General features: G+C 36.4%; 7 protein-coding genes and 2 long non-coding RNA genes across 11 annotated transcripts in view; 4 read left to right on the forward strand and 5 right to left on the reverse strand.

Moving 5' to 3' along the window:
- Positions 1–11,938, reverse strand: part of LOC101746219 (uncharacterized) — a 25,421-nt gene extending 13,483 nt beyond the window's left edge. For both annotated transcript variants that reach the window (XM_004933095.4, XM_004933096.4), the window contains exons 1-2: positions 11,779–11,938; positions 1,737–1,854 (exon numbers count right to left, since the gene is read on the reverse strand). In XM_004933095.4, the coding sequence (XP_004933152.1) occupies positions 1,737–1,854; positions 11,779–11,861 (201 nt within the window). In that variant the 5' untranslated portion in view covers positions 11,862–11,938. The remainder of the gene's footprint in view (positions 1–1,736; positions 1,855–11,778) is intronic.
- Positions 11,939–18,672: 6,734 nt separating this feature from the next.
- LOC101746877 (ADP-ribosylation factor-like protein 5B) lies at positions 18,673–28,973 on the forward strand. The gene is made up of 5 exons (XM_004933101.5): positions 18,673–19,119; positions 21,162–21,370; positions 24,490–24,615; positions 26,815–26,924; positions 28,700–28,973. Exons 1-5 carry the CDS (start codon positions 19,074–19,076, stop codon positions 28,746–28,748), a joined length of 540 nt encoding a protein of 179 aa, XP_004933158.1. The 5' UTR covers positions 18,673–19,073; the 3' UTR covers positions 28,749–28,973.
- Positions 28,969–148,411, reverse strand: LOC101746737 (alpha-mannosidase 2). Its single transcript, XM_004933100.5, has 8 exons — positions 147,142–148,411; positions 146,192–146,326; positions 59,476–59,552; positions 59,186–59,266; positions 39,857–39,949; positions 38,313–38,507; positions 33,300–33,411; positions 28,969–33,212 (listed from the first exon to the last, which is right to left on the reverse strand). The coding sequence occupies exons 2-8, from the start codon at positions 146,316–146,318 to the stop codon at positions 30,520–30,522; spliced, it is 3,378 nt and encodes a 1,125-aa protein (XP_004933157.2). The 5' UTR covers positions 146,319–146,326; positions 147,142–148,411; the 3' UTR covers positions 28,969–30,519.
- On the forward strand, positions 104,409–106,704 carry LOC134199387 (uncharacterized). The gene is made up of 2 exons (XR_009973868.1): positions 104,409–104,818; positions 106,400–106,704. It is a non-coding gene; the product is annotated as an uncharacterized LOC134199387 (long non-coding RNA).
- Positions 148,412–149,157: 746 nt separating the features above from the next.
- Positions 149,158–166,038, reverse strand: LOC100174850 (glucuronyltransferase). Of its 2 annotated transcripts, XM_012696268.4 has the most exons (4): positions 165,754–166,038; positions 162,547–162,828; positions 157,580–157,850; positions 149,158–157,132 (listed from the first exon to the last, which is right to left on the reverse strand). In XM_012696268.4, the coding sequence occupies exons 1-4, from the start codon at positions 165,849–165,851 to the stop codon at positions 156,713–156,715; spliced, it is 1,071 nt and encodes a 356-aa protein (XP_012551722.1). In that variant the 5' UTR covers positions 165,852–166,038; the 3' UTR covers positions 149,158–156,712.
- A 25,328-nt stretch (positions 166,039–191,366) lies between these two features.
- Positions 191,367–218,144, forward strand: LOC101742281 (uncharacterized). The gene is made up of 5 exons (XM_062670184.1): positions 191,367–191,643; positions 193,184–193,570; positions 203,724–205,750; positions 205,820–214,085; positions 214,933–218,144. Exons 1-5 carry the CDS (start codon positions 191,600–191,602, stop codon positions 216,857–216,859), a joined length of 12,651 nt encoding a protein of 4,216 aa, XP_062526168.1. The 5' UTR covers positions 191,367–191,599; the 3' UTR covers positions 216,860–218,144.
- A 2,966-nt stretch (positions 218,145–221,110) lies between these two features.
- LOC101742423 (sensory neuron membrane protein 2) lies at positions 221,111–274,433 on the reverse strand. The gene is made up of 9 exons (XM_004933154.5): positions 274,237–274,433; positions 272,947–273,104; positions 272,475–272,616; positions 261,624–261,887; positions 261,300–261,544; positions 253,634–253,815; positions 226,133–226,251; positions 224,494–224,619; positions 221,111–221,355 (listed from the first exon to the last, which is right to left on the reverse strand). The coding sequence occupies exons 1-9, from the start codon at positions 274,351–274,353 to the stop codon at positions 221,182–221,184; spliced, it is 1,527 nt and encodes a 508-aa protein (XP_004933211.2). The 5' UTR covers positions 274,354–274,433; the 3' UTR covers positions 221,111–221,181.
- LOC105842565 (uncharacterized) lies at positions 243,150–245,225 on the reverse strand. The gene has a single exon (XM_012696352.4). It carries the CDS (start codon positions 244,999–245,001, stop codon positions 243,433–243,435), a length of 1,569 nt encoding a protein of 522 aa, XP_012551806.1. The 5' UTR covers positions 245,002–245,225; the 3' UTR covers positions 243,150–243,432.
- LOC134199419 (uncharacterized) lies at positions 255,131–256,878 on the forward strand. The gene is made up of 2 exons (XR_009973909.1): positions 255,131–255,406; positions 256,670–256,878. It is a non-coding gene; the product is annotated as an uncharacterized LOC134199419 (long non-coding RNA).
- Positions 274,434–281,639: the final 7,206 nt, after the last annotated feature.

The raw sequence follows: 281,639 nt of genomic DNA on the forward strand, positions 1-281,639 counted from the left end.
ACAGCTCTTCCTTTCATGTTGTGTTCATCATAGGTTTTAAAGGTCAGTAAGCTTTAGCGGCGCCCAAGGTCAACGATGTTCATCACATAACCTCAAACACCCTGTTAGCTTATTGAATAACTTAGCGTTATTCGTGTGATCTATATCCACTATTTTTGGAATCGTTCCTTCTATTTAAAACACGACTATGGAATAACTTAATTGTGATGGCTATTTAAATAATGAAGATAATTATTTATACTGTTATCGTTCAGTAAGAAGCGAATAGACATTTTGAACTTCACCGCTTTTTAGAAATACTCGTTTATAAAAAAATCACGCACCACTAAAAATCGGCACTACTAAAACTTATGCAGTTTATCTTTAGTTAAACTGACATATGCTTAAATAGTAGACCAAACTAATAAACTCATCTTGTTTTTAACACTATATAGGTTTTTAAACCTGTTGACACTGGTCAGAATATCAAAGCGAAGTTTTAAATAAGTGTCTTAATTAAAATAATTATCAATTAAAATATAATAATAATTAAATATTATGGGTATGTAGGATCGATGAGATCTTAATGTGTGTGCAAATTTTCGAGTGAAACGGACGTCTTGAAGTTGGTGAAAATGACTTTTCAAAAAACGCCTTAAATAATATTAATAAAATTAAATTATTCTATTAATATATAAATTAAATTATTCTTATTTCTTCAGTAGATTTTAACTCTCGTTAAACTAATAATGCTTTAATAAGCTAAACATTCTTATAAACATTCTTACAGTTATGACAGTCGTCACTTCATGTTAGCCTTCCGCTAACTTAAGAGTAATAAACAAATCTAAAGAGACCGAAACGAGTGAAAATATTAGCATACAGGATCAGGGCTAGAAGATGGATAGAACACTTCCTCAAAAACACTCTGAATGTTTACTAAGTCTGTGTGTGGTCTGGTGTTGTCATAATGAAAAACCACACCCTGTTTGTTGATCAATTCCGACAGTTTATTTTCTATATTTCTTTGCTTTAGTGTCCTCAGCTGTCGGTAGTAGAGATCCGAATCGTTGATTTTGTCAGGCAATAAAATCTAGTAATGAACGAAACGCTTCCAATTACACAGCATCTCCTTATTAGCTTAAAGCTAATCAAGCTTTTGCAAGTCTGTGGAGCTTGACTGTCCTGTCGACTAAGATCTTTTTCACATGTGGTAGATCTTCTTGTGGTAGATAATCTAATTTTCATATGGTCATCGCAGCTCTTTAAAAAATTTCAAAAGTGTTTTGTGGACAGCTCGTAGCTGTGCCGTAACTATTAATTGCTGCTGATCTCGATCGAATATTTCAAAAATTGCATCTAATTTATCTGTAATTTGTCGAATCGAGCCAACTTCATCTTTGACATCGAATTTCTTGCCTGTAAGCGCTTGAACCGATTTTGTTCTATTTCTACTAACACTGACACTGTTTATAAGCGTCACATTGTTTCAAGATTTGTATCTCGTAATACCCTTTTGTTTTGTAATAAATCTCTAAAACGTTTATCATAAGCCCTCTTCGTCAGGTTCAGTAATTTCGGTAGACAGAAAAACAATACTAAAATAGTACAATCTAGAAATAAACAAAACCTAAGAGATTTGTTTCAACTTTTATAAGGAAAAAAAAAACTTTGGGCAACCAATAACATCCATTGGAGATGAGAGATTCAAGATTAGTTGAACTATAGTGAAGCACTAAAAATTCAATTCAACTTACCTTCCCAATGACCTTTTCGGAGCTGCCCTGACCGTACCAGGGTCCGGTTTCCAGATAGTTGATACCGAGATTCAAGCTTTCTTTAATGAGCTCCAGGCTTCTTTTCTCGTCATATTTCCTGATAAAAATATAATAATTTTTAAATTAATACAACATATAAATGGTTTTACAAAAATTGGAATATTCTAAAAAAAGTTCAATATCGTGTCGAACATGAGCGTGAAACGTGTTAACAATAATAACAAACCATAATAGATTATAATAATGTCGATAAACCTACCCGGTTCGCTTAATATGCAAGTCTAGATTTCCATAATATAACTTATATCTTTCGAACAGTTTTATAGCCACAGCCTACCGTAGACAAAAGCCGATCGCGGCATTCGGCTCAACTTATCTCAATATTTCCTTCCTTCGCCGCCATCTATCAGCAGAGTTATAAGAGCCATCTACAGATGAATCTTCTTCTTTTTTTTACCTTATCCCACTAGGTGGGGTTGGCACAGGTAGTTTTTCTTTTCCATTCTCTTCTATCAGCCGTCAGTTCAACACTCACTGCTCTCTCTCTCTCATATCGTCATTCACACATTCCATCCATATTTTCTTCGTTCGACATCTTCTTCCCCCTCTACCTTGCACTACCATTTCCGTACATCTCCTAGTCACATGCATAAAACACACATGAATAAAAAGTAAAAATCAATATAAAAAAATGCGACCCGTACAAATCTTTGTACACACATTTTATGTGTGACTGCTCGCGTGGTAAAATGCACAGAAATATTTGCAGGACGTTCGTCTGTTTGAGCTCAATTTTGTACTGTTATAGATGTTTTTTCACTGCGACACCGAGCAACAGGTATAGCTCAAATAGTTTCCACAAATGACTCACTTTTATCAACTGTATTGACAGATGGTACGTTTTCTGGTATTAATGCGCACGATTCACAAAATTGACTCATATTAAATCAGTAAAAATACGTTTCTCGTTTTTAAAGACGGTTCGGGACTAGATTACTGTATTTTAAGCTATTGCATAGCTTTTATCGCGGGCCTTGAGCGCGGCGACCGAATTATGAAATTCCGTAACGAAAAAAACCTAACACTCCTCACTCCGCCTACCATGTAGCTCGCGTTCAACACATTCACACGTTGCGCTTGTGTGGTGTTTGTGAATAATCGCGTGGCGTGACGTCACACTGCATGCGCGTCATGAAAAGTCTGCCCATCTCCCTCTCGCGCAGTCTAGCTTATGAGTGTGAAGGGGACAGTTGATGTTTTGCTTTTATTTAATGTTTAATATAGCGTGGTCTTGTTTTATTATTGTTTTAATATTAAATTATCATTGTCTAATTATATTTGCATAAGTTGATAAAAAATGCTATGCAATAGCTTTACCACGGCAGTTCCCGAGTGCCACACGTTTTTTTTATCTTCTTCTTTTATTATTTTTATTATTACTATTTATATTTTTTTATTATTAGTGGCTCGGAAGCCTTTCTAGTTTCACCAGAACAGGTAGACGAGCAAAGGCTCAGCTAGGAGGGGTGGAATTTGCTAACAGCTGCCCGAGCGCCTCCGAAGGATATCTAACAATTAAAAAGCAGCTGCTCCTAGTGTTAGAGGTGAAGGCGTCTAATGCAAAGGTTATTGGATCTGATCAATCCATTAGGACGTGTCTAGGGCGACGATGGTGATTTTTTTTATCTATGTCATAATCCAGGTATCGTTCTTTTGATGTTCATAATTTATATAGAGCCCGAATAATAGTGCGTTTCCAGAGATCTTTTTTGCCACGCACCATCCGGCTTTGGAATGAGCTCCCCTCCACGGTGCTTCCCGAGCGCTATGACATAAAATATCCTTCTTCAAACGACGATTGTGGAGAGCACTTAACGGTAGGCAGCGACTTGGCTCTGCCCCTGGCATTGCTAAAGTCCATGGACGACGGTAACCACTCACCATCAGGTGGGCCGTATGGTCGTCTCCCTACAAGGACAATAAAAAAAAATTTGGAATTTCCAAAACGCCCAACGAAATAAATATTGAAATTTGGACTAATTTGTCGCCGAACCTAGTATTATTATTATAAGATTTTTGCCTCCTAGATCATATCCTTTTACCATTAATACGTTTAATTATAAACCGCTCAAATAAATTCAAAATTTCCAACGTAATCTACTAATAAATATGTACAAATACAGCAGAAGTCGGAAGTTAACTTTGCGTCATAATGATGCGCATTCAGGATATTGTATAACAAAGTCAAATAAATGTACACCGGAATACAAAAAAAATATTATCAGGCCGCCCAACACAAATTCATTATAATATAAAGAGACGAACGAACATATCGACGAACGACACTAAAATTCATCGAATTCACTTTTGTAACGTTGTAAAACTATACCTAGTAAAACCGAAGCTTATTAACATTAAACAATGTAGCACATAATCAATTCACTGTTCTGTTTTGACGTGGAAATATACGAAATACATCATGCATGTAGTAAATTATTATTAGTGAGGTCACGTCTGGGCTCTTATGCGCTATTTGCGATATCAGTGCAGCAACGAAACTAAATTGACATAAAGTGGTAGCATCAAAGAGCAAAAAACTTATACACTTCAGCGAGGAAACTTGGAGCAGACAGGACTTGCGGCGTGCCTATCTAAGTACAAAATGTACACATTATGTTTTGAAATATCTCAATATAGTTTTAGAAGAAACCTTTTAGCGATAAAATTTCTCATATTAATCTATACTCTATACTAATATTATAAAGAGGAAAGATTTGTTTGTTTGTTTGTATTGAATAGGCTCCGAAACTACTGAACCGATTTAAAAAATTCTTTCAGTGTTGGAAAGCTGCGGTATCCCCGGATGACATGGGCTTATATTTAATATATTTTCAAAAAAATGAGAGGTCCTTACTGAAACTCCAATAATGAAACCCAATGTGTAAATAAATTACCTAAAATTCTTTACATTGCGTGCGCTACTTTTCAAGCGAAGCCGGGGCGGGCCGCTATTGTTTTATAATACTAATTATTATAATAATTCTTTATTTCAGTAAAAACCATACATTTCGTTAGTATTACATATAATCTATGTTAGTATATTAATATCTGTCTGTATATACATACATATAGTATTTAGTCTTTCATAAGTGACTGCTACAAAGGCTATTAAATAGTAGTACCTTGATCTTGATTTATGTTGTATGAGTATTAAAAAAATTTACGAGACAAAAACAATACAGATTTCGAATACATGGTGACTTTTAAACTAACACCGACCAGAAATCGAATCCCGACTTCGTGGTATATAGTAAGTAGCACTGTGTGATGATGTTAATTTAAAACAGTATTTTTTTTTACTGTATCAAAAACGTTTAAATTGAAAAACGCTTCATTCATTTAGCAGCCTTTCTCAAAGTGGGCGATAACGCCCCCTTGTGGGTGCTGTAGGTCTAAGAGGGGGATGGTAAAAGACACAGGGAAAAAATGGGGGCGTTGTGTTGAGGCTTAGGAGGCGATTTGTAATTTCATCTAGGAGGACTCTTAGACACCGACTAAGCTCTCACTATAGTGGTTTTAAGTAGGTGAAAACATGGGGGCGCTAAAAAATAATTTATTCTCAAAGTGGACAATAGACAGAATAAGTTTGGGAGCCGCTGATCTAGATTCTCACCAGAGATGATGTGCTCGAGAAAGTTATTTAGCATCCGGTATGTAACTTTATCATGCACGATGCACTGCACATTTCTACTGGTTTCGTATGTGTATATTTCTAAAACATTATAATAAGACGCGAGAAAATTCCGGGGCTGTAGTTGAACCTTGTAAGTTTTAGCATTCTTTGTACAAATGTATTTTATTTGTGGTATCGAGTGATTGCCGTCGCGAATATGTATGATAATGTATAAATACAGTCACCTTCCTTGAAGTAGAAGTCTGAATTATATTGTTTTATCATAGTAATTAGCCTCGATGCAGACTAGACTTTAAGTGCCACTCGTGATATATTGCGTTATAACGTTATTATAAGGTCGGCTTCGTACAATATTACCGCCCACCTTGAACCAGAACGTAGGAAACGGATGCTCAGGAACGGAAGATGAGATTGCCTTGCGATAATAACAAAAACAGATTCGTTTTGTTTACAGTGTGTTGGTTTTATAAATTCTGAAATCTAAATAAAAACAATATTCAATTAATACTTTTTCGTATACAACCTATTTTTTTATTTTTGTATAAATGTAACTGTAATTTAAAAAAAAAATGTGTTTAAGAATTCGTTCCATTAATTATATTAGTCTCAACAAACATACAATTATGTACAATGCTATGACTACATCCAATTTGATGCGTATGAAATATTTTCCGTTATACACAGTATCAATATCATAAAAAATTTAATAAGCTAAAGAGAAATCTTACGAAAATAAGGTTATTTTACAGTTCCGTCTTATTTAAGATTATAATACACTTTAGATTAGTTCGTTAACTATTAGTAAAATACGGTGGGTTATTTAAGTTCTAATTAGGTCACGAGAATATATTTTCTTATTGTAACCCTTTGGAGAACTGATGGAATTGAGACATCGACAGATATCTTCAGTATGCAACGAACGTAACACTTTCAACTGCTTTCTATGGTTCTTTATATTGTTATAAGCATCACACACCAGCTATCAGTAGATCAGAGGTTTGGCCCCAAATGACGTCACGCTTAATGAGGTAGCGTCAGCAACAATTTAAAAAGTTTTCGCAACAATTAAAGAGCGAACAATAATTCGTTACTGTTTGAAGAAACTCTATGAAGTTAGATGATGTTATTAAATTTAAAAACTCCACGGAAGTATTTTCATATTAATAGACATTTGCATTGGCTTGCAGAGACATATGCCAAAAGACGTGGCGATGTTATAGTCAACATAGTTGCAAAGTCATACGATAAACTAATTTGGCCCTTGATTACAAGAGTATTAAAAATTATCAATATATTAAAAGTTTACAGAAATAATACCCAAACAAAAACGTATGAGGAAATAAAGCGTTACGTTTCACTTATTGAAACAATGTGTTGCGTTTTTATTTATTTTATAAACAGCAGTAGTTTATATTTTTATGCTTAAGGACCTCACAGCCGAACGATAGGCGATTTCGCACTATGTATTTACAATAATGATCGCCCACAAAGCACATTATACATATACATAGGAGTATATTGAGAGCGGTTACATTTTAAAACTAATTGTTTGTTTTACTCGACGTCGCGTCGTACAGACCGAGGGGTGGTGCCGACCAATCTGCTCGAATCCAAAGCACTTAGACACTTTTAATTCTACCTATATATCGTATACAACTGTAACAGAAAATTGTCTTGTTTATTTAGTTTAGTTAGGTTGTTTGTTAGGTGATTTTTATTTTTATTATATGGCCGTATTTTTTCCTTCGAGCATCACGTAATATTTATGTTATTATGGGTAGACCAGTCAACCGAATATTAAGTGATTACCGGAAACCATGCATTCTCTCATGGATGGAGTGGAGACCGCGAAATGGCAAACGTAGGACGCTGGCAAACAGCTGTATGAGAGAAGCCGAAGATCGTGCCCAATGGCGTGCAATTGGAGAGGCTTATCCAGGCAGTGGACTGCCAGATGATGAAAATGATGGATTCTCACAGACATTAATGCGAAGTTTCAATTATACTATATGAAAACGTACCCGCCATGCAACTGCGGAATGCAAATCGTCGTGTGTACATCTAGGGCATTAATACACCGAAATCTATGTAAGCTTTACTGCTTAAAATTTAAGGGTTAGATTGCAGCAATCGTAATTATTGAATCTCGCTGGAACTGAACTGATACTGAAATTATTTCATTTCAGGTACGGTTTGATAATTTATAACAAATTAAACTCCAGTCGACCTTCTGAATGACCAACATAATGTTTGTTTTAACAAAATGCACAACAACTCTTTTATTATAATTCTTACTTAATTTTTGTAGCCTATGTATGCATTATTAAGGGCGTAACACCACTGCTGTTTGTGTATTTTTCTTGGCCATAAACTAAGAAATTGTACTCAGTAGAGTTATTATATAAACCTACATTTGTTATTTCTAAGATATTTGTACGAACATTTTGGTAAACATCAAGAAAATATTCCATATGTCTTTCTTTATCAGCCCGAGTTAGTGCTATATACTAGAAATTATATAGAAACGAATTCCGACTACTTTTAGATTCTGTTTAAAGTACATATATTTAAAATTCTAATGTAAAATTCATCGAAATTCATTATTTTCGTAGGCTTGAATATTTTATGTTCAGTCGCAAATAGTTTTATACCTTTCATGTAAACCATTTGGAAAACATTCATTTTTAAGAAGCGTATATGATACAGCTCTATAGAAGAGTCACATAGTGGATATCACTAGCGATTATCAGATATAGTAGAACACCACGAAGCGAATACTTCGGGCAAACATTCGTTTGACGAACAGGTTTGTTTGCTCCGTGTCTGGGTGTTTGATGTCTATATATTGAAAGGTAGGTACACCACTATGCATACGAGTTTCTAGTTCCCATAGTTCAGGAAACAGTAATTTTATCGTTGATGAACGCATTTAATTTGTTCACGATTATTTATTATTATTATCACTGCAGCAAACGAATAGTAGATAAGATTTAGTTGCAGTAACTGAGGGATGTCAAAAGTCACAAATTAGTCAATCTCCTTTAGAAATTTTGAAGTATTCTCATTCTTCGATATTATTAATCGAACCAGAACCATATCTAATTACAATCCGTTTTTGTATAACTTTAGTTATTATACAAATCTGGGTCTGTTCAATTTTTTGAAAATTAGTAAAAAGAAGAATTTATCTACCTGAAGTGCAAAGGCCGAACAATCGACCGCCTAAAACGGCAATAAAAAAATAAGAACGGATACTGTATAATGGATGATGGATATCGTATTGATGAAAATGAAACTACAAAGATGTTTTGCGCTTTGCCACAACGAATCTAGAATACACTACTGAATGTTGACTTTACATGAAATATGTAGTGGATACGATTAAATCCTACACCGGAGCAAATTTTAGGTTAATGAAATTCCACATATATATTCCTCTTTGACACAGCGGACATAGGATGCACTATAGAAATTATTTCAAATTAATGTAATTAGCTTCGGCCTTTGTGTTGTGTTCACAGGAAGTATATTTTAATAACATTACGTTGTCCCGATAGTTCTAGGCATATATTTTAAAATGAACAATAAAGTACAGGTTAAGTTAGGTTACAGTTTTTTTTAACAATAAAATTATTTTTTAAATAAATAAGTAAATAAGTTAATTTTGTAGATAATGCTTGAAACGTATTTGCTTAAATTTACTTCACCTATACCTAAATAAATAGTCAAAGACAAAAAAGTTAGTGACAATTTTCTCCGGAGTTTCTTCACAGATTTTTGTTTGTTTATTAACTATTAACCAGCTTTTTGGTTTTTATCAAAAAATAATGATTTGCACCGCTATTTTTCCAACACCAGTTGTTTTACGTTTTTAAAATAACTTTAGTCGCCTGCGGTAGATATAGGTATTCCTGTGTACTCGCATTGAATAAAGCGACAGTGCCGTAATTCAAATACGAACCTAATACGGAAGTCTTCTATGAAGAGGGGATCCTCATCATCCCAAATGCTGCAGGACATAGACCTCTCCCAATTAACGTTACCGAGCTCGGTCTTCGGTTCTACTCGTCCATTTCTTGACCGCCGAATGAAGGGGTAACATCATACGTACCAAATAGTGGTAGACTACGTTGTGAGCTCGCACTAATAAGTATAACCGCTCTACCTATTTCTGCCGCAAAATATACATGCGTTCCAGAATGGTAGCCATTAAAATACAATATCAGACTTAGACCTCAAAGCTGAAGTTGGGTGGCGGCAGTAGCTTTGCAATATTAATGGCCTCCAGCAGCCTCTTGTCATGCAAAAGAACATGATGCAGATCATCACATCTTCTAGTGAAAAGTTGTTCTAAGTTAAACCGTGTTAAAACGATATTTTGAAACGACCCTTAACTGCTTCAGTGAACCGGAAACTAAACCAAGGTTACTTGTTACAGAGGCAGTCTAATCTTCGACGTCTAAACAGTCCGTTGTGATATAATTTTTGTTACCTAATATGATTGGTGAGCTCTCCAAACTAAGGTATAAGATTGAAGGCAAATTTACATTAGTATAACAGGTCTTCAGACGAAACGCATGATTGGTTAGCGGCAGAAATAGGCAGAGTTGGATTCACTAAATTGTTTTGAGATATTCCAAGGTGAGTCAGGGGATGGGAAAACACAACGTGACAGATTTCACGAGGTGGAGAGAAGACACGCTAAAATTCACGAGAGCCCGTCGGATGCGAATTGCGCAGGGCGGGTCATTATGGCGAGCCCCGAAGGCTTATATCCAGCAGTGGATATCTGTGGGCTGATGATGATGATGATGAAAGAGATTTTTGGCGATTCTTTCTGCAGTGGAAGTCACCGGTGATAATGATGATGAAGAATGTTTTTCTGGGTGGAGGTGAGACGAGCTCGGGATCCACCTGATTTGATAGCCCAACCTTTGATTAATTAGGGCCAAGTCCTAACTGATACGCTTGTGTTTAATAATATAAATATGTTACTGACGGGGCTGTCAAAAGCCAGTTCCGAATTAACTTATCTACAACAAATGAATTAAGGGAAACCGATAATATCCCCCCTCAAATTTCTTTCCCAAATTATTTCTGCTGTCTTGGATGCTCCTCTTATTTAACAGGTGTTAGGGCGGATAGGCACCAATATTCCTGCTTAGTACGATCGGTGAAAGGTACGGTCGGCAAGTCAAATAATATAAAAAAACATGTAGCTTACAAATACATATTGTTTTCTTCAGTTCATAAAACTGTCGCCATTTTATTATTATTATTTTAAATCGCCGTGATATTAGACGACTATTCACGTTAAAAACGGCACTGCTCAAATCAAACCTACGTGACATGAACTAACAGGCAATGGACACAATTAATTACAGAAGTGGGGCCATTATTAGCTTTCCTTTTTAATGAATTGCGGTAAACTCCACTATCATAATAAGACCACTTATCTAATTACACAATTATTGCCTTTGCACTGTATTGAACTCTACTTTACGCTACTTTTATTGTTAGGTATCTACGTTTGTCGTTAAAGGTACGATCGTCACTTGAGAAAAAATGTCAAAAATGAAGAAAAAAACACATTTGCATAATTTATGTGAAATTAATTATAGTAGTGAATGGGATAAAAAAACGATTTTTGGATTCGGCGAAAACGCGATCCAACAACGAAAAACACGTAAAAATCGTTGGGCGATGTTTTCATTGGCACGCATTAAAAATTCGAATCAAGTTTTAAAATACTGACCGAACTCTGCCCCCAGAGAACATGTAACTCTAGTATCTTTACAATAACAAATGCAATCAATTTAGTTTACAAGAAATTTATTTATCAGAGTTAATCGTGAACATGCTGTTTTAGATATTAACAGATATCAAACAGCTTATTCTTTTGATAAAACTCACATTACTAAGTACTCGTATACTTGCAACAACAATATATCAAAATTAATTTCGTAATAGTTATTGGAAAGAACTGGTCACTGACGTTTTTAATGTAACCAAGCACCTGGCTTAATTATTCAATGAAAACTAAAACCAAAAACAGACCTTTTATTAAAGGCAAAATTCATTTGGATACGTGCGCTTAAAAATAGATATTGATGTGTGAATAGTTCACTAGAAATTGTCCAGTGTCGTGCAATGTTGAAAGACGTAAATAACTAGTTACCAAACAAATAAATAAGGAATAGCTATGACCTTCTCTCTCTCTCTCTTAAATTCCCGATGCATTTTAATACAGATTATTAATATGGATGAATAATACTAGTATATGATACTACAAATAATAGTGTGTTATTATATTTTATGAGTACGTACCCATAGATATTGCTGAAAGCGGCACTTCCAACACTAATGTGAGAAACTTTGATACCGGTTGTACCGAGCTCGTTATACCTCATGTTGAATGATTGCGGAGACGCGATCTCTCGTACGCTGCCTGCTCACGACTGATCCGGCTACGTCACTCGTGATAACACAATCAAACGTTCGACGAAGCGGGAGCTATCGGTCGGAACTAGCTTGCATTTTAATGCATTTATGGCATTTCTATTCAGTCATATAGCGCCTTTTAAATATATAAAATAATTGCAATATGCTATAAAAATTAAAAATAATAATCAAGGTAACCTTTATTGGGTGTGATCTCTGATGCTTCAGGTGTTTATCGCTTACCTACGGGGTTCGAGAGGGAGTCCCCATAAAACATAATCCAGAAGTTTCAAAGATAATGAAAAATTTATGGAAACTGTCCCTTTATTTGTTATCGTTTGTTATTATTACTATTATTTATTGTCATGAAATATTTTCATTTTATTATTGTTAGTGAAAAGATTCTGAAAAATGAAATTATAAAAAGTTTTCAAATTTGCCGCCAACATACGGGCTAGCGAAATTGTCCTTTAATATTTCTTAATTAGAGACGGACAGACATGGTCATAACTCACCTAATGTTATGTGACGAAGAGAGCCCATACACAAGACTTCACTTTAGACTATAAACCCCCGTCTTGAGACTTTAAGTAGCTGAGAAATCGAAATTTCAAATTGTATTTACTTATTAGAACTGTTATGTCTCCTTTCCAACCGATTTTCCTCCTACTTAATCGTTAGTAGTCTAAAGGGCTATTCCAGGTATGCTCAAACGGGTAGGTGAGCTTACGGGCTCAACCTGAAAGAACTGCTAACACTAGCCCTAGCAAGAGCGTTTCTTCGATGAATCTACCACGAGATCGGAATCGCGGCCCACTGAGAAGATCCGGCGGGAAACTCAGTGAATTGTTTCTATGGACTAGGTTTCAAGTCGAACTCTTCGTCGTGGTATTTAATGAGAATAAGAGCCGAATAACACCGACAGTAGATTCAACAAGACATGTTTTGGGCGACGGCGGCTTTGCATTGCCCCTGCCGCCTGAGTCGGATATGTAAATAGGTGGCCACGATAAGAAGGTTATGGTGACAAGCGGCTTTTTGGAAGAACCCATGGAACCTATCACTGATTAGCTGCAGAAATAAGCAGGATGATTATTTCTATGCCATTGTACCTCATGGAAATACTACTACTGTACTTCGATACCTACCCGCGTGAATTCACAGAACCTTCTTTTTTTTTTAATATTGAGAGAGTATTTTTTTGTCTCGTTTACTATTTTTCTATATTACCCTTCTAATTACTACTTCTTGTCAGAAACTGAAATCACAGTGCTACAGTGCATACTGAAAACTTTCCGGGATTTATTTCATCACACAATGCTGTTCTTTCATCGCAAAAGGGCTCACATTTTAAGTACGATTATGAGGAAGTCTATTATCCATATGTTCAATGCTTATAACACATAACAATTATCATGGGCCATAAAAATAGAGACTTATTTTACTTTATCGTCAAAAATCCAATTACGGGCCTGGACATTGCTAATGTGTTTCAATTTAAACGGCCTAAGGTCGGCCTTTTGTACGCCAAACATTGCAATATACATCACTTCTCAAGATGACCAGCAGTTTGCTACACAAGCTTATTCAGCCTGTGCAACTCACCAAAGTATTGCGATTTATTGGTATGTATTTTTTTTTATATTGCCCACAAAATATACTCTACTACCGCATGAAACTGAAGAAAACTTATCTAAATCTGAGTTTGTAAGGTTTGATAAGGTTATTTCTAAGTAAAGTAATACAAGACATGGAATAATGATCATCAACAGCCTGCAGATAACTACGGCAGTATTTAGTCCTCCGTGGTGAATAAAAAAATGAGGGAGCATAGTATTATGAATATCTGGTAAGTAAAATTTAAAAATTTTAATTTTTTATCACACGAGTTGAATATAATGACTAATACTACAGTTAAATAGGGTTATAAAAACTACCTATAAAATGATTACATATCTCGTATCTTGTGATAATTGTATAATAATTTATCTAAAATATTAAACGTGTTTCTAATTTCAAATTTGCAATTGGCCGCGTCAATTACAATTTGCAGTCAAATTGTTGGTATTTAAATGGTATACATAGCCGACTTAACCTAATAGGTGTATGGCTCTAATAAAGAATAAAATAAAATAAAAATGTTATACATTGAATTACATCTTTATAAAATACAATGTGAAATTCACAAACGTGATAAAAAATAATACCGATAACTTTCCTCGAAAATATTCAATAGAACTAATTCAAATTTATTTTTTATGTACAAGGTTGTATGTTGATTTTTTTTATTTCAAATCAAGCCCGTAAGCAAAGTGCTTTAAGCACTTTGTATATAATTATATTTAATGAAATAATTGCAACTACTAGTAGGTCCCCCAGTAGTCGAAATTCGACTATAATTATTGGAATTGTAAATTTGTACACTATTATGATTGTATTTTGTACCTCTGTAATCACAAATTTCGCCAAGACTACACTATAAAAATATTAACAAAGACAAACAATATTTAATCTATTCTCAATTTGACAACAGACGTCAAGAACAAAAGTTTGACAATAAATAGTATGCATGTGTGCGTGCATCAAATACATGGTATGTAGTGTGTGTAATCTTTTCTTTATTGATTTAATGTATCTTTTATGAATTATTTAAAAAAAATATTAGTATTATGCACTTCTTCTCCATATTCTCTATAGGTGTAGAAAATTTCATACTCCTCCGACCGCGCAATTTTCGTAAAAAGGGATACAAAGTTTTTGTTTCACGTATTAATATATAGATATTTTTCGGTTTTCCCGAGTCGTCGGAAATAACAAGATAAAACTAATAAACACGAGACTAAACAGTAAAATTAGTCCTTATTAATTACTTAATCTAATGTGTGATAGACAGATACGATTAATATATACTAAATAATATATAATTTGATTAGTAGAATTTTAATAAAAAATTGTAACCGTTGGTAATATTTTGAATTGCTTTTTTGTTACTATTAGTTAACGGTCATCGTTCTCGTCGAACCCGTCGCTTGCGACGAAGGGCTCGACGAGTAAATTAACCCTCAGACACAGTTTTTCGCTAGATCATCTCAGTGGGTCGCGTTTCCGATACGGTGGTGGATTCTGCGAAGCACGGCTCATGCTAGGGTTCGTGTTAGCAACGTCGTCAGGTTTGAGCCCCGTGAGCTCACCTACTAGTTAAGGTTACGCTGATATAGCCTCTCAAGGTTCTCAGCTTAAGTAGGAAAAAAACTATTAGTTATGTAGTGACATCTATTGCCGAATACGAGAAAGCAAATCCAATTAAAGTTATGGAAAAAAAGTCTGTGCGCTTAGTGCGAGTTTTTTATCGTTCTCGATAGCGTAAAAGTTAACCCAATTTTGTATGCAGTTGGAACAGCGCCCCTAACGGCAAACGTAGGCAAACGATCCCATTCCATACAAACATAGTTCTACCGTACATAGCTCGAACAAACCGCTGGTATTTCTCTGGCACTCCTTTCACTTTCATGCTCCACCACAGGACCTCGCGGGGAACCCTATCATACGCTTTTTCCAAATCAACAAACATGTGCACTTTTTTACTTGCACGGCGGTATTATTCGCACAATTAGCGAAGGGAAAAACAGCGCCCCTAGCGGCAAACGTAGGCAAACGTTCAATTCCATATGGAATGGGATCATTTGCCGCTGGGGGCGCTGTTCCGACTGCATACAAAATTGGGTTAACTCGTACGCTATCGAGAACGTTAAAAAACTCGCACTAAGCATACTGTGCCTTTGGTCTACTCTAGTAAATGTGTTCGAAAGTCAATCAAAATCTGAGCTTCCTTGATGTTGTTATCAAAATGGTTTCTGTCATAAGTCAAGAGCAAGAGAGCCACAGTAGTAGCTAAGAATATCTCCTGTTTTACATAGGCTTTTAATATCATCGAAGCCTTGCGTATTGAAATAAGCTACGTACATATATAACGTTTGGAATTCCGGCAAATAGCCAGGACTTGGGCTTGGTAAATGTCTGGTATCCGCTTGCTTCATAATATTCTGGTAGACTCTGTTTTACTTCAAAATAGTTCAGTTTAGAACCAAAGATGTATTTAAATTTAAAAATTGTTGGCTTTAATCGAGCCATTCAGCTCCATGATTTGAATCTACAATATTTTTGACTCTTTGCAATAATTATAAAATTTTCTATGTTAGGTACTAACTGCGGATACATACCTAGGTAAGAGGATGGAAAAAATGTATTTGGTCTAACTTAACGCCAATGCACATTATTCCATTTATTTATTTTTTAATTTTTTTAATTAAACTGTATACCAATTAATTGCTCCTTCAGGATTTATATTTGTTTTTTTTTCACGATTAAAACCGCGTAGAAAGTTTAGGCATTATAGTTGACGCATGCGCAGTACACATATTTTGCATACATTTATTCAACTAATAAAAATAGTAAATTAAACAAAAAACGAGTAATTTCGAAAGAGAACAAACGTGTTTTATATAAGAACAATCGAAAATGAATATTTACGAGTCATTAAGGATGAAAAAATATTAAAAATTGCATTAGAGGGGCTAACTTGTAGGTATATTTTTAAATTTTTTTTTTAAATAAATAACTGCAAAACAAATAATTATTAACAGTGAACAATCATGAACAAATGATGAACAAAGGAATTAATAGAAAATAACCATAAAATAGGAAAAAATTTTTTTTTGAGGGGCTAACTTCATTCACCTCTAGGTACGTACCGTAGTCCGTACGTAGATTAATAAATAACTTTATAATTATTTTTTTTTTTAAAGATTTTATGGCCTAGTAACTAAGACTTTTAGGTCAAGTCTTATTTTAATGTATAATATTATTATTTTTATGAAAAATTATATTAGTGAAAGTAAATGAAATGAGATGAGATGATATGGGATCAAATATAATCTCAGTAAAACGTAGGCCATTTACTAAGACTTTTTCAGTGGACTTTTTGTAGGATCCTGAGAAGTTATGTCCAGCGGCTTTGTTTTATTTTCCCACATTTGTTCACTTTCACAGATACTAAATAGTTAATAAACCACCGTTATTACACATTTAAATCTGAGCGAACACTAAATAGACAAAATAAACACACACCACTTCACTCCTCGCGTTCCCGTCAAAAAGTTTGTCTTTATAATAATAACTCTATTATTATTCTCTCTCTCTATTAACTCTAATAACTCTATTCAGTAAAGATACTTGTTTTAATCTGCCAGCATTATGTTAATTAACTTTTTTCTTTCTAAATTTATACTCCAATCCATTATCATTATATAAAATTAGCGCTTTTAAATATTCACTGGAACTCAAATGACATGTTACAGTTACTCATGTTATAGTTTTAAGCTTTTTAAAACCTTCTTTAAAAACGACACGAGTTTCCGTGTAGTTTCAAGTGCAATTTCCGTTACATATTTAGATAAGTATTATAGAGAGCTTTTAGGATCAGAAATAGCATAAATGTACAAACAATCGATTAGACATATTAATGAAACAAATAAATTCCGAACAGTAACATTTTAAATCAAAACAACATGACTTTAAAAAATTTAAACGAAACTTCACTCTGTACCTCATACAATAAAAGATAATTAACCTAAATAAATGAGTATAACGTAAATGCCGTAACGATTTACTGGCTAGTATAGAAATACGTAGAAACGTATGCTCAAAATTACATTACTAGTGTTATTTTGAAACTTAGACTCTGGAACTAGCTTAGCAAGGAAGCCTGAGGTTAGCAATTGAAATAGATGACGTTACAATCATAAAACAAGTAGGTATCTAACTCGTCTTAAGCTTGAGAAAATTAGTATTGTCTATTTACATACCTATTCGCGGTGATACTTTTTTCTTCTTAAATGTGTATTAGTGTATCAGGCTAAGGTATTTAGTACTCTGTGACTAAATACTAGTGACTAGTGAATGAATGTTAGACCTATTATAAACAAAGAGAATCAACTAGGTAGGTACCGGCTCACTGAATTTGACCCCACTTTTTTTGATTTTCGGATTTTTTTTTATGTGAAACATCTATATCCGCACGTAAAACCGATTTCCAGCGTGGCGACGCATGCCGTGGCGACGCGTCGCCACGCTATATGATGGTATATATATACCGAGGGAGATCGCTACACTGAGCTCGGATACCTATAGTGTATACTCCGTAGTGTATACAGTGTTGTTTACTACAGGACACCTAACCTGTGTTTTACTTGAAAACAAATTATTTTTACAAAATAATGTCGATGTTTCACATCTGCCAGATGCGTCCCGTGACGGCTCACACATTTTTTTAAAATTAATATTTTTTATTTTTTATTATTTGTTCGTCATTTGTTCATTAATGTTCAAATGTAAAAATTGTTTGTTCGTCTTTTATTTATTTATAATTAATTAAACAAATGATCACCCTTAAGTTGGCCTCCTTTACTAGATATCTTTATTTTTATCACTCAGATTAATTAATTTTGATCAATTGTCGTTTGTTCGACGACTATTGGTGATTGTTCGATCATAAAAACAATTAAATTCGCAATCATTAATTATTTTATATCTAATAAGCAAACCATCAACAATAAAATCTTGTTTATTATAGAGTATATAATTATAAAAGTATAAAAGAGGGATCAAATTCAGTGAGATGTAGGTTCTTATGTACCCAAACCATGAAGTTAATAAGTACCTACATTAATACAATAGTACCTACAATAGTAGTAGTACCTAGAATAATAACTCTATGACCCAAACCCATGGAGTTCATAAGTACCTACAACAGTAACTCTATGCCCCCATAGTAGATATGAACCATAGACTTAATATTTGAGAACATAGGCTGTGATGTAAAAATCACTACATACATAGAGCATGACGATCAAACTTCAAAGTAGCTGAAAGTGATTCAAAGGCCAACCCCGCAAAGTGACGCGTTTGTAGCATATTTTGTTAATTTATTTGCTCATAACAATGCAACCGACGTAGTAATTCAGTAAATTTAGTTGTATAAAACGTAACCTTTTAAGTGCTGTTCAATATATTATTCGATTATTTCATTATAACTGTACAAATACGAGCAATGTGGAACAAGTAGTCCAAATTTTCGTCATAATCCAATAATTCTCGGATGTTAATGAAGGTCTTCATACAAGATGGGCTTACTTATTTCGAAAATATGGAGCTTATTCGGAAATGAGGGTATGTCACATGCAGTTAAAATAAACATAGCGTTCATGGTCTTTTTATTATAAACCTTCAAAAGATAAGATAAACTTGAGATGTATTATTAAGACACCACTTTTATGAAGAAACTGATAAAAATGCACAAGTCATGATAATTATGCCTAACAATAATACTTCCGTAAAATAATTTAATACTCAATAGTTAATAAAATATAAAAAGCTAATCAATCACATGCTTTTGAAACAATAACATGATACTGTATTAATGTAAATATAATTCAATTGAAGAATGTTAACTCATTAATAATTTATTAGCATTTTATATTTATTATTTCTCATTTTAGTTGTTCATGTTATAACATACAATCATTCCAACTCACTAGGTATATATTTGACTGAAAGTTAAAACATATGTATTAATACAATTTTTATTATTTATACTGGGTCAAATAATAAAACTTGTTTCTAAGATGAATATGGTCCAGCTTAATATAATAAATAAATAGAACTACAATTGTGAGTTGAACACAGAGAAAAAATAGAGAATTGATTTTCCAATAAATTCATATTTTGATTATAGCCGAATAAAAAAACACATTGAATTTTTTTTATCTTTGACTCTGTTTTATTTGTCTGTGAACACAAAAACTAAAGATATATTAAAAACTCCATTAATAAAATGAGATTAAACATATCACATAGTAGTCTTACAAAAATACCAAATGACACCATACAAAACATTTTAATATACTGTTTAACTGTAATAGTTTACTTTTTTTAGCATGATGAGATTGAGATTACAATTGAACACTGCCAAAAAATACAAATCGATGCCTCCAATGAACACTACTCTAACTAAAAATTTTGAAATTTTCGTTTTTCTTGCAAATCGCTTTACTATGATAAAAATATTACAATTAATCATTATTTATGGGGTTCGAAGTAAGAGTAAATCAGCTAGTTACACAAAAAAACCATAAATATATCTGCAATAATAAAGATTTTTTCAACATTTTTCATTTAAATGCTCCTCCTGTAAATCTACGAATTTGGAGTTAGCGTAGTGTTCATTGGAGGCATCGAAATAATTTTAGACAAAAAAAAGCAATACTTCTTAAGAATTGCTTTGTGTTTCCTGTTCTAAATTTAAAGACTCTATTGTCAATAATCAACAAATTTAATTAGGACATTCAAATGTAAATTATACTGATAATAATACTAATATAATAATAATTATACTAAGATAATAATAATACTTCAATTATTAACTGCCTTATGTAGTGGGTGTAGATATCAATTCTAAAGTGACAATTTCCACAGCAATTTACACTTAAGTGGGTTGAGTCTAATGATGGAAGGGGACTGATTTGTATTGGTTGTTTTCCTGTGAGAAACATAGACCATATGTGACATGACATCACAGTAAGGAATGTACACACAGAAACATTCATAGTTGAAAATCCACTTCAAACAAGGTTTCTACAAACAAGGCTTAGAAATTCAATAAGTGATACAAATAGTGAAATATATTTTTATAAACTGTTCTTAGTTTTACTTAATGTGTTCTTTTAGAATCCACATTGTGAGCATAGAAATTAAGTTAATGCATAGTTAATGACTTAGTATCTTTGTAATAATCAGTTTGATTGTTAGTATTTCCATCAGTTTTTTTGCAAATCATAGACTTATTAAAACTACTTTTTTTCTGTTGATCTTTTTAAATTTATTTACATAATGTATTATTATAAAACAAAATCAATGAATTTTTTTCTATATTAATACTTTTAGTCAATTTTACATATATAACCAAGTATTTTCAGTCAGAGAATACAATTGCTAAAACCACTTTTATAGATTAATCTCACATTTATTATTTCCAATGCATTCTTTTTGAAGTTTCACTTAACAGTTTTCATGATCTTGGACAACTAAGTGTATATATTCAGTGCATTGTGACATTGTACAAACTACAACAAAAATATGGCTAGAGAGGATACAAATTTAATTTAATACTTTTAGATCGAAATATTACTTACCATTATATCATATAATTTCAGAACATAAACTCGTATTGGTGGGTCTCGACAATGCTGGCAAAACCACTATTTTATACCAACTACTTCTTGGTGAAGCTGTACATACTCGGCCCACCATAGGGTCGAATGTTGAAGAGGTTGTGTGGAAGAATCTCCGGTTTGTGATGTGGGACTTAGGAGGACAACAAAGCTTGAGATCAGCATGGAATACTTACTACACAAATAGTGAGGTAATGATAATATTATAGCTTAAAAACTAAAATGTTTGAATGTAATATGTATTAATGCTTCAGAGCCTCAGAGCACAGGTGGCCCTGCGATATATATCCCTTCATGCAAGAGGAAGCTAGTGCAGGATTTGAACAGAAAGACAATAAATGAATAGTATTCTAAATATAAAACAATTTCTAAAATTATTCTTATCACATCCTATTAAAATATAATTTAAATTGTTAAGCCTATATATGATCAATGTTTCAATTTAAACTATTTGCTCAACTGTAATAAGTCGTAAAAGAAACATACTACAGTTGTTTTAAGAACAGGTAAAAAAAAATATCAAACGTAAATAATTAACCATTTAAATCCTACCTAGTTAAACTATCAAAAAATTCATAATAAGTTTTCAATAAATATTCTAAACTCGAAAAGAATCTGAATCTATCAAACGATATTGAGTTTGCAGATACATCAAGCAATTAGCGAATAAGTACGCATCATTAATTTAATTTGTATTTGACTGTTTAAACGAAAACTTGTGCGAATTGATGCATAGCGAGTTTGTTTTTTTAGTTTATTTCTTTTTTGAAGCAATTATTAATGGATTGTTTTATTAAAAACAACAGAAAGAAGATTGAACCATTTGCTAACGATATGTATAGTTTTAGTGTATACCGTCATCCATGTGCAACAATTAATGCCAAGGCATTACCTGTCACAAAGTGCCAATATTATTACCTACTGCCCAAATCTGTATCCTAGTATATACATCCTGTATATGTAATGTATTCTAGCATCCTAGTAATACAGTAATACCAATGAAATTGAGACATCGATCTTATAACCAAGCTAATCATTAGCATTCACATAGTAAGTCCTTACTGGCTTCCTTCTTTCATCCTTTACTGGTAACAATTGCAAAGCTCGATTGACCATATATCTACATCAATATAGCTTGAAGCGGTTGTGGTTCTAATTAATATATTTGGAAATGGCTTAATTAGCAAACAGTTACTGAGTCCATGTGAAACAGGTACAATGAAAAGCCTCTAAATTGCTCTTGCTATGACCTAAAAGGTGTAAAGGAGCATCACTAGTAAATTCCAACTTAAGTTTATAATCATAAAATCGTAGAACCAGCAAAAAAGAAACAGAAAAGTTCCTCCCACGTAGCACATTGCAATGGTAGCTATAACCCGTGACGTACTGACGACAGATATGCGGCTGGTCGTAAAACTTATGTCGAATGCATGATAAGAAGACATGCTGCGACGACCTCTTTTAATGTGTGATAAGAGCACGAAGAGGAAAACTACTTTATTTCAACAAATTTTAACGTTACTCAAAACTACAAGACAACTCAACGTACAAATAAATTAAATCGTTTTCCTCACTAGCTTTTTCTTTTTGTATATGTAAAGTGATGTTAGTCAAATAGTCATTTGTATGACATGTCCAAACATGGCTTCACTGCTGTATACTCCGGGTTAAGTTTCAACGCAGATTAGTTGTTAGAAATCTTATTTTCTATTTCATCGATTAACCACTGGCCTGTCACTTACCCAAAAAGTTTGGAATTTATAACTAAGTTAACTTAAAAAATGTTATGGCACGTTCATTCTGCATTGAAATGCGTAGTTCGTGATTGGGTAAAAAAAAATGTTTTTTCTGCATTAACGTCCTCTAATGTGTACTTTATCTATAATGTATCCAGTGTAAATTCACTGTCGATTTTATCTTGTTTTTATTGTTGTGCCTTCAATATCTGATATTAGATAACTAGTTAAAAATATACTAAGCTCTTTAACTATCTAGTCATTTATAGCGTTCGGTACTATGTGAAAATCGGAGATTTTTGTATTAACTGCGATTTACGTGTGATGTTGATTACATTGAAAGCGTCGTTTAATCTTGCGTTTATATATGAGTCGTCTATTATCAAAGGTGGCAATCTGTGCATTTGAACAAAAAAATGTTATTGATATGTCAATACAGATTGATTTGAATATAATCGTCTCCTTCAAAGAATACGGTTCAAAACCTGCATTAAATAAAGGTTAATACTTAACCTGTTATTTATCTAAGATGTCGTTCAGAAGAGTTTTGTGGCTGCCAATGGAATACAAAGTCAATAATTCGTTTTTCTGATTTACCAATAATTGTCCAAAAGTCACATTGCCCGCTTTGATACTAGTCGACTCATATACGATTGATTTATATTGTCGAAAAGTAAAATCGGTTATTTCATATCATAAATGGATCTAAAGATGTTTTTGTACAAAGGGTAATATGGATAGTGAAAGTCGGCGGTAATGGTGGCCTCTCCTAGGCTCGCCTAGGTTCGATGTATTTACGTCTCCAAACATAAAAATTACATTTTTTTTCATTTAATATTAACATGTCCTAACCAGTTTTTTCTTCTTCTTAAATTGAAGTTTATTTTTTAAGCATCGACGTCGCGTTAAATCTGGTTAACCTAATGGTAAATGATCGCCATCATTCATGGATAACAGCAACGCTAAAAGACCGCGTGCTCTAATAAAGGCTTTAAAAAAGTTAAAGTACTAAACGCAACATTTTAAATAAAGAATCGAATGCCGAGATTGGGAAAGCATTTAAAACGGACCACAATGTTTATCTACATAGTTAAAAGTGAAGCCGCTAAAAAGGAATCGTAATGATGCAGAAAATTGATAAACGATTATGTAGTTTATGTGTTTTGTGTCGGTACCCAATAAATTAAATAGAATTAACAAAAAAATTAGTTTGAGACAAAACTAGTATAGAACCACGAACGCAATAGTAGATGAATATGTCATACGATCTCTTTGAATAATTAATTAATATAGAATATGTCGTTTTTAGCTTAAAATAACGAGCTACCGCTACTAAGCGATAAGAAAAAAAAACCTGATGAATCTGTTTATATATAATTCTTACAGACTACTAATGCAATTATAACTCGCCGAATTTACGCATTAAGGCGCAAAAGCGTACCGATAAAAAAAATTAATAATACGTGATTCGCTGAAGCCATTTCGAATTCTGCTGCGCGTCTAACAAATAATATAACGTCAAATTGTAAACTTAACGCGTTTTTATCTGTTTTTTGTTTTGCTTGTTATTACAGTTCGTTATAATGGTGATCGACTCGACAGATCGACAGCGTTTAGGCATAAGCCGGGAAGAGCTGCATCGCATACTTGTCCACGAAGAACTAAGCAAGGCATGCTTACTCGTATTCGCTAATAAACAGGTACTTGTAGTGTACATTGATACTATACATATATATGTATGTAACGAAGTAGATATAAGTTCCGGATAACGCCAGAGACGGGGGTGACTGAAAATCCTCGCTGCTCGATGCGATCATTTCGGATATTATCATCAGAGCTAACTCGACGCGCAACCTAGCCCTTACACTGAGAACACAACCCACTGAGTATCTCGCTGGATCTTCTCAGTGGGTCGCGATTTCAATCCGGTGGTAGATTCAACGAAATACTGCTCTTAGGCAGTTTTGCTCTAAAGTTAGTGTTAGCAATTGTCTCAGGTTGAGGCTATGAACTCACCTACCGGTTGGTCAGTAGGTTGAATAGCACTTTAGGCTACCAGTTATTGGGTAAGGAAAAAAAACGACATCCGGTGCACGGAATCCGGCCTTTTATTTTTTGGTTCATGAATAAATCGATGGAAAACAAACAAGAATGGAAAGGATGAAGGTTACTTTTAACAACACAGGATCGAATGAAAAATCAAATTGTAAACACTTAGAATTGTAACTGTGACATTAGATTTTAAAAGTATGTAATATGGAATCTTCAGAAAACCATTTGTCTGATACCCAAGTGCCATCAAAATAAAATTTATTCAAATATACATTACTGCCAATAATACAACAGTGATCGTAATCCTTATTGTGGTGTTCGACGTATTTTGTTTTAAGGCATTTATAAAACAGTCTGAAAGAGCCGGACGCACGATTGTATTCTGATCGGACTGAAGCTCGTGTGAACCAATTTTCTTGGTAGGTCAATTAAAAAATAGCAGAGAGCTAGTAAAGATAAACATGTCCGACTGTTAGCTATTGTCTTTTAAATATTGGTCCTCAAGTAGACCATCTATTACCAGTTGATCCAAATAGATGAAAAAATAACTAAATTTTGTAACAATCTGTCTGTACTGAGCATAGTATAATATCTTCATCGCCCGGTCATCGTTCTCGTCGAACCCTTCGCTTGCCACGAAGGGCTCGGCGAGTAAACTAACCCACAGACACAGCCCACTGAGCTTCTCGCCGGATCTTCTCGGTGGGTCGCGTTTCCGATCCGGTGGTAGATTCTGCGAAGCACGGCTTTTGCTAGGGTTCGTATTAGCAACGTCAGGTTTGAGCCCCGCGAACTCACCTACTAGTTCGTTGAATCTATAACCCCTCGAGGTTACTAGAATAGGTAGAAAAAAAATCTGCATCGACTGGCGTTTAAATGTGAATAATACAATAGTGAAAACAAGTGACAGAAGTTGCAGTTACAACGAATGAAAATTACTAGTGATCGCTTAGTGGACGAACTTCGACCATAATCACAGAAGCCACACGATTTATATTCATTTTTGGGGGTTAACGAACAAGGAAAGATCTTCCACTCGCTGCTCGGTAGACCGACGGTCCGATTTTTTTTCCTACCTAAGCTGATGGCCTTGAGAGGCCATTTCAGCGTAACCCTAATAAGTAGGTGAGCTCACGGGGCTCAAACCTGACAACGTTGTTAACACTAACCCTAGCAAGAGCAGTGCTTTGCAGAATCTACCACCAGATCGGAAACGCGACCCACTGAGATGAACTCAGTGAGCTGTGTCTTTGGGTTAATTTACTCGCCGAGCCCCTCGTCGACAGTCCGAATCTTGAGTGCTTGTGCAAACTTTCTTGAAAATGTCGTTATCGAGATTCAGGCATCTGTTAAATGCCTTGTGTTCATGATAGCCACCCACTACGTGTTTGAATTCATTACATTGTCTTTTTTGTATTGTTGATAAAGTTTATTCTTATGATTGTGGGAAAGTGTCAGTATCTAAATATGTTTTTTAATGATAACGCAAAGGGTCATAATAGAGGTCAAATAAAAAAAAATCTCGTAAAAACAAAAGGAAAAGATAATCAGCCATTTTGTCTTTGCCTATTTAAATGTACAGATGATCTGTAAGTTTTTGCTTGAACATATGGATGAATTCGGCATGAAGAGTATTTTGCAATATGATTCTCAAGGTGTGATTCTCCGCTGACCAAACAAAAGAGTTCTATTGATAGATATAAGTTAATATTTGAATAACATTAAATTAGTACCAGCCCGAATTACAATTAAAAAATAAATGTCATGAAAATAGTGATATGTCAGTTCGGTCCTTTATCTTGAACCCCACTTATCGCCTAGTTCAGTCTAGATTCATTATTTTTCAGGACGTTAAAGGATCAATGACAGCAGCTGAAATATCGGAGCAATTAGATTTGACGTCGATAAAGCAACATCCCTGGCATATACAGGCGTGTTGCGCGCTCACTGGTGAGGGGTAAGCATCGCCGGTCTCATCAGACTGTTACAATATTATATATTTACTAGCCGTACTCGCCCGCTTCGCTGGGCATTTAAAATTAACATTATTATTTATTGTCATTATTATTAGGGAGTCCAACACTCATATAAATATTAGCCTATCCATTAAGTACATGTATTTTCTACATGAATACGAAGTTTCAATTTAATTGGATGCATGGTTCAGTAATTATAACGGAACATCCGTAAAAACCACTCTAGATTTATATATCTATATATTAATACGTGAAGCAAAAACTTTGTATCCCGTTATACGAAAACTGCGCGGACGGAGGAGTATAAAATTTTCCACACTTATAGAGAATATAGAGAAGAAGTGCACAATGCTAATTATTTTTTTAAATAATGCATAAAAGATATATTAAATCAATAAAGAAAATATTACACACACTACATACCATGTATTTGACGCACACACGCATGCATAATGCATACTATTTATTGTCAAACTTTTGTCCTTGACGTCTGTTGTCAAATTGAGAATAGATTAAATATTGTTTGTCTTTGTTAATATTTTTTATAGTGTAGTCTTGGCGAAATTTGTGATTATAGAAGTATAAAATATAATCATAATAGTGTACAAACTTACAATTCCAATTAATTATAGTCGAATTTCGACTACTGCGGGACCTCTTGTTAGTATAGATATAGATGAGACATATCAAAGTCGACAAGTCAATCGACTTCATTTTCATTTCTTTAGCGCGCACGCATTAACCAAAGCAAACGAAAACGTTTCGCGCGCTTACACGGCGTTTCATTTTGACGGGCTTTTTATTTTTATTTTAACGCGCCTTTCATGAAATAATTCTGTACCGGTGTAATTTAAAAAAGTTCTCTTTAATGAGTATAGTTTTTCATTATCCTAGTTTTGTGACTCAAAACTAAAACAAAAGAAAATTGTCAAATACAATATTCAAAAATAAGATTAACTATAACAATTTCATTATCATTAAGAGCATATTATATTAATATAACTCGTCGTATATTATTAATAGAGTAGTGTTGTAATTAAGCGTAGATTTTTACCTTTTTTGTTGCACTAGATAATTAGATGGATGGGGGACCGTGTGATCGTATCGTGATAAGTGGTTGTGGAGCCCATAGACAAAACAGCGTGAATGCAGTTTCCCATCATGTTGACTCGAATACATGATGCTTCGCCGGCAGAAGTAAGCTGGCTGATCATAAAAACGTGCCCTACTACTTAGAATTCAAAACATACATGTCCAATTTTCTCTCGAAATCGAATAACTAATAAGTATGTGTTTAAGTTATTCCATTGTAATAAGTATGTGTTTAAGTTATTCCAAAATTGCTAAAGGATTTTTGAAAAAAGTACCTTATAAAAAACTATCAACTTTAAAAAAATTACAAAAACCAATGCTAAATTCACAACAATTTTAAATGGTTATTTATAAATGTTATTAACTAAGAACATTTTACATGCGCGCGCTTAGACACATCCATACAGGTCGATGCCTAACACCTATAATCTAACTGCGCAAGTAGTCAATATTCCGACGCTCCGCACTTTATACGTATTAACAGGAGTCGATCTATCGACGGTTCGTGCTCAAATGGGTTAAAACAGTAGGGTGGCTATATATGTACCACACGATAATTTATTTTTTAAATATCCTACGACTCACACACATATCCGTTCAGAAGTAAATATCGGTGGTCGTGTTTAATACGGCTTAAATGATTAATTGTATGTTTGTTTTTCAGGTTACATTTAGGTTTAGAATGGATCGCCAGTCGAATAAAGAAGAAATGACCATCCGATGACGCAGGCGAAATCGTTGAACATTAGATACTATTCTAATCATTGTTGAATTAGAATTATGTAGCATCACAATAATTCAATTAATTTCATTTTATGACTGGTATTAAAATATTTCCTTTTTATCGATTATTATGATAATCATTTATAATTATGATCATTTTATTATATTGAATAACATGAAAATATTTGTTAATAAAATAAAGACCATGAATTTTTCATTAATATTTTATTTTCAACTACCGACTTTTCTTAAATAAAAACATGTACATCATTTACTTAGAATTAATAAATAATTCATAACTATAATAAATTTTGAAATACAACCAAATCACAATAAAAAATCATCGAAAGTCACAAAGATTCAGAAATCTTTTTGGAACAAAATTTTTATAATCAAACTTTAATAATATAATATATGATGATTACAGATAGTAAATTAATTACAACAGAAAATATCGTGCAAACAGCTAAATTTATATTTTATCTATAATAATAGAATCTTTGAACTTTAATTGTAAAGCGAAACGTCACAAGCCCAGATCGTCACAATACAATGGAATATATTCGTGAAATTTACTTTGCAATCTAAAAAGTGCACTTTTATACTATTATATTTTTTACTCTAACCTACTGAAAATATATATTTCTATATTTAAAACAAATGTTAATTATCAAACAGACACACAGAAAAGTTTTTAAAATGGAAATATTAATTTGTTTGGTCCTCGCCAACACTGGCTTGTTTTAATTAGCCACATATTATTCACATTGATTTTAAACTTGCCACGTAATTCAGTCATAATATGTTTTATAGAACAAAATAAAATTAATATGAAATAATCTACAGCACAACCCAAAATGAATGAAAAAAAATAATAAAAACATTAACATTTTATTACAAAATTTCATAACTACACATATTGGCCTAACAACAATCTTCTTATACTAAAGTTAATAATATTAAAATTATTAATAAAAAATATGTAATATATAAAAACAGTTTCATAGAAACGTTTGGCAAAGCATTTGTCTATGTAGATTAAAATTCTTGTGTCCATTAACTTTTGAAGCAGTTGGTAATAGAATAAACACGCTTAATAAATATAAATTAAATAAAATAAATCATATTTTTGGTAACTAACTATATAGCGAGACGGTGTCATGATGGCTATCACAGCAAAATAACATCGTGCACTATTATAACTTAAATATAAACCCTTTAATTAAATAAATTGTCAGATTAATCAGTGCGTTCAATAATAATAATAATAATAAAATCAACAAACATAAAAATTACTGGACAACAATTTTATTTATATCAGAGATTCAACTAAAAAATTAACTGTGCTTTAAGTTGAATTATGTTAACTTATAAACTGTTAGTAAGTTTGTTATGTAACATTCATTTTTATAAATTTCATTTGGTTTTGAGGTAGATGAATATAGTTAAATTTTTATAAATTTTTCACATCAGTTAATGAATCTGGCGAAACAACGAGGCAAGATTAGCGGCTATTTGAACTAATAACTCGCATTTTAAAAATCAACTGCGAATTTATCAGTGCTATCTATATATAAATCAAATATGTAATATTTTCATCAATATTAAATATCAATCGTTACTAATTGGATATATAGACACGGAGATACTAAAACTAAATATCACCGTAAATGTAATTCACTAGTTACGCAATTTCCATTACCGCGAGGGAATTTATTTATATAAAATGTATATTTGTATTATTTTATGAAACAGCAGTCTTTAGAACTTGATTTTGTACGTCTTCACCTCCATCGGTTCAAGTTCGATGTCTTCTAAGTCGTACAGGTGCTGGTAGGTTTTTAGACCCGTCAAACTGACTGAAGTCAAGTTGTTGATGATGAGTCCGCTAAATTTCGATTTCGAATTAAAACTGGGAACTCGTTTTGAGAATTTACCGATAGTACAGGAATAACCCGGTCTCTGCAAGACCATGTAGCTCGATGTACTGGGGAACTGTTCTAAGACGTCGTCGGTTATGGTCCGGAGTGTCACCAAATGTATGCCGTTAGGGAAGTTCTCCACGAACGTTTGAGACGACTTGATAGCCACTTCTCCCATTTCGCTAGTATCCAAAAGGTATACGTTGACTGGATAATTGAAGGTTCTGCTCAAATAGTCGGCTGAGTGAGAAGGCAACTCATAATGGTTAGTCTTCTGTTCTGGACTAAAGTTTCTCGTGTTCATAGAATCAGTGTTGTCTTTTCCGATTCGTGCCCCAGGCATCGTCTCCAGTAGGAGCCAGTTTTGGAATGTGGTGGGCTTATTGTCGACCACTCCTTCGCCGATGCCTCTAAAATCGTCGTAGAGCGTGCGTCTATCGAGCATCACTTCCAAGCGCCCCGGTTCGTATGAGGCGGCTCCCTGCGCGTGATTAGTAATCAAAGTCAGTCTCGTTTCTTTGTCCTGCATCCAAGCCATAGTCGTGATAGGATAATAATTAGCTTCGATGCCAAGCTTATCGATTTTTGTACGTTTCTGATATTGAAAGCCGTTCTGGTCGGTGTAGAATTCGGGCGGTTCGCCGTTCTGTATGTCGGTTTGAATTCTCATAAAAAGTTCTGTGTCTCGGTTCTTTGGTGGATCCTCGAAATCTACTATGTTTTCGACGAGCACCGCTCGGGACAGTATCGGATCGTCGACGTCAAAAATCTTAATTGTGTGTATGAGGAACGGCAAATACATAATCGTGATCTCCCGCGATACGGGACCGGAAACGATAATAATGTTGTCTTCGGATTGTTTGTCCCAGTTCGAGTATGTGTTCAGAACGTTCTTCTCTGGAGAATCGTAATCGGGCATAAACAGATACGCTCCAGAGTGTCTCTGGGCGCTCTGATATGCACCGAATTGCATTTCGACAACGTTCTTTTTATAAACGTCTTTTCTGTATATCTGTCTAAGGAAGCCGGTGTGCCTGTTAATCAATAGCTTTAGCACAGAGTTCTCCAGTTGAATGTCTCCGGGCATCATTTTCTTCGTTACGAATAGACTTTCGCCGTCCGATTTATCGTTGCAGCTGTTACAGAACACAACGCAGTGGTTAGCCACACCGACGTGCTCTTCGAGATTGAAAGTGACCGAGGTGAGCGGCGGGAGTGTTGCCACAAACGTTATGTCAAAGTTGGTGTCGCTTATGACGCGTTTTCCGTCTTCGTGTACGTCTATATTAGGCGCGATCTGATATTGCACGTGCTTGCCTTGTCTCGTATCGTAAACTCGAACATTAGTTGTGTTTGAGGAGAGCGTTATGATTTCAGTTCTGCTCTCGACTAGGGGATTGAACAGGATAACTTTCTTCTTGTCCACATATGATACTTGTAGTTTCTTGATTGGTTTTCCGTATGTTTCCCATTCCATTTCGCTTTGTATGATATTCTGTCCGTGCAGGGTTTCGTCTGGAACCATTATAGTAGTAAGGGCGGTCTCCTGCAGCCGAATGCAGTGGTTGATGCTCGTGAACAATTTGGTGCCGTAGTCCTGCATAACAGCAGATTTCGATGTCCCAGTAATAGCGTCGTGATGCTGGAAGAGACCTAAGTTTCGCCTCGCGGTGATCAGGTTCTCATATGACTTTTCAAGTTTCTTCTCGGACGATATCAGTTTGCGATCGTCTAACTGCTTCAAGTAGTTTGAAACCAGGGTGAATAATATTTCTGCGGTACGAAGTTGATGTTCCAGCTGCCGCGTGAGGATCTTTAAATACGGTCGTGTGGTGTAATACCCGGACCAATAAGCTGGCTTACCTTCGCTAAATATATCGGAGTAAACGAAGAAATCTCCTTTCAGCGTCGGAATATCGGATTGACGTTCTTTCATCGCATTGAAATAGTCCAAAGGAGTGCCGAATTGAACATCAGCGTTGAATAGTTCCTTGTGGCCGTTAATGTAATTGAACATTTTCATGTAATTGATGTATTGGGCGTCGAATTCGATGTCGTAATCGTATCGGAAGTCGTCGCCCAGCGGCACCAGGACCACGTTGTGGGTAGTCAACGAACCGATGCGATCGTATTCCTCTATTAACGTTTTCGATTTGGAGTGGAGATTTTGTTCAGTAATGTCCTCGTGTTTGGCGGTGTATTCGGAATACTCGCCGGGAATCTTTCTGAAATCGAAACTGAGACAGATCGAGGGATGAGGGCCGCACGTGCTCTTTATAGAATATATGTCGAAAGGTTGGTTGTGAACGATCATCGTTGGCTTTTTTGACTTCCAGCCAGTGATCCAGTAGAATTCCTCGATCTGCCGTTGAGCGAACCATTGTTTCCACGCGTAATGAATCCTCTGAATTATGGTTCCTTCTAACCCGCTTTTGTCCAATATGTAAGGTACAGTTGGGCCGTGACCGAAGGGGTCGATGGACCAACCGGTTTTGGGAACTATACCGAGGTTGGTTTTCACCCAGTGATGACCTGAAGTACGAATTCACCATTAATGTTCACGTTTGTTGGATTCATACACATCCCAGCTGATGCTTTAACGATGTGTTGGAGACTTACCTTCAATGAACTGATCAACCAACGCGTAAATATGAGTGCAAGCTTCATCGGGCATCACCCAGCCGCCAGTTGTGATCTCCAGGCGTCCTTCTTTTATGAGTTTCTTTAATGCCTGTAAAATGGAAACGGTTTGTATACATAATCATTTGCGAACTAATATCAATTGGATTGGTTGAACCAAATAAACTAAAACTATGTATAATACAGTTTTAAGATAATTCTAAATTTATTGGCCATTTTTATAGGGACTATTCCCCGTGCTTTTCTCGCAAAGCATTTTTTATATCACAGTCCTGTTTGTTCGACATAAAATCTTGCTAAATACATACGTAATTACGATTCTTGTTCATAAATTCGTGCAGCACGTAAATTACTGACTAGGGACAAAGATCAGATATTTTTTTAAGATAATATTTGGCATTGACGTACGCGTAGCATCACCGAAACCCGCGTAAATTCGAAATTCATAAATCACGACGTCACCGCGTCGGCAGCATCAGAGACACGAGAGCCATCTATCACAAGACCCATAAAACACATTTGTCTGTATTACATGCGAGATGGCGTTACCGATAACCAGAGAGCGTTTGAATGCACATGATGCAGTTTCGCGAAGTTTGCGTAAATCAAACTTCGTTACCTGTCGGAATCGAGGCAACAAACTTTTTACGATGCGATCTAAAACTTTTCGAACTATTGAAATCTGACAATACGACTGTTTTATTTACTTTGAATGACGTTTCGAAGGTTAAAAATGATTATATTGATGCTAAATTAAACAAAATACGCTCAGACAACTAAATAAAAACACGTTTATAATGTAACGGTATTGCTGGCGTCTTTAAGCATCGGTGATCACTGTACATCAGGCGAGCCGAATGCCCCGCAGTCTACGAAGGAAAGTTATTGATTATACCGAAAAATGACTTTCCGTGAACCAACACCTACTTAAAAAATGTTCCTGTATTCTCTTTAGGGACAAATTATTTAAAGTATTACAAAAACATGAATTTAATTTTTTCTAATTTTGCGTTTGTTCAGTTTTATATTAAAAACTATTTTTCACAATAATTTGTCCACGTATAACCATTTAGCGTAAAATTAAATATATAAATAATTAAATAAAAACAAACCCAATGTACATATACATGACAATGCGCCTGAAGAGGTTAAACTATTTATATCTAAATAGAAAAAAGGTTTAATACTTTATTCATTCAATGATTTAGTTGCATTTATGGAGGGCATTTGAAACGTTAATAATTTAATAATTAATAAACAGAAAATCAGTTTAATTACATTTTTATGCAGACTGTAATACGGCCCATATGATAGTGAGTGGTTGCCATCGCTTATGAAAATGAACGATGTTAGAAAGCGCATCAATGTCAGATTCAGGCTACAGCATGTCTTTGAGGACAAAACCTCGATTGAAACTTCGTTCAAATACAGAAGTACTGTAGGAATTGTTTCTTGCAAATATTGATGTAGCAGTATCGTAGAACAGAAGATATTCTCGCTAATGATATTTTCAAGATAGGCTTGGATAAATAATTAAATAATAATAATGAAAAATATTTTTACTGGTGGTAAGACCTCTTGCACGGATAGGTACCACCACCACCCCGCCTATTTCTGCCGTGAAGCAGTAATGCGTTACGGTTTGAAGGGTGGGGCAGCCGTTGTAACTATACTTGAGACCTTAGAACTCATATCTCAAGGTGGGTGGCGGCATTTACGTTATACATGTCTATGGGCTCCAGTAACCACTTAACACCAGATGGGCTCGTCCACCCATCTAAGCAAATAAAAAAGTTTTGATAACATTTGGACCGTGGGTCTACCGAGCAATGACCACTATACCGTTGTTCCCCTTTTTAACTTCAACGCACAACCGCACACATGTATATATGAAGTATTAAGATTCCAACTATAGTAATATAATTATGATCTAGGAAATTACTGATATTTTTGTTAGTTATTTACACATATTTCAATTTACCACCAGTTTTTGTTTTACCACGCGTTTTACACTTGAAAGTTGCAAAAAAATGTGCAATTCGAATATTAAAGTTAACTCTTCAAACTATTAGAATTTTTATTGGGAGAAATATTTTTCACTAGATTAAAATTTTATTACGATCACAGTAGGTATTCGTGGTTATAAATTAGAACAAGAACAATGCGTAAAAGTTTTTTTTTTTTACAAAGATAATGTTAGTAATCATTTTTTATTTCATCTCAATACTACAACACGTCTGTATTTAATTATACTAGAGGTCCCGCAGTAGTCGAAATTCGACTATAATTAATTGGAATTATAAGTTTGCATACTATTATGATTGTATTTTATACTTCTATAATCAAAATTTTCGCCAAGACTACACTAAAAAATATTTACAAAGAAAAAACTATATTCTATTCTCAATTTGACAACAGACGTCAAGAACAAAAGTTTGACAATAAATAGTAGGCATGCGTGTGTGCGTCAAATACATGGTACGTAGTGTGTGTAATGTTTACTTTATTGATTTAATGTATCGTTTATGCATTATTTTAAAAAAATATTAGCATTGTGCACTTCTTCTCTATATTCTCTATAAGTGTGGAAAATTTAATACTCCTCCGTCCGCGCAATTTTCGTAAAAAGGGATACAAAGTTTTTGCTTCACGTATTGATATATAGATTATTATGTACATTTGTGATACCTATTTGAGTGATAAATATCAAAAACATTCAAAACAAATTTAGAATGTGTCCGCCCGTGACAAGTCCGTAAGCTTAGATCTCCACTCAACTATAATTGCAGGCATCAATAAAATTAATTGGCTTTTAACGTAACTCAAAGAGAATTTTTTCGTATTGAATGCTTTCAGTTTTCATTTATAGCTGTGAATGAGTCCCGACAGACTTGGACAACAAACAGAAAACACGTCGACTGTAAGCAAACGTATTATCTTGTTTTAATCAAAAGAAAACTCAAAGTTATTTGTAATGACAAATTCGAATGGAAATGTTTAAATGATATTCGGATAAGCAGATTTTTATGTAGTTATATTTTTCTTGTAATTTTACAGGTTTGTTTTACGAAAACGATACGAAACGGTAAATAAAATCTTTGGCAGAATTTATTACATACACTATCTTGTTAGTTGCAGATTGTTTTTAGTTCAATTTTATTTAAGTTTCAGTCGATCTGTCTATCATATCCTCCGTGTCGCACAAATATTTGCTAGTTCACGTTTGATATTTCAACATTTTGACTATTATGACTAGTTTAATTAATATAATAATAGTATGAATGTATAATAAAATGTATCTAGGCCCACTTTGTGTCAAGGGGTCACCGGAGCTTATAGACACCATAACGTAAATTGAGAGATGAATTCTAACTTTCAGGTTTACAGAGGCCGCCTCACCTTCCAAACTGGAACACATTATTGCTTCACAATAGAAATAAACAAGTGGTACCTATCCGTGCGGGCTGACAAGACGTCAACTAATTACGCAATTTATTAATTTTGGGATTTTGAAAACCAAAACGACAATACATTATCTCTTCATCGTCGGAATAATTCGTGTTACATCGGTAAAACTGGTGCCTACCGGATGGTATAGTTACATTGACACAAATACAAATGGCGAACAATTAAAACACTGTACATGAGTCTTGATCATTAAGTTTTTTTTTCCACTAGATAAATCTTTAATTTTCCTCATATACACGTTAAATGATATCGGAGTAGTATTATGATGGATGCCTAACATAATTTTCCTATTATACACACTAAACGATATCAGAGGAATATTTGCATTCCAGGTGCGTTTGCTTGTGTAGTTTTCATTTTGTAATTTTCTTAATTTCAATTCGATGGTCATTCAAATAGAGTTCATTTTTAGATTAGAGCTCTTCCCGCAGCGGCTTTTTCTGACATATCTCTAGACGACGCATCCGGACCCGGTTTGATTCGGAGGGATAACGACCATAAACCCGGGTTGACGCGTTCCCCTTTCTTTTATCAGATTCCTGAGCTCGGGGGACAGTCTGATGCGGCGGAAGAAGTCCTCCACACTGACTTGATGAAGTGCATTGCCTATCGCGATGGACAGATGGTTTGTCAGTATGTCTACTGATCCATAGTCCTGGGTGGGACGTAGTGAAATGCGGATTGTCTGGGAGGATTGGCGATGTGGCTTCTGCCAAACTAATGCTCAGTTTCTGCCAATCCACCATAGTCATAGAAATACCAGGGACGGCCGAGCTGAATGACGACAGACACATAGTTGGAGTTGAACTCTATCTTTGCTTCGATGGAACATAAGTGCAGAGTTACGTTCCTAAATTGTACCAGACTGATCGTGCTCGACGAATGAGCAATATTACACGTGTAACAAGTTGGGATTGGAGGTCTGACGACATCAAAGGCAAATTCGTCTATAAACGACGCTGGGTAGTTTCACCTAGTGTGGTGACACTTTAATTCTCCTGCCAGAATGGCCGTGGTTCCCATGCCGAGTGCATGTCTCGAAGTCGCTATGCAGGAGAGGTTTTCCGGGGGAAGGGAGAAGGGTTTATACGGGTGCGATGACGATCGGCCGCTGTCCCGTCAATGACATATAGCACACTGATGTCTCTCGTTGTGAGAGAGCGAGGGGGACCGAGAGGGATGAAGTGTAAGGCCCGTATATAGTAAATGGTGGTCCCAGTCCGGCAAAAACTTCTTAATGTTTAGTGAGTCTAAAGAATCCCGGCTTGTTCTCTAATTTAGATCTAACTCTCCATTTAGTGTTTACCGTAACGCATATGGGAAAGTCCGAGAATAAGTAAGGGCCAAAGACATTATTACCCTGCATGAATCACAAAGCATACTCAGGACAAGCGAGACTCGTGACAACGATACACGGAGAAAACTCCATTAACTCCATTAGGTTCTGGTAAATTAATTGCGTATCGAGAATACTGTCGAACAGTTTACGATCTAAGCCAACTAATATCACGCAGTTACACGTACCTTTTGCTTAATGGGATGAGACCTTTCCCACCAAGAGTTGAGGAACGATATCTCAGTCCAGATGAAAGTCATGTTCGGGTACTGATGTAATTTCTGCACTATGTTGTTGATGATGTTTTTGGTTTTCCATTCGAAGTAGTGCTCGAAGGTCTTCAGCCATCCCGGGTCATTGTGAGAATGAGGCACGACGATCACCTAAAACGGAACAAGAATTTTAACTCGGTAACCGCGAAACACAAGCCATTTGATACTGACAAATAACTTTGAACATGCTCTTAAAACGATACCACAATATTTTCGGCTAACGTATAAATAAAAAGATCAGTGAAAATATAATTTCGAAACCGAACCGAACCGTTGCAAACGCCTTAAATATCCTCAAAATAAATATCAATTTAAAAAGCCTTTGTAGTTGTTTTTACTGGTGGTAGGGCCTCTTGTGAGTTCGCGCGGGTGGGTACCACCACCTTGCCTATTTCTGCCGTGAAGCAGTAATGCGTTTCGGTTTGAAGGGTGGGGCAGCCGCTGTAACTATACTTGAGACCTTAGAACTTATATCTCAAGGTGGGTGGCGCATTTGCGTGATGTCTATGGGCTCCAGTAACCACTTAACACCAGGTGGGCTGTGAGCTCGTCCACCCATCAAAGCAATAAAAAAAAAAGTTATATTTTAGAAAGCGTGCAATAACATAGTCTGTTTCCCATACCTATTAGTTAATTCAAACAAACAAAAAACTATAATATGATATTCATAAATGCGTCAAAGCGCTTTAAACTTGCAATACCATTTAAGTCAATTATGAAATACACGGCAACTTTAATAGAAAGTTGGCGCAACAAACACCCCGGGGCATTGAGTGGCCAGGCTCGTGCCTAGATTAGCGTGCGCCGCCTAAGCTCAATTGCTCGGGGGCCAGATACCGCACCAAAGGTATTGCACTTTTTTTTTAAATAATGCGATAATACTGTTAATAGGGTTTTAACAAAAACAATGCATATTGGATCTATATTAATGTTATAAACTTTTTTAAGGGATTTTATGACCTGGTAACTAAGACCTTTAGGTCAAGTTTAATTTTAATTTTAACTTTTTATATGAAAAATGATATCATGAAAGGAAATGAGAGGATATGGTAAAAAATAGATTCTCAGTAAAATGGTGGTCATATACTGAGACTTTTCAGAGGAAGTTTTGGAGGATCCCGAGAATTTTCGTTCAGCGGTTTTGTTTCATTTTCCCCCATCTGTGCCTTATCACAGATACTAAACAGTTAAAATAAACCATCGTTATTACACATTTAAACCTGAAGAATCACTGAATAAATAAAATAAATCATAATCACAAATCACTTCACTCGTCGCGTTCCCACCAAAAAGTCCTAATATTATAAACGTGAAAGTTTTTTACTGATGGTAGGACCCCTTGACCAGATAATCTGATATTAAAGGAAAAATCTTTTAAGCAAAGCAAAAAAAAGCACAGAAAAAATTTTTAGCATAACGAAAAGGAAGCACCAATAAAATGTAAATAAGTTATGTTATACCTTAAGTCTTGGTCGACGGCTATCGTTCTTTATCTTCTCGTATCTTTCCTCAAAGGTCCTGTCCCAGAATTCCTTTGTGCGCAACCAGCTCGGCTAGAAAAAAAGGGCTAATCATAAATTGTAATTAAAACAAGATCGTTCGAGTCGTAAATCGTGCGTGCTTTAGGACAAGCTTCGCGCAAAACGTTCAATCATTGCCCATACATAGAATTAAGAAAATTATCGAGGAACTTTTGTGCAGTAAAGCTTTTTATGAAGTCAGTAATTACCTAACAATCAACACAATATAGGAGCGAGGTTTTTCACTCGAGACTATTTTTTTTATTTTATACATATAAAATTACAAACATTATATTTAAGGAAAAATAACACAACATTAGTAGTTAAAAATAGTAATTAATAAAACAAAGTTTGTTTCTCCATTTCTTCTCAGGACTGCGGTATTTTTTCTAGAACCTTTATGTTTTGACGACATTTTAGTAACAAATAAATGTTTTCTGATTTGAATTTAAGTTTGGGTACAAAATGTTTGCATGTTTAGTTTGAAGAAATCGACCGCTAGTGATGGCATACTAAATTAAATTCCACCAGTCCTGCGATACATTTGGATTTTGTGACGGCCCATAAGTGTGGCCCAGCCAGCATACACTCGGTTACTTTCCAATGATATTCTTCACTTTCACGAGACACACAAACTGGTGTGTAACCAACTTGGTGTGTCTTTCGTGAATCTTTCAGTGCCAAAACAACCCTGTTTTTATTTTTGTTCCCCGTTCCCATAGTACATGATTTTTTTGCTTCGATTGCAGAACTCGGTTTATATTTCTACGCAACTGAGTAGAACTAGTAGTAGATTTTGTTTATACATTTAAAATATTAAGAAGAAACATAAATAACTAGAAATATAAATTATTCTTATACATCACTAGTGAAACTCAGCCATTCTTCACTAATTGACTATCATTAATTAAATATAACATTTCCAGTGGATTTTCATATAAGCTTTGTCACCTTTTTTTTCTTATCTTTGCTGATAGCCTTCAAAGTCTATATCAGCGTTACCCTAGCGTGTAGGTGAGCTCTCTGGACTTAAGCCGGAGGTGTTGTTAACACTGGCTCTAGCAAGAGCAGTGCTTCGCAGAATCTACCATCCGATCGGAAACGCGACCTACTGAGAAGATCCGACGAGAAACTCAGTGGGCTGTGTCTATGGGTTAATTTACACGCCTAGCCCTTCGTCGCAAGACGGGTTCGGCGAGGACGGTGACCGGTGCTTGACGTACTTAAAAGCGCCATTAACCGATCGGGAGGATCCGTAATGACGTGTTGAGGGCGACGTCGACTGTTTACCATTCGATCCACAGGATCGTGTATGACACTAATGACTATCACTAATTGTATGTAACATTTCCAGAGGATTTGTCACAATTACGGACACAGGCACAGAATATTGTCGTGCTCCATCCTGCAAACCGCAATGCCTGATTGCTTTGTGGCACTGACAAGGAGACCGGCGGTACCAACTCACGATCTACCATAACACAAGCAAAGTTTCCAACATTAAAAATTTGTCTTCAATTTCCCTTTTGTTTGGTTGAAAAGAAAGAAATATCAAATATTTGTAATATTCCGGTATTCGTTCTCGAAAAATCTCTAAATACAAAACTATTTTATAGACAATATCTAAATAAATACTTTTACGGTTTTTTAAATGTAGTACCAATTTAATGGTTTTTTTGTGTGACTACTATTATTGCACACTATTGAACATGAAAACACAAGATACTTTTGTGTGATGCGTTAAATTACGATTCGAGATTTAAATATAAAACCCAATGTCAATATTAAATTAAGATAAATTTTTTTTATATTATTCATTTTGTGTTGAGATACTAAACGTGTCAAGGATTCGAGGCTTAGTGGTCTTGCTATCAGAAAGACATGAGTTAGCCTCATTATAACTTTTAGTTAACAAATTACTTTGACCGACGTATTAAAACTAATCAAGAAATATTTGAACACGGCCGAACTTCTTTAATCTAAGAATGTTGCACTAACCCTTTGTGCATGAAACAAAAATGATCAGAACTCGTTATCTAATATCACCTTAATCGGGCTTGTATTAAGTATCATATTTAAAAGCGTTGACTTAGATAATTCGGTTTACCTTTTTTAGATATGTATACAATTACAAGACTGCCGAAGGAACTAACGATTATGAAGTCGTCGTGGCCTAAAGGATAAGACGTCCGGTGCATTCGTGTTGAGCCATGCACCGGTGTTCGAATGCCGCAGGCGGATACCAATTTTTCTAATGAAATACGTACTCAACAGCTGTTCACGATTGACTTCCACGGTGAAGGAATAACATCGTGTAATATAAATCAAACCCACAAAATTATCATTTGCGTAATTACTGGTGGTAGGACCTCTTGGGAGTCCGCACGGGTAGGTACCACCACCCTGCCTATTTCTGCCGTAAAGCAGTAATGCGTTTCGGTTTGAAGGGTGGGGCAGCCGTTAACTATACTGAGACCTTAGAACTTATATCTCAATGTGGGTGGCGCATTTACGTTGTAGATGTCTATGGGCTCCAGTAACCACTTAACAACAGGAGGGCTGTGAGCTCGTCCACCCATCTAAACAGTAAAAAACAAAATATGTTATTATTTTTGTTCTTAAAACCTTTTAAACTTTCCAATGTATCGGACGTTCTTTTAAGATTAACGGTGTTGTGTTTCTTTTATTATCGAAACTAGTTTGTGAGGAAAATTGAGTTATTATAACTAACGAGTAATAAAATTTGTATCAAGGTCGAGAACGTGGCACGCGATAGCCCACAGGGCTCTATCAGCTGTTCGTTATGTACAATTAAGTAACTAAACGTGAGCTACCTTTTAAAAAATCGATCGTATTTCGTGACAATAAAAGGCACGCATTAGAAAAGCAAATATGTTGTTGTTTTTTACTGGTGGTAGGACATCTTGTGAGTCCGCGCGGGTGGGTACTGCCACCCTACCTATTTCTGCCGTGAAGCAGTAATGCGTTTCGGTTTGAAGGGTGGGGCAGCTATACTTGAGACATTTTAGAACTTATGTCTCAAGGTGGGTGGCGCATTTACGCCGTAGATGTCTATGGGCTCCAGTAACCACTTAATATCAGGTGGGCTGTGAGCTCGTTCATCCATCTAAGCAATATTTTTTTTTATGTCAAATAGAAAATAATGAAAGGAAAAAATTTATAAAACAAGAATGTTACCTTAATGCAGTCTAGTTAACGTAAATAAATCTAGTTACCGCTATAAAACAGCGCTGGTAGGTTGAAGATTATCCCTAGAAATTCAGTTCTTTCGCTTTTTAGACTTAGACAGACGGGTAAAAGCACCGAACAGAATAATTAAGACGCGAATACACTCTCTTCACTGGTAAACGAAGACGCTATTTAATCAATGCCATTAGTAATGCCCGGGACACATACTGAATGTAAATACTTCGTAAGTTTTCTTACTGCGCTGGATTCTTCAACGGCGAAGGTAATCCAATTACATCAGTGGTTGTTTTAATTTAGCCCCCATTTGCATAGTTCGATTCATATCTATGTGCACATTCATTCGTATATGGAACCAGCAGAACAGTTCGTGTATACGTGATGGATAGTGTGCCCGGGTAATGGTGTCGCAAAATCATATCTGATGCCGTTAAAACTCAATACCCAATACCCGTAATGTAGAAATTCCGCAGCCAGTAATTAACATTAATCAAACATACAAATGTGGCGTATTTTCCGAATGACATTTCCTGTTTATTACATTAATGGAATTATTGTGATACGCTGACATTATAAAAAAAAACTATTTTGTCTAACGTGTGAAAATGTTCTATTCAATATATGATGTTTTAGTTTTCTTTGAGAAACATTGGTCTTCAATGAGATGTGAAGTTTAAAAACATAGAAATAAAACAGATAACGCTTTGGTTAATTTACCTACTGTAAAATGATAAAATAGAAGCGATCGAGATGAGTGTTGGCAAGAAATGGTCCGCATACCGTGGATCTCCAGGAGAACAAACGAATATGTTCTCGAGCAGCTTCCTGTAGAAACAAGACTGTCTACGATTTGCTACCAAAAGGTCCTTGGTTACTTTGGTCACATTGCTCGGCAGCCACCAGACAGACAACCCTGAAAAATTGGCTGTGGTGGGCAAGGTAGAACGGAAAAGATCCCCCAGCCGGTCGCCAAACCGTTGGTCAGATCAGGTAACCGCGCTCACAGAACTCTGTTGCGACCGACCCGAGAGAAGCCGAAAACCAAACGAAATGGAAGCTGATGGTACAACCACGAAGGCCTTTCAGGGATAGAACCGGTTATCGTTCTCGTAGAGCCCGTCGCTTGCAACGAAGGACTCGGCGAGTAAATTAAACCCACAGACACAGCCCACTGAGTTTCTCGCCGGATCTTCTGTGGGTGAACGTTTCCGATCCGGTGGCAGATTCTGCGAAGCACGACTCTTGCTAGGGTCAGTTTTAGCAACAACGCCAGGTTTCAGCCCCGTGACCGCGTCACCGGGCGAATAGGTGAGCACCTATTCGCCCGCTGACGCGCATAGGGTCTCTCAAAACCATCGGCTTAGAAAAAATAATAATGAACACGACCTTCAGCAGTGAAATATGCGACTAAGAAGAAGAAAAACATGATAGCCGATAGTTCTGATTACATAAAAATCGCTATATTCATAGCACGTTTCTATTAGCTTGGTATGTATGAACATACGTTGCTTTGTATGCGACAGAATCTTGAACGTCATTTTCAAGTCGTCCGATTAAACTTGAAAAATTCAAAATATTCCAACCAGTCTCACCAGAGTCTCACCACTCAGTAAAAAAAAGATCCAAGTAATTCATAGCTAACCGGCTGTTTAAGCATGTTTTTTTTTAAGTTTTTAATCTATTTATTTCCGAAGACCCACCCACGGTTTTAACAATTTATTTTATTGTAGAATAAATACCTAATGTAATTTAGCTATTATATAACTTTTATTTAAGATAGCTCTACATAACGGTGCGATTCAAAAAAAAACTCATTTCGCGCCCTTAATAAAATTTGTCCACAGTTCCTCACTCATTTTAAGCAGTGAAGAAATTCGCTTGCTTGTTGTAAATATTGCTGCAATTAACGTTTCTAAAGCGACTCGCTATTTACCATTTGTAAAGGACTAATTTTAGCACTTGTAAGATATTATTGAATTACAGCTGAACAAGGCCTCATCGAACTGGAGCGCGAAGCTTCCAGACGATGTAGAATAAACAAGGCTTATTTTAATCTTTAGGTAAACAATAAACATTTGACAAATAATAGATACGAGACAGTTACGGGTTTTACAAAGGTTTTACATTTTTAATGAAATCGTAGCAGCCAGATTTTTTATGAATCTTTCATGAATACCTTCTCATCAGCCTCGTGCAAATGATATACCCAGTCATTTAGAAGATTTGAGATGAAAGCTTGATTTGACACCAAAATAAGATAAATTTTCACAATTCTATTATATTTCTTTACGAGTGATGCGAATTTTTCGTTTTCTATCTATATATAAAAATGAATTGCTGTTCGTTAGTCTCGCTAAAACTCGAGAACAGCTGGACCGATTTGGCTAATTTTGGTCTTTAATTATTTGTGGAAGTCCAGAGAAGGTTTAAAAGTTAGATAAATATGAAAATGCTCAGAATAAAATAAAAAAAACAATTTTGTTTTTCCTTTGATGTGTCCCCCGTCGGACGGATTCCTTTTGTTTGTTTTAAGTTTGAGTTTTTTTTATACAAAAGTTTAGGTCTTTTATTTATTTATTGAGGCACTACGAAGTCTGCCGGGTCAGCTAGTTAATGATAAAAGTCAGATTTCCTTTAACACCCCTTACGTTTTTGTTGGGATTTAAGTAGTTGATTTGAAGGTGGCATAAGAAATGTTGCAACAAAACAGAAGTACGAATACAAAAAAATCACTATAAATATATGTATGTACATATTTGAAATAAAAAAGACCGTCAACATTATATTCACTCCAAAAAAAACATCGAACGGAGGCCAGAAGAGAGAGTTAAATTAACTCGTCAGTTGCAGTTCTTGCTGCGTAGACATAACCCGTATCTGAATAATGAAACAATTTGAATTTATCCAACTGATGACGTTCAGTTAATTTGATATTTTCGCCGATGATTGAAACTCTCTAAATGAAACCACGCGATTGGCGTTTATAATAGTGGCGTTTTTACAAGAGGCATACGTGCAGATACGCTGCGCATAAAAGGATCTTCCAATTATAAGCATAGATCGTATTTCATATAGAAATGTGAAATTTATAAAAAGTAAATTTTCAACAACAAAATTTTCGAACATGCCTAATGCACGCCACGTAGAAGTCACTCAAGTGAAAATAAGATACAAGAAGTGGGTATACTTTATTGTAATGTAAAAATTACACCGCAAGTCTACAGACAGATCCCATAAACATTAATTTATATTTTTATTCTAAATTTTTAAAAATTCTGTTATTTTAATCATTGTGTTAGTTTTTATTTCGGTAATGTGTATTTAGCATGTTGCTAAAATTTTAATTAGCATTAAGTAAAACTGTAAAGATCTTCCAATGGACGAGCGAAAAAACTCTACATGAAACACCGCTGAACTACAAATTTAAAAAAGAAATTCTATAAAAATGCACTAAATAAAGCGACAACGGACGTTCTATCTTAATTAATGTATTATTGTACACAATTAAAATGGATGCAGTCAAACAAAAACGGTAGAGTGAAATTGACAGGTGACGCTGGATAATACACAGTGTATCCGACAAAATGAAAGGTGCTTTTCAGCCCGCTGATTGAATTCAGTCCAGTGCATGTTCAGTGTAATCAGTTGCGTAGCTTGGATGATGTTGTGAAACTGACACTCAGGTTAATGAGTTCTGATGGCACCGTACTAATCGACTATTCTACGTTCAATTTAAGGTATATACATATCGCAATGCTGTCTATGGGTATTTTTTAACGTCATATTAAAAAACAGCCCATAGTTTCACTGTCGATCTTGAGACACGATGATGAAGATCCAGTAATGGCTATCACACATTCGAGCGCGTATTTTTATAGATTACACACCCCTTTGTGTAATTATCAGGCTATTCTAAAAACTTTGCCGAACCGATATAGAAAGGTACTATCCTGCTCTTTCTATCATAATAAGCATAGAATAATCTTAACCGAATGTTCTCGAAACTTCGACCTAATGTCTTGATCCGATACTTACGTTATTGGTCGTCTCCCTGACTAAGCCAATAGAATGTTTATTAACTCCACTCAATGTTATGCAATTTCAGGTGAATTAGTTGCATCGCAAAACTTGTGGGCTTCAGCATTGGTAACTTATTAGCGGGATCAACGTGGAGAGCTGTGTTACGTTCGTTTTAGTATTGCAGCTATGCTCAGCAAAATTTGTGTAAATTTATTGATATGTACTTATTCAACACCGATCGAAATAGAAATTGATGAAAGGTATTATAGTGTTTTAGCCAGCGACGTCAGGTGGGGGAGGAAAGTCCTCGCATGGAGGCCACGGATGGGTACAAGGAGCGTGGGGTGTCCTCCAACCAGGTGGACTGACGACTTAGTGCGCACGGCGGGAAGTCGTTGGATGCGGAAGGCGGAGGACCGCATTATGTGGAAGGCATTGGGGAAGGCCTATGTCCAGCAGTGGGCAGATAAAGGCTGATGATGATGATGATGATTATAATGTTTTAATAACTTAGAGAATCTCTTGTATTTGTTGTTAGATAGGACAATCAAACACTCTGTAGTTCTTTGTATATAAAATTTTTATTTTACGTTTCCTTTATATAAAACTGTATTACTTCTATATCTCTATACCACCCAACAATTTTTCCTTCAAAATCATAAGCCCCAATTTACATCTTCATCACAAAATATACTTCAAAATTTGCACGACAAAACTCCTTAGCCGTAAATTTTTATTTATCTACACAGATGTGGATCATCTAGAGTAGGCACACGAAAACGTGCACGAAGCCACCCTTCAAGAGACATTGTGTCGAAGTTTCAATTGAATAGTTGAATATCTGCACTGCTCTTCTAACCGGTAAACGTGTAGACAGCAGAAATAGGCAAGATAATGGAACTCATCCGTACGGGCACACAATACTGACCACCAGTAGAGATAATAACGCAAATCGATACATTCTGCAGTTTGATTTTTATTGCACAATATTGTTACTTCATTGCGAAAGTCGTTCCATTCAGTAAGCCACGGCTTCGAAGAACCCCGATAACACCTGAGCCGCGTGATCATAGCTTTTTTATCGCAGTACCACGTCATTGACAATGTAAATATACTAACAGGCTGCCAGCTGTGACCGATTGTGTAAATCATTTCGCTTTAATAAGTTTTTTTTAATTCTCAAAATTCGAATTCAACTTTATCTTAAAATTGAATAAGCTTTAGATATTAAGAGGAAAAGCGTTCAACATGTTTAAGCACGAGCTTTGCGGTCCTATTTTGGTGGCTGATAGAAAATTTATTTAGACAATTAAAACCCTCCATGATAATTATACAAAACAATGACAAAGGTGGTTGAATTAAACAAATGTTTTCTCTTTATCTTTACAAAAAGAGAATGGAAATTAATTATTAATTTCCCACGTTTTTGCACATTTAATTTAACCAAAATATACGTTATATAACCAAAATATCGCTCTTGGCTTGTTCGTCAAAAGCATGTTACTATTCTTTAGCTTTTATACGAACACAACTCGAGAATTGAATTTAGTTTCATTTCTACGTTCTCAAAATTCTATGAAGCAATAATATTGAATACCAAATTTTTGTCAATTCTTACTTCGAAGTAAATGAAATGAAACAAGACGTCAGATCTGCTGCCTGGAGTGAGAGTCAATTTAGAATTTCAAGAAAATTCAATGGAATATGTATATTTACTAATGTATTTTTTTAATACCATTATATTTTCGATATAGAGATATTGTATATATCAGATTACGTGGTTATTAACACTTATTTCATTGTTTTGAATTTATAAATCATATTTGTGTGATTAATATTACGGGTTCTTCTTTTTAGTCGGGGAGTCTTGTCAGAGTGATCGTGTTCGCTTTGATGTTGTTCAAGCAGAAGCATTCATTAAGATGTTTTAAAGGATGCTTTGGAGGATTGGCCTCCTGGCGATACGTTTACAAATCTAGCGGTTCGAAGTGTTTTGAGTACACAGTTTGGACAGGGGCTGATTAAGTGGCGGGTCGGTGATCGACTGCATGACCTCTTGCCTTTCACCTGGCCTGGAACCATTAATCTCTCCATCAAGTCCTCTATTCTGGAGACTTGACCAAAGACTTTTAAAATTCGTAACTGTGCAGTTAACGGAAGTCGGTCTTGATACCGAGTTCTTTGGGGAAAGGTGGATTGTGGTGTGATACAGTCCACGGGATTATAAGGCGTCTCCGGCACCACATATTCGTTCTCATCATTGCAACTTTCACGGAATTAGTAAAGTATTAGGTTCTCTGACTTCACAGTTATCTCGTTCTAGACATTTATTACGAGTACGCGATATTATTTATTTACCGTGGGAATCGTTTGTCGATACGTTAGATGAGAGAAGGCTAGTGGAAGTTAAATAAATACATATAAATACTTGAAGTGAGACGACGCAAACAGGAATTAAATTCAAAACGTTAACCTGTCTATTATAATGAATATTAATTATTAATATAATTCTTTAGCGTTTGTATTATTTTGTTTTAATTTTAATTTTCTTCATAATACCCTTTGAAAGGATCAAAAGAATTAAAATGAAAACATTTCATTCCAATCATATCAATTAAAACGTAACGGGATAAGCTTTTAAAAATGCAAAATAATTTTCATTGTGATGCGCCATCAAAAGCGTCAAAGGTATTCAAATACATAACAGAATGCTTACCTACGTAGCCTACGGTGTGCGCCCTTTGTGTATCGTGTTAATATAAAACCGAATCGAAGTTAATCGAATTTTCACCTCGCTGACTATGACGTGAATAAACCAAAATTTACGTACGCTACTACTATATTAGGAACTACGAACAAGAAATTCAGATCAATGCAATTTTGCGTTGGGCATTTAATTAACGTATTCCGACATGACACGGTTGATTTTGTGAATTCGTCCTCTATTGTTCTACGTCAGGGGTTCCCAAACTTAGTTTGTCTACTGCCTACTTTGAGAATAAATTAGTTTTTAGCGCCCCCTTTTTTTAATCTACTTAAAAACCACTATAGCTCATTAGGTGTCTAAGAGTCCTCCTAGATGAAATCACAAATCGCCTCCCAAGCCTCTACACAGAACGCCCCTATTTTTTTTTGGGTGTCTTACTGCCCCCCTTTAGGCTTGCAGCGCCCACAAGAGGGCGTTATCGCCCACTTTTTTTATTTATTTTTTATGATTGAAGGATTACTGGTGTCCCGGAGGCCTTTCCAGTTTCACCAGGACAGGTGGGCGAGCAAAGGCTCAGCCAGGAGGGGTGGGATTTGCTAACAGCTACCCGAGCGCCTCCGAAGGAGACCTAACAGCTCAAGAGCAGCTGCTTCGCGAATGAATCTACTACCGGATCGGAATCGCGACCCGCTGAGAAGATAGGGCGAGAAACTCAGCGAGCTGATTCATGGGTTAGATTGCACGGCGAACTCTTTGTCGAGTTCGACGAGTACGGTTACCGGGGTCCCTAAGCCTGCTCCTAGTGTTAGAGCTGAAGGCGTCTAATGCAAAGGTTATTGGATCTGATGGATCCGTAAGGACGTGTCTAGGGCGTCGACGGTGACTAGCTCCTGCGTGATTAGGATTCGGGGAGTAGTCAGCGGCGGCAACGATAAGGCGATTATCATGGCGCATAGCCTTATCGAAGTACCGTTCCGACGCTGACTTCATGTATTTCTGGATAGATTCGAGGCCCAGGTCGTCGTGTAGGTCAACGTTCCTCACGAACCACGGAGCTCCGACGGCTAACCTGCAAAAACGGGATTGTAGAGATTGGAGGGTGTCTATGTGTGTGCGGGCCGCGTGAGCGAACACCACACTCGCGTAAGTCATGACGGGCCTTATGTAAGTTTTGTAAAGTGACACCTTGTTCCGAAGGGACATTTTACTCCGCTTACAGATCATGGGGTAGAGTCTACCGAGAATAAACGCGGCACGGTCACGGACTGATTTTATATGCGGGCGGAATGTCATCGATGCATCCAGGGTAACGCCCAGGTACTTGACCTTCCTGGCCCAAGGTATGGGTTGTCTAAAGAGAGTAATCGGGGGTGATTATCGCCCACTTTGGGAAAGACTGTTCTATGTTTAAAAGCATTATAGTACGAAAGTTAAAATATTAACACAATAATCTTTGTAGAAATTAAGCGCAAAACAAGTTTTACATGAAATACAAAAAAACAACAAATTAGGTGCATTTTATTTTTAAACCCAAGTGGACCACGCAAGACTCAATATGTTTTTCGATTAAGCTGCAGACTAATGGAGTAATTGCAAAGTCAACGCATTAGTTCATTAGGAAAACGTACTTATTAATGGAGGTGGGTGACAGTTGATGCAATCATAGGTGGGGCAACATAATTCATTTGCCATCGACAACTAATATACTAAAAGGTGTTCAATAACCTAGACAGAACGGTTCTTAATATAACACCGATGTCATGTCAGGAAAATCTCTATACTACTTTATACTATCTATACTAATGTAAATTTTATTTTACATGTTCGTGACTGAATAACGCAAAACCGCCAATGACTGAACGTATATGGATGAATGAATTTGCATAAAGATAGTTTTATAGCATGGATTAACAAAATAAGATACTTTTTATCATGCTAAATGGAATGACCCCCGTAATCTACTGTAATAAATACGACACTACGTTCGCTGGTCCGTGATTTAACGCGCCTTTCTACAAATACATGTATACTGGTAATTTATGAGCACGGAAGTGACACGGGTAATTATTTATCCCGGGAAAATGCAACATTTCTTCATTCTGAATTACAAACTTAAAGCAGACGAAACCGGGCACCTCAAAAATAAAATAAAAAAACACGTGTGGCGCTCGCCGCGGTAAAGCATAGCATTTTTTATCAACTTATGCAGTTATAATTAGACAATAATAATTTAATATTAAAACAATAATAAAATAAGACCACGCTATATTTATAAACATTAACTGTCCCCTTCACACTCATAAGCTAGACCCCGCGAGAGAGAGAGATGGACAGACTTTTCATGATGCGCATGCAGTGCGACGTCAACAAGCCGCGCGCTTATTCACAGACAACACAAGCGCAACGTGTGCATGTGTTGAACGCGAGCTACATGGTAGGTGGAGTGGGGGTGTTAGGTTTTATGGTCGTTACGGAATTTCTCGATTCGGTCGCCGCATTCAAAGCCCGCCATAAAAGCTATGCAATAGCTTAAAAATGAATGACAAATTATTTAAAGAATGGGTTAATTCAGTTCAAAACTTAACTTAAGTATGAAATACGTTATTTTTTATCATTATTATTTTATATCTGCCATCGCGTTATTCCTAGAGGCTAGAGTGCAAATAATTGCACGGATAACCCTGTTTGTCAGCAATAACATCCCGAAATCGAGTTCGAAGCTCTTTTCGCGAAATGTTCAAAAACGTACAGCGTAAATAAATACGGTAATCAACAAAGCCGCTGAGCGTTTTCATAAAATGACTTTGTAAGAGTAACACGTAAATCCATTACGCATGTTTCATTTAGATTTGTACATTTTCTCAGTTTGTCTTTTGTTTTACAGGTGTCTTGATTCGTTTTATTCGCGTCGACAAATGTTGTAGGTACTATTCTTTTGTTTTTCGTTCTGACTGCTTTTACTTTATTTAGTTTGCAATACGTCTTTCCTTTCTTCATTTTACCGTACTGTTTCTAAATTCACTTATGTGTTTACGAAAAGTCAGATGATTTGTTTGCAATTCACTTTTCTTTTTACTGCAACATTTTTTAAGGTGGATATATATGAATAGGCGTAGCACTTTCCCTTAAACGGTTTCCGTAGACCATAAACAATACAAACTGAATACCGCCCATCGAATAGTATTAGTAATCTGAACGCTTTGTGTTTTTCCGATTTTTATTATCTATATACGCGCGAAATTATCATACCTATAATTGGTAAAACCCAACGGAAACAAGTTGTTCTAAGATTTTTTTAGTTATTTTCGGTGGTAGAACCTATAAGACAGCATCGGTAGGTACCACCATCCTTCTTATTTGTGCCACAAAAGGGCCAGGGGTTTTATTTTGAATGGTGGGACAGCTGCTTCAAAAAACAACTGAGAATGAGACCTCATGTCTTAAGGTGGGTTGTGGTATTCATTATAAATAGTCAGACAGGTAGGAGGATCTTCTGACCTAAAAGGCGATTACTCGGGATAAGAACGTGATGTTGCCGCAAACTTTGTAATATAACGTCGAAATCTCAAGTGTATGGTCATAGCTATCCTTCTCTTCAAACCTGTGCGTAGAAACAGAACTAAGAGTACGGATAGAAAAATTTGGATTCCCACTTCTCGTCTAATCTTCTCAGTGGGTCACAATTCCGATCCGGTAGTTTAACGAAGCACTGCTCTTGCTAGGAACAGTGTTAGCAATTCTCTCAGTAGTCTTTCCGCGCGAAGTCGGAATAACCCATTAGACTACCAACAATTAGATAGGAAAAAAAGGATCGGATTTACGTATGTCTAATAGGAATTACTTGATATAGCGGCTTAGAAGCAGGCGCCGTCTGTTCCGTCCCCGGTATTAATATATTGCTAATAATCTCACACAGTCGTAAACCCTTGCGAACACGTCCCATCTCAAAGCCAATTAATCCCTAAGAGATGCGTATCATTCAAATTAAATATTAATTAGTTAAGATGTTATACTGGTTTTGCTGGTTCACCGTGTTGCCTATTTCTCGTCAAACAATACAATTGCGAAACCGACCACATGACTCAAGGTGGATAGATTATCCGCCTGTTTACAGCAAAAAATATTTTAAGTAAGCAAACATTTACAATGTTATTGTAAGTATCAATCAATTATTTACAGGCGGCCTTATTCATTGTGACTGTTTGATAAGCCGTTATAAGAAGGCTGTCCAAAAGTTCTGTCTCTACTAGTATAAATAATAGTACTATTAACAAAATATTAGTTAGTATTAAAATGGATTTGGGTGCAATTTCGCACATAAAAGTTTATAACCTAGATTAATATATGAGATACTTTTTATTTTGGTATATGGCATATGACCTGGGTATCGCCTAAAATAGCTGCTATAACGGTGCGTTTGCTGGTTCAAAATGAAAATAATAACACGAACGAACGAATAAATAATTTCGAAGTCGTCCGGTGCATTCGTGTTGAGAGATGCACCGGTTTTCGAATCCCAGGCGGGCACCAATTTTTCTAATGAAATACGTACTCAACGAGTGTTCGTGATTGACTTATACTGTGAAGGAATAGCATCGTGTAATAAAAATCAAACCGCAAAATCAAAATTTGCGTAATTACTGGTGGTAGGATCTGAGAGTCCGCGCGGGTAGATACCACCACTCTGCCTATTTCTGCCGTGAAGCAGTACCGGGCTTACAGAACTCCGGTGACAAATTATGAATAAGATCAAGAAGTGTTTTGAAACGGTCCTCAATAATGAAGATAGTTAATAAATGCTTATTAAGGTAAACCACAAAAAGAAACAAAGATAAAAAAATGCATTATTTCCATTGCACGTAATGTATCGTAATTAAGAATTAGCTGACGCGAGGGATCGAAGCATTAACGGAAACGTGGGGTTAGTCTTCCAGAATGAGACGGGTTCAAGAGATATGAATTTTAGGACAAGTATTTTTGCTTCGTTTGATAGATGAACATTGTTTTATGTTTAAAATTCCGTTATTTTACTAGTGGCAAAGCGTCTTGCGAGTCCGCATGAGTAGTTAGTTACCCGTACCACCAACATGCCTATTTCTGCCGTGAAGCAGTAATGCGTTTCGGTTTGAAGGGTGGGGCAGGCGTTGTACTGTAAAAACCGCGACTTAGAGCTCCTATTTCAAGCTGCGTGACGGCATTTACGTTTATTTATTTATTTATTCCATTCAATACAAAGTCAGGCTTACAGTTTGCACCAAAACGCCTGACTCGTTAACACAAAAAACATTATTGAAATTATTAAGTACTATTATAATATTATGCTAACTATCGGCAAATACGTCAGCATCCTAGATTTCGGACAGAAATTCGTTTAACAACGCAATTGCCCCGGCCGTTAGACAGTTCTTAGCTCTACGGGTCCTCAGCCCCGCCAACGCCGCAAACGCTGCTGATGTCTATAGGTTCCGACGATAACTTAACACCAGGTGGACTGTATGCCCGTCTACCTGCTAGGGCAATAACAAATGCGATGTAAAAACAGTTCTACTAAAAAGTTTTACAAGGGGATTTTTATAAAACTGTACCGGATAAAACATTTTTACAATTGTCACGACAAAAGTTATACGTTCCGTTCAGCGCTGCGGTCGCCGACATCCGATAAACTTTACGCACAATGGAATTTTCTCCACCAAGAAACGCTTTTCGTTTTAGAAATATAATTTAAAAATATATTATTAACCTTGAATTACAAATGGAATTCTTTTGTAATTACAAAATATTTTGTGTAGGTTATATCGACGCTTGAAAGGCAAACGCGACTAAGCGACAATGCGTGAACTTTACACTAGACTAATTTAAAGTTGAAATACCTGAAAAAAAAAATATTTTAACGAATCTAGCCGTAGTAGAATCTAGCTAGTAGCTGTAGGATTGAAATGATTTGAATAGACCTAGAATTTTTTTTTTGCGCATCGAATATGGTTATTGCCTATCATTTATGTACAAAGCAGTTATTGTCGCTTAGTCACGTTTGCCTTTCAAGCGTCGATATTGTTCTACGTGTGTATTTTCAGAACAAAAAGAACAGTTAACATCAATTGAAATACAAACAGATAAAGTTTGTCTTGCTTCAGAAAATGAAGTTTTAAGTAAGAAAATGTTCTTATCTACATTACAAACTATTCGACACGTCATCAGTATGTTAAATTAGGATCTTATTTAATATTATTTTGTCCACATATCAATCGTAATTATGCGTCAGCGATTTGTCCTGATTCTCAGGTCTTGCATGGCTGAGGCCGCGTAGCGCCTCGCGCGCCTTTCTCAAGGCTTAGTCTCCCGGCAGGAATTAGAAGAAAAGGAGGACCTCGGTCTTTCTCTTCTCCCTCTTCTTCTCTAGAGGCGCCGGAGTCCGACATAACCCAGTCTGTCCTCCCCCTGAACTGGCTATCCGATGCCGAAGGCAGAACATTGTAGCATACAACGATCTAATGCCAAGGAGACAAGTAATAAATTCTTACAAGTAGAGAAACACAATGTAGTGTATTTATTTTCCTCCTTAGGTTATGTGATTTCGTTGTTAAACAATATCCGCTATATTCACCTCCTGAATATTTCGACATTATGACCTTTGCGACTACTTAACTGACTAAATTTTCATATAGAGACTGCCATGTGACTCTAAGCATTTTTATAATCTAATCTAGAAAATCTGCTTCATTTAAAGATGTTTACAGGAGAACGTTTTAGAAACATCTAGAAGCCATTGTACTTTTTACTCATGCAAGAAACTTTACAACGACGGTTCGTTTAATAACCGTGCTAACTTAGCGAGAGTACAGAAATGTATTGGCATTTTATGATTACAGTCGAACCCGCATATCGACTTGGACTTCGGTTCGATTTTAAATAACTTTAGTAATATCCATTCGTTGAATGAAATCATTTCGATTGTAGTTGAACATTAATTATAATAGTTGACGACCTTTTAATAACATTTTTCGTTATGGTCACGTAAGCATGTATTATACTTTGGCCTGTAGTAGAGTCTAAGTCTTTGCCTATGAAACTCTTCAGTATTATTGAATATATTTTCCCCATAAGCCACTTAGTAGATATGTCAGTAATTATCATTTAAGAAAAGCATGTGTATATATATATATATATATATATATTTTAAATAAACTCATATCCACCGAACAACGTAATAAATTTGTTCACTAAACTTAACTCCCTACTTTTGGTACATAAATGAAAACTTTAAAACTTCAACACAAACCAAACAAGACTTGAATCAGACACAAGTGCAGCTCAAAAGGTACGCAGCCTTTTTCTAGTTTCATATTTTCCGCTCGAACTGTGAACGGGACGGGGTGAATGACAATCTTGAAAAGAAAAATCAAGCTACATTCAGGAAGGGTGTTAAATTCCTGTATTATAACAACGGCAACAACGTTTACGGCTTCTCGCTTCGGTTTCGTTGTCTTTAATCTTTTTAAAATATCTTGTTTACTTTGTAATTTAATATAATAATATATATATTATGATTTAATTTAATTTAATATATTATGAAACGAATAAAATTATTTACTGTATCAGTTCTATAGGTCTTTTGTCGCTTCGTAGCGGTTAAAATCGAGTTCCCCTCGTGGCTAACAATGTCGATACGTTCGACACAATTACTCAACCCCCTGATAAGTCCTCTGTTGAACACCCTCCACATGCCATGTTCATAATATGGCAAATTAAAACTGAAATCAAATTCGGGCGCGCCATAGGAAATTAGTGGATCCATTCAGCTTGCTGATAAATGCATTATTTGTGCAATTTAAAACAGTGCGTGTGTCACTTCATTAACCAACCAAAATTTTGTATTGAAGATAAAACCACGACTACAAATCGCTTTTTCGCATTAAAAGTGTACAATTTCCAAAAACATTCGAAATTGAGTTAATATGCGTAAATATTTGGTATCACCAGTTTTTTTTTTCTCATAAATACTGTCAAAAGAGCGAAGTTTACTTTTAGTTTTGTTTTTTGTTTACCTATGTTTTGACTACTATTAACAAAATTAATACATAATTTTATCTTACTTTAAAAGACAGATAATGTAACTGCTAAAAAATAAAAAATAAATGTTGCAAATATGATTAATATTAAAAATATAGCATGTTAAACCTTTAAAACACTCTCCTGTAAAATTAGTAAGTTTTGAGATTATACAGTTTTAATGCGAGAAGACGAAATGGTGGATATTTGATATGGCGCAGGCAACCGTTTAGGCTGTTTGCACATGGATAGATCAATCATAATAGAAGCATTAGATAACACGACTACTTTCTAAAAGCTCCCGGAACCTATAAACTTATCCGTGTCTTTTGAAGAAACTTCGACTGGCATTTACAAAATTTTAAAAGAAAAAGAAAGAGTATGAGCAACAATACCTAGAACAGATATTGTCAAAGTTTTAGCACTTTCAATGTAATAAAATTAAATACTCTTTATAAATATTAGAATACAACTAACTAAGCATACTACTGTATGCATACTTTAACTTTTTATTATACACGCTGATAATTCATAACCGATCATCTGTGTGGATTATCATCAGAGGGTACGCTTTGTTCAGTCCGAGCTCACGGCTCACCTGATGTTAAGTAGTTATCAGAGCCCATAGACATAAAACACGCTAATGCCTACCTTGACTTATGACTTTTAAATAGTACAACGGCTACCCCACCTTTCCAACCGAAACGCATTACAGGTTCGCGGCAAAATTAAGCAAAGTGGCGGTTTCCTAACCGTGCTCGACGCGGATTCACACGACAACCTAGCATCTGTATATACATAGATAATCTTGCACTGCTACCTCTTTTGGTACATTTTGATAAAAAGAAAAATAGTATACCTAACGTAATCTATACTAATATATAAATCTACAGTGATTTTTACCGATGTTCCGTAATAACTACTGAACCATGCATCCGATTGACTTGAAACTTGGTATCCATGTAGAAAATACATGTACTTAATGGATAGGCTATATATTTATATGAGTGTTGGACTCCCTACACCAGTTGCGGAGGCGTTAATGATGAGAATCTTTGTGGGGGTGAGATATAATAATGTTAATTTTAAATGTCCAGCAAATCGGACGGGTACAGCTAGGCTATTCATAAATGAACTTTTTGGGTTGTGGTGTGGTAGCGGGTTGGACGGCAGCATTCGCTTTGAGACGTCTATGAGGCTTCAGTCGCTGCCATAGCACAAAGCTAGCTCAGAACATGTCTGCTCACTAAAACCGAAAAAAAAAAGAACACTGAATTATATTTTACCTGGAACTCGAACGATGGATACAGCGACATGGTGTCAATGTCAGCATCGCTTTCTTTGAGAACTGGACACTGACTGGGTGCCTGAACAAAATAATATTGCATCTTAGAAGACATGATCTTTTGGTTTACAATAAAAATATTATTTATTAAAATTATAAAATATCTAGAAATGTTTTATTTACTGTATTATACGGGTTTTTTGTATGTTATAAATGTGTAAATTTATTTTTACTTGACAATTTGTATACTTGTACTCGTATATTTTAGTATAATATATAAAATAATTCTACCTTTTTATATTTCGGTGTCCGCTGCATTATCTGCAACGGTCTCAGTATGATCTCATCGCTGTTCGCCAAGCTGTTATCTGTAACGAATAAAATAATTATTATAAAAAAAATATGGTAATAATTTGTTGTACAAAGAAACGAAAACAATTCTTATATAGATGTTATAAGATGACTTTAACTGAATTTAAATTGTCCATGAACTTAACTTGACGAGTAATTTAAATGAGTTACAGTTCATAATAGAGGTTTATTTTTTGTAATGAGAAAATTTGAATGAAGCTTTTTAATATTGAGCTATGGTTTTGGTCGCGGAGTAGATCTCAATATTTCTACTTATATATGTATAATATATAAATATATTTGTTCACATGGGTGGGTGGACCCACGTCGGAAGAAAACCAGATAAAAACATAAAGCCGTGAAAGTGAGAACTTTCAAGTCGATTTAAGGGGTAAACAGCCAAAATTACCAACTTTTTTTTTTTTTTTTTTTCCTACCTATGCTGATAGCCTTGAGAGGCTATTTCAGCTTCACCCTAACGTTAGTAGGTGAGCTCGCGGGGCTCAACCGGAGAGTTGCTAACACTGACCCTAGCAAGAGCAGTGCTTCGCTGAATCTACCACCGGATCGGAAACGCGACCCACTGAGAAGATCCGGCGAGAAACTCAGTGGGCTGTGTCTATGGGTTAGTTCGCTCGTCGAGCCCTTCGTCGCAAGCGACGGGTTCGACGAGGACGGTGACCGGTGCTTGTGGTGCCTAAAAGCACCGTTAATGGATCAGGAGGATCCGTAATGACGTGCTTTGGGCGACGTCGACGGTTTACCATTCGGTCTACTGGGTCGGGTATGTAATTTCCAGCGGCTACGATGAGAGGGTTCTCATGTCGTGCCGCCTTCTCAAAATGGCGCAGCGATGCCGACTGTAGATACTTACTAAAAGAGTCGAGCTCCAGGTCGTCGTGGAGATCCACATTCCTAAGGAACCAAGGCGCTCCGACGGCTATCCTGCAGAATCGTGATTGAATAACCTGAAGGGATTTCAAGTTGGTGCGGGCTGCGTGAGCGAACACTACGCTTGCATACGTCATGACGGGGCGTATACAAGTTTTGTAGAGAGTTACCTTATTACGGAGGGACAGTTTGCTTCGACTACAAAGCATTGGATAGAGTCGTCCTAGAATAAACGCGGCGCGGTCGCGTACCGTTTTTATATGGGGACGGAATGTCATCCCTCTGTCGAGGGTGACGCCTAGATATTTGACCTTCGAGACCCACGGAATGGGCTGGCCAAAGAGAGTGATGGGACTAACGGCGGAGGTGTTTGCGCGCCTACTACGGAGTGGGATGCTCGAAGTGATGTTCGGAGGGCGACCCCTTTTGAAGAGCACCGCTGCGCTTTTCGTGGGGTTGATGTCTATTCGCCACTTCCGGAACCACTGTCCCAGGGTGGCTACTGCGATCTGGAGTCGCCGATGAAGCAGCGACATCTTCCTACACGAGTAGTAGATAGCCGTGTCATCGGCGAAGAGCGCTAGATGGGTCTCCGGAGACCGGGGTATATCATTGATATACAAACTAAATAATAACGGGGAGAGCGCGGAGCCTTGCGGGACTCCGGCGGTCAGTCGACGGGGACGAGAACGAGTTCCCTCTACTCGATATCGAAACGAACGGTTCGACAAGAAGTCTCGTATGATGAGCACGAGTCTGTCTGGCACTCCCATGTTGTACAGTTTATAAATTAAACCGTTGTGCCAGACTTTGTCGAACGCCTTCGCGATGTCGAAGAAGAGGGCGCCGGTCGGGATTTGTTTACGCCTATTTAGTCCTATCAGAATGTGCTCCGTGAGGCGGTGCACTTGTTGTACGCACGAGTGTTTTGAGCGGAATCCGAACTGTTCGTCTATGAGAATTTTGTTCGCGGTAACAAAATCCCAGAGGCGTTTCCTAAGGAGCCGTTCGTAAATTTTTCCTATCGTCGAGAGGAGACTAATCGGACGGTAACTAGAAGTTTCGTTTGTCGGTTTGCCCGGCTTATGTATACCGATAACGTCCGCTTCTTTCCACACCGCGGGAAAGATGCAGTGCGTCATAGCGGCATTTAAAATTGTAGCCAACATTGCTATCAGTTGGACTGGCAAGAGTTTAAGCGCGCGGTTGTGGATGCCGTCGGAGCCGGGTGCCTTCCTAGGTTGTAGGTTGTGGATCGCGTCTCTAACTTCGTCAGTGGTAATGGGGGGTAACGCGTCCGAGGGCGGCAGGGAAGCTCTGCGCTCGACCTCCCTGTCGACTAACTCGGTGTGTTCGGGGTCCGCGTGTTGAGTGCTGGTGGTGCACTGCTCTTGCAGTGCATCGGCCAGCAGCTCAGCCTTGTCATCGTCATCGAATGCCGGTGGTTGGCCTGAAGGGCGTACGAGGGGAGGCATAGTAGCGGTAGTTTCGGATTTGAGAGTCCTAGCTAGTCGCCAGTATGCTTGGTGGGAGGGCGCGAGTTGTTCTAAATAACTATGCCAATTGTCGTTACGCGCGTCGCTTAAGCGGGAGTGGACTTCGCGTTGTAGACGACGCATCCGAATCCGGTTTGAATGCGTGGGAAGACGATCGTAGGCCCGGATTGCCGCGTTCCTAACTCTTAAGAGATTCCTAAGATCGGGGGACAGTCTGATGCGGTGGAAGCTGTCCTCCACATCGACTTCTTTAGAAGATCTAATGATCGCGGAAGATATGTGATCGGTAATGATGTTTATGGATTCGACGGTGTCCTCGGGGGATAGATTCGAATCCGGGCCGTAAGGGAGGATTGGCGGAGCGGTGTCGGCTAGGCACGTGCCCAGCTTATTCCAATCCACCATGGTCCTCGTACCAGTGACTGGGTTGTGGGGGCGACCGAGCTGCATAACGACAGGTCGGTGGTCTGAGTCGAGCTCTGACATTGCTTCGATGGAACGCAAGCGCAGAGTTACGTTCCTAAGCAATGCCAGGTCTATAGTGCTCGGACGGAGCGCGATGTTATACGGATAACATGTTGGAGTTGGGGGACCGACTATTTCAAAGGTGAGGTCGTCTATAAACGCGTCGAGACGCCTACCGTTAACGTTAGTACGATGGCAGTTCCACCTAGTGTGGTGGCAATTTAAATCGCCTGCCAGGATGACGGAGTCTCCCATGCCGAACAGTGACTCGATGTCACTGCTCAGAAGGGGCTTGTCCGGGGGGAGATAGACGGATGCGATGACGACCGGCTGGTGTCCCGTCAGCGAGATGCGGCACACTGTCGCCTCGATATGTGAGAGCGAGGGAGTATCGAGAGGGACAACGTGCAGGGCCCGTCTATAGTAAATGGCAGTCCCGCCTTTGGAGGCGGTGAGTCTGTCATTCCTAACCATGACGTAGTTCGCGACTTTCGGGTCGCGACGCGAGGGCTTCAGACAGGTCTCCTGCACTAATAAGATATCTATAAGATTGTCGCGGAGGAATTCGAAAATTTGATCGCGTTGACGCGCGAGTCCGTTAGCATTGTAGAATGCTAACGTAAGGGAATACGGTTTTTCTCTACCTTTTTGCGCCATTGATTACCGGTAAAGATTTTATAACGTACGCGACACGGACTCGTAAACGTCCATGTGATCGAACGCGGCCGCGAGCCGCTGTTCGGGGGTTGTCGACCTACGGATAGCGTCAGCGAACGATCGCAGACGGTCGAAGTTGACCGCGGTGACGAAGTCACGCACGAGCGCGAAGTCGTTGGCGGCAGAGGGTTGCGGGGGACGGAACGCGGGCGCGGGGCGAGGTGCGAGCAGGGGCTGGGGCGCGGGGCGTGTCACGAGCGGGGGCGGGGGTGCGGTTTCCGTTCCCGCCTTCGTATACGGCAGCGGTTTTTTCCACGCCGACACCGTGGGAACTGCAGCCGGCACGAAGGCGGGTTTCGGCACTGAAGGCGCCGAAGTCTTTGGGCCGACGGTTCGGGGGGCTGGGTGGGTCGGACGTTTTCGCGGAGCCCTAGGACATCCACGGTAGTTCGCGGGGTGCCCTTGCTTAAGGCATAGGACACAGCTTGGAGGTTCTGTCGCGGTTTCCCTAACACGCGAGCAATCTAGTGTGGCGTGGTCGCCGAGGCACTTTACGCAGCGGGGGCGCGCGTGGCAATTACGAGCCGAGTGGCCGTAAAGCTGACATCTGTAGCACTGCCCGGGAGTGCCACGCTTATGGGGGGCTTCGATCGAGATCCCGGATAGGCCGCAAATTGTCGTGAGACATGCGATCTTCTTTTTGGCCTCCGGGGTGGGTTCTAACGCCACGAGTATCATATTATAGGGCTGTTTGCCCCGCCCGCTGTGCATCCGGTGCACACTAACTATCGGGAGGGCCTGAGCGGTCAGATCCTCCTTAACATAGTCTATGTCCAACTCCTTGGGGACTCCGCGTACTACTACGCGGAGCTCGCGGTCCTCCTGAAGAGCATAGGTGTGGAAACCTATGTTCTCCTTTCGGAGGTATGCTGAGAGGGCCCTATGGTCGCCCGGCGTTGCGACCTTGATCTGAATCCCATGCGCGACGTTACGCGCATGGGTGTAGTTGATTTTATTTGCCTGAAGGGCCTGGGAAACGCGGTTCCACGCAGTTTTTTCCTGGAGAATCAGCGGGGGGGGGGCAGCTGCTTTAGGAGCGGGCGCGGGCTTGGGACGCGGCGGCGGGGTTACGCGGCGAGCGGAGTCCGACTCCGGTGTCACGACTACCTGCGGGCGGGAGGCGGTCGCGGATTTTGTCTGCTTCGTCGTGGAGCTCCGGGACTCCACGGCGCGAGTACGCTTTTTACCGCGCGTTACGGTTTGGAACCCATCCGAAGTTCCAGGCTGAGGGCTTGACGCGGATTCGAAACCCATCTCCGATTCGGTATCGGAGCCTGAACTCGAAACAATCGAGGTCGCGACGGACGAAGCGCGAGATGACGTATTCGACGCGTGCGCGGGGGTGGGGGTAGCGTTAGGCGCTACGTGAGCCGCATCGTGGGAACGTGCGCTCGAATTTAACGCGGCGGCGGGGGGCGCGCGGCGTGCCTCCGAGGCACGGTTGAGAAACGCGGCGACGGACGCGGGGGGAGAGGGATTGCCACGAGAGGCCCTATACCTAACATACTCGGCCCTAATTGTCGGGTACCTTTCCCGGAGGAACCCGACAAAATCACTGTCACTAATAACACTCTCACTGAGTTCTTCCATGCTTCGGTCTTCTTGCCCGGGGGGGGCGGCCCCGGGACTTTTGTTGAACTCGCCGAAAGGCGAGGCCCCGGATAGGATAGGATTTGTAACCCCCCTGTGCTGCAGGACAGCAAGGAGCAGGGGGGGGGAATGCCTATGCCGTGAAAACGGCAATCGGCGGGGAAAAGGAAAGGAACCCGCTCGGGCTGTATAGTGCTACAGCAGGCAGAATCGCGAGCGGGGGTCTAGTCTTGAAAAAGACTGTTGTTTTTGGGAAGGGTTAGGAAATCGCTAGCCTGTGAGTGCCACAGGAAGCTGAACGTAGCGATTGGTTGCCTTGAAAAAGGCAGTTGGTAAGGGTGGGTTCGCGGTTACAAAACTTTAGCGCACAAAAATGGACCTCGATACGCAGATCGCAAGCGACCAACGGATCGGCACGTCCGCACTACCGAATTGTACGCACGATGTATTCACGGTCACTACACTGTCGAGCACAACTGTGAGTTCAGAGACGCGGCTCGCAAGCGGGCCACGGATCGGAAAGCACGTCCGCGCACGACCGAGTCGTGAGCGAGAATGAATTACCAACAAAAATATCTCAAACTTCGACCTAAAGTCTCAAAGAGGATTGCGATAACCCCACGTGTACCTAGAGCACATTGATCTTTTTTTTGTGATTGTAAGATTACTGGTGGCCCGGAGGCCTTTCCAGTACCAGACCTTTCCAGGACAGGTGGGCTAGCAAAGGCTCAGCCAGGAAGGGTGGGATTTGCTAACAACTGCCCGAGCGCCTCCGAAAGAGACCTAACAACTCAAGAGCAATTGCTTCGCGAATGAATCTACTACCGGATCGCGACCTGCTGAGAAGATCCGGCGAGAAACTCAGCGGGCTGATGCATGGGTTAGGTTACACGTCGACCTCTTTGTCGAGTTCGACGAGTACGGTTACCGGGGTCACATTGACCTGTCGACGCCAGCAAAAATATCGTTTTAAGGCATCAAAAACATTTCGTCGGCGAATTTCAATGACTAATATGGTCAAAGAAGCAGCAACTTAAACCAACGTTGTGATGCAAATGAATAAATTTGAATTGATCGTCGTTAACGCCACCTCGGATCCGCAGAGATTCTATTGTAGATTTTCATGGACATATTTTCATTAGCATAGGTTGCCGAAATCCGTGCACGTACGAATATACGGGTGGCGAATAGAAATTATGCGCCGCACTAGCGCATGTCTGACCGGCTCGTATGCACAGATTATAAATGCAGGAGACGGGACAGTATTTACAGATTTATTGCTCCGTCTAGTCTATATGTAGTTTGATTTCTTTTTATTGCTTAGATGTGTGGACGAGCTCACAGCTCACCTGGTCTTAAGTAGTTACTGGAGCCCATAGACATCTACAACGTAAATGCTGCCACCAGCCTTGAGATATGAGTTCTAAGGTTTCAGTGTAGTTACAATTAATTACAACGGCTGCCCCGCCCTTCATACCGAAAGGTATTACTGCTTCACGGCAGAAATAGGCAAACTGGTGGTACCTACCCGTGCGGACTCACAAGAGGTCCAACCGCCAGTAAATTTATAGTTATTTGTTACAATAAAAACGCTAGTTTTCGGTGGATACGCATTAACTTCATGACAATACATTACAACTAAGGTATGATAAGTAAATTTACATACAATTTGTTGATTATGTAATCACATTTGAAAAGCGCGATCGTGCTGTATCCTCGATTATTCATTATTTTCATTTAATTACGTCGATGCCTCGTATACTTTTCGCAGACAGGGTAGACCGTAAATAAACGCGATATAAAGCCATAAAATAGTTTAATAGTGTCGTCAGGTTAAGCCAGTTCTGTTACACAAGACAGAGCACTAAGCCTGTAATCTGTCAGCTATTTTACACAGCATATTTGTATATGATATCATCGATGTTGTCAACTTCTATCGAGTAACGTAAAACAAAATGACAATCAAGTATGGCAATAGCACGTTTTGTAAGCACGCATGGATAACGAATCCTTATTCTTGTCGCGTAGCAATCAATTAATATTCACAATATAGTGACTATCTATGATCTCCAGTACTAGCCTAATATCAGTTGCATAGTGAACTTATTTACCTCTCAATGCGGTTTTAGTACACCCAATAATACCTTATCAAAGTATTTGTTCAACAGAAGCCAATTCAATTGCATAAAAACGTAAAAGAGGTGTGAACGCAGCGCTGTTACATATAGGGCTCCAAATTCATTTGAAATTTCATTTACTGTGTGTATTCGGTGTATAGTAAAAATATTAGTAACGGCCGTCCGGTGTTGTGGTAAGTGACATGGTCACTACACAAGGGGGTCGCGGGTTCGAATCCCGCCAAGGGAAGGTATTTGTATGATAAATATAAAATGCCTTTTCCAGGGTTATGGACGTATATTAAATATATGTATGTGTATAATAAAAATCTTACATTTATTTCCGTTCTTTGGTACCTGTAACACAAGTTCTTTACGAACTTAGTACGGGACCAGTTAACGTGGCTTGATTTTTAGTAAATATTTATTATTTATTAGTACAATTCTCAGCAGGTTTGATCTTGAGTAATTTTATAGGCTGGCGTCGCAGTTAAACAACTAATTCGTTTGAAACTTTTGCGTCATTCAACTCTCTCGGGTCCCGTGAACTATCATTAAGTGTCAATATTGAAAGACTTAGGGGCGTTGATCAAATTTTGCATTCAGAACTTAAATGCACGTGAATTTTGATCATCCGTAGCGTCGCCGCCGGAGTGGAAATTCAATTAATGTTGGGGGCACGAGGTTTATAACGCGATACGTACACATCGAACGTTTTAAGCAGATTTCATATTATCTAGACGTGCAAAAGCTAATCGATAGGCGTCTGATTATTCGCTTCCCTAGCTTGTTAAACGAAATGGGTTTCCACCTACGTAATTTAAATGATATAAATTTAGTAGTGAATTTTAATTTGAGAGTGCATTTTGAATCCTTTCAATAAGTAAACATAAAATGAAGCAGTTTACTGGTGAAAAATATCTCGGATAATTAGATTTATTTGAGGGTTTTCACAATCTTAATGTTACTTTCAATTATTTTTTGAGTTCTCAATGAGAATTTCACGCTTTCATCTATTTTTTTTTACCGTATTCAGATAGGCACGTTTGCGTGAATTAGTATCCGTCATAAAATAGAGAAAACGTTCAATTTTTGTTTATTAAAGAATAGTTTATTTATTGTATTCTCGGAAATTCACAAAAAAAATAGTGTACTTCCTTTCGTTTACTATAGCAAACTGGCATTACAGTCACCGACAATCATCAGTTATAAAAACTAACAATCGCTACGTAATGTAACATAAAAAACGTTGAATTGATAAAAAAAAATCACATTATTATTCGTGTACGAGTAGATCAATTTGAATTTCAAAGTTGTTCTGGCATCGTGCATTTTCCTGTGCAAATTGAAAGTCGAAACGTTGTGGCTTTGTTTTAGCCACTGGCCTTTTCGTTACACTTGCGTGAAAAAGATTAGAAATTCTCAATTCGATTGTATTTTTTTTATGTCAATTTCAGAACGTTTTTCTAAGTTAGCAAATTTTGATGATTATTTTTTATTTTTGAAAGCCATATTCATTTAAATTTTCGTAACATCTGACTGGTTTCTGAATTAATAATGCATATTTGACACATATTTATGTTGATTAATTCTTATTTTAGTTTGTTAGCCAGTTTTCTTTTTTTGTTAAAATTGTTTTATTATAATTACAGGCTTTTAATTAAATCGAACGTTCATTAAAAATTTTACGTTAATTTAAACAGGACGTTTGTACGATTATATAAATATACGATAAACTATAGATATAGAATTGGCGATTTATAGGTATGTACGTAACATGTCGTAACACGTCATTACTGGTGGTAGAACCTCTTGTGAGTCCGCACGGGGAGGTACCGCCGCCCTGCCTATTTCTGCCGTGAAGCAGTAATGCGTTTCGGTTTGAAGAGTGGGGCAGCCGTCGTAACTATACTTGAGACCTTAGAACTTATATATGCAAGAGTGGTTGGGGTCCAGAACCACTGACCTCCCGGGTTGGGCTGCCTACGATTTCGCCTTGGCCTACGGCCTCTCCCAGCTGGTGACACAGCCCACCCGTGTCCCAGATATTGAAGGGCACGAGCCTTCTCTGTTGGACCTTCTGCTGACCACCGATCCAGCCGGATACAGTGTGGTGGTCGACGCTCCACTTGGATCGTCTGATCACTGCCTTATCCGTGCTGCCACACCACTCTCTCGTCCTAGTCGTCGAACGACGACCAGGTATCGAAGAGTTTGGCAGTATTTGTCAGCAGATTGGGATGGATTGCGTGAGTTTTACGCATCCTACCCATGGGGGCGGTTCTGCTTTTCCTCTGCTGATCCTGAAGTCTGTGCGGACCGTCTTAAAGACGTGGTGCTCCAGGGGATGGAATTGTTTATTCCCTCCTCTGAAGTGCCCGTTGGGGGTCGCAGCAGACCCTGGTATAACAATGCCAGCAGGGATGCTGCACACCTCAAGCGGTCCGCATACGTGGCATGGGATGATGCTAGGAGACGTCGGGATCCTAACATCTCAGAGGAAAGGCGGAAATATAACGCCGCTTCCAGGTCCTACAAGAAGGTTATTGCCAGGGCGAAATCGGAGCACGTTGCTAGAATTGGCGAGCGACTGAAGAGCTATCCCTCTGGGAGCCGTGCTTTTTGGTCGCTCGCCAAAGCTGCAGAAGGTAACTTTTGCAGGTCTAGTCTCCCACCACTACGCAAGTCCGATGACAGTCTGGCCCACAGTGCGAAAGAGAAGGCTGACCTTCTGGTCAAACTCTTCGCCTCGAACTCGACTGTGGACGACGGGGGTGCCACACCACCGAACATCCTCCGGTGTGATAGTTCCCTGCCGGAGATCTGCTTTACACAGTGTGCAGTCAGGCGGGAACTCCGACTCCTGGACGTCCATAAGTCGAGCGGGCCAGACGGCATCCCTGCAGTGGTTCTGAAAACGTGCGCCCCTGAGCTGACGCCTGCGCTAACGCGTTTGTATCGCATCTCTTATTGCGCTAACAGGGTTCCGTCTTCATGGAAGACTGCCCACGTCCACCCTATCCCCAAGAAGGGTGACCGGTCGGACCCATCGAGCTATAGGCCTATCGCGATAACTTCCTTGCTTTCCAAGGTGATGGAGCGAATAATTAATATACAACTCCTGAAGTATCTGGAGGATCGCCAGCTGATCAGTGACCGACAGTACGGTTTCCGTCACGGTCGCTCAGCTGGCGATCTTCTTGTATACCTTACTCACAGGTGGGCTGAAGCCTTGGAGAGCAAGGGCGAGGCTCTTGCTGTGAGCCTTGATATCGCGAAGGCCTTCGACAGGGTCTGGCATAGGGCACTTCTGTCGAAGCTACCATCTTACGGAATCCCCGAGGGTCTCTGCAAGTGGATCGCTAGCTTTTTGGATGGGCGGAGCATCACGGTCGTTGTAGACGGTGACTGTTCTGATACCATGACCATTAACGCTGGCGTTCCACAAGGTTCGGTGCTCTCCCCCACGCTTTTCATCCTGTATATCAATGACATGCTGTCTATTGATGGCATGCATTGCTATGCGGATGACAGCACGGGGGATGCGCGATATATCGGCCATCAGAGTCTCTCTCGGAGCGTGGTGCAAGAGAGACGATCAAAACTTGTGTCTGAAGTGGAGAACTCTCTGGGGCGAGTCTCCAAATGGGGTGAATTGAACTTGGTTCAATTCAACCCGTTAAAGACACAAGTTTGCGCGTTCACTGCGAAGAAGGACCCCTTTGTCATGGCGCCGCAATTCCAAGGAGTATCCCTGCAACCTTCCGAGAGTATTGGGATACTTGGGGTCGACATTTCAAGCGATGTCCAGTTTCGGAGTCATTTGGAAGGCAAAGCCAAGTTGGCGTCCAAAATGCTGGGAGTCCTCAACAGAGCGAAGCGGTACTTCACGCCTGGACAAAGGCTTTTGCTTTATAAAGCACAAGTCCGGCCTCGCGTGGAGTACTGCTCCCATCTCTGGGCCGGGGCTCCCAAATACCAGCTTCTTCCATTTGACTCCATACAGAGAAGGGCCGTTCGGATTGTCGATAATCCCGGTCTCACGGATCGTTTGGAACCTCTGGGTCTGCGGAGGGACTTCGGTTCCCTCTGTATTTTGTACCGTATGTTCCATGGGGAGTGCTCTGAGGAATTGTTCGAGATGATACCGGCATCTCGTTTTTACCATCGCACCGCCCGCCACCGGAGTAGAGTTCATCCATACTACCTGGAGCCACTGCGGTCATCCACAGTGCGTTTCCAGAGGTCTTTTTTGCCACATCCGGCTATGGAATGAGCTCCCCTCCACGGTGTTTCCCGAGCGCTATGACATGTCCTTCTTCAAACGAGGCTTGTGGAGAGTATTAAGCGGTAGGCAGCGGCTTGGCTCTGCCCCTGGCATTGCTGAAGTCCATGGGCGACGGTAACCACTCACCATCAGGTGGGCCGTATGCTCGTCTGCCTACAAGGGCAATAAAAAAAAATAAAAAAAAAAAAATATCTCAAGGTGGGTGGCGCATTTACGTTGTAGATGTCTATGGGATCCAGTGACCACTGAACAACAGGTGGGCTGTGAGCTCGTCCACCTGTCGAAGCAATAAAAAAAAAAAGTCGTTATAATTTTTTTGTCTTGTAGGTAAATTCGATAATAATATTTATGGTAACTTTTATTTGTAGAATTAATAGTTGCTGCAATTAAATAAAAAGTGTCGGAGTACAGTAGTGGCAGTAGATTAACGGAAAACAAAGACCGCGGGAATAAAAAAGTGATTGTTCGAAGCTAAATTGAAACGCACTTGTTCAAGATGATAAAATCCGGATGAAGTTCTTTCGCTTCTATTTGGATGTTGAAAATATTTTCAATCGGAAACTGAAATATACACAAAACACGCAATACACGTTTAAAGGAGAGCGCTCAGGATAGTTATTTGATTTATAAATCCAATAAAATGCGGAGTATATTTCTAGTCTGACAGACCGACAGTATTTTCAACGCGTACACTCGCATTTTTATCAACCGTGAAAAGTCTCCGATATCGGAATTTACAATGTAGGAGCATCGCAGATCGTATTTTTGCGATTTCGAATAATAAGGAAATATGGTATTTCCTTCGATTTTCGCGCGGCGTGGGCGTAATTAAAACCATCTTTACTGTATAAGCTCGAATTTTTTATTATTTCGGATTATGTGTATTATATTTTTTATTTATTTACGGATTATATAATATATTATCCCGGAAGTCTCGAATCCTTTACTCCCTTTTTCAAGTTTTTTTTTTTTACCGAATGTTTTATTATAACAAAGAATTAGCTGGAGTTTTTCACCTTTTTTGTCATAGGAGTAGGGTGCTTAGTGTCCACGTGTTTTTAAGTTGTTACTGATTGTTAAGCAATGCTCAATCACTTCTTTCGTTTTTTTTAAAGAACATAAAAAACATTATTAGCTAGAAAGTATTATTAAAATAATTACAGTTACATCGTGAACTCTGAAGTATTTTACGTCTACGTGAAAATATTATGAAAGTATTTAATTCAGGGTAGTCACATATTATTTTAGCGCGAGATTGAAAATTTTACCGCTAAGTAACAATATTGTACCTAATAAATACGTTGAAATATGTTACATAGGTAGATTTGATTACATCACTCCATTAATTTCATATTGACAAAACAATTAGATGTGGGTGAAACTTAGTTCTTTTCATGTCTAAATTTAAGATAGTCAGTTTTTCTCGTCTCTGAAAATGCTCCTCAAGCTTTTCGACTTTTTTCCCATGTCAATAATCTGTTAAAATATTATATAATTTAGTAGATACATTTTTGTATTTTCTACGTGTGCATATTTGTTTTTGAGTCACAAAATGCTACTGAACGGATATTGGCGTAGCTCTTGATGTTTTAATAGCGGAAACCAGTAAAGTAAGATTCTTTCACACCCGAATCCGAATAAAACCAATAATCAGGCGAGCTTCCGTTTCTTTTACATTCATATAGAAGTATTATTCTCACTTCTCACACATTCTCACCAATTCGAATAGTTTTATGTGTGTTATTTTAGAACTTTTGTTATATATGTATCGATTTTTACGATTCTTTGTTTACTTGAAAGCTTGTGCTCCTCATGTGATACCATTTAAAATTTATCAAGATCTGACCAGTAGTTTTATAAGTTATTATAAATTTTATTACGTTGAAGTCGGTTTTCTCATTTGTTAAATTTTCATTACTTGTTATTGTACTTATACTTGTGCACCTATATAAGCCTGTAGAATGAAGCAAATCATCAACAAATCATTACAAATAAATAAAACAACTCCCACTATAATATAAGATGACAACAATACGTATTAAAGCCGGGATTAAGTATATATATATATTTTAATACAAATAATCCAAAACACTCCTTTTAAAAATTAAAGCATCAAAACATAAAATAATGTACCCGAAAACTACAAGCTTGTGAAGAACTATTATTTTCAATCCTTTATTGCTTATCTTCAATTAATTAATCTAGTAATAAATTAGTTTCGTTAACATGATAAATATAACGAACATGCAATAATACAATGTAAGGAAGTACTTCGTTTTATTGCCTTACCTTATACGTTGAAATATAATTTAATTATCCTCGGACCTGGTAAAGTCTATGACGGTATATGTAGTTCTAATGAAACTATGATCTTCCGTGTGAGTGCAATTGAAACCCATATAAGCGTATCTTAACGAGAATAAAAGCTGTCTGTTCATATGAATTCATTGAATTAATGTGTTTGTGTTCAATATATAATTCGATTATCGTGGAAAATTACAACGCTCGATTCGAAATCAACAAGTGCTAATTGCCATTACAAAGTGCCTCACTGTAAATTGTGTAATAAGTGCGCACTTTTTCGAAACACTGATAAAAGTCGGTAAGCAAATGAAATTCAAATTTCGAAGAGTGTTTTTGTTGGTCGTTTCTGGTTATTTATTTTGTGGAGGCACGTAGTGGCTTTCGCTGGTGCAAATCCTCTTTTTTTTTTTTCATTTGTTATACGTTGCGTTCGTGATGGTCTCATCTTTCAGCAGAGCACTCCTAAAGTTTAATTTCCGCTAAAGAATTTTAAGTATGTTGCTTTGCAATTGACACTCGAGTAAATAACAATTTTAAATTTTACTTTCAAATTTTCTGTAGAAAATCGGTTTGTTTGTCATTTTATGGTAATTAAGATTTTATCTGTTGCACTGAGGCATAGGATATATACTATGTGGGGTACTGTGAAGGTTTCGCGAAACTACAAAACTGTTGAACAACTTTGAATTGGAGTCTGTACTCGAACAGGCGTAATTAACTAAGAAATTATACACTTAAAGATTTTCTTAACTAATTCCAATCAAGAATTTTCTTCAAATCGATATTTCGATAGACTGACTCGTAGGCATTTAAAGGTCATAAACCATAAGGCTCCATATTCAGATCTTTTAGACGGTAATATATTATTGTAATGTGAAGTGAATGAAATCCTATTTCTTCGATTGGAATCAAAACGCAAATTGACTTTTTGTAATATATTTAAAAGTACAGACGAATTAATAAGAAAATAAAAACTTAACTATATTCATTCTCAAATATCCGACGTTTCCAATACTTAAGATATGGTGCTAAATCTAAAAGTTTTGCTTATCGAATCACATTATTTATACTTTTTATATATGCCTTTTTTTGCTTCGAAAGAAAAAAAAAAAGAAAAAATCGTTCCACATTATATATTATATTATATATATATTATATTAACAGAAACATTACATTATTTTGCAGGCTTATTTTCCTTTTTAAATAACGTCGCATTATTGTTGAATAAAATGAAATTTCAAAGGATCTTTTTTATTGACCGGTATTTTAATATGTTGCTACGTTATGTTAACGTTTCTGATTCATGAATAAATATAATTTATTTATTTCATATTGATATTTAAATATTTAAGAGCGTTGGAATAATGTGGAACGATTTTTTCTTTTTTTTTTTCTTTCGAAGCAAAAAAAGGCATATATAAAAAGTATAAATAATGTGATTCGATAAGCAAAACTTTTAGATTTAGCACCATATCTTAAGTATTGGAAACGTCGGATATTTGAGAATGAATATAGTTAAGTTTTTATTTTCTTATTAATTCGTCTGTACTTTTAAATATATTACAAAAAGTCAATTTGCGTTTTGATTCCAATCGAAGAAATAGGATTTCATTCACTTCACATTACAATAATATATTACCGTCTAAAAGATCTGAATATGGAGCCTTATGGTTTATGACCTTTAAATGCCTACGAGTCAGTCTATCGAAATATCGATTTGAAGAAAATTCTTGATTGGAATTAGTTAAGAAAATCTTTAAGTGTATAATTTCTTAGTTAATTACGCCTGTTCGAGTACAGACTCCAATTCAAAGTTGTTCAACAGTTTTGTAGTTTCGCGAAACCTTCACAGTACCCCACATAGTATATATCCTATGCCTCAGTGCAACAGATAAAATCTTAATTACCATAAAATGACAAACAAACCGATTTTCTACAGAAAATTTGAAAGTAAAATTTAAAATTGTTATTTACTCGAGTGTCAATTGCAAAGCAACATACTTAAAATTCTTTAGCGGAAATTAAACTTTAGGAGTGCTCTGCTGAAAGATGAGACCATCACGAACGCAACGTATAACAAATGAAAAAAAAAAAAGAGGATTTGCACCAGCGAAAGCCACTACGTGCCTCCACAAAATAAATAACCAGAAACGACCAACAAAAACACTCTTCGAAATTTGAATTTCATTTGCTTACCGACTTTTATCAGTGTTTCGAAAAAGTGCGCACTTATTACACAATTTACAGTGAGGCACTTTGTAATGGCAATTAGCACTTGTTGATTTCGAATCGAGCGTTGTAATTTTCCACGATAATCGAATTATATATTGAACACAAACACATTAATTCAATGAATTCATATGAACAGACAGCTTTTATTCTCGTTAAGATACGCTTATATGGGTTTCAATTGCACTCACACGGAAGATCATAGTTTCATTAGAACTACATATACCGTCATAGACTTTACCAGGTCCGAGGATAATTAAATTATATTTCAACGTATAAGGTAAGGCAATAAAACGAAGTACTTCCTTACATTGTATTATTGCATGTTCGTTATATTTATCATGTTAACGAAACTAATTTATTACTAGATTAATTAATTGAAGATAAGCAATAAAGGATTGAAAATAATAGTTCTTCACAAGCTTGTAGTTTTCGGGTACATTATTTTATGTTTTGATGCTTTAATTTTTAAAAGGAGTGTTTTGGATTATTTGTATTAAAATATATATATACTTAATCCCGGCTTTAATACGTATTGTTGTCATCTTATATTATAGTGGGAGTTGTTTTATTTATTTGTAATGATTTGTTGATGATTTGCTTCATTCTACAGGCTTATATAGGTGCACAAGTATAAGTACAATAACAAGTAATGAAAATTTAACAAATGAGAAAACCGACTTCAACGTAATAAAATTTATAATAACTTATAAAACTACTGGTCAGATCTTGATAAATTTTAAATGGTATCACATGAGGAGCACAAGCTTTCAAGTAAACAAAGAATCGTAAAAATCGATACATATATAACAAAAGTTCTAAAATAACACACATAAAACTATTCGAATTGGTGAACTTCTTTTTTTTCTTTTAAGTCGGTTATACTTACCCAATCATCTATATATTAATACGTGAAGCAAAAACTTTGTATCCCTTTTCACGAAAGTTGCGCGGACGGAGGAGTATAAAATTTTCCACACTTATAGAGAATATAGAGAAGAAGTGCACAATGCTAATATTTTTTTTAAATAATGCATAAAAGATACATTAAATCAATAAACAAAACATTACACACACTACATACCATGTATTTGACGCACACACGCATGCATACTATTTATTGTCAAACTTTTGTTCTTGACGTCTGTTGTCAAGCTGAGAATGGATTAAATATTGTTTGTCATAAGTAGTTGATATTTTTTATAGTGTCGTCTTGGCGAAATTTGTGATTATAGAAGTATAAAATACAATCATAATAGTATACAAACTTACAATTCCAATTAATTATAATCGAATTTCGACTACTGGGGAACCTCTAGTTTATAATAATTGGTTGACAACAATGATGTAGCAAAGTGATTGATCAGCGAAATATAAAATTCGCCAGGACTACAATATTATGTAGTTTGTAAAATGTAGTAGTAAGTAAGTCCACAAGTTGCTATATCAGGAAACCTTTATAAACTTAAAAAATTGCGGTTATTCGTTTATGTGTAGTATTAATTAATTAATAATATTCACTCATTATCCTCTTTGTAACAATGCGAGGTAAAGACCGTAAGCCCATTGTTTTGTTTCTAAGGCTTCGTTATAACTACGTAGCGTTATGTTAATCCTTATTGTTAGAAGTATTACAACGTTTTCATGCAAACAAAACCTCCAATAGGATAAAGAGCTTTCGATAACTGGAAAATTTAACAAGCTCTCTTTAGTTCAGGGTCTTATTTATTATCTTCGATACAAACATGTACACTTTCCTTATAGGATTTAAGGTCATAGAAGATCATTTTTAATAGTATTATGGAAATCCATATACGTATTTTATGTTATAAATGTGAAATTATGTTGGTTTATGTTTTTATTTGTCTCTCTTTCACGTCGAAATGAAGCAACGGACCGAAATTATTTTTTTGTGAAGTGATAGTATCAGGTTAAGAAAGTGACATAGGCTACCTCTTATCCAAAAAAAACATCTCACTCTCACGAAAAACTACACTAAAGCTTCTCCTTGACCACGCTGGCGGAAACTTGGGCAAGTATTCGATAATTTTTTTAATATCTTGCTTAGATGGGTGGGCGAGCTCGCGGCCTACCTGGTGTTAAGTGGTTAACGGAGCCCATAGACATCTACTACGTAAATGCCGCCACGCACCTTGAGACATGAGCTCTAAGGTCTCCGTTTTTACAGTACAACAGCTGCTCCACCCTTCAAACACATTACTACTTCGCGGCAGAAATAGCCGGGGTGGTGGTACCGTGCGGACTCACAAGACGTCTTACTACCAGTAATTACCCAAATTATATAAAATATTCTAGTTTACTTGGTTCATAAATTTGAATATGTGGATTGTTCTTTGATGAAATTGGCTTAAGCCTCAGTTAGGGCAAGTATATTTTAATTGCATCGCAAATAAGAAATACACCCCCATTCATACGAGCTACATTTGTGCTTATTTCAAAATATGCATTACAGAATCACTAAATAAATTAACGTCGATTAGCAAAACCAAAAACTGTTGTTTCGCATCATCAGCGGACACAAACAGAAATCGAAGATCCGCTACGTGCTACGTATGTACATGGTTCAACATAATATAAGTCTAAGCTACACAGTGCGCACTTTGTGCTCCAATTCTTGTTTGACCGATTGATTGGATCTATTTTCACATCGTTATATAATTTATGCAAGGGTGAAATATCGATGGGCGTCTAGAAACTTCCGTGAACTAATGGAGAGGTGAGGCCACGCGTCTATTCATAAAACACTGCTTTGTGTTCATCTTTAATAATATTAACTTTAAAATAATAATAATAATATTGTAAAAATAAAATTCATACAAAGTTTAATTGAGGATCGATTTCGATTTGCTATTCCCTTACTATAATCGAAATAGTTGATGAAGTATATTCGAGTTATGAAGTTCCCTTAGAGATGTTACAAACTCTACTCTTGTAGAGTTTGCGGCGATGGTCTAACGGCTGAGATCAAATGCGGGATTAGATTTTACTTAGGTACGCTGCTTGTTTTCAAAGCGAAACTCTCAATATTAATCTCTATCGTGGTCGCGGTATTATGCGATTTCGTGGCGTGAACATTTTTTAAAGTTTATATAGCATTATTTTAGTTTACATAAGTTGCTTTTCTTTTAATTGACGATCTGAAAAAATTTATTCTTTTCGTGTTTTATACAATCAGTGCCGAATATTGAACGGTGTATTAAATTTATGCTATGACCTGTTTAAAACTTTCGCAGTCTTCTTAACACGATTAGCGCTGATTACTAACACTAGATGATGACGAGCTTTGCTAGGCTTTTTTTTTATAACGCCATCTTGTTGTGTCTTTAAAGCAGTAAAAATAGTATTATTATTCGCTAATAGATGTCGGGAAGAGTCATTAAGTTGATTATCGATAAAGTTGATTATTGAAAACACAAATAAAACAACATTTTTTGAAAATAAATCGTAGCTAGATCGATTTATCGCCGTCGAAATCCCCTGTTTACCAAATTTTATGAAAATCGTTGGAGCCGTTTCCGAGATTCAGATTATATATATATATATATATATATATATATATATATTTCCATCCGGGAGTTCATGTTACGTCCTATATGGCGGTTTTTACCGATGATATTGCATCCGACCGATTTATTGCGTCCTGTATATGGACGCAAGATTGTCCATTTCTCAAATTCTGCCAGTGGTAGCCGAAAGATCCGTACAATGCGTGGGTAAAATATTGGCATGGACGTTATTTTGTCACCGGATTGATTCTCAGCGTATTTCTTAGTTCCGCTGTTTGGCACGCGAATTTTGGAGGTCGCTTCTCCGCGGCGTATATCGGTAGCGTATATTGGATATCTTTTTTAAGTATATTTCACCGATAATGTGGCTTCTGTATATAAAAAAATTTCAATTCAAGTTTTTATCAATTCCAATTTGTGGTTTAATTACGTCACACAAAATGACCCTGTTCCAAGAGAAACGCGGGAACAACAGGGGTGAGGGGGCGGAGTTAGCATGCGTCATGCAAGCGCCGTGATTTTGTTTGCAATTCTGTTCCGGCCGGCGCGGGCGCAACGACGCCTATAGTGTGAATATCAGCATATTAGAGAATGTATAATAATACTTTTTATCAACGAAACACGTGAGCGGAGCCGCGGATGAAAACTAGTGTTACTTACATACGCATTACAGAAGTTTATTCAGTTATAGCCAATGATAAAATAAACTAGACTTTAATTAGTCGTTTTTAAATAATTCTTATTCTTAATCGTAATTGATATGCCAGTCTCCTTTCATGTTCAATTTTCGCAATTTTTTTGTTTTTGTTTTGTAGACACTTATTATTTAATTATGAGTATTGTTTTTTGAATTATATAATTATGGTTTTAATTGTACTTAATTTATAAAAATAAATAATAGTTTAAAAAAACTAAAAAACACGCTTTATATAAAATTCAACTAAAAAATAGAAAATAAATTTTAATAAATTTAAATTCAAAATAGTGTAAAAAAATACATATTTTATTGTAAAAAAAGCGTGGTGTGCATGGTGTTATTAGTTATAAACATATTTCTGATAGATATGAGTAGAAGAATTATTATTTCAATAATATCTTAAAAAGCACCTCACGCTTTTTTTACAATAAAAAAATTTTTTTTCATTCATTCATTCATTTTTTAGTTGAATTTTTTCAATTTTTTTTTTCCAATTTTGAATTGTCATCGGTCCTCGATAAATCTATAGAGTTTGAATGAAATCTGGCCGTTTAAAGTGGGTCAAAATCGCGTCTATAGTAGTCAGTTACAAACATACATGTAAAGCTAATATAAAGCGTGTAATAAAACTTGATAGTATTGTCGAAAAAATTGTTTTATTTCGTGTTCATAGCTAAATTTATAAAAATGACACTCATATAAATAATGTACTCACACATAAACCTAATTGGAAGAAAGCTGAGAAAGATGAGAGAAAGATGTTTAATCTCGTCTAGAGGAAACCCGAAGGTGGATAAGTTATTTAGAAGGATTCGCGCCCTTTCACCAAGCGTACTGGCAACTAGCTAGGACCCTCAAATCGGAAACGATCGCCAATATACATTCCTTCGTAAGCCTCTCAGGCCAACCCTCGGCTTTTGATAACGATGAAAAGGTAGTGTTATTAGCCGATGCTCTGCAGGAGCAGTGCACCGTCAGTGCTCAAGCCGTGGACCCGAACACACCGAGTTAATTGCTAGAGAGGTCGAGCCCAGAGCTTCCCAAAAACCCTCAGACGCGTTACCCCACATTACCATTAACGGAGTAAAAGAAAAAATCGCGAACTTAAAACAAAGGAAAGCCCCCGGTTCCGCCAGAAACAAATGCCGCATTTAAAAAATTTAACCCCCTAAACTAATAATCATGTTAGTTTCTATTTTAAATGCCGCTATAATGAACTGCATCTTTCCCGCGGTGTAGGAAGAACGTTATCGGCATACACAAACCTGGAAAACCTAAAAACGAACCCGCGAGGTACAGCCCGATCAGCATCCTCCCAGTGTTAGGCAAATTATGCGAGTGAATATTACGCAAATGCCTCTGGGACTTCATCTCCTCGAAAGGCATCCTGATCGACGAACAGTTCGGATTCCACGCGAAGTGCTCGTGTATTCAGCAAACGTACTGCCTCACAGACCAGATCTTAGTAGGGATAAATAGCGTAGACCCCTCTCCACGAGGGCCCTCTTCTTCGAAATCGCGAAGGATTCGAAAAAGTCTGGCGCAACGGCTTAATTTACAAACTGTATAAAATAGGCGTGCCCGACAGTCTCGTGCTCATCATACGAGATTTCTTGTGGAGCCCAAATACTAGCTTCTTCCATTTGACTCTATACAGAGGAAGGCCGTTCGGACTGTCGATAATCCCATTCTCACGGATCGTTTGGAACCTCTGGGTCTGCGGAGGGACTTCGGTTCCCTCTGTATTTTGTACCGTATGTTCCATGGGGAGTGCTCTGAGACATTGTACGAGATGATACTGGCATCTCGTTTTTACCATCGCACCGCCCGCCACCGGAGTAGAGTTCATCCATACTATCTGGAGCCACTGCAGTCATCCACAGTGCGTTTCCAGAGATCTTTTTTGCCACGTACCATCCGGCTATGGAATGAGCTCCCCTCCTTGGTGTTTCCGAGTGCTATGACATGTCCTTCTTCAAACGAGGCTTGTGGAGAGTATTAAGCGGTAGGCAGCAGCTTGGCTCTGCCCCTGGCATTGCTGAAGTCCATAGGCAACGGTAACCACTCACCATCAGGTGGGCCGTATGCTCGTCTGCATACAAGGGCAATAAAAAAAAAAAGCCTTTCGTTTCGGTATCGAGTCGAGGGAACTCGATATCTCGGCCGGAGTTCCGCAAGGCTCCGCTCTCTCCCCGCTACTTTTTAGCGTGTCAATTAACGATAAAACCCGGTCGCTAGCGAATGCATCGATCCTTCTTCTTTCTTTCACAGTCCAGGTCTCAACCTCATATAAAAAGATGGGGAACACCAGTGCCCTTACCAGTCGGACTTTGGTGGTCTTGGTGATATTCCGGTCCTTATAAGCCGAGTTTATCTATGGCCGATGGCGTTATGATTATGCGCCGCTTAATTTCTTCCTCCGAACCACCACTGTTAGTCACTAGTGAACCTAGGTAGGTATAAGATGAAACGACCTCACAACTTGCAATCTCTGTAATCTTCGAGGTATTTTTATTGCTTGTCCACTATAATCATTTTGGTTTTGTGCCTGTTGATTCGGAGACCAAGGCAACTGTTTCGACGCGATTTAGCAATTCTTTTGCTTGTAGCAAAGATCTGATTGCCAAGTGGTTACAAGCCAGCAGAGTATTATCGTCAGCATCACGAAGATTGCATATGTTTTTGCCACCAATGGACACACCATCAGTCCAGTCATCTAGGGCGATTCTCATAATTGCCTTAGTGTAAATGTTAAACAAGAGAGGTGACAAGATACACCCTTGCCGGAATCCAGCGCTAGGACGCAGAGGTTGTGAGGCAACGTTGTCTAGCTTTACTGAAGATGTTTTGACACTCCCATATTTTCGAGGGTTTTCCATAAATGCGGCCATTTAACAGAGTCAAATGCTTTTTGAAAGTCAACTAAGCAAATGAACGTTTGCATGTTGAACTCTCTCGGCTTCTCTATTATTTGTCGCACAATCAAGATCGGTTCTCTGGTTCCCTTCCCCTTTACAAAGCCAGCTTGTTCTGGTACTATTTGTGTTGCTAAACAGCTTTTTAAACGTTCATTAAGAATATGTAGAATTTTGCTGCAGTGTGATTGATATCAGGGCAATAAGACGATAATTGCTACACTTCCTTGTCGAACCTTTCTTATGCAAAGGAATAAAAAGGGAGTGCGTCCATTCTGTAAGCCAGGTGCCAGATTTCCATATCTTGTACAAATTGCGTGGAAGATTTCGACACCACTCTGGCTAAAATCTTTAACTGTCTAGATTGGGATGTTATCACTTCCTACTGCTTTTCCAGTTTTAAGATGTTTGATGGCATGACGAACTTCTTATTTCAGTATTTCTGATTCGCATTCTTGGATATCTGATGTCGTTGGGGGTAAAATTTTGCAGTCGGGGTCAAAGAAGAGAGCTTGGCAATATTCTTTCCATCGGTCTAAAAGTCTTCTAACTCTGTTACTACACATCCATCTGATTTCTCAACAGCCCAGGTCTGACACAAGTTTTGGGGATTACACTAATTTTCCGGTACATCTCTTGTTTCGTGTTTTTCAACATGCGCTTCAGCTTTCGAGCAGATCTCTCTCAGAAAGTTATTTTTATCCCTCCTACAGGCTGTTTGAATGTTAGCACCAGTTTGTTCAGTATTTGCACTTCAACTTCCTGTGCTTTTTTGTGTCGTCTCTCTTCCACCAATGGTAAAGCTTCATCACTCATCCAGTGCTGATGTTTTTGGTTTCAGATTTGGTAGGTTTAAATGTTTTCACTGCTTCTCAAATCATTGCTTTTGTTCTATTCCAAAATTCTTCAGCCGTCAGTTGATCATGCCGTTCAATTTTCATTTCTTTCCAACTCTTTTCGAAAGATACAAAAAAGATGTGGGTGTCATGAGGAGCAATTATTTCGCATTCATTAATTTTTCTTGCAACCTGAAGTTTAAGTTGGAATTTAGAGACAAGGATCAGATCCGTAGTCGGCTCCACCACTCCACCTTGATTTTATAAGTATATAGTCAATTTGATTTCGGTATTGAGCAGCTGGTGAAGTTCAAGTGCAGCAACAAGCCTGCGTGGACGTTGTTTGAAGAGTGTGTTCGCTATCGATAAACCATTGTCATCTCGGTGGGTCGCAATTCCGTTCCGGTGATAGATTCAGCGAAGCACAACTCTTGTTAGGGCTGGTGTTAGCAAATTTTCTCAGGTTTGAAGCCATGAGCTCACCTACCCGTAAGGTCATAACTGAAATAGTCTCCTAGGCTACCGGCGAATAGGAAAAAAAGCCGGCATCCAAACCCAAAGCTACATAATTTTTTTTTTTTTTTTTATTGCTTAGATGGATGGACGAGCTCACAGCCCACCTGATGTTAAGTGGTTACTAGTGGTTACTGGAGCCCATAGACATCTACAACGTAAATGCGCCACCCACCTCGAGATATGTTCTAAGGTCTCACTATAGTTACAACGGCTACCCCACCCTTCGAACCGAAACGCATTACTGCTTCACGGCGGAAATAGGCGGGGTGGTGGTACCTACCCGTGCGGACTCCCAAGAGGTCCTACCACCAGTGAATTTTTATTGACTTCATAAAAGGAGATGGTTCTTGGGATTGGTTCATTGGGATCTATTATTTATTACATTAATCGAAGACGGCAGCACTCCAAAAAGTATACGGTATCGATATTACTATAACTTTAGGAGGAAGCAGCAACCTCAAAACAATTTATGGAGTACATACAGAAAAAATATTCGGTACCTATATAATCTCAAATATAGCAAGTAGTCATGTAATTAGTGGAATGCATAGAATAAATACAGGACAGTATACGGAACCGATATATCCATACATTTGGATGGATGTCGAAAAACTGATTAAATGTATGGAACAAATACAGAAATATACAATGTGACACATTATTTCCATCATGAACGGATGCAAGGAACCAGCGAAAATTATTTCAAATTGAATATCTTATTTTTGAATTTAAATAAAATTTATTGTTGGTAATAGAATTCACATGACACCAATGTAACTATATTCGCACGAATAATAGTTTAAAACCCATTGGAAACGGTGGATGCAACAGGGTTCGACTATGAAAAGACGCAAGAAGTCTTCATCGATTTAAATATATATATATATATATATATATATATATATATATATATATATATATATATATAAAAGAATTGCTGGTTTAAAGGTATAACATTCTATCTACCCAGTCATTAGTCTACCTGTGATCATTGTTTGTAACAACACCGAAATATCGGGAGCATATTAAAAATGCAAATCGTGGTAAGAACAGAATTATGGTATCAACACGTGCGAGGCTAGGGGATGTGATAATTAGAGGGGACAGGAGCAGTAGGACATGCGTATATTTTTATCAACCACTGGTCAATCTTTAGTCATGTAAGATGTGACATTTGGGAACTCATGTTTTGTCATAAAACTTTCGAATCACAATCTTGATATGCCAAACCAAGATCTACGATTTTAGATGCATTGGTATATATTTAAAACGGGGCTTTATAATTAATATAGTCATTGTCAAATCAAAATCTGCTATGTCCAAAGACTCTATTTTGAATTAACGAGTAAAAACATTTTCGTATAAAATTTTATATGAAGGTGAATTTGATAAGAACTATATAAAATGAAAGCTATAGATAAATATTAAAGCTATAGATAGAAACATAACAGTTTTTACGGTAGTTAGGACTGTGAACTATACGAAAAGGTTAAAAAGTAAAAATCTCAAAAAGTGCACATTGCAGTTTTTTTTTATTTTTTTTTATTGCTTTGATGGGTGGACGAGCTCACAGCCCACCTGGTATTAAGTGGTTACTGGAGCCCATAGACATCTACATAGTAAATGCGCCACCCATCTTGAGATATAAGTTCTAAGATCTCAGTATTGTTACAACGGCTGCCCCACCCTTCAAACCGAAACGCATTACTACTTCACGGCAGAAATAGGCAGGGCGGTGGTACCTACCCGCGTGGACTCACAAGAGGTGCTACCACCAGTAAAAGATTTTGGTGGGATTGGGATTTTGACGACAATATGCTGCTATCAAGATATATTGCATACACGATATAATTTCATTGAGCTTAGTCTTGTCAATATGAAAATACATTTAAATATCTTTTCGGAGTTCCGAGCCAGGTTCGCGCAAAGATATCATAAAAAATGCAGACTCGTTTCCAGACGATTGCTCGTAGCGATCGGTTATAAATTATTAAGCGATGATAGGCTGGGGCTCAGTGTCAGTCAACATTCTGTTATTAACACGAATATTATCATTGTCTCGCGTTTATATTACATGACGTTTCTTGACATCCAGCAAATTACGTTTTACTTAATATCCAACTGTCTTCACTCACAAGGGAATACGAATTGTTTGACAACGGGAAGTTAGAGGAACAATGAAAATAGACTTGTTAATAATTAAGAGTTCAATAATCTTGAATTCAATTATTACAAGAGATACTTATTACAAGAGACAATAATTTATTACAATAATTATTACAAGAGATTTTCGGTAGGCAGCGGCTTGGCTCTGCCCCTGGCATTGCTGAAGTCCATGAGCGACGGTAACCACTCACCATCAGGTGGGCCGTATGCTCGTCTGCCTACAAGGGCAATAAAAAAAAAAAAGATACATGATTAAGAAATGCTAAGACAGCCAAGGCCGTTGGAAATATGGTTTTCTCGGTTTTCGCCGAAAAGTTTGGAAGGCACGATGTCGTGATTTGTCCTTGAATATTTGAATAACTCATGTGTTGAGCAGCACTCAATTCTTATCGGCAATGGACGACGACGGATATACATAGTCTGCCATAAATTCAACGAAAAACAATATTACATTTGAATTCGGAACTTGATTCGGATTTTTTGTATGTTTGTTTCCTCGCTGTGTTTTCTCAATCTTTCGATTATGTTAGTTATTTTTTCGTATTATCAGAACGGAATGGAGTGGTCCGAATTACTTTGATAGTAAATGTGTATTACACAAAGTAGTTATGTATAGGAACGGAAATGTAAAGGCACCTGTCCGAAAGCAAAATAATTTATGGCAAGGCAAATGAATAAAAATATAATTGAGTAGTTGAACCACGTCGCATTCTTCTAAAGATGACTTAGAACTTCTAGCTTATAAAAGACGCACTAAAGATGAAATAAAAGAACTTCTTTCGAAGTATGTAAGTGGGGGGTCTTCGATATATTTTTTTCATTAGCTGACAAGTCAGTTTTTTCAATAAGCAGTATTTTAACAAGCTGAATGATCGAAATTATGTTCAAAGCTTATCAATTAGTCATTAGAGTACAACGTGGACATTATTCGGCTTCTGCATTGGTTTAGAAAGGAACATTTTTGGCTTAACGGAGCGTCTCCTAGTTCCGATCTTAATTCGCTTGATTATGATTTTTTTACTTTTATAAAAAGCGTATACATACTAATAAAGCCTTAATAATGTGGAGTCCCTTAAATATTTTGCAGGTTGGCAGTAGCGATTTTTCCCAGAGAACGAGCGTGTGTCAATTAAAAACTTGTCTCTAGGTTTAAAGGATTTTTTCGAGGCCAACGGATATAATTATGAAAGGGCTTCATTCAATAAGATTTTTTTTAAATTCTTCTATATTCTAATATATGTACAAAGTAATATATTTATAAGCTATCATATATTACTCAATGTCTCAGGTAATATATACTAAATTACCGTTTTCTTGTTATGAAAAGCCTAAGTTTACGATCACCCTTCAACATCAGACCCTCAGGTATTCCTCGACCTTAATACTATGCTAATAAAATGGATATTCCAACGAACAAATCCAAAGACAGACGCTCGAAATATCTAAACCTATAAATCGAACAGCGATTTCAGACTGAAACTGAACAGTATGAACAGAGACCACAATATTTCGATCTCGGTTATTTGATTTGATTAAATTCTCGAAGCAACCAACCATTCTGCTATAAGATTGAATTTATCTTCAAATACTGCTTGATTGCTATTTTATGTCAATGTTTAGTTATCAATTATTATCATCTCATGAATTTCGTAGCCATTCAAGCACGTTGGAGTATCAACAGCGTACAACATCGTACATTTAATATATACATAATTATATTTTGCATTTAAAGCTTTGATTATAAAAGTTTAATGTAAAATATTATTTCAATTAATTATTTTGTCTGTGTTATTAAGTAATTCTTTCTTTTTATTATGACAAAAGAAAAAAAATTCTTTATGTTCGTTTACTTTACATATATTTCAGTTCGTAAACTAAAACTTTCGGAATTCATGAATACGATATTATACGAATGAAAACTGAAAGAGAACTGAGAAAATAAGAAATATAATAAAAGTATGTTCAATCCAATATTGGAAACGTAGGGAACGGTTGCCGTAGAAAATTTGTTTGACTCCGCACTATGTATTTATTTATGTGCTTCGACGTTTGTTTGGTATATCCATATGTACGTATGCACATACATTCCCGAAACGTCTCGAAATACCGATGTGTTTACTATAGGGGAATACCTTAACCGCAAGTCCATTAACATCGGTAAGGACACATTGAACGCCATAGTCACTTCACCGAAGTTGAGCACTCGCCTGCACAAATAGTGTCTTAGCTACTTCAATGGCTTTACAGCTATAGGACTTTGCATCGACAACTGAACTGGATCCAATTTAATTGATAAAACGATCATGTTATTTAATTATATTTTTATCGTATATCATATTACTTAAGTTCGATGACGGTCATAGGTTATTCGCGATAGGCATCACCGGATCGTTTCGTGATCTTTACGAATTGTTAAAAATGTTGCATTCGCTTACATTATTATTATGTTACTAGTATTATTAACAGAAGTACACAGTGAGATCGCGTCAGTTTCCATAATACGTAACACCCTGTAGAAGTCACCACAGACACAGGTCATCATCCCGTTGATGGCGGGGCGAAGTCCCTCTCCAAGCCCACTTCACAAATGTTCAAGTACACAGCCTGTGTAAATCAGATTGTGAGCGATACAAATGCATCTAGCTTGTTGACCAGATCTAAATAAGATGCCCGATCATTATTAGAGCACGTGCTCAGTGTTATTATTATTTATGATATTATTGTATTTGTATGATAATTTCAATAACATTTCCTTTGCAGTTCAAGCTCACGTTCCGATATACACTACGGGAATCCATAGACAACAACAAAGTGAATGCATTCACCGACGATCATTCTAAGACATGAGGTCGAAATCTTGTATTAAAGTCGCAACTTTAAAACCATAACGAATGATCACTTCGTGGTATGCAAGTAGACTTATAATGCACATATCCAAAATGATATCAAAAATGTTAATCAAAAACAACAAATATTATACTTCGGAATAAAAAGCCGCCTCCTGATGAATTTACCATTAATTTACTTTGGTATTTGAAAAGTACCCGAGTGCTTATGGTATACTAGTGTTTACTAGGGTCTCTAAAGTTTATAAGTCTCGCGATCCAAATTAGAATTTACGCGTCAACATAATGGACAAGGTTCCTTCGAATGGGACACAGACAAGTTTATGTTCTTCGGGCCGTATATGTCTTACGACTCGGGTTCATTACCAATATAATTTATAGTCTTCGACGGTAATATGGACGCTTAAGGCGATGTGTTTTTCATTAAATAATTCTAATTTGTACATTAATACTAAAACGAACTAGCAGAATAAAACAATATCGCAGACTATCTTTTACATAATTTCAGGTAGGAAGGATCGATCTTTCGGATTTCTGGAAGTAAAACATCTCACAAAGTAAGAAGTCTTAGGTAAATCAGCTCCATTGAAATGAAGGAGATTTTTTATACGGTGAAGTGTGATAAAATGAATATCGTAAAAGAAATAAAACGAGGAAATGATTAATAGTGAAAAATAGGATATTTAGGATATTGGGTTTGGTAATTTTTTATTATTAAACGTTTTCCTAATTTTGCATTAACCGGCTGTTGAATGTTCGATAAGACATTTTCATTTATGACACTGAAAACACATTTAAATGATATTAATGTATAAAACATTTTTATTACATTTATGTTTTAGTTCAAGTTATTTTTATTAAAGCTTGACGGAACATTAAAGATATTCGAAACCGTTCCTTCAGGTTTCATATGACCCGCTTGCTAACGAATATAATTTGATTTTTATACCATCTCAAAAATTGAAAACACCACAAGGCATTGATACCTAAGTAATCTTTAAATAACGAATAAATTGAAAGTTGTGGGACTTCTTAATTTCACTAGTATCTCTCTGTATATAAATATTTCACAACGCGGGCAGCGGCGTAAGCTGTCTTTAGTTGTCCGTTGTGTTCAATATTAGATTGCTTTTGTTTGGCGTCAGCAAGTTCACACCTGTATCTCACAGCGAGTTCATATCCGAAACAAAAATCGCTTTCTTTTAATTTTTCGCCTATCGTAAATAGTTTTCAACTATTTCATCTCTGCACGTCTTCTATCAAAAACTTTTATCATTCAAATGAATTCAAATTCAAATCAAATCAAAAAAAAAAATATTCAACATAAATGATAGTACATAGGTACTTGTTGAACGTCAAAAAGAACTACCGCCAATTCACAAAAATTAGCCTCCGTCCTGAGAAGAACTGGAAAAAAACTCAGCGGGCATGTCTTTTTTTTTTAATTTTAGATATATACTATTTTTAAATATTCATCAAAAAAAAATCCTACGTCGTGGGGTCGTTCATAAATATAGTAATCTAAGTACATATTTCTTTTAAATAAATTGGTACTTGCCTGCGGGATTTGAACACCGATTTCTTTTTTAAGAAGGAAGAAGTGGTCCGAAGACTTTTCAAGTTTCACCAGGACAGGTGACATCAGCATAATCGCATAGCTTGGTAGGAGTATGTTTTTATCGGGTGCTCTATCTTTTTAGGCCACGACGACTTCACAAAATTGGGAGGTTTAAAAACTTTCCGGTTTTTTGTAATGTTGAATTCGAAAAGCGATCTGAATATTGAAAGCTTTATCTATAAAAGCTTTATTAATTTGTAATTACGAATTTAAAGTAACCTGAATAATCAATGGCCTAGTTTAGTGACACGCATTTTTCAAATTAGGTTAAATTGCTATATTCAATTTTTCAGTCTGTTACTAATTCACAGAGGAACATCAAACTTCATGCCACGATCCTCATTAAGGAAATATAAAATAAGAGAAGGAGCAAAATCTTTGAAATTATTAAGGCTAGCAAGATCGTTCAGATTTTCCTTTAAATTAAAGACTAGTTTCAATCAATAGACTAATTTTGTAGATAAATCGACCATTATTATTTTGAATACAACGATCGGTTACAAAATAAAACTGTGGAGCAGAAAAAAAGTAATAACATCTCCAAATACGAGGTTTATCTTAACGCAGCTGAAACAACACTTCTAATCATGAGCTCATGTAAGGTATAACTTATTCACGTAGTAACATAAACATTATTGAAGTTTTGGGCACGTCGAATATGAAGTACATACCGAAAATTATATTCACGAGTGACCATGATCGGCAACTTGTTATGTAATATTTTATTGTTGCTACAATACGGAGAATTGTGTTTAAGCTCTGATGCAAACGATAGATGAGCAAGTTTCTTTAAATTTCTCTAAGGCGAGTGTGTTAAACTAGTATGAACCGATACCGAATCATTTCAGAAGTTTGCGGGATCTTTTACATTATTTATAGATTAGATAGAATATTTTCACAGTCCTTTCTTTCCGGTCGTCTTCTATACTCAAGAATCAAGGCTCAATTTACACATTCCCACACACCTTGTCCGCATTCATATTCCTAAAAGCACAACTTTGATCCAGAAACGATACCTACCCACATCAGGTACTGTCAGCTCAGCTAAGATAGATATAAATAAAATTCTTCAGAACGTTGACTTTTCAAGTTTATTATGATTACACGTGGAGACACGAGTAATAATAGGCCACCTACGGCCACTGACGTCAATGATGTACTTCCATACTTGGTGCGAGGGTGTCTTTGTGTCCAAGATTAAATACGGACACGATTGCGAATATCAGTTTACCCGTAAAATGTATATACTGTGGTCAAAGAAAGATATTTTTCTTAATATTTTAGTCGTAACGCCAAGTAGTTACGAGGATCATACCTTAGCATCAGCGATCCCATAAATCCAATATAATTCTACAGGTTTGATTTTTATTGCGTCTTTGTTTTTTAAGTCTATTGTAGATTGTACTCGCGAACGAGGTATCGTAAATGCCTTACTTAAAAAGAATATCTAGATTTGAATTACGACACATACATCGCTGGAGCCTAAGGGGCTATTCCAGCCACACATATTCGAGTTTTACCCATTACACTAAAACTGCCAATAATTGCGTAGCGTGCAAATACAATCTTTCGAATCTAATTGAGCTGTGTATTACAAGGAAAATAAGATTACCCGATCAAAACGCTAGTAAAATATTTTTATCCATAAAAATAGCAATCATTATTAGGTCACGGGAAAAACTCTAAGCATACATACTTATGTCTAACACAAACTTAAAAGTTCGTAGGTATAAGTTCTTTTTTACCATTAATTTTAGGACCCACGAACTGTTAACTCTAAAATGGATTCTTGATAAAACTTAAGATATTGAGTGAATACTTTTCAAAGAGGCAGACGAACTGCCAAAGGCATTTCAGTTTTATTATGTCATTAAATTGTGAATTGTGTATAAAAGCTGCCGAGTTTACGACTAACAGGAATATCGTACTTAAAGGACGAAAGCACGTATATGTTATTTTACTTGGATAACCTTACTAAGATTTCTTTAGGATTCCGGAGGTATATGTTAAAAACCGACACTTTTTTCATCATCATCAACAGCCCACAGTCGTCCACTGCTGGACATAGGCCTCTCCCAATCCACACCACTGAGCTCTTCAGCTCTCCTCATCCACTTCATGCCGGCCCCGAAGGTCATCGCACCACCTAGCCAGGGGGCGTCCCACGTTACGTTAAAATAAAATGAATGAGAATATCATCAATGTAGTCGAAGACAATGAAAAGGATAGCTTAAAACTACTGATTGGATCTTGATAAAATTTACATGGGCCCAATAAGAACTAGCTTTCAAATAAATAAAAGATACTGTGGAATTGTTACAAATGAGTGTGAAATGAATACATGTTTTTTTTTTGTAATCATTTAAAAATATCGATTGGGGCAACCAAAGCATAGTATGAACTGACCGTAGAGTGGCACGCAGTGAACGAACGTTCTAGACCGTAATGAATAAGAAGCACTAGAGGGGCCTATACTTAGGGTTGAGCATTTATAAGCTGAATATGACACAACGTAGTATTCATTTTTCTCAAACGACATTTTTACATTTATGTCCTTTTAATATGAATTCTTTAAATGCTTCAAAAATTTGTTTTAACTTTTTAGTTAATTATAGATAAACTGTATAGTTTCGTGTAGTCTTAGATTAAGTTTTATATTTTCTCTGCGTTCATTCGTTCAAATTAAGTAAATTAGTAAAGCCCTTGCACAGTTTTATTGGCGTAAAAGTTTTTGATAATAATACATTATATGTGAAAGCATTACTATGAATAAACCATGATTTTTTTATAAACCTGTTTAGTAGTCACAGTGAAAGATGGCAATGTTAAAATACATTTGCAAATTCGTTGTATCATCAAAGTATATTAGATTTATGAAGAGATCTAACTGTTTAGATCTTAAGGCTCATAAGTTACATACACTCGATGCCACCATTCAAGGCGTACTTACTCAATTATTCATTTACCACGAATATGTAGATATGCAAAAAAAAAACATAATCATATTGTTATTTAAATCTTTGTTTTTATAAGCACAAAACTTTAATACTTGTATAAATCACAAACAATATAATTTAATTAAAATATCCAAGTGAAAAATAAAACCATTTGGAACTCATGTCACCGCCAGCCGGAAAAACAAATAGGCTAATAAGAAAATTCAACAAAAGGAACATGACCGAATTTCTTGATGTTTGGTTCCTTACGTAACAAATGTCATGTTAGAGCCCTAGATCAATGGCTGACATATCACGGTAAGATCGATTATACTCTTGAAAGAGAGGTAACTAAAAACGTATTATTTTTAGATACGTAAACATTTGTCGCACACATTTTATTTTCATACAGAAAATTCAAATTACTTTCTTTAAATATGTACGTTTTCATACGAATTGTGTTTGTTCGAGTTGTGATTGCTGAGGTATGAAATAGAAATGTATTCATGTGAAAATAATATTAACTGACAAAGCTGCTACAATTCAAACCAATCATGCTTGTGTTTCTATTTTCTAAATTAAATTTACCTTTCTGTTTATTCTAAAATGTTTTTCTTATGTTAATTAAGCATTGAGTCATTTTCACGGAACCGAAAATAATATGGCCTAACCTAACTTTGACAGAAGCATGAATCAATATCAATTTGCTCCTCTAGATCTAAATAGGCACTCATTCCTAGATTAAAGTTTTTGGTTTCAAGAAATATGAACGGCCAATCCAAAGCGGATACAGCAACTGACGCCATTGCTTATTTTTAATTGTGTTCCCATCGCGCGTGATAAATACGAGCAATATAATTTTTTTGATCGCGATTTTTATGTTGTTACTACTACTGTCTGGCTACGTTTAGAACTGTTCTTCTACTGGAATAATAAATGTAACGTTTCCAGACTGATCATCTCACATTCGAAATGCAAATGACTGGTGGCTTCCAAACAGCATTACAGTGGGCAGCGACTTGGCTGTGCCCCTAGCATTGCTGACGTAGATGAGCGATGGTGCCTACCACCACCATGGTCGGTCATGCGATCCTCTGTTTAAACTGGCCATAAAATACTATGGCCTCATTCGAAAAAATACATTTCATGTGGCCCACTGAGTTTTTCGCCGGATCTTCTCAGCGGGTCACGATTCCAATCCGATGGTAAATTCTGCGAAGCACTGCTCATGCCCTACGGCTAGTGTTAGCAGATGATCTCAAGTTGAGCCCGTGAGCTCACCTAGCGTTAGGCTACCAGCGAATAGGTTGAGGAAAACTAACTCATGCAGGGAATTTATTCTAGAGTTTCAAAGTAAGTAGAAGCCATAGTATACGCCATACGTCCAGTGCATAGTATATGCATATTAGGAGAAAGAAAACGACAACGGGTAATAATACATTTAATAAACAATAATAAAATACAAAAATAAAATGGGTAATATACTTTTTTTTTCTCAGATTTATTTCGACCAATAATATCGAATGTTTTCTTAGTATGTAAAAATATATCAGTAATGAAATTTATGACGAGAACATTATAAAGTCGTTTGTTTTTATCAAGTACTACAGTACCTAGTTAATGTACCGTCACTGTTTTTCAGTTACGTGCCGAAGTGAAGCGAGTTAAGCTTCGAGACGTGTTATTTTGTGTATTCTAATTAATTAGCGAACAACATTGTTATATCTAGTATTGTCTACGCTCGTGTATCTGTTGATATGTTGGATTTTGTATTTTCATACATTACACTATCGTATTTTATAGGAGCTAATTAGTGCTCCAGTCCAAGAGCGGTCAGGGATTTAAGTTTTTTTTATTATTATTTGTTATTGCTTATATAGGTGGACGAGCTCACAGCCCACCTGGTGTTAAGTAGTTACTGAAGCCCATAGACATCCACAACGTAAATGCCACACACCCACCTTGAGATATAAGTTCTAAGGTCTCAGTACAGTTACAACGCCTGCCCCAACCTTCAAACCAAAACGCATTACTGCTTCACGGCGGAAAATAGGCAGGGTGTTGGTACCTACCCTGCGGACTCACAAGAGGTCCTACCACCAGTTATAAGAGTTAGAGTTTCGAATTTCCTTCGGGTTCATTCTGGAAATGGAAAAGTTCAAAAGACGGCCGGTATTGAAGTACTGTGATCTGATCGTGATGATGACACATGATTGACTGTACGTAAAACAAATAGTGTTCGAGAAAATTCACGTTGAGATTTAACGCTAATAATTTTTATTATTATTTATTTAAACTTATATAATAATGATCATCGTTATAAAATAACTTACAATTAAATTTGAATAAAACTACGGCATCTTTCAAAATGAAATTTCTTTCAGAAGACACTAAAGACGAGGTTGGAGAGAAACCACAAGAAAAAATATGGGATTAAAAAAATAATGTTTATTCTTTGTTTTATTAACCCGAGGGAAGATTACAATACTAATTATTACATTTCACTGTGCCATATAAAATCCCTCTACTTCTAAAAACTTTAACGTTTACTAAGCTTCGATAGTGACGGACAATAAAAAAAAAAAAGCTTGCTTTCTATTGAAACCTTTTATTCTCGTTACATAACTGCACCATACAGTGCTTACTAAAACAAATAATATATGAGTCGACTATTATCAAAGCTGGCAATGTGATTTTTGGACAATTATTGGTAAATCAGAAAAATGAATTATTGACTTTGTATTCCATTGGCAGTCACAAAACTCTTCTGAACGACATCTTAGATAAATAACAGGTTAAGTATTAACCTGCAGGTTTTGAACCGTATTCTTTGAAGGAGACGATTATATTCAAATCAATCTGTATTGACATATCAATAACATTTTTTTGTCCAAATGCACAGATTGCCACCTTTGATAATAGACGACTCATATCAGGGTCTTCATAACAACAATCTTATATTTCGATGACGCTTCGGTGTGAGTTGTGCTCTTTGCGCTGAGATATCGTTCATTGTAAACAACCGATTTTATCCTTGGCAAATTACTGATACGTACAGAAACGGGTTTACGTCTAAGCACTCGTATTATCATCAATCAATTCTACACACTAGTCACTTATATACTTATATCTCGAAGTGGGTGGCGCATTTACGTTGTAGATGTCTATGGGCTCCAGTAACCGCTTAACATCAGGTGAGCTGTGAGCTCGTCCATGCATCTAAGCAATAAAAAAAAAAAACTCTGCACGAATTTACATTAGTTTTCATTATGTTACACGTATTATTATTATAGTTATTCTATGCTCTTATTATTTTATAATCAAGATTAATATATAAGTTATTATTCGAATTAAACAGCACATACCTCCTAAAGGTCGAGTTTATCTAATCATAGCGTTCACGAGTATAATAATATTACTTTCGATATTGTTGGAATCGGCTACAAATTATGCTCAACATATGTATAAAATAATCTGGAACATGTTTACTGTTGACGGCATTATAACCGATAACAGTAATTACGAGGAATTCTTGAAATAAACAAATCAATTTGACGGTTAATACACTTATTCATTTAGATGATTTACTGTGTATTTGTGCTGACTCATCTAATTGTAAAGAGTCACAGAGATCAATAACACAATAATAAAACAGAAGAAAAAATACGGGGAGCTAGCCCGAGTTCATGTGAACGTCAAATTAGTTTAATATAATGATGTTTACTAAACAAAGTCTAGTCGCATTAGTGACGCGATTGAGCACGAACGTTTGTCCACGCATAGCTTAGCAGTCCGTCAAATTGGCTCTTAGAAGCCTAAATAATTTATTGGTAAAGAGGACAAGCCAATTAGGTTTGCACAAAGGCCACATCGCGTATTCAAAAACGAACTTTGTTATGAAAGGTGGGATCTGAATTTTATTCAATGTTACAAGACTTTTAAATTGTAAGTAGGATATCTCCTGATTTATACAAACACGGATGGTTTTTCAAATCAACAGGTGGTTTTAGTTCTGAAATGGTCGCGTTGCAAGTTGCTCTTTATGACTCCGGACTGTGAAACACGTGAAGAACGTTTAGCAGTTTAGTGCTTATTTTACACGTTTTTTTTATTGCTAGATGGTTGGACGAGCTCATAGCCCACCTGGTGTTAAGTGGTTACTGGAGCCCATAGATATCTACGACGTAAATGCGCCACCCACCTTGAGATATAAGCTCTAAGGTCTCAAGTGTAGTTACAACGGCTGCCCCACCGTTCAAACCGAAACGCATTACTGCTTCACGGTAGAAATAAGCAAATTTCGTGTCAAACAAACGTGCCAGATCAACTCGATACAAACGTTTCATTTTCATTTCATTTTTCTAGCATTTTTATGACAGTCGCTCATAAATATACATTACGCTGTAGCCTTCAGCGAGTTCATTTTAACTCTGCCGAGTGTAGCAATTTTATCGACAGCAGAAGACATCAAACAATATTACAGTCGAGCCGTTCGAGAAACAAAAACTGCGGGAGTTCAATGTCTATTTAAAGAGAGTTCGATTACGTTCGATATTAGCTTGGAATATATCAATATACTAGCTGACCCAGCAGGCTTCGTACTACCTCAATCTATAAATAAAAGACCTAAACTTTTGTATAAAATAAACTTAAAACAAACAAAAGGAATCCGTTCGACGGTGAGACACATCAAACGAAAAACAAAATTGTCAATTTTATTTAATTCCGAACCTTTTCATATTTATCTACCTTTTAAACCTTCTCTGGATTTCCACAAATAATTCAAGACCAAAATTAGCCGAATCGGTCCAGCCGTTCTCGAGTTTTAGCGAGACTAACGAACAGCAATTAATTTTTATATATATAGAAGATAGAAGAAGAAGAAGATAGAAAATAGATAACTTAGTAGTTAGAACGGGCCAGAGTTTGCAGCGACTTTTCCGAATGATTCAAATGTACCCTATTTGTTGAAACGAATCGTGGACACATCGATGTTACTATGATAAAATCCGCCCGTGAAGTGCCAAAACTAACAGCACAAAGATTCAATTCAATCGAATAAACGCCGCTTCAATATAATACCTACGGGGACAAATAAACAAATAAAGCCGTTATTATTTTTATAATATTCGAACATGATAATTAGGCAAAGGAAAATATCAATACTATACTTTTTAAACTTTTCGTACGATATTATTAACAAAAATGCGTTTCTGTTCTGTTACTTTGTAGAACAACAAATATCATTTGAGTGTTATATAATTAAAATAATAAATACAACGTTATATTCATCATTTGTTATTATTGTTTTTGATCACATTTATATATACATATATTTAGTTTTGTTCAAGGCCTTTATTACAGACTAGCGGCCCGCTCAGGCTCAGCTCGGGTCTTTAACAATAATTTCAACGAAGTTGTTTTATTTTTTTAAATAAAAGAATTCTTATTGCTGCATTACTATAATAGTTAGACATATATGTCGCGACACGTTTTGTAAATAATAATGTGTTCTACAAAGCCGCAAGGCAGGCGATGTAAAGAATAATTTAGGTATTTTTTTTACACCTTGGGTTACATTATTGGAATTTAATAAAGATCCCTAATTTTTTTCATAAATGATTATTATAGCCTATGTCACTCGGGAATAGTGTAGCTTCCAAACAGTGAAAGATTTTTCAAATCGGTTCAGTAGTTTCGGAGCCTATTCATTACAAACAAACAAACAAACATTTCCTCTTTATAATATTAGTATAGAAGTATAGATTTATAGTTGATTTGTACATAGTAAAAACATAAGAGTTATTTGTTTCTTTTAACGTAGTATTCGTAGTACCTGAGCGATCGCACTGCGTTCGGCTCTATGTTCTCATATTGTTTAATTTATGAATTTCATAATGTAGGTTCACCTAGGTTCACATACATTATGAGACTCGTAATTTCAATCTATCAAAAAGTGTAAATTTATAGAAAATAACATATCGATGTATGAAAGGCTACTTTTTTTAAGCGACACTTCGCTTAATACGCGATATTTATCTTTGTAATTAAAGGTGGGTTTTATTTGGTATTACCATCAGCAGTTACATATTTCTAATTGAATTTCAATTAAGTTTACTGCAATCTAATAGCTGAAGGTTTTTTTTGGTTATGATATTTTTTCCAAATTTTAAGCATTAAATAGCTTTCTGTAAAGTTGCAAAAATGTTGCTTAAATCGAATCAATTAGCCGTACACCCTTCGAATTATATTTTTTTAATTAGTAACGTTGTTTTTCAATCCCGTCTACTAAAGTTTTGAGATAGCAAGTGCGCAAACCTCCAAAACAGTAAACAATACAAATACATCAGACTTATCTTTTCTTATCTTTTTTTTTATTGCTTAGATGTGTGGACGAGCTCACAGCCCACCTGGTGTTAAGTGGTTACTGGAGCCCATAGACATCTACAGCGTAAATGCGCCGCACACCTTAAGATATAAGTTCTAAGGTCTCAGTATAGTTACAACGGCTGCCCCACCCTTCAAACCGAAACGCATTACTGCTTCACGGCAGAAATAGGCGGGGCGGTGGTACCTACCCGTGCGGACTCACAAGAGGTCCTACCACCAGTAAAATTATAAAAAAATATCTGTGTGAGATGAAGCTTTTCTGCAAAAATGCTCTATTGCATGAAATCGCTGTTTCGTTTTCAGAGAAGTCGCCTAAATTACATATTATATGAACTAACTAAACCTTATCTAAATACAAAACTTGGTCCAGACCGTGAGTGCTGTTTCCGCCATGTACGAAATATATTTATATACTCACTAATCCAAACCACGCTTCGGTGTGGCTTTGTCTGATATTAATAGTACTTCCCTATTTGAAACGCATTTTGTATTGTGCGGAAACTTGAATATTTAATTTAATAAAAACATGCCTTACTTACTTTTTACAAAATCTACCATTAATTAATGAAAAAGACAGAAAATATAATAATTAAACTTGTTTTTTGTTGTAAGATTCGTATTTATTGTCATAAATATTTACTAAAATAACTGTGGATTTGATTTTTTTATTGCTCTTGTAGGTAGACGAGCCTGATGGTGAGTGGTTACCGTCGCTCATGGATGGTAGTTATGCCAGGGGCAGAGCCAATCCGCTGCCTTTTTTTTCCTACCTATGCTGATAGGCTTGAGAGGCTATTTCAGCTTCGCCTTGACGTGTAGGTGAGCTCACGGGGCTCAACCCGGGAGTGTTGCTAACACTGACCCTAGCAAGAGCAGTGCTTCGCAGAATCTACCACTGGATCGGAAACGCGACCCACTGAGAAGATCCGGCGAGAAACTCAGTGGGCTGTGTCTATGGGTTAATTCAATCGTCGAGCCCTTCGTCGCAAGCGACAGGTTCGACGAGGACGCTGACCGGGCTTAAGTCTATAATTATATAAAATGAATACAAATGATTTTTCATCACGAACGTCAAACGCAACTTTATTATCTACCTATAATAAAACTAATACAATTTATATGTAAAATTTGATATAACATCTGAAATTTTTGATATAGTCGACTAATCCATAATGCTTCTTATGCACGGTATGCCTTGCAGAACACAAATCTGTACTTTGCACTCCGTATAGGTAAAGTCGTGATACGATGTGAATAGACAGAATAAAGATATCGCGTGTATGTTCACAAGCGCGTATACAATCGTTAGACCAACTTAAAGGTTAATATAACATATATCTTACTTGGGCTCATGGACAAATTTTTATGCGACGTTTTCCATTGCCTTGTTCAATTAAAACATTTATTTAAATCGCACAAGTAAGGCGAGCGCAAATACTTTTGGTTTAAATATATGATGAATAAATGAATGATTAAAGTAAGTCGTTCTCCTTCTAAGATTAAATTTAAAGATACAACAAATTAAGAGAGATTTTTATTCGTTCCATTAGGACAATAAGTCACATCCCGGACCGCAAACATGTGCCCAGTTACGTGATAACATTATCAATCGCGTGAAGGACATTTTTGCAAAAACTTTAACCGTCGTTTGGCAGTAATTACCATCGCCCATTGGTACAACACCAGGGGCACAGCAAAGGCCTCATAATTCCTACAGGATTACTTTAATCCTTTTCTAATATAATAATTAATTTTCAATTAAAAACATTTGACAATTATGAAGATCATAACTTACAAAATGTCTACCGTAATTCCTTACTTAAGCTCTTTTAATAACTTTAATGAGAGTAAAAAAGCCGTCTACCGAACTTGTTAACAAGAACCCGTTTAAGAGAAAAGAAATTATATTGAGAATAGGGCAAATTTGCTGTATTTTTTATAGAACGAAAAACCAGGACGTAACTTACGAACAACAAATGAGTCGACTATTATCAAAGCCGGAAATGTGACTTTTGGACAATTATTGGTAAATCAGAAAAACGAATTATTGACTTTGTATTCCATTGGCAGTCACAAAACTCTTCTGAACAACATCTTAGATAAATAACAGGTTAACTATTAACCTTTATTTAATGCAGGTTTTGAACCGTATTCTTTGAAGGAGACGATTATATTCAAATCAATCTGTATTGACATATCAATAAAAAATTTTTGTCCAAATGCACAGATTGCCACCTTTGATAATAGACGACTCAAATGGTTAATATATATATAATCCTTCTTTTAACCATTTGTTAATGTACCTAGGTAACATGTAACAAATGTAAACATTAGCTATTCGCGTGTTTTCCATATTCCTGAAAAGTATTTGTTGGTAATCTTAATCTGTGTACAATATGTGCCCGTCGACGATTCTTTATCCGTCAATTCTTCACGGAACAGTATCGAAGCGCCAGACGCTCTGCCGGTCTGGATTTTGCTTCTATTTTTAAACTTTATAGTCTTGACCGTTTGTATAAAATAAAATTAGTCATACACACATATGTATGTTCCAGGAAAATTTAATAACAGCGGTCGATATGATTTAAAACGCTTCACGGTTCTTGATGAACACAATTAATTCATTCTGCGGGTTTTTTTTCGATGTGAATTTTGGTGGGCAAAACGATTTACAAAAAAAGTATTTTTGTTTAGTCGTATTTTAAGTCCGCACGTGTGGGTAACACGAACCTGCCTATTGTGCCGCGAAGCATTAATGTTACTCTATAATTGAGATCTTGACCTCATGTCTCAAGGTTGGTGGCGGCATTCACATAGTCGTGTCTACACCCTCTTCTTCTTCATCTCCTTTAACACCAGACGTGCCGCGAGTTATTTTATCTATTTACGTCATTAATAAATAAAAACTGATCTGGTAATATCTATTGATAAATTCAGTAGCTACATTACCTAAGCTGGTTGCTAACCGCTTCGCCGTTCTATCGATCTACCATGCAAACATTCGCAATGTGCCATGAAACACTCGTCAATACGAAGATCTTTAGGTAACTAAAAATTCACAGATCCCAAGTTTAGAGAACTATATTCATATGTTTTTTTTTTAAATAAAATCGTATACAAATGTACGAAAATACGAACAATGAGTTTGAAAATGTATAAGTGGCCCTGTTTATTTCAATGCAAATTTATAATAATACTAGCGGACTTGACAAACGTTGTCTTGTGACACAAAAATTCATTCAAATCGGTCCAACCGTTTAGGAGTTCAGTGACAAACACACACACAGAAGAAATATATATATAAACATATTATTATACATATAACCATACGATGTAATTTATGCACAATACAGTTTGAATGAAATTCAAGTACCTAGATTAAAAAGGAGTCAATAGCTATACATAAAACTCAAGAGTATGTTAAAAATAAAATCATTATTGGAAAACATTTTTAATTTAACTTATGTTAATGATATAATGACGTTTGATTTTATAATCAAGGGATAATCTTTTGCACTTACGAACTACGGTTTATCTGGCGGTAACCATTGTATATCATACATACTACATTACTTCATTATATGCTTGGAATTTCTTTCGCATCATTTCAGATCTCAATTTCAATTCACGTTTTAATGGTAAGGCTCATTGTAAAGCAAAGCATAACGCAGAATACCATTTTACAATACCATACGTAGACACCACTTGACATCAGGAAAGCCGAGAGTTCGTCAGTCCTTTGAATGTAAAAAGTATAAAAGCCAGTGGTACGCAATACCGGATTTCCGTGAAAGGCCTCCAGTGAACTGTAATTGATAATACACTAGGTAGTCTAAACGACTCTCTAAAACGTTTACGACCTTCGTAGTAAACTTGGTGCAGACTGGGAATAATCTCACCGCGTTTTATCTTTTCCATTGGCGTCGGGAATGCCAGCATCAAATACGGCCAGAAATAGTAAAACCCGATTTAGGTAAGTCTTGGGCTAATATTTCGTTTTATTTATGCGAATGGGTTACGTTAATCCGATTGTCTCGAAACTTGGTACATTTGGTATTTCAGAAAAGGTTTTGTCATAGTATTGTTCTTTTTCTCCACCTGATCCCACTAGGTGAGGTCAGCACAGCTAATTTTTCTCTTCCATTCTCTTCTATCAGCCGTCATCTCAACACTTACTCCTCTCTCTCTCATATCGTCATTCGCACACTCCATTCATGTCCTCTTCGGTCGACCTCTTCCCTCTCTACCTTGCACTAGCATTTCCATACATCTTCTAGTCACATGCATCTTCTCTCTACGCATCACATTCCATACCACTCTAACCTAGTAGTCATAGTATTGTTAGCATACGAATTTTACCAAAAATCAATATTTCGTACACTGAGCGATACTACGTAGCATACACGGGACGGATCGGCCTTAGGAGGAAAGTATAAAATAAGTTAAAAAATCAACAAATTTACAATACCCCGATAGCGGCTATCAAAGACTGATAACCCGACCTTCAACCGCACTCGATGTTTCGTTTGGAATTATAATTATTCATTAATTAAATAAATTAAATTTTTGAGTCGATGGGCAGACCAGCGCACATCAGCACACGAACCTATAGACACCACAACGTGATTACCGGCAGCTTGAGGCACAAGTTTAAATTTTAATCTTATTGTAGACGGTGTAGCGACGGCAGAAAGTTGTTGTACCATACCGTACGGATTCCCATTACGCATTACCTACCTGTAAGTAAGTATACATATCGTAATGTGCGTTCGATTTTGATTGTAAGAAGCCATTATGTCGTAGAAGACGTAGCCGTACAACTAGGTCGATTCAAATACACCGGGCGTCTTTTAAAATATTTAAATTACGAGCACTCGTACTTTTTAGTCGCGCTACCTAAGTTTTAAGGCTATTTATTTTAATAGATATTTGAAACAAGAAAGGCATTTTTTTTATAAATTTGATACGTTAAGGCCTTATTTGTTATTAGTAATACGTTTATTCTGCATATAAAACTATGCAGGGTAGTATTATTAACGTAAACAATTGGCCAAACTAACGTCTCACTGCGCGAACGAATCCCGAAGTGCACACGGTATAAATATCGTTCAATGAAACCCACAACACAAGCTTTAATAAAATTTATGGTAGGCCGTTTTGTTACTTAAGTTAATATCAGATCCAATTTTTGCGGCGTAAACTGTTTAATTAAACGCATTTAAAATAAAATAAAAACTATTAAGCACCATCCACATTGTGCAGTTCGCTTTGTTTAATAAACATAAAAGCTTCGCTTTCATCATAGTAATATCATAATTCCTGTTTTTTCATGGAAGATAAAACAAAATAGTTTGTGTAGCCGTCAGCAGGGAATAAACACTGCTATTAAGCTTATAAAATGTATGTATGAAATGCAGATCGCCATCACTATTACCGCTGTCCTTTAAGTACGAATTTAGTGGTTTAGAGAACTCACGTAAAAGGTACTATTATAGGTACACGTAATAGGTATTATTCCGTGGTATGTTTTCTATAAATAGATTACTTCGCGATTGGATTCAATCAGAAACTTCTTTAAGTAGGTCCATTAGGCAGAGATACGTGAAAGATGTTTTTTGTAAGGACCTGTTGACCTTTAAGGTTTATCATGTCGAGGGGTTAAAGGCTTTTTGGTTTAAGCGACATTTGGCTTAATACGCGAAATGTAATTTAAGGTCCGTTTTATTTGATATTAGCATCAACAATTCGATATTTTAAATTGAAATTCAAATAAGTTTACTCCACTCAAATAGAGGAAGAAGCTTTTTCGTCATGACATTTTTCCTAAATTTTAAGCTTTTAATGGCTCTCGTGTAAAGTTGGAAAAATGTCGCTTAAAGCAAATAGTCTTTCACGCCTCGACACAATGCACTATAAATAAGCGTAATTAATTGAAAAGCGTTTATGAGGATAGTTCATTTCTTGTCAATCGTGTCACTCTTGACAGAGTTGTCATGATTGTCATGTAGTGTTGGAAGGGGCAGACTTGATATTGAGGATAGTTGAGGACGTACAAATATTGAAAATATCGCAATTGGCATCTAAGATACTGCCTGCGTCTAACTCGTAGCGACAATCGAATCGAACGGGATTGAGGGTGGCACGATAGATGACTCATTTTAATTGTTTATAAGGCCATCCAATTTATACGGTGTTTACCTTATAAACTAATTAATAAAGTAAACGCCAACGAATTAACATATTCAATTACATTTTGAACGCACTACGTTAAATGTATTTTACGTTATTAAGGTTTAATTTAGTATTCAATTCTTTCAAAGGAAAGAGACCCCGCGGCCGATTACCTAGCCGTTGGTGTGATCAAGTAACCGCTCTAACTGGGTTGCCAGTCGCAACCGCCATTCGAGCAGCTGAGGACCGGACGAGATGGAAACAGCTCACGAGACAGGCAACGGTCAAGTTTCAGGGACACAACCTTCAGCAATGAAGAAAACGACGAAGAAGAAGAAGAAGAAAGTTCAATTGTTTACGAAATGTCGAAACTATTAGATTGTACCATTTGTACATGATTTTCTATTCCTTGAGGAGTTTTGGTATTAAGAACCTTTAAAAATGCAATTCGAGATTAGAATGTTTTTTTTTATTTTTTTTATTTCACTTGTAGGCAGACAAGCATACGGCCCACTTGATGGTGAGTGGTTACCGTCACCCATAGACTTCAGCAATGCCAGGGGCAGAGCCAAGCCGCTGCGTACCGAGCCAAGCCGCTGCCTACCGAAACATTTGTTCCAAACATTTGATTCAACGTTTTTTTTTTTGTTCTATTCAAACGTTTTCACAAAATAAAATTTCACAGACGTGATAACTTGATAGAGCAGTCGAAGGTGCGGCTTTCACAAAGACCGGATATCCAGTTAATCAAACGCGGACTGCACTCAATCCTCATAAAGTTACCATCGATGTGACAACTTAACGGGTACAGTGATGGATGTTTAATTATCTTTGTACAAAATCAATCTTTTAAGTGTCACGCTGTTTCACGATACACCAACACCGCAAGTGAGGGTCTTGCCAAAGTGCAAACTATACTAATGAACGCTTTTCTACATTTTTTTTTAATTGATACAAGCTAGACAATCCGATATACATATTTATGGTTAATTGTTAGTCGAATATAATTGAATTTCAAACAATTGAAACCGGACGGTGATTGTGTAGTGTGTATGAGCTCTGGTATCATCTATGTATATACATAAATAAAATTAGTATTTGTTGCGAATTTGCGTTTCTAAGTCATCCATCCGTTTGTGAAGAAATTTGATACAGTTATTTTTGTGATTCAGGATCAACATACGATAAGTGGAAAGCAATTCAAAATATCTTCGGTATTTTAAGATGTTTTAAGATATCGATCTTTGTGATACTTTATGATCGATTTTCACACAATCGATCACAAAGTATTTACTGGTGGTAGGACCTCTTATGAGTCCGCGCGGGTAGGTACCACCGCCCTACCTATTTCTGCCGTGAAGCAGTAATGCGTTTCGGTTTGAATGGCGAGGTAGCCATCGTAACTATACTTGAGACCTTTTCAAAGAGAATTATCATTATTACGACGATTTCGATTACGAATAGTTATTATACGTACAGTACATACTTTATGTTTTTATCATAAACCTCATTATTTTTTTAAATTGTAATTACCAAACTCACGTTGCGTAATTTTATACTTTATTTTTAAAACATACATTGATAAATGTTACTTAATTACGGCTCGGTAGTTTAGAAAAATCTCCGTTTTATTTGGGTGCGTACTGTGACCACGCATACTGAAATTAAAGTTTAATCGAATGATATTCCATGTATGATTATATAAGTACTGGATATTTGACTTCAGAATGACATAAGATATCATTAAATATTATAAAACAGACACTAGCTTAATCAATACTCAGTACTCCGGAAAAGCGTTTATGGGAGTTTCTTAAAGTAGCACTGGCATGATTTAAGGATTAATGGAATCTAAATATTTATGTTTAACTTGAAGAATGAATCTTTTTTTTTTTTATTTTTTTTATTGCCTTTGTAGGCAGACGGGCATACGGCCCACCTGATGGTGAGTGGTTACCGTCGCCCATGGACTTCAGCAATGCCAGGGGCAGAGCCAAGCCGCTGCCTACCGCTTAATACTCTGCATAAGCCTCGTTTGAAGAAGGACATGTCATAGCGCTCGGGAAACACCGTGGAGGGGAGCTCATTCCATAGCCGGATGGTACGTGGCAAAAAAGATCTCTGGAAACGCACTGTGGATGACCGCAGTGGCTCCAGGTAGTATGGATGAACTCTACTCCGGTGGCGGGCGGTGCGATGGTAAAAATGAGATGCTGGTATCATCTCGAACAATTCCTCAGAGCACTCCCCATGGAACATACGGTACAAAATACAGAGGGAACCGAAGTCCCTCCGCAGACCCAGAGGCTCCAAACGATCGAAATCTGAAAGAAGAATAATTTAAAAACACGATCTCTAAAACTATTATATTTCAGTACGTTTTGAATTTAAAAACTAAAGAGCTGTTCCAATAAACGTAACAATGCCTCAAGGCAGTATCAAAGCTACGACAATATAGAATATCCCGTCCCGCGTAACAGATAAAACAAAAACTGAAGATAAAACTCTAACTAAGCGGATGCAACTTTACACAATGGATCTAGAACGGCGTACGTAAGTTCTAGATCAATTACAGCACTGCAAACTTACGCAACTGTGGTCTGTGTGCATCATACGTTCCACGGAAATGCGCATTCGTGCAAGACGTCGACCAACGTTTGTCACAAGAAAGACGTCGACCAACGTTTGTCACAACTTTTATTCACATATTTTTATCCAACATCCGAAATCAGTGGCCAACACAAACATCGTTTTAAATTAAACACAAAAAGTTTTGTTACGCATCAATATGAGATATTCGATTAATTTTTCATTCGCATTATTGTGGGTACAGATCAAATAACTTGTTTTTAAATTTAAATTATGTTCATATCTATATATTAATACGTGAAGCAAAAACTTTGTATCCCTTTTTACGAAAATTGCGCGGACGGAGGGGTATGAAATTTTCCACACTTATAGAGAATATAGAGAAGAAGTGCACAATGCTAATAATTTTTAAAAAGAATGCATATAAGATACATTAAATCAATAAAGAAAACATTACGCACACTACATACCATGTATTTGACGCACACACGCATGCATACTATTTATTGTCAAACTTTTGTTCTTGACGTCTGTTGTCAAATTGAGAATAGATTAAATATTGTTTGTCTTTATTAATATTTTTTTATAGTGTAGCCCGAAATTTGTGATTATAGAAGTATAAAATACAATCATAATAGTGTAGAAACTTATTATACAAATCCAATTAATTATAGTCCAATTTCGACTACTGCGGGACCACTAGTATTATGTAAATACCAGACAACAAATATTGCACATATTATAGTGACGCGAAAAATAATTATAACTGTTTTATTTAAAACGACGCGCTGTCAGTGCTGTTTTCGCATTCACGACAAGCCCGCTCTACATTTTAAACTCCGAAATCAGACCACGAATTTTGGATAAGTGACTTTCGTAATTGATGACATAATTAAACAAAACCAATTCCAAACTATACGTACATTACATACGTATTCTAATATAAGCTAATACTCGTGTAATACTAAAACAAACATAATAGTTGGATCCAATACCAGTTCGCAGGCTTATCTTTTACACCGTTATTTTGTTATTTCCCTTCCAGTAATTACAGGCGATTTGATTTTAATCTAGTAGAAATGCTTTAAGCGGAAACAATGTGCATGAAGCAAAGTGAACTGTTTATAACTATGAACATTTCGTAGACTGTTTTAGGTGGTTTGTTTTGAGAATTAACATAAAATCTGATTTAAGAGTGCTTACTAATTCTACGTCGATCGTTTAGTTTTCGCAGCGTCAAAAAATAGCGGTAATTCAAATATTGCTCTCACGACAAATTATTATATGTTACACATTAACAAACATTCGCAAACAGTTGTACCTTAACCTAGTGTTTAATTATACATTAAAATGAAATGACGAACTTAAATTTAAAACAAACAAGCATAGCAATAATATTTAGAACAGTGCAATATAAAATAGCAAAACGCATAGCAAAATTGAGGCAGGAAAAGGCGGAAATCTAATTGTATTACATGTACCGGTGCCGGCGTTGAACTACGTAATCTTTCCACGATTCAATTAGAAGAGCAACAAAAAAACAAATACAATACTACCTATAGAACACCAAGAATGACATTAAGGCAAACAAAAAACAAAAAAAATTCTCAAGTAATTTTTACTGTTGCAAGCGATAGAGTTCTATTGTAAATTTTAATAAACAACAGTTGAAATATAAACAACGAAAAAAAAAAGCTAAAAGCAAATGATAAACTAGAACGTGTCACATAAAGATTACAATAAAATTATACCAAAATCAAAGTTATGACAATCACTTTACAAATGATTGCCAATTTTTTCGAGAAAAATGATCCCATTTCATTCATTAATTTTTTGGGCAGTCTCTAAAAAATGCCTTCTTTTATTATCAAATTTGTACTCTTTTGGTAGGTAATAAAATAGCAGAATAGATAATAATATTGCTATTGCATGGGTGACGATTGTGTTTGAACGTAAAATGCCAACATACACTATTTATTACTGAGATAATGCAATCTTCATAAGTATTCATATCTGTGACTATAATAATTTACATTCTCGCAGTGATGCAGAGCTCTTAGAAGTATCGTTAACAAACCAGTAAACCATTCCATGAACTAGTCTTACATCAATGCTATAAAATGCTTTATCTATTATATATTAATACGTGAAGCAAAAACTTTGTACCCCTTTTTACGAAAATTGCGCGGACGGAGGAGTATGAAATTTCCCACACTTATAGAGAACATAGAGAAGGAGTGCACAAGGCAATTTTTTTTAAATGCCTAAAATATACATTAAATCAATAAAGAAAACATTACACACACTACCATGTATTTGACACACACACGCATGCATATTATTTGTTTATTGTTAAATTTTTCTTATTGCATAAAGTCTATGGTCAAATTGGGAATAGATTAAATATTGTTTGCCCTTGTTAATATTTGTCTTAAGTGTAAGTCTTGGCGAAATCTGTGATTATAGAAGTATAATAAATAGTCTATGACAATAGAACCATAATAATGTTCAATCTTATAATTTCAATTAATTATAGTCGAATTTCGACTACTGCGGGACCACTAGTATGAAATTAAAGCAGAAAAATTCATTGTTCCTTTGACCTAAAGGCGTCGTGTTTTGTATTAAAATAAACACATCGCACTTCAAGGCAAGAAAACATTGAACTTGTTAATTCATTATTGTATTATAATTTACAAAACAAAATGAGACCGCCATAAAAGTTGTGACCTTCAAGCATTTGTGCCCAGTATCGGGATACAGTTTAAAAGAAATGCAACCTAAAAATACATGCACAGTGTAAAAAGAAGCAAAATACTAAATATCAGAATACAGTTACGGTATAAATAAACATGTTTAATCACGTCCTGGCTTGAACTGCAATCTGTGTAGCGAATAAAATTGCCAATCTTTTTTGCGGCGAACGTCCATTTCAGCTCTTCATCCGCAAAGTACACAATGAAAAATGATATGAGGACATCTCAGTCAAAGTTATTGCACCGCCGCTGCTTGCTCAACGTTCGATAACCGAGCAAGGGCGGATCCAGCTTTGGCGCCAGGAGGGGGTCACATAGTCGTGGGCATGCTAAGAACTTATAATTTAATTTTGATAACAATAGATAATAAATAAATCATGATGTTCTTCAATTAGTCCAAGTTAGTTCAAGTCCTGGAACTAGCTCAGGGGGGGTCATGACCCCCATGACCCACCCCCTGGATCCGCCGTTGTAACCGAGAATATTAAAGTTTTACTTTGTTCAACAACGACCCCTAGCTATCAAACAAACAAGCCCTTCCGAAATAACTCCAATTTACATAGCTCAATTTTTCTCAGATCAATTTTGTCAAAAGCGGGTAAGCTAAAAGTGGGTGTTAAGTCTTTGAAATATTGGCCGTACACGTGAAAGATATTGAAGTCGCGTCGAGCCTTTTTGCAGGGGGCCATATTTCAATGCAAAATGAATTCGAGCATTCAAACGCCACGCATACTAGATGGTAATCACTCGCTCGATTTATTATTAGACTGCGCGAATGTAGATGAATCTTTCAACTGTAATCTCAACATTTTCCAACGATTAATATAAAGCCCAAAATAAAATGTACATTAACAGATTATTTTCGTTCAGCGAATAATCAAATTGTTTGAAATCCTGTAGATTACTGGTGGTCGGTAGGTAGGATTAGATTACTACTATTATTTACTGGTGGTAGGACCTCTTGTGAGTCCGCGCTGGTAGGTACCACCGCCCTGCCTATTTCTGCCGTGAAGCAGTAATGCGTTTCGATTTGAAGGGTGGGGCAGCCGTTGTAACTACACTTGAGACCTTAGAACTTATATCTCAAGGTGGGTGGCGCATTTATATTGTAGACGTCTATGGGCTCCAGTAAACACTTAATACCAGGTGGGCTGTGAGGTCGTCCACCCAACTAAGCAATAAAAAAAAATATATATGTGAAAATTAGCATTGGATACGGTAGAAAGTTTATAATTCTGATAATGAACACTAACAGCTGATTTCAAGTACATCAAGTTTCTTCTAATCAAATATTTATCCTATTTATCCTAACTTTTAAAATATAATCTACATACGGTGTTCCGCAGATTCGCTTGTCTTAAATTTGAGACTGCAAATGAGGAAACGCGAATAATTAAATTATTTTTTAAAGTATATACTTATAGTGAATACTAATAAAGTTGCATTAAACTTTAGCAACGTAATTTCATAACAAAGAATTAATAGGTTACTTAAGTAATATTTAAAATTAAAACTAACTATAAGAAGTATGAAGAAAAATATAAACCCCTTAGCGTCCATTATAAATATTATTATGAACGTAAACATGTAATACGTACATGTAATTGACATACATAATACAAAACATACAATAATTGTGTTTCTACTTCTATGTAAATAATAAATAGATAAATAAAAAATAAATAACATTGACTTTCTTCTTCGGTTCAAAAAGTATCCACATAATAGCAAAGTCAATATTTACTTGTAAGGAATCAATCAGCTTTGAACTAAGAGAAAAGAAGATTAAATGAAAATATAAAGTCAGCTATAATTTTTATTGAACTGTCTTGAAAATAGAACGAAAGTTACAATAAATAAAGTATTCAGCGATTGGTATTACTGTGACTTAGACTTCAAGAAAACCTACCAATTCAAAAATTCGTTGTTTGTACACCTAAAGCTTTCAAAATTCTTTCTTCTTTTGTTATTTTCAATTTGGTGGTATTAGATATCTCGTTTTTTTTCATTTTACCTCGTTCTCTCGTTTGCAAAATTCTAGTCTAACATTAATCTTCTTACGTTTGTTTGGTTTGCCATGTGTCCGCAGTATTAGTTCAATTACACCTACAATAGACGCGCATAATGCCATGACAACCTTTGTCTGACAATTAAGGGACACCACGCGCGTGCTTAAATTAATGATGTCTAACCAGGCTTGTTGAACTGACTCAATGCTTTGTCGCAAAGCTAGCACGTTGTGCCTTTTTTTCATTCTTTGCCGCTCTAAGTACTAAACTTACATTAAAGCTGTGTAGACCAACCAGACTTCTCCAAGCTTTAAGTTCAAAAGACTTAGGATGTTTTTTAAGTCCGACAGCACTCTAGTTATCCTACAGTTTGAAGCTGCTCAAATCGTATGTGGATTACTAATTCACATTAAATTCTTAGCTTTTATAATTTGTCTGGTTAGTTCTTTTTGTATTGGGTTAATTGCAGGCCGACGTTGGGTGAGTGTCGGCCACTGACAGCTCAGAGCACGCCCTTTTATCACTAGTAATAAACTTCATAAGTTTCATTTTACTATACGATGTTATTACAGATAACTCTTTCAATAGACGCGACCAAGTCGACTGTTAACCCCGCTGATATGAAATTTTAAAAACCACGCGATCGCTTGCTTGTTAACCGAAAATAGACCTGTTATTATACGATAAATTGAGTTCAATCGTTCCACTGTCGGAATGATTAGTGTAAATAATAAAATATACCAGTCATTACTCGCTTCAAACTACTACAATTACTGTTATTATTTAGGGATCAGTCTAAAATTGGTAGTGTATGATGGTATCAAAAATAAGTTGAAGTGAAATTATTTTCATTTTGTTTAAATTATTTGTTTCAATAAGTTTTCAACAGATTTTGCGCCAGTGAGCGTCTCGTATACTTATAGCTTCAACATTTTGATATTAACATTTGCAACATCCGATAATTGGAATAATATGCGGTAAATTTTTACGTTCGCACATCGTTTTAACAAGGTAATAAACAGAGATGGCTTATATGGGCAATTTATTTATAAATTTACTGCTTATTCATAATAAGTCATCGGAGCTTAACAAGCTCGTTAAGAAACGTACGTCAAAAAGTGTTATTGATATGGTCTTATTCATTTTTATTATGAATCAGTGAAACTTCGTCGCGTCCCGCTGTGGCTTATAGCCACTTAGCTTAGATTATTCTAATCGTATGTAAAACATTGATTTCTTGAAGATCCTTAGCGCGCCAACTACAATTGACTCTAATTCCATGACAAACACAAAGGTTTTGGAAATTCATACAAAAAATCACTCCTATTTATAAAGCAAAAAATACACAGAAGATGATATTTATGATGGTCGCCTAGAATGGAGTTATAAACATTCTATAAATGCTTGTTAACAAGATCATAACAGTTTTGTTAAAAAAGTTAAGTCGCAAGAGAAGCTGATGGTTTATTTTATCGATCCCAATTATTGTAGATATGTCTGTAACGTTGCTTCTACGCAGTGTGATAGAAATCTCCAGCCAAATATTTTTTTTTTCCATCCAGTATCTCTGGGTCCGTTAGATTAAAATCACAAGTATATTTTGGAAAAGCCATAAAAGCGTACCCAGATAGAATACGTTTATATCTATATATATATATATATATATATATAAATGAATTGCTGTTCGTTAGTCTCGCTAAAACTCGAGAAGTGCTGGACCAATTTGGCTAATTTCGGTCTTGAATTATTTGTGGAAAACCAGAGAAGGTTTAAAAGGTAGATAAATATGAAAATGCTTGGAATTAAATAAAAATAACAATTTTGTTTTTCCTTTGATGTGTCCCCCGTCGGACGGATTCCTTTTGTTTGCTTTAAATTTATTTTATAGAAAAGTTTAGGTCTTTTATTTATCGATTGAGGCACTACGAAGTCTGCCGGGTGAACTAGTCAATAATAAAAACCGTTAAAACCGTTTAAAATAGACATGACTTTTTGAACATGTTCAATTAATTCGACGAATGAGACCAAATAAATCAGACGAAGGGTTCAAGAACAATTGATAGCACAACACTCGGTTATCTCCGTGTCATACTTCCATTATTAAGCACGACCGGCGATGCTTTTTGATCATCGAAAATAAAATAAAATCTTCTCGTGATGTTTTTATGCAATCACAATCTGCACACGATGAACTCGAACGAGATGGAAACGGTGGAAAGCTGCAAGTCTAAATCCGTTAATTTAAAAACGGATTAGAACTGGCGTGTGTCCGCACATTTTAACGTGTTCGCAGGCCAATAGTGGAAAGCGCTAAACGAAACCGGGGATTCAGGATTGGTTTGACTTTTTTCTCTGTTGTTATACATCAAAATAACAAATAACTTACACACATAGTTCTTAGATTTGTGGATATACTGCTAGTGTGTCGCTAATGAGATGTTTTAGAAGATATTTTTGGTAGTGAACAGAGCGATGGAACCATCATTTAGATTTTTCGACATTTAAAGAAGAAATACGATACTTTGCCATTCATTGCAAGTCTTTTGCAATGTATTCAACTAAATTCTACGCAACACGAACGTTTACCTTTTGGTTGTGGAACGTTCGTTTCAAACGGAATTACGTGAGGCAAATTCCATATTCATGAAGACTAGTTCTTTTTACGATTCTTTTTGTCTGAATCGTGGGTCTCCCTCGCAACCAAGCCTTCACATACCGTTCGGCGTACAAGCATTTATGAAACGCGAACGAATACGTTACTATTTCATATTTGGTTCGTATATATAATATTTTCTTATTGTATTGATGTTTGAAAGTTACGTTTTTTTTTATTGCTTAGATGTATGTACGAGCAGACGATGTATCACAGACCACCTGATGTTAAGTTGTTACTGGAGCCCATAGACATCTAGGAAGGGTGGTGGTGCCTACCCGTGCGGACTCACAAGAGGTCCTACCAGTGAAGTAAGTGAGGTTCATTTAGAATTTAAAGAGCATGATGAAGTTTAATTGGAAAATAAGAAAAAACCGAGTAATCTCAGAAACGTATCTCTAATAAAGCATACGTTGCGACGACATTTTACAATGTTTTAAATTGAATAAACAAAGCGCTCTCGTAAGAAGCCGTTCATGGTCTCCGGGAATTTTATTCCTATTGTCGTATACCACGCGAGAGCTATTGTTCCCTAGGAACGGTTTTATTATATTGCGTTATTGGAGCTCATAATAAAATGGCTTATGTGAAGGAATGCACTTAAATCGCTTTGTGGCTAAACGGAAATTGCAGACAGACAGACACAGGCGCGTTATAATTAACGGAGTATTAAAGGTACGTGATAAAAGAGAAAACGAAACCGATTACACCGACACATAGTAAAGGTGTTATTTATAGACGGATTAAAAATTATAATACGCAATTTAGAAATAGGTGTTTACGAAACAAAATTTTGCTTGTCACTTTTTCTAATTTTCTTTAACAATGAAAAAATGTTGTTAATGTAATTATTTCGAGTTTGATAGCATTGCTGTGGCATTTGGAACACACCGTAAATAGGTATACGAAGGTGATATAATTGTTGTAATCTATGGTAATTTTATAATACTGATTAATATAAATCTATGGTCACTTGTTTAAAAATGTCTGTCATGGTTCCTTTTTTCTCTTTCCGTTAATATAATTGTCTAAGAACACTACTGGTTTTATTGAAATCTCAACAATAATAAATTCAATATTCAGAGCCACGATATAATTTGTATTTTGTATATTCGTGAACTACAATGAAACCTACTTTAATCTAGTTAGTGGATGTGACGTCACAATATACACGTCATAATAGGTACTTGATAAATTTTGGCTTCGGAACCAGCAGAAGACAAGCTATCAAGCGCAAATATTTGCTGCCTTCGATTAAGGTAAATCACATTTACGTAGTATCAAACTAGAAAAGGTGATTTATGTCGGATTGCTCTATAAAGAAACCAGCCAATAATTACATTAAAAGACGAATACGGAGAAATGGAGAAACTTTTTTAAATATTTCATTTTACAAAAAGAGCACTAGACTAAAGAATGATGTCAAATACTACGTTTTTTTTTTATTGCTTAGATGGGTGGGCGAGCTCACAGCCCACCTGGTGTTGAGTGGTTACTGGAGCCCATAGACATCCACAACGTAAATGCGCCACCCACCTTGAGATATAAGTTCTAGGTCTCAAGTAAGTTACAACGGCTGCCCCACCCTTCAAATCGAAACGCATTGCTGCTTCACGGCAGAAATAGGCGGGGTGGTGGTACCCACCCGTGCGCCGTTTATATAAAAAGTTCGGGGAAAAATGGTAGAATATCTCACAAAAAAAACTATTTCAAAACTATTAGTAGATTCGATTTATATTTTACTCAAATATATTTAAGAAATCAATCTGCTGCCCTACCCTGTTGGGCTCGCCAGTCGTAAATGTAATCGAATATTTCAGTAACTTTCAAGAAGATTCGTTTTATGAATATTAAAATTATCTACACGAATTTCAGACATGCGTATTCGTCAGGAAATAAAATTTATCACTCATCCACTATGAACAATGTTTTACTAAAATCTTTTTAAAGCTCTACTTCCTTTTTTTTCTTTCAATACATTTTTTTTTTATTGCTTAGGTGGGTGGACGAGCTCACAGTCCACCTGGTGTTAAGTGGTTACTGGAGCCCATAGACATCTACAACGTAAATGCGCCACCCACTTTGAGACATAAGTTCTAAGGTCTCAAGTATAGTTACAGCGGCTGCCCTACCTTTCAAACCGAAACGCATTACTGCTTCACGGCAGAAATAAGCAGGGTGGTGGTACCTACTCGCGCGGACTGTCCAGAGGTCCTACCACCAGTAAATTTATTATTGATTCTTATAAAACGTTAATACATTTATAACTCTTGGTTTAAATTTGTACGCAATTTTGTAGTAACAACAAAGCATTAACGTAACGAACTAATTGAATGTCAGAAACCTCAAAGGAGGCAAAACGTGGAAGAGAATTCTAATTAAATTCAACCTAAGATTGTTTTGTTTCAAAATTACAAACATTCCTCGGAAAGGTAACATAATGGGTACATTACACGGAAGGCACGAGATGCAGGGACAACTTAAGCATACCTTACCCACAAAGAAGAAAACCTCGGAATGCAGAAAACGTTCTGAAACATCTGTTTTACCACGAGGTATCAATAACAGGGATTAGCAAATAAACAAAACTGGCGAAACGTTCTGAATTGTCAATTCGTTATCCTGAAAATGTATAGGCGGAAAGACAGACAGGACAACAAAAGCCATTATCTCATTTGACATGACAAAGCCACATAATAATATAATGAACTAAAGAAAAAACGAAAACCAACCTGAATAAAGGGCAAAATATTGTATTGACGGAGATTAAATCAAAAGCTTACTCATACATGAAACCTGAGTTGGGCTACAAAGAAACGTTATCTTTCAAATGTCATTCATTTTTCGTGGCATGTCTAGAAAATAACTAACTGTCCAATTATACAACCGATTCTAGTACTTATTTCCATAGCCCCAGTGCTTAGACTAGTCCAAAGCCAGACGAGAGTGAATTTACCCGACTGACTCCCGTGTGGCGATTAAATTTGCATTTTTTTGCATTGTTCAATTTGAGAACGAAGAAGCTCTCTCTCATACGAGGGGTTAACTCTTTTATGAAAGTTTTCGATTCAATTTCTAAACTCATTGGGTATGGTCTTTTATCGCCAGCATTTTATAAGTACATATTTTGTATTTTCAAATAGCATAGATGAATAAAAGCCGAGCTCAAAACCCACGCAGTGTTAGGCTGTTACCGCAACCCGTTATTTTACATCTTCATAACCAGATAGCACTATCGTATTTAAAATTGTAACATGATGATACGAAAGCCTAAACAAATAAGTGAATTTGAAAACTGAAATAAATATAGTTTAAAACAAAAACTTTCTACAAAACGTTTTTTTTTTATCTCGGTAATGGTAATCCTGGTCAAGAAAAACATTAGGCCAATATTTTGTGTGGAAATTTTCAAGTCCGACGTCTTGGGATAGTGAAAATTATTATGAAACATTTCGCTATATAGAAACAGATCAAGCTAATGAAAGCCTGATAATAATTGGAACTTAAAATCGGGTATGAAAATGCCACATTTGAACCCCGAATTTTGGGAAATAAAGTTTTAAAATCTTTGCAACGTTGCGAGTAAAAACAGCCTAGGCATACGTAAGGCTTTTGTGTGAATAGTGTATTTTGAAGCTCGCAGGCGGCATTTGATTCCTTGCACTTTAGATACTTTCAAGTCTACGGCAAAGGTCCTCAAACTTTTTCGTTTCCGTAACCACTTCTTTTTTTTTTTGTAAACACCTCTAGAGACCCTTTGGTGCGCCGCCATCCGACTCTCCCTTGCTTGTTACAAACAAAGCCTACTTAAATAAGAACCCTGTTTACATGTCATAGCCCCTCACAAGTCATCATTGACCCCTGTCGTTCAATATAACCAACTTTAGAAAACAGCGGTCTATGAGCTTTGAATTTCGACCATGTTCACGTCGAATAATTCTTTCGTCAATTTACTGATTCACTAAATATACAGGTCTACTTTTTTATTAGTAAGATCGAGATCGAATGAAATAGAATATAATATAAATGTGCGACAAGGCGCGACACGGACCAATAAATTCTCATTCTCGACAATTCCCGGAGTATCGAACATATGAAGCGAACGAACGACGTCGCTACCTTCAAAATTGAATAACGAACACAAAGAATATCTTCAGAATAAATTATACATTCAAACTCATGTAAATCATGAACACATTTAATTTTTTGACAATTTTATATTGAATTTTCGATTTTTCAATTTCAATTTCGTATTACAATGCAACAATAATGTGACAATGTTTGTAATTGCAGAGTGGATAAAATCGGTTGTTGTGGTTTGTAATATTTTATTAAATAATCTAACCCCGCCGCACTTTATTTCAACATTAATTAATTAAATTAACTTTTCATTCTATTATAGGATATCCAAAATTACAAAACGCATCACTCTAGTTGTTATCCAAGTACATCAGAGTTTAACCTTTTCTGTCCTTCATAACAAATTACTTATTCGAGGGTCGTAATAAACAAAATTATTACATTTTTACTCATCCCTATACCCCAACTCACTTAGTTCCTAATGAAATAAGGTTTAAATTAGCTACATACTCAACAAGTAGACTGTACATTCGGCTTCTCGATTTTCCGCAATGCAACGAGTGTTACAAACTCTACGAAGTTGCGGTCATTAGTTAAAGAAGTACCATTTGTTGTTTGATAATAAATGGTGTTAAATCAAACTTTGTTGTACCTTCAAAACTTAAAAATGTTCAAAGATCATCTAAAAATGAATGTGTTATTCATGTTAAAATGTGATTAACCAGCGGAACAATAGACCAAAACCTTTAATCATTGCAACACGTTTCGAATTACTTAAATCAACAATCGTCGAAAAGTTAGAACAAAACAAAATACGCATTATGGTATTAAAAGTTTTATGGCGGCGAGAGATAAGCAAACAAACGCCCGAGATCACAGAATTATGTTGAAAGCAGACTAAACTGTCACCGAACTATTTCTCTAATTAGCTCTGCTCTCCGGTGAAAACTTTAAGCTTTCATTTTGTCATAAATAATTACACATAATTTAATTCAAAGAAAAAGATAATTCTTTAATGACTCGAATAGGAATTCATATAACATACAGGTATGCTATTGATGCATACCTTTTGCATATTTAGGATAGTCTACAACTGCTCATATGTGGTAAAATAAGATGTATATAAGTAGTTCATTGTTGCACCATGAAGAACTATTTAGCCCACAGACACAGCCCACTGAGTTTCTCGCCGGATCTTCTCAGTGGGTTGCGTTTCCGATCCGATGATAGATTCTGCGAAGCACTGCTCTTGCTAGGGTCAGTGATAGCAACACTCCGGTTTGAGACCCGTGTGCTCACCTACACGTTAGGGTGAAGCTGAAATAGCCTCTCAAGGCTATCAGCATAGGTAGGAAAAAAAAACTATTGCCCGAGACTCTGACATCTCGGCACCGGGTCGTTAACTAAACATAACAATTTTATTTCTTTGAACACCATGATAGAGGTTCTCTTTTGTACTACAAAAAATATTTTAAACGCAACTCTATCTAAAATTTTACCTTTCTTTTATATAAGCCTCATACTTATTAATTACATAAAACTGAAAGAGTGGGTGGGTGGCGGAGTGGGATATTTCAACTACATGTACATATATACAATAATGTATATCGTACGCCCGATACTTTAATGGCGATTACGTCATAAGCCATTATTTGTTATTTGAGATATATTCCCCTCATCAGGTTACAAAATACAATATCATTTGTTACATACAACAATGAAAAGTCAATTTTCATAAATACCGAGGTAAACTTTGACATATTTCATATTTTTAAATGTTTATTTTATTGTCGACTAGGAAACGTTAGGAGAACGATCCACTTGGCTTGGCATGGTAAGTTACGCTGGTGTTGTGTAACTTTTAATAACCAATTATTTATGTTCAAAATTCGGTAGTCTTCTATCATTTTAGCAGTGAATTGAATGAAGCCATTGTCCTCAATATTAAAGACAGTGTTCCTCAAAGTATCCGAAGTAAGAGGTTTACGTATAGTTTAATTAAAATCTCCGTCCCGTGTGAAATTAGTCTACAAAATTTATAAGAGAAATTAAGAAAGATTATAACTACTTTTATTTAATGGATTCTCACCCCTTTAAGACTTCAGTCTACACTTTATCCGTGATCATGGCGACTCAATATCGGGAACTCATTAAAAGTAAAAATCGTGGTAAGACCTCTTAGAATGATAGTATTTATAAAGTAGCCACGAAAGCTTAAAAAAAAATTAAGGAAGATTGGTTATGGCAAAAAAATTATTGGTGCATAGGTATTATGTTTTTATCGTGTTTTCATTTTAATTAATTTGTTTTCTATTTGTCTGGTCACCTAATTATTGCTCTACGACAGCGGTTTTAGTACAGGAATTAGAAATGACCAATTCCTAGATGATATTGGCCCTCACTAGAGTATACATATATATTAATATGTATATGAACCAATAAAACTTAGTAAGCTTAAAAAAAATTAAGGAAGATTGGTTATGGCAAAAAAATTATTAGTGCATAGGTATTATGTTTTTATCGTGTTTTCATTTTAATTAATTTGTTTTCTATTTGTCAGGTCACCAAATTATTGCTCTACGACAGCGGTTTTAGTACAGGAATTAGAAATGACCAATTCCTAGATGATATTGGCCCTCACTAGAGTATACATATATGTATATTAATATGTATATGAATCAATAAAACTTAGTAGGTTCGTTTGAAACTTGACTAAACTATCAGAGCTGTTCTACAAACAGATTAGGTTAAAATAACAATACGAACGATACAATATATAAACTATTTATGCAATTATATCATCTTTCGCTCCAGTCATCCAAAATCATGATCAAATCATCTTGAACAATTTCATACTAATTTTGTTTTAAGAATTTCTCTTTCTTTAACTTCCAACTATAAAGCATCATTTAATTGCTTTAGCTAATAATTGTAAAGCACTTAATTTAAGTACGTATCTGTTGTGAAGGGGCGAGGCAATGGGAACCATGACGCATTTCCGTCAGACATCAAACAACGACACTCGGTCAGGAAAAACGTGGGAGCTCTTTGGCTTCAATTCACTAGTACCAGTTTTGGGATTGCACATGCGAATATGTTTTACTCAAACTTCTCTACGTGTCGTCAAAAGCTCTAAAACCTACTAATCTCCATATAGTGCAGGGATAATAATTCCAATAAATACACAACGCAGATAATATTACTTGTAAATTAATTACTATCCTTTATATTGAATTAATTATTCTATTACGGTTCTATTTAAAAGTAAAAATTACTAGATTTCTGTGATTTTGGTGGCTTAATCATTTTTAAAAAATAAGTTTGCGAATTATGTTGAAAATAGTTGCGGTTTTTTTTGCTGAACAAATAGGCAACTACAGCATGGGACAGTGTTTCTCACGATACGTATTCACAATATGCCTTATCACCGGTGATTTCCTACCACCCTAATAGTTAATTCGCGTAATTTTTTTATACTTTAGTTATGTTTAGTTTTTTTTATTTCCCCCAAGTGATCTATAGGGACAGAAACAAATATGATGACAGAAAACTAATTACAGCCTTAACAAATTTGGCACTGTTATTATTTGCATATGCTCTATACGACACCCATATCACGGTGTCCGGGTACATCATGAATATATTCATTATTCATCACAACAGAGGATCCATAAGAGCCACATTTATACTGGTTTACATGTTAGTTGTGTACAATTTTTAAGGAAATCTTTTGTGAACAAGTAACCCGAAGACATTAGAGAGAATTGAATATTTTCTATTCTTAATTTGTGCAGCACTTACAGCTAACAGATCGTGCACTGCTATGATTATTTATTTTTAATGGCCTCATCTGGTATTAAATAATTATCTCAGCTAACGGACACCAATACGTCTACGCGTATCCACCCTTCTTTGGAACATGGAGTCAGTCTCCCTTTAAACAAATAGTAATGACTCCCCTACGGCAGAAATAGCCAAGAGAATCAATCTTATCATACATATAAAATAACAGGTCGTGTCCCAAATAAGTAAATTGTATGTTTCGTTTCTTGTTATCAAATTTTTTACATCTATCGATTAATGTATTTAAGGAATAGGTGGGAGAGAACGCCGCTGTCGGGTCCCGAACTTATGCATAACACAACAAAAAAGTTTACATCCCAAATCATATATCACATAAATTCCCTGCAATGCTAACCGGAAAAGAGCTGAATATTATTTCAAAAATAAATATTGAATGTAAACATTGAAGTGAGGTGAGCGAAATCCGTCTCGGATTAAAATTGTAACATTTTTCATCGGACGTGTCAGAATGTTCGTTTTAAATCAAATCGGACGTGCATCCCGCGCTACATGACGCGTAGTGTGTAAACGGACAAGTATCATAAAGGGGGGTAGTACTCGTATTATAGAAGGGTGAGTGCAGCTCATCAATAGCAATACCTACAGTAAGCTTTGATATACGAGGGTAATTTTGTGAATATTTCCTGACATCGTACGTTTATCGCCAAATGTAATGTTAATATTTAGACATAAATATTCGTTCGTGACCGTATTAAATTAATGTATTAATTATAAATAATTTTATGATTTTCTGACTAAAACGAGTGTAGTTCGCAATTATTCTGTAACATTGCATTAGTGTCTATGTATGGGCCTTAAAAAAATCTTATGGATTTTTGGATTTTCATTCATTATTATCACTGAATACAAGAATTACACCGTAAAAACTGTAATAGTAGGTTTAGAAGTACAAATACTTTTTGATTGAGAATGATATAATAATACTTGAATGGGGTTCAAGTATTGTCATATCCGTATCACTGTAAAATTATTATTTTAAATTATAAATTAGACTGCCCCTTCTTCTTCTCAATCGTGTCACTCTTGACAGAGTGGTCATGATCGTCATGTAGTGTTGGAAGGGGCAGACTTGATGCGTCTCACGATGTCCCGCCATCTCTCCCTAAATGTAATGACTACCCTAAAAGAGTAAGCATATTATCTTATAAAATATTATATTTAATACAACAAAAAAAAGGTTTGTCTGTCTGTTACGTTCTAATGCCCAAACCGAACCGATTGTAAAGTAATTTGGCACCGAAAAACCCTTTTAACCCTGGTAAATAATTTTAGCTAACTTTCATCCCACTATTGAGCACGGATTTCCGCCTACATACTTTATCACGCGGGCGAAGCTGCAGGCGGAAACCTAGTACTCTGTAAGGAGTATATGAATTTACGACGTCATATCGTTAGCGTGTTGAACGCAAGACTAGTTTTTTTTTGCTATCGCGTGCTGCTCCTAGTCGTGAAAGTTGTAACTTCGCTGCCTTTACAGATATAGTGTTTTAGCGCGATCGAACAAGACTTAAGACTTCGAATATAAAACAGATATTTACAATTGTGTTTTTCATAATCGAACGGTTCGCACGTGGTTTTCGATTGTCATGAAAATTAATATACATAATGTTGGCACATCGAGGAAGATTTTTAGGACAGTAAAATCAATGTTGTTATAGGAATCTATATATTAATACGTGAAGCAAAAACTTTGTATCCCTTTTTACGAAAATTGCGCGGACGGAGGAGTACGAAATTTTCCACACTTATAGAGAATATAGAGGAGAAGTGCACAATGCTAATATTTTTTTAAATAATGCATAAAAGATACTTTAAATCAATAAAGAAAACATTACACACACTACCAAGTATTTGACACACATACATATTATTATACTCTTTGTTTATTGTCAAAATTTTGTTATTGCTTAAAATCTGTAGTCAAATTGAGAATAGGTTAGAATTGTTTATCTTTAATATTACGAGCATTTGTCTATAGTATAGTCTTGGCGAAATCTGTAACTATAGGACCATAATAATGTTGAAACTTATAAATTCAATTAATTATAGACGAATTACGACTACTGCGGGACCACTAGTAGTACTAAATATCGCAAGAATTAAAGTGTCGATCAACTGTTTGCTCAGTTGACGCACGAATATTCCAACAAATGCTTAGGTCCATTTCTTAACGGTGACAGCGAAGCGTGGCTGGCTTTTATTAGTGATTTCCTACTCTTACAAGCAGGAACAAAACTATACAAGCAACTATAAAATGAAAATTGATTTGTTAATTTGTATTTACATTTGTACTGTAAGTTCAATTGACTTTTTGTCTTGAATAGAAAGGAAAGAGACAAAAATCTGCGAACACATATGAAATTACTTCAACTGAAATATAAACGCTTTTAGATTAGACAAATTAAAAACCCTATTATACATTGTACGTCTGGGTTAGATTAAAACCTAATCTCGTAAATCATAAACAAACATGACACTAATTAGACTAAGACATGGTGTAAATAAAATGAAAATTGCTTATAGAAGACAGACCATTTATCAAACATGAAGAAGATTCAGAAAGTGGAGTAAAATTTACGTAGGAATATTAGATTAACTAAATGATATATTATGCAATACTCGTAGTAGTCAAGCGGAGCCCAGTATTACATAATGTTCTAATTGGGAGGAGTAGCCGATGGCTAAACCAAATGATGGCGAAGTGTGACTACACCAAAATTTAGCTAACTCTCGGACATTTCATGTATTTTAAAATAGTTTCTATTCGTGTCTAGATCGAAGCCAGACGCGAGCTAGACCTTTACAACGTCGAATAATAAACAGTCAAAATATCGAACATACCACTTGTATTATACTGTTTAGCTACAAAACATGGAAATAGTAGGCATTGTATTAATAAATCGGGGTAAATATTAGTGTGGGAATTTATCTAATGATATAGTGAGTCCGCACAGGTAAGTATTACCATATACGAGTTAGACGAGCGATAAAATAGAAATACAATCCGGACTGTTATCTAGTGTTTCGAAGGGTGTGGCGGCTGTGAATGATTTCTATGAATACAGATGTTAAATGCATGAAAGCAGTCAGCAAATCCACACGTCAACAGTGCTAAGCGATACCAAATAAGGTTAAGGATACAATTACTTCACACGTAAGAAGAAGAAAACGCCACATTGATAAGAGCTTGCAGAGGTACGTATTTTGAGTTATAAAATATACCAACCGGTTGGATGAAATACCTACCGGCAGTAGTTCGGTTAGATACAAAAGAAGCACCGATATCATATTTGTGTCATATCATCGTTTACTTTCGAAAATAGATAAGCAAGATAGCACATGATAAATTAATTTGGAAACTTTCAATGCATATAGTCGTCATGGTAAATGTGTTAGGACGAATTCGCCATGAATTAGTTAGTTTATTGATGCGTTATTTTTGGACTGTATACGATTTTATTTATTAACACAATTTAAACGCAGCCACAATCCATTGTGAGATCCTCTAAATGTTGAAAAGCAATTGCAAATTTTGAAGTCGTCGTGGCCTAAAGGATAAGACGTCCGGTGCATTCGTATCGAGCGATGCACAGGTGTTCGAATCCCGCAGGCGGGTACCAGTTTTTCTAATGAAATACGTACTTAACAAATGCTTACGATTGACTTCCACGGTGAAGGAATAACATCGTGTAATAAAAATCAAACCCGCAAAATTATAATTTGCGTAATTACTGGTGGTAGGACCTCTTATGAGTCCGCACAGGTAGGTACGACCGCCCCGCTTATTTCTGCCGTGAAGCAGTAATGCGTTTCGGTTTGAAGGGCGGGGCAGCCGTTGTGACTATACTGAGACCTTAGAACTATATCTCAAGGCGTGTGGCGCATTTACGTTGTAGATGTCTATGGGCTCCAGTAACCACTTAACACCATGTGGGCTGTGAGCTCGTCCACACATCTAAGCAATAAAAAACAAAAAAAAACTATTCACTAAAACTACGCTATCGTCCGCTGATGGTATTGAAAAAAAAGCTGCCCTGTAATCATAATTGTACAGTTTTAATTCAATCTGTGGAATGCTTTAGGAGCACAGAGGGGACAAAAATCCAATTTTACTTGTATAGATTGACATGAATGAGTAACAATGCGTTTAAAATTTGTTACTCACTCTTGACAAAGCACTAACACGCCTGCCTCGTAAACCTAGATATGATTATGAAATTGCATTTTAGTAGAAGGATACATTATAATAAAACTGATTAAGACTATGTCAACTCGAAATAATCAACATTTTTTTTTTTTTTTTTAATTAAAAGTTCAGATTTTTCCTATACTAACATTTCAATTTATATTCGAACTAGCTGACCCGGCAGACTTCGTAGTGCCTCAATAAATAAATATACTTAAAATAAACAAAAGGAATCCTTCCGACGGGGGACACATCATAGGGAAAACAAAACTGTTAATTTTATTCCGAGCATTTTCATATTTATCTACCTTTTAAACCTTCTCTGGACTTCCACAAATAATTCAAGACCAAAATTAGCCAAATCGGTCCGGCCGTTCTCGAGTTTTAGCGAGACTAACGAACAGCAATTCATTTTTCATCAGCATATATAGATATAGATTTATATTCGAATAGCAAATTAATTGTTAAGAGACGACCGTATAAAGTTGAAACAAGCGAGTTAGGCGTGCGAGCTTGTCCTTTTCCCCGGGTGCAACTCAATTTCATCGGCAAAGGGGAAACGCTATTCAAAAATTCCAGCCTACGAGTTCAAAACAACACCACGAAGCGCATGAAACTCTTTTTACTGTAATTAGTGACTCAGTTAAGGTATTAACAAACAAAGGATCTTGTCACAATGGCGAAATTAACAAGTTACGAGGTTGGGGATAATGGAGAGGGTCGGCACAGGTGCATTAGCAGAGCCACAGGCGGTCGCATCAAGGGATGAGGAAATTGAACTGTTTAGATCACGAACAGAATACCTAGTATTTTTATTGTTTATTAAGATTCTTTTTTTTTGTTTTCATTCATTTTTACATGACTATGTTATACCAATCATGAAGGTGTTATTTTAAATTATAATTCTGGCGGACATGGTGTAATTATAATCGCAGACTACTAACACCATTGTAGCTATGGACTATTAACATCGTATAGTGGTCACAACCCACGGTCATTTGGTAACGTGCGAACTTATTGTGGTACACTTCATTCACGGTTGTTTGCATAAGAGTTAGTGTATTGCGCAAACGAACGCTCTGAGATTGTGGTCAATGAATGATAAAAAAATGTGTTATTTTTTATACGTTATTACAAAGTTAAATCGTACACTGTATGCATTACTAATTTGTACGTTATTACAAAGTTAAGTCGTACACTGTGTGCATTACTAATAAAAATCTTACGTTACGGACGTTTTTTCCCGGTTAGGGTACCCCTCCGCATCGTCCCATAGGGAACTTTGTTCCAAAAATACCAAGGTTCACAACTAGAGCATTGGCTTTGGTAGACACTGGTGGCAATCGTACTGTCAGTCAAGAATCAGCCGGCGATCATCAAGGAACCATCACCATGTGTCATTACAAAACCTAAAAAAACAACGACATTTTGTTAGCAGCAGGCTGTGCCTCTGGCTTTGCCGACGTTCTTGAGCGACGACCAATCACGATCAGGTGGGCTGTATGCTCGGCAGCCCAAAAAATCAATATATATATTTTCTATTGAATATATCTAACAAGCGACGGGCTCTGTTTTATCATACAGATTAATAAAATTTATAATAAATAATATGAAATTTTAGATTATCTGAATCTCAGAAACGGCTCCAACGATTTTTATAAAATTTAGTATACAGGGGACGATTTCGGGGGCGATAAATCGATCTAGCTACGATTTATTTTCAGAAAATGTTCTTTTTTTCGTGATTTCAATAATCAACTTTATGACTCTTCCCGACATCTATTGGCCAATAATAATACTATTTTTCATAATTGAGAGCAACTAAGTGCTTTAAAGACACAATAACACTAAAGCTATTTTAGCAGATGGCGTTGTTAAGCTACCCGAAACCAATGAGTGTTTAGTTTAAGGTTAGACCAAGAAAATGAATGGTTTATTTATATTATTTGTCTTTTTAACTCACGTGTTCACTTAAAAATGCCTAAACGATCTTGGAATATTTCATCATTTTATCAATATGTAATTCGTATTTAAACATAATTTCTTAAAAACACAATGTATAAAAAAAAAACCGAGCAAAGCACGGCCATCGTCTAGTTTTATTTTACTAGATCAGAGTTTATAAATAATAATATGATACTACGAGTATTAGAAGCTTTTAACGTTTCAGATGACAGTATTGTTTTCGAAACAATACATTGATATTTACATTAGCGATCAATGTTCATCATCGAGCGAGCTTAAATAACTTGTGGCATTTATTATGATTGGGATGCATTTTTATAACTATATATATTTGTTCCGAAGTTCTGTTTATATTTTTTTTCAAATTTCACGACAAATTTGAGACTAGACTAAAAGTTTATACAATAAAATAGTTTTTAAACTGACCACGAGATAAATTATTTCCTGCAGAAGCGGGAGTTTCATTTTCATTTTATCTACTTAATCTTTCACGAGCCGTAGAATTAAAAATCTAACGTTCGAGTTACATATATACGAGTGTATATTTTAAGTACATAAATACGTATTATAGGCATATAATTTATTTTTGTAGTACAAACGTTCGTTTCCCAGACCACCCAGAGACAGCCCTAGATAGGTTGACTCGATGGCGATGTTAGAGCATCGAGAAACATTAGTGAGACGAACAGCGTTTTTTGGCCTTTGTATGGCGATTAATATTTACAAGTGCATGAGTATATTTAAACATAAGTCAGTATATCAATTAGTCTCCGAGTCAGTGATTTGTCCCGGTTATTTTGAAGTATTGGTAGATGTGGTTAAGAAAAACAATGAAAAGATAGTTCAGATATGAATGGATGATGGGGACTTAACGGCACAAGCTCAAGAACCCCGAATCCACATATAATATACTCATATATCATGTACTACTACTACTCATACTGTACTCATATATCACGTCATTAACCAGACAAACACTATATTATAATATATCATCAAAGTTAAAACAACAACTTGTTAGCAAAAATTGCGTGCAAATAAAAATTTAAGTTTTCGAAGGCAGTAAAAAGTATATTATAATGTATTATAATATATAGTGTCTTTGGATAATTCTCGTTTCCACAAGTTCAACGGAGTTTCGCGCTTCATGCATAGTTTTTTTTTTTTAAATGGGAAACGGAGACGTCATTCATTTGGCTTGCACATTCTGTTTCTCAATTAATCTCGATATTATAGATTCCTAAAACTTTGTAACATTGAGTGCCTAGTTGGTTTATAAAAAAATAGGTTAAAAAAAAAAAAAAAAGGATAGTTGAGTAGCAATCTAAATTTCTTCTTCTTCTTTTTCTCCACGTTATTCCACTAGGTGGAGTCGGCACAGCGAATTTTTCTATTCCATTTTCTTCTATCAGCCGCTATCTCAACACTCACTTCTCTCTCTCTCTCTCTCTCTCATATCATCATTCACACACTGCATGTCTTCTTCGGTCGTCCTCTTCCCCCCCCCTACCTTGCGCTAACATTTCCATACATCTCCTAGTCACATGCATCTCTCTGTACGCATCACATGCCCATACCACACTAGCCGTAGCAGTAGTAGCAATCTAACCTATTTATAGAAATTAAGGCAATTATTTTTCTGGTCATCCTGATCGGGATACTTTACACTCGATACGTGTTTCAAGTTAATGTGATGTTGCGAAACTAGAAATAGTTACATTGAAAGATTTCGTTACATAGATAGAAAGATCAGCGTAATAATAGCGTTTCAATTCTTTGGGCAAACGATTTGAATGGATATAAAAAGCTTTTTCGGGACGTGGGCCGAACCTGCTTAGAGGTTCCCGGAACGTGGAACGCAAGGTACGTGGGACTTGATGGCCGAAGATGTTAGAGGCCCATTCGCTAAACGCCTCCGCTGCACTCTCGCCCGACGCTAGAAACAGATCCCGGGCAATTTTTCCGCCGTCAACACTAAATTTTAAAATAAAACATTATATTTTAACGAGTCATCAGTTCACAGTACTGACAACTAAAAGAAATCCATTATAAAAAATAGATTAAACTTAAAGTTAAGAGTTAAAATCTGTACATCGCACCTAACATAAAAAGCTAAGCTAATGGTGGGACGTATTTTCAGTCACCCAACCCACAAATTAAAATGTATTAACGCATATATTCTGTAGGAAAAACATAAGTTGACGATGAAACTGCACAATATTGAACGGTTCAAGAATTACCTTATTCGTCCCGGACTACGAAAAGTCTGAAGTATCCGAAACATCAGAAATTATAAATGCAAATTGAAACCATTAATGTAATTTTAATTATGTTTAGGATACGCTGAATTCGAACAAAAGCAATTTTGACTTTTGTGATGTCCGGTGTGAAACATTTAAGGTAGGTATTTGGTTTTACTAGTCTAGTTTAAGTCTTCGTTTTCAACAATTATTATTCCTCGGTCGTAACAACCTGTTTAATTAAGTGGCACATTCATTATCATTTAACGGATAACAATTAATTGTTAAAAATTACGATCCCTAGTAATTGCGCGATTCTTGGCTGTAATTTGACATCAATTTCTTTTCGGTTTCATTTTTCGTTTTTCACGTTAGATAACGACGGTACTTATCATAAATTAATAAGGTCAAGCCAGTCAATGTATAGCATTTGAATATTTCACGTTGAAACATTTGCTAATTAAGTATGTTATTTCAAACTATCGCGCCAATTATTTAACGTTAATTAAGTAATATATGAACGTCGTGTAGGGGAGGACATCTGATGACCGATGTATTTTATTGAAAGAGTTTGGTTTTGTTTAACGTAATTTAATTAATCAATGGCTGTTAGATTTTTGTGACGTCACACCTAAAACGTTTCTCCATTAAATTATATTTCTCTAATTTTGCAGACGTCATACCCCACCCGGTGTATTTGCCGAAGTGTACAGATATGATAACGTGAATGTCTCCAACTACCTTCAGATGTCAGTTCGAGGACTTGATTGCATTACCCAAACATCATAACCCTTCAAAGAGAATCGAATGAGAACTTCACGGCAGAAACAGACATGATGGTGATACCTACGCATGCGAGGTCAAAATTAGTGAATGACCCCTACCACCAATACAATACAATATTACCACCTACCACCAATACAAGTATTGATTACGCATTAGTTTTACGTTTTTTCAACATATAACAACGCGACCTAGACTTCGAAAAAATGCGAAAACGAACAACTTCCGCCTCCACTACGAGGAAATAACATCGTAAAGCTAATAAAATAATATGAATATGTACAAATAAATGTAAATTTTAATGCAGCTCTAATTACTTCCTGTTTCTATGACAATTGCAGAAAAGCCAGTTTCATCTCTGCATCAACGCATGCAATCCCACAAACACTGATTATGTAATGAGCTACGTGCATTCAGTCGTCACGAACGTTTTATAATCATTCAACAATGATAATATACGATATAGCGATACAAACAACCACGTTGCAACATTGCCGTAAACTGTTTGTCCTTTGACATACTAGGTATATATCTCCAAATACGGCGACATATTGAAATCTATATATTAATACGTGAAGCAAAAACTTTGTATCCCTTTTTACGAAAATTGCGCGGACGGAGGAGGACGGAATTTTCCACACTTATAGAGAATATAGAGAAGAAGTGCACAATGCTAATATTTTTTTAAAATAACTCATAAAAGATACATTAAATCAATAGAGAAAACATTACACACACTACATACCATGTATTTGACGCAACGCGCATGCATACTATTTATTGTCAAACTTTTGTTCTTGACGTCTGTGGTCAAATTGAGAATAGATTAAATACTTTTTGTCTTTATTAATATATATTTTTATAGAGTAGCCTTGGCGAAATTAGTGATTATAGAAGTATAAAATACAATCATAATAGTGTACAAACTTATCATACAATTCCAATTAATTATAGTCGAATTTCGACTACTGCGGGACCTCTAGTATATCTAAAAATCAAATAACGATCACTGTCAAACGTATTTTATTCCGAGACGACGAGACAATAATATGATAAGCAAGGCTGCTTTGAAGGCTAGCTTTGACTTCAAGTACTAGGGACCGAGGGAGCTGCGAAGCTGTTTATGAAAATACGACAACGTTCAATTTAAAATTTATGGATTGTTTGATACCTTTACTTTGATCTTTTCTTTTATATTATGCAGTTGCCACCGTAGATTTATAGAATAAAAATACGACATTCAGGTTTTCACATTGGATGGGCGAGCTCATAGTGCATTCGGAACTTAGAGATTTGACAATGAGAATGTTGCAACCCACCTTCAGACATGAGATCGAGGTCTCAATTCTATTGTATAACAGCTATCTGCCTTTCAATTCGAAACACACCCGACTGCTTCCTGGTAGAAATAGGAAAGACGCATACATAGCTTTGCGGTCTTACAATAAGTAACCCTTATGACCGAAATAGGCCGAGTGACCATCGCAGTAGGCTGGTATAATACTCAGAGGAAACTGCCGCCCATTTTCAGACGATTTCAAATACATATGTACATACTAACAACGAAACTGACTCATTTTAAACAAAAACAAACAGAACATGTATTAAAATTTTATTGTATCATTAAACCGCTATACTAAAACAACAAATCTGCTATTCAAATAATACCGTATATTAAAACACGATTTCTCACAAACATACAATGCGTATGTACCACTGCGAAATATTTCTACATATATTTACCTAGAGTATTTATTTACCTCGATTTTGAGCAATACTCTATGGTAAATATGTATCTCAATCTCTCGTAATCTAAATTCGATGACGATCCAACGAAGCCATTAACTGACTGACATAAATAATAAACTCATTTTTAATTCCTAAAATGTAAATTAATCTTGTCAATTTTACGGATCCGAAGTGGAGAATAGTTGGAGTAGGTAATGTTAGTGATCCAATCTCAGCGGGCCGTGGTCAAGGCGTGGTTTTGCCGTCTGGCAGTACCTGCCTACAAGGACCGTCAAAGCTATTCCCCGGTCCTCTCGGCTAGCTGAATCGAGACTTCGCGCATCGAGCCTGCGATGCTCGGCAGCGACGAGTTCTGGCAGGCGATGCTCCGGTTATCCTGGAAAACCAGCGGCACTGCCCGAACGGCTTGACGTGCTGCCATGCCGCGGAGACCAGCATCGTTGGTAGGCGACGACCTTAACGACCCGTCATGCGTCAGTCGGACGTTCTTTGGGTGGCGCGTTGAGTCTGGTTACACTGTTGACTGCGGAGCACTCCTACTCCTAGATTGAATGTAGGGTGGGTGAGTGCAAGTGGAGTCTTTTTTTTTTATTGCTTAGGTGGGTGGACGAGCCCACAGCCCACCTGGTGTTAAGTGGTTACTGGAGCCCATAGACATCCACAACGTAAATGCGCCACCCACCTTGAGTTATAAGTTCTAAGGTCTCAGTATAGTTACAACGGCTGCCCCAACCTTCAAACCGAAACGCATTACTGCTTCACGGCAGAAATAGGCAGGGCGGTGGTACCCACCCGCGCGGACTCACAAGAGGTCCTACCACCAGTAACAAGAGGTCCTACCACCAGTACAAGAGGTCCTACCACCAGTACAAGAGGTCCTACCACCAGTACAAGAGGTCCTACCACCAGTACAAGAGGTCCTACCACCAGTACAAGAGGTCCTACCACCAATACAAGAGGTCCTACCACTAGTACAAGAGGTCCTACCACCAGTTAATGGGTAGGGCCCTAAATATGACTTGTACCCGTGGTCTGCTCCCAACATCTGTAAATCGTTCAGTCTCACATACCCTGCATGCCCCCTAGGCGGGAACACCCGTTCAGTCTCACATACCCTGCCTGCCTGCCCCCTAGGCGGGAACACCTCGTGTAAGGTTCGACCCCCCACCGGGAAAAAAAGGAATGTGTCGCGTAAATAACGTATTCTCTTTATTATACTCAGACGAATAAGATGAAAGTCCGAAATTTTATTATTCCAAGCTGTGTACAGTTTTGTGTTCTGATATCTGAATTATACGAAAATACTATGATGAAACCGATAAACAAAAAAAAAACGGCAGTAGATTCTGCGAAGCATTGCTCTTGTTAGGGCTAGTGTTAGCTAATTCGCTCAAGTTGAGCTCGTGAGCTAAACGCCCGGGCGTAGCTGAAAAGCCCTCTAGACTACCAATGAAGAGGTAGGGAAAAATGTTCTACATATTTCTGCCGCGAAACACATCCGTGTCAGCTTAGAGTGATGGATATCCGTTATTTTAACACAACCAACTCTTCGATGTAATGTCTCATTCGATGAGAGTTCCCGAGTAATGCAATATAAAATAAGCTGGATGCTGATTAGGCCATTATTAAGAGCTATCACGATAGAATTTTTCATCAAACCTTGTTATTTTTTCATTAAGTTACATGTGCGTCCCAAGACCTCTGATGCCTCGGGGGACAGTCAGAGCTTCAGTAACAGTCAATTGAATACCCGATAATGTTGATCTTAGCTAAATAAACGAGATTTTTCAATATTTCCTTAAGAAGCGTCCGTCACTTATTACGTAACACAAAGATTTTAGGATCTCGCACGGTCTGTTCTGCTATCGGGGAGGTACCCTAAAATAATTTGTGTAAATCAGTTTTATCTTGAATTTTTTTGTAAAGTTCATAAAATTTTCGTAAAAAAAAAACCTATAGAAAAATAAAAAACGATCTATTCACCCGATAAGTTCTCTATATCTCGGTTGCAACGACGCGGCGCAATAAAAGGAACGGAACGTGAAAAATCCCGGAATGTACGGAACGCGTTCGGTCTGTAGGAAATGCGATGCATTAACCCTATATCATTGTCGATCACAATTCACACATGGGATGTGTTATTTCCTGTTCGCCTTTAGTTTTCAGTTTCATTTTATTTTCTGTTCGTGCGTTCGGAGACAGCGTCTATTTTATTGGTCGGCGCTTCTCTAAAACACGTATTTAGAGTTTAAGATATTGTCGCTACCGACTTTTAAAGGACGTCGTTTCTTTTGGGCCACGGGATATTTTTGTGATAACCGTCGCGCTTGACTGATGGGCGTATTGTGCGATTGAGATTTCAACCTCTTCACGTTCTAATATACATACATGGGCTGTGGTGCTCTTTTTAATGTATAGACGGCTAGACGAGATCCCGGCCTATCTAGTTTAAGTGGCTACTTCATGTACATCGCAATGTGAATATCGCCATCTACTTTGAGACGTGAGGTGTATGTCTCAATAGTATAATCTAACGGCCATCCCACTTTCCAAATTAGAACATGTGCCTACTTCGCGGCAGATATAGTCAAGGAACCTAAGTTTACGGGGTTGCAGTGCAACCTACAACCAGTATAAAAAAAATATAAGGCTAAAGATTGCTTTAGGTCGCAATTCACCAAATCAACACTAAAAACACTGTGACACCTTTCCTTGTGAATTCCGCCTTTTGTGAACCGTCGGTTTTGTTCGATTCTGAATAATCTCACAACGAAATAATGGAAGATATTTTATCTTCGTTTATTTTATTAGAAAAACATATTTTATTTTCGTTTATTTTATAAGAAGGGCTCATACCTGGAATACCTTATGTAACTTTTATTTTTGTATTACTAAAGTATTTTTGTTAGATCTTCATTTTTTATAGGCATTTTCCGGATTCTGATATTACAAAACAATTTAGGTCGGTTTTTATTCAATAACTGTTTACTGCATTTCCACCGTACATTGGTCCAGCAATGTAAATACATTTTGTTCTCCCAGATATCAACACAGTTTTATCGGAACAAATAGAATCTATTTCGAGTAATTCATTTTATTCCGCTTCCTATCAGAGGAGACCGGAAGTATTCAGGTACGAAATTGGATCGAGCGAAAATTCTTAGACGACAATGGAAATTGAGTAGAATGTTTGACTACAAAAAAAAATCAACCATTTTAATAACCTTACACAAAAGGGCCGAAAGATTTCGAATTCCCATAAAAGGGATGACCGGCACCAGACCAGTAATTAGATTTGCATACAAAGCTCAGATTTTAAGGGTAAGACGGTCCTTATACAAAACAGTTGAGACTTCAAACTCAAGTTCCAAGTCGGCAGCGGCAACCTCTATGAACTTCGAGAACAACTTAACACCACGCGAACCGTGAAAACATTTAAGCAACAAAAAAATCAATCATATATTACTTCAATTTTTTTGCGCGTGCTGGTAGCTGCCTAAACACAAATAAGCACAAACTTAGGTGTAGTCTGCGATTGAAGCAATCACGAAGCCAACGCGTTACGGGGACTATCGATAAATATGAAATACTACCAATTATTGCACCTACACGCGCGTCATCAGCCCCGTGCTATGCTAGAAACTTTCTTTGAAGTGCCAACAATAACTACATCAATTAGGACCGGGTGAACGGTATAACTATAAATAAAGTACAGAAAAATATTGATTTGAATGTTTTTATGGTAGAGCCTTGCCTTCGTACTTCAATATAAACATACATTTTCATTAAAATACGGAATTCGTGTCGCAAAGTCATCAAACGTAACTGCTGCAGCTTGTGAAACTACAAAGGAGAACATCTATTTGATTACAATTTGAATGTTTTACTTTGGTAATTGCTTTTGTCAGTTAACTGACAAACTGACTGACTTTACTGGCGGTAGGACCTGTTGTGAGTCCGCGCGGGTAGGTACCACCACCCTGCCTACTTCTGCCGTTAAGCAGTAATGCGTTTCGATTTGAAGGGTGGGGCATCCGTTGTAACTATACCTGAGACCTTAGAACTTATATCACAAGGTGGGTGGCGCATTTATGTCGTAGATGTTTATGGGCTCCAGTAACCACTTAACACCAGGTGGTCTATGAGCTCGTCCACCCATCTATCGAATAAAATAAAAAACTGTTGAAGTTTGTAGGCGTTTTTTTTTATCGTAATGTTAAAAAACGCGTTTGGTCATAATTTTACGATAATCTAGAATATTAATACATATAATATTTTCATATACACGATTAGTCGCATAATGAACAATGAATCATTTATGATTTGACACATAACAATCGTTATTATCCTGCCTACAAAGTGACCTGGTACATAAAAATATATTAAAAAAAAAATCTGTCGTCAGTTTGGTTTGGTATCAAAAGTGTCTTATTAAATAGGTTCCTTAGTTTGAGACCGAACATTTATGCCCAAACTGTATGTGAGTTTACACAACAACACAAAACATACAATGATATATCCAAGCCATATATACATATACTAGCGACCCGCCCTCGCTTCGCTTCGGAAACTGTAATTTATTACTGATTTCTCCACTATTTAATATGTTATTACACATATAAACCTTCCTCTTCAATCACCCTATCTATTAAGAAAACCACATCAAAATCCGTTGCGTAGTTTTAAAGATTTAAGCATACATAGGGACAGACAGATATAGGGACAGAGAAAGCGACTTTGTTTTATACTATGTAGTGATATGTAGTGATATTTGGTATCAGTGGCGTCACAGACCGATTCATTAAGCATTCGACAGCCCGCAGCATCTGAGTCTGTGTTCACTGAACCCCAGTGACTTGTGAGTCAGAACTATGACCCTCAGTGCGCTCCGCGAAATCCGTGTTGTTATTGAATAAGTGATGTTCTGGACGCCGGTTTTTATTTGGAAGCTAAACTTGAATTTATGTCATTTAAAAATGCAGATAATCAATATGTTATATATAAAAGATCTTTGTTATATTGAAACTAAAATGTTTATTTGTTGAAGTAATTATAGTCAACCATCAAATCAGTCTAAATCTAAAACTAAACGGTATTAAAATATATGTGTATTAAATATTCAATTGCTACATTACTCATGCATACAACACGAGTCGAACTTGGATTCGGAAAACAAGATAATTCGTTATGACATTTTGCGTTAGGTTTTGCAAAGCTTCGTTACATCATTATGTTGGCAAAGAGTTATCTGGACTAAAATATTTCTCCAACGTAGTTAGTATATTTTTAATATCCACTAAATTTTGGAAATACGGATTTACTTACAGAAACTTTTTTTTTTCAGAAATATATATGTATATGTTTCAAATTAATACTTTATAATACATATAACTACAATGTCAATTACATAAATATCGCTATCGGGAATCGCACTGACAGGCACAAGTTTATCGCTCCAACCGTAACAAGGAATATTCTTTAGGTATATTTATGTCGAATACATGAATGGATATGATCCTTACGTCGCGTCTTCGCTGGCGGGCGACAGTTAAATGTTAAGTAGAGGGCAGCATGCCAATTAACTTGCGTAACAGCTATACTCAAATTCACTGCCAAGGTGGATCACGTAGATAATGTTTGAGAGGCGGCGTTCAATGGCATGCATTAGATACATTTTAAAATTCGACTGCAATTTAATACATAAAAATAACAAACTTTCTATATTTTACTAATAAAGATTTATACATTTTAAAATAAAGAGTGCTTTATTAATTAATTCATTAATTCGAAAATATTAATTTAATAGCCAAACAAAAATCGATCAGAATGTTATAGTAATAAAGATGACCAAAAACCGAATACAGTTTTTTGACAGAGCTCTCGGCTTACTTTGTCTATCGAAGTGTCTTTTACCGAAACTGATAGATATCACAGAGTGAATGTCCGATTCAGAACCACCACATGGCATAAATATGATAGTGAGAGGTTGAATCGCCGATTTAGCACTGTAATTTTTGGGACTGTGAGGCAGTTACAATACCCACCTCTACGGAAGAATAATGTCCCCCTACTTAAGCGTTTCGCAGAAGTTGGTGCGGCGAGCCTTGCCAGCAAATGGATAAATAAAAATAATATGATCAATGAAAAGGGTTTATTGATTGACGAGCGTGTGGCCGTGGCTCATGGACGTCGGCAATGTCAGGGGCAAAACTGCTATCTACTGATTATTATTCTTAGCGCTCTAGCTACGTAGATAGTATTAAACAATTCCCAATGAACCGAATGAGCTTAATGTAATGCAGCACTGGACCGGGCTGAATGTCGTGCACTCTGGATTAGACTTATATTTAGATTACGCTGATGAACCTATTTTTATTTGTGTAGTTTGTGTATTATGTAAGTTTTTTTATTATCGATGATATTTACTCGTAAATGGTAATTTTAACAATATTTCATTGATTCAGTATCTGAAATATATTAGTTTTAATTGAATTTAAATTGTTTTGAAAACCGAAGCAGAGCTCCGTCGCGATGTATGGGTATACAGTTTTTTTTGTTTTTCTTTAATGCATATTTCTTTGTGGACTTTTCTTCGTTTCCTGATAGTCTAGCTAACTAAAGGATCAGGATGTTTTTCTTCATCTTATATAATTATGCAATCTAGTCTATATTTTAAGAACAAAGTAATATGAAACAATCTAAGAGGTATATTTTTTTATAAAAAACATATTGTCGTCATCATTATACCTATAGAAACAGTGAACATTAATTAATTAATCAGTCTTTACCTACTTAAATATTATTCTACTATTCTGTTATAAAAATTATGATTAGTCTAAAAATACACAAAGTTCGCAGGATAATTGTGAGAATGTCGCCTAAAGTCCATAATTAGAAAACATTACACAGAAAATTTGGAACGTAAAAACACGAGCCGATAATGTTATTTCGACTTGGAAAGTTATATGGGAATTCCACACCTGCTGAAGTTTAGCCATCACTGCATACTCGTCGGATTGCTCGTGACGGCGTGGCATATTCCTAAGTCAGTTATTTTAATCCTCAAATCGATGTTGGCATGAGGTTCGCCCATAATAAATCAAATTAAATATCTACATTATCCTTGATTGCGCTAATAAATGTACAATTACTCCGGGAGATAGGTCAGAGCAATTAAGTTTTAAATAGTGGATTTTAACTACACCCACGTACGTGTGAACGTAACTTAAAGAAATATTGTATTTGGAAATATGAGCATATTTTGTGGAATAGTATCAGTATGCAGATTTTGTGGAAAAGTTCACGGCTAATTAGAAACTAGAACACGATTTTCCCATCCGAATATACAGGCCGAGAACACAATCGAATTTTACTGATTTCAATAAACAGAAATGCACAGTTTTCACAGATCGTTATTGGCTTCGTAAATGGATTATTCAGTTCGATACCAAAAATACACACCGCTGCCAATACGGATGTAAACGTTAAATCATAACAAAGCCGAGAAACGGCGCCGGCGGCCTGAGTATTCAAATTTGATGCACAGGACAAACTATAACACGTTGATCTGAATGATTCAAGGTAAATAAAATAAAAAAACAACCAAAGAAAGATTTTACTTTGTTATTTTTTTAAAACAAATCGAATGGACATGTCTAATTGTAAGTAAATATAGCCTTGCTTTGTTCTCAAACATGGAGGTCAGTTTCGATCAGGCTCCAATATCCCGTGTGACTTTTTCGACCATACTGAATCAGTTCATTGATAAACTTAGTACCATAAATTTCGGAGAAACGTTGCAGCGCGCGGCTGCATCTGGTGTTCCACAAGGGAAATATATGGAAGTAGCCGAACAAGTTTGAGGAATGAGTAATAAATTCCGAAAAATATTTATAGATAGAAAATATATACTATGTATTTAACTAACTTATTAGTTTAACTTTATAATGGATATTTTATAAATGAACACGGCATTCTAATTCGAAAATCTTGGTTGTATATAATATGTATTTCTACATATATTTATATTGGGTGTTTCTTCACCACATATTTCGACAATCAAACAAGAGAATATCCAAAACATTCGTTAACATATTTCGTTGATCATATTCTGGTGTTCACCGATTTACATAAAAAGTCGGTGGTGTTGATAGTTTGATGGCATAACATGGCGAAGAATTTGTCAGACCAATAGAAGTATGGAATGGAATCATAGAGGATTAATTGTTCTAATTTATGGTCTCAGTTTCAGATTAAAATATTTAAAGTTAAATGTATCGCTTCATTAGACTAAAGTTACATTAGAAGTGATTAAAAACCAGGCGCGGAAACCAGAGCGTCTTGCCTCGGTAAATTAATCTCGCCGAGCCGTGCTTGCATTATTTTGCATGTAGTTCTTAAGTTGTTATAATTAACTTCCAGCGCGGTGTTCAGGTAAAGCCCCTCGGACGGAAAGGAAATATTTTAAATAAAACTTCATTTTCATTGTAGCCTTTTTGAAACATAAAAGAAGTAGTTAGTTAATGGAGAAATGTAAAAGACGCAAGCGAGAAATAGCCGCAGCCGAGGCAAAAGAACAATTGTACTAGATCCTAGAACAGAGCTCCGAAATCGAAATTAGCACAGGTATGTGAATACTTTCGATGTTAGTCACAAATATACGTTTTATATTCGAACTCTCTACCCCACGGAAATTTGTTGATGAGAATCACAGCATTCTAATTACGGTCTGGTTTCAATACTTTCCGTTGGAAATCCAATTAGACCACAGAACAGACAGAAGTTCTCGAGCAATATGAATTGTTTTCTGCACTTTTTCTACATTTTCTACATTTTTTTTCATAGTGGCTAACGTTTTTATAATGCATATGTATGCAATCGAGGCTTTTTATTTATTTACACCGCGAGGATATTTTAATTTGCAATAGCACATTGCTACACGATGCGATTCCTTTATTACCCCGCACGGAAGCGTCTAAGGCCACCTAATAACCAGTGCCAATCTTCGGCCATGGGCACCGGTAATGCAATCATGCGTCAACGAGACCTTGGGATACTCCGTCGTTAGGTACTTGAATTATGTTATTTAAACATAGGATGGGTCTGACGGATCTGAACATCAGAAGCATCTGATGATCTGATCTGATTTAGCAGATTTATAAGCCGGTATTTTTGTTAATATAAAATCTGGTCAATCTCATTTCAAAAGGCAGTATTAATTAAGTCACCTAGGTGATCCTTTGGCTCTGACAAAAAAATACTGGATTTTTTTTAGGTAATCTATTGCTTATCATGGTGAGTTTTTTAGGTTCTTGTCCATTTATTTATTTTAATGCCTAAAATTAGTTTACAGTTTAACATCGTTGTTTTTTTATTCATTAAATTAATCACAATTTCAGAAGTTTCGATTTGACATTTTCGTTTTCGTGTTAGCGGAATGCTAAACTTTATTAAAGTATAGTATTTTTATTATGATTAATTCTAACGAAAACATAATATCACCGCCTCATTGAATTTTAAAACATGTTTTTAATCTATTATTGACTATCGATAGAAATGCCGTTTGAGATGTGTTTTTATCTTTGTAGCTTATTGGTGAATTTTTAACTGTAAATTTCCTCCGCTTTACTCAATTTCCGCTTTGGATTAAAGTTGTGACTTAAATAGGACTTAAACATTATAAAGCAAACTAGAAGGTAAATGCAAATTATTTCTTACTTGGGACTTTTATTTAACTTTTTAAGCTCTTTCTAATTAAACGAAAACTTCAGTCCACTTAAAATATTGTTTTTTTCTTTCTTGTATATTTAGGCCGTAATTATGTAGTTTTTTTACCTTTAATATAATTATCAAAAAATTTAAAACTTATTTAGTCTCGTATAATTTTGTTCAGTGAAGTTCCTTGATAAATTTAAGGTGAATTCTGTACCATTTTAGCCCGTCTGTACACGTCAGCTTCCTTATTAGGCGTATCAGGCATTCCAGACCATAATTTTGAATTCAATTTCACGTCCGCAGTATTTATGAGCATGTGTGCACATGTATTTATCTGTGTCGTCTAATGATGACATATATAAAGCATCTTACCGTCCGAATAATTCTTCTGATTACACTTACATCTCCATCTGATACAGAGGCTGACATATGCTGCCGGATTTATCTAATAGCATATAACTATCTTTTGACAAAATTTACACTGGTGGTAGGACCTCTTGTGAGTCCGCGAGGGTAGGTACCACCACTCTACCTATTTCTGCCGTGAAGCAGTAATGCGTTTCGGTTTGAAGGATGGGGCAGCCGCTGTAACTATACTTGAAACCTTAGAACTTATGTCTCAAGGTGGGTGGCGCATTTATGTCGTAGATGTCTATGGGCTCCAGTAACCACTTAACACCAGGTGGGCTGTGAGCTCGTTCACCCATCTAAGTTATAAAACGAACAAAAAAATGGTTCATGTTTATCCAGGCTTTTCTTTTGGTTAGGCCTAAATATTTTGAACGTTGTCTTATAAATTTAGTTTTGCATTTCATGATTTCGTATTTTATTATTGGCAAACGTGTTTTCTCCATACTAAGGGTACCGTGGGAGTTATTTGATTGTAATTTTCGATTGTTTTTCTCTCTCCTTCGTATGTGTTTCTTTTTATGGGTGTTAGTGGATTTTACGAATTACCTATTTAATGGATAATTAAGAGAATAATTTAAAGTTCATATTATTATCATGGAATTAATGTTTTTAATTTTATGGATAATCTCATGTTTGAATGTTAGCCAAATTAATGTACAACATTTCTTTTCAGAGAAATATGATTGTCATCCATTTCCTAAAGGCACAAAGCGCAGTTTCGTTACGTTTATTTTAACTCTTGCATTTCCAACATCAACCTAAATTAAAAAAAAAAACACCATTCATAACAAAATTACGCAAAGGTATAAAACGATTTTACGGCCTGGTTCGCACAAATAAAGCTTTCCCGTATTAAATCCGTATTCTAGTTTACCGTATACTAAAAAAAAGTCAACTCTCAGTTAATTTCTCCAAATGCTTTCTCAGGCAAATAGCACTTACCTGATTTTGTGGGATACGACGGCGAAGCACTGTAGTAGTAGCAATACACGCCGAACCCCACTACGAGCAACACGATTGCGAGGATTCGAGTGGAGAAGGGCCTGCAGCGGAGTAGTCTGGCTCTCATGTTGCAGTCTAAAAAGAGGTTCATTTTAAAATGGTTCTATTTAAATATATTTTAAAACTAAGTCAACGTATCATTGACGAGCGTATAAATACAGCACAATAAGTATGAGTATTAATTTTAATAAAAATAAAAATTATTTTTTAATGGCAACGGCTACCAAATACATACTTTTTATATAAATATATTTAAGCCTGTGGCCAAATATTTAATTGACTTTTCTTATTTATTACATTTCTTAGATAATGAATGTCTAAAGTTAACTTTATGATAACTTATTAATTAGTTTTTATTGTCATTGAAATGTGTGTAGTCTCTGAGAATTAGTTCAGTGTGTCAGTAGTAATAGTACGAAATATAAATTAATTATCCGTTATTATAATTATCCGTTAGTTTTGTATAGTCCATTACATTCTTGAATAATAAAGCAACTGAAATATGAACACAAAACAATAATGATTAATTTGTAAACTTCCAAAATACTTCATCTAGGTCTCTTTAAAAGTTGGTCAAGAGTTGATTTTTGTTTTATCATTTTTATAGTAGCAATAAATAAATGTTAATTAGTTTGTAACCGCAATGTACATTAAATTCATAATTTTAAATGTCCTAAGATTTTAATTTATTTATTGAAAAAATATTATTACCTAATTCCCTTTATTCGTGATAATATAAATCACGAATTTTTGGACGTATTTAAAAATATAGACTTTAGTTGAAATGATTTAAGAAGCTCCCAAAAAAAAAGCATCTTAGACAACTTCGCGTAAACAAGTAGTAAACACGAGTGTCCATGGCACGCTGCCGCAGTAATTATTTATCTCACCTTTATTTTAAACGTAGAATATCATAAACAATCTCCACATTTTACATAGCACGTGTACCAGTAGTAATTTATAAGATAATAATTTATTTTCGTTGTATACGAGCGATTCAAATAAACGCATACACCCTCGCTCTGTGACTTCCAGACTAGAATAACTAGAATTCGGAATCTGAATTCTGAACGCAGTGCGGAATGCGGGTGGAAACATCGTGAAGCTAGCTACGAATTAACGTCAAATTGTTTGACAGTATCTGTCAAAACTTTTTGTAGAGTTTCGAGCGATAGAGGTATCATCTTGTGTACAGATCAGTAACCAGGCTATACGACAATATATGTGTACTGTGTCCTTGTTTTATAAAAGCTCCCACAAAAACAGAATTCAAGTGGCATTTTAGACATACTTTTGAGTTTTTATAAAGTTAATGAATTCCAAATCATGAGTCTTTATAGCTATGGTAACAAATTATATGATGAAATAAAGTGAGTGTTATGAAAATCAAACAAAAAAATTACGCCTATTTATTGGTGGTATCTTAGGTAGATTTTTTTAAGTAAGTATCACCTCTCTACCTTTTCTGTTCTAAACCTTTATATAAATAATATAATTCACACAATAAACAAATCTAGTGTCTGCGGATACTTAGTCGAAACCGAGATTGTATTTCATCGTCGAATACATATTAATAAAATTATCTGAATCACCATATTATTGTATAGCGGTAGATGAAGTCGTTATAAAACGTAGTTCACTGCGATCTAATATATGTAAGAGGCATTCCTTTTCTGATATCTATGGTATTCTGTAAGCACATAATCTTCATCAGGTGGTTCGTAAATCTGTCTACAAATTTAAAGCAATAAATTAGTACCTACTTACTTAAATAGTGCTATCGACTGATATACTACAATATAAAATAGCTTTTCTTTATTCTTGAAAATTCATATTATTGAAGTGAAACTTCCTTATCGGCGTTGGAAAAAAATTTACCGTCACGTTTTTCGGTTACGCGTCACATTTTTCCGTTACGCGCCATCTGTTTTGTATTCATGTCTATGATAATAAAATCCTTTTGTTTAAACTTTATCTAATTTAACTTTTTTGTATTCATGTCTATGATAATAAAATCCTTTTGTTTAAACTTTATCTAATTTAACTTTATTTAACCAATTTCTAGAAAGTTGCATGTAGATCATTTTTCGAAAAATAAGGCCATAAATAAGTTTCACTTCTTACGTGTGTACACTAGTACACGCACACATTTTTTAGTATTAATATTAGTCGAATGCAGTTATACTTGTGTTTGTATTTTTATAAGTACTCTGCAATTCCATTAAACCACCGTTGATGGTAGGTACCATAATAACGATCGCCGATAGAGACGGGTACATAAGATTTACCCACCTTTACCTAGTAGGAAAATGTGATTTAAGCGATGTTAATTATTTATTTACTAAGATGTTTCATTACTGAAGCTGAATAAGAAGCCTATAACAATATGTTTCCAAGTTTAGGTCGGAAATTAAAAAAAAAAATAGAGTACCTAAATGATAACAATTCTCAGATCTCGACAAAGCAAAACACTAAACATTGTCGATCTTTGCTTGGGTGCATCATGTACATCAAGTACATCAAGATCAGTTGAGATTAGTTACTTCATGCTTGACGCTGGCAGCATTTTTCAGTCAAAGTCGCACCACAGATCACTTTTTGAGTTCCAGTGACAGATAAACTGAGTGTTCTCATAAGATGTGATAGGTAGTGGCGGGACCGTCTTCGAATTTTTAATACGCCTACCAGTAACAATTGACGGTAGTTATACCACTATCCTGACAATTTCTGGCGTGGAACAGTCACGTGAATGCAGATCGGATGAACACATCACAGAAAACCATGATCCAGCTGGTATCGAAACATGGTTAACATTACTGCCACCACATTACGACCACCAACCTAGACACACCTTCAAACCGGATGCGTTTATAAGCATCCGGTTTGAAATAAAGGGAAATAAAGGGTTCTGCATTAAACATTCCGTTTTATTTATGTCCAATGTAAATATGAAGTCTTTAAACACGAAATTAAATTTATTTCTTTTTTATTTAAAACTATGTCGATTATGTTCCATATATTAAGGCAACACACACCTTAAGGCAGAATCTTATTGCTTCGTGATTTTAAAAGTATTGCAGACAATGCAGTATCTTACTGCATAGGCCGTTTTTCAATTACAGCACAAGAGCGCATTATGCGGCATAATGCTCAACTAAGCTTCAGCATAATTCGGCATTGTGCGTCACTGAGTCGCATTATGCTCTGTAATTAACCATTACTTAATGGTAGTTTTCCAATTGCGCTGCCAAATGCGCTCTTGTGCTGTAATTGGAAAACGGCTCCAAGCTAAAAAGTATTGAAAACTAGTTTAACATCAGTATACAAATGTAATACGTGTTAATCTAAAAACCACTTTTTAAATTTAACACAAACTGTTTAACAAAGAAAAAAAACACATAATATAATAAAAATATTCTTTCATTACAAAAACAATTTATCTTTATGTTTATCCATTGTTTATGTTATCTTGTCTATTGTCCAAAATTTACATAGGTACCGCAATAATCGATACCCAATGGGTGAAAATATCGATCGATATTCAGTACACTTAGGCCTGAATATTTTAATAAACTGAATGTCTAATTTATTAGATAAAAGTACTCATTTTGGTAACATTGTTAGGCATAAAATAGAGAACTGCTTGTCGTTGTAAATTATAATTCAAAATGTCATGATGAGACAACACAACAACATCATTTATTAATTTTTTTGTAACCTATTTATTAATAATAAAAGCACTGCAAATACAATTAAATGTTTAATGCAATTAAATTATCATGAGTCCTGTCGGAGGTATTTGCGCCGTAGACATAAAGAATAAAGGTAATTTAAAATCATATTAAGATCGTGTTTCAGGTTATAAAAAAATTTTCGATTCTAGAATTATGGGATTTGTAATTTTTCGCATTTTTTTTATAAATTATACAACTATAATTGTAAATAGTAACATTAATATAATTTATATTACACTTTATTATAATTATTAAGGTTTAATGTATTTTGAAAATAATATATTTATTTTAATGGTAACACAAAGATGCAATGGACGGAGTTATTCTATAAAATCTTAGTCGCATTAAAATATCACTTGGGTTGTTATTTACTTTGTTATATAAATACTAAAATATTTACAAATAAATAAACAAAATAAAAGTATTGAAATTAAATACCTCGACTATATGAAATATTCAATTACAATTCACAGCAACAATTCAAACTAAAGTTACAATAAACTTTACAGTACAATAGTACCAATATTGTGCAACAATAGTAATAATATTTTGCTTATTCTAAGTAATTATAAAACCTGTAAGTTTAATCAGCAATGATAACCGAATCCGAGAGAGAGTTAAAATTGACATAAATAGATAGATGTGTACAGTGTATATCTATTATCGATAGATAATCTCTTAGCGCATTTTTTTAAGACTAAAACTAATATGAAATAGAGATTCAAAAGATACAGAATGCTTTACCTAAAACTAATATGAAATAGAGATTCAAAAGATACAGAATGCTTTACATGTAGATACGCTATATCGTACGTGGGCTAATTGAGGCCGTCAGCGCAAAAGTGGCCTAAGCTTACCATAGTTAGTACGGAGATATCGAGGTTTGAATTTACTTTTACAACACTGCTTCGTAGGCAAAAACAACACGCGCGAAAACAATGTTTACAAAGCCATCTGTTATCTATCGCTGAAACTAGGGATACCCCGGTTTTGCGTCAAAATCTATTTTGTTTCAAATAAATTGCAATTTAGAAGCACCAATTTTGAAAAATTGTGGATTAGTTAAGCCACTTTTACGCTGATGGCCTCAATTTTACATTTAATGTTTGTGGAGGTTTGCAGGCAATCGCACCTCCCGTTTTTCCGATACTGTCTTACTTCTAGGTACCGCTTGCAACAGTATTTGTTTTTTCATGTGAAACATCTATAATCGCACGTAAAACCGATTGCTGGGCTGACGAAGCATGCCATGGCGACGCGTTGCCGCGCTAAATGATATATTATATTTAACTAAAGTCTTTAATAATATGTAATAGTGCGTACAAAAGCGACTGTTTCTTAATATGAAAATATTATTTTATTTTTCATTTTCCACATGAATTCCCTATCGTGAACTATACTTTTATGTATACCTGTACAAAATAATATCAATGTTTCACATCTGCCAGCATTCCCGCGATGGCCCATTTTTACATTTTTTTATTAATGTCGCTTGTACTATTTCGTTGGTTCCTTTTTATAACTTTTAATATTTAAACTATCATGCATCACATTATTTAACTGATTTCGTAATTAACTTAACAAACTGAAACAGAGTTTAAAACAGGCGATAAAAAAATCGTTAAAATTCTGTGAAATTGTCGCGGAATTTGTTAATTTTCATAATTTTTTTTAATAACAAATAATTCAGTTTAATCTTAGTCAATATTAGAAATACACTTGTGTATAAATTAATAAATATATTTTGATCTGTTCATATTAATAAATTACTTAGTATCAAGAATTTTAAAATTTTACTAGTGTATTATTACACTTAAGTACGACATGGGTCTTCACTATGATTTATTAGTTATGGTTTGACTACTATGTACAATTATAGTCATTAATTGATAGTCATTGATAAAAATCTTTATGGCAGTATGGTCTACGAAACCCAGACCAAACTCTAGAACGTTACTTTGTTCCTATTTCAATTATTTGCTAAGATATATTGTACAATGTTATGTGTTATGTATTTTACAATGTTATACACCTGCAAAAGTTTGTGGGTCGAATTTATTAAAATTAAATGATAAAAGCCAAATATAAGTGATCTGAATTAATTTCATGTACCTAGTCAAAATACGCAATTTACAATCTCCATTACAATGGTTCACTTCCGATGATTATACGAGATACGAGAGCGTTATAGTGCTATTGCATAATTATATAGTTATTGTTTACTGTACACAAAAAAAAACATGAAAAACATATTCATGTGGCTTTCTTAAATTTTTAACACGCTTTTTAGTTTCGCCTTTATGTATGTTACGTTACGTTACGTAATCTTTGAACGCGATTTTCTTACACTTCAGAACGTTAGATTAAATAATAATTTAGTACACTATTCAAAGACTGATAACAATACATACAGTGGTTGAAGAAGTTGGTTTTTTTCTTTTTCTACTATTGAATTCGACTTCCGACAAAAGAGTTTTTTTTTTTGTTTTTTCAAACTACTACTTATTGGTTAAGCACTCATAATCATATAAAAGTAGGAGTTCAAACATCACACATCGAAAACACATAAAATAAAACAAAGAACGTAAACTAAAAGTTATGAAAGATACCATTTTGTAATCTAAATTGATTATAATTAATCAATTGTACATGCAGTTTTAGATTCTGTCGCAGTTAATGTAGATGAAGTACTTTTAGTAATAATTTGCTAATTTACCAAGACCTTGATAAAACAACAACAAACATTTCCTTATAATAAAAATTCAATTTAGCTGGATTAAATGATTAATATTTTTACTATATTTATTTTTGTTGATGATTTCAATATTGCACTGTTTCTTTAATAATAAATTGCCTTCAATAATTATATAAATGCTATGGATTTGGTTTAAAATGTTCTTTGGCTCCAACATACGCATGTTTGCGAGTAATGAACTAGTTAGTATAATAACCGGCAAACTTCTTGAGCATTTGTTGACGTAGTGGGGGTAAGTTTGCGCATGGTACACTCACGTGCAAAAACATTATTTACTCTGCGTCATAATGCAATTAAATTATTAAAATCAACATATGTATTTATTTATATATTTATTAGAACATCAACAAAAAATATAGGTTAATAATTGTAATAATTTAATCTTGGGGTAAAATAGATATTCCTTCTATTAAGTCAAAACTAGAGCTGTTGCCAGGTCTTCGTTCAGTTGAAGCGAAGCTGGTATTTGTAATTTTTTTTTCGTTATCATAATCTTGACCATTATCATCATCACTGTTTTCATCACCCGAGTCGCCATCATCGTGATAAGTCGACATAGGGCTCATCGGTGTAGTTTACGACTCGGTCGGTTCGATCTTCTTTTTTGTCTATAATTAATTATTTTTTGAAGATATTCGGTTCGTAGTAATAAAATGTTACTTTTTTCAATTACCAGCTTCCGATTATTTTCTGTTTTTTTTTTCCATCTGAAGCCTAGCTCTGTCATAATTCGTCGTAAACTTCATTCCGAGCCATTAAAATGTATATCTTCTTTAAAATTTTCGAAGCCTTTCTACGGTACGGAGTTTCGCTGCTTGTTATGTAGTTATTATGATTACATCTTTTTATTACAGATTGAACGAAACTATCCATTCCGGTAACTTTCTTCTTCCCTGATCTTTTCTTACCCGGAGTCCCGAGCACGATGAGCAAGCCAGAGCCTTTAGCTTCGTTAATAATGCACCTAACAGTACTCACTGATGTTTTTGTTGCTTCCGAAGTCTGTTTTACTTTTTCCATAATATCATTCTTCCCCTGTTTTATAATGAAGCAAGATACGTCGTACACAATTTTTCTACCCTTTCTTTTGAATACTACACCAGTTTGTCGCGGCATAGTGTATTTTTAATAAAAAATCAACAAACACTCAACAAATAGCAATGGCAACAAAGTCAACAAGCAATTATAACAAAATATAACTTAACGATTAATAACGATAGACTTTTCACTGTACGCAAGCGTACTTTTGGGAGCAAGCGGAACGAAGGCGCGGTGCGGGACGCAAGGTTCGACTGATCTACCAATAACGCGCTCGATACGATTTCCCCTGCCGTCGCGCCTCACCCTCACCACCAAAGTGATCTAAAATTCGGTTCTGCGCAGTCAAGGTCATTTGCTCACGATGTTTGCCGGTTACTATATTTTATGAATTAAGTGGTCATTTGTATCAATTTTCAATTCATAAAATCGCTTTTAGCTAATGGTTAGATTTCTTACAATTTTTAGTATTAGGCATCGGAACAATGGAATGTATTTGATTAATTCCTTTTTTTTTAATTACGTTTAGCTTTGTTTTCATATCGTAATAATTTTTCTTGTTTTTAGTACTTGATAGAACTAGAGAAATTGATAATGCCCTCCGTTAAATTATGAAAGGATATCAATTTGGAACATATTAGGCTATGTTATGGTCGTTGTAGGCATAAGTGCCTATTTTAGGATCTTTTCTTAAAACCATGACTAATAAATAGTTAGGAATAAAGAGATAACAACTATATGTAGATACATTGGAATGTTTATATTGCCTCAATATTCATTTTAGCATGAGGCCCGGCTGATTTAAAGTCACTGAAATGTACGAGTCGGAAACCCACTGAGAAAATCGGGCAAGAAACTCAGTGGGTTTTCTCAAACGGCTATCCTGCAGAATCAAGGATTGGATGACCTGTAAAGACTTACACCTGCATGGGTCTTGCAAGCGTATGCAAGTTTTGTAGAGTGTCACCTTCTTACCAAGGAACAATCAATTTACTTCGCTTGTAAGTCACGGGGTAGAGTTGACGAGTAGGAAAGCGGCTCGGTCGCGGACTGTCCTAATGTGTGAACGGAATGTCGTCCCGCTGTTGAGGATAACGCCTAGGTACTTGACCTTCGAGGCCCACGGTATTGGCTGGCCCGAGATTATGATGGCGTCAATTGAGGTACCACGTCTAATAAGAAGTCGAAATATGTACTAGCAGTGGTGGGCGACCCCTTTTGAACAGCACTGTGTTTTCGTGGGGTTGATGTCGATGCTCCACTTCCGAAACCACTGCCCTAAATTGGTGGCCGCGATCTGAAGTTTACTGTGGGTGAATGACATTTTTGACGAGTGCTAAATAGGTCTATCATTCGCGAAGAGGGTTAACTGGGTCGCCGGAGTATGACATTAATGTAAAAGCTAAAAAGTAGCAGGAAAAGAGCGGAGATTCCGGCCAAGATTTCACACGGGAGAGAGCGTTTGTTTATGAGGATGCCTTTCAAAGTGATAAAGTCACAGAGGAGTTTATTAATCAGCTGTTCATATAGTTTGCCTATCACGAGGAGGAGGCTAATAGGGCGGAAATATTCTTTTATCCAATAATTCCTTGGGGAATAAAATAAAAATTATTTACAGTTTTTGTTTTCTTCCTATGCTGATAGCCTTGAGAGGCTATTTCAGTGTTACCCTAGCGTGTAGGTGAGCTCTCGGGGCTTAAACTGGAAGTGTTGCTAACACTGGCTCTAGCAAAAGCAGTGCTTCGCAGAATCTACCACCGGATCGGAAACGCAACGCACTGAGAAGATTCAGCGAGAATCTCAGAGTATTCTACCATTCTGTTATTGCAGCATTATTTAAGACTGAGTTAGTAATAATCATGGCCATCCAAGACGTGGTTTCAGTTCACATTTGTTCCAATACGTACATTTCGACATTTCCGGGTAAGCATTATATTACTAATCTAAACTACGTAATACCATCATTTGGATCGAAATTTATAGCAACTTAATTAGTTCTACACTTTACCACATTTCTTAGTTATTTTTAATTTTTTGGTCCATATTTATTGCAAAAATTTATAAATTTCATGGCCATTACCATGATGAAATTTACATCGTATCTTTAAAATTAATAATTATCGGGAAATTTAACACGTTTACGACATGAAGCTCAGCTTTGAACATAACATTTGCTGATACGAACGAATCTGACAGATGTTTGTTTTACAAATGTTTCGTATACCTACTCTTATTTTTAATATGGCACACGACCGTATCTTATCGAATACTTTTCCAATTACAATTTTTGTATTCAGCGCTAAAAAAAACACATAGTACCTACCTAAAGTTGTATGGACGTTGAGATTAATTGTTTGAGGAAAATCTTTTTTTTTTTGTTTTTTTTTTTTTAAAAAACTAACACCGTTTGTTGAAAACGAACTTAGTATTTATGTATAGCATTAGGTCTTATAGTTTAAAAAAATCATAATAAGTACGTGGCATGCATTAAACTGTCGTAGCAAGTCAACAGTCAATTTCGTACTAGATTTGAACCGTTTCGTTTCATAAACTTTGATCTTATTTTTATTGTTTGCCATTTATCAAGTCATGTACGAGACACATTCAATTGGTAAATCAGTAAAGTAAGGCCCTATAATTTCGTTGGATTCATATATGTTTTATATTATACGAAATATAATTCTACAGCATAATTCGTTGATGAAAAATAGTTAAGGACAATATTTTATTTTAATTACCACGAATACTAGCTGTGAATTAAGCAGTGTAAATGCCTGCTTAGCGTAAACGATCAGTTATTTGGATTATATTTCTTTAGTAAAAAGAGTTCTTGATATTTTAAAACATAATTCATTAAACATGATAAACATCACAGACGCAACAAAGAGTATGCACGAACTCTTTTCATAATACTAACACTTAAAAATTAAGGCTTTATACCAAAGTGGGCAGAAGGCTTAAGGGTTCAAAGGTCTTCCTATCTTTAATTATGAAAGTTTTACTACCATTTTTCGAGAATATTCCGGCCATACCTAACCTAGAAGTTTCTTTTAAAAGATTAGCGAAATCCTCGTACTTCGGTAACTTGCTAATTCTTTCGATATCGATTTTAAGGTTGGGTTTTTTAAACTTTACAGTTTTCGTGTGCCAAACTAAAACCTTTGAACAATTATCGGCTAACGGTTCAATGTCGTCTAATTTTATTCCTAAACTCATTAAAAACTTATCTTCCTCGTGGCCAGCTGAGTAAGGCATTGTGGCCGTCGGAGTCAGGAACTCTATGTTGACAGCGAATCCTGCCATATCGACAGGGAATGTTCTAGACCCCGGCCATGAGTCGAAAAAGGCGACGACCTGAAATTGCACATTAAACATTTATATAATACAACATATTTCAAAAATTCGTTGTTTCTCCGCGTTCTGTAGGATCATTTTGAATCATATTTTTATACTAGCGACCCGCCCTCGCTTCGCTTCGGAAACATTAAATTTTATTATTGATAGCTGAGGCCCGCGATGTTACCCGCGGTAGTCTTTTCACCATTTCTCTCCATCTATTCCTATCTTTTGACTCGTGAAAGTTTCATTGACCGGCTATTCTAAAGCTCAGCAACCGGCAACGCTGAACCGTTTCCGGTTATCAAGTTTTCTGAAGCTATGTTAGCGAAATATTACAGGTCCCTATGAAGAAACACGGTTGACAGCCGATACCGTATGTAATTGATCATCTTTAATAATATTTTTGTCAACAATAAAACCAAGCGCCGCAAGCTAAAAATCGTGTGGGTTATGAAATATTACCTTTCCGTCTTTGATGATGGGCGCCGAAATACCGTAATCACCAATGAGCCCTACGGGAAACATGGATACCTTCTTGGTACGCCTTATTTCATCGAATAGCTGTAAGTCTACTGTATTATCGTCATCGCCAAAGTACATGACTCCTTCTCGAACGTTCTCCCGCAACCAAACCAGGGCTGCACGTCTGTTCGAAACGCCACGCGGGAAGTTTGTACCTTTGTACACGTATGGCTTTGGACTGGAAATATGTGTGAATGGCAAGCCCGTCCGCCTGTAATTAAAAAAAAACCTTTTTACATAAATTAAAATATGGAATGAAATACTTCTGAAAATTACGAAGTAATGAGGTTCAATTTTCCTACTTTCAATATTGTACTTTTCATTTTCAGCAGTTCTTCTCCGTATTTGGAACTGCTGTGGTATAAAGTAAAATCAAACAATGAACTTATCACTACATAGTATAAAATAAAGTCGCTTTCTCTGTCCCTATATCCTCCTATGTATGCTTAAATCTTTAAAACTACGCAACGGATTTTGATGCGGTTTTTTTAATAGACAGAGAGATTGAAGAGGAAGGTTTATATGTATAATAACATCCATTAAGTAGTGGAGAAATCAATAATAAATTACAGTTTCCGAAGCGAAGCGAGAACGGGTCGCTAGTTTACCATAGTGCGATTTTTTTTATGATATTTAAAAAAGCTAATTTAAGACCTATTCGATTAATCATTTCTGTCTTTGTTTAAGAGCGCCTATGTTCACTCTGTCCCCAAAAAGGATGACCTATTGCAAGCCTATCGCGCAGACTTCCTTGCTTTCCAAGATGCTAAAGTAGTTTATTTGCCGTTATTAATTGTTTTATACCATATGTTCCATGGAGAATCCGCTCTAAGGACCATCGCACCACCCTACATCGGAATAGAGTTCACTGGAACTTAATATCACAAGCAGGAATACGATGACTCCTTTAATTGCTTGTTCTCTATTGACATGTATTTCAAAAAGCTTTTTATTAGTTAATCTTAATGTTTTGTTATAATAGTATTTACAGAAGGCTGACTATATAGTTGGATCGTAAGGTAGGTATGTAACTACTGTAGCTAACAAATAGTTTTAATTATAGGGTTGGAACTGAATTGAAATTCGCTAAAATAATTTTAATCCAGCCGCTATATTTAATATCAATTTGTTACTTGACTACAGGCAAACTTCACAAATTGTTTTAATTTGATCCAAAGCTGATGAAAGTAAAATATAAAATAATATAATAGAATATTGGGAGGGTGATGAAGTTTTATCATATTTAAGTAAAAAGTTGTCAAGTCTCTTTGGCTTCGCCGCTTATATTTGACCGGTTTTGGCAACATTTCATTGATAACATTTTAAAAACAGAAAAATAAAAGTAAAAATGGTTTCCCACAACTATTCTATTACTTTTCTATCTGAAAATATAGGTTAATCTAAAGGAGAAATTATTCTCTACATTTTAAAAGTTTTATTAGAATTCCAAAAGAGGAAAAATGCGACACACGTCATATGTAATTTGAATCATTTGAATAATCATTTATTAGATTTATGGACTTAACGAAGTGCTATTAAAAGCAGCATAAAAAAAATTAGAAGCGACTCATACAATGGATAAAAAATGAACGGGATTCACTAGCAGAAAATTTGTGGTTTTTCATCGAGCTAAAACCAGACCATATACATATTTAGTCATTCAGCTAATACCTAGTTTTAAGTGTTCATCCGAGCCTACAGACATCATAACATGAATATCACCGCGAACCTTGAGATTTGAAGATATAGTCTTCAAATCCTGAAAATTGTTTTATATGTTACAGATGTTACAATTTTTGCGAGTTTGATTTTTATTCATTCATTATTACACGATGTTAATCTTTCATCGTGGACGTCATTCGTGAACATGTTGTCAGTATGTATTTCATTCGAAAAATTGGCACCTTCCAGTGAGATTTGAACACCGGCACAGCCGCGTCGCTCGATGCTAGTTTACTATAGGCCACGACTACTTATTGTTTTTTTTTCCACAGGAGAAAAACGCCGTATCCGGTATGTGGGCGTTGAGCCTCACTAAAAACTCCTGCCGCTCACAGCCGGCGCCCTACCCCGGACCGGGCGGGAACCCAGTTGGAGCTATTGTGATAGCGGGACAGGGTTTACGCAGAGCATATAACATCCATGCCGCCGTCCCCCAGACGCCAGCGGCCGATAACGACACGACCGCCGTTTCCCTCGGTCGACGGGCCAACAGCCCGCATTGATGGCACCGCGCTACACCTTCCCCCGGAGCGATCGGGGGAACGCGGCCTACCATCAGCCGGTTTCGTATTACGGGCGAGCGTATCGAGAAAGCCGCCCTACGCCTAGGTTCTTCTCCGCACAAAGCGGGTGGAGCCCGAAGCTATTAGAGGGCCAGGTTGCGGACGGGACCCCGATCCCGACCCCCTGATCGGCAGTGGCGGATTTCTGCGTAGTGAGGAGAGCTTAGCCTCACTCGCCCCGCCGCCTCCTTCTGCGAGATGGTGCACTCGCAGAAGTCGGGCATATCCTTCCAAGACTCGTCGCTGCCAAGTATGGACGCCACGACGCCAGGCAGCGACAAGTCCGGTCCTATCTTTGCGACAAGAACACGGCGCTGCACCTCCCAAGCGGAGCAGACAGTGATCGTATGCTCCGCCGTGTCCAGCTCGTGTCCACAATGGTGGCACCTCGTCGTCGGCTCAGCTCTTATCCGGTGCAGGTACTTCCCGAAGCATCCGTGCCCAGTCAGCACCTGCACCAGACGGAAAGTAAGGCGTCCTCGGCTACGATTCACCCAGTCATCAAAGACTGGGTAAACCGCTTCGACGGTCCGTAGACCCCACGTGGGACCGGCCAACTGCCTCGACCACGACTCAAGCACGAACCGCCGAGAATGGGCCTCCCGCGCCCGCAACTCACTATTAGGGAGACGCGCCACTCCCAGAGCACGAAGCTCGCTGCGCCTCCGATAGTCGGCAGACGGCAGTCGAAGTCGGTGCGATATACACGGATACGATTACTTATTGTTAGGTTAACATGAAGCTCTCTTCATGAACATGAAGCTCTCTTGTTCATGAAGAGAGCATAAACATGAAGCTCTCTTCATGTTAACGTAAAATGTGACTCTCAAAATTACGTACCGTACCGTTATGATCGAAATTAAAAAAAAGTAATTTAAAATATTTGAAACAAAAAACGACTTAGGGTGTACAACGCATCAATTAAATTCACTAAGAAATACCTAGTCAGGTCATAAGTATTGTCACACAGCAAAAACCTTTCTTTTAGAATGCTGGCCACAAAAAAGTTTATTGAATTCGAATCTCGAATTATTCATGAAAATAAAAATGTATACGGTACTTTTAGAATTTTACTCATTTTTAAATATGGAGTGGACGCACGGTCTGTGTTGCAGTTATTGCGTTGCATCGTTACGGTTACGCGCCAATTCAAATTTTGAACATACTGAAAATTTTGAATATAACCAAAAGATTCGTTTTTCGTACTATCAAACGATACAATGAAGACTCTAGTGTAGATTACAGGTCAAGAAGTGGTCGCCCTCGGTATGTTAGGACTCCAGCAGTGATAAAAGCTGTGAAGGCGCGAATTCAAAGAAATCCCAAACGTAAGCAGAAACTGTTGGCCCTTCAGATGGGGTTAAGCAGAACCACGGTGAAAAGGGTGTTAAATGAAGACTTAGGGCTTCGGGTATATCGAAGAAAAATAGGACATCGTTTGAATGCTCGTCTAATGGACCTGAGACTGAAGAGATGCCGCGCTTTGTTGAAGCGGTACGTGGGAAAAAAATATCGGGAAATTCTTTTTTCGGATGAAAAATTTTTTACCGTAAAAGAGAGCTACAACAAACAAAATGATAAGGTGTACACACACAGTAGTGAAGAAGCGAGCAACCGTATTCCGCGTGTCCAACGAGGTCATTTTCCATCCTCGCTCATGGTATAGTTGGGAGTTTCTTATTGGGGCTTAACAGAGGTACATTTTTGTGAGAAAGGTGTAAAAACGAATGCAGTTGTGTATCAAAATACAGTCCTGACAAACCTTGTGGAACCTGTTTCTCATACCATGTTCAATAACAGGCACTGGGTAGTCCAACAAGATTCGGCGCCAGCTCATAGAGCGAAGAGCACACAAGACTGGCTGGCGGCGCGTGAAATCGACTTCATCCGTCACGAAGACTGGCCCTCCTCCAGTCCAGATTTGAATCCGTTAGATTACAAGATATGGCAACACTTGGAGGAAAAGGCGTGCTCAAAGCCTCATCCCAATTTGGAGTCACTCAAGACATCCTTGATTAAGGCAGCCGCCGATATTGACATGGACCTCGTTCGTGCTGCGATAGGCGACTGGCCGCGCAGATTGAAGGCCTGTATTCAAAATCACGGAGGTCATTTTGAATAAACTTTAGTGTCATAAGAATCTATGTTTTGTTAAGTTCATTTTGGTATATGAATGGCTACATAATGAATAAACTTGTTTCAATTATTTTACATTAAACATGTGACAGAATTTATGACCTGACTAGGTAGAATTTGCATTACTTCTATTTCTTAGTGAATTTAAATTTAAATTTAAATTTTATTTTTCGATAATGAATATAAAATGTTAATTCTGAATTCGATACCACACGAGAATTTTTCTATCAATTATTCAATAATAAATACTAGTTTGCTGAGTTTAGCATGAGTACACTGGCACCGAGTATCAAAATAATATTTTATACAAGTAAATTTTTGAACACAAGAGCTTACAATCCATCCGGTATTAGTACCAACTATACTGTAGACATCAAAACGCGAATGTAACTCCGAGACAAGAAGTCAACGTTTCAATTACGCCTTATCCTTTGTCCCACGAATGTTTCTATAGACACCCGAATACTTACTTAGCCTAATACTTACCTAAGTAAATTGAGAACATTGGTTGAACACAAAGACTGGTCGTCTGCAATGATCCAATGTATCCGAGGCACGTGCATCAATGTGTGGCCAAGCCTAGTTAACTCTGGAATCTGTTCTGGTCTTGGATAAGTCGGCGTGATGTAATATATCATTTTCAAATCGCTCTTATTCGCTATAGCTTCGTTATGATTTCTGCCGTCAATTAAATTAACATGACACAATCTGCTCTTCACATGCAGTGGCCTCATTTTTGATATCAGGGCGGTGTCTACTCCATTCAAGCTGCACAGATTATTTGAAAACATGGTTAATCACTTTGTAATAAAATTGTCACTATCACTCATTATTTTGTATTGATTTATCGAATTACAGACACGATTACAACATATTTCTTGTTTATTTTATGAAATATCTATCGATTTGTGCTCGATGACGACATAAATCGTCATATTTTGTACCATGAAATTACAAAAGGTCTTTATGAGAAATAAATTTTATGAATTTAATATAATATTGTTTATATGCCGTCCATTACTGAATATAGTCCATGACCGCATGACCGAGACCATGTATTCCCAGAATGACAACATAGCTTGAGCCACCCTAGCACTAAATTCAATAATTCATGATGATCATATATTCTTAGTACATATTTAGCATGGTTAGAAATCATATAATAGTATAAAGTTTGGAGAGTAGAATAGCGGTCATAGTTAAGAGTTAGAGAGAGAGTTAGAGAGGTGGATGTTTAGCAGCATTCATGTCATGTTGTCTATGAGATTACAACTTTATGTCAGCTGGCCTATGAGCTCGCATGGAAATCTACGGTCGTTTGTCCATCTATGAATAAAAAAGTGCAGATAGCTATTTGTATGTAACAAAACATTAAAATCTGTATGTCTACTTATAGGTACAGTTATGTTATGGAAAAATTATCTATGTGTTAGGAAACTTAACATAGGTTAACTACATTTTAGTACATTTTATTATGTTGGTCCCGTTGTACCGATATTAAGAGTTCTCATAAACTATTATAATATGTGCATATTACCTACGTAATTACAGGTTTGTGATTTTATGATAAAGTTAGGTTCTTTTGCTTGTCATGCCATTGACGATTTAATACATATTGCTAACCGGTTGTGAACCAAGAGCCTTCGTGATAGCTAATATAATTTAATAAAACAGTATGACTGATTTAATAATTTTAGCGGTACATATGACGATATCATGATTCTACGTAGGGTGTTCAATAAATAGTGACAATGTGATACATTCTCCTTGGAAAGAAGAGAAAAATACTGGCAGGTACATATAGCTTAGGCATTAGTTTTAATAATAAAAGCAATCAATTATTTGTTGTTTTTTAAAAAAGAAGTCAATTGTATGCGTTTTTCGAACGACTTCTTAAAAAAGGATAAAATTGAACTCCGAAGAAATTTAAGGCGATTCTATCCGCCGGTATGATTATGGGCTGTTTTTTCTGGAACAGTCAAGGGGTGGTATGGTCGAAGACCTTATTAAGGGTTTCACTTACGTCTGCAAAAAAGTTGCGTGAGGGAATACGCAAGCAACGGCGTGACAAACTCGCTAAAGTTGTTTTGTTTCGCAAGTCTAGAGTTGCGATGGTTGCCATTCAAGATCTCAATCGCAATCTTCAAATTGTTGGAACAATCTCCATATTCTCCGGACCTAGCTCTTAGTGATTTATATCTAGTTCCGCAGTTAAAAGAACGTTTCAGAGGCCATAAATTTGGAGACGATGATGGAGTAGTAGTAGGAGTAGGAGCAGTAGTCCCGGTATACGATTTTTTTAAGGAATCAGGAAGAAGATTTGCAGGGTCATATTCATTATCACTTTTTATTAAACTACCCTAGTACAAAATGGGTAAAATTACTTCTTGGAAAAAGTTTTAGGAAACAATCTTCTACTTTGACGTAAGACTGTGACTAAAGTGATTAAAGAGCGGTAACTGATTTTGATGTATCTTTAAATTTTGTAAATGTTAACTTAGATGCATTTAGGTTGAAGTGTCATAATGTTTAGAATTGTAACCATGTTCTGGACACAGCTTCAGTGTTTATCAACCAAGCATGGTATGATAATTCATGATTTAACACAGTTGATATAAAGTTTTTTTTTTTATAGAAAATATCATTCCTCCTTCTGTCATCTTTTTCAAGTGGTATCACTAATTTAGTAAAAAAATTCTTGAACTTATGAACAAACTGAAACCTTCAAGTTTTGGAATCTTATATGAGCAAAGGGCCAATAATGCCATCAGAATACAAAGTCACAAGTGTATTTCACAACTACCTTTAAGTACAGTTTATAAGCAATATAGTTTACTTTTTTTATAAAATTGACCTGCTCAAACTCAAACAATGTTATATCATATAAAAGCTTATTCTATATAGATAAAACTAGGTTACGGTATTCAATTAGTTCTCAAAGTTTATCAGTAGGTTAGGTCTAGTTATTACATAATGTAATTTTGTCGCAGTTATTATTACTACATAAACATTCTGTCATTTACTTGCTGTTTGTTATAATGTACAAATGTGTTCACGATTGACTATGATTTAAAGAAATTAAAAAAAAAACATTTTCATGTGAGGTGAGTTTATAAATTTGCAAATTCTTAAAATTTTTAGTTCATCATTTGACTTTAATTTAATCTTTTGTTTCCATAGAATAAGGTAATATTATCATAAATATGTTTCAGCTAAATTTTGTATGTTAGTTAGTAAGTAATATAAAAAAAAACACAGAACTACAAACTAAAGTTATTTGAATTTAAGGCACAAGTGATGTTTGACAAAAAGCTAATGAAAAGTTGAAAAATAATCAGTTTTGGAAAGAATTTTGCTTTTTTTAAGTCTGGATGCATGGACTGAAAATGCCTTAAAACCTTTAAAGGTAGTTCCCTAGTTAATTAAGTATAAGTCTACTCTATGATTACAAGTATAAGTACTGCACTGTGTTCCACTGTACTTTAGATGACACGATGGACCCGACCTATTATAGTGGCGTTTAAATATATTTTTCTCAAAATACTATAGTAATATTCAAATTTAAATTTTGTGAGTGCTTCTGGGAAATTATTTAATATCGGACAGAGCCACACTAAAGCATGGCCTGGATTAGCATATGGTCTTCTAAAAGACTACTCTTAGACACGAAAATTTTGTTCCTAAAATACTTACTTTAAAATTTGCATATTTGCCCAGAAAAACACTAAGAAAAATGTACAAAGGAATATAGCCATCACAAAAACTTTCTTAAGTAAACAAATTGATTTCATTGTCCTAATAAAATTTTAGAATTATCAATGCAACAGACTATTTACTTATTTAGCTGCAAGTGAAAATAAAATTTCAAAACCAGACCAATTTCAAATTTCGAAATTACTATGCTACTATAGATCACACACTTCATATTTAACACAATTGACATTTGAAAAACGTAAGGGATTGGTAATGTCAACTGTCAAACAGTCAAACATCATTCACAACACGACAGCATAAAGTTTATAAGTACGCTAAAAGCCGGCTATCCTGCCCTTCAATCCGGCATACAGTGAAACTGTTGTAGCGGTTGAAATAGACAGGACGGTGGTACTCACAGCATGACAGTTCGAATTGAATTCCCGTTTAAAATAAAAAAGACTACAAATGACTTGAATTCTTTCGCCCCTTATGATCACCCTTTTTACGAAACAAATACAAATGACTTAAGGCATTACATAATCAAAATGCTTGGAAATGGTAGGTATTAAGACCTTGAATTTTAAATAAAATCAAATTCTTATAAAATTAAACAGAGGTCTGACCTCCATCACACATTTGTAGTTTTGTTTGACTTTACTTACACGTACAAAATCAAAATGTTGAGCACTTTATTTCAACTTAGGAAACTCAAACTATACTAAATAATAATTGTCTTATATTTTTTTAACGATGAAGAGTTTAGTGATTATTTAGAATACTACTTAAAATACTACCACACGAAAATTTCCAATGTTTATTACGGTGGTGGATATGTACTTACCTTAAATATCTATTAAGACTTAGTAAATGATAATTGAATGAAATGGGTTTCAAATTATAGAAAACTACTAATAAATAAGCTTAAACAACGTCTTTGGATTGTTTTACATAACTATTTAAAAATTGTTTTACGTATAAAAGCTTAGCATGATATTTTATGAAGTTTGTACCATTCACGGTGTTAAAATTAGAATAAAATTTAATCTTTACAGAGGTAGCAATTGCATTATATTTCCTTCTTTTGAAATACGATATAACTTAATGGAACATACTATTATAACTATGGACAAAATAATTATCTGTCTAGAAATCTTGGAAAAAATTACTTTAACTTCACGTAATGATTTAAATAAATGGAGAATGCTATGATCCTGTCTTATTAGGTTTTTGCGTATACGTTCTTAAGACCATCTGATAAAAATTGGTCTTTAAGAGAAATCATCTATAAAAAAAGCTAAAAAGTCTAAAAATTCAGAGAGATCTCTTATTATTTAAATCTAATAAGTAAAAGTAATAATTTTTCCTATGTAAATAATTTGATTTTGTTCCATCCGATGTGAATTAAATTAGAATCGTCTTTTTCGTTAATACATGTTATCGCTCAATTGATTCCGAGGAAAAAATATATTCGGAAAGTATGAGCATTAATTGATCTTTTTTTTTTCTTCGAACTGTGGGCATGACCATTTTCTCGGATCTGCGCAGGGCGACGCGACTTTGTGAAATAATTGATTTATTTTATCTGTAACGTTGGTAGTATTGATTTTGTTGTCAACAACTTCAGTGTGGTGGTGCGATAGTGAATGCGCGTAGTGTTATTGTTTTGTGGAAAATTTTGTGAAACCTAACTAAATTGCACCCCATAGCTATTTAATTTCACGATAACTTGATTTATTTTTTATTTCTGTTTATTCGGTTTGTGAAAAATGCACTTCTTAAGCCAGGTAAGTCATGATAAACCTTCATCACTAACTGTGTAAGGGCGGTACGACTGTGTGGCAATTGATGAAAATTCACATCTCGAAAGATTTTATCAATAAGAATGTCCCTATTTTGTTAAATAAACTCATTCAAAGTGGCGAATTTGACTGATTGGAGTAAAATTATAAGCTTTGACTGAGTTTTTTGAGAGTATCGAGTATGCATCCTCCATATTTTACTGCTACGTGCATGGTACCAACTACATAACACAGTATGTAGTTATAGAAGACTGTCTGCGTTCTCAATATCTTTGATTTTGTGGATGGTTTAGGATGCTTAAAGGATGACTTGAAATGAATTCCTTAAACATAGCGGAAATTTTAATAGGAGTATTAATCACTATTGATAACCATAGACAAGAGTTCAGCTATAAGGTTAAAATTTAGAGTTTTAAAGATTCTTGTTAGTTTGCACAAGGCCAATTCATATAATGAGGCCATGCAAAACGAATATACAGTGTATACAATTTTCAAATTTGGTCTATATAATTGTAAATATATATTAAATAAATAAAATAAAATGTATTGAAAATTCCAAAACAAATAATAAAAACAAATTGCCAAAAAAAAAAACGAAAATTAATAGAACTTAAGTAGACAGAAAATCACTAAGACCAATAAACCATACATTTATAATCAGGAAATGTTTCAAATTTTATTGAATCAATATCAATCATCACTACTATCTCTTATCTTTGAAGACTACCTTTAGTGATAAGTTTATTAAAAAAGATATAAAAATAAATCATTAATTTGAAAATAAAGATATTAACAAGAAAATAACTTATTTCTATAGTAAAATTTGAAGATTGATATAAATTATAATTCAATTTCACAATTTAAGTAAAATAATAGGTTCTCATTGACTGATGGACAGTATGGATTGACTTAGTCACATTTTTTTAATATTAGTAGTAATGATTCCGGTAACTTAATACATGTCTAAAACTAATGATAAAAACTACCGATAACTTCAATTGTGATAAGTGTTGAGAATAGAAAAGGCCATTAATAGGCTAACAGTTGATAAGCATTAGCAATCAAAAAGCCAATTAGTAGGCTTACAGTCAATGAGCACTGGCAACCAAAAAGCAGAGAATAGCTCAAAAAAGTGTTGCCGATAGAAAAGTTGATTATTATTAATCTCCAAAAAATCTATTATGTGTTAAAATTCATCAGATGCACCGATGGCATTAAAATTGCAAATGAAGCAATTTTAAATCTACAATAAAAATGAATTAAAAGTAGTAAGAAGTAAGATATTTTCTTAGATGAAGACTCTTTGAGAGGATTGAGAACAGAAAGCCATTGTTATAAAATTATGGGGTTATTTTTTTTTTCTGTAGCACCCATTTAATAGGTCGACAAAATTTTTGCAAACAGATATTTAGTGAATTATTATATATCATTTACAAGTTGATCTTGGTAAAAAAACATATTTCTAATGATAACAGTCTCATCATCTTTACATCTTGAAATAAAAGTCTAATATTTAAAAGGAAAATCAATATAAAATGTAAAAGGAAATTATTCTGAACAAGTTCTTATTTTTTATCTATCTATCTTCTATCTATATATATAAAAATGAATTGCTGTTCGTTAGTCTCACTAAAACTCGAGAACGGCTGGACCAATTTGGCTAATTTTGCTCTTGAATTATTTGTGGGAGTCCAGAGAAGGTTTAAAAGGTAGATAAGTATAAAAATGCTCGGAAATAAATAAAAATAACAATTTTGTTTTTCCTTTGAAGTGTTCCCCGTCGGACGGGTTCCTTTTGTTTGTTTTAAGTTTATTTTATACAAAAGTTTAAGTCGTTTATTTATCGACATTATTATTGCTATAAAAAAGTCGTGCGATGAGACAATGAAAATGGTTTCTTTAACAATAAGATTTAAATGACAAATCACATGAAATTTAAAGTTAAAATAAACAAGTTGGTAAGTTTTTAGAAAACAAGAAATGACGGAAAAGTAATGAACACTGGAGACAAGACTGAGAAAACTGGGTATAAATCCCAACCATTAACGGTACGTAGGCAGAGGCTTGGCTCTGCTCTTGGCATTGCTGAAGTCCATGGACGACGGTAACCACTCTTCATCAGATGGGCCGTATGCTACAAGGGTAATAAAAAAAACTGCTGAAAATATATTCATCCTTCAGCATGTACATTAACTCATTCTGACTAAACAACGTTCAAAAACTATTTTTAGACTAAATATGAAACCATTAGTATCAATTTAAGTTTATGTTACAAAAATAATGTATAACATTAAACGTGAAATATTTTTACATAAACAAGCTTCAATGACCAGAACGATGCACAACTTATTATTATATGGAAATTGATTGATTGCAATTAATTTAATTTAATTTAAAGGCTTTCCAAGTCACACAAATTTGTTTAGCTTATTGGTGAGTCCTTAATGAACTCTGCTACTGGGTCAGGGTAATGGCTTGATTCTCAGCTTGAGTTAATAATATAATGTTCAGGGGCTGAGAGTACTTGTTCTTGTCTTCTATGTTTATTCCTCATATACTCATAGATAACACAGAAAAAATTCTAATTTGAAACAGAAACCTGAATTGATTACATGAGGAATATAAGTTTACTAAAACGATGGGCATCAGTCACACCTTGACAAAGCGATCATTTTAATTAATAATAGTATCACTATCTCCAGTTAATTTTTCATACAGTCGATTTATTCAAATAATTTGAATATTTTAGTGTATGTATATGAATATAATTTATGTTTGCTTAATCTAAAAACTGTAACCCTACATTAGATTTAATTTCTTTCAAGGACCAGTCTAAATACAATCTGGATAATAAATAAAAGCATGTCGCCAACTTCGCACGGTCTTACTTGGTTGCGTCAATATCGATCAGCGATTATTTATATATAAATTTCTCAACTTTCATTGGTTTTTTTTTTAAGTATCTCAATAGCATATAGTATTTTTACGAAGCCTGATGATATAGGTAAACAATAATAAAACCGCAACTAGTGCATCAAATGCAATTTCACCAAAATGGAGTCGATGTGGGCGGGGCCGTGAAGTATGGCGGCCCGTACGTTAAAGGGCAGGCTACACAGCAACCTCGAAAATACAGTTTACACCATACCTTATGATGATATGCTGTAATAACACTAAACGACGTCTAGTTATTGAAAATCAACTTCGAACCTTCATTGATTACATAAAGAAACTGATGTTCAAACATCATTTTTGGATTGCATAGTAGTAATATTACTCATATCTATATGAAAGATTTCATTGTCCCAGTGATGAATGTATGTAGATGTGTGAATATTTGCTTTATTAAATAAGATGAATTAACCTAAGTCTCATAACAAACACGCGATCATCTTTGAAGGTGGTGTGCTAAAAATATAGTTAAACAAATATGATGTTGTAATTAGTTTTCATATTTTTAAAGTAAAAAGCTAGTGAAAATACTTGAAGAATTGTACAAACTGAGAACAACATACACAATTAGGTCCGGTTATCGTATTGATCATGAAGCTGGAAAGGATGTTCGTTGTCGTTTTACCTCTCGCTCATCGCGCGCAGATATTCAAAAAGACGTCTAGATACATTATGTCCTTAGTCCGAACTTCAGACACGTAGCCATTTTGTTTAAACAATTAAAGGTTACGAAAGTATTATGAAACTTAAAAATGAATTGTTTGTGGAAAATTATTTAGATTATTAAATTTAATTACACCTAAATTTGCATATTATTAGCATATAAATTAAATCACTTGTTTTCTTATTTATTATAAAAAAATATATTTTCGATGGCTATTTATTGGAGAAAATATATACGACACATTAGGTATTTCATGCTAAGTGGTGATGCCACAGATGTTTTCAAAATGCTAGAATTAATATTGAATCATTATGTGATTTAAACTTGTTCCTTATAAATATCTTCTGTGAGATGTTTTCAAATATTGTACATATTATGTAGTTCAAAAGCTAATTGAACTGGTGGCACGCTGTCGTCCTCAATCTACCTACATATTATTATTTGACAAATATAAATATCAAGGGCGGTAGTTTACAGTCTTGTGTCTCGCGAGTGTTACGGCTCTTAGTAAGCCCACACTTACGTACACTAATGTGGAGTATAGGGTCCAGCTAGATAAAATCGTGACGGATGGTGTTATAGTGAGCTGTCAGGGTGGAGCATTCAAAATTCGTGTCCTTAAGTAAGTACCTACTTTCAATATTTAGTATTATGTGTCCAGTAAGAGACTCCACCGAATTTCGTTTCACCGAAAACAAGAAATATTCGAGATTTCTTGATATAATTAAAGGGCGGTACAGGTGTTTGCAAGTTTTTTTTTCTATTCTAGTTGGCTATAGATTTAAATTTGCTACATTCATACTCCATATTAGACTTAGTAACCTAGTACTTAATAATCAGTGTATGCAGTCATACCTTATTATATAATTAAAAAAAGTATAGTTCGACAATTTGTTAACGCGTTAAATAACCTCTTTTAAGAATTAAATTCCCGATTTGTCACGGTTCGAAGCTATCGATCGGATCTTTCTAGAATCCGATCGTTCTAGAAATTTGTATTATCTCACCTTAACAAATAGAGTGTAGGTCAGTTTTAGTTTTGTAAAATAGTTTGATTTCCATAGCGTTATTATTACACACACCCACATACCACATTATACCACATTATATTTTAACGTTCCTTTTTAAATAAATTCTTGTCTATATGCCGTTGTTGTATGCACTGCAAATAATATATATATGTGTGTGATTGTATATGATTATAATATTGTGCCGTCTATCAAACAAGCTCTGTCGAAAGATAAATTCTAAATATAAAAAAAAAATATTCACCGGATTATAGACAAACATCTTTTAATAAAAATCGGGCTTTAAAAAGATGACTCCTAAATAAATTTTGCGGCGAAGAATATGCGAATAAAATAGGATAGCCGCTTTCGGGAACCACAGAGGCTTCCAGCACATATCTGCAGGTGGGTAAGCGGTATACATTTGTAATGTCAAGGCTTCTGCCTGGATGATATCTAATGCTTTAAAAAAATTTCAACTGTATGTCAATTTCAAGTTTAGTAGGGTAACAATAAAATCAAAACACGGTCTAGTTCCAAAATATTCTACTAACAATTGGCTAAGGTGACCGTTGCGTTCGTAATACTGGTGGTAGGACCTCTTGTGAGTCCGCGCGGGTAGGTACCACCGCCCTGCCTATTTCTGCCGTGAAGCACTAATGCGTTTCGGTTTGAAGGGTGGGGCAGCCGTTGTAACTATACTTGAGACCTTAGAACTGATATCTCGAAGTGGGTGGCGCATTTACGTCGTAGATGTCTATGGGCTCCAGTAACCACTTAATACCAGGTGGGTTGTGAGCTCGTCCACCCATGTAAGCAATAAAAAAAAAAATATTAATTAATACAAAAAATATATAGACATCAACAAATTACGTCTTGAACACTAACCGTAATTGTTAACAAGACTCGAATCCGCGCTCCACTGTTTACTAAATCAACATTCTAGGTCACGACCGTTTAGACACACAATTTCAAGTGTTCAGTCTATCCGACTGCAAGTTGGCAACAAGAATACGTGCATGATACATTGACGTATCTGTTTGGGCTCTCTTGTTTGTAATGAATATGAAAATTCAGTTTAAAAAATAAAAGAAAAAATAATAATTTCACGTTTTAGTAAACTATATTTATTATTGAGTTTGAAATCGAATAACTCGTATGGTAAAAAAAGAGAACAAAATCACAAACAGGTCGATAAGTAACGAAGAAGACATTTGAAAATCAAGTGATGTATTATAGTGACTTAGAAGCCTGGTTTAATCACCGGCCCGTAATATTTTTAAAAGTTTATATCTTATTATGTAGTTATTATGTAGTTGACCGTTAAGGTATAGTAGTCGAAATAACCTAGAACAATTGCGCCATCTAGAACAGTTTGAGTCGTGTTGATGGCTGAGTTTTGTCAAGTGTTCCATGTATCTACAGAGCCGCTGATTCAAGACTGATATCCCAGAACCTTCTAAATGCAATAAGTATCTTGTAAAGTGTGTATTAATATTCATTTGGTTGGCAATTCAGGCAATAATACAATATGACATTGGTGACAATGGATTGCAGGCTACCGAATATACTTTAGTTGTGGTAAAGATATATTGCCCGACGGCTCTATGAATGACAATAGTTCTTGTATATGTAAATGTACATAAATGTATGTAAATCATCGCCTACCCTATTATATACAGAGTGTATTTCTGTCTACATAATGACTCATTGACGTCTTTATAAGTTTAGTTAGATCTGATAATTTTCATCTACCCTCAACATTACTTGTTTTCAATGTTACTTGAAGCATGAAAGATTTCTTCAAACATTTAAAGCTTATTCGCCATCATACGCATTGCTACCTACATACATTTTTAATTTTTCATCGAGTCATCTGTGCATAGTGCATTAAAATATATTTTTGGGGATGCATATTCATTACTTGTTTTGTGTTTTTATTAAGTTATTCATAAAGGTGGAACTTTGATTTGTACAAGCATGTTTTGTTTGATCACGTTAGTTTAAAAGGTAAGGTATTCAACATTTTTTTAATTTTTATTGTCCAATATTGTAAAACTTGTGTTTTTTTAGTATATTTTCAAAAGCATGTTTTAGTTCAGTGTTTCCTCTATAATTTTGGACGTATATTGTACATCAACATCGTTCGAAAAAGTCAACTTTCCTACTATTAGAAAAGGCGTCATCAGAGTGCTTTACAGTTCGCCCAGAGTTCTCGTAGGAGCTGTACAGATGTACAATATGCGTCTGGATTACCAGTGACATCTTTCTTGCATAATCATTGAGAATATGCTACACCAGCAGATTAAATTTTTCAATATTGCTATCAAACAGAAACGCCTAAACACTAACTATTGTTGAACATTGTAAAGCTGAAAATATTGATGTATGAATTCGATGTTTTTTATTTTCTTCAAATTCTTTATACGTTTTCTTCCTGCATAACTGTAAACTCAGATTTTGGGCCAGATTTATTTATAGTTATCAGAGTCATAACATACGAGTCAAACAAATACTTGTTTCTGCAACATTGAATTATACATAAATAATTATGTATACGATTATTAGTAGACTAAAATTTTTAATTGTGAATGCATCGATTTAAAATAGCAAAAGTTATATGGAATGAGTTAGATTGGGTTCGAGGTGAAAATCTAGAAGGCTCGTTTTAAGTTCAATAATTATTAAACTGTAACACTTGTGACAAAATTATGGACGCGCCGTTGGTGGGACGATCCGGTATATTAAAATATATCAATAACAGTGTCATAGCACAATCATATTTCGCGAATTACCAAGCCCAGATTTCTTGTCAGATCTTGTCTATGGGTCATTCAAGAAGGCTTAGAGTTTATTAATTTTTAATTTGTGAGTTTGCTTATTTAATAATGTTGTGATTTCCGCGTTTAAATAACACAGCAATAGGATACAATTAAAAAAAAATGGATTTCGATATTAAAGTAATTAAACTTTATAAAATTATTTTGTAGTATTTGTCAAAATAGAATGATGAACTGAAAGAAGGCTGGTAGTCAATTCCGTTCTTGTGTTACTAGAATTTCTAGATACTAAAACATTATTATAAAAATAATAATTTCATTACTTAGTTCTTTTATTCAAATCCAATTTGCACAACACATAATAATATGTCAAAGTTTAACTTAGGCCTATAGTCAAACCTATAGTCAAAGTTTAACTTGGGCCTTGCATGACGTCAACTCTCCTGGGAACGGTCAGACTATCGATCGTCAAATCAGTATGAATTAATGCGAAGTTGCTACTAATTTAAACTATTATATATATAATATATACTATATGTAGTATACTATATACTAATATATGGTATATAATAATATATACTAAGAGTACTAATGTACTTTTGACACCATAGTTCCTTGAGGGTCGAACTGTCGTGTATTTCGTTCGCCTAGACCAGACCCTCAAATATTGCTCATTACACATGAACAATGGGGAAGTGATAGCACTAAGACATTGAGGTCGTCTACCTAATAGACCGACATAATATTATCACGGAAAATCCTCTGATCTCCATCCTGATTTATACTTATACTATAAAAAGTAAATTACAACAATAACAGCTCGCGAACTCCAATTACATTGAAGATAAACAAATAAGCAGCAGGGAGTTACGTGTTGGCTTGACCGTGCGAGCGGATTCAACTCGTTAACCATGATACTTGAATGCAATTGTTGTAGGGGATCCGATGCCGACAGACTGGGTGGGGGTTGAGGAGACACTTACACGTTTAGTTCCCAATCCATGATGAATGTAATATATGTCCGACCTATAAATTTCATGGTTTGGATTTGGATTTCGAATCGTAGTATCATATAAAGGAGGAAAAAAAATCTAAACTAAATGTTTCGAGCATATATTTTAGTTTTATTCTAAAACCATATCGGGCGATGTAACTCTATAGATTATAAATTTGCTATAACAAGAAAGAGAATGTAATAAAACTACTCACTTATTTAAACACAGTAAACAGCGCTCTTCTTACAACTATCAACAACTAGACAGCATAATGGCTTATAGATTTCCTATTAAAAGTAAAATTTATTTTATAGGGTAAGGTATGGTAACCGTTGATAAACCTGTCAGGTAAAATTTCATTTATAGGGTAACAGTTCAACGCAACAGGTCAACAGTTCAATTCTGGTTGTATAGTATATTGTTAATTTCATATAGTGTCATGTTACTACTGCTTTTACTTATCCTGCTTGCTTCTGTCGCGAATCATAAATTCAATCCAATTTAAAGGGTGGCCGGCCGTTCTATTAGATAATTGACACTTAGACCTCTGGTCTTAAAGAGGGCGGCGGCTTATACATTGTCGTGTACATATCATTCCCGATCCTGCGGACCGAATGGTAAACAGTCAACGTCGCCCAAAACACGTCATTTCGGATCCTCCCGATCCACTAACGGAGCTTTTAGTTAGATACCACAAGCACCGGTCACCGTTCTCGTCGAATCCGTCGCTTGCGACGAAGGGCTCGGCGAGGAAATTAACCCACAGATACAGTCCACTGAGTTTCACGCCGTATCTTCTCAGTGGGTCGGGTTTCCGATCCAGTGGTAGATTCTGCAAAGCACTGCTCTTGCTTGGGTTAGTGTGAGCGACGACGGCAGGTTTGAGCCCCGTGGGCTCCTCTACTAGTTAAGGCTACGCTGAAATGGTCTCTCAAGACCATCAGCTTAAGTAGGAAAAAAGTGTACATATATGGGCACCGGCAACCTCTTAATACCAGATGGACTTAAACCTTATTCACCCGTCCAATTAGACATTTAATCACACATAAAAACAAGTAGACATTTAATCTCATTTTGAATTCGTGGCTTTTGAAAAATGTCAACTATAACTTTAATACATAATATGATGAGTGAAAAATCAGCCATGATAGTGGCTGAGGCCAGTGCTTAGGCAATTAGGGTGCAATTGGCGGTCACGCGATAATAATTCTACATGTTTGAATTTCTACGACCGCTCTGCTCTGCGTGTAATAGGGGCTACGATAAGTCACGAATATTACCAAAAAACTGCAATGTATTTAGTACGAGATTCTACTAAATTGGCAATTTTTCTCCGAGTTCTGATATAAATAATGTCGTTTTTTTCTTTAATTATTTTTTTCAATTCTCTTTTTCATATTGTCCAATAATAAAGAGAAGTAACCAATGAAAACAAGTTAAGTTTCTTCTTCTTTTTCCTATTATTACTGCATACACAGGTGAATGAGCTCACGATCCACCTGGTGTTCACTGACTAACGGTGCTCATAGAGATATTCGTATCATTACCATAATTCCGCCACCCACAACAAGAGTAGTAAAATGTAATTTAACTACATTTATAGTCGCTATGCTTATGTTCATGTTAATAATGCCAATGTTGGCTAAGATTGAACCACTGTTTTGTGCAATATCTGCCAGGGTCAGCTAACAAAAAATAGATTAGGAAAATCAGAGTCATTTTTTTCTCGGTTTTCGCGAGTTGTACACGTAATTAAAACTATTTTACCACTGTTACCAGTGATGACTAAGGTGTTCATGTGTCAAGGAATAACACCTTAGATGGACGTGACCACTAAAATTAAAATATTCGAAAATTCACGAAATAAAACAAGGGTAATAAAAAACGGCAGATTAAACTGCGTAAATCGTTTCAATTAGGGTTAGTACGCTCAGTTAATACTTACTTACTCAGAAGGATTACTGAGAAGGCAGACAAAAGTGAGTTGAATAGGAACTTGACACATTTGTTTCATGAGTTTAACAAATATAATAAAATCTGAAATATTTAAAAGTACTAGTGCCAGTAGTCGAAATTCGACTATAATTAATTTAAATTATATTGCGGTTCTATTGTCAAAGACTATTCTTATATATATACTTCCATAATCACAGATTTCGCCAAGATTACTCTATACAAGTAGACAAATATAATTTATTCTCAATTTGACCAGACTAAACAATAACAAAGGTTTGACGTAAACAAAGAATATATACATTTATATGTATGTATTGTGTCAAATACATGGAAAAAATTAATTTGTGTGTGTGTGTATAATGTTTTTTTTATTGACTTAGTATTTATTTATTATATTATGCATAATAAATAAGAAAATTAACATTCTGCACCTCTTCTCTATATTCTCTATAAGTGTGGAAAATTTCATACTCCTCCGTCCGCGCAATTTTCGTTAAAAGGGACACAAAGTTTTTGCTTCACCTATATTAATATAAATATATTTTGTAAGTTAGGTAGTTGTCAAAATTAAAAAAAGGGGTTGATATAATCTTTGATAATACGGTGCCGTGTTAATGCTACTCATTCCTCACAAGCTTATTCTCTCTCTCTCTCTCTCTCTCTCTCTTCCCAGCTATTTATCCCACATGGTGGTGGGGTCAGCTTTCCTGACTTTACTCCTCCACTTCGCTCTTTCTTCGACATCCTCGTCAGCAACATTGCATTCTCTCTTGTCCTTCAGCACTACGTCCCTCCACCTTGTCTTGGGTCTACCTCTAGGTCTCCTCACAAGCTTATTATAAATGTGATTATTGATACTTAATTTTGCAACCAATTTTGATGATGTTTTCACTAGTTTTATTTTTAATATCATTTGTGTATAAAATTATGCTCGCAATCAGAAACAAATAGTGTAGATGTGTTAATTATTGTTTTATGTATTTTAGGAATACTAGGTTATAGTGGTTTTGTTAAAATGAGAATCTCAAAAGAAATGTCGTCTATAGTATCGTGGTTCTATATTGGACTTTGATTGAAGTCTACTTTATTCTAATCAAATAAACAAGTTTTGGGTTCCAAATATCAGCTACCATATTATAATTGAATTCTATTTGACAATCGCTATCAAATAAATATGAAAGATTTCAAAGTATCATTTAACAGTTTTTTGTCAATTTCCCTGAAAGTTATTTCGGAGTTTATCGCTTTCGATTTAACAGTTGAACAAATAATACAGACTCATGTGCATTTATAACTAAGCTAAATATGTTGCACCAGGCATGTGCCCTCCATGCAACATTCATCCGCAAGGCTACCGTGTTTAAATTATATACAGTTTCATTGGAATATGTTTAAGATCAGACTTATTTTTTCTTGAGAAGAATCTCACAAATTCTAAAATGATTACTTTACAATAGTGGACTAATCAAATAAACGATATCGGATTTTTTCCAATGTCCATAAAATCTGTTGGTTTGTTATTTATTTATTTATTGTATTATTGTATGCTTATCTATAATAAATTGTATCAATTACCTGCAACTTGACATCCTGCTAATTTAAGCCACAAATAACTGGTGAATGTTGGTTAGGTATATAAAATAACATTTCATGAGCATCACAGCGAACCTTTGCACGTAAAATGAGTTTTAAAATAAGTAGCGGAAATTTTTAATATGAATCACGCCTGCATTAATGACCATTAGTGATAACCTATTATAAATTGCCGAAGATATGTACCTAAGTAAAAATTTTCCTGACCTATTTTTACTACTATCATTTTTACAATTAGAACGAAATGTTTTTCAAAACATGTTTTTAATTGTTTTTGAAATACTGTATTAGGAAATGAACGTTTTCATTCTTAGATCAGTAGTAAGTAATAGTAAAGTAGCCCTACATATATTTAAAGTGTATTTTTTATTGATAGTCATATTTTAACTTTTTTATTGCACTAGTTTTTTTTTTATTGCTTAGATGGGTGGACGAGCTCACAGCCCACCTGGTGTTAAGTGGTTACTGGAGCCCATAGACATCCACAAGGTAAATTCGCCACCCACCTTGAGATATAAGTTCTAAAGTCTCAAGTATAGTTGCAACGGCTGCCCCACCCTTCAAACCGAAACGCATTACTGCTTCACGGTAGAAATAGGCAGGGTGGTGGTACCCACCTGCGCGGTCTCACAAGAGGTCCTACCACCAGTAATGGTGGTTAGATAATCACACGTCCTACCTGGAGCTAAGAGATTACCGAAGCCCGTAGTCCTTTTAATGATATTGCTGCTGCCTTGAAATATGCAATAAAAGTTTCAATTGTATAATGGTTTTCATCTCCCACCTTTCCAGTCGAAATGCATAACCCATACCATACAAAGGGGAATGTCACGTCCCCATAGTAATTTAGGCCCACAGTGCACATTCATAGAGACTCATGATAATAATAGCAGACAATGGCAATAATTAATTAGTAAAAGAAGTGATTTAGAAAAAAGTTGGCATTTTAAACTCATTCAATCATTTTATCTCTCATGTTATATAAAATGTCCTGTATGTAACATCCTGTATTAGTTTAACTATTAACAGATATCTATTAGAAATGAAATAAAACACATTAATTTATAGCTTTACTCATCGATTTCATTATCATATACCACCAAAATATCATCTAAAAATTGGGTTGGCGGGAAAACATTACTTTGATGCCGTGCCCATCCTAAATACCATATCACTGTCATGACGTGGGCACAGCATCCTACCGTACGTATGACTGCTGTAAAACGTTATGTCCAGGGTGAATGCCGGGGTCGTCGGTCGAAGTATCTATTATCAAATCCAAGCTCTCGCTAGTGTAATCATGAGCAACAGAATCGGAATCCATTTTCAAGCTGTGGTCGTTGGGTATAGAGGTATCACCAGAGTCAGTATTCGTAGGTAAACGTTGTCGATTTAAACCACAAAAAATGTACACAAACAGCCACAAGGCAGTTGCCAAACAAGCAAAGATTTTGACATTTAAGATTTCCGGCTTCTATCAAGGCAGTAATGGTGCTGCCATAAAAAAAACCCAAAAAATCGATAATAGTTACTTTAATTTAATTAATACTATCATACAAAAATAATCATAATTATTGTTAAAGGTACTTTCTATGCTATTATATACATATTTTACAAAATGAACAGTGAACGATTGAAATAATATATTATAGAAAATATTAAATTATTTTGCCGGTAACGCCATAAACCTAAGAGATAGATAGATAACACGGGTCAACAGCAAATTTGACTTTGATTGCAAAGCATAAAATTTCGATATTTTAGATCGTAATTAGACGAAAAAAAAATACATGGCATGAAACAGTTTGCTTTTGAACTTTAATAAATTGACCACATATGAAACAAAATGCATCAGCATCGTACACTTTCGTGATATTTTAAGTTTTTCTGGGCTTGTACAAAACACCTGATCATTGTTTATGACTCGAGTGCCGTCTAGTGGCACTGTGTAAACTTAAACACCCCACTCTCATAGCGCGGTTTTTTTGAAAGTATTAAAATTAATTAAAATTTATAAAAAAATGAAAAATCAGTATTATTACTATAACTATCACAAAAGCAAACTCTATACCAAAAAAAGGTATTTTATTTTCGTTTTTGTGAATAATTAACGGGAAAAACCTAGTATAAATGTTAGGACAAAGAACGAAATTTTTTTTGTTGAGTTGTGTAATTATCTGTCAACATAACATCTGTCAACATAATCCTTCCAAGCGTAGTCGTTTAAATGTTTAATATTTTTGGAAAAAATATACTACTAATTACTAACCAGGAAGAACTAGTATAAATATTAATATATTTTTTTAGTGTAACTAGATAACTGTGCAGCTCTGGGCGTAGGTCTGCCATGCCCCTTTGTAAAGACGACTCTCCTCAAAGGGCTATTTTTATTTATGATTAACATTTTTGTATCGTGTTGAAATGTTTACACCGCGAACAATAATTGCTATTATTGCGTAGTTAAAACACACATTCGAATTGGAAAAAAAAACTTCTTTTCTCTTCGTCATGAAGATACTTATGTCGACTGCACTTTATTTCAAATCTTAATTAGTCAAGGAGATTGAGTTTTTTTGCGATATTAGTAAAATCATAAACAGATTTTTCTCTATTTGTCCTTGCGTTCGTGCGATTCATCAATAATCAAAAACTGCAAACAATTGTTAATTTTGTATTCCATATTCCAAATACAGTTCTTTCTTTAAAAAACGTGCTATGTTCCATTTGAATGTGACCATTATTGCAATGTAGGGCGTTGGTCGAATGCACATCCAGACAAATGTACATAAAAAGGAACAAGATAGATATCGTATATCTTTAAACGAGCAATTCTTGTATATATATAATCTGAATCCCGGAAACGGCTCCAACGATTTTCATAAAATTTAGTACACAGGGGATTTCAGGGGCGATAAATCGATCTAGCTACGAATTATTTTCAGAAAATGTTGTTTTATTCGTGTTTTCAATAATCAACTTTATCGATAATCAACTTTATGACTCTTCCCGACATCTATTGGCGAATAATAATACTATTTTTCTTAATTGTGAAAAAATAACTGCTTTAAAGACACAATAACACCAAAGCTATTTCAGCAGATGGCGTTGTTAAGCAACCCGAAGCCAATGAGTGTTTGGTTTAAGGATAGACCAAGAAAATATTATTATTTGTGTCTTTTTAACTCACGTGTTCACTTAAAAATGCCTAAACGATCTTGGAATATTTCATCATTTTATCAATATGTAATTCGTATTTAAATATTATTTCTAAAAAACACCATTTATCATCATCTAGTAATACTTACAAAACATTTAACGGAGATTATTATTCGTAGGTACAGTTAGTTTGAGTCCAATGTTCCCCGAGGTACTCGTCCCGCATTAGCACCGAGGGAGTGCAGCTACTAATTAGCGGAGTTTTCGTTTATTCCTTCCTTTTCCTCATAAAAATTCAACAAAACCACAGTCGGGCCTGTTCTTTGAGTCGTGCCTTTTGCATCCGCAATTACGTTTTCATTCAAAAAAGCGAATAAAGTCAAAAATATGTTGTTTCAAAAACAGATACCATCCATCCATCACATATGTGGTTACCGTCGCTAGTAAATATTGAAAATGTGATGAACACAGCCAAGTTGCTTGTTTACACTGGGATATTTTTTGTCAAACGTTGTTTATAGGCAATTTATAAAACTGTGGAAAAATAGGAGGGAAATTCATTCCTGAGCTTCATGATTGAAATGTTGAAATTATGCGGAAGTGTATTGGATGAATCCAGTAGTTCCTAGTGAACGTGATCTCCGCTTCGCCGGCGGAAAGAACGCTTGTAAAACGGAAATGATGAGTGCATCTCAGTCTACTCAGAGCGCTTTGTTTTGTATCACACTGTACCAAACCAGCCCAATAATAGTGTAAAAAAATCTTCGATAAACAACGTGATAAATTATATTCTGATGCGTTCCTGGTAATATAAATAACGCATAGTAAGTTTTGCTGCTTACGTGTAATTTTATTATCTACTACATATTAGCTAGCAAATCCGATTTCACATAATACTTTCCCACGTTAACGACATAGGTAATACGAATATGAACCTGCAATAATAGCAACGTACGTTAATTTCGCGTGATAAAGTTTAATAAATATAATAGGTATAATATAGGTGTGAAAAATATTTTTTAATTAGTAAAACATAGTGTGCTGTCGTCAGTTGCAGTAAAAATTATGAATCAAATAAGACATGATCCGATAAAAGTTTTGATCACGAAACTGTAGTTTGTATAAATCAAAACATAACTTTTTTAAACCGAAGAAACCATCGTTTCTCATATCATACTATATATTTTTACGTGCGGCCACATTGCGCGAATCGCCGCATATTGATCGGCGTCAGTTTCCCGTCCTTTTCTAACATACAGACACTAGCGACACTATCTCAATACGGATATTAATAACCGTGTTCGTAAGATTTATTCCATGTTTACATTTATATGATATTGGTAAATTAGTTCTACGACAATATAAAGTAATGCGCTAAAAAATAAATAAACAGTTACGCCTAAGTTTCAATAAATCCAGCTAAAATTTAATTGTGCAAACAACAATTTCAAAGAAGACCTTGCATATATACAAGTACAATGGAAGACTACCAACCGCCCTCTATAATCAAATGTGTCATCATATTATAAATATATATAAATGTAACATAATTAAGTTTCTATTAAAAAATATTTATTGAAAAGCAATTATTGAAAAAAGTCAGTCCGAATTGATACGAGTCAGATGTTAAATAGTGGTAGGACCTCTTGTGAGTCCGCGCGTATGTATTATTACAATATATATATACGATTTATACTAACTTTTTACCTTCACGCTCGAATAACTGAAGCGATTTTAACAAAATTCGATTTGTAACTAGTTTGAACCCTATGTACGTGATATAAAGTGTACCTAGTCTGCGCAGGCAAAGCTAGTGCAATACATAAAATTAATTTAAATCTTGAGATGTCAGCGATCATGGTAATTCCTAGTTATAATATATAGAGCGACCGTCGGCTCGTGTTTCGGATGCATGTCTTGCAGAAATCGTAGGTACGGGAATATACTTTATAATACATTCCCACAAACACCATAAAACGTTATCAAGTGATACCTGTTACTTTTAATGTAAGACGAGATTTGCATAGTTTGACGTAATCTGTCCTGTTTTTTTGCTTTAAAACTTTACTTAGAATTGTTTTTTTTTTTTTTTAATAATAACTAAACCTACAATAGAGTTGGCTAATTTTTTTTTTGTAACTTTAATTGTTTATGTATGCTATCCCGGCTGTGAATTATATGAAGACAAAAATATTGATTTTAAATACAGAAATATAAATAAAAGAGAATTGTGCTATCTGTATATTGTCCTATTTAAGAATGCATTACCTGAATTTGATTTTGATTTGGTTGAATCATCTGCTCAGTAGGTATTAATATTTATTCTTCTTTTATTACGATTGTGCTTTAAGTTTAGAGGTAATCACTGTTATATAGTTAACTTATTATTTAATAGTTCAGTAGTTAAATATGGAATTGCCGTATTTAAGTACAATTTACCATTTTTACCGATTTGTAAGTCGTTGTAGCCTTATAATATATTAAGCGACACGACTATACCTGTGTTCTAATCCACAGACTAGCAGGTAACAATTTTTTCAAGAAAATACACACCTAACTCGAGCATACGAACCGCTTTCTCGATAAAGAAATAGCATTGTGTGTTAAAAAATCAAACTGGCTTAAGCTTAACAGGTTAATAAATTCCTAATTAATGTCCTGTTTCCTTAATGTCCTATTTTACAATTTCATGTCAATGGAATAAAAATTTCTTAAATGAGGCAATTACAGAAAACACTACGTACAGATTTCTCAGCTTCTATAAGTCAAATGTCTTTTTTTCGCCCTTACACCCTTGGCAGCGTGGTTGTGGCCGTCATGTTTTTAGTGACGAATTTACCCAATATAACTCAGCGCCTCCTTCTCTCTTCGGGCTGTGTGTCTGGTGCTTACGTGCAGGGCGCAATCTGTTGCAGCCCTAATCTGATCAGTTCACCTTATAGGAGATTTGCCGCCTGGCTTGACAGCCTCTGTTGTCGTACAACTAAGTTGTTATAGTACAACTAAGACCTCGTTAGATACGAGTATGTTGATTTTCAATGTCAATATTAATCAAAAGTTATTTTTTTATCACCTGCTTATTCGTTTGAATTTTATTTGAAAGTTTCATTTTAATTCCCTAATTGAATACGATTTTGGAAGAGAGTATCTCATGAGTTATCAACTTTCGATTTTTGTACGTACTATTAACTTGACATATATCTATGTATTTTACCTAAGTATAAAAGTTTAATATATACCCTCTTACGCCAATGTGCACTCCAATTTCGATTTTCTTTTCTCAGTTTACACGTATGGAGTGTTTTGACGGAATAACGATACTGATTGTGGTTTTATTGGTTTACGAAATACTCATCTTCAGAATTTTTTCGATAGGTTTATATATTTTGTCAATAGTTTCGTAATAAAATGACGTCATGACCTAGCTATAAGGGATCCATTTTCTCAATTAGCTACAAAATCCTTTATAATCACAAAAAAAAATTATGTTTTATGTTGGAATTGAATAAAACAAATTAAATTAATCTAAACATATCAGTAGAACGAATGTGAATGGGTTGAGATTTTAGGCATTAAACCAACATTACACAGTACAATGGCCTATAATTTTCTTAGAAAATCGTAGGAAATAATCAATATACACTCATTTTTAAAATAGATTCTTGTTTATGAGCAATTTTAAATGAGTATATAGAAGTCCAATTTAGTTTGGGAATGTACGCGACGTGCACAACACTTATATACTGAAAATTTGAAAACGTGTTATTTTTAGAAATTGCTTGTGAATTGTAAAATACCACGTCCAATGTCACGTTATTTACGTTGCTGCTTAACAAGTAAATTGATTTTAAAATAAACCGTATACTAAATAAGAGTCCGATTTAATAACTCAGGGCATAAATAGTTCCCGTTTTTTTATAATAGTACTAGCCGTACTCGCCCGCTTCGCTGGGCATTTAAAATTAACATTATTTATTGTCATTATTATTAGGGAGTCCAACACTCATATAAATATTAGCCTATCCATTAAATACATTTATTTTCTACATGGATACCAAGTTTCAAGTCAATCGGAAGCATGATTCAGTAGTTATAACGGAACATCCGTAAAAACCACTGTAGATTTATATATTAGTATTGATAAATCAGAAAAGGCCTACCTAACATGTGATCTTCTACAAACATATCCATAATACGTATATGAATTTAATTCTCGATTTCATTTAAAAAAAAGGACTGTTACCTGACTGTTACTCTGTTAGAACGTCTTCATGAGCGTGATGAAAGGCGACTAACGGATTCACTGGATAAAGGAAAATGGATAATGTTAACTGATTATTATACTAGCATACTACCAACGGCAACGTAGTACAGGGTACTGGTACCAGCCGAAACACCAATGGCTGCTGAGTAAGCACCTGGGTAATAGTTTAAACCGTGCTAACCCATCATCATCTGAATCCGGCTAAAGCCCATGTACCGTACCGAATACTTTAAGAGTTTTTGTAGAGCGTTAAGCATAACACGGTCTGCCTATTAAAATTTTGCTTAATAGTAAATAAAGCATATATTTCTCTGATTATCCCTTTGCCATCTAAAAACGAATCGCTTAAAAGATGTTTGAATTGCACTACAATATTTGTATTTTCGTATCCCCATAGAATATCTTTTGCTTTCGGGTAGAGTTTGTTCAAATTATTTACTTAATGCGGTAATCGCCATTTTGTCATACTTAATAACATCCAGCATAACAGCCGATGCACAGCAGATTGACAAAACTTAACTGTAATTGATCGGCATTAATGATGATAATGACCACTCACCATTAGCGAAGGTGGGCATTGGGTATGATTTATGTGACCAAATCAATAAAAAAATCATGTTACTAACGTTCAACTAATATAAAATGTACGTACTTACCATAACCTAAATAATTCTTACATATTCTCTAACCGTTTTTTTTTCTGTCCTTCAAATACATACATAACACGATACATACAACGATAGGATACGAATCCTACCGACCAATTTAAAGCTAATTTAATTAGTGATGATATCGATGGAATTAAACCTGGGTCTGAATATCGGTTACAGTTTATTTCAGCAAATATATATCGACGTATAAGTGCACGAAACGTGACCATTCGTTAAACAAATTTAATATAACCGACCATTCAGTGTTATTTTATCCCCAACGAAAGCAAGCTAAGTAACTTTTGATCTGGCACCTGTCCTTCTAAGTATTGTTTGGTATATTATTAAGTATGTAAATCATTAAAGTTGAATCGACATTGTTAAATTATACTTACATGCCAAAATTAAAACTTTTTAATACACGTTACTGATTTACGTTATTGATACTTATATTAAATAATCGTTTTAACCTTCAAAAACTGTTTTTGGGAGTATTGTGAAATTAAATATTGACTGATGTAACCAGATAACCGGATAGACTAGAAAGTCGGTGTAACGTGTGTTAATCGATTATATTATAAAAAAATACTTTGCAAAATAATAAGAGAATAAGCTCCCCAAAACTTCATCTACTTGATTACGCTGATATCTGCTTCCTAAATGCATTTAAGTAAATTATTTTTTGATAAACTCGAAGGTCTGACCTTATTTATGCATCCGCTTCATTTTCGGTCTCCAGAAGTATGAGACGCGTTTCAAATTCAGGACTGAGCCAGGGTGGATGGCTGCCGATTCACTGACATCGAAATTTCCAAATTCTTTATTTTTTCAACTCGATTCTTCACAGCTACAGTTCCGTTTTCCTATATGCGTAAATGCTTTTCTGATAATATAGTTTGTCGCTATACACTTAGTCTGGCCATAAATACTGTAACAAAAGAAAAAATAAAATTTCTATTGCAAATAACATTTATTACTTTTATGGTGTGTTAGTTTAATAAATAAATATAAAACAATTTAAAGTATAAAAAGGTTATTCGAAGTGGTCTCCATTGGCTGCAATACAGTCCTTTAAACGTTGAGGCCAGTTATCAATAGAAGCACGCACTCTTTCCATGGGAAAATTTTTCACTGTCAATCGTACGGATTGTTTTAGGGGCTCCAAATTACCATGGCGTTTAGAGCAAGCCGTACTCTCTAAAACTGACCATAAATCATAATCCAGCGGATTAAGATCGGGACTAGACGGCGGCCAGTCTTCAGCTCTGATGAAGTCCGAAACGTTCATTTCCAACCAAGACTGCGTAGACCGAGCTTTTTGACCTGGCGCCGAGTCTTGCTGGAAGGACCATTCTTGATTATTGTTGTTAAGGGGCTTCACTACCTTCTCAAGAATGGTATCTTGATACACTTGTGCCGATGTTTTGATAACTTTTTCACAATAGTATGGCTCAGTCACTCCTTCATACCTAATACCCCACCAAACCATCACTGAAGGCGGATAGTGCCTATGTTGCACTCTGTCGACTAATTGGGAAGCTTACTTAGAGCTTTGAGCATAATACGGTAATTTTGTTTGTTAAAATGTTGCTCAATTGTAAAAAAAATCTCATCCGTAAACAAAATTTTTCTATGACCTCCCTTTGCGTACTGCTTCAGTAGTTGTTTCGATTTTACCACCTTATTCTCTTTTAAATTATCAGTTAAGAAATGACCAGTACGTGTCTTATAGGCTGCAAGTCCTAAGTCATCTTTTAACACGTTGAGCGCCATGTGTATCTTTCTGGAAACACAAAGTACCACCTTTAGGGGCCGCGTGTTTCCTTTAGGAAACACGAGCAGTACTTTATTCGTAGGCCAGTGTGTCCGCCAGGAAACACATTTCAATACATTTTACTATGAATTCTAATACCTCTGGCCTCCACGGTTATTTTGGTGTGAGTGGGTTTTTTGTACGACGTTTTGATCAAAAGTTATTTTTAGACATAACTTACGAATAAAGTACTGCGGCCCCTAAAGGTGGTACTTTGTGTTTCCAGAAAGATACACATGGCGCTCAACGTGTTAAAATACGCGACATGGTTCTAGGTGCTATCTTCATCTGCTGAGATAAAATCTTTTGCTTTCGGACAGGATTTCTTCCAATTCTTTCCCTTACTGCTTTTACCACCTTTTTCGTACGAACACTACGTGGACGGCCAGATCTTTTTCTGTCACAAACAGAGGAGGTCTCATTGCACCTATTAATAGCCCGGTACACAAACATTTTACTAATACCAAGCGTATGGAGAGTTTTAAAAACTGCATTTGGCTTCATACCTACTTTGTGTAATGCAATCACAGCGATTCGGTTCTCTTTATCACCCCACTCCATTTTAATATCGCAAAATATTGTACAATGTATTGGCGCCAAAATGAGAAAACTCAAAGAGCAATCATATAAAAATGACAGATTCCAAATTCAAATGTAATATTTTGTTTATTTTTAATTGTAACAGTATTTATGGCCAGACTAAGTAATTAATACAAGCTGTACGTTTGTGGACCTCTCTTCCTTATATTAGACATGCTATATTACGTATTTAAGAGACAGATACTAACTACTACGTATTTCAGAGTCCAGTTAAGAGACATTTTTTGTTACCTTAATGCAAATTTAAATATTGCGTGGGTGATGCCTGTATAATACAGTGCGTTTGTGGAACCCTTTTCCTCATATTAGGCATGCTAAGTCTTCCCTTGAAGTATTTAAGTGACAGAATAAGAAACATTTCCTGTCACATTAATGTAAATTTAAATACTGCCTGGGTGGATACTCAAGCAATATAACATAGATATAAATTCAGCAATGGGGAGAATGTTAGTAAATTCATGTCCAAAGCTCAAATTATTCTTCTGTAAAATCTCGAGAAAACTATTTTTTTTTTGCAAATTTATTTTATTTTTGTACGATAGTGTATAAATGAGAAAAAAAGAAACATGGTCAGTTAAAAATAAAAATATAATTGCAGGATAAATTTGAAAATTTGATATTTTTAGTCAAAAACGTCTAATAATTGATAGGAAATAGTAGTGATTATTAACACTGAAGTATTAAGTAGAATAGCAAATCTTGATAAAACTAAATACCGCTATGTTAATTTTTAAAAGATGATATTTGTACTAAAGATATGAAAACCATATCATCCTTTAAGCATCGTTTTGTTGTAGATTATCAATATTTCGTATCAATAATGAAATAGGAGTGACGAAAATGTTTTAAGTAAGGTTTAAGGGGGTCCATAAGACGCACAGTAAAAGTGACGTCATAGTTGTGTCCCTAGTACTCCCAGTGTCTCAGAGTAGCCGATATCACTTCATATCATATCTTGATCACCATAAGTTCGATTGCAATAGAAGAAAAAAAAGTTTAAGCATAATTTTAAGGAAAATACTAAATGTTTTATTAAAAAACATAGATTTACAACATAGACTAAATTTCAGGTTTTGTTATTTACTTTGAGCCAAGGGCTGCATCGAACTGACAGTAGTATCTCCGCGTATCTGCTGTGAAGTGTTTCCTAGTGGTAATTTGCGTATTGGCTACATCAAGCAGAAGGCGCCACGTGTGGGCCTGCGTACACCCGGGGGCGGGCGCTTTGCGCCGCCCCTCAACTGCATATGTAAGTGCACCGTACACACACACTAGCCTATATTTAATTCATAGCCTCCGTGACATAGACAACTCGTCCATCCGTAGCTTACCTGCCGCAGCGATTTCATTTACAGTCGCGCCAGCCCCGGCACTGGGCGGACGTGTCGGCTCTCAGTACCGTGATTGTGGAAAATGATTTCCGAATTTTCTTTAATACATTTTAAAATGACCGTTTTATATTTTCGTCGTCCGAACCCTGTTACTTTTTTGCTGTGTTTCTATTTACTTAATTGGTGTTATAAATAGTGTCGAAACTTTTAATGCACAAGGACCTTAATTTTTTTTAAATCTTGATTCATTTAATTCTTTTAAACATTTTTTAAAATACTAAAAATGTGTCAAATACACATAGTGCCAGTTCGAGTGAAGACATTAAGGTTAATATTATTTTATTAATATAATGCGAAAGCGAATGCCTACTTGTTGCGCTGTTTCATGTCTGATCTTTTCAGTCATCATCTATTTTGCATTTGCCATGCTTAGTCTGCGTAAACTTTTTATTTCTTTTTTTTTATTTAATCCATGCACGAAAGCGAAATATTTTACCCTCCTTTTTAGTTTCAAGTTTTTTGTTCTGTAAATGCTTTTAGTAATTTTATGTATGTACCTATAATATTGTCTTCATTGCGTTTCACTTACCTTCTTTTAATTTTCTTATTGTTTGTTTTGTTCCTAAACTGGCGCGGTTAGATCACATTGTTTTTAAAAAAGTGGACTCAGTAAAAACTCAAAAAAATAGCTTTTTTTCACTTGGATCTTCGATTCTTGTTATTATTTTTATTATATAACATTAGTAGCAATTATCTTTATTTAACTATCGTAATTAAGTCCAGTTTATTTAGAAAACAATATATTTATTATTTACGATATGCTCGCGTCTCATGTTTTGTCAAAAAAAATGTGTAAAACGCTCATTTTAAAATAATTTGCTGAATTCTACTTCATAATATAATGATAAATATTAGTTTGATTGATGTGTACCTTAGATTATATAATATGGAATCCAAAATCATTCGTCCGTTAGAATTCCAAATAAATCTTTACTTTAATGATCGAAAATCATAACGATTGGATTCGTGGCTCACAATCATAGATTAAAACATAATACCGTGTTAAATTCCACCACTCTACACCAAAAAAGTTCGGAACATGTCAGTAATGTTCACGTCATACCAAGTCTCACGTACGAATAACTATACCATTTATCGTAGCGAAAGTATCGATCTTTGAATTGGGTTCAAAAAATTAAAGTACACAAAAATAAGATTTAAAGGTACTTTGTACCCATAAAGGTACTTACCATGCTCTTAAATTAAGTTCATTCAAGAACTTAAGTTTACTTTAAGAAGCATATAATGAATGGTGCATTTTGTACCATTTCGTTGATTTTTCACCAATTAGCGCTTTTCTTGTGGTTAGGGTAGTAGGGGGAGGGGGTGGTATCTTGCATCCGCAGCTCAGTAATGAGGCAGAGGGTGGGTCGCCATCAATCTCAAACTGCGCCTGCTAGCTGTTGCGTCCCCGGAAAACCCGGCCAACCACCCAGTTCGTGCTATTTAAATAATAAATCATGAAATTATATGCGGCTATAAACGTATCCACGAAGTACTGAAAATTATTTACACTAATAATAACACTGAAATCTAGGAATAGGAGCGACGGCGGTGCTAATACCTATTACGATACTGTGGAAAATCTATCAACATCAGAAATTTTCCTAATAAATAACGTAAATGATAGGAAACTGCTGTTTTAATGTAATATACATAATTTGCAGTAATATTTTAAGCGAAAACTACTTTAACCGAATTTCAAGCTTTCTAATGTTCAACACTACACAATATACTAATGAATAAGTTAGTTAAAGGATACATAATATTTTCTCTTAATTTTCTAAAACTGCTTCAATTTGTTTAGATCCATTGCCGACGGTTTGTTGCCGGTTGTGAAATGGAAAGATAGTTTGGACTTCGAACTTCAAGACGCAGGCCCGTCGGACCCCTTGGAATCGTTGGAACCTTTGGAACCATTGGAATCTTTGAAACCATTGGAACCGTTGGAACTTTTGGAACCTTTGGAACCATTGGTACCATTGGAACCATTGGAACCATTGGAACCATTGGAAACATTGGAACCATTGGAACCATTGGAACCATTGGAACCATTGGAACCATTGGAACCATTGGAACCATTGGATCCATTGGAAACATTGGACCCATTGGACTGCTTGATTCCACCCGAAGTCGAAGACGAAGATAGCTTTTTCGATGAAACGCCGCCGGAACTTCAGCTCGCGCTGACCAAGTAAGTTTCCTTAATTTTTAACCGAAAATGTGAAGTAACGCGTTTTGACAATAGTTGGCCTTCATATTATGCTACCTAAGGATGATGCTCTGTGTCTTCTACAGTATTTTGTTCTTTCAATTATTTTTAAATATCAGGTTTAAATAAGGTCACCTAGCTTACTCGTCCTTTTTTCCGTAATACTACGTTTTAAGAAAACTTCCTTTATACATACATTATAGTATTTTATTTGGATTTCGCGAGTCCTAGGTATATATATATATATACATATAATTCAAAAAATATTTACGGTTTCGTCGTTGACCGCGTGAACTGAAATATCGAAACGTCTGAAAAAATATAATAGGTATAGTATTATTGCAATAATTTGCACGGAGGATAAAAATTAGCTATTTTTACAGTCTTGTTTTTAAGATATTTTAAAAGGCAATAAAATACAATATTGATGAAAACTACAACTTTCTTTTGGATTTGAAAACCAAGGCGTTCAGATCGATTAAAGGACCGGGGATCACCGTGACCTGAATGAAAATACTTGATTTTTCATATGGCGTTCAATGTATTAAGCTTTATATAAGGCTTATTTTAGACTGCGGTTTCGCTTTGCCTCTGGCATTGCTGATGTCCATAAACGACGGTAACCAACTCAAGATTAGGTAGGTCGCATGCTCGTCTGCCTACAAAGGCAATAAAAAAAGCTGTAAGCTGAGGACGCTTAAGGAAATTTCACTTCTAAAAGAATATAATGGACGTATGGACAGCAAAATGCAAATACCTGCCTCTCGTTGGAAATTATATATATATATATATATATATATATATATATATATATATATATATATATATATATATATATATATATATATATATATATATATATATATATATATACTTATTTCGGAGTTTTTCCAAAGTGTTCGGAGTTGTCCGAGGAAGGTGAAATAGGGGTCGAAATTTTATTGTTATACATATTTTATAGTTTGTTACTTTTGAAAAAAGAAACAGGACATGAAGTATTAGAGCTTTTCATATAAAGCTTAGGAAAAAATACTCAAACTGCGTTCGTTATTTTTGATAAACATACGTGAACGCGATTAAAGCCTTCTGCAAAAACTATTAAATCTACTCACCTACTACTACTACTACAGAACCTTGTTTAAGAATGCTAGCCGCGAAATGATTGTTAATTCTTCCATCTCTAATCATGACTATTTTGTCAACTCATCCACCAAAGATGAAGGTAATGCGAACTATATGCCGGGTGGCTGTTTACACGCGCTGTGGCCTAGAATGCGATTTTGATCGACGGTTTGTAATCAAAATAAAAGCTTTATGTAAATTTTTATGTATTCCTTTCAAATTTTTACTGGTGATAGGACGTCTTGTGAGTCCACACGGGTAGGTACCGCCACCCAGCCTATTTCTGCCGTGAAGCAATAATGCGTTTCGGATCGAAGGGTAGGGTAGCCGTTTTACTGTTAAAAGTGATACCTTAGAACTCATGTCTCAAGGTTGGGGGCGTTATTTACATTGTAGATCTCTATGGGCTCCGGTAACTACTTAACAAAAGGGGGGGCGTGAGCCCGTCCACGCATCAGAGCAACGAAAACAATTTTTCAAACAGTACAATACGTCAGAGATTGTAAAAGACGACAACACTGTGTTCACTAATTTTGCAATTTAAACTTTTATAAACGAGTTTGCATATTTTCAATTTTTAAAGTAAGGGTGCTGTTCAACCTCTTATTACTATAAAATAATAGGTATTTATCTATGAAGTTGCCATTCTACAATACTCGCCGTTTGAAACGTATTTTATGTATGGCTAACAATTAATTCTAAATTTAAGGAATTTTATTTTTTAAATGTGAAGTAATATATTTCAAATTCAATTAAGTATTTGTTTAGTGTTCTACTGTGTAGTAATGTTTTGTTTTCACTACATGTCTATTTTTTATCAATATGGACACGATAAAAATACGAGTAATTATGGAGTACGATTTCCGTCGCGGTAGCAATTCTGCACAAACAATAATGACGTTTACGGAGTGAATTACAAATTATTATTTGCTTGAGTGCTTGGTATTTACTTATGAATTAACAGCAGTTTTCAAAATAAGCATCAAAACAATATCAGTCCATTTGTGTCAAATTGGCAAGGTACAAAACCTGATAAGTGGGTGTCTACCACCAGCTGAAAAATCACGTTTTTTTTTTTTTTTTGTTGCCCTTGTAGGCAGACGAGCATACGGCCCACCTGATGGTGAGTGGTTACCGTCGCCCATGGACTTCAGCAATGCCAGGGGCAGAGCCAAGCCGCCAACGTTGCACGTTGCTTAACAGACACAGAAACGAAGGCATTTTGGATCGCATTGTCACTTGCGATAAAAAAATGAATTATTTTTAATAATTGTTAGTAGTCGTCGTTTTAAAACTTACTCTTAAAACAGTCATGGTGACTCTGGTAGCTTAATACTGGTATAATTAATGACAGATTTAATTATACTGGTTGATTATGATTAAACAGACGGGACACTGATGGGGACCTCTGGCTAGCTTTGGTTAAGTGCACATCACTTCTGCTCCTACACAACAACGCTCGACCTCATACAGTACAATCGATGGTCTTTAAGCCACAAGAGCAGCTAGGGTTGGAGGATCGAACTCACCAGATCTTGCGCCGACAGATATCTACCTACTTTTTTACCCAAAGTTTAGATAAGTTAAGCCGATAAGCAAGTAAAAACTCACTATCCGCAAAAATAGAAACAGTATAAAATGCTTTTGACGTGTTTGTTGGCTCCCGAGCGCCTGACTTCTTCAAGAAGGGCATTGAAAAATTACCGCTGCACTGGCAGAGATGCATCGGTGCCATGGATGCATATTTTGATTGATTTTGTCTCCCTTGATGCATATTGATTGACCCTGGTAGGAGACCACCTCCTCTCAGTTAATGTTACGGGGCTTCGAAAGGGGGCGAGGCCGCACGGCGTGCTTCCTGTACTCTAGCGCGCTATGTAAGAGCGACCAGTTGGTTCCAGCGGGGTATTCCGGGACACTAGCGGCACCGCCTGATAAGCTGCTGTACCGAGATGGCCGATATGGAGTCGTCGACCCGTCGGTCGGATATCCTAGAGATGGCTCCGCGAGTCTGATTGTAGTATTGACCGCTCTACGGGAACCCCTATACTCACGTCCATAAAGCTAGAATGGTCAAATGGGCAGAATCACTAAAAATTTTAATGAAAATTTAATACTCATTGAGTCCTCCCAATATATGACAAAGAAATGTAGGATTTTTTTTTATTTTTTTTATTTTGATATACATTTTGCAAAACTGCTAGCTTATAATTAAGCTAGCATTGTACTGCTGGTTATAACGCTCATAGTGTTGAGCAAAACTACATGATTGCATTCATAATTTAGCGCTCATTGAGTGCTTCAGATATATACCAAAGAAATGTAGAAATAATTTTTATTTTTTGATTTGGATATAAAATTTTGAGGTCAAAAATTCAAAAAGGCTAATCAAACAAGGACATATTGCAGAGTTCCAAGGAGCTCTGCGAGGTAACTACAAACTACATATTCCGATCCAGAGTTTTTTCGAGTAAAGTAAAATATCTGGATTCGCACTATAAATATATGACGAACTAGAGGAACGCATTCAAAGTAACTAACATTATCTTTGGGTTTGCTGTGAAGACTAGGGATGGACTTCACTGTCCTGCTTACTTATACAGAGTAAAAATTACTCTTTTAGATTTGAAGAGTGGGATAGAAGCTATGCGAATGCAACCAAGAGATTCTTTGTTATACATTACCCATTAAACTAGCTCGCGGTTTGATATTCACTGGTAACTAGAACCCATAGATTAACAACATGAATACTGTCTTGAAAAAGAATGTCTTAAGTTTTAATTGTACTATAACAGCAGCCGTTCCCTTCGAATCGGAAAGCATGTTTACTTTGCTGTAAAATAGGTAGGAAGCTTTTGCTTAAGCATGCGGACACGCAATACATCCAATACGGTGGTAGGACCTCTTGTGAGTCCGCACGGGTAGGTACCACCGCCCTGCTTATTTCTGCCGTGAAGCAGTAATGCGTTTCGGTTTGAAGGGTAAGGCAGCCGTTGTAACTATACTGAGATCTTAGAACTTATATCTCAAGGTGGGTGGCGCATTTACGTTGTAAATATCTATGGGCTCCAGTAACCACTTAACACTAGGTGGGCTGTGAGCTCGTCCACCCATCTAAGCAATAAAAAAAAAAACGTAATACGCAATGTAATAAATAAATAACAAAAATCATAGGAACACTTCGCGATGGTAGAACACGCTGAGATACTCAAAACCTCTCCGTACTGAACAACTCTAAACTATTCATGAAACTCGTCCAAGTCCAAACCAAGTCGTTGGGCTATGGGACAGCTTGACACACAGCCTGTGTACTCGTATCGAGCGATCCGGCGATGACGATAGTCGAATCCCAGTTTATCTAATGAAATACTCATGTTCACAAATGATTGACTGTCTCTAGGGGGAAATTATCTATCGTATCTCTTAAGAGTAATTATGATGCGAGATACCTTACGCGGTCAGTTTGTATGTCTGACAAGAAAAGTAAGTCATCTCTAGGAGACGGTGTTACGTTTTTATTTATTCCTACTACATATCTTGTATCCGAAGCCGAAAAATTAGTATAACTTATGTTGGTTTTCTTATTATACGTTTTTTTTTAATTATTGAATAATTAGGGGAGTAGCTCACAACCCATCTGTTGTTATGTGGTTACCGGAGCCCATAGACATCTACAAAGTAAATGCCGCTACCCACCTTGAGATGTAAGTTGTAAGGTCTCAGTATAGTTACAACGGCTGTCCCACCTTTCAAACCGAAACGCATTACTGCTTCACGGCAGAAATAGGCAGGGGGTGGCACCTACCCGTGCGGACTGACAAAAGGAACTACCACCATTAATTATTATAATTAATATGTTTAACGTTTAGTTTGGACGATTAAGCAAAGCCACAGACGCAAAAGTCGAGAGTTTTCCGATGCGATTCGCCAATTTCTGTGCGAAGCAGTTATGCCTTTCGATGTCAAGGATAGGACAGTCGTTATACAATGAAATTGAGACTCCGACCTCATTTCTGAAAATGGGAGCGTCTTGCATTGGTACGACTATCAGTGCGATATGAATACACACTGACTGGCGGCATTATTATTCGGATTGAAATTCAGTATGTTAGTTTACATAGTGTCATGCCTGCCAGAAAGCCAGTGGTTGATCACCACGTCTTCACCGACGTGGATCACACACCTAATACAATCTGATCATAACTCAAACGCAAGGATTAAGAAAAAGTACTGAAATTATTCTAACAATAACATAATATTATTATGTTAAAATGTTTCCAAACGTGAAATAGAGATCTGTTGAAAAGTTTAACCGATTGAAATCTATTCAAATTAAAGATATATGTTACGATAATACGACGGCTTCACGATTTTTAGTATCTGAAAATGCGTTGCTTCACATACTCGCTTTCTAAGTTTTTAAATATTATGTTGGTAGCTTAGAAAAATCTATTAACACTATTTTAGAACTTACAATGTTTGTTTCTTCCTTCTCGTAAGTATTTGTATATTTGATCTGTTTTATTGTTCGAGTAAACTTTTTTGTAAACCTCATAGATTCTCTGTATCATATGTAAATGAACGTATTCTGTATTTCCTAATATACAATTTTGTTTTTTTTTAAACAATTTTTTAAGACAATAATTATTACTTACCTTTACACTTATAAATTACTTTATACTATGTAGTTATTAATAAATTTCTTATTTCCCACTTTTAACAATAGCCGTATCCTACATAAATGGTTTACAAATATTGTGACAGGGTGTGATTATTCAACGATATATTCATTCAACGATTAACTTAATGATTCACTGCACCGATGTGATCTTCTGAAAAGAACTTACACAGTAGTAAGTTTGGAAGTGATGTATAAAAAGGTGAAAATTATGTCCGTAAAATAATAGATTACCTAAATATGGAATCATTTCCAATATTAATAGTAGTGTGTATAATAAATATTCTCTTTTTTTAGATTAATTGTCCCAATGTTCGTTATCTAAATGTTTAAAAAAGACTTTATATGTTTGGCCGAAGATTTAACATATATTTTTTTTATATGAAAATTAATTAATTATCACCAAACAAATATTGATCATAACGATTTTGGTAACAAAATTAATAATTACATATTCACTTTAACTAGTACACATTATTTATTATTTCAAATACAATAATAAGTAACAGGATTTTTAGTATTAGTTTAAATAAATAATTGTCTCGGTCTAGTTTTAATCTATGAAACATATAAATGTTATTTTCAATTTACAATAAGAAAAGATTGGACGAGGATGATTTTCTGAAATAATATATTTTGATTTTTGGGAACTCGTTTCATAGTTATTATTTATATAACTTTTTAAAATCTTTCTTATGAAAGATTTTCAATACTGGTACATCCATAATAAGTAAGGAAATAAGTAGATATTCCAAATTATCATCATAAGGCATTCTTAATTTATTGCCTAGAAAGGACTTAATTTTTATCTTTGATACGCCTATGTTGTACTCAGACTGAGTTTTAGTACCTGCTGTAATATGCTCTGTTTAAAAACTATGGATTTCATCTTTTTATTTCTTCTCAGATTATTTTATACTTAGATTTGTTCTTCGACTACTGAACTTCCCGAAGGCTAGTGGTAAATTAAATTACCTTTTATTCCACTATCGCGCCGCCGGTTACTGAAATATAATTCATTAATTTAAATATCTTTTTCTCCTCCAGACCATAATATTTTGAGACGCGCGTTACACGATATGCCCGAATACTTTTTATTTAATTGATGTTTACAGAGTAGTTGGTCACGGTGGGCAACAATGTACTTTTAGCATACGATGACATATGGGCAGCGTCATCTACTATCACTGTAAAATTTGTACACTCCTCTGTTCATGCTCAGAATACAAGATGACATACTCAATACTAATCGACTTAGAGCGAGGTATTGGATGATGTCGAAACCCGATTTCTGGAAACTTGCGGCTCCTCATTCTTCTTAACTGCAGTAACAAACAAGTCAGCTAAATTGTATGAGTTCCAATCTTATTGGATTTATCTTTAAAGGATTGGTGCATCCCCAATTTGAAAGTCATAGGCAGAAGGTCCTACGGTTCATTGTATATTAATCAACATTAATAAGTGCGTGTGTAGGTAGGTAGCTGTGCGTTTTGTGATACCACTTTTTAAACAGAAATGTGAAAACATTGAAAGTATAAACAGCCTTCATATTTAAATAATTAACAAAGTGCCTAACAATAATATGAAAATCGGTTTAAAAAAAAATAACTTTCAGACAAGTGATAAAATAACTTAAATAACGGCCTTCATATGTTTAAGGGTTAACTTGGCTAACATCGGAAATATTTCAGTTATATCTACTTAGTCTGGCCATAAATACTGTTACAATTAAAAATAAACAAAATATTACATTTGAATTCGGAATCTGTCATTTTTATATGATTGCTTATTGAGTTTTCTCATTTTGGCGCCAATACATTGTACAATATTTTGCGATACTAAAATGGAGTGGGGTGATAAAGAGAACCGAATCGCTGTGATTGCATTACACAAAGTAGGTATGGAGTCAAATGCAATTTTTAAAACTCTCCATACTCTTGGTATTAGTTTAATGTTTGTGTACCGGGCTATTAATAGGTGCAATGAGACCTCCTCTGTTTGTGACAGAAAAAGATCTGGCCGTCCACGTAGTGTTCGTACGAAAAAGGTGGAGAAGGAAACGAACGTTTCGGACTTCATCAGAGCTGAAGACTGGCCGGCGTCTAGTCCCGATCTTAATCCGCTGGATCAGTTTTAGAGAGTACGGCTTGCTCTAAACGCCATGATAATTTGGAGTCCCTAAAACAATTTTACGATTGGTAGTGAAAAATTTTCCCATGGAAAGAGTGCGTGCTTCTATTGATAACTGGCCTCAACGTTTATAGGACTGTATTGCAGTCAATGGAGACCACTTCGAATAAGCTTTTTATACTTTAAATTGTTTTATATTTATGTATTAAACTAACACACTGTAAAAGTAATAAATGTTATTTGCAATAGAAATTATTTTATTTTTAATTGTAACAGTATTTATGGCCAGACTAAGTATTTATGATAACTTCTCAATTATGTTTGTGTTGAGCATAAATCTTTGTTTCAAATGGTAAAAAAAGTATTTTAATATATTTATTGTCAAACGTAATAATGTTGGTATGGTAGGTGAACCTCAACTAAGTTAAAATTATGACTAAGGATAAAAAATATTTGTTACGAAGATCGTAAATACGGGATTCAATTTTCAATCAAAATAATGCGTATAATGACCATTTTAAATTATTAAAGACGGAAAATAATCGTATTAATAAAATTAAGTGCTATGGAAAATAATAATGATCATGTGAAGAGATTTTTTTTACCAATAGATTATACTGAAAAATCATTGATTATGGACATAAATGATAAAATAAAATTCATATTTTGAAAAAACCAGTCTCCATTGCCCCAAAATTCCTCTCATGCCCTCATTTGTATAGGTACTCATCCATCCTCCCCCCTATCGTACCACATCTATACACGGTCTCTCACAGTGGGTATATCCAGCTGAAACGTGGCCAAAGCTTCAACAATGTAGATCACGTCAAAATGTAAAAATAGTAATTAGTAATTTCAAATAGATACTTTAATAATTATTTAAACTGCTCGATGACACCATTCAACTTATGCAACAAAATAACCGTTAACTGTTAAATGCGTCAGAAAGAGATATACCATAACAAACTCGTTCAATTCATTTCAAATAATGAATACCACAAAAAATGCAACCATATTACTAGGTACAACCCTAAGACTCAAAAACTCAAAACAAAATTTCAAACTCCTTACGGGGAATGTTAATTTCAACATTCGTGGCTGTTTAATGTGACGAGACAGTCAGAGCTGGGCCGTTGGTACCGGCGCGGCATTATCGCGCTTGTATAATTTACAGGTTCCTATGTTGGGATCTATACAAAATTGGTTACATTAAATAATTTGTGTAATAAGTTTTACTTTTTTACGTTTATGGATATAAATCTTTGTTAGATAAAAGCGAAAAAATTCATGTTATCAATTACGTTACCTCGACCTAGAAGAAACGAATTCTTCATCATTTGCTCCGGTAACCACTTAATACTTGAGCTAGTCCACCCATGCAAGCAATATCTTTTATATTTATTTTATAAAAACGCGTCATTTGATATGTGGCCGGCCTAAGTTTTTTCAATGAATCATATTACGCTATCTTGCGTAACACATAATTTAAGGGTTGGTAAAAGAATATTTTGTTCGTTTTGTTCAAGTACTTTTCATTCTGACACTATTTACCTAAAAACATTTTATTCGTCGAACGAGTATTCTAATTGAACACTCTCTATAGTTTTCGGCTTGACATACCCTTTGTGGGATACCCTATAAAGTGTAACATGTAAATATAGTTGACGCTTACGCGAACTTAAACGTATACTCTTACTTAGGGAGGATGCAAGGCGCTGACAGTTTAAAAAGGCGATACAGATGATAATTCTATGACTAAACAAATTACAATTTAATGAGTTGTCTCTCTAAAAAAACGTTTGCAACTCGTGATAATTAATTATAAATATTTTCGGTATGTCCTGCGAATCAGTTAAATTAAAACATGTATTGCTCTTATTGTAACTGATAAAATGTATGTCAGAACACAGATAACCTGTATCTCTATTACTGTCTTCTCCTCTTACGTCAAAATAGGTGCTGATTTCAAGGCTATGGTGTATATGTAATCAGTTAACCGCTTACCATGGGCCGTGAGATGACGAGTCATTTGCTACTAAAAAGCGAACTTTTCACATTTACTAAAGCTACATCAATTTCCATCGCAGTTAAATATGTAAAATAAAATCATTATTAATTTAAAAAACCAATTCATACTTAATTAACTTAGTAAATTCAAGTAGTTTTATTATTTTTGTTTTATTTTTTTTGTTTTGCCAATTTTAGGACCGCGGAACCAAGCACGATGAATTCAAGCGAAGATGAACCCTCGTCTAGTTTAAACGGAAGACTAAGGCCCAGAAGGTCTATCGCGTCTAGTCCTCCAACTAAAATAGCTCGTAAAGGTGACGGTAAACCCTTACAGGAAAAATCCAAGAAGACAAGCACTTCCTCCAAACCTTCACCGAGCAATCAAGATGATCTCAAACTTTCTCCTCCCACCTCAAACTATCTCTGTCCATACTGCGATAAAAAGTTTGCTTCCAAACAAACTGTCTCAAAACATGCACGTCGTATTCACCTATTCTCTTCTAAACAAGATGCATTCATTGAATGTCTCTTCTGTAATCATTCCGAAGCAGAATCAAGCGATATTATTCGACACATGGTGAATAACCACCCTAATCAATATTTCGCATGTCTTGATTGCAATAATAGATTTTCATCGACTACTGAACTTGCTGAACATAAAACTAATGTCTGCGAAAAGCATAAACCGGCTTATCGTAATAAACTTCGTCAAAAATCTTTATCAGGTGTTTTTACACCTGATAAAGAGAAAATAAACGTTGTTGACAGAGGTTTCCATGACAACGCCAAGGAATATCTCACCGACTCTGATTTCAATGGTATAGTTATATCGTGCGAACTGAAACCTTCACAAGCTGATGATGCGGCTGATATTGAAGATAACATAACAACAAACCTAATACTGCCAACTAATAAAAATATTAATCCAAAAACTATAGGTAAAACAGTACTTGAAAAAAACGCTGTTATTGTATTGGATGACATTCACTGGAATAAGAGGATACCCACCAATTTTTCATTTCACAATACTGACGCTGATCAAATATTATCCAGATTGGGTGTTATTCACAGATCACCACGTACTGGAGAATCCACAAAAAAAGATTGGTCCAAAACTTCGGATGAACCTGAACATAGATTTGAAAAGTGCTTTGAAACCGACTTCTACTCCAAGGTTGCTAGCAATGTTCACGAAAATATGACAAAATTTCTAGATGGCTCATTCAACTTCAATTCTGACCCCATAAGCGCCATTAAGACAAGGAAAGCAAAAAATAGTGTCGTCATCAACACTGCAGAAGGATTTCCAATATTGCTTGCATTCGAACAATACTGTCGTAATATTTTTGATGGACATCTACCTCGTTCTATAGCTTCGAAACATAAATGGAAATGGGATAACATAGAACAGGATAAAACGATACCAAATGTTAATCAAATTAAGCGTGACTCGCACACCAATAATTGCATAATAACTTTGATCTCTAGTTTGGATATTTGGACGCAACTGCGAATGCGTAGTAAATATGAAGAGAGGTTCAATAACACTCCCATAGAAAAGAAGATTGAGAAGCGAAATATTATTGGAAGAGAGTTAAAAGAGATCCTTGAAAGTAGGGAAATACCAGTTCCATCTTCACAGATTGTTAAGTATACGGATAGACCTGCTGTAACAGAAGAAGGGTTAGACTTCCCCGCTTCGTTAGGATTAACGCCGTCAGCTCCCCGTTATGACTTGCAACCCGCTGTATTAAGTGGAGAATGGGTTCGCCCAAGATGTTATGTATGTTGTGCTTGTGGTGCTCAGACACGCGATGCCCGTGCTTTATCTTCTCACAACACTACTCAACATCCTAACGCCCAAGTGCAACACTATGAAATAGTGGGGGAGCCACTTTTGAATGCTGATATTTGGAAGCATCTTTATGTGCCCCCAAGTCAATTGAATAACAGAACAAGACCCCTAAGAGGCTTCAGAGATTGTACAAAATGTAAGAAACCTATTGGTCTTGAAGAGTTACACCAACACATGTTGGACTGTGCTGGTGATACACCAACTGTACGTAGAAAGTGCAGATATCGTCCGTTTGGTGTTCGACGACGCCGTCCACGGCTTCCTGATAATACCATCCGTAAAAAAATCAGGAAGGACATCAGGAACAGACAATCCCAAAAGGGTCATATGATGTCAAGACCGAAAATCAGGTCCGAGGTTGGCGACGGTGAGTAATACCCACTTAAATTTGATCTTTATTAAATATAATTTTTAAATATTTGTTTTTTGTTTTTAGCTGAAACAATAAGAAAAATGCTAGCAGATTTGCCAGCTAAACGTCATCGTGTTATTGTGAATCCAACTTCGAATTTACGTCCACGCAGAAAAATTGGTAAGCAGCGACAAAAAATGATAATGAAGAAACGTACTTCTAACAACACAAGAAGTCGTAGACTACGAGTCAAAGCAGTGAAAACACCCAATGACACTGAAACTGATACCGGAGACGAAGAGCAAAGCAATGATGAAAAAAATTACAAAGATCAAGAAGCCAACAAATCTTTAGATACCACATTTGCTAATAATATAGATAACAGTTCTCTAAACGATTCCTCCGATGGAAAAGAAATGTTAGCCAAAGAAACTGAACAATTAAATACTGAAAATCAGGAAACTCAAGGAAGTCCTGTAGATGGTGCTGAAAACAGTGACCGTCAACAACAATCGCAAGGTAATAAATCTCAAAATTCTGATAACAGTGGGGGATCCGGTATTTCCAGAGAAAATTCCACAAAACGTGATGGTTCAAATGAAGGAAATCAACAATCCGGTGGTAGTAGAGAAAGTGACGATTTTAACAATCAACCTCCCCCTCCACAACAAATTCCTTTGAAACATTCCATAGCTCGACTTACAGCTAACTCTGAAACCCAGGATAAAGCTGTCCAGTTCCATGAAATGTTTTTAGTTCAGCAGGAATGTAATAATTTGACCACACAACATGTACCAACTGGCCAACATTTGTTATTTGAAAACGAGGCCGTAGTGACTAAGCTAGATAAACCGCCTTTGCATTTTCAGAAAGGCGCTTTAGATCAGTACGCGTATCAAAAAACAAAATGTACCAAACCAAGAAAAGGCTTAAATGATTGCATATCAATGTTGATAAACAAAGTATCAGAAGCCGCTAAAAAAGAAAAAGCTAAAAATCAATCAGTGTCCGTACAGTGCGGAACAGATGAAGCTCTGGAAAATCAGCCAAATTTACCAGATCATGTTGAAATTGACCCAACAATAAATATGACACCAGCACAAGTCTTTTTTAGACCTTTACCGTTGCTTGAAGGTTCTGAAGGCAACTATGGAAATATCACTCAACGCCTATGTTCAGAAAATAGTCTTGGTACCGAACTACATAATGGAAAACTTGTCAAAACAAATGTGGTTAAAGAAATCTTTAATTCTGCCCACTATACTCCTATAAATAGCCTCTTAAGTGATGAAAGCTCCAAAACACATCAAGATTCAAGTTTGCTGTATACCCGTGTCGATAAATCTAATGAGGAAGGACCGCGACATTATAATCTACTGGGTATACCATCTCAAATTGAAGTTATACCACAAGATAGCATAGATGCACAGAAAAAGAAAGCCAAAGTACTAAGTGAGAAGAAAGATAAGCTAGAAATCTTAATTTTAAAACAAAAAGAGACCGAGTGCTCCGTTATCCAATCCAAGGTGCCGAACACTATGCAAGAACAGGAAAAGTTGGCTGAAAGTTTATCTGAAACAGCATCTCCTCTCGTTACTCAAAGATTGCCAGATATAAAAACTACATCACAAAAAGAAAATGATAAAGTTATTCATAAACAGAAAACTATTACGCCTACACTACACGAAGAAAAGGGAGAAAATAACACAGATCAATTTGCGAATTTAGAGTTTCAAAAGAACAGTAAACCAATTGAAGATCAACCTGAACTCTATTACCATACCGACAGTCATGAACTTCCAAATCGAAATCGTTCTATTTCAGGAAAATCCTCTGAAGATGTAACAGATACACAATCTATTCTAAATTCATCTAAGACTTTCAATGACAGTAATCTTTGCAAAGAGGTGATTGACGAACACCGAAATCAATCAAATGTAATAGTAACTGAAGCTTACAGGGAAAATAATTATACTAATGACTTTCAGTGCAATTTACCACCCCCGGCTCATGCTAATACAAATTTTGATTCCATTTTGACGTCGCCTTTAGATTTATCTGGAAAGACCAAAGTCATGCAATGCTGTAAAAATTTTACCGAAGATCAAAACGTGTACTATCGGAATAGTTACGATTCTTATGAGACTCTCGATTTGTCGAATAAAAGTACAGAGTCATCAAGAAAGAGCCTAATGGAAGATAGCATAACTGACATTGTTGTAGACTTAAGTGTCAAAAGTTTGAATACGTTAGTATCACGTCAATCATTAGGTATGTGTGGAAAGACAATGGTAAACGAGATGGAAAATATCTCTGATTCTATTGAAAATGAATATGATGGTCCAAAAGATCTGTCCATCAGTGGAAGATTCAGAGAAAATTTTATTGATAATAGGAGTGGTGACTATGAAGTCCAAGATTTATCACAGAGATTAAACTTACAGGAAGAACACGGACATTTTGCTATATCAACAGACGTACAGAAAGATTTATATTTGAAACAATCAACTAAACAAAACTCCCATACTTCTAACGAATCGATTCTACGATCAACATTTGATCAAATTCAAAGTGAACCAGCAGACTTGTCAACAAAAACCAACACTGAGAAATCAAGTCAGTACACTTTTGAACCACAAAATCAATTTAGTAGGGAATCTTCGGTGAACATATTTGAAATAAATAACTATAATACTGACGACGTATCAAATTCAGTATTGTCACACAGAGATAGATATTCGGAGTCCAGACCTGTTATCTCTACTTTTGAGTGTGACAGAAATTCAGAGAATGAAGACTCGCCAGTACCTGATCCGTGTTATTCTGAAAACATAAATGTTGCTACAAGTCCTTTAACTATTGGTAGCATGTGCACTAAGGATTGCTCACCAATGACATGCGAATACGCTTCCTCCGAGATGCGATCGGAATACCATGAAAATTTTTTGCAAGACAAGGAAGTATTCAACAACACCGTTTTACCAAATTTTTCAGCTTCCTCTGAATTGGCTAGAATGCCCATATATACGCTATCAAAATCTGCCTCGGCTACAACTGCAGGGAAGCCAGAATGTACCAAGCCCGTATATACTTTAGGAAACTCTTGTATATCTGTAACTAAAATAGACACGACGTTTTCATCAACCCTGACTAGCAGTCTTTTAAGTCTACCTGGCTCAACAATTGCTAGTACAACACCCGTATATACATTAGCAGGCACAACGGTTGGCAGTCACCTCAATTATGGTACAATTCCAGAAAAAATCATTGAAACAAATAAGAATAAACAGAACTCACCAACTAATTGCGATATTTGTGTTAAAGTTCCGAAAAATTTACAATCAGATTGTGAGGTTTGTATTAAAGCACTGAAAAGCAACTTACAGTCCGATTGCGGTACTTGTTTTCAAGCTTCGAAAAGTATCTTACAGTCCACTTGTGATGCTTGCGTTAACGACAGCGAAAAACATGAGTTATCTTCCAAAACTGAAAATCACAAATCATATAAAGATTATGAAAATAAAAGAAAACGAAAGCACTCCTCTTCTTCTTCTGGTCAAGTTGAAAAGGATCCCGAAACCGCGAAGAAAATATCTATGTTACCTAAAGAATTAGTTGAAATTATTGGCACGATGCCCCGGGGACACCGTGATCAATTACTCAATGTATTACCTCAGTACGTCACTAATTCAACAGGGAATTCTATTTCACATTCTGGAAGGATAACAAAGGATCAAACATCTGTGACTCCTAGAAAACAAAGAAATTCGTCTGATGCCATTGGTCCTTTAGCAATATCTGAATATCAATACTCCTCTAATGTCGGACTTACGATTGCGCAGAATATTTGCCCAAGTATGGCATATGGATTCTATAGAGTACCACGTCTTATACCACCTCCACCGCCACCAGGTGTGCCACCACCAAGCTTACCGCAGGCAAGCGTTTCTTTACTTCCTCCACCTCCACCTCCACCTCCTCTTCCACCCACAACAGGTCCTCATACTTTTATTCCTCCGCTCCCTCCAACTACGACGGGACCTCATACTCTTCTACCCCCTCCTCTTCCACTAAAAACAGTTCCTCGTACTATTCTCCCTCCGCCTCCTCCACCACCGCCTCCAGAAAAAATATTTCCTCCACTTCCACGGACGTTGCCGCCTCCACCGCCACCACCACCATTACCACCTCCGCTTCCACCTCCATTACCTCCAGCCTTACCGTCTACAAACCATTCTAAAAAAACCGATTCTCACCAAGCTGAATCTGGTAAGGGAAAATTCCATGAATCTGATAAGGGAAAATTCCAAAAGGACCTCCAATTGAAAAAACAAATGTTGCGAAATATCGAAGTCAAAGTCATTGATTTGACAACAGATGAAAATGACACAAAAGATAACGAACAAAAATTATGTTCAATTCCAAATCAAGCACCACCACGTGAAAATAATGAACCAAGTAAACAAAACAAACAAAAAGATCAAACTGCTAGTTTGAGGGCTGTACGTATCAAGACTGCATCAGAGAGACACAAAGTAAAAGATACTCAGAGTACATCAAATAAAACCGAACAACCGGCAGCAGTCGTTTCTGTAGACATTATAACTATCAGTGATAAAGATGAATATGAGGATCTAACGGATTTAGAGAAATCGTTAGCTATACAACAGTCAGAAATTAGTAGCACTCAGCATAATAAAAATGCGGCTGCATCTAAAACAGTTCCTATCGTACCAACGACCCTTGAAGCAAGTAAAAATGTGCCAAGTAAAAATGAAAATAATATAGCAGCTATGAATACTCTAGAAGTGGCAGTTAAGCAAAATGAAAACATTCATACTCAGAGTTCAGTTAAATCAATAGAACAAGATAAAGTTAATATTATTAATAATGATGAAAACACCAAAGACGGTAAGTCTCAAGGTCAATGTCTAGTTGAAGATTCAAAATTACAATGCATAATAAAAACGGTAGATGATACAAAAAAGGATTCTAATGAACTATCTGCATCTGATACTCTTTGCCGTGAAAAATTAAATGATATTCTTAAATCTGAAATAACAGACGATAGCAAATTGGAAATGAATATTAATGAAGATTCAGAGGATGATGTCACATTAGATGTGATATTTAAGGAAAAGCATAGAGAACAACACACCCTATTAACTAACAAGCGCGTAGAAGAACATACACATGAAAATATCACGCGCATAACTGCTAGAAACTATCAGAGTATGAATACAGTGGACAAAGATCTTGAAAATAGGAATAAGGGTGAAAATTTAAAGGAACAGTCCAAAAATTTATGTACTGAAAAAGAATCTAGTTTATATGATGAGAATGTACGAACTAAAATTGAAAACGTAAAAGATGACATAAACTATGATTACATTGAAAACAACGAATCTGAATATTACCCTGAAGATGTTAGATCAGAATGTGAAAAGAGCAAAGAAATTCAAAATACCTTCGTTTACACACAGAGTGCTGCTCAAGCTGACATTAAAATTTGTATAAATGACAATAAGGCACTGTCTGAAAATCATACAGAAGATCAAATAGAAAATATTCCGTCACAAGAGAAGTTCAACATTATCAATCAGAATGCTACTCTCCAAAGTTGCCAAATATATGATCCTAATATATTAAAAACCGCAAACGTTGAAGAAACTGAAAGAAAATTAGGCAACTTTTCACCTGAAATGAATTCCGACAGAATCGTGAAACCACCAAACGTATCTACCGTAAAAGATCTGAGTGATGTCGATATGGTAGAAAACATAGATAATCTTGTTCCTTCAGAACCTGAACATCAGAACAATGTAACATTTACTGAGCCTTTCACGTCCGAAATAGAAGAGAATCATGGCACTTCGTTACGACGTAGCAGACGTGGTCAATCAGTATTCATCGACAATGGAGTCTTATCCGAGAGAGAGAAAATTGGTCATCTCGATGTCCACGTTGAACAGAAAGCTCCACTGACAAAGAAACAACTTATATTTTCAAAATTACTACTTGATGAAGAAAATAATTCGTGTATAAGGATTCATGAAAAACGTATGAGTTCTGAGAATAGTAAAATTGAAGTTCAGCCTTCAGAAGTTATTAAACCTACAGAAGAGGTAGATCTAGATCATATCGATAGCAAAAAACATGCAGGAAGTAAACGTAAAAAATCTCTTGATCCGAAATTTCATATCAATGACAAAAAGATTCGCTTGGAACAATCTAAGAAACAAGGTGGAACACAAACTGGTGAGGTTGCTCAAGGTGTGGTACCGGTGGAGCAGTTTTTGAAAAAGTGTAGAGAAAGATTTGAGAAAGCATTAGAACCGCGGGTCACGATTGTTAAAGAACCAAACATTCCCCTAGAAGATTCTTCAAAGACTAGTGTGATAATAAACTTTGATTCGCCTGAAAGTCCTTCTGAATACGGCACTGATTCTAGCTTTTATGACGATCATTCGACCATAAGATATAGACAATTACGGCAACTAAGAGAAAAAAGGAAACGTGAGAATTTTACCACATTAGAATTGCCCTCGCGTTGTAGACAAAAAAAACCGAGAGTAAGTAACATTGAAACGAAGTTATCAAGGCTTTGCGATGACGTATCAGACACAGAAAGTAGCTGTAACCGAAAATATGTAAGCAAAAATTTCCCGATATCGGAAACACATACAACCTGTTACAATAGATCAATAGCTTCGAGAAGTACTCGTTCCAAATCTTTTGCTTTAAAACCTCCAGAAACAGCAACGCACGATCCTTATGACATTGATATGGACGATATGATTGAAAAACCGCCGACTACAACCAAGAAAAAACTAAAAGAAAAAAGTAAAAAACATAAACACACTGTAGCAAAACAATACACAAGCCAATCACATAATAGAAAGTGTACTAAAGGTGTCCCAAAAGAAACTGCTACTGATTCAGACGAATCTTCTAAAAGTGACGTTCCATTGCAAAAATATGTGGACGAAAAAGAAAAGAAATGTTCCGACGAAAGCAAGAACGGTGCTACAGAAGAAAATCAAAATGCGGAGCTATCCAAGAGAAATGATGAAAGGGATAATCATTCAAAACGAAAGTCGATTTGCATTTTTTCCAATCTTGATCGCGGTGAGCCTGCCGACGAAACGGAACAACAACTTCGATCTGAACAATTTATGGAAAGTTTTGGGTTTTTCTCTGAACGAAAACCACGTAAATCCAATTTGCTGGCGTCTAAAAAAATTGCTGAGACTTTTCATATCATCGCCAATGCAAGTGACGATGTGTATTTCGGACACAAAGAAAGAACTTCCAAGAAAACAGCTCACGAAACAAAAAAACCTACACAAAATAATATAAAAGCTTGTCATTCAACAGCTAAAACATTGACAAAGCGCGGACGAAAAAAGAAAGAAATATCATTATTACCGTGTGTTTGCAAATTATGTCGAAAAGAATTCAGACGACCCGATAATTTTTTACGACACCAGATGACTTTATTCCATGTTTCAAGATTATCACAATTAGAACTAAAATTCAAAACACTGCCAATATCAGAAGAACCAAATTATTTACTCATATACAAACAGCACATTGATCGGCTTAAAGTTCTAGCTGCCAAACTAAAGCGCAAAAAGAAGACTCCGCCTAAAATGGTCATGCCGAACATTAACGAAGTTATTGCAGAATTTAAGCGAAACTTAAGACAGCAAGAAGTCGGGAACCGAGAACTAAGTCGCGATGAAGTATTGTTCTTAGATTGCTGTGAAATGCTTAAAGAATCTTCAAACACTTTCGATTTCAGTAAGACAAATACAATCGGAAGTTCTGCAGCGAACACATGCGTAATATGTCCTGCTTCTGCAGTAACAGAATTAGAGATGAGAACGAGACAGCTCTGTGAGGATACAAGAAGCGACGGCGACGTCGATTCTATAACCGCCAGAAATATTTTAGAGAGCGAAGAAGTTCGAAACTTAGAGAATGATTTGATTTCGGGATTAAAAGAAGCCGCTACTGCGAATGCTAATAAACTTGGAAATGCAGCTTATCATGTAGTCAATAACAAAACACAACCGCCTGTCGAAACGCTATCCATACCAATAGATAGAAATGTCATGACAAACAATGAAATTCCTTCCGAACCTGTGATTATTGCTTCAACTTCCAACGATAATGTTGCTATAAAAGATAACAAAGCTAAAAAGCCTGAAGTAAAAGAAAAAATGTACCCAGACATAATTGAAAGTATTGACATGTTTGAAGATAAATTTGATAAAATTAAAAGAAAATGTAGATCTCAGGCGGCAGCTGCTAAACAATCACAACCTGTCGCAGAACCAGTTCCAACGTGAGTATTACTAAGCTTCTGTATTGTTATTTTGGCACCTCGTATCAGCTGCAGAATTGCATAGATACGTTAAGTTTTATAATCCTATGAACACATCAATACGCATTATTTAAAATAAACTAGAAGATGTTGGTAGTGACATTGATAGCTTACATAGTCTGTAATAGTCCGTCAGTCTACAAAGTGATATTGTATTGATAAAGTACAAAAAAATGCAGATTTTCTGTTTTAAATACTTCTTCTATGTCGTTCCCTCACTGCTGAGGATCGCAACGACATGTGACGTTCCTGCACAGTCCATCCTCGGGCGGTCTCTCATACATGAATTAGAGAAGCTCATAATTTCGGGTCGCATAGAGGACAAGCGCGCCGTGGGCGGAACACCAATTAGAGGATCAGATCTGGTAAAGGAAGCACTTAGTGGTTGTCTGTACCATGAGGTCCATGCCACCCATGATCGAACACGTGGAGGAACGTCACATATTTCAATTACTACTTGATGCTTAATAATAGTCAAGTGACATCATTATGAGATATTTTTGTAATGTGACTGAGGTGTTTCGGACGCTATTCGAATATAATGTTTTTTATACTTATAATTTCTACGATTATTGTTTTTGAGTCGAAATTATAAAAATAAAGTATCGAATTGAGTTAAAAATCTTAATACGATTGGAATTTTAAAGCAGTAGAATGTCATCTAGTAGGATCGTAGTATAGATACCGTGTAACTACTATAGCAGACATAACATTACTAATTGGTTCAGACGATTTTTTTTGTTATCCTTGCACTTTTACAGCCCACCGTACGTCATATTAACGCCTAATTACTTTGAAACGTTTGCAGAGTTCGAAAAAGAGTAAATAAAAGAAAAACGAAAAAATATGTCAAGAAATCAAAGAGAAGATCATTTCGGACCAAAGGACAGCTAAAAGGATTTGACGGAATCAAGGTTTCAGAATCTACTACTACTACTACTGCTGCTACTACTGCTACTACTGCTACTACTGCTACTGCTACTGCTACTACTGCTACTGCTACTTCTGTTACTAATATAAACACCACATTAAGTAGCAGTAGTACAACTTCTACTGAGAAAGTAAAGAAAAAGAATAAAAAGACAAACAGTAAAAAGAAAAAGGATAAACGAGAATCGGAGATTAGCAGCAAGACCGAAATAGCTCATCGAACCAAGGACCCTAACCAGAAAAAAGTAGATGTTTATGAATTTATGGATAATGAAGATGCTGAAGTATTCGACTTTCGACCATCAACCCTAATGGAACGATTTAAAAGCATCAGCAAGGAGACACCTAGCACATCTAAACCTGTGATCGATGAAATTATAAACGACAGTGTTTCTGACGGTGACGACTTCGTCTATATGTCGGACGACTATGTATGCAGTGAGGATGAAACTGAAAACAGTTTATCGTGTGAAATAGCTAACACTAAAAGTGGAAACGAGATTAAAAAGACTACATCACCCTTAAAGAGAAGAGATGCAACCGAGAAAAATGCTGTTATGGGAAAAATCTTCAAGCATAATGCGGTTCGAACTGAAAGAAAAAGCACTAAACCTAAAGAATCATCTAAATCTAAAGCTAATTTGGACAAACTTTTTGATAGTCTCCTCGAAGATGAGCCCATACCATCCACATCAAATCAAAGTTCTTCAACCCTGATAAATGATTCTATTTCATCTAAAAACGATGAATTCGAACCGCCAGAGCCGCTTAATGTAGCAATACATAGCGACTCTTCTTTAGATAAATTCATGATGACTTCATCGTATACACAATCCACGAAATGTAGTACTGAAAACACTAAAAAATCTAACATTGAACGAACGAGTAAATGTAGCGACGTCGTTGATTATGGTCCGTCGACATCTAAAAAGTATGACTTCTCAAGTACCAACAGAGCGTCTACAGAAGAAAAGCTGAATACGATCATTACGTCGGAAGTTCCTTACTCAACACCAAAGAAACATGATAAACACCACAAAAAGTCCCATCGTAAATCCAATGAATCACAATCGAACAACTGTGACGGTCCACCTAAACAAGAGTCCAAAAACAAGAATAAGCTGCGAGATCCATCTCCGCAGAATAACAAAAGACAAGTATTTGACAAAAAAACAAATAACAGATACCCTAAGAATTATAATTGTAACGATAGTGAACTTGCTTATAAATTGCACTGTCTCTTTGACGAATCGCCTGAATCGGATTTCTCTACTGGCGTTGCGAGGCAGCGTGCACGTCGGAAGTGTACAGTCGGAAAACAAAATATATTAGCTGAAACTTGGAGTTCAGAATCGGAGCCGGAAGATCATCCGATGCGTCCAAACAGCGCAGAGTCGACAGAGAACAGACGTAAAAAGAAAAACAGGAAAAGGGAGGGGCATCACTCGAGCGGGCGCCGGAGCAAACACATAACTTTCAAAAAGCACGACTCCGAGAGCAGGGTATCTAGTAATAATCGTAAGTTGTCGAGCTGCAGCGGCGGACGGAGATTTAGCGGGAGGATTTCTACAGACGAGGAGAGCAGTGACGAGGAGCCGGCTAGAGTGCGCAGTCCGATGGGACCGAAGGTACGTGCGCGCGCTCTCCCCTACTACCACTGGTCATCAGACGGAGACGACGAACCCGGGCATCCCCAACAACACGGCTGGATCGTGGGCGATAGCCACAAGAAACTAGTGACGATGTTAGCGCACGCCAAGGGCCGCAATCGTAATAACGACGATAAACGGCATTTGATCGATTAATCTTAATTTCCTTTTAACGTTCTAATCGTTCTGTATATATTTTTGTAGATATGATTGTCACTTTCACTTTTTCGTAAGTCATTTTTACAAAATTTCGATCATTCTTGAAATTAAGATTTTATTGAGTTTAGTTTTTGTAAATACCTTTATTGAAGTACGTTTAGAGGATATCAAGATTTTATTAATAATATTTTAGTTGAATACGAATGAGCTTGTGTAACGAGAGGTAACGTTACTTTAATTTCTCGCAGTAAAACTTTTTAGTAGTTGCATATTAAAATTATACCTTATTAATATGGATGTCGTATTTTCAAGTTCTTATAATATTCATAATTAAAATGTAGATAAGTAGTAAGTTAGACTAAGGGGCATTTCGTTTAGACCTCTACGATAGTACATTGCATTTGCGCAACACTGCCTATTTGTATTACTTAGCTTAATGTAATAATTTGCAAGTCGTATTGTACCGCGTTACCAATCGAAGTAGATTTTAAATTAAATGTAGGTGTTTAAACTTTTAATCAAAATATATATTGTTTTATTTTTCGTTGGTGTATAGGACTGATTATAATTTTAAAAATCTAAATTTTATTTCGTTTTCATTAGCACAAAGAGAGATTTAGCAAAAATTTTAATATAACACTAAACGTATATAATCATATTATTATAATCGTATTAAAGTAGGTGTGCTGATTCTGCATGTGTAATGCCCCTTCCCATTTTCATGTGAAAGTAATGAGTCTATAACCGATAATTGCATAATGGTTATGTATAAGTATAATGTATGTGTATTTTAACTATAGTCGTATAATAATATCAATGTTCTCGGTTTTTAGTAGTAATTAAACGTGGTATTGTACGTAGTGTATGCATCCATTTTTACTTAGTTTTTCTTTTTTTGTGTTCGATCAACGGCGACATCTCGCGCCAGGAGGCTGATCACGGTCTCAAGTTCGTTTTTCGTATTCTCTCGATTTTATATTTATTTGTTAACTAATTTTAAACGTAATAAGACTTCTATTAGTCTGTAATCATAAACATGAAATCTCATGCATTCGTTGTGTTTTTTTTTTTTTTTAATAATCTAGTCCAATAAATAAAGATTATAAAAAACATATATTATATCAGCCTCCCAAATTTTTGTGATTTTTTCATATTATATCAAGTATAGTAGTTTTACTCTCGCGTTTATAAATGTACGTTTATTTGCTTAAATGCATTGTCTTTATTGTTTAATGGATGGAAGTAAACAATTTTATTCTTAAATAAAGCTCAATGTTCAAAATTATGTGTTTTATTAATGTGGTCCCGTATTCACTAATTCAATTGGATTTTTCGTTTTAAATAAAATTGTAAAGCCTCTTCAACTTTCCAGATCACTAGTAGCCTATTTTTTTCGAAACTGCTCAGGATTTGGAGAAATAATTAAAATAGTCAGTTTTCTAAAAAAGTGGAGCCTTTTGTGAGTCCGCGCGGGTAGGTAACACAACCATGCCTATTTCTGCCGTGAAACAGTAATGCGTTTCGGTTTGAAGGGTGGGGCAGCCGTTGTAACCATACTGAGACCTTACAACTTATATCTCAAGGTGGGCGCCGTATTTACGTTGTAGATGTCTATGGGCTCCAGTAACCACTTAACACCAGGTGGGCTGTGAACTCGTCCACCCATCTAAGCAATAAAAAAAATTGCTCTGGGTCGTTACTTTACTGGTAAGCTGGTCTTATGTGAGAGCCCGTACGCGTAGCCATCATCCAGCCATTTTTTTTTATTGCCCTTGCATGCAGACGAGCATACGGCCCACCTGATGGTGAGTGATTACCGTCGCCCATGGACTTCAGCAATGCCAGGGGCAGAGCCAAGCCGCTGCCTACCGCTTAATACTCTCCACAAACCTCTTTGAAGAAGAACATGTCATAGCGCTCGGGAAACACCGTGGAGGGGAGCTCATTTCATAGCCGGATGGTACGTGACAAGAAAGACCTCTGGAAACGCACTGTCGATGAACGCAGCAGTTCGAGATAATATGAATGAACTCTGCTCCGATGGCGGGAGGTGCGATGATAAAAAGGAGAAGAGGGGATCATCTCAAACAATCAGAGCACTCCCCATGGAACATGCGGTACAGAATACAGAGGGAACCGAAGTCCCTCCGCAGACCCAGAGGTTCCAAACGATCCGTGAGAATGGGATTATCGACAATCCGAACGGCCCTTTTCTGTATGGAGTCAAATGGAAGAAGCTGGTATTTGGGAGCCCCGGCCCAGAAATGGGAGCAGTACTCCACGCGAGGCCGGACTTGCGCTTTATAAAGCAAAAGTCTTTGTCCAGGAGTGAAGTACTGCTTCCGTCTGTTGCGGACTCCCAGCATTTTGGACGCCAACTTGGCTTTGCCTTCCAAATTACTCCGAAATTGGACATCGCTCGAAATGTCGACCCCAAGGATCCCGATACTCTCGGAAGGTTGCAGGGATACTCCTTGGAATTGCGGCGCCATGACAAAGGGGTCCTTCTTCGCAGTGAACGCGCAAACTTGTGTCTTCAACGGGTTGAATTGGCTTTATTAGCTTAGTTGAAGATTTAGTGTGGTCCGTTTTGAAGGGTCATAGCTCGTTATTCTATGCCGTCTTCTGAGACTTCCCTCAGAGACCTCATGTCTGTAAGTGAGTGGCGGCGTCCAAGTTGTAATTTTAGACTCCGGTAATCAGTAACACCAGGTGGGCCAGCTTGCTCTTCCATTTTTGTTCAAAACTTCAACAGTCAAAACTTAAGTTTGTGTCTAATTCGAATTTCCGGGGATACGCTACTTCCCTGATATGAATAAATAAAATCTTCGTCCTGAAGCTGTGGTTTGTCGTCTTTGCTGTCCGTGGAAAAGAGTAAGTATGAAATTATTTTCAGTTTAAAAACACATCTACTTAGTTATCTATATATTAATACGTGAAGCAAAAACTTTGTACACCTTTTTACAAAAATTGCGCGGACGGAGTGTGAAATTTCCCACACGTATAGAGATTATAGAGAAAGAGCTCAAAATGTTAATATTTTTTTAATTATGCATAAAAATACATTAAATCAATAAAAAAAACATTACACACACTAGGTACCGTGTATTTGACACACACACGCATGCATACTATTTGTTTATTGTCAAACTTTTTTGCCGTCTGTGATTAAATTGAGATTAAATTAAATATTGTTTGTCTTTATTAATATTTATCTAAAGGGTAATCTTTGCGAAATCTGTGATTATAAAAGTATATTAGTCTTTGAAGAGAGGACGGTCGATGGGGCAGAAAGATCCTGGCGACCACGTACTGGCAAGCGCAGTGTGGGACGGCCACCTACTAGATGGACCGACGACCTAGTAAAAAGCGCTGGGTCTCGTTGGATGCAGGTGGCAATGGACCGGTCGCACTGGAAATCTATTGGAGAGGCCTATGTTCAGCAGTGGATGGCGATAGGCTGAAATGATGATGATGATGATGATTAGTCTTTGGCAATAGAATCATAATAGTGTATGTCGGGGTTAAGCCAGGGTTCTCACACATCCCCTACTCTGTCCAGGTTCTGACCCCGGACGGAGATCGGACGTCGGGTGTAAGAGTGCAGGGGAGTCGTTTAGTGGGTGGGCCCTAAAATCCTTGGGCCCGCGATCTGCTCTCAACACCTGCAGATCGTTAAGTCTCACATACCCCGCGCGCCCCCTAGGCGCGGGGACCTCGTAGGAGGATCGGCCCTCTACCCGAAAAAAAAAAAAATGGGTTCTCACACATAAGGTCTATTACAGCGAAAATATAATACAATTATATAAAACATTAAAATTACTTGTTTATTACAAAAAGCTACGTCTTAGTTTTTACACAATTAGCCGTTTTGTGATGGTTATAGCAACTACAACTTCTTTTAAACAAACAAATGTAATTACTGCGAAACAATTCACAAAATATAGCTTAATATTCACAATACATATTTTAGTGATACATAACTCTGACATTTTTTTTTTTCAGATTTTAAAATGTATTCCAGGATAGGCTTTATTAGGCCTCGAACGATTGTAATGTTCGAGCGACGGAAACCACTGACTCTCAGATAGGCGTCTTATGAAAAAAGGTGTCATTCTGTTGTGGAGCTGAAATTTAAAATATTAAGTTTTGAAAATATAAGGTCTGTAGACGTAGCTTGATTATTAAAGATTAAACTATTTGATGATTTTAGGGTGACTAAAAGAATGTATCTAATAAAACAAAATGTAAATGTACAAACATCTTTATTTTCTTAAACCCCTATAGTATATAAATTAAAAACTATTTATTAAAATTGATCACTGTTTAATCTTATTTCGTTTTGAACTGGCTCTGATTGTGACCAATATTCCTATTACGAGTATCACAAAGCAAATAGCCACAATTACTGGTATGAGAATACTCAGCAAATTTAATGGTCTCAACAATCTTCCTTGAATCTCTTCTACAAAATTTAGCGGAAGTCTTGAAGTCTGAAACGAGAAAAAAAATATTACTAATTCTTCGCTGTATTCCTAAGTACACATTCAATGAAGGAGACAAACAATCCAATTTAAATATTTTGTATTTACCATACATGTTAAAATTACAACCCATACAACTTATTTGTGTTTTATTATAATAAATTATTGAAAAATCTAACTACATTTTGCGAGCTCCTGAGTAATTAGCATCGGCAATGTCTGCTTACAAGTACCTGGATGGTAAACGAAATAGTTGTATGTCTAGCAAGCACCGGCTCATCGCACATAACACATACCTAATGAATATGACTAACTCGGTGATACAGTAGTTAGAGCCGCTAACTGGTGTTTATTATCTATATAAGTATTATTATTAACTATATATTAATACCTATGTGAAACAAAAACGCACAGACGGAGGAGTATGAAATTTTCAACACACGCATAGAGAAAATAGAGAAGGAGTGCAGAATGTTAATAATTTTCTTTATTTATGCATAATAAATAGATTAAAACAATAAAAAAAAAACATTACACACACTACCGTGTATTTGGCACACACACGCATACTATTTGTTTATTGTCAAACTTTTCTTATTGTTTATAGTCTGCGATAAAATTGAAATCTGTGATTAAACAATATAAATAGTCTTTAACCATAGAATCATAATAATGTACAAAGTTATAATTTCAATTAATTATAGTCGAATTTCGACTACCGATGGGTCACTGGTCTATATAAGTATATATTTAAATGTATGTATCTACTTTAATTTTTGACCCATAGTACAGGGAATCCTACTTTGGGGTCAGATGACCGTGTGTGAATTTTTCCCGGTTATTATTATTATTATTATCATCTCCATTTCTTTGCAGTCGCAAATTGCAAACCAAACTAGCAAAACCGGGTGCATAATGTCAATTAGTATATCTAAACTTGAACTTGTGAATGTCGAAACTTCATTACAGTTGAAGAAAAAATATATTTTTTTCATGAGATTCAATTATGTAAAAAAAACGACTCACTTTCAACTGTTTATAATAAATTCAGTATTAAACGAATACAGCTCAGTCTGAAAAATCATATGAACCTTCGAACATGACTACTAAGATAGGTAGCAACACTTTTTTCCAGACGACTCCGAACCTCCTCCTAGGTGTCGCACCTAAGAGGGCGCATGGGATATGTGGAACTCGACGACGGAAGATGGTAAAGGCCGGGTCGAACAAGGTCAGGGCTGAAGATGGTAGAGGGCAACCCACTAAGCTTTCCTTCACGCGATCCCCGTCCGAGACAGAATTCGGATAAGGTAGGAGGTTACCGCACTTAACTCTATAACCAGACAATAGGGTGGCAATCCTCCGCTTGGAGTCGATGTGACAAAGGCACCATAAATTTGTGGTTTATTCGCTTACGTACTGGAAACTCGAGAAATGTGTAGCTCGAAGTTAACTGATATGTATGAAGAAGCATGCGTTTGCGGTTATCCTGATTTTAGTGGGTAGGAGAAATGAACGTATTTTATCGAATTGTGACGAAAAACAACCTCATTTCAATATTCGACCCGATGCATCAAAAATAACTTCAAAGAATAACAGCGGAACTTTCAGAGAAGTAAACCCGATCGTCAATCAACTATCACTATTCACTATTATTGCTAAATAACGCAAGAACTCGCTTTGTACGAGAAAACGTATTGACTTTACAATGCCCACAGCTAGATACTATGTGTTATCCTCCGTAGGTACTTATTCCGACTTATCTCCAACCGAAATTATCCGACTTATCTCCAACCAAAACGAACTCAAATTTATTTGAAAATTGTGTTTTTCTTCTACCTACGCCGAAAGTTCGGTTTTCCTCCGCTGTACAGGGAAGAAAGTGTAACTTTTCCTCCCTATGCGCATGCGCGTTAGTGTCTACGTCTGCTCTCACGCACCAAAAATTCTCCGCCATTGTTGTGCTCGGGTAATTTGCAATATTGTGTTTAGTGTAAAAGTGAAACATTTATGAACATAGCATTGGACTTAGATGATATATAAGATTTATAAGGTGCTATACTATTTATGGTGCCAATGTGATGCAAATAATTATAACAAAAAACTTCTTAATGCCGCCAGTTGCAACAAGATCGTTTAGAATACATACGATAGAAATAATTCGCCGCACAAATTCCGTATAGTAATTCCATAAGATGTGATGTATGGGCTGTCCATGTTTATGCTCGTGTTTTCGGCATTTAGAAGTAAGTTAATCACAATCACAAGAAAACACAAATCAAACAAACAGTCGTATCTCAAATCGCCAATTGTAAAATGTATAAGCAAAATTATAAAATTGTTTTGAAAAAATAAAAACTAGATGATTCTATAAATTGGTATTGTTTTTGAACTTTAAAGGGTTAAAACTTACACTGCTGCACTAATATTTAAATTTATTTTATAGCTGTGGCCTAGACTGGAGAGTGATGAAGTCTTTCGCACCTTGAATACAACATGACATGGAATCGTATTAACACTACACTCAGACTGAATACTTTATGATATTATGTACATATTTTGTGCAAATCGTATAAATAGTATGAATATAACTAAACTAGAAACATAAAATGATGCTGTTTGCAGAAATGAACAAATCGATGAGATTGATACACTTAAAATATTGTTTAAAACAAAACAAAATCTAACAATAGCAACTAAGTGTACTCCAAACCTATGTACTCGTCTAGTACGATTTTATGAAAACATACTTTTCCTAGGAGGGATATTATTCAAAATTCTGAAAAAAACGTGTTCTTTCAGCAATCTTGATTTGAAGATGAAGATTTTTTAACAACATGTCTCGTAATAATAAAATAGTTTCTCGAGAAGATCTTGCCTTGGAATGACTGGTTCAATAATAACGAAGTTCAATGCTCATTGCTTTTGTCAATGGTTTCATCTCTAAACAAACATTGACATCGTCAGCTTTCTGTTGAGTTAAAACTACGTACTTGAAACTAAACTACTACGTACTTTTGAGAACTTAATGCTTACCTCAAAATCCGAAGGAATCAATTGAAAATCAATGGCACTCAAATTTTTTTGCACTACTTAAATTAGGGACAACTATATTATCTAATTATGAGTCTATCTTTGTCTGCCTACCTCTTCAACCCAAAACAGTGGCATTAATGTAGTTTTAATATTGTCAGTGGCCACTATTCCCGAAATCGGGCGGATGAAAATATTAAACTGCGCACGCTTGGCTCCGACTACAGGAGTTCCTGTGTTCTGTAAATAATAACATTAACTTAAAATTACTGGACTCGTGGACCTTCGTGGTTATATTAAGTATTTTTTGTTTTATTACATATAGTTTTTAATAAATTATTTAAAAACCTATTTAAATAATTTTCTAAAATCAAGCTAATTTGTAATACGTAACATATAGAATTTGGAATACGTAATATAGTCGTAAGATCAGTAGACAAACTCTGCTTAATTAGATGAAGAAGTCACTTCAGTTCTAAATAATTATGTAAAATTTTAGCTTATCCAAAAATTTGGGGGAAAATGAATTTAATCATCTATCACAGATAAACAAATTAGTGAACTTTTTTTTCTGTTTTTCCGATTACAGTTCTTCTATTTCACAGCTATTGATGAACTTTATTGTTATCAATAACAAACATTAGGAAATAATTTTGTATTTTTTTTTCAAATTGTCTATAAAAAACCCTATTACAAAACTTAATACGTGAAATGAGTCTAAATCTTGAGATGTCAATGATTTTGGTCGAATTTCAATAGTTGGGCTTGCGTTAGTATTGCACTCATGACATGAAGACTTCACGCTGAGAACATCAAAGCCTACTTTGGAAGATGAGTTTGAAACTGCAAGTAGATTGAAATAATGAGTGTTCTATTTTCTACTTTAGATAGACTATGGAAGTAGCAGTACTAAATAGCTGTATCAAAGGGATTGAGATTTCTTAATGCAGTCTCCAGCTTAACTCTTGAGATACCAAATACTACACGTATTTGTGACATAAGTGATATTTATGACATAAGTTTGGAAAATAAATTAAAATCTTAAGACATTGTAGACTATGATTGAAATATTTATTTTCATTAATTCAATCAAAGTTCAATTGAACTTTTTATTTTCATCAATCATTCAAATTCTCATCATCTTACAGAGGGAATTTTCTACGATTATCAGAAAAACTTAGCGAGAATATTAAGAAACCAATGGTCGTAAACAAGTTGCTAATAATACGCATAATTTCAGGTGGTCCATGACGTTTATGCCTCTTATCTAATAAATACAAAGTAGTTGGAAGTGGTCGGGAGCGCATACATAACTAAACAGACTAACATTAATACAGGTCAAGATACTAATACATAAAAGTATCTTTTTACAACCAATAGTACGCAACTAGTTTTGATATTATCTACCAAAACTAAGCCGTATCCGCGGTTTTGTGGGAACGTAGATCGCATCTGTAAATTATGTTTAGTTAACATTCAAGTTTTCGTGAAATACATCATCATCATCAGCCCACAGTCGTCCACTGCTGGACAGAGGCCTAACCCAATCCACACCACTGAGCCCAGTCTTCGGCTCTCCTCATCCAAATCTTGCCGGTCACCGTTCCGAGGTCATCGCACTATGGTGGGTGTATGCACCCAGCATGAAATACATATTTACTAAGCGAAACGACAAATGTTTATGCTAAATATGTATTACTCTCTGTTTTCATCCTGTGCAGCGTGTAAAAGAAGTCGAAATAAACATACATACCGGTTCTATATCCAACATTATCCTGTGCTTATCTTCAACCGGGTTCATACCAACGACACCATTTCTGTATATTGGATCTGCGTATAAAAAGTGCGGATACGATAAAACCATGAAGGCGCCTGAAAAAAAGAAAAAAATAATTAAGTACAAATAATTTTCTTAAAGTTTAAACTTCTTAAATTATTCCACGTAACTGCCAATGTATCAATATCTTAAGTTTTAAATCGCTTCCGTTCTAGATAATGAACTGAACATGGCTTGCGACAAGGTAAGTAATATTTAAAATATGTGATTAGGTACTAAAGCAATATCACCGTCGACGCCCTAGACACGTCCTTACGGATCCATCAGATCCAATAACCCTAGCATTAGACACCTTTAGCTCTAACACTAGGAGTAGGGACCCTGGTTACCGTACTCGTCGAACTCGCCAAAGAGTTCGACGTGCAACCTAACCCATGCATCAGCCTGCTGAGTTTCTCGCCGGATCTTCTCAGCGGGTCGCGCTTCCGATCCGGTGGTAGATTCATTCGCGAAGCAGCTATTGAGTTGTTAGGTCTCCTTTGGAGGCGCTCGGGTAGCTGTTAGCAAATCCCACCCTTCCTGGCTGAGCCCTTGCTCGCCTACCTGCCCCGGTAAGACTGGAAAGACCTCTGGGCCACCAGTAATCTCTCAAACATAAAAAAAAGATTTAAGTCAGTGCAGCGTCAGCTGTGACATTTGAGATTGACAAGTTGCGTGAGGAGAATCACGAATCTGGGGCCCTAAAAAGATCCTTGGGTCCGCGGCCTACTCTCAACATCTGCATACCGTCAATTCCCACATACCACGCTTGCCCTCCAGACGCGCATTTTTTTTATTTTATTAGATGTGTGGACGAGCTCGCAGCCCACCTGGTGTCAAGTGGTTACTGGAGCCCATAGACATCTATAACGTAAATGCGCCACACACCTTGAGACAAAAGTTATAAGGTCTCAGTATAGTCACAACGGCTGCCCCACCCTTCAAACCGAAACGCATTACTGCTTCACGGCAGAAATAGGCGGGGCGGTGGTACCTACCCGTGCGGGCTCACAAGAGGTCCTACCACCAGTAATTACGCAAATGATAATTTTTGCGGGTTCGATTTTTATTACACGATGTTATTCCTTCACCGTGGAAGTCAATCGTGAGCATTTGTTAAGTACGTATTTCATTAGAAAAATTGGTACCCGCCTGCGGGATTCGAATACCGGTACATCGCTAGATACGAATGCACCGGACGTCTTATCCTTTAGGCCACGATGACCTCGTAGGGGGTTCGGCACTATGCCTGAAAAAAAAGAAGTAGAAGAGATGAGAAATAATAGAAATGATAATAATATTATATAATAAAAAAGTTAATTAGGATTCCGCAATAAATAATAATAATAAATAAATAACCGGGCACAAGTCACGCACGGTCATTCAGCCCCAAAATACGATTTCCTGTGTTATGGGAATCAGAGACTCATAAACATATACAATACTTTTTAATATAGATACATTTTTTTTATAGATACAACCAGACAAAGAGCAAATAAATGTATTCATCACACGAATGTTTGTGCGGGAATCGAACCACATTAAAATATAAATAAATAAGATTAATATATAAACAAGGATTGATAATCGTTGTTGGGTTTGTATTCGATGAACAGAACTGAACTTCGTTTTGAATCTGCATACTTTGTATGTATGTTGGAATGTTCGAGATTAAACTTCTATCGAACATTCAATCGGACAGCTAAAAACTATTTCTATTAAGTTGCATGCAACGCCAAAGTTCTGTAATGACTGTTTATGGTGTAGAAATCGTTTTTTCCTTTCGACTTGTCCTAATAGTTAGGCTATGTTTACTTACGAGTATTTTGCTGTAAGCAAAAACTAGGCGTATTTATATCAGTGTGGATGCAATTCATACTGTCATTATACTTCCCAAATTCTCATAAACAGGAAAAACTTATATTCTCTTTAATGTAACTTAAAAAAAAAAACAATTAAGCGTTACTGCGAAACCTCAAATTATTAATAAATCAAACCTGGCCAACAATTAAAAGCAAGGAAAAAGTTTTAGAACTTGACTTTTCCGCAAATTTTCCCTTGCAGAGGTTTCCAATGAAAATACAACACAGCAGTCGAATTATTTAGGCGTTTATTTTCGTTTAAAATCTTCCTCAGTGGAGCCTAGGAAATTTATGTATGCAGATCACATTCCGAAAAAGACTAAGGAGGACAAATTTAATATTTTTTTCAATTTAACATTGCCAAATTCCAAAAAAAATCTACAGCTTATGAGATAAAATCTTCGAGTATCTACCTACTTAAGGTAAATGTACACATAAATTTAAAATTCGACACCATTAATACAAAAGTTTTTCCTTGACGTTCTTAATATTGTCGTTTTAAATTACAAAAAAAAAAAAAATCGTCACCCTCATGGGTACACTTTTATTTGTGGAGACCGATTTAGTCTTTTTCTGGTTTTGGTCTGGCTCAGCTTGAAAACAGTAACTCCTTAAATTATTCGATATAAAAATCGATACGACAAGAAATATCAATATCATTACTTTGTAAAACTGGTTGGCGAATAATATTCTGAGATACATGAATAAATAAATAGTCCAAGCTAAGTAATTAAATACAGTTTCGGCGCGCGAGTTTTTTAATTAAAAGCATCGAATTAACCACTAGGATAGTTTAGTACTATAGTGGCACAAAGACAGCGTTTTCCGTACACTGAGAAGGCATTGGTTTTTTTAGTCATAGTATAATATTGGGCTTAGTAAAAAACGAACCAGTGGTATGATTTTTTAGACAACACAAAAAAAAAAACTGTAGGTACGTAAAGATAAGTAAAAAATCGTAAACTTTGTATCTTCGTTTCACCTCCTCCTGTGTCAAGATAAACAAGTTTCAAATAAGAAAATTAGGAGCGTCGATCTACAAAGCAAAACAAATCATGGCTATAAGACCTTCCTTTAACATTAGCAACTATAGCGTTTCGTGTAAAACATGTCAAGCGCAAATCATACACACAAGTCGGACATGTTGTGATTGTATGTAGTCGGAATAATATTGGTAGTGAATAAGAACAAATGATGAACAAATTACAATATTGTACCCTGTTGTTTTACCACGTACAGCAAGTAGAGGCTGACCTCGACACATTCCCCTGGCGGTAACAAGGCCGTGTCATGCGAAGATAGAGTGAAATTATATTCAAGGCTTACTGCACCATAAAATTGACAGCATATAAAATAATACGTAATATATCACTGAACAATGTTGTGTTTGTAATATTTCAAATTATAACAACACCCGTTAAACTCCGTCCGACCTTGACAATCGCAATTTTTTTAATTGCTGATATATATGAACGAGTTTACGATCCATCTGATGTTAAGAGGTTACCTGAGTCCATATATATATAAAATGAATACTAGGATTGAGTTTAGAGGTCTACGTTACAATTACGCTAGTTAAAATTTTGGGTATTAATTTTTTATAAAATGTTGTCAGTTCACCGTGGCAATAATTCGTGTGCATAGTTGAGCTAATGAATTCCGTAGATATCAACAACATAAATGCCGCAATCCACATTGAGATATGAGTTCTAAATCCCAGTGCGACAGTAAAACGGCTGCTCCATGCTTCAAATCGAAACGCATTCACGGCACAAATATGCAGGGATGTATGTTAGTGCCTACCTGTGCGTGTTCAAAGATGTCTCGTCATCAGTATTCGGTTTTTATTTTTTTTCCTAACTAAACTGATGGTATTGAGAGACAATATCAGCATCACCGGGCAAACCTGACGTTGTTGCTAACACGAGCCCTAGCTAGTGCCGTGCTTCGCAGAATCTACCAGCGGATCGGAAACGCGACCCACTGAGAAGAGCCGGCGAGAAACTCAATGGGCTAAGTACTCGGTTGCTACGTATGAAATCATTCTATTATCAATTCGCAGCTTAGACTAAGTTCAACGTTGAATGAAATATTAACGCTATTATTATATATACTATTAAAATATATTAACTCATTATTATTATATAAACACTAGCGTTACCCGTCCACTTCGGTGGGCATTTAAAATTAACATTATTATTTCTCAACCCCACAAGGATTCTCATTATTAACGCCCCCGCAACTGGTGTAGGGAGTCCAACACTCATACAAATATTAGCCTATCCATTAAGTACATGTATTTTCTACATGGATACCAAGTTTCAAGTCCATCGGATGCACGGTTCAGTAGTCATATTAGTATAGATATTGTGTTTCATGAAAACAGTTATTCACTACACAAGTCTCGGCTAGTCTTTATACTCTTTAAGTTTATCATTAAAATATAAGATATTTCTTCTTTTATTCACAAAGCTCAAAGGTAATGGAATCTACGACAAAGTAATTGCTTTCTAGTCTAAAGGAAACTCGACTCGAGGCGGTGAGTTTATTCACTTCATACATTTTTCTGCTGCTTCTTGGTTCTTTGATTATACTTGTACTTGGTTTTGAATTGAAAAAGTCACTAGCCATCAGAAAATTTGTTGTGTAGTTCTTTGTCTTAATTTGTTTCTTTTATTATTTTACATTGTTTATCTGTTCAATTATTTAACAATCATTCAAAGTACATTTTAGCATTCAATTTTCTGATATTGAAAGTAAATAGTAATCGTATATTTACAAGATTAAACACGTGCATTGCAAATGAATATGTAAATGATTTTACAAATGATCATGAATCGCTTCTGGCTCGCAAACTCATAGCAGTTTGGATTGAATGCAACACATGATATATTAATAATATAATCAAGTAACTTAACTAGCGTAGTGTGCTATGGTTAATGTTAACAGCAAGATTGATTTATCATGTAGGTATTTGTAGATGGATTTTATACTATCGGTATCGCTCTTGATTTAGTGGTCGTGATCATCACTTGACCACGACCACTAAGGCGACCACTTCAGGCGTTGGTGGCAAGATTTACAACACGCCGTCAATCCTCTCTGACGGCCGCCCTCTTCGAGCATTCGTGTAATGCCAATTACTGCCGCTTTTATTTGGTCAGTCCACGTCAAAGACCTGTCTTGTGACCTGGACCCTCAATGGGCCCTTGTGCCTTCATGGGCCATGTCTTGTCTGCCGTTTGAGGCACTAAAAGTATTCATCTAAATAAATCGTTTATAGCAAAAAGTGAGGTCTAGCCTTAAACGTTTGTCATCAACATCAATCATCAACAAAGGTAGCTAGTTACCTTTCGATGTCCTATGCATATAGGAAGCTACAGCACGTTTAATCATTTCAATGATTTGAAGGTCCAATGATCAAAGGACGTCTTCAAAGCAAGCCCATGTTGACATTTTGTGCATGCGAATCTGTTTGAGGGGTAGTGTATCATTGGTATGGTTTCACCTATCTATCGTAGGCACTCAATGGACAACGATCGATAGGATTAAGTACTGCGCAGTAGTCCTGAAAAGCTCTTGCGAATAAAACTAGATGAAAACAGGTCAAAGCGCTTCGTTTTGAGTTATTATCGTTATTTTTATTTAATTCCGCATCAGGCTTACAATTGTTACTGTAACTTATTAAACTATTTTGACGTACTCAAAAATTCATCAGGTCACATTGTGGTGTGTTACGCATTTGCTTTCAATTAATAATTACTTAAGAATTCTTCGGTGCCATTACTTTGGTCAAATCGAAACACTGCGTGTGGTAGGATCTCCTGTGGGTTCGCACGGGTAGGTCCCACCATCCTGCCTATTTCAGCCGTAAAGCAGTAATGCGTCAAGGAAAGCACTGAATCCAGTAAAATTAGTTTACTAACGACTTCCGCCCTTCAGTGGTCACTTCTTATTAGATTAAGACGTCTGTTTAAGAGTTTATGATCCACGTGATGATTGCCTGAGGGGATTGCGTGAGGGGATCCGTAACCCTGTACCGTTGAATAGATTAAGTGTATACGTCGGCGAATATTTATATATATTTAGATAAATTTCTTTGCTTTTAGCTGAATATGTATTTAAAGACATCTATATATTAATACGTGAAGCAAAAATGTTGTATCCCTTTTTACGAAAATTACGCGGACGGAGGAGTATGAAATTTTCCACACTTATAGAGAATATAGAGAAGAAGTGCACAATGCTAATATTTTTTTTAAATAATGCATAAAAGAAATATTAAATCAATAAAGAAAACATTACACACATTACATACCATGTATTTGACGCACACCCGCATGCATACTATTAATTGTCAAACTTTTGTTCTTGACGTCTGTGGTCAAATTGAGAATAGATTAAATATTGTTTGTCTTTGTTACTATTTTTTATAGTGTAGTCTTGGCGAAATTTGTGATTATAGAAGTATAAAATACAATCATAATAGTGTACAAACTTACAATTCCAATTAATTATAGTCGAATTTCGACTACTGCGGGACCTCTAGTATTCATTAATAAGTGATTTTAAACTATAACAACAATGTTATAAGAAACGCGGCATGAAAACATGTAAAGATTTATGATAAGACCGGATTATTATAAAATACACAAATTACGTATATATTTACTTTTTATTACATAAATATAAGAGTATGAACGTGATCACGGCCCAGTGGCGTAATGGAAGTTTCCGTAGCGGATAGACATTACAACAAGAAACTTTGAAACAAGAGAACAGTGTCTAAATTGTGTTGCACAACCGATGTCGCACCCTACAAAGCGGAAAGCAAAACCGCTACGCGGCATAAGCAGCCATTAAAATGTTTTCTATGTGTTACTAGTTTCATTTGGGTGAAGTTTTTCGATCGTTTCGTCATTATTATATACGAGAAGATAAATTTCGCTTTCAGAGTGTCACGTATTAGAGACTCGTAATTTTCATGCGATATCCGAAAATACGTAAGACCTCTTGTGTCTGGTGGTAGTACCTCTTGTGAGTCCGCGCGGGTAGGTATCACCGCCCTGCCTATTTCTGCCGTTAGGCATTATTGCTTTCGGTTTGAAGGGTGGGGTAGCCGTTGTAGCTATACTGAGAACTTAGAACTTATATCTCAAGGTGGGTGGCGCATTTACGTTGTAGATGTCTATGGGGTCCAGTAACCACTTAACACCAAGTGGGCTGTGAGCTCATCCAACCATCTAAGCAATAAATAAAAAAAACGTAAGCTCGTAGAAAATACATATCAAGGCAACAGGGTGAGACTTTATAATGATGAAAGTCAGTCAGATCTTGACGTTTGTTTACTTCATTCATCGTTATTAATTTCCGGTTAAATATAAAGAGACTTTAGATAACAGTAATAGAAGTGATTGTGTCAAATAACTCACTTAGATAAAAAATTTATTACTAAAAGCAGTGAACGTTCTGTATAGGAAGCAAATCGAATTTTCAGAGCGCAACACCAAATATGGGAAAAATGAAATTGAATGATGCAGTTTCCACCGTGTTGAGCGTCCGGAGGGCGCGCCGAGCGGGGACGGGATGTTTCTCCCTCCGCCCACGACCGACGTGCGCCATCACAAACGCAACTACAAAATTCCGATATTATGCCAATAGTGCCCTTCACGGAATTCAGCTACCAAACCTGGTATTCAATCTTAATGTTTCCGTGAATGCCTTGATTCTAGACCAACACTGACCGTTTCATTGATTATAAGTGAAATAAAGGTAAATTCTGATATTTGAGGTAGTCTAATTATTTTTAAACTAAAACATATAATAATTGATAAGCCAACCGCGCTGTTTATTTTTATGATTGCCTTTTAAATTATATAGACAATGCACTTTCTAACTTCGACCTACTTTAGGTAGCGTTCTCCCTTTTAAATTTATATTTAGATTAGTAAAGCCCGGTCACGTTGCTGAGGTCATCGTCAATCATGTGAATATTAAAAAAAAAACAATTTCGTCCTGACAACTACAAACACGACGAAAAATAAATCGGTCGAGCCGTTCTCAGGGGATGCTCAGTCAAGTATGTATCAATCGATTTTTACATTTATTGCACTTTAATAGTAAGAAAGTTTTGATAGGGTTTGCCCGGTTTCGTCTTCTTCACGAGTCGCGTGGTTGACGCGCAACAAATGAATAGACAAGCCGGTATGTTTTAAAAAGAATTATAATTTAGCAATAGAATCGTGTAATGAAATCAAACCCAATAACAATTATAAGCAAGCACTTACAGTACTTACAAACCTATGTAATTATCCCTAATTTTTGTGACGCGACATACTAGCTTGCTTGTCTATGTTGTGTGGCATTCACGAGCTCCGCCTTGAAGGGTAGGACAGACGGTTTACGATATAATTGAGATTTCAACCTCATTTTACGAGTTCTAATTTTAGCTGTCCGTGTGAACACAAAGTTGCTATATCTACGTATTCGAAACCATGGAAATTGTAAAATGGACTGAATAAATGACAAAAAAGCGCAAACTTTCACTGTTTTTAAATGGAAACTACTGTTATAAAATACACACTTATAACTGGTTAATTAATTGAACTTGAAACTTTAGCATTAGAAATTTAATTCTGTTAAAATCGGCTACGAGTATAACGTCATTCTTAGTACATGTGTGAAGCATATTGGCTAACATAGGCGCGTTTCCGTTATGATCATCGAGTGACTTCGGGTAAACATTGTATCATGCTTCTCGTGACGCATCGCGCCGCTTCGCATTATACGAAATAAATATTACGAAGAAATAAATATGTATATGAAATAAAAGTAATGTTTAAGTATATTCTGTTAGACTAAGGTAAGGGCAGTTTGAGAATGATGTACTACATAAATCATATGATTTTATCTATACTAATATATAAATATACAGTGGTTTTCACGGATGTTCCGTTATAACTACTGAACTATGCACCCGATTGACTTGAAATTTTGTATCCATATAGAAATTACATGTACTTAATAGATAGGCTAATATTTATAGGAGTGTTGGACTCCCTAATAATAAAGACAATAAATAATAATGTTAGTTTTAAATGCCCAGCGAAGCGGGCGAGTACGGTTAGTCGCTAGTCGGCTAGTCGTGTATATGGTAAGTATAGTTAGAGCACGCGTATATAGTAAGTATAGCTGCGTTTTTTTTTTATTACTTAAATGGGTGGGCGAACTCATGATCCACTTGGTGTTAAGCGGTTACCGTGGTCCATAGACATCAACAACGTAAATACCGCCACCCGCCTTAAGAGATGAGTTCTGAGTCTCCGTTTTTATACTAGAACGGCTGCCCCACTCTTAAAACCGAAACGCATTACAGCTTCACGGCAGAATAGGCAGAGTAGTGGTATCTTACCCGTGCGTTCTCACAAGACGTCGTATGTTATTCTTACACCGTGAATGTCATTCGTCAACTTTTGTTAAATACGTATTTCATCAGGAAAACTGGTACTTGACTGCGGGATTCGAATACGGGCAAAGTCGCATCGCTAGATACAAATAGAACTGGCGTCTTATCCTTTAGGCCATGACGACTTTAAAATTATATAGGCTTCTTTTATTTTAAATATTTTTTACGGTATTCGCGAGCCGTAGACAAGAAAAAACTACTTTTACCGTTTAATCTTGCGTTTTGTAATTGTATTATCTTCGACGTTTCGAATACCTTAAAGTTTTATTTGTCACGGACGACCGAGGTTGTTATTCGACGACATTTGAGTACTCTGTTAACCGTTTTCCATCCATGATTTTTCTAAAAAAATTTATTCTGGACTTTCATGTTTCACTTCACACAAAATGAACTAAAATTATTTTGCTTGAATTGAGTTTAAAATTAAAAAAAAAAGAATGAAAACAAATTCGTAATTTTACTATTTTTTTGTTTGTTTGGATGCGTAGGTATATTATGCGTGAACGTGCTTACCTGAACAAATAAGGGTATCGGAGTCTACAGAGACCAAATGAATTTTAGTTTGACAATTTTGTGTGCTAAGAGGTATTCAAATTTTTTTTAAATCATTCATAATCTAGATAGAGTGTATCGATATCAGACATATATAAATACAATTCGAATAAAACGCGTCATACATTTTATTCGTAAAATTTCAGTTCTTACAGATTGCTTTTTTTACTTTCTTCATAAAGCATTTTGACAGACAATTTAATAATAACTAATTAAAAAACGTACCTAAAACGGTCGCGTAACCAAATACCTTGAAGTTGAAAGGTCAAAGTTCAAATTATTGTTTATTTGGAATTAATATCGCTATGAGCTTCGATGACCGCATAAGCACAAAGACCGTGACCTAACTAACTAATAAACTAAATAAATAAATGATATATTATATTATACTAAAATTTTCAATCAGAAAACTTGTGAGCGGGTTAAGTAGGGGTATCCGTTTTGTTCATAGCATTACAGCGACGGTAACCACTCATAATTAGAAGTGGCTATACGATTGCTTTCGATGGTAAATAATAAATTTCAAAGAGAAAGAGCCTACATCCGATCTAACAAATGGTCACCAATTAATAATATAGCATTTATAAAATCGCGGATTTTAATTTACTTCACCTACATATCAAATCCAAAGTAAGCACAAATATACGATTATTATATCCATTTTTCTTGCCAATTCGATGCAAACGGACCAATATTACTTTGATGCTAAGGTCGAAAGTTACTGTTAACTCAGCGGTAGATTGTGTATCGCCAGCTTCCACTATTGCCTTTGATTCGTCGTTGCTTACTTTAGTTTTCGGGCGACCATGGAGCTCATTTTTTAGATCAACATTTCCAGATCGGAAGCGTTCAAACCGACAGCAAGTCGTGCGTTTGCTTGTAGTGTTCACTCCGTACACGTCATTATTGTTGGGAGACGTTTGTGCGGAATTGCCACCGCGACAGAACTCTTATTCCACAATTACTCGTACTAGTGGTCCCGCAGTAGTCGAAATTCGACTATAATTATTAATTGATATTATAAGTTTGAACATTATTATGGTTATATTGTCAAAGACTATATTATATATATACTTATATTATACTATACTTCTATTATCACAGATTTTGCCAAGACTACACTATAGACAAATAATATTAAAGATAAACAATATTAACCTATTTTCAATTTGACCACAGTTTTTGACAAACTAAAGTTTGACAATAAACAAAGAGTATACATATATACATATGTGTGTGTGTGACAAATTCATGCCAGTGTAATGTTTTCTTTATTGATTTAATGTATCTTTTATGCATTTTTTTTTTAATATTAGCATTGTGCACTCTTTCTCTATATTCTCTATAAGTGTGGGAAATTTTATATTCCTCCATCCGCGCAATTTTCGTAAAAAGGGGTACAAAGTTTTTGCTTCACGTATTAATATATAGATTTTTATCGTGTTCATATTGATGAGAAAAATGCAAATGTAGTGAAAACAAAACACTAATCAATAAACAAATGACTGAATCAGAACATACAATTCCATACTTCCAAAATTATTTTCATTTGAATTTAGAATTTATTGTAACCTATAACATAAATTACGTTTGTCAAATGGCCTGTATTGTAAAACAGTAACTTCATAGGTAATGACTTATTATTACTATAATATATCATATATGTGACGTTCTCCTAAAAATTACTAATCCCTAAAACATTCCTGTCGTTCACAGAAAAATAACAAGCACAAGAATGAGATACTTACGCTCATTGTTTTTATTATTATTTCGCAATTGTTGAGTTGCGAATGTGTGAGATAGATTGTTGTTTATTTAAAGAAAAACTTGATAATCTATAGTTAGTAGTGATATTGCTCAAAGAATGTTTGAACCATGATTGTGATGACTAGGCCACACGTGAAAACGTAAACAAAACACCTCATTATATCTACTCGCATATTGATTTTGTTATTACTTAAACACGTGTCGTTCTTAAATACGATTGACATTTAATAAATGTAAATGAATTTATAAACAGAAAAGCAAATTGTTTGTAGTTTTAAATTGAATAGACAAATTATAGAAATATAGAAATCGCAAAGTCAAGCGTTTCTATAGTAACTCAAAGGCATTTGAATTAACAGTGCATTAAAAGACATCGTGACCTAAAGCGAAATTGTTTTCTAAGTCGTCTAGATTAAGTCTATTTTTTTAATTCCCGGAGAGTGACAAACGCCTGCGTAGAACGAGACGCGTCTGGACACGAGAGCCAGTGATCGATTTTACATCTCTTCAGGATGTCGTAATTCATTGCGTTGGAAAACTTTAACTTTATGATGGATAAACATACCGAAAAGAGGAATCAGAGGAATCAGTCGGAATGGGTAGACGGCTGAATATCTTTTCATATATTACTTTAGTGACGTCAAAGAGGCAGACTGCATTAAGCTGCGCTTTAAAAAGAAACATCAGGAATCTTATTAAAAGATATTGCATAACATATTAGTTTTGTTGCAACAGAGACTCCTGTAGTGAACAGTTTTCGGAGTTTGCATATTTTTCCAAAGGACATTCGTAAAAGCAACCCTTTGATAATTTATTAAGTAGCTACAAGTGTGTTATGCCACACCGAACATTGTGAGGATAATGTCAGTTTACCTACAATATTCAAGCATGTAGCACTACAACTGAGTTTACTTAGACTATGGTATTATAGAATTATTCAAAATCATTAATCTTTTTTTGGTTGGCTGGGTTTTGGTTGGCTTGGTTGGTTGGCTTAGATGGGTGAATGAGCTCACAGCCTAGTATAAAGTTGTTACGGGAGCCCTTTTTTTCCTACCTATTCTAGTAGCCTCGAGGGGTTTTTCGAGATTCACCGAGCTAGTAGGTGAGCTCACGGGGCTCAAGCCGAGAGTGTTGCTAACACTGGCCCTAGGAAGAGCAGTGCTTCGCAGAATCTACCACCGGATCAGAAACGCGACACACAGAGAAGATCCGGCGAGAAACTCAGTGGGCTGTGTCTATGGGTACGGGAGCCCATAGACATCAACAAAGTATGTAAATTCTGCCACTCATCTTGAGATATGTATTCTACGTATCTGTTTTATAGTACAATGGCAGCCGCACCTTTCAAGCCAAAACATATTACTGCTTCACGACAGAAATAAGCACCAATATTTTGTCAGAAACATATCAATGTTTCTTCTTCATTGCTAGTACCTTCAACATGGTAAAGTTTCAATATGAATCTGAAAAATGATATTCGAACGTAGAGAAGGCGAATCTACTGATCAAACTATTCAAAAGATACCGAACACAAAGCTCTGTTCTTTCACAAAACGAAGTGCTGAAAAAAAGGGGCTAAATGCATGTTGAGTAACGCACTTTGATCCCTTTCTGTAGTTAATTAGAATGAATATTGACTGTTGCAATTTAAACGATATAAGTCCTTATTATTATTATTATTATTATTATACTCGTATATAAACATTATAAAGCATGTAAGCGAAGATTTGATTTTAAAAACAAACATTCCTTCGTATGATCGGTTTTTATTTAATAGTCGAATCATATCTATTCTACATTTCAGAATATTTTCTCCTCTGATCCTCAATAGATTTAGGATTTATGCGTTACTTACACATTTGATAACTTTCCGAGCGAGAACCTTAATAACGAATTAAGTATTGATATAAATAAATAAGAAACTTTTAAAAACATTTAAATAAAACTTCTTTTAAGATATCTAAAAACCTAAGGATACTGTACATTACGTCTTCTAAAAATATAATAGCTATATATTTATATATATTTAGCTGACCCGGCAGACTTCGTAGTGCCTCAATCGATAAATAAAATACCTAAAATTTTGTATAAAATAAACTTAAAACAAACAAAAGGAATCCTTCCGACGGGGGACACATCTAAAGAAAACCAAAATTGTTATTTTTATTTAATTCCGGGCATTTTTATATTTATCTACCTTTTAAACCTTCTCTGGACTTCCACAAATAATTCTAGACCAAAATTAGCCAAATCGGTCCAGTCGTTCTCGAGTTTTAGCGAGACTAACGAACAGCAATTCATTTTTATGTATATAGATGGGTGACCCTTAATATTTTATTTAAGCGCCTCCGAAGGAAACGCATCAGCTGAGGGGCAGCTGCTTCACGAATGCATCTACTAATGGACGAGAAGCGCGATCCGCTGAGAAGAGCCGGCGAGAAACTCTACAGGCCTAGGCTCATGTATGGTTTCGGTTAGAGTTCGACGAGTACGGCGACCAGGATTGCTATGCCCGCTCCTGAGGGAACTGCAGGCTTCGAAGTTGGTCGACGACGGTGACTGGTTCCTCCGTGGGCCGGAGTCAGGGAAGCGACTTATATTTCACGTCTTAAGGTGGATGGCGGCATACACATTACGATCTTTATGAGTTCCAGTAACCACTTAACACCGGCTCGTTCACCGGTCTTTGCAATAAGAAATCAAATACTAGGTATATTATATAGGCTATTATAGATACTAGTGGTCCTGCAGAAGTCGAAATTCGACTTTAATCAATTGAAATTTAATGTTTAAGCATTATTATAGTTCTATACTTATGTAATATAATCACAGATTTCGCCAAAACTAAACTATACATAAAAAATAATAAAGACAAACAATATTCATCTATTCTCAAATTGACCACAGACTTTAAACACTAACAAAAGTTTGACAATTGACAATAAACAAAGAGTATATTTTTATATAGGTGTTGTGTCAAATACATGGTAGTGTGTGTAATGTTTTCTTTATTGATTTAATGCATCTTTTACTCGTATGCATTATTTTTAAAAAAAAATTAGGATTGTGTAGAGAAGAAGTTCTCTATATTCTCTATAAGTGTGGAAAATTACATACTCCTCCGTCCGCGCAATTTTCATAAAAAGGGATACAAAGTTTTTGCTTCACGTATTAATATATAGATAAACTATTTATTTTCTAACTATTTAGCTATTTAACTATTAGTAGAAAAAGTATTTTCTACGTATTCATTTCGCGCTTTTTGTTATCGTTATATTATTTTCGACATTTGAATGCTTTCCAGTTTTCGTGTCGGTCGTCCGTGACCACGAAAACTAAAGTAGAGCTTATAAACATTAAGCTCGTTTTATTAGTGAATCGAAAAAACTCCGCCACGATAAAGATTTATACGACAGCGCGACAGATTCGTTGCCGATTCATTTACCGACTCTATTTCTTAGAAAAAGTTAGGGAACTGTTTTCAAGAACGTTTACTTTTTGAATATTAAATGAGACCTGCGGTCATTTTAATTTCGTGTTTTTCCCTACTTTATCGCTAGGAGGTTATTTTCAACTAGGCGCGGATCGATAAGTGAGCTCACGGGGCTCAACCTGCGAGGACTTACTAGCACTGACCTTAGCAAAGACCAGTGCTTCGCTGAATCCGGTGGTAGATTCAGCGAAGCAGTGGTCGGAATCACCAACCAGTGAGAAGATTTGGCGAGAAATTCATTGAGTTGCGCCTATGGGCTAGGTTGTAACGTCGGTAGACGATTTCTTGACAGTAATTATTGCGAAGTTTTGTAGAAGACTCTGAGCAAATAGGTGACATGCTTGGATTCTTCTCTTTTCATATTTTATTTTAAATTTGATGTCAAACCCAAATATAGACATTATTAACATAAAACGCATGTTTACTCTATTGAACGCTGCGTAGGGTCACTACAGAGCCAAAATTCAATTTAGAATCATTGTTTGTGAAATATATGAAACAAAAATTCTATTACCCTTTAATATGGTCGGCTTGGAATACTTTTATATAATTCATTTGCTTAGATATTTATTTCTAGTTAACACTAGTATTATGTTGTATGACTACACCTTTTTAAATAAATAAACAACAGCCTACAAGTTGCACCAAATGCTATCTGCACCAAAATCATTTTTTTAAAGTAAAATAAAATAAATATACCTTTTCATGTAGATATGTAAATAAATTTAAGAAGCACATCGGTGTCAACCCTACACGACACGTGTTGAAACCGGACAAACTAGCTATTTGCTTTGATCCGACTTACTCCTCGTAGATGTCACATTTTGAATATTAATTTTTGATCATTAATTTTTTACGTGTTTTATAATAACCCCATATTGTTGGCCACATCGTTCATCAATAAATTAATACGGTTTCTTGACATTTAACAGGTTGATTAAAAAAGACAAAGCCATTAAACATACATATGTATGTATGTATGTAGAGCTACGAATATACTTATCATTTATTCGTAGATGTAGAGACGATTTTGGATTGTCATAAAATATTTTTATTATTATTGTATATTTCAGTGACTTAATCTTTCGGTACTGGAGATTAAACCGTAAAAGTAGCTTGAATAATAAACGAATAAAATCTAATGCATTTTTTAAATTTTAAATGAGTTATTAAAGAATATGTGAAATTTGCCTTTCATAAAATTCGTTACGGCACAATGCTGGCTTTCCTGCGACCTTGTATTTAATTGTTTCAAATCATAAAACTACCACCATGGTTTGTGAATTTAAATTAATGAAGTGGATCGTGTTTTTAAATAGAATCACAATGTAAATTTAACAAAAATTAATATTTCATTTTAAATTCCGTGTATTTCGAAATATTACACACCTAATGAGGAGAGTAATAAATTGATACTCCTGCATTAAATCGATCTATTATTATCTAATAATATTAAAAACGATTATAAAAACATTATATTCTTTGTTGTTCTGTAAAAGCTATAGAAGAAATAAAAAAACCCATAAAATAACGTTACTGGACTATTTGCAAACAATGGTGCATTGTTTACATAGCTACTTTTCTTTACAACGTCTTGGATTCTAGTCGGAGAAGAACAGTGTTACTCTAAAACCATCGGTAATATTTATTAAAATATTTTGGAGATAAATCTCATGAAATTTATTAACTTAACATTACGAAATGACGTCTTCGATGCAACTAATAAATTATGTTAATTTATTCAGAAATATTCTTTGATTTTGAATTTAGTAAATCTATAAAGCTATATTCAACAAGGAAAAATTATCAATGTAATCACAAAAACTTTTATTTCTATAAAATGCATTATTTATTCACAATATTTAGTAATTGTGTATTTATAGATAGGAAAAGTGTTACGGACAACCCGCTACTTGGCTAATAGAACCACAATGTGTATTAAGCCAAGATCTAATGTTTCAAAAGTGGTAAAAAAAATTATATTATCTAGAATAATAAATTCGCAGTGCTCTAAATAATCTAAATAAGCATAACATAGTTAATAGGGTGTCTTAATAGAGATTTATACTACCACGCATAACTAGTTATGGGCTTATTACTGAGTGAGTATTTGTCTTCTAATTTGATTTCTCGATTTTCCATCATCTGGTGATTTATGATTCCGAGCGGTTAAATCGAATGGCGATGAAGTTGTTGTTCCCCCAGAGAATATTTTCACGTTGTATTTCCCGCTGTTGAGTGAGGCATACTCGTCATACGATGGCAGCTTTGCTTTTGTTGTAGGGTTGAGATACAAATCGAATATCGATTGCGTCGACGCTTTAACTACCGGAGCACGTGTAGTACTTATTATTCCATTTTTGTTCACAGCAGAAGGAGTTAATTTTGATTTCACTGTCGGTGAACGTTTTGTAGTAGACGGAACCAATGTACTATATTGCGAATATGCAAAGCGCGACTCAGGTCTCGCAGTAGCTGAGCTGAATGTTAAAATGGGCTTTGGCGTTGTAGTTTTAAATGTAAACGTTGTAGAGTCGGTGTTTCTTGATATAAATGAAACTGGACTAAAACGAGATCCTACTGCAAAAATTGGTTTTACAGTGGTTGTAAATGTTTTTTGGGTTGGTTGAATTGTTTTGGGTTGCGAAAATAAAAACCCATTGTTTGTGAATGGGCCCAGTTCGCCAATGGTATTTGTGGTACCCTGAGACTTTTGAAACTGTGATGAAACTGTTATAGGTGTCCAGTATTTAGCTGTTATAGCAGTTGTGGGCCTCGTTGTAGTGCTAGTGATGTAAGTACGTAAGGTTGTCGGTGTTGTCGTTGCGACTGTAGAAAATTTCAGATTTGCTAAGGTGCTTTGTTTTGCTTTTGGTCGGAATTGATCCGTTTCCAACGTTCGCCAAGGTACAACTGGAGGATAGTATTTTGTTGTAGAAGTGGTCGTCGATATGGTGGACTTAGTTAATACGTCTGATTCTTTCTCGAAAACAGGCAGTTTCAATTCATCTATATTTTCAATCTTGTAATCCTTCCAATCACCTTTTCCTTTTTTGTAGTCCATTTGTTTTCCATAACTCGCCCTATATATTTCACTAATTATCAGATATGGAGGCAATTGAGTATTGCTTTCTGGATATCTGTTGATAGATCGAGTCTCATTCCTTTGGAAGATATCATCATAAAACGTAGGAAACGATCTGATTTCACTTCTTAGAGGAGCTGTATTATATTTCGGTTGGTAATCACAGTCGACGACATATTTTTTTGTGTTTTGCTTGCAATGTTGAGGATATACGACCCAGGCAAGAAAACCGTTACCTTGAAGTCTGGTATGTTCTTCGTGTATTTGCAAAGCGCATTGTAAATCATCTTTTATGTCTTCGTTTCGGAGCGAAGAACAAGGTAGACCGCAAGCCTTACCAGGCCCACACCAATAAAGCTCGCTGATTTGGAAAATACCGTGATCGCCGCTGTGCGGGTTGTTGGCGGCTGTGTCGAAGCGCGATTCGTGAAATGCGATGCAGACCCAAGTTGCGATGTCGCCGTGGTCAACTCCCAAGCTCATGAGCTCTCTTGCCAACTCGCATCTTTCGTAGATACGGGCAACTGTTAAAGCGAACAGCGCACAAGTCCACAAACACACACACGCGACTCGGATCATCTCAAAGTACGTATGAACAAAAGTCGCGTGCGCGCATCCTTTTTTACGTGAAGGCCTCCCGCCGAGCGCCACGCTCAATCTGTGTAGAGCCCGTATATTAACTGTTATCTTAATTAGTTTAGTTTATGCTGCCGAGCATTTGGACTATTGACAAATATAATTTTTCCCAGGCGGTGTAGTATACGAGTCAGTGGTCAGTCTATGACGGAACTTGCACTCACCATAGGCCGCTTACGTGGTTTACCTTGGATTTATATAATCATACCGCCTTACCAGAGGTGTCCAACTAATGCTTATAATAAGGAAACCTTGCAAGCAGCGTGTTCCTAATTTATCTCTTTGTACAATGTATAATTATGTTTATTGACCGGTTTTTATGTAACAACGAGCGTCTTGATGTGTAAAGGTCAACATTGTCATGACCTTTGTTGTAACATGATATGTCTAGTATTTTTAATTTTAGGTTAAATCTCAGAAAATGCAAATTACTAAAGTATTATTACGGCGCATAAAATATGTTTGTATTAAAATTATGAGCACTATGCTTTAATTTAAATTTTACATTTTTAATTTGTATTATAAAATATGTTCAACATTCCAATAATAAAATGCTTCACTCGTAGAAATTCGGAACCTCTGATTATGTGTAAACATTATGAATCTGTTTCCGACGTAGGTCAAAAGGTGAAACGATGGCCTCTGTTGTCTAATTTACGTTCAAGTAATATTTCAACAAATCGTAAGTCATCACGTGTTTTAATAGAAATCAAGAGCTTATATTAAGAGTATAATAGGCTAAAAATACTTAATTGAGATGTTTTTTCTATACTTTTGTAATTACTTGTGGCCCAGAGGCCTTTCCAGTTTCACCAGGACGGGTGGGCGAGCAAAGGCTCAGCCAGGAGGAGTGGGATTTGCTAACAGCTGCCCGAGCTTCGCGAATGAATCTACCATCGGATCGGAAGCGCGACCCGCTGAGAAGATCCGGCGAGAAACTCAGCGGGCTGATGTATGGGTTAGGTTACACATCGACCTCTTTGTCGAGTTCGACGAGTACGGTTACCGGGGTCCCTAAGCCTGCTCCTAGTGTTAGAGCTGAAGGCGTTTGATATTGCATTTCCCAATTATTTCATGTTTCAGTAAAATAAATAGTTAAATTCGGTTTCACACTGTCAGAAAAAGAACCATTTACAAAAGCACAAATTCGAACCCAATGAAAGCAGTGTTAGCATTGGATTCCAATTAAGTGTTGTCAAATGCAAGCCCAGTTTCAGAACGACCCTCGACTCGGTATGAAAAAAAAAGCATAATCCACGAACCACGAACGTTCTGATTATCTTTCGCACGGAGTACCCTTCGAAACGCGCGGAGCTGGATTTTCTTTCGATAAAATCATTCTTAATAAGTTTTTGAATTAAGAAATTTAAAAACATATTTTGTCTCTCCAGTTTTCTTTTTCATAGTTATCATCCCTATTTTTCGTACAAATAACATTAAAAACATAATTGCCATGGCGAGAAACCGCTGCATCAAAACTCATTCCTTTCAAATTAAAAATCTCTTTCAAATTAAATTGAAAATTTTTCTGAGTAAATTTTTTCTGAACGAGCACATTTTTCAATTTGCCACAAGATGAACTTAGATTACGTCGCAGCAAATATTAAAAGTTTTTGGTTCAGCTACCTTTTTTTTTTTTTTTTTTTTTGGTCAGGAGGAAATCGCCGGACTTCCGCCCTTTTCTGGGGATACTGGGCGGGGTATGTCAGAGTCGAACTGACTAAAACCTCCTGTCGCTCAACAACCAACGTCCAAACCTCGCATGAGACAGAACTCATGACAAGGCAAAGGGAGGAAAGTGAAGCGTTTAGTGCGGAGCACATCTCTCCCATCACCCTCCCCCTCGGGACGCCGGACTGGCGGTCGTCGGCGCCACGACCACCAGCCCTCTCGGTCGGCAGACTGTCCGAAGCCCGCCTAGATGGCGCCGGTTAGAGTGGGTTACCCTACGGAATACCCCGCTGGGCCAGAACCAGCGTGGGTCGAGGATAGCCGGCCTTCCATCACCCGGATGCTCTTGCGTAAAACGCGTGCAGAGCAGCTTGCACGTCGTCTTCTTAGGCCCCCCTCGCCGGTCCCCAGACCGACACGTGAGGGGGACCCGAGACACTTAGAGGGCCAGGGCTTGGGCGAGATCCGCCTCTCTGGCCCCCGCTCGACGGCGGCGGGATTGTGCGTCTCTCACGCGCCCCGCCGCCTCCTTCTGCGAGATGGTGCACTCGCAGAAGTCGAGCATCGCCTTCCACGACTCGTCGTCGCCGAGCATCGATGCCACAACACTCGGCAACGACAAGTCGGTTCCTATTTTTGCGACGAGGACACGGCGCCACCCCTCCCATGCGGGGCAGGCGACGAGCGTATGCTCTGCCGTGTCCAAGTCGCAACCACAATGGTGGCACTCTGCCGTCGGCTCGGCTGTGATCCGGTGCAGGAACTCACCGAAACAACCATGCCCAGTGAGCACCTGCGTAAGCCGGAAAGTGAGGCGTCCTCTGTCACGATTCACCCAATCCACAAGGACCGGGCGAATCGCCTCGACGGTCCTACGACCAGCCGAAGGATCAGCCAGCCGTCTGGACCATGACTCCAGCACGGACCGCCGAGATTGGGCCCTCCGTGCTCTGACCACACTGGGGCTGGGACGCGCCACGCCCCGGGCACGAAGTTCAGCCCGCCACCTATAGTCAGCGGCGAGCGCCTCCGCTTCCAGAACCCAAGGCGGCGTCCCAGCCAGTACACACGCCGCCTCAAAGGAGATGGTGCGATAACCACGGATGACCCTGACCGCGATGGTGCGTTGCGGCCGTTGCAGCAGCTTCGCCACCCCCACGGCCAGGGACTGGCCCCACACGGGCGCCCCGTATAGGGCCATTGATCGCACCACCCCCGTATAGAGACGGCGCGTCACCTGGTCAGGCCCCCCGACGTTGGGCAGAAGCCGGCTTAGCGCGCCGGCCACCCCCAACAAACGAGGGACCAGGTTCTGAAAGTGAGCACGGAAGGTCCAACGACTGTCCAGAATGAGGCCGAGGTACTTCAACTGCACCCCGACCCCGATACGGACGCCTCCAACCACGATATGGGCATCGACAGGTGGCACTCTCCGGGGCCTGTGGAACCACATGGCCTCGGATTTACTGAGCGCCACGTCGAGGCCCAATCTCCTAATTTTGCCGACGACATGCGCCACCCCAGCCGTAGCAAGACGGGCAGACTCAGCAAAACTCCCCCCCCGGGCCACGACCAACGTGTCGTCCGCGTAACATATTACGCTCAGGCCCGGGAGGAGGGCACCTCTCAGCACCCAGTCATACCCGATATTCCACAAAAGGGGGCCGAGCACCGACCCCTGTGGAACACCGCGCACGACCGGGAACCGGTGCAGGATCCCGCCATGTCCGGTACACGTGACCGATCTGTCCTCTAAGTAGGAACCCACCAGCCGGCGAAGGTAGGGGGGCACTCTATGTCGTTCCAGCGCCCCCCCTATCACGGACCAGGGCAGGGTGTTAAACGCATTGGCGATATCGAGCGACACCGCCAAAGCCACCCCACCCCTGGAGACGGCCTCCTCCGAGAGGGCCCGCACGCGAAGGATCGCGTCTACCGTTGAGCGGCCCTCTCGGAAGCCATACTGCTCCGCCGACAGATCGGGTCCCACCCCGACCAGATGCTGGATGATGCGGGCTGCCAGAATGCGTTCCAGCAGCTTGCCCACCTCATCCAGCAACACGATGGGACGGTACCCGGCGGCAGTATCCGCCGGGCGCCCCTCCTTTCTCAACAGCACGAGTCTGCCCGTCCTCCACGATGAAGGAAACCGTCCCGACTCGAGGCAGGAGTTGTAAAGTCTCAAGAGTCGGTCCCCTAGGGCACCAAGAGCCAAGGCCCAAACCCGGCCATGGACGCCATCCGGGCCGGGTGCAGTGTCCTTCGCGCACATTTTGCGAACGGCCACACGGAGCTCCGCCCCCGTTATATGGGGCACCTCAGCAGGGACTTCACCGTCGTAGTCCGGCGGCGCGTCCATAGCGGGAGCGACAAATCCCTCCCGCTCCTGCGGGAAAAGCACCGAGACGATGTCCCGCAGCTGCTGAGGCTGGAGACGCTCCGTGATCGGGGGGGCCCATGGGCGCATTTTATTGCGCACCATATGATAGGGCCGCCCCCACGGATCCTCATCCAGCGTCTCCAAGAGACCCTCCATGTGTAGGTTCTTGGCTCTTCTGATGGCCAGCTGCAATGCCCTCTGCGCGACGCGGAATGCGCCGTGCAGCCGGGCCTCTGCTGCCGCGAACGCAATCGGATCGTTGCGCCGCGGCAGGCGGCGGCGGCGATGCCTGGCGCACTCGCGCCTCGCCCGAACGCACTCCACGCGGAGTTGCGCAATTTCGGGCGACCACCAGTACGCCTGGCGATTAGGAAGTCGAGGGCCGATCCGGGGCATCGACGCATCACAGATGCGACGCATCGTGTCCCGGAACCACCCTGCCTCTCCCTCGACCTCGACCGGGTGTGGACGCATGGGCGCCCACGCCGCCACCGTAGAGGCTTCCATCAGGAGCTCCTTATTCAGGCGCTTCAGTGCCCACTTGGGGAATGACCGGGACGCACCACGGGGGTCCCCATGGACGTCCGCGACTGTGGAGCGGGCGGAGAGATCAAACCGAATATATCGGTGATCTGACAGTGTCTCCGCCCCCTCCAAAACTCTCCAGTCGCGGATACGGCGTGCGATGGCCGGGCTTGCGAACGTAACGTCCACAATAGACTCGCCCTGCCACCGCACGCACGTCGCAACCGAACCTCTATTCAACAAACAGAGGCCGGCCGCGTTCGCCCACCTCTCCAGTAGCCTACCACGAGCGTCCGAGCGGGGGGAGCCCCATGCGACAGACTTCGCATTGAGATCCCCCGCGAGAATCACTGGACGGGGAGCGAGGCGGCGAGCAATCGCCCCGATCCCGCCCAGGAAATGCCCGAACTCGACAGTAGGCCTGTTCGGAGAGAAGTACGCCCCGATCACGACGGTCCCTTCCAACTGCACCGCGACGAACCCTTGGCCCCTGGTCACCATCGCCAGGGGGGGGATCGCCGCGTCTCTTCTTATGGCTATGGCCGCCAGGCCGCCATCGTCCCCGAACCAGCAATCATTTGCCGGGGGAACGAAATATGGCTCGGCGACCACAGCCACATCTATAGACCACTCCGCCATACTCTGAGACAGCATGTCCTGAGCTCTGGCGGAGTGGTTCAGGTTTCCTTGGAGGAAGCGATAGGTGCGGTCCATTACTGTTGGACCACATCCATCGCTCCCTCCCCTTCACCGCTGCCCCCACCCTCCGGCACCGGTGCCGCAGCGGGGATTACAGCGTTGGCCAGTGCTCCTCTGGCCAACTTTCTCCTCTGCCGGCGCTTTGACTTCCGGTGCCGGTTGCGTTCGGTGTTATCACCGGACGGGAGGCACGCCTTTCCTCCCGCCCGGTGGTTAGCCCCGCGCCCGGCCGCAGCGCACAGAGCGCAGTGCGGGGCGGCCGCGCAGGACGCCGCTTTATGGCCCGGCTGGCCGCAGCGGAAACACAGACCGCTGCGGTCAACCGAGCTAGTGCACCTGGCGAGACCGTGTCCGGTGCTAAAGCACCGGAGGCATCGCCAGGCGCGTGGTTCAAGCAGGCGCACGTGGGCCGCTATCCAGCCCACGCGCAGCCTGCCTGGATTCCCCGACGGTCCCCCGGGCGGAGGAGCAGCCAGGGAGGCAGCCGTCTCCAACGGGCAACGCACCCACACTGAGCTGGCCCCGTTATAACCACGGCGCAGCTCACCCACGGTTACATTCTCCGGTGCACAGTTGCCCTGGGTAGCGACGGCCGCTCTCACCTCATCCCTGGTGGTGCAGTCGTCCAGGCCGGTCACTCTTAATTCCGCCATTTTTACCGGCCTGTGCACCCGCACCTCCTCCTCAGGCAAGACCATACGGAGCTTCGCCGCCAGACGCTCCGCGATGCCGGGACTATCGGCACCGGGACACTCTAACAGCTTGGCCCCATTGGCCGTCTGCCTGCTGCGGAGGCCCTCCTCCGCCCCAATCTCGTCCAGGTTGACTGCTTCACGCGCCCGGGCCATCACATCATTATATGTGATGCCCTTGGCCTCAGCGGCAGGCAGTAAAGTTAGAACCACTGCCGCTGATCGCGGCGCCCGCGACGACTTCTTCCCTTTTTTTTTTGTTTTTTTGTTTTTCTTGGCGGCTACAGGTGCTCGACCCTGTTGGGGTGCAGCCTGAACCGCCATGGCCACTGGCGCTCTACCCATTTGGGGAGCTGCCAGTGAGGCCTTTTTGGCACCCCGCCGGGCCACCACGTTCCACCCCTCGTCCATGTCTGACGGGGGCGGAGGCAGCGGACGGGACTGGGGTGCTTGTGATGGAGGCTTCGCGTTAGCGCCGCCCCCTCGCTTAGTTCGATCCCGTCCCGGGCCCGACCTGGTGGCCGGAGCCCGTACGGGAGCGGAACGGGTGGCCAAAGCACCCGTCACCGCCGGTTGCCTAACGTCGGCCGAAACAGTCACTCTCGCCTCGAGAGCCGCTAGCCTCCCGCCCAGCTTTTCTACTACAGCCTGGACGGTGCGGTTGATGACCTCGTCCAGGCTGAAGGTCTTCGGTTCTGGCGGAGCCAGCATCCGTGGCCCCGCGAGTGCTTGCTGCCGCGCGGCGGCGGTCGTCTCTCTAGAGCGCGGTGACGGGAGACGCGGACGCTCCTGTGCCGCACGCGGTGGTGGCAGCACAGGCCACTGATCACTAGTCAGCGCCGGGAGACGGGAGCTCCGAGGGGCTCCAGCGACCCAGGACGTCGCTGCTCCATCATCGGGCCGTTGCCGAGCTTGGAGCTGTGCTCGAAGTCTCAAATTCTCCGCCATCAGCTGTACCACCTGGTCATTGGCAGAAGCAACTGATGGCAGAACTTTCGAGACCTGCGAGACCACTTCTCGCAGTTTACGACCAGCGGCTTTGGTCTTGGTGCCATTGGCCGCGTATGATTTCACGGTCTTCATGGCCCTGTCTATGACCATGGCAGGATCCTGAAGGCCGCTCTCTTCCTCCTCTGTCGTCTGCCCATCCAACGAGGCGACAGACATTGACACTGATGATGGCGCCGGTGACGGCGCGCCCCTTTTCCGGGCGGGTCTCCCTCTAGGGGGCGGCATCTCCTCCGCAGCAGAGGCTGCATCGGAGATTACCAACACCTTTTCCGGCGGGGCATCTGCGCCAGAGGATGACGCTGGCTCCCCTACCCCCTCACGAGAGGAAGCTCGCCAAGACTTCCTCTTCCGCCTAATCTTCTTGGCGGTTGTCCCTTTCGGACCAGCCGCCTCGCCTTCGCTGACGAGCGCAGAGCGCGTCGAGCCAGCGCTGTCACACCTCGGTTCGACGGGTTTTCCGCTGCCCGTCGCACAGCCCCCTTCATCGTGGCATGCTTTGCCCCCCCCAGAATACGCGGGGCAGCATGCTCCCACCGAGGTGGAAGCACGGAGGGATTCTCCACCTAGGGTGGTACCCTCCTGGGGTAATTTTATTTTTAAGTTTGCCATCATTTTTTGGTCCTTTGTTATTTAACCAGGGGTCGGTCCCCTGGGACGGCCCTTACGACTGGACTCCCTCCAGCCACTCATCTCATCACCGGGCACGTCACAAGCTTAAGATTAGGGCATTTTTTATAGAGGTACACATCCTCGCGGCCCCTGCTAGGCAGCGGCCCCCGTCCCCTACTCGGTAGGGATTACGGTATGCTTCTACGAAGCCACGCCGGTAAACCGGTACCCCCCTCTGGAGGGCCTTCCCCTGTAGCCGCCAAGAGGCAGCCGGGGACATGGCAACCAGCGACCGGAAGGGAGTGCCCTCCGGTTCACTTCTCATCCACGTGGGGTCTACCATTGCTGACAGACCCACACGTCTGACCACGACGTGGCCACGCCGGCGTACCGGTACCCTCCTCTGGAGGGCCTTCCCCTTTAGCAGTCAAAGAGCTGCCGGGGACATGGCCTAGCCTCCAAAAGGTCTCCAGAAGGGAGCCTTCTCCCGCTTCACGCACCCTTTGTCCAGCAAAGGTGGGAAAAGGGAACACCGTGTGCAGTCTTCTTAGTTCGCGGCACCCCTCTGCAGACAATGCTGCTCCACGGTATCGGGGTGCACACTTAAGCCCCACCGCCGCGACAAGGCGAGACCACGTTGTGTGGGGAGCTACCTTAGATGGTTTGTTGAGGGTTTGTTATTTTTTCTCTTTCATAGTTCGCTCACCATTTCAAAAACATCTAATGGAGACTATTTGGCTGTAAAGATGACGAGTGTCTTCCATAATCTACATTGAATTCTATCGTTAGATGCTGGATAGTGACATAATATGACGGACCAACAATAACACTAAAATCTTGAATATGAATTGAACCGAAGCTTAAGTCGAGTATCGAAACGGAATCTGTGGTATCACAGCCTGGACAAGTAGTTACACAAATGAGAAGATCAAAATAATGTAAACAGAGAATAATTATACAACGCTATATTAAGTACATTATTACTTACCGGAGCAAGTAAATAATTCCATAGTTCCTCGCAACAAGCAACCGTTCTCTTGAGTGATACCTTTAGTCACATTCAAACAGTAACATCCATCTTCATTATCCAAAAACCACTCATTGGCCGAAAATCTCTTTGTGGGGATACCTTCGTACTCCGTATCGTACTGATAGCGAAGCTCCACCGATCTGAAAAAAAAAAAAAAAAAAAAAAAAAAAAAAAAAAAAAAAAAAAAAAAAAAAAAAAAAAAAAAAAAAAAAAAAAAAAAAAAAAAAAAAAAAAAAAAAAAAAAAAAAAAAAAAAAAAAAAAAAAAAATAAACTGGAGTATTGTTCAACAATATTCAACGGTTAAAATTACGTGGTAGCCTCGGCCTTTACGATTGCCGATTACATGGTATACAATAAAGAGTATTAAACTGAAATAGTGATGCCAGCTGAGATTAATAAATAAATGTTAAAACTGCGAACAACGTGCGCTCGTATTGTTTGTTTTGTAGATATTAGTAGTAAGTATTACGAGAGTACAAGAGCCTATCGGTTCATCTCAAACGAAAGTCTTTGACTAGTGTGTGTTGTCAGCAATAAAATACGATACTTAGACATGGTCGCTCCCTAAGGGCTTTATCAGAAGGCTCAAAGTCACCCAAAGAAAAATATACCCGAAGTTTCAGTGCGCGAAGTTTCCCTGCGCGAATCAGAAATGAGAAAATTCGCAGGAGAACTAACCGAAAGTAGGTCTGGTGCACATACACTGTCTGTTACAATTTACAACTTGTGATTTTAATATGAATATTAATTTTAAAAAAAAAAATCATGGTAAAAAATTCTTGAATCCCGCAATAAACCAAAGGGGAAAGGGGGTGACTAAAAATCAGCGCTGTTCGATTCATCTACTTTGAACAGCATTAGCTGAACCACCTCCTTTTGCCTTTTTAATTTTTCTTTTCTTTTATTTATCTAAATGTACATATTAATCTGGATCTGTATGAACGGCAATCATATATTGCCGTTTATTATTATTATTTTATTATTATTAAAGAAGGTAAACCAACGATGGCATTTAATATCATCGAGGCCACCTTTTATTTTTAATATCGAAGTCCGTTAAGTATTCAATTACTAATAAGTACTGTTCAGATAGCGGACAACTAGAGCTGCGGATGACAAATTGAATATTTGAATGGGTCGGTCAGGTATTATCTACATGTCCACCGTAGACAATCAATGACCCGGTTTGTTGGTGTTGCAGTTAAATTATTAAATTTATTCTTTTTTAAGAATGTTTTACTGAATATGTAATTTTAAACTTTGAATAAAGGAAAACATAGCTGAAGCTTAGGAAATCGTCTAATAGACTTTTTTTATGAAACTTCAATTTCAATCTCAGAAATATTCACACTTCTAAAAGTTTATTAATTACTATTGAGTTATTTGTTGAACATTTTCGTTTCCAATGTTTATCATTCGTTGATAAGTTGTCTAACGCATGCGCAAAGTTTTTTGAAAATGTCAATATATTAGAGAACACGTATAAATTTGTACAAATTTGACCCACGTAAATAAATTTGAAGATAATGTAGCCTTTTAAGGCCACGTATCAGTGAGAGATTTTTATCGGGCGAGGAATAAATTATCAAATTAGAACTTTGAACAAACGGCCAGTCCCTTTATATTGCAGTAACATATTATGTATGAAATGTGGTGTTGTGTTCTGATCGACACAAGCATTTACGGAGAGGTTGTTGAACTATGCTGATCTGAACTACGTTTTATAATTGGTAATACCTGGGGTTTATCATTTTGAATTCATTAAATTTAATGGTCCTGCTGTTTATGTTTTTTTTTTTAAATAAACTTTTTTCGATCAACGTATTTTAAACGTTTTTTAGAATGCAACATATAATTATGATCGACTTCTGAGTATTTTCACAATTTTTATATTATTCGGAATTAAAACTATTTATCCCACATGGTGGTGGGGTCAGCTTTCCTTACTTTACTGCTCCACTTCGCTCTGTCTTTGACATCTTCATCAGCAACATTGGATTCCCTTTTGTCCTTCAGCACTACATCATTCCATCTTGTCTTGGGTCTACCTCTAGATATCCGACCGGGGAGGTCGAGCAGTAGTGACAAATTTCGGACATAAAAAGAAAACTATCTAATTGCAAAATAACAGATGGAATAGTATTATATTTTGAGTGTTGTTAGAGAGGTGCTTTATTATACATCATTATCATCATCGGCCTTTATCTGCCCACTGCTGGCCTTCCCGAATGCCTTCCACAGAATGCGGTCCTCCGCCTTTCGCATCCAACGACTTCCCGCCGTGCGCACTAAGTCGTCGTCCCCCTGGTTGGAGGACGCCCCACGCTTTGTAGCCTCCATTCGAGGGCTTTCCTCCCACACCTGACGTCGCTGGCTCGACAGATGTGACCGGACCATCGCCACTTTAGCCTGCTAACTTTGAGAGCTATGTCGTCGACTTTGGTTCTTCGTCGAATTGCTTCGTTCCGGATTTTGTCCCTTAGAGAGATACCGAGCATAGCTCTCTCCATCTCCATGACGAAATGATTTACTTGGGTTTTCGGGGCGTTGCCAAAAGGAACACTGGATCGGACAAAGTAGCAATAATTACGTAGCAATATCTACTAGCTCTGAAAAGTCCATTCAAACCTCCTTAACAAGCCATTCTACTGAGCTCTTATTCCTGGAGAGGTGACGGAAAACTTTGACAACAGTGGTTGCACAGGCAGGTTCGTAATTTAGAGCACCTTTATGATGAAGTTCTTAGTACGAATCGTCACAATATGGAGCAACAGTGTTCATACTCGCGGGCCACATTTACGGATTTAAATATTAATTTAATTTATAATTATTTTTTTGTCTCGTACTCTGCTGATCATTCATGTGAACTACGATGCGGTTAGAAGAACGTGAAGCGCTCTACATCCGAGTTTGCTCTTAAAGTTGCTTTTAGTAATAAAAGAACCATTGAAATACAAATTGTTGAAGTTCGACATTTTAATTTTTTTTTTCAGTACGTATTCGCTTAAAGCATAAAGGGCTATTCCAGCTACGACCAGACGGAGACATTTCAAGTAACTTTATCATGAGATACCTCGACATTTCGGTCTCAGACGGTTTCTGCAGTAACGAAGGATATAAGAAATCACTAGCATATCGCTTATGTGTGTTATGATATTTGCGAGGACGATTTAAACACACTATAATATGTTCTGTAAATTTATCGTTGATTTTATTCGAATCCGATTATTCATGAATTTGTTGAAGTATAACGTAAATTTAGTGCACAAGAAGGGGCGCGATATGCGAAGAATGTGACGTCTTATGAAGGGCACCACCACCCGAACTGATGACCACGACCACTCTACCAAAAGCGCAAACGACTAAGAAGAGGAAGAACGTAAATTCTAAATAAAACTTTTACAGAAGGTGGCAACAAAATATAATTTATGGATCTGAAGAAATCTGAAGAAAAAAACAAGGCGGTTGTTATTTTGAATTACGAATACGACAAGCTGATGATCTTCCACTGAAAGGGCGATACTGCCCAGTAGACAACGCGCGATAGTTGGAATGATGTTGCGTGAAACTTGTATATGTATCAATCATAATCGGTTGCTCTTGGCAGAGCAGTCGTGGTCATGTGGAATTCTTATTTATTAAAGCCTTGACAGATGTTTTCCATAGTTTGCGAACTGAGGCCTGGCTCACACACTCGTTAAGTGGGGTTTCAGTAAGGTCTTTCACCTGATCAGTCCAGTGCATGGGGATTCGTCCACGAGATCTCTTACCATTGACCATTATATGTATATGCAAGTTTATTTGTAAACGTTGTTAACGCAATTCAAGCTTCAGCGTATTTTCTCTATTCTATGATAACTACCGTCGCAGTTTTATTATCTTTATTTTTTTTACCGTCGCTTTCAGTTAGAAAATTTCCTACACCTATCTTTATTTATTTATTTTATTATGTTTTAGTTAAAATAGTATATATGAAGCGTGTCGAAGTATTTTAATAAGATTTTACTCTGCAAACAAACTGACAAACAAGTTCATTTCGCAAAAAGCACTCAAGCAATGAGACGCGCTTGAAACTTGTGGGAAGTATTCTACGATAAAATTTAAGTTAGTTAATCTTGTCTCTTCAAAGCGTATACCTGCGCTGGCATGACTAGTTCGCAACAAGCTTGATGCAAGAGTTCTCATAGGAAACCTTTGAAACTTAAAAAGAAAATTTATAAGTCGTATTAGAGGCAAGACTTATACCTACTTTTTATTTCGCTCGCTATTTTTTATTTCTTTTTAATTTGAGTCTGCTTTAGTAGAGAAGCAAGCAAATCTTATACTTATTGTGCTTATTGAAATTGAGAATCGAACAATTCTTATTTTCCAAAATTGCGGCATCTTCTTGCCTAAGCTTGGCTGAATAAAATAATTTCATTACATATAATCTCATATAAAAGCAAAATGTATGACACTGTCTCTCAGATATAAACACTTTTTTTAAAGGTTAGATGGGTGGACGAGCTCACAGCCCACCTGGTGTTAAGTGGTTACTGGAGCCCATAGACAACTACAACGTAAATGCGCCACCCACCTTGAGATATAAGTTCTAAGATCTCAGTATAGTTACAACGGCTGCCCCACCCTTCAAACCGAAACGCATTAAACTTCACGGCAGAAATAGCCAGGGCGGTGGTACCTACCCTTGCGGACTCACACGCGGTCCTACCACCAGTTTACACATACTACCGATTAGCCATCATGCATTGTGATTGATTGTATTTTTTCAGCAGTACTTGTATTTATAGAGTAGTCAGAATTAATCATATCGACTATGTACTTTTAGATATTATTGTCATCTACGACTGGTTGCCTTTTTTATTTAATGAGAATTATGTACTAAGGTAGTTGGTTTTGTAAAATCTAAATAAATTATTGAAATACCACGACGGTTGGGGCCACCGGTGCGGATGCGGGCAGTGGTGAACTGGTCATTGTAGCGAAACTTGAGGGAGGCTTATGTCCAGGATTGTATCTATCCGTGCGGACTCACAAGAAGTTCTACTAACATTTGATGTCAACTCTATTTACAATTTGTTGAGTTGTGATAAATGAGCGTGGACTATTTATTGTTCTTGAGATATTTATTTGTCCTTATATGACAAATTAAAGACTGATTAATAAAGAAATCGCTCTTGGAGGCTGGATTTGAAAGAGAAATAGTGTCAAGGCGGAGGTTGCTCACTGCCACTTTGACGTTCAGAATTTGTGCAGTTCAACCCAGTTAAAGTCTATAAGGCGTCGACGAGGGAAACAATGCCATTCCGACGTCGACACAATACGTGTTAATTAAAAACAGATTACAAATGCCTTTACTGTTTAGACTCTTTCAAACTTCAAGGAGCAAACAAGTATAATACCTATAACACCTGTCTCTTCAATTATCGCCTAAAGAGATTTTACTATTGAAACTTTATGTTTGAGTTAGTTCAGTACCTACAAACGTGTTGGTTCGGGTTTAAAATTTCTCGTCTAATGTATTCAGTGTGTGTTGCGTCTTACGTAGCGTGTTTCGTATTGAGACGAGTATTACGAAAGTTCTTGCAGCACAGGGTTTCAGATAAAGTACGAAGTTCGCAGAGCTGGATGGATGGAATGGATTTATACAAAATAATATCTGGATTTTGTTACTTAAATGTATTATCGAGTGGGTTAAATCAAAATCAGCAAACCCATTGGCACAGGCAAGTCGGTTAGTAATCTTTTCAAATATCCTTCGAATGATTTACGTCACAGTTATGGTAGCTAAATTTGTAGTTAAGCAAATTACATTCATTTTATTTTAACACACATTTTAACGACTTGAGTCTATACTACTTTCCCTGCGACTCCCCTTTTCGTCTAATCATAAATATCGTGGGGCAGGAAGGTCAGGATCCAAATCGCGACGAGGATGATAGAGCGGAACACAAATTTGCGCGTTGTTCTAGAATCAACGAGCAACGCGCCGCCCTCGTCGCGGTCATAGGAGAGGACCTCTCGCTACCGCGCGTCGTGGCTACGATGCTTGGCAGCGACGAGTCCTGGAAGGCGATGCTCGACTTCTGCGAGTCCACAATCTCGCAGAAGGAGGCGGCGGAACGAGAGAGGGAGAGCTCTTCCCTTTCCGCACCGATCCGTCGCCGTCGAGCCGGGGGCCGGAGGAGGGAATACGCCCGTACGTCCTGGCCCCTGTAGGTAGCGGCTTCCCCCGGTGAAAGTCAAGGGGCGACCTGAGGGGGTAAAGGCCGCGCGGCGCGCTACCAGCACTCTAGCGCGCTGCCAAGGAGATTCGAAAGAGCGACCGGTTGGCGGTGTATCGCGTCCCGATCCGGCAGGCTGGTTCTGGTCCAACGGGGTATTCCCGGGATACCAGCGGCACCGTCTGGGCGGCCTCACAGGCTGCCGTACCGAGACGGCCGACGTTCCAGAGCCTTCGATTCGCCTCGAAGGCTCTGTCAGCTGAGCGTCCTTGGGGTGAGCCGCGCTGTCTGGTTGTAGTGTTGACCGCGGTAACCCCCTACCTGGGTTCTGACCTCGGAGGGGATCGGACGCTTTGGCGGAGAGTGCAGGGAAGTCGTTTAGTGGGTGGGCCCTAAAATTCCTTGGGCCCGCGGTCTGCTCCCAATACCATGCAGATCGTTAAGTCCCATATACCCCGCGCGCCCCCTAGGCGCGGGGACCTCGTAGGAGGTTCGGCCCCCGGCCCGAAAAAAAAGGTAGGTCAGGTTTCGGGCAGTCACCCTGGATAGCACTGGATGACCTTCAGACCTCACATAAAATCAGTTCGAATTTACTATCGGCATTTCAACTTATGATCTACAAGTTGAGTAAACTATCCCTTCGTAATAAGACGATGCTTTACGAAACTCGAATTCGGCCTATAATGACTTCTGCGAGCGCGTTTCTTGTTCACGCGACCCACGTCCATATAAACGCCCTCCAAAATTTTGCAATCTCGCTTTTGTATAGAATGTAAGAACCGTAGTACATCAGTAAAGTATACTTTCACGACGACCTAGGTCTTGAACCAAACCGTAAGTGTAAAAAATCAGCGTCGGAACGCTACTTTGCTACAGCGATGCGACACAATAGCCATTTAACGTGGCCTAAAACGGTTACTATAGCTGCCAGCTAATATCTACACCCTAGAAACATCCTATTCATTGTCGTTCTAAGACTAGACTAGGCTACAGCCATAGCAGAGAAACTCTCCGAACTCATCGAATTAGTCAACGTGACACTTAGCCCATAATATCATTCGGTTGAATTCCTCGCCTAATTTCCTCGGCGGTATACAATTTCAATTTAGTAGTAGATGAACTCTCAAAGTAGCTGCCCTTGATCTATTAGGCTTCCTTTGGAGGCACTCAGGCCGTTGATAGAAAACATAAGCCCTAACGACTGAGCCGTGCTTGTTCAAATCCGTAAGTCCTGCTAAAGCTGGACATCATGAACATTGGGCCACCAGCAATGGCATCAATTAAAAAAAATACTACTTTACCAAAAACTCTTGAACATAACTCTCAGTGGATGTTCTGTGATTTATACGATGAAAATAAAGTATTAAAATCTGTTTAAGAAGTTGTAAAATACACTGACCTACATATATCGGCGTTGAGTGCAAAAATACTGTTTCCGGTGTCAACGAATGGCGGGAATATAGCTGAATCAGTTCCTTTGATTGTATTACAGATGCTCGGCTCTATAGACTCTCCTTCTTCATCGACTTCATCAACCCAGTATTCGAGGCTTGAACGTTCATTGTAGCTCAAAATTCGGCCAAGATCAGTATGGTCGTTGAGACCCCGCAACACTTTGTAGGGAGCAGTCGGCTTGTTTTGTTTCTAGGAACAAATGGTTTCTGGTTATTAAATTTGAAATGTGAAATATATTGTCTACATTTTACAGTCATCAACTACTTACATAAGCCAAAACCGTAAATAGCATAGAGCCGTCGTCCTGGGTCTCAATGTTCTGAGACGTTTCAGTCATGTTTCTGATCAAATTGCAGGCCACGCGGCCGATGAGGTCGGCGTCTTTGCACAGAGGTATTCCGTCGAAAAGTAGATCACCAACTCGAATGTCGATGATCGGGGCGTTATTATTTTGACCGAAGATTCCGTTCATGACCATTGGTAAGAAGCTTGCCATTTCTGGAAAAGCACTCTCAGCAACCTGAAGGATGGCCTGTAAATCATTATTGTAATAAAAAAAATTGTTCACTATAGCGAATAATACGCGCATACAAATTCTTAAATATATACCATGGCTGGGATGGGATTGCTTTTTTATACACAAAAAGAATATTAAATAGAAAAAAGACCTTATCTGTGAGTACAAAACAAACAGCATCAGAACGCTACTTCATAGCATCAATTCGAGGGGATAGTGCGTTAAATATGGCCGTCACTAACCACACCTCTGGTCCGACCGGGACAGCAGTTAACCACCGTCGACGCCCCAGATACGACCTGATATGTCCAACGGATGTACTCTCCGAAGCTACAAATTCTATCACTAGCAACAACTAAATTGTATATCACTTAGTTCGTCGAACTAGTCGAATGCTGTGAGACTTAGTACCTACTTAGATTTAATCATTAGCTCATTGAGTTTTTGCCGAATTTTCTCAGCAGGGCGAGTTTTCTATTGGGTAAAAGCATTCTAAAGCGGAGGGTCGCTGCCCTATAACCATTAGGCCTAGTTATCCTTCCAACGTAGATAATATGAAATTAAATCATGAACACCGGAATACTTCATTTAAAAACCTTGGACATTTAAATATTACACTCTCAACGTCAAACCTCTCTGAAGTGCGTCAAATAATTTTAAATTCATAAAGGGTTTCGACATTAGTCAATATATTGCCATAAATTGTTTTCAATGCCTTGAATTATTCCTGCATGTTTTATTGAACGTAACTTACATTGTGATTCTCATGAAATGGTAATCGAACATTTAAGAAACCTCTTTGTTCCATATCTTTTTTAAAACACTATTCATAAATACACTTCTTTATATTTCTGCTATCGTCTACTGTCATGTATTTTAACTACTATGTCGACAATCTGCCATTAAACAGCTAAATAAAAATGATTGTCACATTATTTCGATGTGATTTTACTTTATGCACTTACAAAACTAAGTGCTATTTCTAGCATAACAACTACTTACTTCTACTTTATCAGTTTAAGACATATGAAGTTATTCAATTTGCTCAAATTATTTTGGTCACAATAAACATTGTTTTTTTACGAAAATTGCGAAAACATTCAGATTAAGTGATCGATTATAAAAATATTATCGTTTTGAAAGAAATGAGTACGTCTTATCAAAAAAAGATTAAGGGTCTTTAGTTATTTTGTAATATTTTTGATTCACGTCACGAGTCAGTCAGATATGTATTTTTTTTAATTTGTACATGATATATGATATTAAGTTATCGTTTATCATTTGATTGTACATGATATTAAATTAGTACAATGTTCAAAAATCGATGAATACCACCATAGTCGTCTGATCACCAAAAATGCTAACGTCGGGAAAATGAGAAGAAAATAATAAACACGAGATGAAATCCTAAATTTAGTTTTAATATACCTACTCGTACATCATGAACATAATTGCTAAATTCTCATTATGATTTATGATGAGACAATACTACATACAGTGGTAGCTATATTTCAAATTTCATTTATAACTAAGGATATAACTGAATAAGTCGTGTCGATCGGTTCGTGCGCCTTTATTTAAAAAGCCTGTTTGTTAAGCATTTCTACATTGTTAAACTCAAGTAATGCGGAAACATTGATTTGTGCTATGATCATCACCTAGCAAGTACCTAGGTAGATTATAATTACCTTATTAAACAGTCGTTTAACCGGTTAGCTTTTATTGTCAACATCATCAACATCACATGAGTAGTAAAGAAATAACGCAAGGCTATAAATAGCAAACTTTGTATTTAAAAAATTCCTATTGCTTTTGGTATTCTGTGAGAAAGGTTAATAAAAATTAATGTCAGAACAATGAAAGGAAGAATAAGAAGAAAATAATTAGTTTCCTTAATGAAAATGCGACGCATCTGCCAATTTAATTAGGAAAAAATATATTCTAAGACGATTATTATAAAGCTTAACAAATATTCAATTCTTCTCGAAATCACGTTTTGTTTGTTATCAAATTGCTTAAAGTGATCGTCTAAAAATCCTCTATTTTTTAAACAAAATAAAAGGTGATTCTACCAGTTAACAATTTTTCTTTTTTTTATGATTAATTTATTCGGTATTATAAGAAGACCTTTTTAAAAACTAGGTTTAATTTCACTTGGCTGGGATACCGAAAAAATGTTTGGTGTTCTGAGAATCATTCGGATAATTAAATGAAGACTACTTATTACGAGAACGATCAACAAGAATTAAGTACGACTCTTGTACGTAAATATGTATATATATTTGTACGGAAATTGGTTGAAAATTGGTCAAAACAACAACGGCTTGGGTGATAAGTTAGTTAATGTAAGCATTATTTTTTATTAAAAGAAATCAAAGTGTTTTTTATTCATCAAGGCCTTCACAGACACTTTCAATCCGTCGTTACTTTAGATAGAACGATATATCGTAATTACGTAACAGACTACACTAAGTAAGATGCATTTTTTTAATTAACACATTGAGCACAGCGAACTGGGATAATAAAGGGGAAAATAAACTGACACTGTTATCATTCAATGTTATGTAGTTCCCTCATCATCTGCGGATCTAGAGCAATTACAGAATAATTAGTGATCACTCACGGGTTACGTTATCTATGCTTTCAAAATATACTCCTGGACCAAGACTCAAAGCCAACGATAATAAATCACGATTCTCACCAACAGGACAACGAACGCCATTGGGAGTCTATTTTATTAGTTTGACTTGTATCAATTTGTTTTCTTATTATCTTGTAAAGATATCTTTCAATGTAATTAACAGGACGTCTGATTAACTTGAAAATTTGAACGCGTCTCAGGGACTACCACGAAAATCATAAAAAAAATATATTTTAATTCTGTTTGCAATAAAAACGAATTTTCATTTATTCAAACTACACATATTGCTAGTACTATTTAAACTACGTAATTGATAATCATCTAATTAATAGTTATCTAACTAATTATAATAAGTGTAGAGCTAATACATAATAATAAGGTCAATTTATTATGAGAAAATACATTTAAGATCTTTTATCATAGCTTTATAGCATATCAGTTTAAATCGTCTGATAATTTTTAATTTATGTCAGAATTCGAGATTATGTAATACGTGTTACGATATGAATACATTACTTTATTTGAAAGATAGTGCCATGCGTACATACATGCCTACTGATATCATAGAGAAAATTGATAAAATGATAAAATGTTTTAATTTCTAATCGATGAGTACATACATCATAGCTCCATACAATAAATGCGCTATTATTATTTGAGACATGACCGCTAGGTCTGATATTTCCAAGCCCTAGCGGTAATGTGTTCAGCTGTCTAGTAAACGTTTTAATTGTAATCAATACAGTATTCAGTTTGTGAGTTTTGAGGCGTAGTAGATCACATTAGAGATAGTACACGTACATTGTTTTCGAACGCAGACGTGCATGCTACCTGATAGTGGGTGGTCAGCGTAACTCATTGACGTCAGCAATACTAATATCGCACAGCCCCGTCGTTGCTCATCAGTGAGTCAGTCATCGTCTGTTGCGAATCGAAAAAGTTAAGAGGTTAGCATAACGTCGCGCCAATCAAAATGTAATTTATGACGACTGCAAGAATTGTAATTTAACTTGGACATAAATTGAAACAATGATGAAATAATAAAAAAGTTGAAAAAAAAAGATTTTAACAACAATCACCGAAATCGCAGCTTCAGTATCTTGTTCATAGGAGACGAATATCTTAGTGATTCAATTCACAAATTCCTCTCCTGTCTAGCCAAATTTGATAAGATCCTACCAGTGCGGCTTTGGATTTTCGTTCAAGTACAGTATTTACGAATGTTCTTGACAAGCCAAGGTTTTTTATTAGGTTAAAGAGTGTCTTTTTTTTAAAGTTAATCCATCTTTTGTTTGCGGTCAATCCTTTTTGAGCTCGAGCTACTGAAAGACTAAGGCTAAGTTCATATGACCGCGCCGTACGAAGCATTCACATGACAGAATATGTACGCCTACGACAGTCTGTCATCAACATTGGAGAACGGACGTGAAAACGGCAATTTGCTTATGGATTTTATACCGAAAACTGAGAGGTTACAGAAGAAGACAAAGGCGATACGGGTGATACTTTAAATGAAAGATTATTATTTTTTGTAACTTTTTTTCCCGACCTGAGACTTTTTTACTTTTTTAACTACTTTAGGATGTCACTTTTTATTTTATGATTGCGTTGAAAGCTGAAAAAGTCGATACAGTTTTGTAGAACTGAGCCGTTGAGATGCGTTACGGCGCGGTCATATGAACTTAGCCTTAATCTTTCAGTAGCTAGAGCTCAAAAAGGATTGACCGCAAACAAAAGGTAGATTAACTTTAAAAAAAAACCATTAAAACTTAGCCTAATGATTCGCATTAGATTTCCAATACATTATCATGGCGGCATGAGTAATGACCCCTGTCAAAGAGCACCTTACACCCCACTAACATGCACGTGGGTGTCCTATTGTTTCTCCATAGGTATGTTGAGATTTTTCTGAGGCTTTTTCCGTCATATCAAGTTGCTTTGGTCGGGAAAAGTCATTTGTATTGTGATAACTTTCGAGGTGTTTCTAGAGCTCCGATGGTTTTTAAATTTCATCGGAAAGCAATTTGGTCTCTGAATAGAGTTCAGAGGTAAGCTGAATGTATCAGTCCCAACTACACCTTTAATAACTGTATGACGCTCGTATCGAATATAGTCAAAGGGTTCTTGCCAATGTCATGTGCAAAGAATGTTTTTTTTTGCCCTTTTAGGCAGACGAGCACATGGTCCGCCTGATGGTGATTGGTCACCGTCGCCTATTTACTTCAGCAATGCCAGGGGCAGAGCCAAGCCGCTGCCTACCGCTTAATACTCTCCACAAGCCTCGTTTGAACAGAGGGAACCGAAGTCCTTCCGCAGACCCAGAGGTTCCAAACGATCCGTGAGAATAGGGTTATCGACAATCCGAACAGCCCTCAAATGGAAGAAGCTGGTATTTGGGAGCCCCGGCCCAGAGATGGGAGCAATACTCCACGCGAGGCCGGACTTGTGGATTATAAAGCAAAAGTCTTTGTCCAGGCGTGAAGTACCACTTCGCTCTGTTACGGACTCCCAACATTTTGGACGCCAACTTGGCTGTGCCTTCCAAATGACTCCGAAATTGGACATCGCTCGAAATGTCAACCCCAAGTATCCCAATACTCTCGGAAGGTTGCAGGGATACTCCTTGGAATTGCGGCGCTATGACAAAGGGGTCCTTCTTCGCAGTGAACGCGCAACTTGTGTCTTTAACGGGTTGAATTGAACCAAGTTCAATTCACCCCATTCGGAGACTCGCCCCAGAGAGTTCTCCACTTTAGACACAAGTTTTGATCGTCTCTCTTGCACCACGTTCCGAGACGTCCAAGATGTTATGTTAGATAATAGTCATTAATCTAAAAAATTTAAGGCTATTTTAATTTTTAAGCTAGTTCAACTTCAAACTCATTGGCATTTATTTTTAAATGGATATAAGCTAACGTTTTACTCAGGTGTCAAAATAATTAAAGGCTTCGCTACAGATCATCAGTAAACAGTGTTGTAACCTTTGAGAGAAGAGCTAAGCTAGACAGAACATGCTCTCAACACCTGCAGATCGTTAAGTCTCACATACCCCGCGCGCCCCCTAGGCGCGGGGACCTCGTAGGAGGTTCGGCCCTCTACACGAAAAAAAAAAAAAAAAATACAGAACATGTTACGACTGATGTGGTATAATCAGGACAAATTCCAATTTCGTTGAACGAATTCATTACGGAAGACATATTTTAATAATTCAAGCCATAAGTAGTAAATTCATTAATACACAATAATTAATGGGTTCTTGTAAATTAATTTCACCATGCGGAGTAGGTAGAAATAGTCACAAAAGATAAAAATGGAAAAAGAATATCAAATATAAATTCATTTATGCATGATTATATTATAACATATATGATTATATTATTGCATCCGCAAAACATTATTTATATGGAATTCACAGATTTTTTTATTAAGAAATAGTTTATTTCATCATTATAGATAACTAAATATAACATGAAATGATCATTAATGAGAATAATACCTTCGCAATACAAATGTAATTATTATAAAATTAAACAAACGTAAGTTATTCGCTACTGCGTCGGAATCGCAAGTTCAGCAAAAGATCCAATTAAATTAATATACTTCAATAAGTACGATAAGTATGTTACATAGTGATATTCGAGGATTCACATTTCAATCATACGAAAGTCTAGAAAATTGAAATTTCTTTTGAAAATTTAATTTATTTTCTTGGTCTCATATTTAATCGCAGCAATATGTTTCTATGAAAAAAAAAAGTACAAATATCTCAGATTGCGATTAGCTATGACTTTATCTAATAATACCACATCGGGATATCATGTACTTGTTTATTCGTATTTGTTCATATTAAAAAAAAATATTACTTAAAAACCTTTAAAAAAAAAGGAGATTCAAAGAATAAATTTACCACAAATACGGGCAGGCCAATGGATTATTTCAGCGATTCTCTGTGGATGCACGATTGTGCACGTGGATGTACTTCGTAACACTCAGACAAATTTTAATAAGATAAAACGAAATTAATCGGCTTTGCGTGAATATTCGTAATTGCGTAATGACGAGTCTCGTTGAAGTTAACAGAATGCATCTCATTATATGCGATTTCAAATTAAATTTCGCCATACGTAGCCATTCGTACGTCGCATTGAGCAATTCAACATTTTAGTATAATTGTTAAAAATATATTAATACGTGAAGCAAAAACTTTGTATCCCTTTTTACAAAAATTGCGCGGACGGAGGAGTATGAAATTTCCCACACTTATAAAGAAGATAGAGAAGAGGTGCACAATGCTAATCTTTTTTTTAAAACAATGCATAAAAGATACGTTAAATCAATAAAGAAAACATTACACACACTACATACCATGTATTTGACGCACACACGCATGCATACTACTTATTGTCAAACTTTTATTCTTGACGTTTGTTGTCAAATTGAGAATAGATATTAAATATTGTTTGTCTTTGTTAATATTTTTTATAGTGTAGTTTTGGTGAAATTTGTGATAATAGAAGTATAAAATACAATCTTAATAGTGTACAAACTTACGATTCCAATTAATTATAGTCGAATTTCGACTACTGCGGGACCTCTAGTAATTGTTAAAATGTTGTTAAGCAAAATATAAATGTAGTGTTTATAATAATATTAAAAAGTTACCTTAGGTACATGAGTAGAAATGATTTATTGATATGAAAACATCAATTATTAAATGGGTAGGTAAAAAACAAAGCTCTATTCCTATTGACACTAAGTTCATATCGGAAAACTTCTAGCCGACACAGAAACGTGTTTTATTCAGTCATTTCCAGAATGAATATATTTTTACATTATAATATTTTTCACTTACGTAAGCTGGACTCAATTTGGATTCTGCCTGTATTGAGTATTTACTATCTATAAGTATGCACTTATAGAATAAAGTAGATTTTATATTTAACAATAATTGGTGCGCAGTGTATGTGTACCAATCTCATTATTATTAGCTACTAGCTGTACCCGCCCGCTTCGCTGGGCATTTAAAATTAACATTATTATTTCTCACCCCCATAAAGATTCTCATCATTAACGCCGCCGCAACTGGTGTAGGGAGTCCAACACTCATATAGCTAATTAGCTTATCCATTAAGTACATGTATTTTCTATATGGATACCAAGTTTCAAGTCAATCAGATGCATGGTTCAGTAGTTATAACGAAACATCCGTAAAAACAACTGTAGATTTATATATTAGTATAGAAAAGTCATCGGGCGTAATTCAGAACCAATTCGGTATAGAGATTAACTGTGACAGTTCGTTGACGCGGTTCAAGTCGCAGTTTGTTAATGAATAAAATTATATAAATAAAAAAATAAGAAACGTGAATGTCACGGCCCTGTCAAGAAGACACGAGGTCGTTCCTCAACCGGAATCGATACGACAAATATTTGCGGTTTTGTGTCCAAGCAATAATTTTGTTTCTCAATCCAAAAAGTTTGTTTTAATCAACAACAAAAAAAAACATGAACGTGAAATTAACATATTATAAATTTTAATTATGAAAATGCAAAACGAACTATTTTACATTTTAGGATTTTCTTTGATTATTATGAGTCGTCCACGTTATTAAAAATAACTTGCAAAAAAAAAACGTGCACGGTCAGTCGTCAGTGTGACCACAAAAACTGTAAAGTTTTAGAAATGTCTCAAGTAATATGTACATATAATGTCAATAACTACCTGGAGCCACTGCGGTCATCCACAGTGCGTTTCCAGAGATCTTTTTTGCCACGTACCATCCGGCTATGGAATGAGCTCCCCTCCACGGTGTTTCCCGAGCGCTATGACATGTCCTTCTTCAAACGAAGCTTATGGAGAGTATTAAGCGGTAGGCAGCGGCTTGGCTCTGCCCCTGGCATTGCTGAAGTCCATGGGCGACGGTAACCACTCACCATCAGGTGGGCCGTATGCCCGTCTGCCTACAAAGGCAATAAAAAAAAAAAAGAAAGCCAGATTAAACCGTAAAACTAGTTTTAATCAAGCCTCATTAGCTTTTTATAACATATTACAACGTAACTAACGTGCCGTATGAGATACATATCAGTCTGTAATTAGTTTGTCATATGCCGCCAAGCCTGCGGCTTGCGGGCTTGACTAGTATGACGACGAACACATCTCTAAAGTAATTTCAAAATAGCACTATAAAGTATCAAGTTTTGTTAGCTAGCCTTTAGATGAAGACGGTAAACTGTCGAAGGGTTTTTTCTAGTAAACGAGCAGAAGATAACGGATCATTTGGTGTTAACTGGTCCTCCGATGGGTAGACGGCACAAAGTGAAAGAGCCCTGAGATTTTTCGCGAAATTCTCAAGAGAATAGGGAATAACCCTATGCTGGCTTATAGAAAGGATCGTTATGCTTTTGTATTTATAGAATAGCGAGGACGGTATACGGACCGATAGTAGATCCTGTCACCAGAAAAATGAAATGTTTATATTTTAAAAAACTAGTGTATTAAACGCTAAAGTGAGTTTAACTAGTCATTCGATCATCGTGATATTTTAGATACATGTTGTCAAGATAATAAGGACACAGGACACGGGTTTGATACAGAAACACGGTAGCTTTTTTTTTTCTATATTAACGCGAAGGAAGTCGCGCTTAAAAGTCATTTTAATATATTTTCTTTTGGATTGCCTTCATAGAATTCTTTGCATAAAATGTAATTGATATTTGTAATACTGAGGTGTAATGACATTTCGGGTAATCCGGGGAAGTCTATTTTTTTTAGAAGACGTACAAACCCGCCTTTAAAAGTTAGTATTATAAATTTTGTTCTGCTGGAAGCAATCATATGTGTTGAAGAGTATGATATCCGCTATTGGAATACAATTGAGACTTCAATTTGACGTCACAAGGTCTCAAGTGTCTACGTTCTACATTCTGGTATCTATGGATTGCTGCAACCACTTAACTTCACGTAGAGCGTGACTGCGTGAGTTCTTAAATTAATAAATAATAATTAAAAAAAACATGTTTTTTTTAAAAATCCAACAAAAAAATAGATTGTAAATTTATTGTAAAAAAATCGTGGGGTCCATGGTGTCAATAGTTATAAATGTTTCATTGGCCGATATGAGTAGATAAGAAGCATTTTCAATTTGATAATATCTTAAAAAGCACTCCTCGCTTTTTTTTACAAATTTTATTTTCTATTTTTTCGTTGGATCTTTTATAAAAGCTTGTTTTTTAGTTTTTTTTAACTAATATTTATTTTTTTGTTTAAATAGCATTAGGTATGTATCATAAATTATTCATTATTGTAAGTACATTCAGGTAAATATAACAGTTTCCAATTTGCTAAGTGAAATGAGAAGGCGCTCAAATGAATTTGTTGTTTTGACTGCCGATAGTAAATAACGGGTGTAACTATAAAAAACATTTAAACTGTCATCGGTCCTTGATAAGTACGCCAAATTTCGAGTTAATCCGTCGTTTTGAAGGGCTTCAAAATCATGTTCAAAGATTCCGTTACATACAAACATACGTATAAAGCTAATAAGAGCGTATTAAATTATTAAAAACATATATATCATAGTTGTTTTTATAAATAATGAATAATATTTAATCTCCTAAATCGACGCTGTAAATTGCTTTGTTAACCTAGTCAAAGCGATTATCTGAGACGTGGCTTAACGTCGAAGCTATGCAATTTGCTGTTCCGCAACGTAAAATAAGTGCATTTCAGGAACGCGGCTGCTTTCCGTCGACGAGCTAATGTGAAATCCTTCGCTTTGCATTAAACTCGACGTACCGTCGCAAATATTGCACTCACATTTCCACTCCCTTTGATACATTTACTACAAACGGCATTTGAGAACCGTGAATACGACTAGACTAATACCAGATCGGGCTCAAAGTTTAAACTATTACATGCATAGTTTTGGTTTTGAGTTTTGAAATATTTTTTGCGTTCTTACGTGATAAGGGGTGTTGGTAATGGTAACGATGTCATCTTCGGTGAACGGGAATGATGCTCTCTCGTTAAATTCAAAATTCTCCAATCTGTTGTACGTTAATTTGTCCTCTTCTTCGTTAGATATGATTCTGTTTTGTCGTAACCTGTGCAAAGAAATATATTGAATTCTACGAAAATGTTCGCTTTTAAGTTGAATAGCGAAAACGGTTTTATATAAAAAGAGGAATGACAAATAAACGTGCTATTTATTGTCTCGTATTGTATATCTTCTGACACAGACCGCATTTAGATTGCATTTCATATAAAGCCTCAGTTGCGCTTGACATAATAATTAGTTTCAAGCAAACTCTGCGATATACGTCACAAACACCGGTACTGATTTCAAAGGAAAGCCACACAATCCGATTATTAGCGGTCTGTTTTCGTCCGGTAAACGTATAAAATAATTACATTGTGCGATTCCAATTTTTTACCTGTAAATATAAGGTCCGCGTTCTGTGAGGTTCGGCACGCCACCTTCCAAAACTTCTGCAGGATTTTCGATGTTGAATAATGTTACGGAGAAATTTAAGCCAAACGGTACCTCCTGGAACCTCTCAAACTGTTGGGAATCGTCAGACAGCACCACCGACTGTGAAGAAAACAATCGAACTTAGTCTGTTGTAGTCTATTAAAGCGCGCAATTAACTTTTTATATTATATGTTTATTTATATTACACATATTATCAATCTTCAACAAGAAAAATCGATAACCCTAATGTATCTTGTTAATAATGTGAAACTATGAAATTAATGGAAATATGGATTCTAATATTTTGTATTTACTATGATATTTACAATATCGAAATAGGTCTGACATTCAATTGGGTTTATATTCTTGGGTTTTGTTTTGAGACATCAAAAAAGTGGAATCTGAAAATCAAAGAGTGTAATTAGTTTTCGTTTTACATAGTACAGGTTATTTTAGTTTGTGGCTTATTTTTACATTTAGGTATTTGTCTTAAAAGGTTTATCTAAAAGTATCTTCAAGATTTAAAGTTTCAACTTAAATAAATATCAAAGGTTTCTGGTGTTAGGACCTCTTGTGAGTCCGCACGGGTAGGTACAACCACCCCGCCTATTTCTGCCGTGAAGCAATAATGTGTTTCGGTTTGAAGGGTGGGGCAGCCGTTGTAACTATACTGAGATCTTAGAACTTATATCTCAAGGTGTGTGGCGCATTTACGCTGTAGATGTCTATGGGCTCCAGTAACCACTTAACACCAGGTGGGCTGTGAGCTCGTCCACACACCTAAGCAATAAATAAATAAAAGGTTCTATGTTTTTAATTATGGTTTCTTAGTTAATTAAGTTAAAGTTATAAATGATAAGCCGAGAACAAAAGTCTAACTACGTATTGATAAAGCGAATTTCGCAAAAAAAAACTGCCCATGCTTTTAATGTCCATATATGAACAAAAAGTTCTAAACGAAAAGTGAAAGTAAATAAAAATAAAAAATAAATACATTACCACAATTTAGTCTTGTTTGTTTACAAATTACTTTATTTTTAAATAATATTCATGAAAACGCTGGGTCTCCGCTTGATTTATAACTCTGAGCTTTTTTAGGTCAAACTAGAGATTTTGCATGTTTATAATGCACATAACATTACATTCAGTGTACGAGTATCGATAATTTTAGTTGCATCGTTTTCCATTTGAATACTCAATGTGGTACATTACAAAGTCTCGATTAATAACTATTCCCGGTTGTTTTACTCACGTCGATGATCATATTTTCTACTATTCCAGGAACAACCGCGAAACCCACGATGGTGCTGACCAGCACAAGTGAAGCCCCAACCACCAAAATTACAATGCTCACGACTATACCACACATTGTACTTGTAAACGTTCGATTGCCGACAATGAGTGCCACTCACTAATACGATAATCATTGCGATTACTGTTTACATTACTGTTGCATATTTCTGTTTTAAGATAATGATAGGTAATTAGGGTTCATTGGTTCGTTTCTACCGATAACATTCAATAAGTATTTTTTAGCGCAAGTTTAAGGAGATTTTACTATATCCTTAAAATGTTTAAACGTCAGTCTTCGTTCTAGTATAATTTAACAACTTTTCTGATCTCTCTTCCATTACATCCTAAACTTTTCCCCGGCTACTCAGCAGCGTATTCACTCTGCGAAGTGAGCTCGTCATAATGCACTGTCATTTTAAACTGCTCATGAATAATTGAATCTTTGACTTTTTCGAATTCGACCTTTTCTTTTCGAACGGATTGATTCCTTTAGTTCTACTCCAGCGGTCGGGAAACCTGGGTAAGTTACCCCAAATGGGGTAAAATTAAATTTTGGGGGGTAAAAATGAAACTTTTGTGAGTAAAAAGTATATATTGAAGTACAACTTCTTTAGAATCGTTGTGATTTCAAACTCGATGAAACGAAATGAAATGAAACGAAAAAATAATATTTTTTTTCAAAATTATCAGGGGGTCTATAATATGAAAGATGCTGAAAAGAAGCGATTTCGTTTTTTTTTGTTCTTCGCCATGGGGTCATATCGACTTACACAAAAATATTTTGGGGTAATAATTAAAAAAGTTCCGCGACCGCTGTTCTACTCAATCAATTATTTCACATGGCTACACGAATAAGAGAATTAAAACATTTAATTCAAATTTCGAATAACAATGTGTTCCAAAACAATTTGAGTCCGTTTAATGTAGAACCGATTTTCTCATACAATGTAGCTTCTAGCTTGCAAAGTAAATCAAAACTGAGTTTTTGTTATACCCTCACTAAAAGCTCCGTGTGATGCAATTATTGTTTGAAACGCGCTGAAAGAGCAGAATATCGTGCAAAGTACAGACTTCGGGAAAGATTACAGATTCTATCATCGTACTTTTAGTATAGGATATTTGTTACTTGTAAGTGTCTGATACAATTTAATATTGAATAACATAAAGTCAATAATAATTGTGTATGAATCTGTTTAGTAACGGACTATGAAATTGAACATAAATTCTGAAAATAAAAGTGATTTCACGATCATCAGATAATGCCAGATTTCAATTGCTTTTTACATAAGAAAAAATAGGGCACAATTACACCTGCACCAGGGAATCAGTTATCAGCATGAATTCTCTATACACACACATTCTCTATACACATGTTTTTTTTTTATATATTGAACATTTCTATGTTTTGTTAGTTGAAGTATACTAAATAGTCAATCTAAAGATGTCAAGACTTCCTTAGAAACGACAAAAAAATGCAAACTTATTTTACTCTTTTTTGTACACAGCTTTTGCTATTTTACAAGAAAGAGGATTTTTTTACAAAGACGAGCTTAACTGAGATATTAGTTCCTTCCGGTAAACCGGAAATAATACGTATATAAATGTATAAGGATCCAGAATATAATTTAAAAGCGTAGGTAATTTTCAAACAAATGCCGTTCAAGCTCACGATCGTTAAGTAAAAATACAAATAAAAGGTTAGACATACATAGAAAGAAAGAAAGAAAGAAAGAAATCATTTATTCGCCAAGCATAGTGAAAATGAATTAAATACATAAGTTATAAGCAGCGCGTATGCTTTGTCATTGTATAAGCTTATATGAAATTTAAATATTTGTAAATCAGTAAATAAATAAGCAAAATTACGAAAATATTTGACGCGCCTCTTGAAGGTATCTAAAAAGAACTCATGAATGGAATGTGGTAGAGTTTCATGACTGACCGACTGACCGAATATTGAAGGAGTAGCCATAACGACTACGGCTGTAGAGGTAACAGAGAATACAACTTAAAGAAGAAATAGAAATAAAGTGAGAGCTATACACAAAAAGCTATATAAATGATTTTTGTGAAAAGTATCTCAGCTTCTGGAATTAATACGGGTTTGGTGACAGTTGACGATTTATTAGCATTGCTATTGGCGCTTATTCGAACTTCTAAAAAAACTAAAAGAAGGTTAAAAGAAGGTTATTTAAAGTGATAAATTGTTAAATGCATAAAAGAGGCGGAGCATTTTGCAATAATATTTTGAATAGCGGTCAAATCGCTCTAAGCTCTAGCAGACGGTAGAATTTCGCAAAGTACATTTGAAAATTTCGACTAGTATAATTTCATTTAATTGAAATTTAATTTTGATCGTGAACCCATTTAATTTAGTCATAATCAAATATTCAAAGTAAGTACTATTGTATCTATAGACTAAATAATAAAACCCGTTCGCTGTACAGAAGCTGCATGATGATGCAAAGTGTTCAAATGCAACAACCGATATCGTCAGTTTAATTTCAGTAAAAATGTTCATTTAATCTAAAACAAATCAGTTCAGAACAAATACTGAATCAATTTGTATTTCCTCTTGTAAAATTCGTTTTTAACGAAACCTATATCCGCTTGGAATCAACAAAACTGTCATGCTCCCGAAAATTGAACGAAAGCTCTCGAAACCGATTGAGAAAATGTGTTTTTTATTTCCAGTCGATTCTGAGACTGTCCTCATCCGTTGGTTCAATAATTACCTGTCAAAAATCTTTGCTCAAAATAACATCATAAACAATGGAGCCTGGTGAAGAAAACTGAAAATTACATTCTGCACACGTAATTAAATTGTGTACAGCCAATTAAAATTAGATAACTAGGTTCTTCGTATCTCGGATACACAAATCAACTAGCTTTTTAATAAATAAATCTGAATGGAACACGACTAATTAACGACGGAGAACGGGGGATGGAAAAAACGCAGGGAGCAGATAGTACTAACATGGATAAGACGGGAGAATATTAATCATTTCAACGTTAGATGACCTTTTAATAATCAATTAATACATTATGCGGAACACTAAACATCTTTATTCGCGCCTCTTATCACGGTTCCTTATCAGGGATTCATATGCTTAAAATCTTATTTGCACCTACGGATTTACGATTATAAATGTCAAAAACAACGAAATAATATACCAACACAAATAATATATCGGGCTTAAGGAAAATATATTCCGGTTTCAGAGGTTCGATGAAGCAATAACGCAATTGACGGTTAAGCATCACGTCTCAAGGTGGTCATCAAAATTTATGCAGTGATGTCCGATGGCTTAGTGGCTACGCACTACTCTGTAAAGTCAAAACCGAAATATTGGGTTCATAAAAATGTACATATTTCTATATATTTTTTAATTTCATTTCAAATGTTCTTTGTTAACCGACTTCAAACAAAAAGTGGGAATTTACAGCTTTTTTCTGGTTGGTTCGTAGTTTTCGTTTTATACGCCTGCCCGCACACTTTGCTCGTGTTCACCACCCACCACCCCATTCGGCCGCAAAACCCTGACCATTCCATTCCATGGCCGATATATTTCAAACTAGGTACCGTATAACACAAAATTGTAACACGAAGAATCGAAAGACAAATTACAGTATTTCCCGTTCAACAATTAGCTATGGTTCAATCGTAAAGTTGCTTTATCTGGTCTCTTCGCTAGTTTAAACCAATAAAGGCGGACCGAACTTATCTCACTAATTACAATATAGATTGAGTATTATTTTTAAAAACTTGATTAAATGAAAATGTAATATTATTTATTGGAACGAACTTCCTTACGGCAGGCTTGGAGGAGAAAGGGATTTTGCTGCGCGACCGAACTGAAAAAAATGTGATATTAAAAACTGTAAGAAAAAGTCCGTGGAATAAGGCCTTGTTTTCCGCACAGCGATATTTCACCGCGCCATTTTCTTCTCGTAATTCTTTTTTTTTATTTTTTTATATGGAACTTCGTTCCTATCCGGTGTCCCACGACACCACACATCTTTTTATTTAAAGTAAAACTGTAGTGCTTACTGTTCGTCGGTAATTACTTTATTTGATAGCCGCTGAACCGATTTCGCTTCAAATGTTCCCAGTAGACCTAATGAAATTTTAATGATAAGAAAAATGTAAGTGACGCGAAAATATCACAAAAAAAAGCAAAATTGCTATTTGGATAGGAAAAAGGATTGATTGATATTAATGGCAACTGAGTAATTTTTTTTAATTACAAAATTGCTTTTCAGATTACAAATCAGCGTCTATGCAGCGTTTTTCATTACACAAGCGTGCTGGGTCGTGCCAAAGTCTAATTGATTTAACTATCTACTTAGGTACAGTTGGATTATTACGTAACTAATACGAATACGAAATTTGAAAAACAAACATGTAATTATTTTATAATACGCACAATATTATCCTTATCATAATTTCTTGATAATCTAAAAATTTAGACCTGGGTGGTAAATAGATTAAATAGTTGCGGCTGATAACCGCTTGATAGGTTTCTGAAAAAAATTGGCTTTGTATTATTTAAAAATAATAAAGTTAAACGTTTGAACGCCCGTAGTATGTATGTAATATATTTATTCATAAAAAGTTACACTTTCATTTAAACCATGCCCCGCAAAACTGCTTTCGCAGTTTGACTGCAGGTAACTCGCTTTATATACATATAACTTATAAATTATTAAATTAGGTTATATTAATGCAATTAATTTACCTAAGTAAATGGTTACAACGTATTTAACAAGTGTTTTTTTTACTAAACTTTTAAAATTAGCAAGTATAGGCTTCACGTCTTATGTCCTCGGGTAAACTATTAAGTAAGTATGGAACTCGTTTTTTTTAACGTTCTAACTTCATAGTAATTTTGTACCATGGGTATTTCAAATTTACCTTTGGATATTTAGTTTTAGTTTTACATTTAGCCTTTAGCTCTTTGCTCGCAAATCATAGAACTATATCTCAAGGTGTGTGGCGCATTTACGTTGTAGATGTCTATGGGCTCCAGTAACCACTTAACACCAGGTGGGCTGTGAGCTCGTCCACACATGTAAGCAATAAAAAAAAACTGAGGATCGTGACTCCGTTTCAGCTTGTCGACTGCCTGCCTCCATCGGTTCCGGTCAGTTGCCTGGTGTAGTGCGGCGCTAAGTGGTCCGTTGGCTTGCTCGGAGATCTGGTCGGGCCAACGTTTGGGGCTCCGGCCTCTAGGACGTTTTCCTTCTACTTTTCCAGTGACCATCAGACGTTCCAAGTTACCAGTCAGTACTATGTATGTATCGATTATAATAAACTATTTTATATTAATGTTGTTGTACATTTTACAATTCCTTCAAAATCTTCTGTCTTTTGTGAGCTGCGAGAAAACTTATTAATGAACTAAGTTTGCCTTTGTTTATGCTAGTTTAAAATGTTCATTTTCTTTTGTTTGTGTATTCTCTGTCGACAGTACATTACAAAATGAAGAACAATAAACTTTTTATCCAGACGTTCGTTCGAAGCACTAATATAACCGTGGGCGTACCAATTCAGCCACAAGTGCCTTTAGCAAGATTTTCAGAGCTATTATTGTTTAACCTTCTAAGAATTCATGAAGACCGTCAATATTTGTTGGCAAAGCATTTCTTTCAATTCTTTATGCCGCGCTATTTACGCTACCGAATTTGAAGCTGAGCATTTGAATTTCGTAAATTCGTTGATGTTAGGAACGTTTCGGGTTTTAAAAATTGACGATTAAATGGCATGGATTGCCTCCGATTGGGAATGAAATAAGCCGTCTTCGAAATAAAAGATTAAAATCTGCTTGGTTCAGAATAGTCAAGGCACAAATGTGTTTGATTCTGAAGCAGGATTTTTTTTTCTAAGCATAAATGAGTTGACGAAACGCCAATTGTTGTGGAATTACTTTTGGCGGGCCCCCGTGATAGAATCACGGATGGGTATCATTCACGGCACGGCATTCAATTTTTTACTGGTGGTAGGACCTCTTGTGAGCCCGCACGGGTATGTACCACCAGCCTGCCTATTTCTGCCGTGAAGCAGTAATGCGTTTCGGTTTGAAAGCCACCCTTAATGGCACGGCAGTCGTTGTAACTATACTGAGACCTTAGAACTTATATCTCGGCATTTGCGTTGTTGATGTGTATGAGCTTCAGTAACCACTTAATAACAGGTGGGCTGTGAGCTTGACCACCCATCTAAGCCATAAAAAAATAAAAATAACGTCTAAAATGGACGGCTGATTTTATTTTGTGACGTCTATGGCCTGTGGAAACGAGCAAGGCAGGGCACCAACAAGACACTATGAAGAGGACAGTTAGAAGCAGCATCCTCCTCATCATGAGTAATGAGGGTACGACGAAGAAGAAGAAGGGCCTGTTTGTAAAGTTAAAAGTTGACAAAGAGTTGTTAATTAAAAAAAGAACTCCGTGGTTTGTGCACTTTTGGCAACGGATTAAGTATGTTTAAGAGATGATTGAGTTTCTTGAAATGGAGACAATTGGCTGGAATCTTATTTGGCACAACGTTGCCTGATCAATATCCCAGTGATATAATTTATTTCTTGTGTTGATTGAAGAACAAACTCACGACCCAACTGATGTAAATGCCAAATAATCCAAATACAATACACATTGAATACATGTATGAGGGTTATAATTGTGATAAGAGAAAAAAGAAAATATTAAAATATTCGATAGCTTATATTTAAAATTGTGTCAACGAAAGTTAGGTTTCATTTGTAAGCATAATTTAAATTTACAAATTAAATTCGTGATTATGAATTGACAAATAAAAAACTTTATATTAATTTTTAGCATCACGTATTTATTTCGCCTCGGCCACCTTTTAAGGTATTGTTTCTTAGACTACGATTGGTTAATTAATGTTAAAAAGTTTAAATTGTGTTACCTACTTTATAGCGGTGGTATTGACAGAATATCATACTAATAACTAGGTAATATAACTAACTCTGCTGTCGTAGCTCTCAATACCGCCAATTAAGAGAGCAACCACTAGTTGATAAGTCACTATTGGACCGGCAAATTTCAATGAGCGTAGATTCGGGACGGAGTTAACGTGATAAATCAATCAAGCTACGAGGGATGCGGGGGTCGCAATATTGTTGACCTCGATATCGGGAACACGCCTAGGTATGTCGGGTAATTTTGGGAAAGTACTAAATGTTCTTTAGGAATTTTGTCTTTTCTAATAAAATTACTAAAATAACATAGGATCCACTTGAACAAAATGCTTGTTGATAAATTATCAAAAGTTAGTCCGCTATGCAAGTTTTATATTATAATAAGCGAGCCGTACTCGCCCGCTTCGCTGGGCATTTA

This window comes from Bombyx mori, chromosome 1 (assembly GCF_030269925.1).
Source record: "Bombyx mori chromosome 1, ASM3026992v2".
Classification (NCBI taxonomy): domain Eukaryota; kingdom Metazoa; phylum Arthropoda; class Insecta; order Lepidoptera; family Bombycidae; genus Bombyx; species Bombyx mori.

Excerpts from the sequence above, each read along its gene's own strand:
- LOC101746877 (XM_004933101.5), top strand. The coding sequence starts at position 19,074 with ATGGGCTTACTTATTTCGAAAATATGGAGCTTATTCGGAAATGAGG. Across the intron at positions 21,371-24,489 it reads CTTACTACACAAATAGTGAG|TTCGTTATAATGGTGATCGA; the intron begins GTAATGATAATA and ends TTGTTATTACAG. Across the intron at positions 26,925-28,699 it reads TGCGCGCTCACTGGTGAGGG|GTTACATTTAGGTTTAGAAT; the intron begins GTAAGCATCGCC and ends TTTGTTTTTCAG.
- LOC101746737 (XM_004933100.5), bottom strand. The coding sequence starts at position 146,318 with ATGAGAGCCAGACTACTCCGCTGCAGGCCCTTCTCCACTCGAATCCTC. Across the intron at positions 59,553-146,191 it reads GTCGTATCCCACAAAATCAG|ATAACAGCTTGGCGAACAGC; the intron begins GTAAGTGCTATT and ends TATTCGTTACAG. Across the intron at positions 33,213-33,299 it reads GGTTGATCAGTTCATTGAAG|GTCATCACTGGGTGAAAACC; the intron begins GTAAGTCTCCAA and ends TTCGTACTTCAG.
- LOC100174850 (XM_012696268.4), bottom strand. The coding sequence starts at position 165,851 with ATGAAATCAATTTGTTTACTTAAGAAAGTTTTTGTGATGGCTATATTC. Across the intron at positions 162,829-165,753 it reads GCAAATATGCAAATTTTAAA|CTTGAATGGAGTAGACACCG; the intron begins GTAAGTATTTTA and ends TAATCTGTGCAG. Across the intron at positions 157,851-162,546 it reads AATGTTCTCAATTTACTTAG|GCGGACGGGCTTGCCATTCA; the intron begins GTAAGTATTAGG and ends TTTTAATTACAG.
- LOC101742281 (XM_062670184.1), top strand. The coding sequence starts at position 191,600 with ATGTGTCAAATACACATAGTGCCAGTTCGAGTGAAGACATTAAG. Across the intron at positions 191,644-193,183 it reads GTTCGAGTGAAGACATTAAG|ATCCATTGCCGACGGTTTGT; the intron begins GTTAATATTATT and ends CAATTTGTTTAG. Across the intron at positions 205,751-205,819 it reads CAGGTCCGAGGTTGGCGACG|CTGAAACAATAAGAAAAATG; the intron begins GTGAGTAATACC and ends TTTTGTTTTTAG.
- LOC105842565 (XM_012696352.4), bottom strand. The coding sequence starts at position 245,001 with ATGATCCGAGTCGCGTGTGTGTGTTTGTGGACTTGTGCGCTGTTCGCT.
- LOC101742423 (XM_004933154.5), bottom strand. The coding sequence starts at position 274,353 with ATGTGTGGTATAGTCGTGAGCATTGTAATTTTGGTGGTTGGGGCTTCA. Across the intron at positions 273,105-274,236 it reads TAGAAAATATGATCATCGAC|TCGGTGGTGCTGTCTGACGA; the intron begins GTGAGTAAAACA and ends TTTTCTTCACAG. Across the intron at positions 221,356-224,493 it reads CACTGTTTTGGGTTGAAGAG|ACTTCAAGACTTCCGCTAAA; the intron begins GTAGGCAGACAA and ends TTCTCGTTTCAG.